The sequence below is a fragment of the Talpa occidentalis genome, unplaced genomic scaffold (assembly GCF_014898055.3).
Source record: "Talpa occidentalis isolate TD23 unplaced genomic scaffold, MPIMG_talOcc4v2.1 talOcc4.7, whole genome shotgun sequence".
In the NCBI taxonomy this organism is placed as follows: domain Eukaryota; kingdom Metazoa; phylum Chordata; class Mammalia; order Eulipotyphla; family Talpidae; genus Talpa; species Talpa occidentalis.
The window spans coordinates 103915501-104203858 of NW_023605083.1; the positions used below are offsets into that span (position 1 = coordinate 103915501).

Here is a 288358-nt window from a genome sequence, read left to right on the forward strand (position 1 = left end):
ATTATCTGTGAGAAAGCTGAGGGGATAAAACTGTGGGATCTGTGATAAGACAGGCAGACCAATGGACCAAAAGAACAGAGTCAGGAACAGATGTGCAAATCGCTGGATTTACGCAAAAATTGACACAGTAATACAGAGGGGACAATGTTTTCCCTAGAATGGTACTTATTTAATTACAGTCATGAGTTGCTTAATGACAGGGATCTGTTTTATAAATGTGTCATTAGGTGATTTCATTGTTGTTTGAATGCCATAGAGTGTGATTATCTTAGATGTAGAGCTTGCTGCACACTAGGTTGCACGTTATAGTCCATTGGGACCACTGTCGTATATGCGATCCACCATTGATTGAAGTGTCACTAAGTGATTCACGACTATAAATGTTTGTTTGGAAAAGAATTTGTCCTGACTCAACCCACTTTGTGCTCACAATCAGTTGCAGGTTAATTTAAGTTTTGAATGTGAAGGCAAAAATGATACACATTTAGACAAAAGTGGAAGGACAACTTCATGACTTTAAGGAGGCAAACATTTCTTAAACTTGGCTCAAAAGGTAAATAGTGGGGAAGCATTGATAAATCGGACTCAACTTAAATGGAGTTCTCTGTTCCTCAAAAGATAACATTATGAAGGTGAAAAGACAACCCACAGAATGGGAGAAGACATTTGCCATATAGATCTGACAAAGGACTTTTATCCAAACTATACAAATTATGTAAACTATACAAACTATATAAACTATATATGTCCAAATGTCCATATACACACACAAAAGGAAACCCAAGTGTCCATACACACAAAAAATGAGTGTTTAACTTAATAGTCATCATGGAAATGCAAGGTGATATGACCACACAGTCAAGTGTAGCATATGCAACTGAACTTGCATGGGATACTGGTGAGGCTATATGTTGGCAACAAACAAGTGGGAGAGCTCTTTGGCAGTATCTACTGAAGCTGAACATAAATTTACCCTGTGACTAGGACAGGGTCACTTGGGACTGGGGATGGAGGTGCCCTGAAAGGAAGCAAGGGAGTTAGTTACTCTGCGCATTCAGTTTGTGCATGCTACAGTATATGTGTATTATACCTCAATTAAACTTCTAAGAGTGTGTTATTAAGAATTAAACTACACTGGAGTTCTAGAAATAACAGTCTGTGATGACACTGAGGTGGGTAAATAAGACATTCTCAGACATTACTGGGTGGATTTAAGTTGGTGCAATATCTGAGAAGTACAATTGGTTGTTTCTATCAGAATAACAAATGCAAATCCACCTCTAGTTACTATGGAGACTTGCATAAAACGTCATTTTGTATGTAAAGCAAAACATTGGAAACAACTTAAATGTCATCCTAGGTACATTCATATGTGTGGATACAAGGGGATTTGTATATTCCCACACACCAGGTAGGACACTCATGGTTATGGGCCCAGTCACCTAGGCAACAGAAGAAACTTTGCATATTCCACATCTCCTTGAATGTCTTTTGCATGTTGCAACATGTGAATCTATCACTTATTGAAGTATAAAGAAAACTAAAATAAAAATTCTAGCCATAGAACAATATTAGGTTGCGTGATTTTCTACCTGCAATGCTTTTCCAAATTGATAGTCTTCCAACACCTTGGGCAGAAGAAACATTCACTGGTTCAGAACAAAGGCAGTAGGTGCTGCCATTGTGGGTGGAGGAGAGGATCAGACAGGTGATAAGAAGATGAGTCACCACGGCTCAGATGAACTTTGTGGGAAGGACAGAGACAGGGTCTGGATCTTGACCTGGGAAGGAGCACCCTCCAGCAAGCCAGTCTTACCAGCAGCGGGCTGTTGGGGAGACTTTATGTTTGACGAGTCTTTCTGGACCAAAAGTCTTGGGAAGAACTTGAATTGAGTGCAGAGAATGACAATTCCTAACTCTTACCAAGAATAGCAGTTGAATGTGGCAACATTGATTAGGCTTGATGGGGCAGGCCTGGTCCAGCCTGGTTTTATGTGTGGTCCCTCAGGTCGACGGACTTCACATCAATTCTAGCTGCCTCCTGCAGAGGAGTTGCTATGTTAGAAGAGACCAGTGCCATGGTTGAGTGAGCCTCCAGGAGCTGTGGCTGCCACTCTGTCTGCCTGGGCCTCTCGGCACACTTGCTATCCAGGTGCCCCCCACCCACATGCACCTTCTCACATAGGTGCTGACTCCACGGGTCCTGCAGGGAAACTGCCAGGTCACTCAGCAACTCTTTATTTTATCTCTCTGTGGGAGGAAGGCCTGGGCTCAGTGTATCTGCATTTTCATAGCTTTCCAATAATCTCTACTGTTTTGATTCTCTGAGTTCATTATTCTTTAAAGTTCACAGTAAATTTAATGAAATAAAAAAGCATTAGAAAATTGAAAATCCCCTCCACATTAATAATTGTGCAAGCAGGTCAGTTTTAGAAAAGAAAAGATGCAGGCAGGGCCACCCTGGTGGTCTACGGGTAAGTCTCAGTGCTATCATTTTGATGGTCTGAGTCCGATCCCTGGCCAGGGAGCTGACCCATTTATGGTGCAGCAAACCTCTCCTGTCTTGCCTGTTGCTCCCCTTAGTGTATTTCAGTCAATCCACCAGTTCTGCTCCCCACTCTATCTCTGGTGAATCCTCTCAAACACCCCCTACTCCCCGCCCCCAGGCACCTCTGGCCTACACCCATTCTTCTACACAAAAATAAATAAATAAAATCTTTAAAAAAAAAAAGAAAAGAAAAGATGCAAACCAAGCCATTAATTTCATGTGTGACAAAAAAGATGTTTCCCTTTTTGTCAAATGAAATAAAAATTTCAGAGATATAAAATCTGTATTTTGAAATTAAAAAGTCCTTTTTTTTGAACGTTGTTGACTTCTTTAATAAATAATCTGGGAAACAACAGAACATTAGATATTGCAGAAGAAGAGCTGAGAAAACTCAGCTGACAAGCATTTGCTAAATCCTCCCTGGGGAAGACTTTGTGGGCAAGCACTGCTTATGAATCTAGGATGCAGTTGAAAAATCTTACCCTAATTGCCACATTAGCACAGTGTCTTTGGTGGTCCCCTGTGATTTCTGCATGGTGTTGGGTGAAATGCTCATGTTTGTTCATATGCAAAATTTCCCTGGGCAGGGCTGAGTCATGAAAGGCAGAACTGGCAGGGACATGGCTTGTTTAAAGGGATAAAGGGCCCAGGTGTGAAGTGGGGTCAACTATCCAGTCGCAATGTCCTTGGGAAACCAGGCAGGGGCTTCTCCGCCTTTTGGACTGCACTGCTTGCCCGGTGGGGACAGACATCACCATCTCCTTACTGCCTGCAGCCCACAGCAGGACCCTTGTCGCACTTGACTGTGGCCCAGCAGACCAGGGCTCTGCTGGCACCCCGGGGAGAGATGGGAGGGCTCCCTCCTCCCTCTTCCCTCTAGTGCATGGGCCTTCAGGATCTGGATTTTTAGATATGGTTGAGACGCCTGCATGGTCATGGCCAGCAATTATTTTATTTTATTTATTATTATTTTTTTTCTGGTGCATGGAAGAGCAGAGCAGGGGGAGTATGGCCAGGGAGGCTCTGTGCCTGGTGGCCTTATGTGTCCAGGCATGCCCTGCCATGTAACATGCATGTCCTTGAGAGTCACAGAAAAGTCTGCAAGCCTCTATTCCAGAAAGAGGCCTACGAGCATTTTGTTAAATAAGCTCTTCTTGCCTCCCTGTTGGTGCAAGGGGTTAAGCACCGCACCATGAAGCGATCCGCAGCCACTGCAGCACAAGTTCGATTCCCGGCCAGCCAGGGAGAACACATGGTGCAGCAGACCTCTCCTGTCTCGCCCGCTGCTCCCCTCAGCAGCATATTTCAGTCAGTCTGCCTGTTCCGCTCCCCACTCTGTCTCTGGTGAGTCCTCTCATCCCCACATCTCTGGCCTGTACCCCAGCTCTTGTATGCATAAACAAATAAAAAAACTTATAAAAATAATAAGCTCTTCTGAGTAAAACACACACAAATGCTTCTAGTTACTGAAGCTTCAACAACAGTTGTACCCGTCTGCAGCCAGGCCTGCAGAAAAGCTGAACTGACAGTCACGTTTGTGTTGTCATCCTTCCAGGGATTTCTCAACAGTGAGAAGTTCCTTTTTCCTTAAAATAAGCTGGCACAATACATTGAGTGCTCACTGCGCGAGCACAGCTCTTGTCTGCCCTCCCAGGGGAGCTTCGTCATGGGACCCGGGAAGGGACTGGTGAAGCCCCCCATGCAGTCCTGTCCTGCTGGCAGCACAGGGGCCCACTGCAGTCCACCCCTGGAGACTGTCCTTCATCCAGGAGCTCCCCCCCAACTCAGAGGCTTTCCCAGAGATTGTCCCAGAGAAAGAGAGCTCAGGAGCTGCCTTATCCAACACTAGTGGTCAAGAGGAGGCAGTGGCCCCAGTTTCTCCTCCACTCTGTACCCCCAGTCATGTTCCTTTCCTACCTCCTGATTATCAGTCCATTCTCCTAGGGACAGCCCAGCCAGAGGGGACACTGCTCTGGATGGATTCAGGCTCCACTTCTGCTGCAAATTCTGCATGTGAAAGCCTTCCCCGGGACCCTCTGTCCTGGCCATCTGCCATGCTCACTCTCCACTGCAGCTGCCACTCTGCCTGGCCCCACGTGCCACCCTCTTTCCCAACCTGTGCACACTCAGTTTCCTCTCACCACTCTTCAGCTCACTTGTTGACTTTTAGGGATACCTCCTCCCACTCAGACACTCCATCTCCTTGGCTGCCCTCTGCACTGTTCTGCTCACTGATAACTGCGTAAGAAAACCCCGAAAGCTTCATGGCTTGGAAGAGCCCATCATTCTCTCCATGGTGCTGTGGGCTGCATGGGCTTGGCCGAGCAGTCCTTGCTCAGGGATGCTGAAGCAGTGGCATCCAGAGGGTGCTCTCCAGGGTCCCCGCTGAACAGGTATCCTGGGCAGAGCCTTCATCACACCTCTGGCGAAGAGGTCATCAGTGAGCAGACCTGCTCTTAGCTGGGCACCCATACCTGGCCTTTCTGAGGGGCTTGGCTTCTCACAACCTGGTCCTGGACCCAAGGAGGAGCATGGCAAGAGTTACAGGTAGCCACCAGGCCTCTTATGATCTTATCTGGAAAAAGTTGGAAATTCTACTGGTTGAGCAAGTCAGTGGAGCCACTCCAGGTCCTATTCCAGTGAGGAGATTAGACCCCTGCAGAGGAGTCAGTGGCGTGGGAGATGATGCCACCTGCCACTGCATGGTCAGACTAAGGACCAACTGCCCTGTGTGATTGTGCACTCAGCCCCACCCCCCTGTACAGCTGTATGATCAGACCGTGCCCAGGACACATGTGTCATGCTGCTCTGGGCCGTGCACACCATCAATACAGCAGGAGGCAGGAAGACATTGGAGCCCAGAGGGTGGGTGGTGGGGGCCCTGAAGGTAGGTGGTCCCATGCAAGCTCCTCTGTCTCAGCAGGGGAATCAAAAACAGAGCCACCAGGATTGCAGAGGCTGTCCAGGAATTGTGTAGGACTACCTTGGATGGTGCCAAATTATTTGTCCTTGGCTAAAGAGGACTTCCTTTTCCAAGAAGGAGGCCCGCTGTAGATATGAAGCATTTCTTGCAAAGGACTTCGTGCTGAGCTCAGGGCCAGTGACTCAATGTCATGGGGGTAACATTTCCTTTAAAATGCCTCAGGGTGACAAATTGAGGGGAAAGTGTTGAACAGGAAGCTTTTGGAAGTGGGTTGTCCTCAGTGTAGGTCTGTTTCCCCACACTCCTTCCTGTGGAAGGGCCGGACTGGGAGGTGCCTGGGTGAGAGGGCTGTGGGTACCCTCTGTGCTCTGGCCCTTTCCCCAGTGGCACCCACTGGAGGACTTCACTGCTGCTTCTTGAAGCGTGATCTTCCCCGGTTGGTGCAGTGACCGGGGGTGGTTGTGACAAAGCACCACATACTGCATGTCTTCAACAGCAAACCCTCATGATGTCGCTGCTCTGGAGGCTGGACATCTGGGTCAAGGCGCAGGCAGCCTGGCTCCTCTGTGGCTGCGAAGGACAGTCTTCCAGCTGCTGCTGCTCAGGGGTCGTTGTTGCTGTTCCTTGGCTCATAGATGTGATCCCTGATCTCTGCCTTCATCTCCACGAGCTGTTTCCCGGCAGGAGTCTGTCTGTGTCCAGATCTCCCATTTTATAAGGATGCAGTCAGACTGGATTAGGCCCACCTCCACACCTCATTTTAACCTGACTACCTTCAAAGACCCTCTCTCTAGACATGCCACGTTCACGGGGCTTTGGGGTGCAGTAGGGCTTTAACAAGCATGGGTGGGATATGCACAAGGCAACAATTATGGTGGTTGTTTAGAAACTTTTCCTCTCTGCTCAGTCCCTTCACTGTCCCTTCACCCACAGTAACCCCCACTCTGACCCCCATGTGTGTGTCAGGACGCAGGCCGAGCGGCTGCCGTGCAAGTAGTCCACAGCGGCTCACACTAGCAGAGCTGAGTGGAGCGTGCAGAAGCGGCAGCAGGGAATTTGCTGGAACCCACAGTACTCTGCTCTTCACTCATCACCTCCTAAGGGTCCCCTTTGTTAGGAGAGTAGCATGTTCCCAGCCCTCAGTGACACGCAGCCTTTCACCAGCTACTGGGCCTGAGGGGCGGCACAGAGCTGGGTGACACTGTGTGACAAGGAAGGTGCCTGGGCTCTGCGGGGCGCTTGCTTCTCTGACTGTGGCTGGGGAGGAGGAGATGTGTGGAGGAGGCATGTAGAGACACTTGAAAGAGCACGTGGGCAAGAGACACGCGGGGGTGCTGACAATGGCCGACATTGCCTTGGTTTATACTTTGATTTTGCTCCTTTTGTCCCAGACTTGCCCAGTCCCCTTCTTCAGCCCTTTCCTGTGGTTCCCTGACAGAAGCTGCCTTAGACTGTGGCAAGCTTTCTGGTCTCAGCAACCTGACTTGGGGCTGACTCTGTTTGGCTGAGCACTTGCCCATGAGGGAATGGGTAATTTGGGGTGTTTTATTGGGAAACTAATCTCTTTTCTCTCTCTCTGCAAACTAATCTATTAACGCTCCTTCACACTAAGAGTCTGCCTTCCTGTGTGAACGGTAGGCTCTCCTGTGTAGAGAGTGCCCCCATTTGTTTGGGATGCCTGGGTACCCCTGTGTTGTATGCTAACAAATTCTCGATCTGTAGCTGACCTCAGTGTTCTCTGGAAAGATTCCCAAAACAGATTGTGGGCCTCCCTTCAGGTCTGCACTGTGCAATCGCACCAGTATTTTGCAGACTGCAGGAAGCTGAGGTCCTGGTACCTCAGGTCAAAGATCCAGAAAGGAGCCGGCCTAGGAGCTTCTCTCCTGGCCTTTTCTGGCTACTCTTTCTCTCTCACTCTCCTTGGGAGCGTGGCCAGGACAGTACCAGCTGTGGCTGTTCAGTTCTTACCCTCTCCAGTCCACGGGCTGGGCACTGCCTAGGGCCTCCAACCACACCACGCATCCCCTGCAGCCTGCCTGTGACCTTTATCAGGGAGTTGCCCACCTCGGTGCTGGTGGGACCACTTTTGCTGTATCTGTAGACAGCCTGATCAATTTCAGATCTTACCCTTCAGTGTGGCCTGTAGCCCAGGACCCATTGGCACCTGAGTTTGCCAGCCTTGCCACCTGGCCTCAGAGGAGGAGGAGAATGGAGTATTAAGGTGATGCAGAATCCAAGGGATAAGCTGCCGAGGGCTGAGGCTGGGCTTTCATCTAAATCTACACCCCGGCTCAGCCTCCGCCAGTCTCTCCTGCAACCCTGCATTCTTGCTCCCACTCCCTGGGGCACGTCTTTAAGATACCACCTGGCCTGAACTCACACTTCATTTCTGCTTCTGGAGCCTGACATAGGCGTGTGCATACATAGCTACAGGTATCCCGCGCTTTGTGAAAGTCCACATCACACAACTTCAATTTTTGTATGATCTATACTAATACACATTTCCACTAACCAAAAGAAATCTGAAGAGGACTTTTGCTTTAACAGTAAAAAGGTGAAAATTGAAAACAGTGTTTAGCCTCTGTCTTGCAGTGGTTGTTCTAGAGACAGTGGTGTCCTGAGCTGCAGAGCCAAACTCCTTCCCCAGGAACTATCCTGTAGGCTGAATATTTATCACGTTGTTCTTGCTTCCACTACATGTTAGTGAGATTTTAGATTTTATGGGTTTTTGGTGTGACTTGGTAGTTTATTTTTGCAGTCTAGGAATGCTCAAAAGTTTCCTTATGAATGGCTGTTGATTCTTTATTATACCACTTTCACTTAGAAAGTTTTTTAAGATGTATTTATGCATATAAGAACTGGGGTGTAGGTCAGAGGTGTGGGGTGGTGAGAGGATTCACCAGAGACAGAGCTGGAGCAGAACAGGCGGATCCACAGAAATATGCTGCTGAGGAGGGAGCAGTGGATAAGACAGGAGAGGTATGCTGTGCCATGTGGGTCAGCCCCCTGGCTGGGGATTGAACTTGTGCTGCAGTGGCTGCCGATAGCTTGATGGCATTGTCTTTAATCCCTGCACCACCAGGGAGGCCCTCACTTAGAAAGTTTTTATAGGAATGCTCTATTTCATAGTTGGGCAAACTTGTACACACACACTCACACATACACACGCACATACACACACACACACACATTATTGCTGGGGAGCCAGAGCCACAGGTTCAGTTTGATCACAAGACCAGTGCACATGCAGGGTGACCTCTCTGTTGGGGGACCCATGCATGGAGCCTCCAGATCTACAGCAATCGTGGCCGTGGTCTGGGGGTCTCGCAAGGCAAGGTAAGCATGTATGGAAGGGTCATACTGTCCAAATTCCTTCAGGAGTTATGAGGAATCAGAAGTCTGTGGCCATAACCTCATTCTCAAGCATGAACATGAACACAAGAGCTACCTGCACCCCTGCAAACTCTGGCTAGGTCAGTCCAGGTTGCCCTTGGTCCTAATTTATTTATTTATTTATTTTAAGATTTATTTATGCATACAAGAGGCGGGGCACAGGCCAGAGATGTGGGGGGGTGAGAGGATTACCAGAGACAGAGTGGGGAACAGAACAGGCAGACTGATCGGAACACACTGCTGAGGGGAGCAATGGGTGAGACAAGAGAGGTCTGCCTCGTCACGTGGGTTGCTCCCTGGCTGGCCGGGGATCGATCTTGTGCTGCAGTGGCTGCGGATTACTTAATAGTGCTGTGCTTACCCCCTTGCGCCACCAGGGAGGCCACCTTGGTCCTCATTTAAATAAGGCTTCATAGTGATCCTGGTTCCTGAGGGCCTCCGATGACACTGGTCTGCTATCTTCCCTCATACCCTATAAAATGCCCTGTTCTCTGGGAAGAATGGTGTTTTAGTTTCATTCCTGCTAAACTAGCTACTGCAGACACAGAGGCTGGACTGGCAGCACTTATTAGCACACTGTTCCCATAGTTCAGGAATGGCACACAAAATGGTGGGGCAGGAATAACTACCCCTCCCCCTGGTTTGGGGTCCCCCAAGGTGCTGGCTGGGGTGCAGGCAGTGTGAGGCTCAATGCAGGAGGACCTGCATCCTCCCAGGCAGGACACCACAACTTGTGGGCTGTCAGTCAAGAGCTATTCTTGGTTTCCTGTCATGTAGAATACTCCAATATCATCAGACCAAGCAGGCCAAGGAGAGAGGTTCAAGCAAGAGAGAAGTCAGTCTTCAACGGCCAGCTTGCAAGTAACATTTTGTCACCTTTGCAACTCACCTCCAGACCCCAACCAGGTGGCGGGTTGGACTCCTGGACTCTGGAAGGCCTCCGAGAGCAGGATCCCAGCCCCAGGATAATGTCAGGGATAATGCTTGTGAAATGCACTTGAGCCTTCTCACACAAAATCAGAAAGGATTTGATCAGCTCCTGGTGCGCTCACCCCACTCTGAAATAGGTGGCTGACTCACCTCCGACACTTTGGCCTACAGCCAAAGTGGTGAGGGACACCAGGACACTGGGGGTGAGTCACGGGGGAGTGCCCCAGCAGTGATCCTGGCTCCGTGTCAAAGGTGGATGGCTGCACTCCTGCTGCAGAGGGCAGAATCTGAGCCTCCTCTGAGGCCAATCTCCAGGGACCTTGAGTAGAAATTTATTGAGTGTTGGAACAAAGCTCTGCTCTGTCTCTAGGTATCTTTCCTGAGTGCCAGGGTGCTGGCCATGCTGCAGATTCCAGCAGCCAGAAAGCCTGTTATTTCTGGGTGATCCCCAGAAAAACTCTCATTGGCCTTGGAGAATCCATGTTGGCCATTGGGAGCCCAGAACAGGCAGAGCCAGAGGGGCTTGAGCTGAAGAGCTGGCCCAGACACTGCTTCTGACCTAGATTCCTGGGTTGTAAATTAAGGGCTGTATTTCACAGTCTGGCCCTCCCCAAATTCTCATGGGCATTGGGACTGTTGTCTGGTGTACAAATCATGAGCGCTACATGCGAGGCTGAAAAAGTTGATTCCTGAACATTTTCAACGTCTCTGTCTGCATTTCCCAAGCAGCAACCTGTGGAACCTCCCCCTTCCCTTCCCCCCCGCTTTTTAAAAGATTTATTTATTCATTTATACAAGCACTGGGTACAGTCAGAAGCGCGGGAGGGTGAGAGGATTCACCAGAGCCAGAGCGGGGAGCAGAGCAGACAGACTGATGAAATACACTGCTGAGGGGAGCAGCGGGTGCACCAAGTGGGACCCTCACCCACAGTGCTCAACTGCTGGGCCACCCGGGAGTCCTTCCTGGCCTTTCTTCCTCCCTCCTTCCCTCCCTCCCTCCTCCCCCTTCCTTAGCGTCTGGACCTCTCTTTCACTTTAGAGCACTTTTGTCCTGGCTTTTCTGTGGTGTCCCTCATAGCAGCAGTTCTCTCAACATCAGGGAAGCTCAGGAAACTCCTTAAACTGGGGTAAGAGATAACTTTCTAGATTTATCCTTTTCCCTAAATAGGTATCTTACTTGAATGACTCTCAACATTTTCCTGTGCTCTATTTTGCAACAAATTAGTATCATCAATTCACCTCTTTATCCATAGAGTTGCATGCTCAATAGTCAAGAGTTGCTGATGGGGAAGCATTGTGCTAGAAGTTTCACCTACGCTGGCCATGCCATCCTCACAGCAAGGAGAGTAAGTGACCGGAAGACAGCCCTTAGTCAGCAAGAATGATTGTCCAACAGTGGTGGTCTTAGAACTTGTCTGTAAATTCTGGAGCACTATTGGCCTCCCAGAGGTGGGCTGGCTTTAGTGGTGGGCAGGAGAGTGTGTGGCTTCGAAGCTAGATTAGAAGAGGTGACACAGCTTCTTCCTGGCTCTCTCTCTCAGGACCTGTCCTTGGTTCCAGCTGCCATGCTGGGAGGAAGCCCAGGTGGCACAGCAGAGGCTGAGGTAGCAGAGGCCCCAGCCGACAGCCAGCACCATTCAACCGTCCAAGTGCCAGTGACATTTCTGGCCCCAAGACCACCCCATGCTGTCCCTGCTGAGCTCTGGCCAAATTGCAGACTCATGGGCAAAGTGACAAGGTGGCTGTTTTCATATACTGTTTTGGGATGTTTTGTTACCCAGAGTCCCAGGACTGGGATTCAAATCCAGGTCTGAGGCTCGAGGGTTCCTGCCAAAAAGTCAGGAGACTGGCTACGCCCACCTTGTTCTGGGTCTGCTGCCCAAATATACCTGCAAGAAGCCAGATCCCCAACAGCCAACGGTGAGGAAGGCTGCCCGATGCTAATGAACTTATTTCCTGTGTTTCTCAGCAGCCACTGTGGCGCTGGTCTCTGACAGCTCCGCAGCCACCCAACTGGCACAGTGGGCTTGACCCACCTAATTAAGGAAAGGAGGCAACTGAGGAAGGCACCATTCTCAGGCTTGGAGAAACAGTGCCTAAACTGTGCCATTGTAGTCTTGTAGCTTTTAGAGACACTCAGACGCCTGGAGCTCCTTGCAAGAATTTCATCTTGGTGTCCGGAGAGACAGGGCTGAAATGGACCTCCGTGATTTGCTGTTCCAGAGCCAATAGGGATCCATTATAGAGGGCTGGACTGGGCATATGAGGCACCCCAACCTGACCCCTGGGAAAAATGCCATCTGCAAGTTCAGGACAGACACTCTGACAAAGCAATTTGGGTGCCAAATTCTGTAGTCTCTACCTGTATTTACCAAGGTGGGGTTTTGGGAGTGTGCAGCGCTTGAGGGTCATAGAGATATTGCTTAAGGCAGATGTAATACATGTAATGAATTTGCAATGCATTTTTCTATGTCTTTTGCAGTTTAAAATACACCTTGAAAATTTCCATCTTACCTGTTTTCAAGTGTACCGTGCAGTGGCATTAAGTACACTCCCTCTGCTGTGCAGTGGTCGGTGCCACCCATCTCCAGACCTTTTCATCATCCCAGACTGAAACTCTGTCCTCATTAAACACTAACTCCCATTCCCTTTCCCAGCCCACGGCACCTACCTTTCTACTTTCTGTCTCTGTGAAACTGATGACTCCAGAGGCCTCATGTGAGTGGAATCCTATAATAATTGCCCTTTTGTAACTGGCTTGCTTCACTCAGCCTAATGTTTTCACGGTTCATCCAGCTTGATTGTAGCATGTGTCACAATTTCCTTCCATCTTATGTATATCCCATGTTTTGTTTATCTGTTCACCCAGTGATTTACACTTGGTTGTTTCCACCTCCTGGTGTTTGTGGACCTTGCTGCTGTGCTCTTGGCTGTGCAAATGCAGTGCATTTTTTATGTGCTTGAGCCTGCACTGATGACCCCTTTGCTCCTGTGTAGGGTCATAAGTTGGCTGTCCTTGGCTCCAGGCATGGCCCTTCTGGACAGGACAGACACGTGTGTGGCCTGCCTCCCAAAAAGGGCCCGAGCAACCTGGACAGGGACTGATTGCAGCAGCTGTCAGATGGCCTCACTTTTAAGAGGTCCAGGTGGCACCAGATATAGCCCATAAATTACACTTAACTAGTGTCCTGACAGCTATAGTTCTGCCCACCTGTTGCCAAAAAGAAGTCTCAGGTTTCTTTGGTCAGGTTGTGTCTAAGGGTTCCCAGTGCCAGCATATGCAAATGCAATTGTTAGATTGTCTGCTAAAAGCAGGGTAGGCCCAGGCAGTTTAAGCAATCCTAATGTAGCAAGCCGAGTGAGAAAGCACTGAAGACAGCCAAGTTTATTGAGACAGATCTGAAGCTGCCGACTTCTGTGGCTACACAATTGTGTAAAATTGTTCAGCAACCGGGGCCAATGAATACTCAGCATAATGAAGAACTGGCTGTAAAATGCGGTAGGCACACAGATTTGCAAGACAGACAGGATGGGGAGGGGGCAGAGGGAGGAAACTGGGTCCAGTGGTTATGCTCTGGGTGGCTTGCAGGCCTACAGGGACGTCTGGGCATTGACAATGTGATAACCACCCAAGAGCCCTTCCAGAGCAAAAGTCAAGGACAGAATGACCACAGGCTGAGGGCCATGATAAAGCAGAGATGAAGGGAGAGGTCATAAATAGTGGCTTTTAGGAGGTGTTAGGGTGCACAAACCGGAGGGGAAGAGAGAAGCGTCTGATTGCATTTCCCATAAAATACGGTTTAGCTCCTAAATCGATCTCACATTGTTTGCATTTGCAGCATATTGTGGAATACCAGATTTCAGACAGTGCTCTAGAAATGATCAGCAGCCCCAAATGACACTGAGGAGCTTCAAGATAGTGGGGAGGCTGTTGCGATAGGCGTGGGCCCCTCCAGCCTGTACCAGCTGCCCTGGAGCATGGGAAGCAGTGCAGTGAGGCAGCTGCCCTCCTGCTGCCACGGTACCTTCAAGGCTTCTGCTTGGGGCTTTCAGGCCATTCTGGGCCACTGGGACTACCTGGTGCTGACCCAGCCGTAAACTGAGGTTGGGACCAGTAAGGGCTGAGATCTGCCTGGTGCATCTCAGAGCTGGGTCCCCTAGACCATGTTCCAGCCTCACAGAACTTTGTGGTCACAATGTCCTCTGTTGTGAGTCTTGATTTGAATTGAAACCACTTTCAGTAAGAGAAGAACCAGAAGAGAAACTGTGACCCTGGCTAAGTTTCTCTGCAAGGGTTGATTTTGCATAAGGAAGGGGATAAAAGATAAAAGCCAACGTACTTGGAAGTGGACAGGAGCCACTGTTTAGCAGAAAGACTGTATGGAGCCAGGGTGGCAAATGAGGGCAGTGCAGGATCTACAGATACTGAATAAGAATCACATATGATTGGAAGAATTTGAATCAGGGACTAACCTATGATGCTAGAAAATGACCTGCAAAGTAACCCTAAAGAAAAGGCAAGGAGGGCCTCCCCTGGTGGTGCAGGCGGTTGAGTGCAGCGCTGTGAAGCTGTCCTCAGCCTCTGCAGTGCTGGTTTGATACCCACCGCCTGGCGAGGGTCCCCCATGGCACGGCAGACCACTGCTGTCTTGCCCGCTGCTCCCCTCAGCAGTGTATTTCATCAGTCTGCCTGTTCTGTTCCCCACTCTGTCTCTGGTGGATTATCCTCTTACCGTCCTGCGCATCTGGCCTGTATTCTGGTTCTTGTGTAAAACGAATAAATAAATTAAAAAAAAAAAAGGCAAGGAAAAAAAACCCTCAAAGACTGTCTTTTTGAAAACATTAAATGAGTAAAAAACACACCCAGGAGATAAATTCATGAACCCCAGTTCTATTTCTTGGAGAACACTTGCCTTTCTCACCACGAGCGCATGCACATCTGCAAGCCTGCTCCTGAGGAAAGAGGACACTGTTGGAGACAAGTGGTTATTATGTCGATTTTATATCAGTAAACTTGGAAATCTCAATAGATGATTTTTCTCAGAAAATATAGTTAATCAAACTGCATCAAGAATCAGAGTTCTGAATGTACCAAAAGTGATAGAAGAAATGGAAATTGTGGCCAAACATGGGAAATGTGCTCATGCCTTTAAGAAGGCTTCTCACAGTGTTGTAGACTTGTGTGATCGTAGCGGGAGAGTCTAAGTGTTTCTTAGACTTAGAGAGAGAGAAAAGGATTGCCTACAATTCTGCAAAGGTAGAAAAAAATTGGATAGAACAAAAGAAAATGATTTTTTAACTTCTCCTATGAATATGGTTGATGACCCTCACCGCCCCCAGCTCCATCTGGCAGGAGTCAGGGCTTTGTTTTCTGCAGAAAGGAATGACTGGGGCTCTGGGCTCTGGACCCCAGACCCAGTGTGGAGAGAGGAGGGAGGTCATGTAGCACAGGGAGAGAACTTCTCTGTGCCTGCTTGGTTTCTAGATGCCAGGGGGCCAGGATCCTACATGCCCCCCATGAAAGAGACTGGGGAGTATTCACTGGAGAAAATGACCCAGGAAAAATATCCCAAAGACACTGACATTTAGGGTTCCCAGTAGAATGGCCAAGACATTGCACAATGATTGAGAACTCCATCTACTTAGAATGACTCTCAGCCCCCCAATACCCAGTCTCTATGTCTATAAACTCTCTATGTGAGATTGTGTGCAGGTCATTTTCATTTATTTATTTATGCATATAAGAACTGGGGTGTAGGCCAGAGGTGCAGAGGGTAAGAGGATTCACTAGAGACAAAGTGGGGAGCAGAACAGGCAGGTCCACTGAAATACACTGCTGAGGGGAGCAGCGGGCAAGACAGGAAAGGTCTGCTGTGCCATGTGGGTTGGCTCCCTGCCTGGGGTTGGAACTCTCTGCTGCAGTGGCTGGTGATAACTTGGTAGCACTGACTTTAACCCCTGTGCCACCTGGGAGGCCCCCATTTTCATTTCAAAAATTTTTGAAAGTGTCTAAAATAGACATCTAGTAAGTATTACATTTAATGACATTTTGAAAGCATTTTCATTATTATCAGAAAAAATACTGTGTGCCTCCCACAGAGATAGATATTCAACATGGTTTAAGAGATCCCAGCAAAAACAGAGGGGAAAAAAGGGGACATACAAATATTTAAAGGGAAGAAACACAGTTTCAATCATTTGCATGTAAAAAACTAAGATAATCAATTGAATTAAGATGGTTTGATTACATAGCTGGATTCCAGGCACATTTACAAAACGTAATTATGTTTCTAAATGCCAGCAACTGGATAATAAAAAGGTCCTATTCAAATTATTATTGGAAACTGCCAATATCTTATAATAAATATAAAAAGATACATGCAGAACCTATCGCTACCCTGAGGTACGCCATCTGAAACATCAATATTTGTAAAAGAAAGGTGAATAGAAGAGACATTGTAAAAAAAATTAAAAAGACAGTCATGGTCTCTATATGCTTCTCAGAGGCCATGACTATTAATCCCTCCAGAATGCTGAGGGCTGAGGCAGAGCGATGAAGCCCTGGAAGAATGGTCCTGTGGCTCTCCCAGAGGAAGCTGACGTTTCCTTCCAATGGCAAGAGGGTGCAGAATTGCTCCAGAACCAGCAGCTCTTTGGCAGTGCCCTGGGGCAAGGAGATTCTGCAGCACTCCCCACCCCCCCACCCCGCCCCCGCCCCAGTTCCTAGACCAGGTACCCATGTGCTCCCCACGATTTCCATGCCTCTGCCCTGCCAGGCAGTCTGCAGAGGGGAGTGGATGCAGGCCCTCCATCCCCCTCCATTCCCCTCCATCATCTCCATCACCCTCTATCACCTGGGAGCTGCTGACTCATTCCCAGTGTGGAGGTTCTGTTCCTCCAGAAATACTGGTGTCCTGGGGAGATGGTGGAGGCAGGGGCATGGAGGGCTTTTCATTACATCACCCCTCGTTATCAGTCTCTTGGGGAGGGAGCAGTATGGGGCTGGGGGAGTGCAGGGCCAGGTGTCCCTGCTCCCGGGCTGTCCCCAGCCCTAATAGTACTTGCAGAGTCCTCACTGGCACTCTGCCCTGGTGAGCTCACCACCAGGAGGTGCCTGACCTCTGCCTGCACCATTTTCCTCACTTCCTGAATCCCTGTGATTAGCTACAGTAGTTTCTCATTAAGAATCACCAGTGTCTAGTGAGATGAGGGGGTCCTGAACGTTTGCAGACCTGCAGAGTTGAGGCTCACAGAGAACATTCCCAGATCACCTTCCTCTTGGCTACTGTGAGTGAGTGAGTGTCCCTGACACCTGGCTCTGGAAGCCTCAGCCCTCATGCTTCAGGGGTAGCTGGGAAAAGGCACATCCCTAGGCTCCACCTCCTGAAGATTCTAATGCAGAGTGGAGTATGTGAGAGGTGTATGTGTGTGTGTGTGTGTGTGTTTGTGTGTGTGCAGTGTGCATGTGAAAACCATTTTTAATCAATGTCCCGTTGCAGAAGTTCTGGAAATCACACTGTCTCAAACCCCTATGTCAGGGCCAGCCAACACGAATTTCCATTTGCAGATGATACACTAAATATGGTTTGAAAGTGAGGGGAGCAAAACCATCTGGATAGTCTTATAAAAATAAATCTCAAGTCCAGGGGGTTGTTACATTTTAGTAAACCACAATCTAGTCTGCTTCCTGCAGTGTCGTGAGAAGGCCACTGGGCCCAGGTCTCCAGACTGTTTGTCCGTCCAGAAGGCATTTGTACAGTTTGCTTAAGCAGTGGGAGGCGGTGGTCACACTGCCCTCTGTGGTCAGGGGCCTAGTGGGTGTCAGCAGGCAGGATGCTGTTTACGCCAAACCTGCTTTTCTATCAACACTGGAACATTTGTCTACTGTCGCCCCCCTGGGCGGCTTACGGGAACCTTCAGAGTTCCTCGAAGAGCAGAGAATCTCATCACCTGGGCTGTGGACAACCTCAAGCCTTGCCACTTGCTGTGGCTCTGCTCTCTGGCCTGTGACGTAGCTCCAGATCTGGTTTGGTTCAAAGACTATTTCTAGTTATTCATAAAACAGCATATTGATAGCTGAGAAAATACCAACACGTGTGCTTTAAACACTTTGATCTTTGGAAATTTGTTTCATCTTAGTGTAAAATTTGAGTTTGTTTCATTTATGGCCAAATTCAAGATCTTCACATGAGAGTTTCTCTTTTGTAAGAACACATACATGTATCTATATTTATAATCTACCTACTTATCATATATACATAGTCATCCATGGTATGGGGGGGTTGTTTCCAGGATCCCCCACTCCACAACAGATATGAAAATCAATGGATGCTCAAGTCCCTTACATAAAATGGTGTTGTGGGCCTCCCTGGTTGCGCAGGTGGTTAAGCGCAGCTCTGTGAAGCTGTCCGCAGCCTCTGCAGTGTGGGTTTGATCCCACATGGCGCAGCAGACCTCTCCTGTCTCGCCCACTGCTCCCCTCAGCAGTGTACTTCGTCAGTCTGTCTGTTCTGTTCTCTGCTCTGTCTCTGGTGAATCCTCTCACCTTCCCGTGCATCTGGCCTGTACCCCAGTTCTTGTATAAATAAATAAATAAATAAATAAATCTTAAAAAAATAAAAATAAAATAAAGTGGTGGTGTACATACATCCTCCCAAATATTTTATGTGACCTCTTAGATTACTTATAGTACCTAATGCAATATAAATATATAAATAGCTGTTATGCTCTATTATTTAGGGAACAAGAACTAAATCATACAGACACAGCCATCATGGACCTGACTACATGGAATGTATTTTCAATCTGCGGGTGTGGAATCTATGGATATGGGACACTGATGGCACCACTTCACCTAGTTCCACAAAAATGGCACAGACCAGTCTCTGTTCCTACCAGCTCTCTCAGTCCATCTTCCCGTATGGATATGGCTTTCATTTCAAGTGTGAAGTGGTTCAATAATCTCTCAAACCTAGTGATCAAGACTCACAATTCCCAGTGCCCCTTCATCAGTCTGCAATTATCTGGCCAACGCTTGCACTTTGGTGCCCCTTGTGCACCCAGAGTTCACCATTGAGCCCTCAGAGCAGCTGCCTGGCACAGCCCTATTAGCAGTTTGCTTTGCAGCCTCTGTAGCTGCCCCACACCTGGCAATTCTGCTGCTGTTCAGCATCTGCAAAGCTACTCTTTCCTCCTTTCACTGCCTCTGGCCCACCTTTATACACAGAGATCACAACTGTTTGCAGGAGGAACTAGAGGGCTCTTCCCTGCTGACCCTCCTGCTGGGGTGGGAGGCTGCTCAGTGGGGTTTCCTGTGCTGATTGCTCTACAGAGTAACGAGTAAGAAGAGTGAGTTCAGCCGAGGGCCTGAGGCCACCCTTGACCTTCCAATTCCATGACTCTCAAACTCCTGTGTCCTTCATTACTGGGAATACACAACAGATGAGGGCGGCTGAGCTGATGGGCCAGGGTGGGCTCTAAGTTCTCACACATCCCCCAGAGTAATCCCTGGCAGCTTTGAGAAACTTAGGGTCTTGGGGAGGACAGGGTGTGCAATGCAATACTTTGTCTTTAATAGTGACACAAAGGGCTTCTGATTTTTTTTCCTTCTGGGGCTTAAGGAAGCAACATTTGGATAAGTTTTTAGTTGGAGAGGAAAGAATCCTTTGGTTAAAACATCTTTTGTATTCGCCCTTTCCTCTTCTTTGTGTTTTCAGGGAAAGTTGGAAAGGAAGAAATAATTCTGCTGTTTTGATGAGCCACTTTTACTGTGCAGGTGGAGGAAGGACTCGGCCCAGGAAATGGGCAAGTGCATAAACAAAGCATTCTGGTCTATAAATAATTCCTCTCTAGGCATGACTCAGGGGGCTGGGCTGGCCTGCTCCAATTCAGAGATTTACAAATTCCATTTTGGTCATGGAAATATTGCAAGAGCAGCTTGTAATTATTTCTTCTCCATTCCTATTTAGCTTTTGAGAGAGAACGGACCTGGTTGCCTTTGACGGCGTTTCATAACCATCACCACTAGTCTGGACACCTCTGGGTGTAGTCATTCCCGTGCTACCGCTGTGAAGGAGATGCCACGGGAAGTCTGTGCAGCCCCAGGTCATGCACGAGCAGGGTCTGGCTTTGGGGCCTCCAATATCAAGAAAATAATCTGTGGTGCTTTGCAATATCAACTATGCAGCCCTGGATCCCTTCATGGGAATTTATTTTCTAGATAATTCTACAGTCCTTGGGGCTTTTGGAACAAGCAGAGTGGTTGAGTGTCGTCCAGAGATTTCTCGAATCCCCTGGCTCTGGAGCACATTCTGTCCACGTTTTCTTTCCTCAGGTCCACACAAAAAGGATGGGATTCTGTGAGGAGGATTCACAGAGGGTCCCAGACTGATGGCCATGGGCTGGCCCTGGGGAGACAGTGGCAGAGACAGATTCGGGGAAGGACATAGGACATAGGTGTTTGTGGCCTAAATTGTGGTGGGAGCTTTGTGGTTTTCCTTCAGATGGAAGGGTGTTGGGTGAAACCCCAAAAAATGACGTCACTTGCTCTGAAGTTTGAAAAAGTCACACGGGGATTTCTTAACCCTGGGGGCACAGATCTTTAAGGAGCCCATGGAAAACATTCTGGGGTGGGGGGTGAACCTGTATGAGGAAAGATCGTGTCTTTATTTTCACAAGCCTCTAACTGCATTTGAGCATTTCCATCCCGAGGGTGCCTCTGACCGCCCTGGGCAGAGTCCAGCTAATGTTCCCAGGACAGTGATTGCAGATGCCCTGATACCTCGCTAGCACCGCTCGCTGCTGCAATACAGCTAGCCACCAAATCACTACTAGTGTTTTTGTGAAGAACATTCCAAATGAAAAGATAAATACATATTTTTAAAAGATTTATTTATTTATGCATACAAGAACTGGAGTACAGGGCAGAGGTGCCGGGGTGAGAGGATTCACCAGAGACATAGTGGGGAACAGGGGTTGGGGGTGGTGGTGGTGAGAAGATTCACCAGAGACAGCGTGGGGAGCAGAACAGGCAGATTGACTGAAATACACTGCTGAGGCGAGCAGCAGGCGAGACAGGAGAGGTCTGCTGTGCCATGTGGGTAGCTCCGTGGCCAGGGATCAAACTCATGCTGCAGTGGCCGTGAACAGCTTCATAGTGCTATGCTTAACCCTTTGAGCCACCAGAGAGGCCCTAAAAGTTAAATATTTTTATAGCTCTAGTTCACTCTAATTGGTTTCCTGTGCATCTTATTCATTTGGAACAAACGTTTGCAGACAGCCCCAGGAGTCCAAGGATTAGAGAAGATGCTAGGAATTCCCATAGGAGGGTGGTGGTGGTGGTGGGGGCGTAAGCCCCAGGCAGGCCAGCTTGTGTGAGTGAGGGGGCCCTCATCTGTGGAGAGTACAACCGCATGCCTGTGCCTTTCTGCACAGAACGATCCCATGACGACCTGTGGGGTAGGTCCGTGGAGTTTAAACTTAGATGAATTACCTTTCAGAGCATTTTCTGATGACTTAAAGCTGTACACTGTGAGTTTCTTACCTTCAGTAAGAGTCGGGATAATATAACTGATAGATGGAAAAACTAGTCGAAAATATACTTTAAAAATTCTTATTCTTTGGACCTGGCTTTTGGTGGCAGGGAATGGGTCATCACCCAACACGGCCACCTTTGGAACTAGAGCTGATGCTGAGTTGATATCATCACACACACTTCCAGTGTTCATTCTCAGGCCCAAGTGCAGAGACATGAAGCACTTTGGTTCACAGTGGAATTCCCCAGAAGTGTCCCAGTGACCAGGTGGCAAGGAAGCAGTGCAGGGTTAGAAGACAGTTGTGCATGTGGTTACTTTGGTGGATGCACCTCAGTTCTGTGCAGCGCGCACAGGCCCAGGGACATCAGGTATCTGGCAGACCCTGTTCTCTCCACAGCGTCACCTTCAGGTTCCACGAAAAGGCACACCTCTATTTCTAGTCTGGAAGCAGATGATTATATATGATTAAAATGTCATCATCAGACTATAACATATAAGAAGAAATTTTCATGGAAACTGTTCTACCTACTAGTTAATTCCACTGGCTGAAGTAAAAGCAATTTAAAAGAAATTGCCACTGCTTTTGTTGGGGTTCAGATAATGGGGTTCAGAGCATGGGGGTCCCTGGGTCCCTCTGAGAAAGAATTTAGCAAATGTTCCCATTCATCAGCATATGGTGTTCTTTGATGGAATTTTTCATTTGTAAAACCTACTGCCTTGGGGTCAGGCTGGACTGGTCTTCTGAGATCAATTATCCTCTCTGACCCCACCTCTCACTGATAATCTTTTCTTTTCTTTTTTTTTTTTCTCCTGGATTTCCTAGTAATATAATAGACACCCGTTTATCAGTGGTGTTTTCTCTAGCCTGGAACAAAATAAACAAATGTGTGTGTAAATGAATAATTTCTTGCAGAATGATGCAAATTTTTCGGGGCAACAATAGCATAATATATAAATAAAAGTTTATTTTTCTCAACAGTTTTTGTCACTTTCCAGTAGATCAAAAAGTATAAAAATAATAAGTGTAGGAGAAATTTGGTCATGATTGTTCGCTCTTCTAAAAACTCCTATGTGATGATCAGGTAAATTAGCAAAAACCTCGAGAGGGTTTTCCAATAATCACTGATAATCTTTTCTGACCCTGCCTTAGGTTCCTGGAAATTTCCATAGTTGGTACTCTAAGCTTCCATCACTTTCAACTTTGCTTAGTTTCCCTTTCTCTGTTTGATTTTCTTTTGGGATTTTGGAGGCAGACAGTTTCGTGGGAGGCATATCAGACAGGTAAGGAGACTGCAGGTGCACGTGCTGGATGAGCAGCGCCCACCGTGAATCACCTCCCACCAGACTGTCAGAGCTGGGGAGACGCCATGTGGTCTCAGAGCTGATGGACTTTCTTACCTTTGCTTTTGGACATCATTCTGGTTTTGGCAACCTGCTCAGACAACTCTGGATAATAATCCAACCTACATTCTGTGTCCAGGGCTCTACACATGAGCCTGGGATCAGAGGTTGTTCATTCTTGTGAGGTAGGAAATTGAAAGTACTGAGATCTTTGCTTGTGCTCAAAACAACAACAACAAAACAACTCACATTTGGATTAGTGGCTATTCTGACTTAGTTTGTGTATCTGAGAGGCTATGGTTGAAGACCCCCTGGCATCCGAAGTTTCCTTCCAGACCCAAAATGGGAGGGAGAGGGCTGAGGTCTGGTCCCAGAGCCTCAGCCCTGTCCTGGGGTCCTAAGCATAGGGTGGGGGAAAGGATGTGGTGGTGACACCCAGGTGGGCTTGGGGCATGCAGAAATATTGATGCTGGCTCTCCACTTTCTAGGGAACGTTCCAGCAAGTGCAGGGGCCCAGCGAAGAAGCCTGGTTTCAACATGGACCACCTCTGAGGTGACTGTGGAACAACCCAAGGAGAGGCAGGCAGGTTGGTGTCTGGGGGCTCCAGAGGCCCTGCACACACGAGTACCTGTGCTCTCCCCTGGGGTCAGAGGCTGTGCGGGCTGCATGCAGGGGAAGACTGGGCATGCAGCTTGGTCCGTGTCCCTGGGCCACAGTTTAGTCTTCTGGAAACATGGAAAACAGCACCCAGACTTCAGCGTGGCTTTGAGCTTAACTCCCTGGGGGCTTGGTGGAGAGAGCACTGGCACTCCTAGTCAGAAGCGTTCTCTGAGTCCTAATACATGCCTGACCTGATTCCAACAATAATGACATCAAGACAGAAGGTTGGGATGCAGGTGATACTTTTGGGTCAGAACAATGTGGGCTGAGGATCCATGTTGCCGTGGGCATGACAGAAAATCAAGGAAGGCTTAAATAAAAAGCAGAGAAGTTGGACTTTAGCTGAGCCTTGATGATGGGAGCAGGGTAGGGGTAGGTGTTGTATACAGTAGACTTTCTCTACTCGTTCTCTTTCCTTTATTTATAATCAAGCACAGCTAATCCCACGCTTATGCAACTGTTCCATTCCAAAAGGTCTTTCTCAACTTGAACTTTGTATGAGAAAAAAAAAAAAAAAACAACGCTCTTTTTTTTTCCTCCCTGAAGATGGCTTTGGGTTTAAAGATACAGAACCCTGAGTACATGCATGCATGTACTTGCATCTGTTTACTGATCAAGTCCTCCTCCTGGGCATGGAAGCAAGTCGCATCTGCACACAGTGGTGGGGTTTTGGTTGCCTGCACACTTCAATCTGTTCACCTTGTCTGGGTGCAGTCTCGCCTTGTCTTGCCTTCCAGCTCTGTCCCTCCAGTTCTGGCCAGCATGCAGAATCGCCTTTATGGGATCAGGCCTGGGGACAGAAATAGAAGATCCCTAGAGGGGCGGGCTAGCTCCCCTGGGAGCACTCCTACTGTGGCCGCCACTTACCAGTCTTCCGCTGTTTCATCTCTGAGATTGTCATGTGCTGTGATGGGGCTCCTGCCCCACCATACTCAAGCTCCTGCTCGCCCCTGGGGGCACTGCTTCTCCAGTATACTTGTCCTAACAACCCCTTATTGGTCCTTGAAGTTGGAGGGGGGGCAGTGGTCCCCTCCCCCATTTCTGATTTTTTCCTAAAACCTGTCTTCTACGCTTAGCAAGTGGCCTCACTACTCATCTGCCAGACGCTGGCATGTTCCCTGAGGAAGAACTTGAGTCTGGTCCCCTGTGTAAGACATTTGCACTCCATCCGACAAGCTCCAGCTCTAGGAGCAGGGCTACAAGTCTCTGCCAGGTCTTCTGGACACCCCACAAACTCATGTCCACTCTCCCAGTTTGCTCTGGGGACATGTGCTCCCAAATGCTAAGGTTGTCCCTGCTCTGGATGGAGCTGTGCTCCCATCCCCTCTAAATCCCATGTTGAATCCCTGCCCTTCAGCACAACGGGGTTAGGAGCTGGACCTTCGGGAGATGGGTGAGGTTATGACGTGGTGCTCCAGTGACAGTACTGGTGCCCTCATTATAAAAGGAGACTAGGGCTCTCTCTCCCACATGATTACACCCCAAGAAAGTGCCATCTGCAAGCTGGAGGAGAGTCTTCACCGGCACTGACCCTGATGGTTCTGCTGCCAGACTCCCAGCCACCAGCACCGGGGCCAATTGCTGTCTCTGGTCTGTGGTGCTAATAAATGTGGCCTGAGCTGACAGATACACCACCCTTCCCTGACAGAGACATCACCCTTCCCTGACCACCCTTCCCTTATGCTTCTGTCCCCTTTTCCTCGCGAGCTCTCACCAGTCCTACCCTTGTTGGGGTTGCTCAGGACAAGCTCTAGGCTCCACATGGATTCCTGGGCATCCTTCTGGGGGGTGCCCTGGAAATGTGCACCGACAAGCCATGTGCATGTGTGGTGGCCCTGCCTCCCCCTCACAGAGCCCTTCTGCTTCCTGGTCCTTTGAAGCCCGCGGGATGTGCGCCCCTGACACCTATCCCATAGCCCGTGGGTGGTTCCCAAGAACAGTCCATCCTGCTCACTGATGGGTCCTGATGCATGAGCAGTGTTTAGCCCCCTGCAGGTGTTCCATAAACACGAACTGGATGGATGGGCCACCCCTGTTTCCTATTTGCTGCACAATGTCAGTGCGAGGCGATTGACCCCAGGGAATTGGTTGAAAGCCTGGGATGAGGTCAGGAACGCTGTTCCGTGGCAGAGGTCAAGTTCTCTGAGTATGAGAGTTCCTCTTCTCTCTCTTTCCTGTTCTTGGTGGCCAGCAATGGGAGAGGGAAAAAGTTCCTTTGAATGCACTACTGAGGGCACGCAGAGATGGCAGGGATAGAGAGAAAACCAGAAGGTTCAGAGTTGCAGGATGATCTGGGTGCCTGCCCACGCAGAGGAGAGGCTTTTTCGAGGAAATAGCTTGAGTGTTTACTCTTCATTCAGTTTGTTTTCCTCGATAATCTCCAAAGCAGCGACCACATCCTTTCTTATCTGTGCAGCCTGAAAAGTTCACACAAGTGTTTCTGGTGGCAGTGGGGTGAGGACTGGGTGAGGGGGTGGGCTTCCGGCTGACCTGTGCCCAGCTTGGTAAGCGATGGCATGTTGTCCTGTGCAGCCCGAATGGGACCTGCAGTCGTGGCTGTGCTCTTCAGTTGGACAGAGGGTTATCACACTAATTGTTGCAAGTGAGTATTGGTTCTTAAAAAAATGCCTGAAAGAGTACAATGAAAAAAATCCAATCATAAAAATCATCTGCGTGACTTTTTTTTTTTAAGATTTATTTACTTATGCATGCAAGAGCTGGGGTACAGGCCAGAGATGTGGGGGGTGAGAGGATTCACCAGATAGTGGGGAACAGAACAGGCAGATTGACCGAAGTACATTGCTGAGGGGAGCAGCAGGCGAGTCAGGAGAGGTCTGTTGCGCCATGTAGGTAGCTCCCTGGCCAGCCAGGGATCGAACTCATGCTCCAGAGGCTGCGGATTGCTTCATAGTGCGGTGCTTAACCCCTTGCGCCACCAGGGAGGCCCTGCGTGACTTTTTTATCCTCAAAAGAGCTGGTGACAATTACTATTCTGGCTTCTGACAATGCACTGTCATTATTAGGCTGAGAGTTCAGGGAAGGTAATAGGGAGCTAGCATTTACTGTGGACACTGGGCACCTGTGTTAGTGCTTTCTGGGTTATGGCAGACAGGTACCTCAGTGGAACAAGGGGGCTTCCATAGATGCTATAGAGAATGGTACTTTTGCATGTGCCACTAGCCCCTGATTCAGGACCATCAGGCAGGTCCCTGGTCATCAGTAACACCTGTTAGAATTGTAGCACCTGGGGTCCCAACCCAGCCCCCCAGATATGAATCAGCATTTTGGCCAGGGGATGCTTGAGCACTGTCAGTGTGGAAACTCTGTCCCCTTCGGGCAGCCATGGGGCTGTCTGCATCAACATCAAAGGACTGAGGGGCCTTTGATGGGGAAGTGGGTCAGGTCTGAAGAGAACAGAATGGGAGATGGACATGTCCTCAGTCTCCTGGGATTGTCCCTAGAGGCTCCCCTGCCAGCGCAGCCTTCTAAGAAGGTGGATCTTGGGCCCAAAGTCCTGTGAGACTATAGGAGCCACCTAACCCAGGGAGGACAGGAGATGCAGAGCCATGTGCCACAGAGTGTCTTTCCAGAGACCCTGGGTGGCATCTGTGGTGGGGGCTTGCCTTACTGCCCCTCAACCTACTGCTCTCCAAGGGACCCTCTGAGGAGACCCTGACTGGCTGCTGGACTCCCAGGCCATGCTGCTGTCTTCCAGATCCCAGAGACCCACTGCTAGCAGCTTTCCTGACGACTGGTGGGTTCTTGCTCCGACAGGTCAGCTTAGCTCCTGTGATTTCTCTGTGATTAATCTGGCTTCAAGTTAGTCTTGCCATCTTCCCTGTGAGCATCTTGTTCCTTTGGGTGTGCCCCTTGCAAGTGCAGTGTGGTTTCCATACCCCAGTCTTCGGTGACTGGTGATTGGAGACCCAGAAGGGAGGATGAGGCCTGAGACCCAGTGGATGCAATCACAGATGTCACGGTATCTCCTGCGGCACTCAGGCCTCCTCACTTCCCTACTGTATAAAATACGCCTTTTGTTCTGTTGTGCCCGAAGCCGCTTGCCATGTGCCAAGTACCACCTGGCCCGGGCAAGCTTCATCATCCCTTCTGTCTTAGTGGGTGTGAGGCTAAAGCCCTGTCACCATGCCATGCACACTGCTTACCTATGTCCACGTGACCTCTCAGAACCTTGGGGAAACTGGAACATGGCTGCTGGTCACCTGAGTTGTGGTTTTCACTGGTTGCTAAATCCTCTGTGACTTAGATGTTTAAATTCAACATATTTGTAGAATCTGTGACATGTGCCATTGAAGTTTTTCTCCCTCAATCATAGGAAGGTTCCGGGGAAAGCATGGCTTTGCACAAGGTGCTCACTTGATGCTGCCTCACCAGGAGCTGTGTGTGCAGCTGCTGCCCGGTACATAATGAACTCAGTGAGCGTTTCACAAAGTACAGCAATACTGTGCTGGATCCTAACAGGCCCTTGGGCACCAGCGGAGTGAGGCCCTGTCCTTGGCCTATCCTCCAGCCCCACCCCACAATGCCCAGGAACCTGATCTGGGGAGACCTCGGGCAGTTTTATCCAGCCAAAGGTGGAAACAGAGTGGATTTTGCCCCAATGTGCTCACAAGTTAACCAAAGTGTAACAGACTTTATCTTAGAAGGGATGGTCATTAAGCAGCAACCCAAACTAACAGATGTCACCAGGTAACCAAAGCCATGTCCATAGATCCTCCCTATGCCACCATCTATGGTCAAAAAGTGAGTGACAGACAGGTCAAGCAGGGACAGTAACAGGCCCTCTTTAGGCCAGGAATTTCTTGGCTTCCCAAACACCAGAGGGGTGCAGAGTGGGGAGAGCCCCGAGGCAATTGGCACTGTATCCCTGCCTCCCTCCTACTCTGTTTCAGCCCCCATGGGCCATGGCACCCTGAGGGAAGGACTCAGTCAGAGTCACATCTCCCCAGTGCTCAGTGGTACTCGGCTTTGGGGTGCCTGATGTGGGCCTCAAACCTCAGCTCACCTGCCACCAGCATGTCACACCATCCCCACATGTGGCAGCTTCAGCACACAGGGGCTTTGCTGTGACCCCATGACTGCTGAGAGGGTCTCTTTCCTAACATGCCAGGTAGAAAGGCAGCTTCACGGCAAGCAACAGAGCTGCCCTGAGGCCTGGGGGGCTTCTATCTGAGAGGCAGACAAAGGAGGATAACCAGGTTCTGCCAGCTGGGGACCCCTGGTTGTGGGGTGGTCTGCACTGACTTTCTCCCCTTGCATTCATTTTCATCCATGCGGAGGCTTCTCTCCTCACCTGAAGAGCCTGTGACAAGGGGCTCAGAGTGGAGGCCTGCCTGGTGGTGATTCTGTGCATTGTGAGAGCACCTGCCCCTTTGGTTTCATAATTAGGTTTCTAATAGGATCCAAATGAAACCACAGCCCCAACCCCACAGGAATGCCCCCGAGCTGTCAGCTCCAAGTTGCTAACCCAGCAGCTTTCCGGAGGAGCCCCCCCACATCACAGGCGGGAAATGCCAGCCTCCAGGCCTGGGAGACTTTAGACATTTGTTTGCTGCCTTTCAAGGCTTGAGGCTGTTTTTCTTTCCCTCCCAAGTCTTGCAGGTTCTTTTGAAAACCCCAGACTCCTGGCTTTCAACTCCTTCCTCTGGTCTCTGATAAAAGGCAAAGTAAGAGTCACTTCTAACAGTCTCACTGAGCTGAGGGCCTGTCTGCTGACACACATCAAAGTGCAGTGCTCAGGTGTGCCCTGGCCTGAGACAGGGGGTGCAGGAGTGTCTGCGGCCCCCAGGCCCCAACCTCCCCTCTACCGCAGCCCCCCACCCCAGGCAGCAAGGCCTGGCCTCCTCACAATTCCCCAAACACAGCCAAATCCAAGCAAACTCTGCAAAGAGCCAGATGCCTGACGATTACATTGTGATTGCCCTGTGAAGAGCGTTTTTGGCTGGAGTCCCTTTCCGTGGGCAGGCGCGGTGCAAACTTCAGAGAGATTCCTTCGCTCCATAGTGTTTACAGTAGCTCCAAGTGACAGGATAATTTTGGGGTCCCAGAGAGGAGGGCCTGGCAAAGCTTCTGCCTGCACCATGGTCTTCAAGCCCAGGACATCTCTGTTTGTAGAGAGCTCCTCTCCTGCCCTAAGCTTGCTACCAGCTCCTGCTTAATGGCCTCTGTAGCTCCATCTCTGGAGAGTTAGGGGGTAGGCCCAGGGATTAGGCTAGCTGACCTGAGCTTTGCCTGGCTGGAGAGGGCCCTGCCCTGGACATGGGCTCAGGAGCGTGGAGCACATCTCTCCTGGCACTCAGGCCTGGGGCTCCGGAGGGCAAATGGTTGTAGGTTTACCTCCCCCTCTGCTCTGGCCTCCTTGGGGGAAGGGTGTGGACTCTGTTCTTTCCTTCTCTGTCATTGCCCAGGGCTTCTCGCAGTGGCTGCTCAGGACTCAGCTGTGGAGTGTGGAGCTGTGGGAGGGCGTGTGACACCTGGGGCCACAGCTCCTGCTATTGCTCCCTGCCCACTGCACAACTCATAGCACCAAATAAACCCACCTCACTGTACACAGACTGGATTGAAGAGTGGGGAGTTCAGGCAGGGCCTGTGGGAAGACTCACCTCCTAAAGCCGGGGCTTGTATCACCTTGTCTTCTCTGAAGATCCGGGGTCTGAGTCAGGCCCAGGAGCACTGGTGGGGGCATCCTCATGAGATCTGGGGCTTCAGGCTGTCCACCTTGTGGCCTGGTGCTTCAGGAGTGGGTGTCTGTGAGGAAGGCAGACACTGTATGGCCTCAGAGGCAGCCCAGGAAGGCATCTTGTGCCCTTGGGACAGCAGCCAGGCATCTGGGCTCTGGGAAGGTGGCTCAGCCCCAGTGGCAGGAGGGAGAGCTTTGCTATCCTGGTGGGAAAAGGCCCATCTCCCCCACCCCTACTTCCATGCCACCCACACCTCAGATGCCTTGGGTTACAAGTCCCAACATGCTAGGAACTGGACTTCCTAATTGGGGGTCCAAGAAGGACGAGAGTGAGGCTGATATTTATCAGTGTAAAGGTCCCGTGGGGAGGCTGCTCTTGGTCCTTGCTCTTGGCTTTAGCTACCTAGCAGGTGGGTTCCTCAGCTACAATAGCAGAGGTCACCCTGGACTTCTAGTGGATTCAGCTTGTTCGGTACACTCTGACCCTCCTTCCCTGTTCTGTGGGAACTGCCTAACCCCTTGCTGTGGTTCCTGCCAGTATGTGTCTTGGACTCATTCTCTTGACAGCTTTGTTACTGGGCCTCAGCTGCCCTGCTCTGGGTCCAGCCTGCTTGGCTGGGCCTTTGCCCGTGAGGGGATGGTTGATTTTGGAGTTTTATCAGGAGTCTTTTATTTGAATTCCTTTCTCTTTTTCTCTCTCTATGTCCTTTGAGCTTCTCACCAGTTAAAAATCTTTGAGTATATGAAGTGGCAGGAGGGAGAGATTTGTTGCTTTTTTTGTTTTTATGTGCATGGGAGGCATGGACCCTTAGAATGGGCAACATGGGTTTATCCCCCTCAACAGTTTGGGGTCCTTGGGTACCTGATGGTTTTGCCTGGCATCAGTTTTTTGGGTTCCCTGACTGGGAATGAACCACCCATCTTAGGGACCCATCTTAGTGGGGTGGGTGGACGCCACACTGACCATGTGCTTCTCACATGGGAAAACGTTTCTATCCCATCATTGTTATTTTCCAAGCAGATTCTTAGAGTTGTGGAGATGTGAGTTCTGGGGTTTGGCTGCAGGGACCTGTGTGAATGAGATGTGACAGGTCATGAATACTGGCTCAGTCTCCCTACCTCACCTCACACCAGGCTGATGTGATGGTTATTTGTGAGGATGGATTTGTGTTCACACCAAGCCCTGCCCCATGGGACATGAGGGTGCGAGTCACTTCACAGCTGTGGCCCCCGGTCTCCCCCACACGCCTATCTGCAGCAAAGCACTGCTTTCATATGGGTGTGAAGAATGCTCAGAGGCTGGTGGAAAGCAGCTGCAGAGGAAGCCAGCCCTGGAGCTCTTTCAATTATGAGAAGAATGTCAGCCCCTGCCTCTTTGGGTAGGACAGGCCCAATAGCCATTTTTAGCAGCCCCATGGGCCTGGTTCAGCCTCTGCTGAGCCAATGGGCTGTGTGGCTCTTGGCCTCAGGGATTGCTGTGGAATATGCCTGGCTCTTATGGCACTTCATGTGGAAGGAGGTGAGGGGGATTTGCACCCCTATGGCAGGGTTGGCTGGGCCTCAGAAGGAGAGGAGGGTGGAGGGGATGACTCCTTTCATGGAAACACTTGAATCTTGTGATGTCCAGTAGGTGGGGGTGCGTCCTTGTCCTACATGAATGCCAGTCACCTTGAATGAGCCCCAGGGCCCTAGAACTATAGGGTGCAGAGTGGGGTATCTCACCTTGTCCTCCATTAGCACCCACCTGCCAGTGTTCCTCCCTGTCTCCAAATAATGGGGCATCTGCCAAGGGAGGAGAGGGTTTGATGTGCAATCAGATATCTGCCCTGCTCCCAATGCTACAGCATTATATTGTTTCCCTGATGCTTTTGTTTGAGTCTGGGTCTTGGGGACCCAAGTTGCTGGGAGAGGCTGCTTGGTGAGAGGGCAAGGCATTAGCTTAACACCTGTTGACCCACTGAATAGATACCTTCAGAGTCCTCCATTCTGAGTGAGGAAAGGAATCACACCCACTTCCCAGGTCAGGACCCCAGGAGGGCACTGCAGGCCCAGCAGAGAAAGGACACCAAGTAGGGGCTAGCTGCATGTGCAGATCATGGAGAAGGGAGGTTGTTGGAGGGAGCAGAATGTCAACCAGAACTTGTTCAGAGCCCTGGGAGGCCTGTGTGCTCCTGAGGCCTCTCCTCTATTGCATAAGTGACAGACCACCCCTGGGACCTATGGACTCCCCTAGAGCAAGGTCATGCACTGGGGAGTGCACCCCAGTGCATGACCTCTGCATGCACTAACCTAGAATCCCCTCCCCCACCTCATGCAACCTTTTTTTCCTCCAAACACCTAGTCCATGCCCCTCCCTGAAATCTGGGGGAAGGGTTTCCTTGCTGGAGCAGACACCCCAGGGCTCACATACCGCCCTGGGTCATGCTGATCTGCTGTGTTGTCCCTTCAGTTGCCCAAGACAGCATCTGCACAGCCAGGGACTTTTCTTGGAATTGGCCAGGAGTTTGGAGTCCCCAGAATTCAGATCTTGGACTAACTTAGTCTTTCAGGTGAAGTATGAAACCCCCAACTCCTTCCTTTCTGAAGTTGGAAGTAGGTGATTCCCACCATAGTCCCACAAGACCTGGTGCACTCATGGGTGCAGAATGCACACCATTTCTGGACCAGGAAGAAGCAAACAGAGAAATCAGGGGTGTGTGCACATTTATAGCAAAGTGGCAGGTGACATTGGAGCTCATGATTGCTGGTCTAATAACACATTTCACCGAAGAATTAGTTTGCAATGAGTTGGAATTAAAAGTGTTATAGGACAGGGAGAGGGGCAGCCCAAAACCCCACAAACCTGCTTATTCTACATGGGTTCTGCCATCTGCCGCATCAACACAAAACATAGGAGACTTTAATGGGAAGGAACTTTAATACAATTAGGAAACAAGACAGGAAAGGCAAAGAACATAGTTCCTAAATTAAGCACCCAAAGTTACCCGTCCCCTCGTGGGTAAAAGTCCATCCATATGGGATTGGCCCAGAACAAGGCCCCAAAGCCTGCTACAAGTCTAAAGCATCTTCCAGTGGGGACCCACAGAAAAGGGTCACAAACAACTGGACAAGCCCGGAAGGAAAAGAGCAAAATCAACATCAAGATAAAAGCTGCCATTGTCACCTCCCCACAGGTCTCACCCACATTTGTGTCACCTAGTCCACGACCAAAAGACAAGCACAGTTTCTTCACGTGTCTCTAGGCTCCACGCGCCTCTTCCAGGTCTCCTGGCTCCATCCTGCTTCCTTCCTCAGTCTCTTCTGCCGCTTCTTCTCTCCCTGCTCAGCTCCACCCTTCCTTGGGTGGGGCAGGGAAGCTGGAACCTCCCCCTTTCCTGGGGACCACCCTGTTACAAAAGGACACAAAACATTTGGTCTTTCCTCATAGGTAGTTTGAGAACTTGGTTTTCAAATGTCCAGTGTGTGTGTGTGGGGATCACTTCCTGCAGATTGATTGTCTTTGGGGCCCCAGCACTTGTCAGCCTCCTATGCCACTTTCTACTGGGCCTGCAATGTTCTGTAAAGAGCAGGCACCGGCCTTGCCAGCACTGGTGATGGCATGTGGTGTCGAGAGATGGCCTGCTCCTTCACCTCTTGCTGAATGTCCTAGAGAGGACACAGTCAGTGCCCAGCTGCTTTCCCTAGCATATGTAAGGGTCTGAAGTGGCTGACCCATTCCTTCTGGACACCTCCCGTGAGGGACTCTGTTGAACCAAGCTAAAAGCTCCTGAGGTCCAGAAAGAACAAGAGGAGACTGACTTGAAGATGAGGGAGGCTGCCCCTCCCCAATGAAAAGCAAGTGCTTTAAAGAAGGCTCCAGAGACAAGGGCGGCACTTACCACTCAGCAACAGTGAGGTAGGCCCTAGTTGAGACGTGGCCTCATGAGAACCCGACAAAGGCCTCGCCTCATATTCTATCCCTGGGGATGTGCACACAAGCTCTCATCTGCGCAAATATGCACTTGCACACATGTGTGTGCAAAGACTCCCCCCATGTGTTTCAACATCCCATGTGTTGACACCCAGAAGCAGTGCCGCGGTCTCCAGGGTTAAAGGGGCCCCTTTGAAAAAGCAGCAGACAGAGAAAAGCTGGGAAACAAAGAGCAGACGGCAGGAAGGAAATGAAAAAGGGTCAGCAAACACCCTGTTGAATTAGAATAACTGTCCATTCCACGCTCCAGTTGCTGGTAAGGGGCACTCCCCTCTAAGAGTGGACCGGATGGGTCTGGAAGGATGGCATTGCCCAGTTGTTTCCTCCCCAACCTCCTCCTCTGCAGCTTGAGTATTGAGTGTCTGAAAAGCACACCCTGAATTTTGGAATGACTGATTTTGCTCTTCTCCCTGTCCTGGCTTGGCAACAGGCAAAGAGAGGGACCTAGTCCCCAGAAAGATGGGCTTGTGCCTATAGCCAGGCCTTGACCTTGGAGATGGGCTGAGTGCCCTATAAGGGGAGGCCCAATTTATTAATTGGTCACAACTTGTAGGGACAGAGCATGCCATGAGTCTGAGGCTGTGTGTGGGGGGTGTGGGGGGAGGGAAAGTCAAGACACTTGCTTTGTGCTGGACGCTTCTGACAGTCAAGAAAGGCTAAGTTGAGACACAGAGCATTCTAGAAGGTTCTGAGGCCAGGACCAGGTGTCTGGGCCCCCAAGTGACTGCTTCCACTGCCCAGTCCCTCCCTTTATCTGAGGGACTCAGGAAAGTGCCTTCAGATCTGGATTCATTGGTGCAGCCAATAACTCTCCTGGGGGACAAGTCCAGCAGCCTGGGAGACGTCACGTACCGTTTGGGACCTCACCTTGGCCATCACGCAGCGTCCTTTACACTTGCTCTGCACATTATGCTGCTGAGACTCCAGGGTAGGGGGACAAAGACCCCCCCCCCCCCCGGAGAGGGAGACACTACACCTTAGTGTGCGCTTACCCACACTCTGGGCTCCACCCCAGCAGTGAGCATCTGAGGGGTGCTCCTGTGGTGGCTTCCACAGAGAGCCTGAGACGTTGTCCAGAGCTCCAATCCTGCGACACTTTGCTCGAGATCCTTTGAATGGGTTTCACTGGGGCGAGACCACAAGAGAGCAGGTGGGCTGAGAAAGGGACTCTCAGAATCTCAGACACATTAGGGAGACCATGTACACACCCACACGTGTGACAAAACACAGACTCGACATTAGGATACGATGCGAGAACTCTGTTCATGGAAGACATGCTTCCCGTGAAGCTTCGTGTTGCCCAAACCCCCCTCCCAAGAGAGATGTTTTGGGCTCGTTGTCTAAAATGCCAGGGTGACTTGGCTATTTCTTTGGAGTTGCTTGGATTGATTTATTATCATTAAACTTGAAAAAAATATCTCAACTGTGTGGAATTTAAAGTAATGGTTTATTTCTTATTTAGTTTGGAAAACAAAGCAAAAACTGGACAAAAAGGTAAAAGAATGATCTTTTCCTTATAGTTTTAATTAAAGAATCCCTCAGTCTGCCCTTATCTCCTGTAGTCAGACCCGGGAGGCTGACACAGTCATAGATTAGTGTGTGTACTTTGTTTTCGAAGGAGTCTAGATTTTTATCTTTTTGTTTATTTTATAAACTTTGCCTCCAGGGAGGTGGGTCCTGAGCCCCGTGGGAATGAATGGTGACTGGAACTGAGGTGTGCCCCATACCTCTTCGGATGGGAGGCTGGTGGGAGGGGGGCAGTGTGTGACACAACAGGGCCTGGGTATGGGGATTGGGTGTGGGGAGACACTGGGGTCAGACAGAGGGTGTCTGTTCCAGCACAGCCTGTGGCATACTCACTCTGATTTTACTTGTACTGTTTGCCAGATGCTGGTTTCATTCTCTGATCTCTCTGGGGCCTCTCCCCAGGTTCGGCATGAGGACCACTGTTGATGGAAACGTGTCGCCCATATAGAAAAGGCATGAGGTGACTGTACACCTGTTGGATTCTCTCCAGGTCAGCAGTTGCTGGCAGCTCCAGGGGTGACGTGCCCCCCAGAAGCACCCTTGTGCGTGTGGTCACTAACACTCTGCAGCGTCACTGTCTGCTTCTAACACTTGTGGTTACTCTCTGCTGTCCCTGGACTTGCCATGACTGCACTCATTTGGGCTTGGCTGCTTTAGCTCAACATCATGTTTGGGAAATTCAGACACAGTGTTCTTTTTTTTTTTTTTTTTAATAAATTTTATTTTTATATTCCCCATACAATTGCAAACCCCTTATTTTGACCCCAATCCCTCCTTTCCCTGCCCCCCCACGCCCCGTAGAGTGTCTCTGGTTCATAGTTGTTTGTTGATTTTGATTTTCACTTTCTTATAGTTATTCATTTTCCTGGTCCCTTATTTAAGTTTTCTAGATTCCTGCTATGAGTGAGACCATCCGGTATATTTCTTTTTCTTTCAGACACAGTGTTCTTAATGTAGGCAAAACTCTCCACGACATTCCCTTCTGGGGTGCCTTTGGGGGCTCTACTACACCGGCATGGAAACAAGGAAAACTGGAAGCATAAATAAGCAAATGGGGGAGCACAAATAAATGAAAATATTTCTGCACAGTAAAAGAAACTATGGTTTTTAAAGTAAAAAGTCAGTTTATTCATCTATTTATGACACAACACAGAGCCAAAGCATTCCACATACTTCTGCCTCCTGTGGACAAGGGCTGAGCCATTTCTCAAATCCAGATGCTGTTCCACATTTGGGGATTGCGTGCGTGACCCATGCCACTTGACACTCTCTTGTTCTTTTGGGAAGTGCTTCTAGGCAAGTTGGGTTCCTGAGAGCAGAGTTTGAGTGCAGGCTTTCCTCTTGGAGTTTGTTTCTGGAAGTACTGGCAGGGCTGTGGAGGGAGTCATCACCCCTGCAATCGCCCAGCCTCAGCCCCAGATGATTTTAGGGGCAGATGTCCCCTCTGGGAGGTGAGAAAGTTGGGAGTGGGATATTTACACTTTGACCTCCCAGTGCCCCCTTTACTACCTGAGTTCTGCACCCCCACTCACCCCTATCTTTTAACTCCAGAGCTTTCTAGCCCTCCCACAAGTATACTGAGCATGCCCAGGAAAGCCGCAGGCAGAGGGTACCAGCATAGCAGCAGGAATCATCTACTGAGACACGGAGTTCCAAGGCCAGGTAGCCGGGCACCAAGAGACACGTCTTCCCCAGATGCCTACCCAAGCACCTTCAGGAAGACTTAGGTGTGCCCTTCTCCTTTTTGCTCCCACTGCACAGGTGCTGGGAGCACATCTTCACATTGTGCTGCAATGGCCTGTCTCAGCTGCAAGAGGAGCCTCTTCATCTCTGCACCCCAGGACCCAGACAGCTGTGTTCAGGGACGCTCAACCTCACACACCCTTCCTATGAGTCAATTCAATCTTACTGTTGTAGTAAGTCCTGTCCTACAATGTCGGGTCACAAGGGACTGGCTGGGATTGTTGGCTGCCACCCCTGCCTCTCTGCCCTTCCATCCCCGAGCTGGCCTGCGTGCTGTGGGTCACCTCTCCCTAGGTTTGCCGTCTAAAGATGAGGCTGGTTGGCCTGCAGGTGAGGCAAGGACAGCATGCGTGGGTGGCTGGTGGAGCTTTGCCAACGAGAACAAGTTTGGGTTTATACTTGGCCCAGCAGGCTCGGCGAGGAGGCCCTGCTCGGATATGAAGCTGCCTGGGAGGCCCGCCCTCACCAGAGGACAAGGGCGCCCACCCTCCTGTATCTCTGACCGATCAGCATGGAACTGGGGGCTTGTCTTGCTCAAGTCCCTCAGGGCATGTCTGTGGGGTCTGAGAATCTCCTTAGTCTCCAACACAGGGATCCCTGGATGCAGTCCTTCTGGTGTGACCTCTGATCCTGGGTCACCAAACCAGCTACAGGAACCCAGCCTGATGCTGGAAACTCTTAATGATTTGCCCATAATGACACACATAGGTGGCGTAGAGCCATTCAGTTCTCGTCTTCTTGGTGACATCATTTATTCCAGGCTGGCCTTTTGAGGTTTTCAGGTGAAGGTGGGAACTGTGATGGGTCAGCCTGCATGCTCAGCACCCCACAGCCCCAGACACACACCACAGGGAAAGGGATTTCTTTCTTGATTACATCTCCATTCGCTGAGAGCTGGCTGAGGGCTGGGCGGGGACACTGTGCCAGAGGGTTCTCTAGAGACTCAAGCTCCTTCCGTGCACGGCTCTGCTATCCCTGCAGAAATGAAGGAGGCAGATGAGGGTGGCGAGGGAGTGAAGAGAGCCCTATAGGACCCCCACAAATCTGAATGCCATTCACATCACTTTTGCTCACATTCTGCTTGCCTGATGGTCTCATCTAGTGCTTAGGAGTTTGGGAATTATGTAGAAGGAGTGAGCCAGGGAACAGGGGTTGAGAGACACATGACTATACATCAGCCACACTCGAGGACAGAGAAGGTTAGATAAGCATCTCAGCCACAGGTGACTGATGGTAGAGAAGAAAGACCTACCTATACCATAACATCACCACCCATAGAGTGCTGTGCCCTCTCTGCGGCAGGCTCATTGTCTGGTTCCTAAATCAGGACACTTAGTTGGATCCATTAAATTTCAATATAAATGTCTCATAAAAGTCTAAAATTAAATCATTCTTGGCTTTGTAGGTGAGAGCTTCTTCCTGAGTGGTGTCTCACAGCCTACAATTGAACTTGGAGCTTCCGGGAAATTTACCACACAGCTACCGAGTAGCAGAGTGAGTCTGGCAAGCTCTGCCCTGGCTGGTGAAGGCAGGCTCTGTGCTGACTTTCATGCCATCCTGCAGGAAAGACCAGAGGGAGGCCTATGTCCAAGTTCAAGGGATCCTGGGACACTTTAAAGGTGAGCTCTTGCATGTGGTCCTCCCTGCCTCATGCAGTTAGCAAAATTATGGCAAAAAATTCACTTTTAATGAATTATATCAAGTTAGGTCCGTCAATGAAAATATGAGACTTGAGGCTTCTGTCCTTACAATAGGGCACCAGAGGAAGGTCATGGGGAAGATGTGGTGCCTCTTCACCAGAGAGGGCACCTGGTCAGGGGAGGGGTAGCAATGATGGGGCAAGGAGGAACAGAGCAGACAGACTGCCCACAGGGCTGCTGTGGAAAAAAAGCAAGCTCTGATTAAATGCTGAAGGTCAAGGACAGAAACCCACATGTCCTCCTGTCTTGTCCATGTTTCTCCTTTTATAGAAGAAGAGTTCTGGCCTCTCATTCCAGAAGCATCTATTTTTTTTTAATTTTATTTATTTATTTTTTTAATTAATAAATTTTATTTTTATATTCCCCATACAATTGCAATCCCCCCATTCTGACCCCAATCCCTCTCCTCCCGCCCCCCACCCCCCAAAAAGTGTCTCTGGTTCATAGTTTTTGTTGATTTTGATTTTCACTTTCTTATAGTTATTCATTTTCCTGGTCCCTTATTTAAGTTTTCTAGATCCCTGCTATGAGTGAGACCATCCGGTATTTTTCTTTTTCTTTTTGGCTTATTTCACTGAGCATGATCCCTTCCAGCGCCATCCATGTTGCTGCAAATTGCATGTGTTTATCTTTTTTGAATGCTGAGTAATATTCCATGGTATATATGTACCACATCTTCTTGATCCAGTCATCTATTTTTGGGCATTTGGGTTGTTTCCAAAGCTTAGCTATTGTAAACAGTGCTGCTATAAACATAGGGGTGCAGGTGTTCTTTGGAATTGATGTTTCTGTGTCCTTTGGGTAAATACCTAGGAGTGGAATTGCTGGATCATATGGAAGCTCTATGTTTAGTAGGTCCAGAAATCTCCACCCAGCTCTCCATAGTGGTTGGACCAGTTTGCACTCCCACCAACAGTGCAGAAGAGTTCCTTTTTCACACATCACCCAAAGCAGTGATAGTGAAGGCAAAGATCAACAGCTGGGACTACATCAAATTAAAGAGCTTCTGCACAGCAAAAGAGACAATAACAAAAACAAAGAGAAACCCCACCAACTGGGAGAAAATTTTTGCACACAACACTAATGATAAAGGACTGATCACAAAAATCTGCAAAGAGCTGATGAGACTCAACAACAACAAAGAAAATAATCCAGTCAAAAAATGGACAGAGGAACTAAAAAGAAACTTCTCTGAAGAGGAAATGCGAATGGCCAACAGGCATATGAAAAAATGTTCAACATCACTTGCAATCAGGGAAATGCAAATCAAAACTACCATGAGATACCATCTTACACCAGTGAGAATGGCACATATTAAAAAAACTAGCAACAACAAATGTTGGCCAGAAGCATCTATTACCCTGATTCTTTCACACATTACTGAACCCCTAGGGAAGTTTCTATTAACTTAAAATTAGTAATTTATCCAATACAACAAATAATGAAAAAATGAGCAGAATGAGGAGCAGTAACACTGACACACTTGTTGGGTGACTAAAAGGCCAACAAGTTTGCTGAACTACTTTGCTCTGTAATGAAATGAATTGCAGGCAAATCTTAGAAATCTCCCTTACTGGCATCTCCAGTTCGAGAGTGTTTCTTCAAGAATGAAAGCATTCTCTGTCTTTACCTGGCTGGGCAGAGGCTTCCTGGGATGCTTTCTGTCTCCTGATCCTTTCTGGAACTCTTGCCTTGAAATCTGACCCACCATCCTGCACCATCTTTGCAAAATCCTGGTTCTTGTCCCTCTGGGTCTGCCGCCTATCCTGAACCCAAACTCAAATCCACCATTCGCTACCACTACTAGCCTCTCTTGGATTTTTCAGTTTTTTGAGCAGCCAACATGGAGGCTTTGTTTCAGGGACAACTGCTATTGTTTTTCTGACACTCACTCTCAACACTTGATAGCCCAGGAACCAAAGGTGGTTCAGCCATGAAGGACAAAAGCGGGGCCAAGCAAAAGGGAATACAGTGTTCTTAGAGTGGCCCTCTATGGTTATTTATCCTTCTTGCGCCCAGAGGCAATGGTGACCTTTGAGAAGGGACGGAAAGCCGTGTCTCAGATTATGGTTTCTCCATGAGCTAATGACTAGACTAACAGATAGGGCTGAAATTGTAGCAAAGCAACAGTGGCCCATCATTGACAGGGACCATAAATATTTCTATTACTATGGAGTCCCTCAGGAGACGAGATCTTGTTTATCCCTAAGCACACTGGGTTTTATAATGTACCGATATTTTTATGTTGACAACAAGCAATGAGAATCTTGAGTTAAAATAGTTTGGAGGTGCAGCTTCCAGGCTGGAAATGGTGGGGCAGTGGCCTCTGGGGTGTGGTGAGCTGACCACTGGGCCAATCCTGGGGTGGGGCAAGGATGGGGGTGACTGTCAAAGGCTGAGGGCAGGAGCGGTAGTGTTATTGATTGGGTAATAGCAACCTCTTCTTACTGTTCTCTTTTATCACCGAGGCAGGGACAGCAAGCCTGCACAGCTGGTGGGTCATCTGCAGTTGGGCAATGTGTAGTGTATTGATTTTGGATCAGCCCAGGTCCAGGTTAATGAATGTTTTGTTTCTTTCCCAAAGCAGCTTTCTTTACGCTTATGAAATAAAAATAATATGCAACCGCTGTAATAAAAATAATATGCAACTGCAGGCCCTGTCAGTCAGATGCTGGTTCAAAACAGGTCACCAGGACATTAATTCAGGAATTCTATAAGTCTCATAGTCTCCAAGCAGCACCCTCAGCCCTGCTGCCCTGCTCTGCTGAATGAAGACCTCTGAGCCTCTAAAGAGTGTCCTCTCACTAGAATTTTGGTCCCTGACCTCAATGCAGCATCTTGTCTGCTTTCTGCTGGTCTCTGCCATCGACTGCCACCCAGGTTCCTGTAGCTGGTCCTGCTTCCAGGTCAACAGTTGCTGCCCTAAGTGACAAACTGCAGTAACCAGGCTATGCTGCATGCCTTGGCTGGAGCCAAAATTTCAACTGACAGAGTGAGGTGCCTCTTTCCACCATACCGTCCCCTTGTCACGTGGGCCTCACATATATGAATAAGTGTATGTGTGTATCTACATCTTCATAGAGCAAGTTTTGGGACTTTTTTTTAAAGATTTATTTATTCATATAAGAATTGGGGCACAGGCCAGAGGCGCAGGGGGTGAGAGGATTCACCAGAGACAAAGTGGGGAGCAGAACAGGCAGATTGACTGAAATACACTGCTAAGGGGAGCAGCGGGTGAGACAGGAGAGGTCTGCTGTGCCATGTGGGCAGCTCCCTGGCCGGGGATAGAACTCATGCTACAGTGGCGGTGGATAGCTCCACAGGTTGTGCCCCAACCCCTTGTGCCACCAGGGAAGCCCCTAGTTTTGGGACTTTGCAACAGAGAAAAACAAAATTTTGTGATATTAAGTCTTAAAAAGCACACACACAGGGCCTCCCTGGTGGCTCGGGTTTAAGGTCTCAGTACTATGAAGCTATCCACAGCCACTCCAGCACGAGTTTGATCCCCGTCCAGGGAGCTACCCACAAGGTGCAGCAGACCTCTCCTGTCTCACCTGCTGCTCCTCTCAGCAGTGTATTTCAGTCAGTCGGCCTGTTCTGTTCTCCCCACTCTGTCTCTGGTGAATCCTCTCACCCCCACCCGCACCTCTGGCCTACACCCCAGTTCTTGTATGCATAAATAAATAAAATAAATCTTTAAACACACACAACAAGCTACTGAACACATTGAGTGCAGTAGCTGTTGGACTCTGTATTTTGAAATTATATGGTCAATGTTTAGACCAGTAAACAGTCATTATTTAATAGTGGTGATTAGTGTTTCAGGAGGCAGAAAAGACAGCAATGATAATCATGAGTTTTGTTAAAACAGTGAAAATATTTGAAATGTTTTATTTGGTTTTGGAGTTTAAAGGTAATTATGAACACATTTCTATTTTATTTAACATTGTTCATAGAATTAAACAAATCATTTGATATAAATGATAGTGTGCATTTCCTAAACAATTTTTCTTTTTCCTAGAAAACTTCGTAGAAGCAGCCCTACATTGCTGGCCCTCAGAGCATCCTCTTGATGTGGTGCTGCATGGCCACCACCTCCATCAGTAGCTCTCTCTCCCACAGGTGCTTGTCAGGAAATCTCTCCAACCCACTGGGCAATAAACAAGAGGGTGTGCCTGGAAGCCTGGTCCCTTCTCCACTACCAACCAGCGTTCATCTGAGAAGCTGCTTGGGTACAAGCATAACTCTTTACAAGAGACCTTTCTCATTTATTTGTCTCATGTCATCATCACAATAACTTTATGAGGGTGATTTTGCTTTTTGTCCAAGTGCTCCCCCATTTTCCAGCACAGCGAGCATAGGGAGACTTGGAGGAGTGTGTCCCCGCGATCACACACCCGTGCCCTTGTGAAGCGGAGCCGGCCATGGCACATTCCATACACTGTCTTCTCCTTTCTAGTTTTTAATAAGTGACCACAAAATGTTCTTTAAATAAAAGCCTTGCTTAAGAAGAATAGCTATCCCATGGAAAAGGAAATCTGAAATGAAGAGATACCTGTTTGTGGGTACACCCTTCTTCAGCCTCCCTTTGCCCCTTCTTCAGTGTCCTGTAGAGACAGTGCTTGAACACGCTGTCAGCGACGTTAAACGAAGTGCATGCCTGTATTTATGAAAAGGTGTGCGCTGAGGCTGCTGAGATGCCCGGATGTGGCCCTATTGCGGCTCACGACTGCTTCCAGAAGCGCACACCATAGAGGGACGCCTCCCCATATGACAAGTCCATGCCAAGGCCCTGAACTGGTGTTTAAAAGTCATTTTTAACCAGGGAGCACAATGTTTCTCTGTTTTCATCCACTCCCACCTTGCACCAGTACATCTCAGGCCTGTGCATTTACCCAGCAAACACTGAACGGCTGCTGAGGGCCCAGATCCAGGCAGACACCATTGTCACGGCACCTTTGTCACTGCAGTGGACACAATGTAGATATAACTGTGCCCTCCCTGGTCACCAAAGGTCCTGTGTGGACGACTCATTGGAAGAAGTAGTAATACAACAAATATTATCATTTGACAAGTTGCAGTGCCAGCAAGGCACAGAGCAGGTTTTCTATCGATTTGGGAGACAGGTAAAGGAGAATCCTGGAGACCTCAGTGACTTTTTTCAGGCTTTTAGTGATCTTTCTACACCATTTGTAGTGAGGCAACCAGGTGAAGGGCAGGCTGGGGGTTCTGGGGGCCAGGAGGCCAGCCCCCCGCAAATCTTTACTCTTCCTGGGCTCTTTGGCATTCTTTTGTGGTCTCTTTGCTGGTTTTACTGCACTCGGCTACATGGTCCTCTGATGCCCGCCCCCGTCTTCTGCTGCTGCCCTCACATGCTTGTCTCTGGCTCAGGGGGTCCACTCATGCACGCCCACACCATGCTCCAGGTGCCGCCATCAGGCACACGTGTAAGACCTTAGGCATCAATCATAGATGCTAATGGGGGGAGGGCAGAAAAAAACCTGATAACTTCCATTTACCCTACACAAGTATTAAGAATGAAGTGAGCCAGTGATCTGAGAAAGCTTTGCTGGGTGAGTGGGACCTTGTTATTGCTGTGGGGTTGGGGGCTTGCTGGGGAAGGACATTGACATTGGTGTGGAGAGTCACATGAGGACAGTGGGAGGGACGTAGAGGCAGAAGGAACAGCTAGGTGGAAGGAGGGAAGCACGAGGGGGCTGTGACACAGGACGGGTTTGCAGAGTTGTGCAAGGTTTACCACAGTCCAGTTTTAGAGAACTTCTGTCACCCCAGGGCACGTCCCTCGTCCTTCCCCAGCCTCAGGCAACCACTCATCTGCTTGGTTTCTCCCTGGATTTGCCTCTTTCAGACATTTCACATCACTGGAATCATAAGCTGTGGCCTTTATGTCTGGCTTTTTCACTGAGCATAATGTCCCCGAGACCCATGCGCGTGGCAGCCGTGTCAGTGCTTCTGAAAGCCGAATCGGTTCCGTCATGTGGATAAATCGCCTGTGTTCACCCGCTCACCTGCTGAGGGCCACATGGGTTCTCCCACAGTTGGGGCAGGGGTGAATCACGCTGCTGAGAAGGGTTGGTAGCGATGATTTCTACTTCACGGTTCGTGTACTTATCTGCGGTTGCATTCCTCGGCACAAGCTGTTAGAAAATCCAAGTGCCGATGGCTAAACTGGAAATACCAGAACTCAGTCTCAGATTTGCTCTTTTGATCCTGAGGCTAATTACTGTCATTTTCCCTCAAGAGGTTTCATGTGTGGTCAGACTTGAAAAGAGAACAGCAGCGCCCAACAGCAGCAAGCAGCCAGCAAATTACACTGGTGCATTGTGAGGTTGGAGTTTTCCTTAAGTGAGAATCTTTTTTTTTTTTTAGTTGTGGTAAGACATACATTACATAAAATTTACCATCTTGATCATTTTTAAGGGCACAGCTCAGCGGCAGTAAGCCCTTCACACTGTCTGTCTCAGCACCTTCCACCACCCCAAATTGAAACTCTCCTCATTAAACAACAGCTCCTCCTTGTTCCCGCCAGCACCCTGCACCAGCCTCCTGCTTCCTGTCTCTAAGCATTTGACTTGTCTGCATATCTCACAGAAGCGGAATCCCCAGTATCTGTCTTTTATGACTGGCTTATTTCACCCCGCACAATGTCCTCAAGGCTCACCCACAGTGTGTGTGTGTCACAATTTCTTTCCGCTTCATGGCCGAATAAGGCGCCATTGATTTTAGATACCCCATGATATTACTCCTCGGTGGACATGGGTCCTTCCCACCGCTGGCCCTCGTGAGTAATGCTGCTGTGAACACAGGAGTACAGATAGGTTGTTGAATCCCTGCTTTTAATTCTGTGCGTGTATATCCAGAAGTGGAATTTCTGGATCATATGGCAATTGCATTTTTAAAAATTAATTTTTTTATGAACCAGGTTGAGATGATTTCAATTTCTTATTTTTTCTTATTGTTTTTCCCTCACTCAGGTACTAATATATACAATAATATGCTAATCAAAACACTGTATATATATAAACACATACATAAAAAACTCCAAAATTAATATTTAGAGGATTTTTGCAAAGAATACTTTGACTCTTGCTCTTTGTAGTCAATAGGTGTTTTGACAACAGCAACAGGCCTGGTGAGGACCGTGGGGCACCTGACCCTATTTCACAACAGAATGCATTAAGAAATTTCCTTTTTTTTGGTGGGGGGATTAAGAAAACATGAGATTCTCACCTATTGCTCACTCATGTCTGCCGCATTGTGCACCCAAGGGAGTTGTCACCCTTTGGCCCTCGCTCCAGGGCTCTGGAAACCTTTCGAATACTTGCGCCCAGCATGCAGGGTGAACACTCACACCTGGGCATTTAGTTATGGAGATGGCAACCCAAGGACTTGGGTTTATTGCAGAAATGCTCAGAGAGGTAGACAGTTGGAGGATACTTAGTCACCCTTTCTCCAAAACTGCGACTGGCAGAAACTACAGGACAGGATGCCACTAAATCTCAGTTAGTCACCCTGAGCTAACCAGAATGACTTGAAATATTCCCACCAAGGAAGCAAAACAGCTTAGGTAACATCCTTTTTGCTTTGATGGTGGGGAAGATGTCCATGGAGATACACTCTGAGGAAGAAGAGGGCTGCTGCTGAAGAAGGGGGTCACCCCTGGGCTGGCAGAGGCTGTTGCATGCGCAGAGATAGACACCAGCAGTGTGGCCTTAGTATGGCCATGGCACCCGGCCACCTTTTGGGACTGTTATGACTGGAGCTCTGAAGGCCACAAGCTGCTTAATGAGCACCAGCATGGCCTGCTGCTGACAGCCTTTCTCCTGGGACAAGGCGTGAGAAACACCTGGAAGGCACCTGGGAAGTGGCATCATTTCCAGAAATGGCAGCAGACATGACTTATCTCAGGGAGGCTGGAGGACTGGGCAGGAGCAGTAGAGGGGCCCTGCATCCTTTTCCATGGTGGGCAATTGAGACTCCTTTAGCAGGTCCAAATAATAGCAGCACCACGGAGCAAAGGCAGGTGAGGGTGTTTGAGGCTCCATCTCTCTGGGGCTGGTGACTGGACCAGGGCTGGTCCCATTTGGGTCTGTGTGTCTGCATGCAGTGCAGGGGCAGGCATGCACCTGGTAATGGGCGGCAGACACAATGGTGGTCCCACCAGGCCTGTGGAATTAGGCTCTATGACATTAACACGATAAATGATGCATTTCTCATCATGATAAGTGACTGTATTTGCCTGCACTGCCTGTGTGTTGGTGTGTACACACGTGAGGGTGTGCATTCCTGTGTACCTGTGCCTTTGTTTATGTGCACGTGAGTGAGTCTCATCACTGCTGCGGTGAAGGGGTAATCAGAGGCCACAGGCTCAGATCGCCAGCTCCCTTGACACAGCTGGTCTCAGGGGAGGTGCTGAGACCCTGGGTGACAATAAGGTAGAGGATGAGATTGTGGGGTCAGGCAGACTTGGGAGAAGTAGTGTGCTGGGGTCTCCTGTGGTGGGGCGGAAGGGGCGAGCAGGGCCCTCCACCAAATCTCTTCCAAGAACATCTTCTCTTTACCCATGTCTTGCCATTCCTCCCAGAAAAAGGGACTCCTTTGACCCACCCTCCCCCCCAGCACTTTCTGCTTTCTCCTGGTTCTGCTCTGTTCTCCCTGGAGCCATCTTGAGGTCTCCTATGCATGAACTCCACCCCTTCCTCACAGTGTTGCCCCAAGCCTGTGCTGGGACATCGTTTACCTTCTCACTTCTGAGCCCAGTCCGGTGCAGCCTGAGGGAGAGGCAGCTGTGTCCTGGCTGCAGAGGCTCTGGCCTGCAACTCAAGCTGTCTAGATCTGAGAACGCCTGCAGCACCCTCAGGTGCTCAGACACCTGCCTGTCTGCTCTGCCTGGCTAGACTGGCATGAGCAGTAGAGGTGACATCCTGCATCTCCTGGGCTGGCCTGCAGGAGTGTTGGCAGCCTGCATCTTTGCCCTGGTGCAGCCCTGCTGGCAGGTAGGAGACCTGGAGAATCAGAGGAAAGCCCCTCGGTGAGGGAGGCCACGTGGAGCCTTCCCTCTACCGAGTGCCCTGCCAGTGCCAGGGAGAACAGGGACGGCGTCAAACCAGGCCACACACTAGGCCCTGTGTCCCAGCATTGTGAGCTACATTTGGGGGTGGCTAGTTACACAGCAGTAGACAACTGAAGCAGCAGCACAGAGACTGCACATTCAACCCTCGGCAGCCGGTCCTGCAAGCCAGGGCCGGCGAGTATGAACGCCGCTGCACAGAGGGCTGGCGGCAGCCAGACGGGCCCTGACAGACAGGCAGCATTAGCGCCACAGCCCTGACATCAGCGAGCAGAATTAGAGCCTGTCTATCTCTGCTCTTTGAAGTAATCAAAGGCAAGTTCTTACAAGTGGAACACCTCAAAAATACATCGCGGTGAGCTCACTGTCGGTGTGTTCTGTGGAGTCCATGATAGAGGAACAGTTAGGGCCGTGCACATTAAAGAGGGCCTATCACATTACCCCACGGCAAACCAATGAGAAAGTACTCAGCCTCCCATTTTACAGATGCAAAAACTGAGACTTAGGTCAATAGAGTTGTTCTCAAGTTCCCGGAGCTGGGAAGAGTGCCGGGAATAAAGTGCCAAGCCCAAGCATCCAGCCTGCTGTTACCTCCAACATCAGGGATTTCCTCCGTCATTTGCAGCTCTATTTAAAGGAACTATTTATTACACTTTCTTCAATTGCACTTTAACCTTATCCAAGTGTCAGTGAGTAGGCTTCCTGGCTGAAATTGGTGTGCCTATGGCATTCTACTTTATTATTATGAGCAGGTTTTTCTCTTGGCTTGCTAAGAGGCTTCCACGCCAGGAGCATGGACCTGATGAGGTTGCATTCTCAGCTTCGTGGAGCAGAGCCTCCTTCCAAAGAAGGCTGTTCGTCCTAGGGGAGTGTCACAAATGTGGCAAATGTCATAGCAGTCTTCGCAGTTCTGGGGTTCTACACAGGGTTCCACATGGCATTCCCCGTGAAGGATGACTCAGTTTATTGGGGAAGGAGTCCTTGGCAACTGAACAGAAGCTGGGCACTCATTCAGAGTCACAGCAGAAGGGCCTGGTGCCTGTGGCCTCCTGTAGTCACCCAAGCCTGTGACTCAATCTGGGGAGGTGGACCCTCACCAACCACTCAAGTCAGTGTCCTTCCTGTTATGCCAGTTGGGGAGCCCCTGGTTACTTACAAAGCCTGTGTTCTGATTTCTCCATCAATTTTCCATGTTAAACAGTGGGCAGAACAGAGGGTTCATTCATCACAGCAGTGTCTCTTCCTGGATGCCCCGTGTCACATTGGCGGGGAGAGCAGTGGTTGGTACATTATTAAACTCTGAGCTCAGACCAGTATTAGGTTAAAAATGTCACGTAGGGCTCTGTCCCATCGGATGTGGGTGTCTGGGGGACACTTGAGAGTGGCTGCGTCCATGCAGGCCTGCTGGAGGCTGAGGGGAGTCCAGTGTTGCAGCCGAGACTTTGGCTTCATGACAGAGGGAAGGAAGGTTTCAAGAGCTGTTTTCTGAAACCAGTGGTTTGGTGGTGAGGATTCCAGTCCTGGTTGCTGGCTTGATATTTGCTAGAAATATGAGTGCCTTTGGAGAAAGGGCTTCAGAGGCTTTGTGAAGTCCCCAGATACAGGCTGGATGGAGATGCCACATCTGAGGGGAAGCATGGTGTCCGTGAAACAGGGGCTGTGGGGCTGAAGCACACTGACTCTGGAAGAAGCGTGTCTGCTGTGCTCGCATATGTAGTGTTCCTTCCCAACCTTTTCGGGCGTCCCTGAGTCCAGGTGGGAAACCCTGCTGGGACTCTCAGAGATCTGATTTACTCTTCATCCCGCTGTCCAAGGAGCCTGGGCCACGGTCCTTCCTCGAGGGCAGTCCTCCACCCGGTGTCCCCACACCTCCCCTCAACCAGCCCTCTACTCCAAGCAGAACCCAGCTTGATGTGGATTTGCCCCATGGAGAAAGACTGTTCAGGCCCCAGAGGGACTCACCACCCCGTGTCTTAGTTCCAAGCAGCAGCCATCTGCGTGAGCTGTGAGCTGCCCTGGGGGTGACGGGACTGGTCTTCAGAGGGCAGATCCATTGAGCTGGTCTGGGGTTGGTTGGGAGCCTGGGCACTGGGTCCAAATCCTGATTCTTCTTAAACTCTTTCACACCTAGTCTGGTCATGGGTGCAAGAATAATGGTCATACCTTCTTGTGGGTGCCCAAAAGCCAAATATCCTTCTCAGGGACCAGCACTTAGCAGCGCTCTCCGGGGAGCATGGCGACGCTCATCTCCAGCCCACAATTAGGGCATCTTTCATCTCAAGGCTGTCAGACTCCCCTTCACCACCCTCCCTATCCTCTGCAGCTCAGGGAGCCCACATAGAAAGCAATCCCTTTCTCCACCTAATTATACTGCATTTCCATCATCGTTTGTCTGGATCTTGCGGTTTTGTGGAATTCCAGCTGCTTATGAGCTGCTCCTCAACAAAGCATGAGGTCGGGGACATTCCCATCCCCCTCAGAAGGCTGTGGGCTCAAGCTTTTCACAGCTCCATGCTGACCCGAGCTTGGTGGGCACAGTCTAGCACTGCAGCCCATCCCAATGTCACCCGGTGCTTGCTTTTCACCAGGCCAGCTGGGCCTGGGCTGCATGCTGGGCCTGCTCTCCAGGACAGTCGCCAGTCTGCTGCTCTCCTCTTTCGTAGGCTAAGTCAGGGAGCAGCTTTGCCAGGAGGGCAGAGGAGCCAAATGGTCTGAAGGTAGGGGTCTACTTTCCTGGGAGGGTTGAGGGCACTGGGGGAAGAAGAAACACAGGTCCAGCTCCAGGCCACAGAGAGGCTTTCTGGTGTAATTCATCAGACTACCTGCTGGATATCACCTTTCTTTCAGCAGTCATCACACTGCATTAAAATTGGGGGTTGTCTCTCCTAATAGTCTGAAAGATTTTTGAGGCGGGGATTCTCTTATTGAGCATTGTGTTTCCAGCCACTAGGCAGCCAGGCAGGCTTCAGTCAGTCCTTTGCAGCTTGAATGTCAATGAATGAACAAAAGAGCTTCCCTACAATGACAGGGAAGAGCTGAGCAATTTAGGAGGCGCCCTGTGCATGGGTGTTGACTGTCACAGAACACCCTGGGGGTCTGAAAACCTCCCTGGGAGTCAGAGGAGACAACTGCAAGCTGGAGGAACTGCCCGGAATCATCAGGATGGAGAATCCACCATTCTTTTCATGCCTTACTTCACACACCTGTGTGTGAGTGTGTGTGTATATATGACTCATTCTGCCTTGGTTTTGACCGTGACCACAGACAGGAGGAAAACACTTGCATTGGAACTTGGATTGAGACTAGAGCAGGAGGGAGACTCACCCCAAGCAGAGCCCCTGTAGGCATAGAGATCACCTAAAACACTATTGGCCTATGTGGTGCAGCAAAACCTCCTGCCTGAGGGTTAACAATTTTTTTATCATCTTAAATTTTGGGGAACATGCTTCTGCCTCGACATGTTTGCTGGAGGAAAGGTAAAACCATGGCAACAGGAAGCTGTTTATTTGACAGCAGCAGTAGGATTCTGAACTTATTGTCATAAAAGCTCCAGCTGGTCCTGCTTCCTGTCTGTCGCCAAAGCAGAACAGCATACCCCCGACGGTGCAGGAAAGGGTCACTCTGACCTCACTGGGGTCTCTCTTGATGTACTGCAAACCGGAGACTCCCTGAGCTGCTGTAGGCAATTCTTGGGCTGCTCCTGAAGGCCAGCACAAATCCACGGCAGCTCTGGGAGTCCACACTGTGAGGCCAGCAGTTCATCAGCAGGGCAGGGGCTGGACTGTTAATGCCCACCTGAGAGGAGGGAGGGCCCCACTTCTAGATCCAGCACAAAGTGGGGTGTTGGATTTCATTCTCTGTTAAGAAAAATGGAATTGGATACAGTTTAACTTGTGTTTAGTGGGAAAAGCACTCAGCTAAAAACAATGAATTAAACACAATTGTGTATGAACTCACTTGCTTTTGAACTGAAAACTAAAATGTCAACAAGTGAGCATTAATGTTCTTTAATCTTGGATGAGGCTTTTGCCTCATATAGCGCATTTGTCTGTGATTTTTCAGAAGGCTTCATTGTAACTGGACTCCCTTCTGCTATGTGAATGTTAACCTACCAGAACCTTCCAGAACCAACTGGCATTCACAATAAAATTATGGCTTTTTTTTTCCTTGAAAAATATGTATTATTCCTTGTAAAAATGTGGGGGTGATTACTTGGCAAATGATGAGACCCCTACACATAGATTCTAATTGGATGGAAGGACTCAAATGCTGCTCTCTAGGGTATTATGTCCATCTAATGTGGAGACACAGTCAGAAAATATCCAACTATACAGCCACCAGCAGCTGAGTGTCGGCTGGCCACATGTGCATGCACACCTCTGGTTGAACTGGAGGTGAGGTGAGTTGTTTAACCAGGAAGATTCTCTTGGTTCCAGATATCTAAAAGGGGAGGTGACCTTACTTACTTAACTAACTAGTTAGGGTTAGTCATGCCTCATGTAGGTCTTTGTGAAAAATCTCCTACAATAAAGACAGCACAGCACTTAAACAGGGCGGGGATCATCTGTCTTGACACAAGAGGGAGCCTGGTTGGGGATGGACCTCCTGGGAGAAATGACCAGTTTCCTTTCACCTTTTGTGCAATTTTCCCAGGTTGCTCTGGGCCCTTCTTCTACACCTGGACGTAAGGAGCCATAGAAACTGAGCAAGGAAAGGGGGAGGCCTGCAGGAGGCGCTACTATTTTCAAACAAACGTGTGTCCTGCAATTGGCAAATGCCATTTCCCTAACTTCCTTGGGATTTTTCTGGTCCACAGCTTGGATTCATGAGTGAGGACAGTGACCCCAAGAGGCTTAAATGTTTTCTGAATTGGAAGAGGGCAAGTGAGAAACTGATCATTTTGAGAGTGGATCACTTACAAGTTGTTGCTTTTGGAAAAATCAAAGGCAATTTTGCTTTTCTTAAAAGGAATTAATTTGCCCACAGATCATCAAAATGTCTGTTTAGAAGCCCCATGGAATTAAGTGGGCATGTCTGTGTCAGGATTACCCTTTTGGTATCTATTTGATTTTTATGTTTCTGATGCTTGGGTTTTCCTGAGGAGAAAGAACAGGTCAACTGTCCTATTATTCAGGAGGGCTAAGGAGGGGGCTACACCCTGTGTCCAGGGTCCCTGGCTCTGGGAGAGCAACAAATAGCTTATGCACTTTAGGGCTTACCAGTCAGGGAAGCTGGCCAGTGTCCATCCAGGAAAAAAAAACCCAAGGCAGGGTTGGTTGAAGGGAGCACTGGGAAGCAGGCCAGCTCAGGTGGCTAGCTAGCTGGCAAACCCCAGGGTGCTGCTGTTTTAAAAGGAAATGGGCGTGGCTTCTCTCCACATTTGCAAGTGTTATAGAGCAACCCCGATATTAAACGGGTTCCTGGCTGTGGGTCCTCACCCACGCGCTTTAAAGGGACTTATGAATACTCTACTACAGACACACGCAAAAGGGTTAATAAAAGGTTTATTTACAAGAGAAAAAGAAATAAGGAAAATGTACAACTCAGGGAGAAAATAGGGAAATAAAGTCTTTAATGCGTCCTACCCGATCCGACGACCTGGAAACCCCAAAGTCACTCTCAGAGCTAGACGGACGCCGCGAGCTGGCCGAGGGCCCCAAAATGGAGAGAGCCCCCAAAGCCCACGTGTCTGCCTTTTGTATCCACCTGGCTGCTTAACCCCACCCTCAGGTCCCAGCCACCTTCCCTTTGGTGGTGATGGGATTTGGAGTTCCCAGTGTCTTTGGCTTTGACCTGGGGTGGGGGTGGAGTCCACAAAGCCTGTATGGAATTTGCTTTGGGACTGCCTTTTCCCCCTAACACAAGGACAGTGTGAGCTGAGACAACCCAAGGACTGGGACCAGAACCATAGGTGGTGTGGATGCCTGCCTGCCCACTTGATCGGTATGGGTTGGAAGCCACAGCTGATTCACTTTAGATAAGATAAAGTATTTTTTTCGATCGATGATCCCAGTGACTTATACCACTTTGTTATCCAATGAATGCATTAAAATGTCTCCTATGGCTATACTATATAGCTAACTGGAAATTATCTAAATTCTCTAGAGGAAAGGCAAGAGAGGGAGGGGGCCTACCCTGTGTCTGTGTTTTCTTTCTGTCTTGGACAGAGCCTGGAGTTAGTCCACAAGGCTAGGTACGCTGGAAGGCATGTTTTTGAGCTGCTCTTGTCACCTGCAGGGCCATAAGAAGGATGACTCCACTGAAAGACACATTCCTTTTCTCTCCCTTTGTTCCATCTCCCTGATGGGAGAACAACCCTGCAGCTGGTGCAGCAGCAGCCCCTGAGGCACAGGAGGTAAGCGTAGCAGCCTTAGCTTTCAGGGGAGTAAAGAGAAGTCTGCAGCCCTAGTGGTCTTGGAATTGTCTCCATCTCCATCCTGGGACTGTCTTAAGTATAGTTGACATTTGGAATGATCCTTGGGATAATGAAGCCAAGTTGTAAGCAGCATGACGTGACTGCAAATATATCAGGATCAAGACAAAACAAATATTCCCTTGCTGGACTCACAGAAAGTCGACTTTTATATTAACTCATGGTTGCCTGGCTTTCTGAGTGCAGAGGCAGCTGAAAAGGGGAGTCACAGCTTAAGGGAGAATAGCAGACAGTGCCAGAGTTTGAAAAGCTGTTGGCCTTAACGAGCCCACTGCTGCTTGGGAGTAAGCAGAAGATTCTCCTTGTCCATTTTAAAGGTGTGTGAAGAGTGTTCCTATTCCGGTGGGCACTGTCTGTAATTTCCGTAGTTTCGTCAAGCCAGGCTTGCCTTTCCAGTGATGACAGAACAAAGCCCTTAAAACATGCAGTTTCGAAGGCATTGTTCTCCACCCCAAAGCCCCTTCCCATCCCCAGAGGCCCTGGGCTCTTTTCAGCAGCCTCCCAAGGACACAGTGGTGCTTGTGTTCACTTCAGGGCCTGGTCTTGTCTCTCCAGCTCCTGGGACATGTGTGTAATCTGCCATTTGTATCATTCATCTGGCAACCGAACTCCCCTACTTACATGCATGGCCCCTGAGCCTCCCTAACAGGGCATTCTTTCAGGGCCTTTGAAAGAACAGGTGACTCTCCTTGATCTCTGAATCTTGTATCATTCCAGAGTTTCTTTGATCCTCAAAGCTGCTCTCAGGCTGCCAGCTGTGGGACTGAAGGCAGATGTGAGGAGCGCTGACACCTCCCGGACAGCAGGGTTTTAAAGGAGAAGGGACTGTTCTAAGCTGTGGATTCATGGAAACCATGCCAGCAGGGTCATAATCCTGGACTGGATCTGACTGGAAACGTAGCAGCAACTACTGCACCTGACGGCCCCGCCCTACAGTCCCTGATAAGGCTCCAGGCCGTAGGTATTCCCCTAAATGAATAAAAGCCCTCAAAGCACTAACTAGAGTTGCATTCTAGCGGGAAAGGGCTTCTTTTCCTCCCCCTTTTCTTTCCTGGGAGTAACACACTGACACATCAAAGTGAAGCCAGAGGAAGCAGCCAACAACCCAGGAGAGACCTGTTTGTTCTGCAGATGGCCCAGAGCTCACAGCACCAGCTTAAGTGACTTCTGTGGGCACCTCATTGTGGAAGTGGGTGGTAAAAGCAAGACTGAGATCTCTTGGAAGTAGAGGTTTAGAGAGGCTAGAGGGAGGGGAGTCTCCCAGATGCTCACTGGAGGGAAACTGTCACCTCTTTATTCTACGGGGAAGAACACAGCCAGGTTTGGTGTCTGCCCTCAGCTCTGTGTGTGTGAAGGACTGATTGTTAGCAGGATGCTACTCAGAATATGTGCTGCAGATTTTCATTCATTCATTCATTTCGTTAGGGGAAAGAGTTGTCACATGTCAATAATAAAACTTTGTAAAGGTAGCTGTTAAATACTTCTGGTTCTTAATAAAGAATCCCTTTCACATGCTAGCAATTCTTTTTCTCCTCTCCATCAGCACAGAAGCTATTTCTCCAAATTTCCCTTCTTATCCAAATCTTCCCTTTAGCTTGTTAACTCACTTAGCAAGACTAAAGCCTCACTTGTGGATAGTCAAAAAGCCATAACACACTCATATAAGCCAGTTTTTCTCCCTCCTTCAGCTATGAAATGTCGTCTTCAGGAAGATAGGTGCCTGGAGAGTCAATGAGATTACCCCTCTGTATTTTACATGTCATCTCATTGAAATCAACAATTCATATTGTCTCATGTAGTTTTCCCAATTATCCCATGAGCCTGAAGCAAATGAGAAAGGAAAGAGAAATCAATTAACGTCCCCAAGGTTGCACAGTCAACATACACAGAGGAGAGGAGAGGAGAGCCACATCTGTCCCATGTCCTTCTCACAGATTTGATCTCTCAATTGATGCCTTGGGTGTCCTGCTGCTACCCCAGTGCAGTAGATTTTTATATATTCAGTGTCTTCTGACTAGGGGTGTGCTTGGTTCTTCCCTAAAATTATACCAACTGAAATTAAAAATTCTTTGTGCAGATACAGAACATGAGGTAGTATAGAGGCACACCCATACCATGCTATTGATGGATTAGGACTTTTGAAATGATCTAGTTCAGTCTAAGAAAAAAAGTGAAAAAATGTTTCAAGTTTCACTGTTCATCTCAGTCCAGATGCTCAAATGCAAATGCCTTTGGGAAGCTCAGTAGGGCTATAGTGGGTTCAGCAGGGCCCACAGCAGTTTTTTTTCTCACTTTTTTCTAACACTTTAGATTGAATTTTCAAAATGCTTTCTTATGCACTGTTTCAAGATGGTCTTTCCTCTTGCCACAGCACTGTGACTAGGAACATTTGGTGTAACTATTCCCATTTTTGCAGCTGATACTCACTTAGATGGATGAAGCTGCTTAGTGTTCTAGGAAATGTAATTCAGGTCTCAGTTTGCTATTTGTGTAGTTCAATTCTAGCATGTTCAAGTTTTCATTCATTTTTTCCCATATACCCTAATTTTTACATTTCCTACCATTTCTAGGAACTGTACTGGGAACTGTGAAAACCAAAACTGAATAAGACACAGCCTAGTTTTGGAAATAGCTGGTATTCTAGAGAGAAGAAAGAACTGTGGTGGCAAGCTTGGCACAATACCTAGGACAGATGCTAAGATGGCGACTCGGACACGGGTAGCAGAACCCGTTCTGCAGAGGCAGGAAAGTGTCACGGACCAGGGGATGTGTTTGGGCAAAGTTGGTGAAGGACATTTGAATAAATAGCATTTACAAAGGTAGTGACACTTTGTGGCTGGTGAGATAGTCAGTGTGCACTTGGGATAATGTAGGTAATGAAAACAGAAATGAATGAGTCATCTTGATCCGAAAGGGCTTTGAAATGAACGAGCCATCTTGATCCGAAAGGGCTTTACACCACACTTAGAGGTTTACAGTTTGTCCTGTAAATCTATGTTTCTCAAACTGAGTTTTGCAGAATTCTGGAGACCTGTGGATTTATCCTTTGAAATCTGAGAGCAATCTGGTTTTTAATATTGGTGATATTTAAAAAAAATGTAACAAGCATGTTCTGGATCCTCTGGAGGGTTTGCTTGGACAAATTTATCTTGCATGACACTCAGTCAAATGTGTTTGCCAACTCTTTTGTGTTAAGGGTAACTTTCATGCCAGTTATGACATGAAATATATATTAAAGTGAGGTCACAGAAAGGTCTCACCATAATATAAGTGGAAAACAGAGCTTTGCAGACCACTCATCACATTGGATGAGGGAGAAATGGCATGTCTATGTCAAAAGAGCTTGAATTCTGCCAGTGCTGTTCTTATGAAGTGGATGCATATTCTATGTGGTCTGTTTTGTTGCTTATCAAATCATAACAGTTCATATGCAGTAAATATTGGAGTAACTCTTGAAGAATGTTTGTTTTCCTTGCAGAGATAATTATGTTAAAAGTTGAATGAAGGAGCCTCCCTGGTAGTGCAGGTGTTGAGCGCAGTGCTGTGAAGCTGTCCACAGCCTCTGCAGCATGGGTTCGATCCCAGTCGGCCGGCGAGAATCCCATATGGTGTGGCAGACCTCTCCTGTCTCGCCTGCTGCTCCCCTCAGCAGTGTATTTCAGTAGATCTGCCTGTTCTGCTCCCCACTCTGTCTCTGGTGAATCCCTCCCCCTCCCCCCGCATCTGGCCTGTACCCTGGCACTTGTAAAAATAAAAATAAATCTTTAAAAAAAAGTTGAACAAATATTTACGTACTGGAACGATGGTTATTGTATTTTCAAGTAAATAAGACTATTTGACTAATTTACCCAGAGACTTTTCATTAAAAGTGACATTTAAGGACTTCTTGCTGATATTTTTGGTTAACTTTGAGATATGGGTGTCCTAAATGAATGAAAAGGTGTTTACTACTCTTTAATATGCCAATAACATCAAACAGGGGTTCTAGGTGGTATTATTAAAAAATAAAGCTAACTACTAAATAAAGACTTGAACCTGAGGCCACATCTTCTCCCTGTCATTAGCCATTCAGCTAGAATGAATCAGCACCATCATTCACATAAATACATGATTTTAAAATGATGTTGGTTTTATAGTTTGTTTGTAGAGACATGATGTTGGATTTGTTTTGTAGCTAAATAAGTGCATAAGAACAGTGTGCTTGTACATAGTTTGGGCTCGAACATATTTAAATATATAAAATAAGAGTAGCAAGAGCAATAGGAAACAATTTGAAATAACACTAAAGATGCAAGAATATTATTTTCTGTTTAAAAAGGGATATAAATTTTTCTAAGATTAGAAAGAAGTAAGGGAAATAACAGGTTTATAATCCGAAGTTTTAATTAATTTATTTTTGTTAGAGATACAAGGTTGATGACCATGAGGATAACACAAAGGGAGGGATGTTGGAGGTCAGAGGATTTGCTAAGAGGATGGTACAACAGCAGAGTAGAAGAGGTCTTATATAGGCACTTCTGCAACAGAATGGAATACATTTACAACAGGTATACAGACGGGTGATGTGAAGGTGGATCAAGTATGGAACATAAGAAGTCCACTTTCAATATCATGGCATAGGTAAATTAAGCGTATAAGGATGGAAAGAGATACAACATGTGAAATTTATCAGAAGAAAGTGGGCATGGCTGCAGTACATCAGACAAAGAAGTCACAGTAAGATAATTAAGAGGACAAAGAGAGGTGTTACCTGATGGTAAAAAGATCAACTTGTCACGAAGCTGTGACAATTCTAAATACGTAGGAATCTAAAAAAAGAGTTTTAATCCAAACAAAGTGTCAAGAAATTGACAAAACTTGCAAGCTGACTGTAGATCTGAGGCATACAGCAGGGGAAAGGGAGGAGGAGGAATCAAAACAGGAGAGGGAAGAGCAGAAGGGACTGTGGTGATGGGTCACAGGAGCTATGGTGATGGAGGATTATGGGGCTACATAGGAGGGGAGAAATCAAATGCTGTACAAAAATGAAGAAAGATGTAAGAAGACAAATTTGATTATAAAAGAGTAAAAAAATTCAAGATACATAAAGCAATATTGATAAAGTTGAAAGGATAAATGAACAAATTCACAATCAAGGTTGAATACTTGAGCACTTCTCTCCTGGTGATTGATGGAACATGTTAACAGAAAATCAAGTATATAAAAGGATTGAACAGCATCACCCAGCAATATGAACTAAGTGTCTTTTATTAAATACTTTATCCAATAGTGTCTGAGCATGTATTCTTTTCAAGGTCATATGAACATCCACCAAGACAAAACATAGCCTGTATTGTAAGATAAAACTGAACGAATTTAAATCTTACAAAATACGTTCTCTGATTATAGTTGAATTAAACTAAAAATCATTAACAGAAAGACATCTAGAAAAATCCCCAAAGACTTGAAAATGAAACAACCTACTTTTAAAGAGCTCATGGGTCAAAGAAGACATTTCAGGGGAAATTAGAAAATACTTGGAAATGAATGAGATGAAAATATAGTATTTCAAATTTTGTGGTGCGGCTATAGTAGTGCTTAGAAGAAATTTATAGTATAAGCTGTACATAGTGAAAAAGAAGCATGGTAGGCAGAATAAAGGCTTCCCTAAGAAGTCCACATCCTAAACCCTGGAACCTGTGGAAACACACTATTACACAGCAGTGGGGAATTCAAATAACAGATGGAATTAAGGTTGCTAGTCAACTGGTTTTAAAGTGGAGAAATTATTCTGGATTATCCAGATTGCCCAATGTAATCACAAAGATCCTTGTAATTGGAAGGAGGAGTCAAAAGGAAATCAGAGAAATGCAATCAAGGAAAAGGTTGGCCTGACATTGGCTGCTTTGAAGATGGAGGAGAGGGTGTGTGTGTAGGGGTGATTGTGCCTCCTGGAGGCTGGGAGAGGAAGCTTGTCCCCCCAGAGCATGCTAAGAAAGGCAGACTTGGGCCTCCCCGGTGGCGCAGCGGTTGAGCACTCGGTTGAGAAGCTGCCCGAAGCCTCTGCAGCGCCTGTTTGATCCCCGGCCGCCGGGCGAGGGTCCCACATGGTGTGCAGACCTCTCCTGCCTCCCGCTGCTCCCCTCAGCAGTGTACTTCATCAGTCTTCCTGTTCTGCTCCCCGCTCTGGCTCTGGTGAATTCTCTCACTCTCCCGCGCTTCTGATTGTACCCAGTGCTTGTATAAATAAATAAATAAATCTTAAAAAAAAAAAAGGCAGGCTTGAGGACACTTCAATTTTAACCCAGTGAGATCCCTTCTAGGGCTCTGGCCTCAAGAACTGTAGGATTGCAAATTTGCATTGTGTAAGCCACTAAGTAAGTGGTTGCTGCAACAGCCATAGGAAACCAGTAGAAGAAAAAAGTGTCAGGTTAATGACCACTGTTTCAAACGGAAGAACTAGAAAATGAAAAGCAAATGGAATGTAACTAAAGATAAAAAGGGAGTAACAAACATAAGTGAGGAGGTCAACAACATTGAAAATAGAACATCTATGGAGAAAATCACTGAAAAGAAAATATGGGTTTTAAGAAATGATCAATGACACTGCTGTTGAGCAGATGGATCATTGCTGGATTCTTTCTCTTTGCTGGTGACACTGTGAATCGACTTTCCTGTCACTGGAAGCCAAAAGTGTGTAACTTTGGCATGTGATTAGGGTGAGTCCCTTCCTGGGGTATGACCAATGGGGACAAGTGCCACATTTCATGAGGATGTGTAGAATGCCAGCAAGCTCCACCCTCTGTGTCACCAGTTATATGCTCAGCGCCTTCCCGGATAGAACTCTGGGCCCTTCATGCTTCTAAATGGGCAAAACATAAGGGCTGCTCAAAGTTTCTGCAAGTCAAAATTCATGTCCCCCCAAAACTATGCTACAAATAGCCATAAGGCATGGGTTAATCACAGTCTGTGTGTAGGATGCACGAAATAAAAGTTTGTGGCTAATTTTGGACTGTGTTGTCTTGCATTTACCAAGTCACTACGAGGGGACACATTTGAAGTCATGTATAGCAGGAACATCAAGATTTTGAAACATAATCCATTTTTTTTTAATGTCATGAATCGCTCAAGTGAGGGGCACTTTATAAGTTTATTACAGAGTTTTAGCAAAGAGAGAGACATGAAGGTCTGGGGGAACTAGAAGACTTCATGGAAGAGGCCAGGCCTTAAAGAATAATGGAAAGAGGGCCTCCCCGGCGGCACAGCGGTTGAGCGCTGGGTTGCGAAGCTGCCCACAGCCTCTGCAGCGCCAGTTCAATCCCCCGCTGCTCCCCGGCCACCGGAGGAGGGTCCCACATGGCACGCAGACCTCTCCTGCCGCCCGCTGCTCCCCTCAGCAGTGTACTTCGGTCCTTCTGCCTGCTCTGCTCCCCGCTCTGGCTCTGGTGAATTCTCTCACCCTCCCGCGCTTCTGACTGTACCCAGTGCTTGTATGAATAAATAAAAATAAATCTTTAAAAAAAAGAATAAAGGAAAGAGAGAACTGATGGAGGCTCTTGCATGTCTAATGTGATTGCTGTGGAAGGGAGGCAAGTGCCCTTTGGTGATACTGGGAATACTGAGAAATAATGACATTTTCAAGCCAGTTGACTGTTGGGCAGGTTTTGGATGCTGTTGATGTCTGATGGAAAGTGGGGTGCATAGCACTGGGGAGGGGGGAGGTCTGGACTGAAAACACATCTGGAAGCCACAAGAGTCCAAGGGATTGAAGAAACTAACCCAAGAGAGCTTATGGCCATCAAGGACAAGATGACTTGGGAAGCAGAGACAATACCCAAGGGACTGAAAAGAAATGATCCAGGAGGCCAAGGGAAAGAGAGTTTTTAAAAGAAAGTGGGGTTCCAGTGCCAGTACTTGGGGTATGAGTTTCTCTGGTCACTTCCAAGGTCACTTCCATGACAACTCCAGGTGAGCAAGGCCACAGGGGTGGGCGGTCAGAGGGGTGGTTTGTGGTGGTGACTGCAGAACCACAGGATGCATATGCAGGTGAGGGAAAGACGTCCACACTGTGTGCAAATGATGGGCCCGGGAGTCATTTGGAGGCCTGAGGGGCCTGTTGGGGCTAGGTGAGGAGAGTGGGGAGGCAAGGGCATGAGAGACAGAAAGCACAGAAGGCGGAAGGGACAAGGGGTGCTGGGGCCCTGGGCTGCATAGTAAGGCGGGCAGCAGGGCCATCTTCACCAAGAGTGCTCTGGGGAATGAACCCTGAGCAGGATGGAGCAGGAGACCCGCTTCCCAGTTGTCAATTCCTAGCCCTCCGCCTCCCCTTCCTGCAGTGCCCACTAGCAGGCCCGCACTCCGACTGCACGGACACTCTCCTGGGCTTCCCCGGGCTGCTTCCCGCCGCCGGGGCAGACACGCGTTCCAGGCAGTGGGGGGGAGGCAAGCTCCCAAGGGTCAGCCACAGGAGAAACTTTTCTCCTAATTTGAAGTGTTTTTCTTTTTCAAATGTGGGCATGTTTCCAAGGCTGAGTCCATAAGACGGGCCCGTGTGTGTTAGTACAAAAGTTATACTCGCCCTAATTTGTTCTGGAGCGTCTTGGCACAGCAGACACTGACACTCGATTGCTGTGCTGCAGTCTGGGCATGGGCAGACCACAGGGGTGGCACAGGAGGGGTGTCCTCCAGGCACAGCTGCCTATTTCCGGCCCCCAAAACCCACTTTGCCTCCTGGGCAGCAGCAACAGTGCTCCCAGGCTTTGTAAGTGGAGCACCTATGGGAGCAGATCCTGATGGAGACTTGCCTCATGGATCTCAGAGTGAGCGCGTAAGGCTCGTGTGACAGGCAGAGGCTGTGTGGAGCACAGGGAAGCCCTGCTCAGACCCCAGTCAAGGGTTCCTGCTTGGTGCGGGCACTGGAGTTGTTCTCCAAGGAGACACGAGGTGCAGCGACTGAGGGCCTGACCAGATGGGTGTCACGTCCTGATGAAGGACCTCGTCGTAGGAGAAAGGTCCACATTGGGCAGCAGGCCTGGCCTGGTCACCTTATGGTTCTCTGCAGAGTGCTGCAAGGTCAAAGACATGCTTCACAGGATGGGGTCTTGGTGGCTGACACCCTGATATCCAGGGGTAGGGGGCTGAACCCAGACCCGCAGTCAAGGAGGCCCCCCACCCCGATAACAGCTGTTACTTTTATTATTATCTTGGGGGAGTGATGAAGCCAGCTGCCTCCTAAGGACACTTGTGTCTGATAGTGAAGGAACATCAATGAGGCAGCCCCTGAGCACAGGGCCCAAGGGAGAAGCACTTTGGGTTCTGACACAACCAAACCTAGATTTGGCTTATTCTGATGTGACTAGACTTGTTCTTTCAACAAACATTTACTGAGCTTCAGCTGTGAACAACACTGCCTCTTTGTAGGGTCTGAAGTGAATGGAAATTTGGTGACCAACAAACTGTAATGGATTTAAAAATGTGGCTTGTCTGGCCCATGATGCTGAGACTGGGAACTTAGGGTGGTGTCCCATTACTCCGGACTGGGCTGCTGCAGGGTGGGAGTGGCAGGGGGCCCACTCCTTCCATATTCCCAGCCCCCAGCTTGCTGGAGTTTTCTAGATCTCCAGGGTCAGGGTAGCTAGAGGGAGAAAATGGATAGAGCCAAAGTCCTCCTGGATGCCTGCGACCCCCTCTCTGGCCCTTCCTGGAGGTGGTCTCTGTGGCCGCTCCCATCCTGGAGTCCGAGTGCAGGGACCCCCAGCATGCAGCTACGCATGAACAATGGGGCAGGTAGCAGAAGCAGCTCTCCCTGCTGGGGTGGGCGGGCATGAAGGGCAGATGTTGACAGCCAGTTTCATTGACATTTCCTTGAATATTCTCGCAGGTGACGTGTGTCTCCAGTGTCCCACACCTGTCATATCTTGCTGTCCGGGGTGAATCCTTAGAGCTTGACATCTTTCACATTTGTAGGCTGCAAGCAAATGCAGCAAACGGACATGATGCAGGCTGGGCCATGGTCATTGCTCTGAAGACAGGTGAGGAGAAGCAGAAGGACCTTTCAGCTGGCCTTGGAGGTGGGAGGCCTGGGACCCACATCTGCAAAAGGAGCAGTTGGCAGGTGGAGCCGCTGGAGCTGAGACCTTCTGAGAGAGCTGGGGGGCCAGGAGTCTGCCGCTCAAGCTAGGGAGGTGGTGCCGAGGGTAGACCTGTCTTGAACGCTGGCCCTGAGCTGAGCAGTGTGACCAGGAGCAGGTCTAGCTCCTCCGGGTCAGTTCTGACCCAATTGTTTCCTGACTGGTGGACATTGATGACCACAACTTTTTCTCCTTTAAATTCTCCCAGGAGATTCTGAGCTCCTTGGAGTAAAGAGCTGATATGGACATATAATGGTCTACTTTTATTAGAGTAAAACTGGGTGCTCATGTTCAGGGATAGATACCCAAAGGCACATTAGATCTAATAACCCCAATTTCAATAAAATGAAACATTTTAGAAGACAAACAAAAAACTTTTACCCTTTTCTCCCCCTCCTTACTTTTTATTCATTCATTCATTTATTTATTTTTTAAGGAAATAGCTTTGAAGAGTCCTGGAGCCTCCATGTGGGAATAGGGTGAATTCCTCTGTCTGGGAGCGGGAGGCTTCTCTGTTGAGTGCAGATGGATTTGGGCACAGGCAACAATAGTAACAAATGTAGCCTAGTCTTCTCCTTTGATGTGCGAAGATTAAACATCATGTCAAGTGAGCCTGGGAGCTTGACTGAAACGTGATAATATGGAAGCCTGATACTTTGGGGCCATAGCCCTATAAAGATAAAAATCAGATTATCAGTGACAGTTTCCAGTTTAGAAGAAGTCTTAGGATGTGTTTGATCAGCAGGTCCCATGCAGACACCCCTGCTTGCAAACACATGCAGACCACATGCTTGCAAAGAGGCTTGCAAAGACTCAGTTTGTAAGGCAAATGCAGCGGAGCAGTCTGGCCTAGAGAGTCCTCATGTCTCAGCAGGAGGCAGGGCATGAAGCCAGTGCCACTAAGAAGAGCTCCCCTCCTCTCATGCTCTGCACGGGTGTTTTTGGGCTGAGAGGAAGTCGCACACGGAGGTGGAGTCTGGTTGCAGCCTGTGGGGGAAGGGAAGTCTCTCATTTGGTGGGAGAGAAGCGGCAGGACCTGCGTCATCACAGAGTAGACCCTCAGTGGGCTCAGTGCAGATACTTGGAGTGATGAAAAGGTTGGAAAGGGAAGTTTCCACATCTGAGCATGAGCCTGGGTTGGGGGTTTTGGGGAATCCTTGTCGGGAGGGTCTGGGAGTAGGGGTTGAGGGTGCTGGGAGAAAAAGCATAGGTATGTGTGTGGGGCCAGGGTCACCATCCTCTGTGGGGTATTTCCCCATTGGTGCCTCCAAGAGTCTGGGGGACACAAAGGCTCTGTTTCATTTGTCATGGATGAGTAGGCCCAGGCTCACACACGAGGGTGTATTCAGAATTGATATTTGAACCTCAGCCCTTGACTCCAAGTTGCTAGGTCTCGTGACCATGGAGCATTTCACTTGTCACCTGGATGAACCCCACTGCAGAGCCCGCCCCTGGCCTGCCTTCTCACTGTTGGCTGTAACAGGCAGAATGACCAAGCAAGGGATTTGCGAGGTTTCTGAACAATCCATCACTTAGCAGAGGTGATGTGGGCCTGTGAAGTTCCCTTCTGGGACGCCAGGCCCACAGCTACCTGCACTGGGACTCCAAGGACAGAGGATGGGAGGCTGGTGTTGGCTTTCAAAGATGGACATGGAGTGCTGCTCCCTGAACCAAGTGGGACTCAGTCCTCTGTCCCTCCTTTGTCAGTGGTGGAGGGCCAGGCCTAGGGTTATGCCAGTCTGGGAAGGCCAGTCTTTTGTTTGCACACAGGATGGCCTCAAATGGTGGCTGTTCTGGGCTCATTGCCCATGGTGGTAGCAGCTTGTGTGTGGGCTTAGCCAAAATCACAGAAGAGGGATGTGGATATTTGATTAAATGCTTCCTGTGAATGAGGACAGAGCTATGCTCTTGACCAGGTCACTAAAGGTGCTTGCACAAGTGGAAATGTTCTCAGGAGCCTCTGGATGGGCCTCATGGCGCTGGGGACACCCTCAGAGGGCCCTCCATGGAGGACCCACTGAAGCAGGCTGGGAGATGCGGACTGCCTTTGTGCGCATGCCCCTGGACATGGCCCTTGGAGGGGAGGAGGGCCACTTCCCAGGGCATGAAGACTCATCTGGAAAAGAACATTCCCTGGGGTTCTGAGGGCAGGAAGCAGCTCTCCCTTCCCCTGGATTTGGATGTAGCATCCAGAGTTCAGCTGGCCCTGGCCTCACAGGGCCTTCTCTCCTGGTGAAATCACACCACAGACAGGGAGACAGATCTAACTGCTCCCTCAGAGAATTTGGGGGTGAGATAAACTTGAGAATCTCTGCTCCAATTCTTGCTATTCTCAGGTACAAAGAAATAAATATAGATTCATTTCTAGTGGCCACAGTCATGCTGTGCCCCTCATCCCTGCCACACCCACAGCCCTCCAGGCCTTCAATTTGCCCTCGAGCCCAGAGCCTTGAGAAGTCTGTCTTTTCCAAAGGTCGATCCTACCCCAGGCTGAGGCTCTATGCTCCATGCCAGGGCTCTGTCTGTCTCCTGCTCTCACTGTTCCAGTCTGCCTTATAGAGAGGGACCTTCTGGTACCTCTTTGAAAGGGTGCATTAGGTTTGTTCCAGGCTCTGTTTGATGTCCATTTATCTAGAAACGCACACAACCACAGAGACTGGTGACTAGATATGGGTCTCCTCCCTGTGAGGAGAGTTGGGGATCACAGTGCAGCCTGGATCACTTGAGAACAGATGAGAGGGGGCACCTAACTGTCATTCTGCCCACTTCTGGTTAGTCTCCCAAACAGGAACTTTGTTCATGGTCAACCTGTAACCAAAGTCTCTTCCTGTGTCCCCAAGGACAGCAAAGCCACAGTCACATGTCACTGTGGTCTTCTGAGAATACTGGTCACACCTCCGCAGGCCTGGAGCACTGTCCACATTGGTGTCCTGGGCTGACTCTCACCTGCAACCATTTGGACCATTTTTGAGTCAGACATAGTCTAGAAATGTGCGTAAGGACACATACAGCTCTGTACTCCTGACTTGAAACATCACCGCGAGTCAAGTCTTGCTCAGGCTGCTTCCGGGGCCAGATCGCTCACAGCCTGCACAGTCATTCTGCTTCCCTGGTGGTCTTCTATTTTAACTTCTCTGTGAGCCTGGTGGGTTAAATGTATGATCAATATCCGTCACAAATACTCCACTTTTTGCTCTTAGACTGAAATAACATGACTGCCTCCCACAGCAAGTTGTTGAGCACATTGTCACCCAATTACTACCACTCTCATTTTGGTGGAACATTTTCTAACTTTGACATTGACTAGTATTTGATATCAATTGTGGAACATAAAGCCAAAAGATAGGCTCTTTGACAAAAATAACATCCCACATATCTCAAAATAGCAGTATTTTCTCTGTCAACCCATGTTCCTGGCCAAATATGGAAAGAGAGATCCACTTTTACAGAGCTGGTTTGAACCTTTGAGTAAGACAATGTTGTATAAGGAGGCTTGATACCAACATGTCCTTTGTTTGGCTGTGGGCTCTACTTCACATTTGTACAGGCTGCCAAAGCACTTGGCTTGCATCCTCTGATCCGAGGTGGGGGTAACAGGGTAATTGCCCAGATGTATGTGAGGCGGGAGGGTGGCTGTCTGGGAGCCAGGGACTCCAGACCTGGGGGAGGAGGTAAGTGGGAGCAGACTTGGGAGACCAGGTGCCACCTGACTACCCACAGACACCTCCGCTGGGCACCCCGGGGTGTCAGGGGGCATCCAGGCTCCAGAGAACTCTCGTGACTCTGTTAGAATCAGAGGTTGACACCCAGGCTTGACTACACAGCGTCATCGGCAAAGCCTGGGTGGCCATGGAGTTTCTCTCCGCTGGGCAATGCCTCCTTTTTGTTCAGAGCTCATTAGAGACCCCCCTCCCTCTGAAAGGCACTGTTTCATGTGCCATTTTCAATTTATCCACGATGCTCCTCCAAAGGGCTCATCAGGAAGAGAGGGTGTGCTTGTGAAACCAGAGCCCCAGACCGCAGTTCTGGGCACAGCATCTCACTGCGCTCGGGAGGAAGAGCTGGCAGGAGCAGAAGACAGGATGCTGTTTTCAATTCTCCCTTTGGCTCTGCATCCGAATGTGTGTGGTGTACACCCTATTCCAGGAGGAATAGGAAGGTCAATTTCAGTACTTTGATGTTGGCTTTAAAAAAAATGGAAGAAATCAAATACAGACTTCTGAAAGATTAACAACTGCAGGTTTGCAATGCTTTGCTTTTGTATTTTGGAAAATGTGAGAAGACCTGGGATGTGCTTCTCCTTCTCCTTAAGCTGATTGACATCTTCTTCTCCTGCTTCTTCACTAGATACCAGGTCAGTGTCTCTGCTGTCCTGAAGCTGGGCAGTCCTGGGAGGTGGATTGGTAGATGTGAGTGACAAAGACTTGACTCGGGCTACCAACCCTGACCCCCACCCCCCTCTCCCACTCCCCAGGGCCTGACGATGAAAGCACCGGGTGCACGTGTAAGCGGAAATGGGCTTATGATGTTTCTGTTTCCCTTGGCATCCCCAGCCCTGTCTTCCCTGTACGAGACCTCTGAGACAAGTTTCTGCCTGCTCTCCTTCTTAGTGTTTGCACCCATCTGCTCGCTTCTTGGAAAGTCAGGTCCTGTGGCTATATTTACAGACACCTCCGTGCTGTCTGAGGAACAGAGGCCCTTCCTGGGATTGACAGGTGGCTCTATTTCTCATGGATTGCATCATGTTTGGGGGCACAGGTAATCACGGAAAGTTGAAAGGGACCTGGGGGAAAGTTCACAGAGGAGGTTTCTGAGTGTAAATAGTTTTTGAAGCTCACTCCCAGTTTGCATCAGGAAAAAAACCTGTGTTCCAAGAAGGTGGACAGTGAACTCACAGTGTTACTGACCCTACTGCAAGATGGCAGCCGCTACGATAGTCACTGCTGGATCTCAGGGACAATGGCTGAGGACCATAGCCCCAGCTGATAGCCTCATTGGCCAGGGATTGCCAAGTGGACAAAGGAACTGGAAATCAGAACATAGGAACTAGGAATAAAGACCGTGCAGCAACCCCCTCAGAAGCACACACCTGTGTGGCCTAATATTGGGGTGCAGCTGGAGGTACAGGAGTGAAAGAATTCACTAGAGGCAGAGTGGAGAACAGAAAAGGTGGATATATGAAAATACCCTGCAAGGGAGCAGGGGGTGAGATGGTTTATATCGTCTGTGCAGGAAGAAGGATTTGGGACCCCTTTCATAACCCGTTTTCACTGGCTTTTTCATGACTGAGGCAGCAGGTGTCTGCCAGTTGCCATCTGCTGGGACGCCAGGTTTGGGTGGGCCTTCTGCACAGGAGGGGTCCTGCCTGGTTCTGTTTGCCCTGTTTGCGCATTTCCCGGAATTCTCCAGAGCCCCCTATTGGTCATGTAGACCTTTGGCCAGGTTCCCGTGGCAACTCTGTTGGGTTCCCTTGCTGATCTATTTCGTTTCTCTCACCACAGTTTAGCTGAGTAAGATGTGGAGCCTGTTTTAGCTCTCCTAGACGATACCCTGACCACATCCCCTTACAGAACGGGCGGGGGGACAGTGGGAAAGTTGAGCCAGACTCTGCCAAGGCGGTGCTCACAGCTGAGCAGTGCCACTTGCTGTGCTCTGGGTGCAAAGTTTTCCTAAAGTAAAAATGGATTAACTGAGAAAGCTACATCTTTATTTTAGAAAGGCAGATATTTTTACAGCCCCAGTCTCCACATGGGGCCTTCTTAGGAGACAAACTGGCCCTGGAGCCAGGACCACAACCAGAGGGTCCCTGCAGTCAGAGACCTGGCAACCCCCCCTCGATGGCATTCTTGATTCTGACCCCAGAGCCCATTTGTTCTATTGCTTTCTCCACTCCTGTTTCACTTATTTCCATGTGTGCGCTGAAGAGATGGGTCCAACTCCCAGGATAATGTGACTAGGGAAGGGATATTCATGGGGGAAGAAACCGCAAAATAAACAAACAAACAAAAAACGCTGGGCCTCCCTGGTGGCACAAGGAGTTAAGACACAACCTTTGAAGTTGTCTGCAGCCTCTGCAGCATGGGTTCAATCCCTGGCCAGGGGAATCCCACATGGTGAAGCAGACCTCTCCTGGCTTGCCCACTGCTCCCCTGAGCAGCGTATTTTAGTCAGTCTTCCTGTTCTGTTCCCCACTGTTTCTGGTGACTCCTCTCACCACCCTGCCCCCGACCTCTTGCCTGTACCCCAGTTCTTGTATGCATAAATAAATAAAAAAAAACCATCCTTATCAATAGTTAACTGTTTCTTTCTCTGCACACTGGCTTACGCATTTGGAATGCCATAGGCATTCCTGTTAGCCCACTTAACTTATAAGGAAATCGAGGCAGAGAGTGATGGGCCTCATCTGAAGTTTGTCTCACTACTATTCTTGGGAGATTTGAATTCTGATCTGTGCTTGTTTCACACATGATAGGATCAGAGATAGAAAAGGAAATAACTCTGAGATTCTGAACGTCCTTTCAAAAGCATCTTGTAGGTGAAAGCAAAGTTCAAAGCTTTATCTATGCCTGTGTCCTATAATTATGGAATCAAACTTCAAGGCATAACCAGATTCTTGAACTATAGTGACAGAGTAAAAGTCTCAATGACAGACAAGGAGTTTAATAGGGAACCAAATGAGGATTCTAACCTAGAACACAGTTCGAAATGACAAGTTTGAATTTAGTTTATATAGGCAGGATTAGAGCGTCATTGACAGGTGTAATTGTTCTTAAGAGGGGGTGGTTCTGGTTCTGAGTAATTTTGACCTAAAGGTACATTGATGCTATCTATGTGTAGACAAAGGCAGTGGATTTAATCTCTTTCTTTCTGAAGAATGCACCGGAGATGCAAAGGCTCCCTGCCCATTGTTTAAACCTTCTTTATCCAGTGGGCTCCTTAGTTAATAGTGGGGCTGGAAAGGCTGATTTTACCGCAGGTTTTGCAGAGCTGTTTCTCAGACCTCAAGTCTGTGCAAATGGCTTTGCTCTCTTGTCTGCTAGAGCAGGGAGGGATGTTCCCAGAACATTTTACAGTCTGTTCACAATGTGCTGCTTAACAACAGGGATATGTTCTGAGAAATTTGTTGTTAGGTGATTTCACAGTTAGGTGGCTGTCAGAGAGTGCACCTACACAGATCCAGCTGGCAGAACCGCCACGCACTGGTCTTCATGGGGTTGCCCGAAGGGATGTTTGGTCCTGAGTTCACCAAATGTTGGGTGACACGTTTACGAGGTCAACCTGCAAGAACTGAGATGACCTGTGCTATTGCCATTATTTTCAGAAAGAGGTGATCCAAAGGAGGTGGTAGCATGTGAGGGGTACGTAGGAACCCCCAAACTTGTATGCTCTAAAATGGAGTCCTGCCATCACTGCATAAAGACAAAGCATTCTCTTAGCGTGATCAATCTTTAATAGCTTAATGTGCATACAAAAAGAGAAGACTTTTCAGGGCCTCCCTGGTGGCGCAAGGGGTTAAGACGCAACATACAAAGCTATCCTCAGCCTCTGCAGCATAAGTTCAATCCCCGGCCAGGGAGCTACCCACGTGGCACAGCAGACCTCTCCTGCCTTGCCCACTGCTCCCCTCAGCAGTGTCTTTCAGTGGATCTACCTGTTCTGCTCCCCACTCTGTCTCTGGTGAATCCTCTCCCCCCACCACACCTCTGGCCTGTACCCCAGCTCTTGTATGCATAAATAAATAAATCTTTTTTTTTAAAAAGAGAAGACTTTTCCAACAAACACCCAAATTACCCATCCCCTTGTAGGTAAATGACCAACCAAACAGGGTTGTCTCAAAGCAGGGCTGCTGACGTCTCAAAACTTGCCACAAATCTATGTGCCTACTGGCAGGAAAGAGGTTCTGAAGCAGGTCCCAGAGGGCTGGGACAAAAGGAGATTCCACATTACCCATGTGTCACTTCCAAGTCTCTCTTCCACGAGTCTCCTTCCAGCAAAGGAGTACAAGGCGGCTCAGCAACGCCTTTGTAGCCCTCCATGGAGGACCCACAGAAGCAGACTGGGAGATGTGGTCTGCCTTTGTGCGCATGCCCCTGAACATGGCCCTTGGAGGGGAGGAGGGCCACTTCCCAGGGCATGAAGACTCATCTGGAAAAGAACATTCCCTGGGGTTCTGAGGGCAGGAAGCTGCTCTCCCTTCCCCTGGATTTGGATGTAGCATCCAGAGTTCAGCTGGCCCTGGCCTCACAGGGCCTTCTCTCCTGGTGAAATCACACCACAGACAGGGAGACAGATCTAATTGCTCCCTCAGAGAATTTGGGGGTGAGATAAACTTGAGAATCTCTGCTCCAATTCTTGCTATTCTCAGGTACAAAGAAATAAATATAGATTTGTTTCTAGTGGTCACAATCATGCTGTGCCCCTCATCCTTGCCACACCCACAGCCCTCCAGGCCTTCAATTTGCCCTCGAGCCCAGAGCCTTGAGAAGTCTGTCTTTTCCAAAGGTCGATCCCACCTGAGGCTGGTGGGGAGTTTATAAAGCACTCTCTCATTTCTGGCTGATGGCGACAGCTGTGAGGTGCTGGCACTTCTTTGCTATTTCGCATCAAAGATTCATGGTACAAAATACATTAAAAATGTGTTTCTAGAAGACAAGTATGAACAAATAGAAGGAGCTTAGCCATCAACCAAAATGACTGTTAAGAGAACTTGGGCACCCCATTACCGCACTTGTCCTTTTGTGTGGGTGGGGTCCTGAGCTGTGGAGGGGGCAGGGTGGACTGCAGAGTGCCATTAGAAGAAAGTGCTGTGTGGGTTGACAATCACATCTCTAGTTTTGCTTAGTCAGATCCCCTGGCTGCTTCATTAAAGTCGTGGAGCTCTGCTTCCCTGTCAGATGGAGATATTTAACAGTGATATATGGCGGGCCCACAGCCAATTGAGGATAGATTAGTCAATAGCTCTGCAAATGAAGAAAAGGCACATCATGGAAAAGGCACATCATGGAAACGTGATGTCAAATCTTCGTGGCAAAACCAAGCTTTTATTTTAATTTTTTGGAGGTGACTATAAAATTGACTGCATGGCCTTTATTTTTATGTAAAATAGTCACAGGGTTACAAAAAAGACTGAGCAGATATTTGGATGGTGTGGGGAACCCTGAGTGTGTGGTTGGGGTCTGGTGGAAAGTTTGTATGTGGAGGACAGTGCCTCGGCCAGGGGTCATTGACCGCTCTCTGGCCTCCATGTCAGGCTGTCCTATTGACCTTTGGCGATGTGATCATGAGTAAATCCCCATGCAGTGTTCAGTATTGTAAAGGGCAGGAATGGACACAGGGCAGGTTTTCTGATCCAGCAGTCAGGGTTAAGGAGGAGTCCTGGAGCCCTCAGTGGTTTTTGCAGGCTTTTTTATTGGGATTACCAGGTACATGGCAGGTAGGGGTGCTGGGGGACTGGGAGGCTGGCAGTCCTCCCAGCCCCCAGCAAATCCTCACTCTATCTGGGCTCTCTCTGGCGTTCTTGTAGTGGCAGGAAGGACACTGAGCAGGTTTTCTAGGATCCAGCAGACCGGGTAAAGGAGGAGTCGGAGTCCTCAGTGGTTCTTTGCAGGTCTTTTATTGGGATTACCAGGTACATGGCAGGCAAGGGTGCTGGGGGGCCGGGAGGCTGGCAGGCCTCCCAGCCCCCAGCAAGTCTTCACTATACCTGGGCTCTCCGGCATTCTCTGCTTCTCTCTCGGCTTTTGTTCAGTCTCGCTTCTTGGCTTCTGCTGGCGTCCCCGTGATACCGCCCTTAAAAGCCCAGTCTCAGCCCAGGTGAATCCCATCTACCTATGCCCACACCCTACTCCAGGTGCCCGCCATCAGGCATGCATTCAGGACCTCAAGGATCCATCATCTATCCTGATGGCGGGAGGGCAGAAAAGCCTGACATTTTTCCTTACCCTACAAGTATCATATCACATCCCATGTAATCTGAACAAGGAAACACACTGTGTGCTTGGAGTCCAGCAGCTATTTAGGGTTTGTAGGGGCAGGACTGGATGACAGTGCAGATTTTCTGATCCCATGCAGACCGGGTAAAGGAGGAGTCTGAGTCCTCAGTAGTTTTGCAGGTTTTTTTGTTTGGGGTTCACCAGGCATATGGCAGGCAGGGGTGCTGGCTGGGGGGCTGGGAGGCTGGCAGACCTCCCAGCCCCCAGCAAGTCTTCACTCTATCTGGGCTCTCTGGCGTTCTCTGCTTCTCCTTCAGGTTCTGCTGCTGCTGCTGCTGCTGCTGCTGCTGCTGCTGCTGCTGCTGGCGTCCCCGTGACGCCGCCCTTAAAAGCACAGTCTTAGCTCAGCTGAATCCCATCTACCTATGCTCACACCCTATTCTAGGTGCCCGCCATCAGGCATGCATTCAGGACATGGATCCATCATCTATCCTGATGGCGGAAGGGCAGAAAAGCCTGATATTTTCTTTACCCTACAGGGTTTCTGGACCCAAATCCAACACGAGTGTTTGGAGTCTTGCCCACACCAATAAGTAGTGCTCTGACATCACCAGGGAGTCTGAGGGTCCAGCAAAATGCCAAGACTGTCTACCTGGAGAGAGCATCAGTTTCCACAGGTGAAGGGGCTCAGTCTCCAAGACCATCTCCCACTTCAAGTTCCAGCTGTAAGTACAGGCTCTTACCATTGCTTCTCACCAATCAGTTATACGTTGGAAGTTTCCACACTCCTCAGGTGCCAGTCATAAGCCCAGATTATTATCTGAGTTCCTGATCAACTGACCGTAAGTCAAAGGGTCCTACAAGGCCGTCCTTAAGTTCCATTAATTTTCTAGAGTGGCTCAGAAGACTCAAGCACCATTTATTCACTAGATCATTGATTTATTACAAAGGAAAAGTCGGATGGAAGAAGCACAGGGCACTGTATGGGCAAGGGGTGTGGACTGACTGGGCACGCCACTCTCCCAGACTCTCCACATGTTCACTACCCTGGAAGCCTCTCCTTTTGGATATTTATGGATGCTTCACACAAGCATGGTTCATTAAATCATTGGCCATTGGCAATGGAACTAAATCTCCACCCCTCTCAGTAACCTAGAAATGTCATTGTGGGTCTGGAAGTTTCAACCTTCTAAGTACTTGGTTGGTTTTCCTGAGAACCAGCCCCCATCCTTAGGTGCTTCCCCAAGTCACCTCATTAACAAAAGGTCTTTATCACTCTCCACACTTGGGAAAGTCCAAACACTTGGGTAAATGTGAGCCAGGAACTGAGGCTGAAGAGCCAATAGGTGTGAGAAATATATTTTAGTTCTCTGAATGATGAAATAAATATTTCTTAATAACTCATAACATTGCTGCAGCCATGGTAAATTTCAAGGCAGTTTGAAGTCTACTGAGGTTAAATTGATAGAGAGAATAAATATTTATAATGAGAAAACATGGTGCCGATAGTGTCTGTTGATGAGTTGCACTTTCTAAGACTGGAGACTCTGCAGCATTTGGCACTAAATGTAGCATGACCTTGATCGCCCACTGGAATTCACTTTCTTCTCTCCAGAGGTCCTCCCATACTGTTTATTCCACTTGTTACATGCTGTGCGCACACCTTTCTTTTGCTAAAGAAGGTGGAAGGCAGGTCTTGCTTATTTTTAAAACTGTAGGGGTGGAGGAGAAATTTCCTCTGCCCCTCTGGGTTCTTTTCTGGCTGGTAGAGAAATCAAATTAACATCACACAAATCAGTAGGAGAAATGAGCAAATTTAATTACATAATACAGAGAATCCAATCCATGTGTGGATGAAGATTCTAAAATAAATGAGGCAAAATAGTGACATTTATATCCTGAGCTAAGGAATGGGACAGGGACCTTGTGCCACAAAGAGAGAAAGGAGGGGACACATGTGTCAAGGAGATGGTGACTCAGATCATGAAGACCAGATACTCTGTAATTACATGCTTGCCCTGTCATATGGCTGTTTCTCTGATAGAAAAGCCAGCTCTGATAAAAATCCGAATTCTGGGTAATATCCCCAATTTATATTCTTCTAGGTAAAGAAGTGTTAAAATTTTCTCTCGAGTTTGCAGAGCTTCTACTGACCTCAGCTCAAGTTAATCCTATTTAGTTCCATTGCCAATGGCCAATGATTGGGAAGGCCTATTTTGGACACTGTGGGGGAAGCCTATCCATCACAATCTCTTAACACCCAGTAAGTTGCATGTGGGAAGGTGTGATTCTGCAAAGGCCCCACCAACAACTCAGTTTGTCCAGAGGAAATAAATTCCACCTGGTAGACAAGACAGTGCTTGGAGCTTCTTGGTCTGCTGTAGGTCCTGGCACCCACCTCTGGAATCCAGTGAGCCCTGGGCTGGTGGGTCTGGGCCCGGGTAGTGTCCCTCTTTGGCCCTAAGCCCCTGAGTCACTTTTCCCTGCCACTTACGCTGGTCAGTCATTCCTGATGAGGAAAGCACAGGGAGCAAATTGTGGCTCTGGGTCATTGCTCAAAGTCCTTTCAAGAACACAGTGGGTCTGCCTCATGCTCCACTCTTAATTCCTGGAATTTATTTCCTAGTCAGCATCATACAGAAACTGACAATTCAGGAGGAGAGATGATTCAACAGAAAGGTTCTTTTCTGCTCATTCTTCCTGCAGAGTGTTTGTGGATCTCTACAGCCAGATGACCTGCCCTCTCTCACTGTTGATTGTTTTCTACGATCAAATATTTCCCCAGCTGTGGCAGCTGGAGTTCAAAGCTGCCCCTTTGCAGCAGAGAGTGTCCTTGGTGGGTTCTCCACGGAGATGATTAATGCTGACAGCATGTGGTTCCTCCAAGCAGCAGCTTGTGTTGTTCAAGGCAAATAAGAATCTGCCAGAAAGACTGATAAATCCTCCATGGCACTGTGCCTCAGCCTTGGGTCTCGCGGAATGAGGACAGTCAAACAATTTAAGTGTTTGTGCACCCAGAGCCGTGCCGCTGTGATGGGGGACTGAGTGCCAAGTGCGGCCTGCTCCTTGCGAGACAGAAGCTGGCAGATGGGTGGTCCAGGCTTCCAACATCAGTGATTTCAGTGGAAGTTGAACACAGTCTGACCTGTTTATAGTCCCAATCTAGTAAATAACAAGTGGTAAAAAAATGATCGCGGTGTTAGAGCAGGGGAACAAGATGGAGCTGTCAGAATGGATTTTTGGAACTGTGGCCAGACACAGCTAACTCAAAACTGCAATTGGTGGGTGGGCAGAAAAGGATGGGCCTGGTCATACCCAGCACAGAGTGTCTGAGAGGCGGGCCTGGGACTTCCATCATGCCAGTCCATCCTCCGGATTGCTGCAGGGCAGGATGGCTGGCGACTGTAGGAATGTCTGACCGATGGATGGGTGGTGGATGGAATAGCAGTTCAGCCCAAAGTCAGCTCTTGCCCTGCTGCGGAGGTGGCTGCCTCTCACCCCACTCCTGTCACGGGCCATTGCTGGCCTCTCAGGGGGGTTGGGGGGGGGGCGTCGAACCCTTGATGAGCCACCTCCTCTGAGCAGCTCTTGAGCAGGGGTAAGCAAGATCATCAAGCACTCACAAGGGCTGCTGAGCGCTCTGGCAGAAATTCCCATTTGTTGTCAGCAGACTGCAGCCCAGAAGGTTGTTGGAGACAATCCAGAGAGGCCGTCTTGCAGGCCCTGGTCATGCTTCTTCCTTTTCTTTTTTCTTTTTAAAATTTTTTATTTATTTTTATTTTTTATTATATTATTTTTTTTATTTTTTTCATCATTGTTCATTTTTAAACAATGTTTGCTTCCCCCTCACCCCCTCAGGTGTAGTCCCCATAGAGTTTCCTTCACCAAAGCACCCGTGCACCATCGCCTCCGTCCCCTGTGCCCCTCCCTCCCTCCCTCCCTCTGATCCGTCTCCCGCCTCCTCCCCTGCAGGATGTCCCTGATTTATAATTGTCAGTTTTTGCTTTGTTGCCTTTTTTAAATAGTGGATGCAAAAGCACAAAAGCAGTCCCAGAGAGAGCTCAGGTAAAACATTCTTGATTGGGTGTTTCTCTCAGGAAGGTTTATAAAGAAGGTTTTTCTATAGATAAGGTTTTCTTGACTCAGAGCTGGACTCTGTAACTAGACTCTAACTGGACTCTGTAACTGGACTTGGGAAAATTTGATAAAGGCTTGGCAGACGCAGTGCTGTGTGGTGGTGTCTGCAGGGCATGGAATTATCCCCCCGATATCCTGCTCATCCACCACTGTGGCAGGTTGTACTTCCTTTCTGAAGATGCTCACATCTCTATTTTTCCTGCCCTCCATGTTCTTCTTATAACAGGACACGGGGCTCTTCCACTGAGGACACTACTGCATTCCCTGCCTTTGGACCCTGCAGCCAGCAACTCTCTCTATCAGTAGCCCATGGCAGAGGTTCCAGTGTCTTTGGAAGCCAAATGCTGAAGGTCAGTGACTGTGGCCTTGGTCTCTTGGCTCCCCTGCTCTTGGGACACTTGCTCTAAAGCCCAGCAGAGCCCACCTGTGGGTGTTGTAACCCAAATCCCACCCAGGGTCCCCAATCAGCAACCTGCACCAAACTCCAGCTCCAAGGGAGGTGGCTCTCAGAGGGTCCCCACCTAACATTTTGTTCCCAGTAGAAGTTCTAGACACCACCCGGCAGGGGCCAGCCTCCCTGCTGCTCTCTGTCTGAAGTCCCACCCACAGGAACCAGGAGAGGTAATAAGGAATTACTGTTGTTTTAAGCTGCTAAGTGCTGGGTAATTGGTTACACAGAATAGATACTAATTGGACCATCTTATCCAAAGTAGCAGGTGCTGACTGGCCACAGGCTTTAATGAGACCCATTCTCTTCTGCTTATAAAGGATGCTGCATGAAAGCCCGCTTTGTGGGGGGACCCCAGGGACAGAGAAGCCCGTGATCACCACCAATGATGGCAGGAGCTGCATCCCTGGACACATCTCCCCTCTGCTGTTCTGGCTCCATATGGTGATTCGTCAGAACAGCTTGTGGCAGCAGGACCAGGCTGACCTTTGGAAATAACGGAGCAGCAGCCCTAGCAGGGCTAGAAAGCTTTGGGACACAGATATACGAACTCTGTAGTAATTCAAAGAAACACCAGATCAACAAGAATCCTGTCTCTCAAGTGGTCTTTCTCTCCAGTGCCTCTTGGCTCTTATGCCCACCCCCACATTTCCAGGTGTTCCCCCAGCCCCAGGGATAAAGATCAAAAATGCCTTGGCTTTGAAGACAGGGTTTGGCTGCCATGTTCTCTGCAGCATGTGGGGGTGGCACGCCAGGGGGTTCCTTGGACCGTGTCCTGGAAATGTGAGCAGCATGCAAGGCATCTGACACCCCGTTACCCAGAATTGAACATTTTTATGACATTTTGCCCAGCTGTACCTTTATATAGTCACAGGGCGCAGATATCATGCAGGTTCTAAGAGATTAAACTTCCTTCCCCACCAGCTGCTGGGGCGCCATGCCAGGCATGTGGATGGTGGATTGAATTTCCAGCTCTGAAGTGTGCTGTGAAACCTGTTTTGATTTCAGGGTTTTAGTAAGTAGCTTAGACCCTCAGCCAAGCATTGGGCGGGATGGCAGGCCTCTGGAAGCGAAGACCTGATGGTGCCTTCCTGGGTGACACGGGAGAAGGGAGTCCTTCAGGTCAGCCATGTACAGACTTTCCAGCCAGGGAGGGGTTCCCTGAGGCTGGGGTGGGAGACATGCCCGTGAAGCCCCATCAGAGACTTGAAGACTTGTTGGGGAATAGCAGGTATTCCTGGACAGGGGGACAGGAGCTGGCTGCCCTGTGCTTCCTTTCGAAGAAAGAGAGGGTCTTGATCACACGGTTACTGCCTCTGGCTCGGGGCCTCTCCTCTGTAGAGCTCAGTGAAGACTAGAATTGAAGTGTGTTTTTCAGCTGCATGAGCTGTTGCTTAAACCATCTCAAGCAGCACCAACTTCCAGACTGGGGACTGGAACTTTCCCAGTAGTAGTGTTGGTGGGTGGATGGAAGAGAGAGATACGGGGTGGCCGATGGCATGGATGATTAGGGATTTAGGTAGGGAGGTGGATGGGGTGGAGAGGTGAAGGGTTGGGCGAGGGGGCAGGATGGAGAAAGAAGGTCCAGGTGGGAATACTGACAGACCCAGGCAGGGGAGCCCTGGGGCAGGCCTGGCAATCTTCAACTCCTTGTTGCTGAATAATCTGTCACTTATACGCCCACCAGGAAAGTTGATATAAGTCCTCAAGTAGCATGAAAGGAAAATGAGCCCACAATCAGTGATGCTGAGGTGCCAGTGAGGACCACAGGTGGAGGCTCAGGGTGGGGCACCCTTCCTTTGGGATGCTCCATGCTGGGCTGTGTGCACAGACTCAGCAAACCCCCGGGACATGTACTCTGCCAGTTGGCCTGACCCCAGCACAGCATGCAGGTGGTCATGCCCAGTTTTGTGGGCATTGCCTTGCCTTGACCTCTGACCTCACACCCTGCAGAGGAGGAGAGCAGAGGGTGGAAGATGTCCCTCTTGCACTGACAGGAAGTCTGGTCCCACCTCTCCCTACCCCCAAACCTACCATCTGTGCCCTCTGAGATAGCTCATCCCAATTTGGGATAAGTTCTGAAATACTTCATCCCCAGATATTTGACAGGATTGGGGAAACCATGGGGCCTGTGTGATGACAAATGTCCCCTTTGCAGGGTGAATTCTGCTCCTTGAAGGGGGTTGAAACCTTGAAGAACCTGAGACTTTACTCCTCTATTCAGACAATGTGCCAGGGGTGGGGACCCTGAGAGGTCTGTGCATAGAGGGGACCAGGGATAAAGGGTCTGGGAACTGACAACTGCTGGCTTCTGGGGGAGGTTGGACACTCTGCCTAGCGCCAGGGTGGCCCCCAAGCCCAGTCAGACACTGATGTTAAGCTCCAAAAGTGGCAATGATTTGGGGAAGCAGATCCCAGAGTGTTGACGTACCCCTTGCATGTGAATGGATGTGGTGGAGTCTGAAGGGCTGACCTCTGACCTCTGGGGTGGGCTGAGTGTCTAGGAGCCCAGAGTGGGTTGGGGCTGTGTGGCTCAGAGCTCTACTGGTGACACAGGCTCCTGGGCTCTTTCCAGGGACTGGGCTGGAAAACGAGCTCAGATACTGGGCATGGTGAGGGTACAGTCTGGAGCACAGGCTTTGGTATTTTGCTCCCTTACAGGTCTTTGAGGCACTGAGTATCCTGCTGCCCCTCAGATGTCCAGCAGCTCACATGACCCTGCTCTGCCTGGGGAGTTGCGTTTGGAGACCTCATGACCTCATGCACAGTTAATTTAAGTGTTTAAGTGGGCCCCAGGGCACCCAGATATTTGTTCCAATGATTCCGGTATGTCTATGAGCATTTTGGAAGAATTCAGCTTTAAATCGATAGAGTAAAGAAAATTGGTTTTCCCAATATGTGGGCCTCGTGCAATCAGTTGAAAGCCTGATTAGAACAAGAAGTAAGGAAGTAAGAGGAACCTCTTTTGCCGGACTGCTGACCAGCAACGCCCCCCACCCCCCAACCTTTTCTTGCTTTCAGACACACTTGGACTGAAGCTCTGATGCTTCGTGGTCCTCTGGTCTGTCAGTTTCCAGACTGGAGCTGCACCAGGTCTTCCAGGTCTCTAGCTTCCTGGCCGCCTTCTTGGCACTTGTCATCCTTCAGGCTTCAATGGCTCGGTGTATGAGCCACTTCCTGATAATAAATCTCTTCCTTGTGTGTTTCTATAACCAGTTGGTTTGGTTTTTCTGGAGACCTCTGGCTTATATGCTCAGTGTTCTCTATCGTGGAGATTATGTGCCCGCTCCATGCGGGAACCTCAGGACAAAGGCGCAAAGCCCTCTCCCCATGCCTTAGGCTTTAAGGTGAGACCGTGGAGAAGGCTGGTCCTCTCCTTGTCTTCCCATCACCCGATAACAAGGCACTGGCTGTGTAGGGGCAGCTGCTGTAGGTGTAATAAAGCTGGAAGCAATGCGTGGAGAAGCCCCCGAGTGTCTACAGCTTACAGGACATGTTAGAATTGGCGAGGGCATTTGCACTTACTGATGATGCCTCAAATGAATCTAGAGTTCTTGGGAGATGTCTGAATGAAAATACAGTGTGTAATAGAGGTCAGATGCTTTTTTTTCCTCAAAGATTTATTTATTTATTTATACAAGCACTGGGTACAGTCAGAAGCGCGGGAGAGTGAGAGAATTCACCAGAGCCAGAGCAGGGAACAGAACAGGCAGACTGACGAAGTACACTGCTGAGGGGAGCAACGGGTGGCAGGAGAGGTCTATCGCACCATGTGGGACCCTTGCTTGCAGCCGGGGGAGAGCCAGCGCTGCAGAGGCTGCAGATAGCTTCGCAACCCAGCGCTCAACAGCTGAGCCACCAGGGGAGGCCCGAGGTCAGATGCTTTTAATGGAGAGTTGAGAGTCCTTTCAATCCCACCCAGTTTGAGTCTCAGAGTCTCAGTCATGTATTTCCTGGGTGCCTAGGGAGATAAAAGAGGGAGATTGGGGTGACTAAAATTTTTATTTGAAAGTGTTCATGCACCTCCTGAGTGTGAGATAAGATCTATATAAATAGGCAAACAAAGCAATGCAGAAATCTGTATTTAAGTCTGAGAGTTGGGGCATGGGGTGGCAGGCATGGAGCATTCACATTTGGAAAGAGGGCTTGGAAAGAGGGCTCCTATCAGAAGGAGCTGTGAAGAGGTTAAAACTAGTGGGCACCCCCCATAAACGTGAGCATGCACATGTGTGCACATGCATGCACAAACACAGATGCATGTGTGAACACACAGCCCCTCTCTGCTAGTTATGTGCCCATATTGTATCTGTAAAGACATTTGAAGCCTTTGGGCTGGGGGTGTGTGTGCCATGAGCCCTGGTACTCAGGGTGATCTCGAAGTAGAGCCTGGCTTTCGGTAACACCTCTCTGCCAGCACACTTTTCCAGCTCTGCAGCCTATAGGGGGACAATGGGAGACTTAGGGTTCTGGGGATACCATGGCTGTCAGACTAGAGCGAGCAGGAGGATAGCGCGCACAAAGCAGACATCCAGGGAAGCCTGGCGTGGCTCCGTGCGTACTCTGTATAGCCAGTCAGGACAGAAAGCTGAAGCTTCCTTGCTGCCAGCTTCCAGGGCCACCCCAGCCCTCAGGTCCTCCAGGAGGTTGCTCATTTCCTGCCCGCCCACCGAGGGCCAAAGTGCTTCCCTGCCCTGAAATACAACACGGGGGAAGTGCGGTTCCCTCCGCTTCCCCTAATCACCAGCAAAGCTCCCATTTCATGCGGCTGATGTTCCTGATGTGAGTGGAGTCCCAGTGCATAGTTTATGAGAAAGGCTATTTTTAGGGAGGTGGACGCCAGTTCCTGGAAAGCCAGGCCAGCCCTCACTGTCCCAGAGGGCACAATGGTCAGTGCAGAAAGCCCATGTCCTCCTGTGTCCACTGAAGCCCCTGGCCCAGCCACTGGGGCGCTCAGCACAGGAGGCTGTGTTGGGAAAGGTCAGCATCTCCAGGCAACATTCCTGCTTCCCATGTTCTGACATTTAGGAAGGAAGCCCTGAACCCCAGGAGAGCAGAAGGGGCACTTGGATTGTGGTGTAGTGAGTTCTCAAAGTGGGGTCCCTGGATCAGCAGTTGTAGCAGTGCCCCTGGGAAGTGGTTAGAAAGGCATGTCCTCAGATCAGGCACCTCTGAGTGAGGACCCCTGGGGTGGGGACTGGGCTCGCAGAGTTCTGGTGCGTGACGGACTGAGGTGACAGGCAGTGGTGGGACCTCCTTTGCTCCTCTGTGTTCTACTCTTTCACTGCACTCCACTTCTCTGATGGGACTTATTCCAATTGGTGTTTATTTTTATGTGCAAATTTTCTCAATGGCTCTTGTTTACAAGCTCATGGCTCAAAGGCAGCGGGCTGTGTCTCTGGACCCCAGTGTTATCAGCACTTTACACTGGGCCACACACAGCCTGGAAACTGGATTTTTGGACATGAATGCTTTAATAAGTGTTTTTTTTTTTTTTTTTTTTTGCGGTACCATTAGTATAACACTATATAAATCTCAGGAGTACAGCCTCATGCCTCTACAGGTGTGTATGAAAATCTAGTTACCATCATCATCCAGTCACCCCTTGACCTGCTCCACCCCTCCCCCACTTCCCCTCTGGTAACCACCATCCTCTTGTCTGAATCTAAGGGTTTGTTTTTGTTTTGTCTGCCTGTTCAATTGCTTTGTTTCTTTGTATTGCACATATGAGTGAAATCATCCAGTATTTATCTCTCTTGCTGATTTATTTCACCAAGTGTCATCCCCTTGAGGTCCATGTTGTCAAAATGGCAGAATTTCATCATCTTCTGAGAGCTGAGTACTATTCTATTGTGTATCTACACCACATCTTCTTTCTTGGGTCACAACTTTCTCCTCCAACTTTGGAAATAGAATCCACTTCAGGGAGCCGAGGCATGGATGATGGATGGCAGAGCCTGTAACTCACCTGGATGTTGTCACTGCCCATGAGAGGGTCCCCAAGGGCTAGTGACCCTCTGTTCACCACACAGCACAGAGAAAAAACCGCAGGATGAGTGGACTGCACCCCGAGGCTCGTTGTCATCCTTGCTCCTTTCTTTGGTAATTGCAGGTGCAACCGGTAGGCTATTGACCAGCGCTGGCTTTGCAGCTCAGAGATGGAGGTGTGGATCCTTAATTGTTTGCTCCCAAGGTTGCTCCTTGTGCAATTCACTGAGCCGCTCTGAACCTTGGTTTCCTCTTTGGTAATAAAAATGTTTCCCTTCCTTGGCCATTGTGAAACATAAGCAAAATCTTATGTCAAAGGCACAGTGCCTGTTGGCAGTAAAGGACACTGGCTCCCCATCATGTGCTGCAGAGTGAACCATGTCAGGATTCCAGAAGTGGAAAGACCCAGATGCTGAAATTCAGGCCAGGCCTTGAAGGCTGAGGATAGTTTGGACAAGAAGGGAAAGAAAAGCAGAAACATGGGACCACACAAACAGGAGGAAGAGCAGGCAGGAAGCCAGAATTTGGGTGAAAGTGTGCTGTAGTCAGAGGTTGGGCAACAGAGATGTCAGCCCCTTTGGGGGAGTGGGACACATGTGGGCTGTTTGGAGGGACACTGTTCCCTGGAGTGAGGGGCAACATGGGCTCATGCTTAGTGCTTTACTTAATGAGCTCCACAGTGGAGGTCCCAGAAGCGAGATGGGGGTTTCCGATGTGATGTGGGTACCCTGCAGATGGGGAGCCTGGTAGGCAGGGTCTGTGTGGCGGAGTGGAAATCCTAGGGCAGGCGTTGTGAGGTGGGGCATCGCAGAGGTCTCTCCGTGGAGGCAGGAGGAGGGTGGGTAGATCAGACACCACCAGGGCTTCCCAGAGGGGAGACCCAGAGGGTGACTGCAAGCCCATGGTGGGGGCAGGGGGCTGGTGGAGCTGGAGTTGATGACAGAGCAGCGTGAACTTGTGTTAAGGTGTGTGTGTGTGGAGGGGGGTTGTACAGGCTACTCTCCAGGCAGCAGATTCATTTTCTTTGAATGTCTAGCGGCCTGTCACTCAGCGGCATACGTGCTGTGGTTGGTGTTGGGGGTGTCCTGGAAGGCCCCCTCTGTCCAGTGCTGCGACTTTGAGGCTGGAGACTCTGGTGGGTAGCTGTGGCCTGATGCCACCTCATCTGCGCACTGTCTGAGCCTATACTTGACCCTTTTTCTCCTCCGAGTGAAAAATGACTGCTACCTTTTTCTTATTGGTCTTACTACTCAGTCCTGCTTAAACTTGCAGTCCTGGAATAAGAAGCCCCAGTGATTGGAGCTGGGTCATTTCTCGTCAAGTCACAGACCCGAGGGGACTTTCTCACTGTGACGGCTCTGAACGGCCCTGGGGAGGTCAGCGTTCACTGCCCACAGCGACTGTCCTCAGCATGTGGCTGTTTGAGTACCTGCCTGACAGGGCTGCAGCAGACAAGGAGAGGAATTTCATGCTGCTAATAGACCCTGAAGCAGCAGTGACATGACAGGTACAGAGGAGTCCTTGTCACTCCTTAAACTTGAATGTGCCACTGCTCAGAAGGGGTCCCTTCACAGTTGGGGGATAGCACTTACGGGTGTCCTCTTCACTGCTGTGTGTATGTGTTAAGGGGAGCAACAGTTTTACATTCAGCATTCTTTTACATCACATTTTGTGCTGGATACGATTCCCTGTCAGATTCATCTACCTTTTTTTTTTTTAAAAAGATTTATTTATTTATATAAGTACAGGGGTACAGGCCAGATGCATGGGAGGGTGAGAGGATTCACCAGAAACAGAGTGGGGAGCAGAACAGATGGACTGAAGAAACTGCTGAGGGAGCAGCGGGCGAGACAGGAGGAGTCTGCTGCACCATGTGGGGATCTGGCCGGCTGGGAATCAAACCCTTGCTGCAGAGGCTGTGGACACCTTCATAGCACTGTGCTCAACCCACCGCACCACCAGGGAGGCCCCTAGATTCATCTATTTTGTAAAGTGACCACTGCATGGATGGTGATTTATTCTCCCAGTCGTCTATGCATGGAATCTGCTTGTCTCTGGCAGAAATGTAACATATTTGACAATTAACACACAAATCTGTATTGCGTTACCAGGTGGTGACTCAAGTCTATGGAAACAAATGAGGAGCACCAGAACAGGGAGACAGGTTGGTAGAACAGACCCCAGCAGCTACACTTGCTTTCCACTCCTCTCGTCGCTTCTTTAAAAGACATTAAACAACTTATTAAAAAATAAGCCAAGGCTCTGATGGAACACTTCTCCCAGGAAGATATAAAAATGGCCAACAAACGCATGGAACTATGTTCAACATCATTTGCCAACAGGAAAATGCAATTGGAAACCGCAATGAGATACCACGTATACTAACTAGAAGGACCGGACTCAAAAAGACGGATAATGACGTCTGTTGGCAAGGACGTGGAGAAACCGCTCTTCTCACACCTGCTGGTGGGAATGTAAGTGGCGCAACTGCTTTGGAAAACGGTCTGACGGCTCTTCCAAAAGTTAACCGTAGAGTTAATACACTTCCCAGCTAGGGCCAAGAGAAATGAAAACCCATCTCCACGCAAAACTGTGGACTTACAGGTTCACAGCAAATTTATACAAAATAGCCAAAAAGTGGAAATGACCCCAGTGTCCACTCCCTGAGGCGTGGGTAGGTGGAATTTGATATACTTACACGATGGAATACGCTTCAGCAATAAAAATTAAGGAAGTGCTGACACATGCTGCAGCAGGGAGGTACCTTGAGAACATCGCCGTGTGAACATGTCAGTCTAAAAAGACCACATATTGGATATTTGATTTATATGGAATGTATGATACAGGGAAATCTAGAGAAAGGAAATAAAGCATGAGTTATCTATCTGGGGACGGGCAAGTTTGGGAACCACATGGGGAGTGACTGCTAGTGGATATGGGGTTTCTTTTCTGAAGTGATGAAAATGGTCTCAAACTGATTGGGATTATGTTTGCACAAAACTGTGAATATATCAAAAACCCGTGAATTGTTCAGTTAAACTGTGGGAATTAAGTGGTGTAATGTGAATTATAGCTCAATAGCTTGATATACATATATACATATTAATAAACTGATCTGTTATCTGTCATGTGTCTCTATCATCTATCAATCATCGGTCTATCTACTATCTCTATCATCTATCGGTCATCTATCTGTCTATTTATCATCTGTCTATCATCTATCTAGCTCACATCAGCATTGGCCCCTTGACCGTGAAGACTGACAGGCAGGATTCAGGGCTGTTATTGGATGGTCACACCAGGGACATGTGACCCGGGAGCTGGCAGCAGGTGGCTTTTGATAGAGGCGTATGTCCATCTTGGTGGTGCCCAGGTTGTGTTGGTGCAGAAGCTTTCTGGTTGTAGATGGGGCAGTGCCCTCAACGGCCAAGTCGGTGATGCTGTTTGGAAACCAGTTCCGAAATCTCACCTTGGTGTCTGGTTTTCCAGTTTTGCCTGCTTCCCTATGGGCAGTGTAACACCCCACATTAATCCCTCTCTGCCTAACTAGCTAGAGAGGATTCTGGTGTTTGTAACTGAACCCTCACCGATACAGTGGATTACATAAGCAGATTTCTTAACACTGAACCAGTTTTGCAGTTCTGGAACAAACTCAACTTGGTTATAGTGTAGTCTTCTTCTAAAGTACCGTTGAATTATATTTGCTAATACTTTACTCAGATTTTGACATTGCTTTCTCACTTAAGACTGCTGCTTCTGTTTCATATTAAATTTAAGCTTCAGTATTTTGCTGGCCTTAAAAAAAATCAGGGAGTTTTCTTCCTTTGCAATATTATAAAAAAGGGTATGAGTTAGTGGACTTGTTTATTCCTTGAAAATTTTCAAGATTTTCCACATAAAACTAAGAATAAGGCATTTTTTTGGTCAAGGTAGCTTTTAGATAGCTTGTTCAATTTCTTCCATTGTTACTGATTTATTTGGTTTTCTTTTTCTCTGAGGGTCAATTTCGCAAATGTATGTTTACCTAAATAATACTCTAGAATAGTCTAGCTCATAAAATCATTACTTCCTATTTAGTAATATAAATGTGAGTGACTAATGAACTTTTTGCTGAATATTGCTATACATGTTTCTTTTTGTAGCATATAGTTAACTTTTTTTTATTAATCTGTTCTGAGCTTTTTAAGAAGATGAGTTTATCTTACATTTATTGACATCAGATAATTCAGTGTTAATTTTATATTCACTGTTTACTTAAAAATATTTCTTAGTAACTTCTTTTGCTATTTATCTTGTATTATGCAGTCTAACTTTTCTGTTTGTTCACTTTGGTAATTACTTTATTCTCATTTTCATTATTTTTTTTATATATTTAAGTATGTCAAATGTCTATATTTTGAATTATCTTTGGTATCTACAACAATGAGAACAACCACCAAGGTATTTCTTGATTCCCCTCTGAAAAGAATGAGCAACTTAGCCCAACTTTATTCCTCTTCCTGTTGCTCTACATCCTCACCAGCATTTGGTGTTGCTGGCTTAGCTCATTGGTATTTCATTTTACAATTCCTAATGATAAATTATGTCGATCATCTTTTTATACATTTATTTGCCATCGGTAATTCTCCAGCTTTTTTACTCATTTTTTAAGTGAGTAGTTTGTTATGTTAATGCTGAATTTTGAGAGTATTTTAAAAATAATCTGGCTATGAATCCTGTAGTAGGCACATATTTTGCAAATAATTTTCTTCTAGTTCGTGGTTTCAGTTCAGTTCTAGAACTAGTTCTAGTTCAATTTTCTTTATAATCCACAAAACTAGAAGTTACCAAAGTGACCTTCACAAGCTGTGGTACATGTTATCATACAATTTTTTTTAGCTTGTTCAAGTGGTGGTTTGCATTAATAAGTTTTCAAATATTGAACTAGTATACCCAGCAATCCCACTTGGTCGAGATGTATAATTTAAAAAAGTCAATTGTTTGAATAACTATTCAGATAAGATCCTTGCATTGGAAAGAATGATAAGGATGCCTTATAATTCTCTTTTCATCTATAGCTCCCCTCTCTGTGTTTTTCTCTTGTTCTTTCAAATTTAGGCATTTGACTTACAGAATTCTCAGCAGCTTGGGGTTTGTTTTTATCTAAGGTGTCCTTTGTATTACCTGTAAATTGGTAGTTGTATTCGGTGGCCTATTTTACATTTAGATTTAATTGAGTGATTGCTTTGTTTGGAGACAAGACTACTACTAGGGGGTGTCCTGTTTTCCCATCAGGTAGCACATAATGTCTACTTTTCTCTGCGAGGTCAGAAGCCATTAATGTTCATTGACCCAATACATAAGCTCATTAACGGTGGCAAAATCTAATGTTCTATTTCTAACATCCTTTCAACATTCATTAACTGGGATATTTCTATAAAAGAGAAATTTTCTTTCATAAGCTATCTGATAGCCAGAGGCATAATTGTTTTATTCTTCCCCTTTCATTTGCCAGTTTTCAAAAATAATGAGTAAATTCTTGTAATGAGCTTTTAAGAAAAGTACCATTATGTTCCCAAGGATTGAAACATCAGTGTTTTCATCTATCTCCCTTCTGATCTTTATTGCAGCTCTCACTGCCCCTTTGGTGACCAACAAGAGTCCATTCTAGGCAACTGCTGATTCCTTTTGACCTGACCCTAATAGTTTTATTAGTGTCCTTGCTTTCAGATATGAGCAGTTGCTTCCAATGCATCTAGTCAACTTGCTGCCCCAGACTTGGAGTCAACCATTCTGCAAGAAGCCCTGGTTCCTTTCAGTGGGAAATGTGAAGATTGCAATCTGCAATCTTAGCAGAGTTTTAACAAGAAAATGGAAGTGGCATGCAGAGACCAAACCGGAGCATTCTTGGAGGCCCGTGTCACGTGTGTGTCCTGGGTTGTGAAAATGTTCCCACAGAGTGGCTTTGTTTTCCTTCTGCTGTGGGCCCCCAGGGTTTCACCTATTCAGGACAAGTTTTTACATTCACTTCTTGGCTCAAGATTCTCTGGACCACATTATAGTGCAAATTTGGAACACTTACATGCATGTGGTTCAGCCTGAGGTTTTGATTTCTCATGGGAAACCTTTTATTTTCCCATCCAGAGCCCCAGGCAGATGACAATCTTGCTTGACACATCCCTGGACTAGAAGCTGGAATTCTTCTAGCCTTTTTCACAGGGTGGGGTGGTCATCTCTGGACAGACCTTCCTTCTCCTAGCCAATTGCTGGGGTCTCAATTCTTTGCGTGGGTTCACAGTTCACATCCCACATCCCACCCAGAGGTGGAAAAATGCCAGACCTATGTCCAGGTGGTGTGGCATTCCCTGTGAGTGTGCTTTATACTCCTTTTTGAGTCTCTGCTTCATTTTTGGCAACTATGAACCTTACTTTCTCACCTCTGAGCTTGGCAGAAAGTTTTTTTTTTTTAAGATTTATTTATTTATGCATACAAGAACTGGGGTACAGGCCAGAGGTGTGGGGGGTGGGGGTGAGAGGATTCACCAGAGAAAGCATGGGGAGCAGAACAGGCAGACTGACTGAAATACACTGCTGAGGGGAGCAGTGGGTGAGTCAGGAGAGGTCTGCTGCACCATGTGGGTAGCTCCCTGGCAGGCTGGGGATTGAACTCGTGCTGCAGAGGCTGTGGGTAGCTTTGTAGTGTGGTGCTTAACCCCTTGCACTGCCAGGGAGGCCCTTGGCATGAGGTTTTTAAGATGGAATCACAGTCTGCATTTTTTAATCTGTTCCCCACCCTCCATCACCTTCTTATCAATTAGGGAACCATAAAATTATACATTCTGGGAGTTTTTTCTTCTGAAATAACTATTGGGAAATGATTTGTCTGTGATTGTTGGGAGTAGGGAGCCTCTTTCTTGGGCTGCTCCCTCTTGCCTGATTCCTTCCAAGCTGAGTGTGGGAAGACACCCACACCTGATGGTTTGATTTCTCTGAGTTTACCGTGTCAGGTGTGTGCACCTCCTCCTGCAGTAACCTGCACGGACCTTCTCCCATCTCTGGGAACCTGGGTGGGTCCCCTGTGCTTACCCCTCAAATGCCTCTGCAGGCCTGTGGTGTGCAGGGTTCCCTTTGTGGCAATTGTCAGGTGTCATGGTGCTGTCTCCTCTGCCATCGTTCTAATCTCTACCAGATCTCTCTTCAGAAAGTGTCAGGGCCATCACTGATAAATACCTCACAGCTGCTTATCATCAAGTTCTATTTTCCCAGGAAGGAAAGACAGACAGTGTCTTTGGAGATACCAGGGCCCAGTGAGAGGTTCCAGGGCCACTTGGGATACCATTTGACCCACTGTGAGCCTGGGTGGATGACACAATGACACTCTTTGGACGCCTCTCAAGGTGATGACTACAAAGGCCTGCATTCTTTTCCTTTCCATGTGTGTTGTTTCCTTTGACATGTTTTATAATGATCTGCCTTTTTGACTTTAATTCCAAGTTGCTATAGGCAAAGACACAACCTTTCTATTTTTTTTCTCCCCGAAATCAAATAAGATGGCAGGCCTAGAGGATGGACCCAGAATCTCCTGTCAATTTCTATACTTCCCTTCAGGAGCTTAAGGGGGACTTTGGTCTATGATATTGCTCCCAATTCTAACAGTGCAAAGGGCTTCTCATAGGTAGCTGTCATGTGACCATGGGCCATGGAGTGGATGCTGTTTCCTGTGATCTCACACGTTGCCTGGTTTCTGAAGGGCTAGCTGGTATGTACCTCCCAGGCATGTGTGAATGGTGCTTTTGCAAGAAAAATGAATGATTATCCAAGCTGATAACTGTGGCTTAGAATCCAGGATAGGACGCTAGTGAAATAGATCCAGCATTAACTCTGGATACAAAAGATGCAGGTGAATAGCTCAGCCCCACCACTGGGATGTGTTTTAACTTCTAACCCTTTGCCTCTTAGCGGGTCAGATCAGGAGAGGCAGTGACGTCTATGTCTGGGAATGTGCTGAGGGTCAGTGATACCCCCGGGAGGATGGACATAGGAGTGTGCTCAGTGTGTTCACTGAGGCCAGCAATGGTAGTGACTGCAGTGGACCTCTCGGATGGTATGGAGGCCATAGGTCTGTGGGCTGAGGGTGCTTCTGGAGACTGTACCCTTCAGACTTACCTTTGATTATTCCCTGGGTGGCACCTGCCTGTTTATAAGTGAGAAGAGGGTCTGGTGCAAAGTGGGACCTTGACTGGGGCTGCTGCTCTCTCTTGGGTGAAGTTTCAATACCCCTGGAGTGAAAGGAGGCTCCATCTTCAGGACAGTCATCACAGCTCTTGTGGAGCTGGGGTCTCTACCATTTTCCATGCTTGCTCACTCCTTAATCTTGTGGTAGCAATCACCCCTTTTCTCTTGCATCACTGATTTTCTCAACTCTACTGAGCCATTTGCATCAGCATAACGATGCCATAATAAATTTCTTACCTTAGAGAAGACCTTCCTTTGCACTCCTGCCAGAGGCAACCTTATTTCTCTGCTCCCTTATAGTGAGATCCCAGAACGAGTCTGTCTGTCCCTCCCTGATCACACTCCATGTCCACACTCCCATTATAGTCAGATTCATTGCTTTTCTCTTTCCAAGATGAAGGTGAAGCTATATCAGTGGTTAACCTTCCATCTTGGCTGTAGCTACAGTTGTATAACAATATAGCCTCCATTTAAATACTACTTTGTCGGGGATTATGATTTTAATGGTGATGGGACCATCTAGGTGGTTATAGCATAAAACAGACTCTTGACCAGAGAATCCACACAAGTTCTCTCCATGTGGCTTCTCATTGCACAGCATTGATTCCACCAGAGAATATTCCAAGGGCAGGTGTTCTTGGAGACCAGACAAGAAGCTTCCAGGTCTCCTCTGGGTCCTGTCTGGGGCAGGCACAGCTCCTTCTCCTTGTTCTAGTGGTCAAAACAGCCACAGGCTCCACAGGATTCAAAGGGAGGTGAGACGTGAACTTTGTCTTTTGATGAGGGTGAGGCAAGGACTGGCCGCAGTGGAGCACTTGGCCTGGGAGCTTCTCCCTGTCTTTCACACATAGTCTTCCTACCTTCCAGAGAGGGTCCTCCAATCTCACAGTGCCTTTCCTGGAACCCACCACCACCCTGTCCCCACACATTAGTCCTCTTCAGGGTGTGATTCTTGGTCCTTCATTTGCTGTCTACAACTTCTAGAACATCTGACCTGATGCCCTGGCTTAGAGTGACAAGTATGTGACTGTCCAAGTGTGGGGCAGTTAAGATGGGGTCAGAGCTGCCATGGGCACTGCTTTGGCGATGCCCTCCCTCTAGAGAACTATTTTGTAAAGTGAAAGAAGGCCCTTTGTGGCCCTGGTATGGCATTCCTTATCATCCTTGCCAGAGAAAATGATCCCTCCTGGCACCTAGAATTTATTGTAGTTGGTGGAAGGTGAGTGGAAGTGATGTGCTTTTTCCCAGCCTGAAGTGTTCTCTTTGTTAGTGCCTGTCTCTCTTCCTTCCCCCTGCCTCCCCCATTCAGGAAGTGTGTATTGATTTGGTGACACTGTGGGTGGCTTAGGATGTCAATCCCACATGCAGGAAATGCCTGGGCCCCAGGCAATCTTGGGATGACTGAAAAACAGAGCTGGCTGTGCTAAGTCACGGAGATTTTGAGCTGGATTGTTCCAGCAGCGTAACCAGCCTATCATGCCTGACATAATTCTAAGAGGGCTTTTCCCACCAATTTAAGCAGATAGGAACCTTCCCGCACTCACACACTCCCAGCTCTCCAAGTATAGAAAGAGAAGATGAACTTTCTGGAGGTGCCTTCAGAAGCACTAAAGACCCACTAAAATTTGCTTTCTGTCTGCAAGTGTCCATCATGCACCCAACAATTCCCTCACCCAGGAGGCTGATTACTGACATCCCAGGCAGAGTTCAGCCCTGCCTCTGGCTGAGATAAAGATGAACACACCAAAAGCAGTAACAAAAGACAGCTATGTGAGACCTGCATGCAGTCAAATTCAAACCTTTGTTGAATGCTCATTCACAAGTTGAATATTTGACCATGAATGTGGGAATTCGTGATATGACGGGGGTGGGGGTGTGATGTGGTCATCCATTCAGCAAGAATGTATGGAGTCCTAGCTGCATGTAGGCACTGTCTAGGCACCTGGCAGATAGAAGGCAACAGAGTCTATGAAATTAGGTCCCTGTCCGGGCTTGTACTTCTTTGGTGGGAAAAAGGACAGTTAACACTACAGACACACCTTGTTTTATTGTACTTCATTTTGTTGATTTCATGGATATTGTATTTTTTTACAGATTGAAGGTTTATGCGATCCCGTGTCTGGCAAACTCTGTTGGTGCAACTTTTTCACCAACAGCCTGTGCTCATCTTGTCTCTGTATCATATTCTTGCAGTATTCCAAAGGTTTGCATTACTATTATTATGACTGCTTTGTTGATGTGTAACCAGGGATCTTTGATGTTACTTTTTTGATCATTTGGGGCTACCATAAATTACACCCATAGAAGACAGCACACTTAATTGATAAATGCCCCATAGACCAGTTATTCTCATCTCTCTCCTTTCCCCAGTCTCCCTGTTCCCCCAGACTCAACATGGATAAGGAAAGAAAGTGGTTTCTGGAAATAGGAATTACTCCTGGTGAAGATGCTGTGAACATTGTTGAAATGACAGCAAAGGACAGAAAATATTACCTAAACCTGGTTGATAAGGCAGCAGCAGGGTTTGAGAAGATGGACTCCGCTATTGAAAGACGTTCTACTGTGGATAAAAGGCTATCAAACTGCATGGAATGCGAAGAGAAATCTCTCATGAAAGGAAGAGCCAACCAATATGGCAAACTTCATTTTTTCCTTTAAGAAATTGCCACAGCCACCCCCACCTTTAGCAACACCCCCTTAATCTGCCATCAACCTGAGGCAAAACTCTTCACCAGCAAAAAAGATTAGGATGTGCTGAAGGCGCAGGTGATGTTTAGCATTTTTTAACAATGAGGTGATTTTTTCTAAAGATTTTATTTATTTATGCTTACAAGAACTGGGGTACAAGCCAGAGGTGTGGGGGGTGAGAGGATTCACCAGAGATAGCGTGGGGAACAGAGCAGGCAGATTGACTGGACTACACTGCTGAGGGGAGCAGCGGGTGAGATATGAGAAGTCTGCTGCGCCATGAGGGTAGCTCCCTATCAGGGAATAGAACTCGTGCTGCAGTGTTTGCAGATATCTTCATAGGTTGCATCTTAACCCCTTGCACCACCAGGGAGGCCCAGCAGTGAAGTGATTTTTAATTAGGGAATGTATAATCCTTTTAGACTGAAAGCTACTGCAAAATTTAATAGACTACCGTAGAGTATAGACATGTCAATATTTTAATATGCACTGAAACCAAACAATTCCTGTAATTCCCTTTATTGCACTATTCCACTTGTTGCGGTGGTCAGGGGCCAGCCCTCACTGGCTGCCTGGTGTGCGTCATAGTGCACAACAATGGGAGCTATGAGGAGGTGAGGGAAGGGAGTGGGCAGCACCCAAGAGTGGCCATGGAAGTCTTGTGGGAGATACAGGAGGAGAGATCAGATGTACAGTGGGACAATTTATGTGGGTTTCTGGGAATAAGAGAAGCCAAAGGTCCTCGAGGTGGTCCTCACTAGGGATGCTGGAGAAATAGTAGGGTCTCTCGGGGACTCTGGGGTGTGGCCAGTGGGATACAAGGAGCAGGAACTGAGGGCTTCTGTGCAGACTTAAGGTAATGGCCTATTTTATGGATATAATACCATAGAGACCTGATTGGGGTGACTTGTGCTAGAACAGGCGCGTAGGACCCACTGTTTCTGGAGGCTGATGCCAGCCTGCACTATGATGGGCGAAAGTATTTAGCAGCATTTTAAATGTGTTTGTGCTGCCAACACCAATAGAATACTGGGTAGAGGTGAAGGGAATGCCTCATCTCTTTGTGTCTCAAAGCCTCACAGCACTATTTAATGTCCTCAAATATTTAAACAGAGTTTAGAGGTTTCAATGCACTTTTCTTCTCAGTACTTTCAGAATTTGCCATCCTGCTCACACAGGTGGAGCTGTTCTGTTGAAATGTTTTTCTTCTCTAACTTTCTGGAATGGGTTTGCTTAAGGAAGTGGGTTTGGACAGTGCGGTGCTGAACCCTGGCTAACTGTGGGACCCTTGCTGAGGAAGTGGCATATGCTGTGGGCATCCACAAGGCCAGCCTGCTCCCCTAACCTGGGAACACCTGCCCATGGAGTGACATCTGGACCAGGGCGGCTCCCGCCTCTGTTTGTGGAATGGGCCCTGAACTCTGGTCCCGAGGGACGTCATGGCCGGGTATCCAAGGACTCAGAGCAAAAAAATAATTGGAAAAGAAAATGCTCACCTGGGTCAATTTCCAGTTCCTGAGGCCATGGCTGTTTGCTGCTTTTCATTTTAAATTGGCTTTTTCTTTGAGGATGTGATATTTAAGAACAAATCATCATCCATGTAGTTTCCTATAGAAACTCCCTGGATCTGCACAGTGAAATTAGACCATAGAAGGGAGAAACAGGCAGGCCCATCTTCCAATTTGTGTTCAAGTGGATCTCAAGGAAAAGTATAAGAACAATTTAAAGAAATTTGAAATGCCATCTTCAGTGTGTGCTGATTGGTTTCTATGGAAAGGGCTCTTTCTTTGTTGAGACTTTCTTGTGCTGAAAGCAACCCTCCTGGCTGGCCTGCCTTGACCTGGGTTGGGGAGAAGCAGTGTGGCGTCTCTTGTGTACTGTGCACCGAAGAATGCCTGCATGTCCATACGTTGAGGCCCTCCCCCCCAGGTGGCTGTGTGGTTGTTGGGCCTTTAGGAGAGGATCAGTGTTAAACCAGGGAAGTAGGGTGAACCCTTATTTTAGAGGGTCTGGTGGTCTTATTAGAAGGGACATCAAGATGCTCACTTGTTCCCTCTGAACTGGTGCCCCCAGGCACAGGAAGGCAACTACCTGCCTGCCAGGAAGGGGGCCCTAACCAGAAACCTGCCTCCAGGACTTCCAGCTTCCAGGACTATGAAATATAGAAGTTTAGTGTAGTTGTTTATTCTCCCAACCTGTGGAATTTTTTTAAAAGATTTATTTATTTATGCATACAAGAGCTGGGGTATAAGCCAGAGGTGTGGGGCATGAGAGGAATCACTAGAGACAGAGCAGGGAGTATAACAGACAGACTGACTGAAATACTCTGCTGAGGGGAGCAGCAGGTGAGACAGGAGAGGTCTGCTGGGTCATGTGGGTCAGCTCCCTGGCTGGGGATCGAACTCGTGCTGCAGTTGCTGGTGATAGCCTGATAGCCTGATAGTGCTGTCTTTAACCCCTGTGCCACCAGGGAGGCCCCCCAACCTGTGGTATTTTGTTTTGGCAGCGGGGAGCTGATTAAGACCTAGGGAATCAAACCTCATGGGACCACAGGACCAGGGTGGCAGAGACCGAAGGGTGCATTCATCAAGCTGCAAGGACATCTGCTCTGGTGGAGTGACAGGAGCACCCAGGGCCTGTTGTCTGTGCCCTGAGCACACAGGGATGCAGAACTAAAGCAGAGCACCAGCAGACCACATGGGGTGCCTCCTTGGGTCTCGTGTGAACCCTCTGGCCACATAGCTGCCTGCACAAGAGGCATTTCACCTGCTCACTTCCGGTCCTCTCACCTGCTCATGTATCTATCTGAACCATTGATGTCCTCACTCAATGCCCACTGATGGCCATGAGGAGCCAGACCTGCAGTGGCACATGTTGAACTCTCACGGAGCTCAAGGGCCATTTGTTGGTGTGGGACAGAAACTATTGTATAGGATTAAATTCCTGATTATCTCAGAAATACATCAAAAGGGTAATTCAGGATGTCGGCACTTTCAGTTCTCAGTCTGAGTAGCAGCTGGGACAAGAGGTGCCGTCAGGACATGCTGGAGATGCACTTGCCCACCTTGGCCTGGCCTCCCGTGCAGAGCCGTCAGGGCTGCTGGGAAAGAGGTGCCGAGCAGCGCACCGGCACTCTGGGGCCGGGACTCCTGGCAGGAAGTTTCCTGGTTTTTCTCCCAGTAAAGGGCCCTCATTCTCCCCTGGAAGGAGTGAGTCAGGGTAGAGAGAGTGGGCAAGAGCTTCCCTCTGTGCCACTCCCATCACGTGGAAGGTAACCCCAGGCAGGGGAAGCAGCACCCCCTTCCCTGTGCTGTGCTGTTAGGGAAATCAAAGTGGCAACAGTGAAAGAGCAGATGGATAGAGAAGTGATGGAGATGCTAATTGACAGTGTGAAGAAAGGGCAGGGCACAGGGAAGGAAGGGGCCACACCCAGCGTAGTGAAAGACCATCTCTTGCAGAAGTGACATTTAGGTTGACGTATTGGGAGTCGTCATTGCTGAGGGTGAGGGGACAGGTGTTTGCAGGAGATAGTATCCACGAGTGTCTTGAAGCGTGAAAGTGGGTGGCATGTTTTGGGAAACAGAATGAAAGCAAAGGTTACAGCACAGAAGAGATGAGGTTGACTAAGAGGGGCTGGGTCATTTTGATGGAAGTGGTGGAGAAGACACCAAGAGGCAGGCTTTGGTGGGGAAGCCAATCAGATGCAGTCCTGTGCTGTTGTGTGCTCTGGGTAAGAGCGACGCAGCTTGCACCGGGTTGTGGCCGGAGTGAGAGCAGGGAGCAGGTGTGCGGTATGGTTTGGAGGTAGAGTTGGGAGGCTGTGCTGATCTACTTTGCAATGAAAAAGGAAAAGTTAGGAGCAAGAGGAGACTCTGGATGGCTGTTCTTGGGAGCCGTGGCCATATTCTTAGGAACCATGCCACAGCATTTCGAAGAGGATGATCACTGATCAGAAAAGTCACTGGCATGAGAAGGGCAGGTTCTTCCTTTGAGATTCAGAGAGTCTGAAATCTAGGGACTTTGTAACTTGCTGGCATGAAAGGTAATGATGAAGGGATGGAAAGACCAAGTGGGAGGGACCCAAATGGTATCTTCATGTTGATTTCATCTTTCTGGTCTTTTCTCTTTGTTGCTCTGCATGGATTCAAGCAATGATTCATGTCTTAAGAGTCAATAGGAAATATTAATAGATCCACACTTTTTCCATTTAACTTTTCTGAAAATATCTATTTTAAGGAAAGTTTGAGAAGCTTCCAAAGCCAACTAAATTGAGCCATTTCTTAATCCACTGAGCAGGTGCCTGCCAAGCAGCTGCAAAGAAAGAGTGTTTCCACGGTGCCTGCCAGCGGCTCAGCTGTCATCCAGTGCTCCATAGACCCACTCAAGCCTTTTTCCCAATTCCCTCTTGTTCTTTACTTCCCATGTGGGACATCTAATTACCGGGAGATTAAAGGCTCACTCTAAACTCTAAAAGGAATCCTTGAAGCTTATGAAAGAAAATAGTGATTCCCCAATAATTGTACATATGCCAACAACTTGGATAACCTAGATAAAATGAAAAATTCTTAAAAACATACAACCTACCAAGACTGAAACACAAATAAATAAAAAATCCAAACAGACCTGTAACTAGTAAGGTGACTGGTTTAGCAGTTACAAACTGTCCAACAAAGGAAAGTCCAGGACATAATAGCACCATTAGTGAATGCTACCAAACATTTAAGGAAGAATTAGTATCAAATCTCCTCGAATACTTCAAAAAAATTCAAGAGGAAGCACCATTTTTAAACTCATTGTATGAGGTCAGATTTACCCTGATTCCAAAGCCAGGCAAAGACACTACAAGGAAAGAAAAGTATAAATCAGTGTCCCTGGTGAATATTGAATTAAAAATTTTCCACAGAATACTAGTGAAAATAATTCAAATAACATTAAAAAAAGATTCTATTCCACAACCAATAAATTCTAGACATTTATTCCTGGAATTAAAGGGTAATTTAACATGAAATAATCTGCATAGTATACTATATTAACTAAATAATGGAAAAAACATATGATGTCAATTGATGTAGAAATTACATTTGAAATATTCAATATTTTTTCATTGGAAAAAAAATAAACAAACTAGGAATAGAAGGAAAATGCCTCAACACAAAGGTCATACATGCAAAGTCCATAGCTAACATGATTTTCAGTGATGAAAGACAAAAGCTTTTTCTCATAGTTCAGGAGAAAGACAAAGATGCCTGTTTTCACCACTTCTGTTCAACACAGCATTTGATATCCTAACCAGAGCAATTAGACATGAAAAATTAATAGACGTCATCCAAATTGAACAGCAAGAATAAAGTTATCTGTTGTCAGACAACTTGTATGTATAAGACCCTAAAAAATTTCATAAAAAACCAAACTAATAAATGAATTTGATGAAGTTGCAGAATGCAAAGTCAATACATAAAAACCAGTTGTGTTTTTATACACTAACACTGAACAATCTGAAAAGGAAGTTAAGAACAGCCCATTTATAGAAGTATTGAAAAGAATTAACTTGAGAAATAAACTTTTAACCAAGGAGGCAAAAGACTTATATACTAAAAGCTAAAAATGTTGCTGAATGAAATTAAAGAGACACAGACTGAAAGACCTGTTGTGTTCAGGATTGGAAGATAACCTTGCTCAGATGTCAGTACTACCCAACACTACCTGCAGATTCAATGCAATCCTACCAAAATCCCAATGGTATTTTTGCATAAATAGAAAAATTGATTCCGTAATTTATGTGGAACCAATTTCTTTTTTTTTAATATTTTATTTTATATAATTCTTACATCATTTTTCATTGTTGCACAATGTATGCATTTTCATTTTGGTTACATTCCCCATTCAGTTGCACCCCCCCTTATTTTGACCCTAGTCCTTCCTCTCCCCACCCCACCCCCCGCGTAGTGTGTCTCTGGTTTATAGTTGCTTGTTGACTTTGATTTTTCCTTTGTATTAATTAGTCTTTTTCCTGGTCCCTTATTTAGGTTTTCTAGATTCCTGCTACAAGTGAGACCATCCGGTAATTTTCTTTTTCTTTCTGGCTAATTTCGCTGAGCATGATCCCTTCCAGCTCCATCCATGTTGCTGCAAACTGCATGTGTTTATCATTTTTGATTGCTGAGTAATATTCCATTGTGTATATATTCCACATCTTCTTGATCCAATCAACTATTTTTGGGCATTTGGGCTGTTTCCAAAGCTTAGCTATTGTAAATAGTGCTGCTATAAACATAGGGGTGCAGATACCCTTTGGAATTAATGTTTCTGCGTCAAAAAATTCAAGAGGAAGCTCCATTTGGGTAAGCACCATTTGTGTCCTTTGGGTAAATACCTAGGAGTGGAATTCCTGGATCATATGGAAGCTCTATGTTTAGTAGGCCAAGAAATCTCCACACAGCTCTCCATAGTGGTTGGACCAGTTTGTACTCCCACCAGCAGTGCGGGAGAATTCCTTTTTCTCCACAACCTCGCCAACATTCGTTGTTGCTAGTTTTTTTTTTAATATGTGCCATTCTCACTGATGTAAGATGGTATCTCATCGTAGTTTTGATTTGCATTTCCCTGATTACAAGTGATGTTGAACATTTTTTATACGCCTGTTGGTCATTTGCATTTCCTCTTTGGCAAAGTTTCTTTTTAGCTCTTCTGCCCATTTTTTGACTGGATTATTTTCTTTGTTTTTGTTCAGTCTCATCAACCCTTAGTAGATTTTTGTGATCAGTCCTTTATCATTAGTGTTGTGTGCATTAATGTTCTCCCAGTCGGTGGGGTTTCTCTTTGTTTTTGTTATTGTCTCTTTTGCTGTGCAGAAGCTCTTTAATTTGATGTAGTCCCAGCTGTTTATCTTTCCTTCCCTATCACTGCTTTGGGTGATGTGTCTGTAAAGATGTCTTTGATGTGCATATCATGTAGTGTTTTGCCTATATTTCCTTCTATGTATTTTATGGTTTCAGGTCTTATGTCTAGTTCTTTAATCCATTTTGAGTTGGTTTTTGTGTATGGTGTGAGGTAGTAGTCAAGCTTCATTCTTTTGCATGTAGCGACCCAGTTTTCCCAGCATCATTTATTGAACTTTCTTTGCTCCAGTGCATTTTCTTTGCTCCTTTGTCAAAGATTAGTTGACCATAAATCTGTAGGTTTATTTCTGGATTTTCTATTTGGTTCCATTGGTCCGTGTGTCTGTTCTTGTTTATATGGAACCAATTTCAAGAGATCCTGACTAGCCAAAACAATCCTACAAAGAACAAAGTTGGCTGTCTCATTGTTCCTGATCTTAAAAAGTAATACAGAACTAGAGTAATCAAAACAATGTCATACTGGCATAAAGGCAGACCTATAGACCAAAGGAATTGAGTGTGGGCTCCAGAAATATACCCTCCCATATATGGCCAAGTATTTATGGACAAGGGTACAAGACAATTTTATGGGGAGAAAAGGCTTTTCAAAAAATAGTGCCAAAAAGAGTGCAAAGGACTGAAATTGGACCCTCCCCTAATACCATGTACAAAAATTAATTTAAATGGATTGAAGACATAAATTTGAACTGGAAACTATAAAAATATCAGAAGAGAGCTGTAGGGGCAGGAATGGCCACAGTGCAGGTTTTCTATGATCCAGCAGACTGGGTAAAGGAGGAGTCAGAGCCCTCAGTGGCTTTTGCAGGTCTTTTATTGGGATTACCAGGTACACGGCAGGCAGGAGCGCTGGGGGGCCGGGAGGTTGGCAGACCACCCAGCCCCCAGCAGGTCTTCACTTTGGGCTCTCTGGCCTTCTCTAAGCTTCTGCTTCTCTTGCTTCTCTCTTGGCTTCTACTCGCATCCCCGTGACGCTGCCCTTGAAAGCCCAGTCTTAGCTCAGGTGAATCCCATCTACCTAGGCCCACACCCTACTCCAGGTGCCCGCCATCAGGCATGCATTCAGGACCTCAAGGATCCATCATCTATCCTGATGGCAGGAGAGCAGAAAAGCCTGACATTTTTCCTTACCCTACAAGAGCACAGGGGAAACACTTTACGTCATTGAATTTGTTAAAGATTTCTTGAATATGACACCAGGAGAGCAGTCAACAAAAGAACAACATAAATAAATTGAACTATATCTAAAGGAAAACATCTGTGTGCATCACAGGACACAATCAACAGGATGAAAGCCCTTGCATGGAGTGGAAGAAAATATTTACAAATCACATATCTATAAGGAGTTAATATTTAGAATACATAAGATACTCCCATAACTTAATAATGAAAAAAGTTGAACAAACTGATTTTTTAAAAATATGTGCAAAGACTTAATAGATATTTCTGTGAGGAAGATAGAGAAATGGCAAACTAGCATTGAAATGATGCTAAACATATCTTTAGTCATTATGGAAAGGCAAATCAACACCACAATGAGATACTGCTTCACAGCAATTAGGATAGCTAATTGCTAATTGCTAAAAAACAAACAAACAACAAAAAAAAATTAAGTATTGATGGCATGGGGGATAATTGGAATCGTTGTGCATTGCTGGTAGGAATGTAAAGTGGTACAACTTCTATGGGAAGCAGTTTTTTTGACAATTCCTTAAAAATCTAAAATAGAATTGCCATATGATCCAGCAATTCCATTTCTGTATATATACTTAAGATAATTGAAAGCAATCTCAAAGAAGTATTAAGATACCATGTTCATAGCAGCATTATTCACAAAATCCAAAAGGTAAAAACAACCCAAGAGTCCATGATTGGATGAATGGATAAATAAAATGTGCTATGTACATGCAATCTAATGTTACCCTTAGAAAGGGAGTGAATTCTGACACATGCTATATATAACATGGATGAAACTTAAGGGCATACATTATGTAAAACCAGCCAGTTGCAAAGGATAAATATGGATCCCATTTATATGATTCCATTTATACGAGTTCCCTAGAGTGATCAGATTTATGGGAAAGGAATCAGAAGGGCAGGAGCCGGGGAAGGAGTAAGAAGAGGAAGGAGTTGTTCTGGAGAATGGTGGTGACTATGGTTGTGTAATAATGTGAATGTACTTAATACTCCTGAACTGTATGCTTAAAATGTGTGGTCCTAAAATTACTTAGAAAGAAAGACCATGAAAACAATGGGGGTGAAGGAATTTATCACAGAGGTGAAGGAATGACCTCCAGGACCCAAAGAGAGGGGGAGTGTTGGCCACAGGGATGGGGAGTGGCAGTTCCTCACCTGGGTTGGAGTATGGACTGGGCGTAGGGAGACAGTGAGACAGCGAGAAGTTGGCCTGGAGGTGTTAATGGTTCTCAAAAATGCAAGGATTTCTTCAACTAGAGTGCAAATTACACTCCAGGTATTGGTGGTCCCCACAGACCCCGTTCATAGGGAAAACTCAAGAATCTTCATTTCCAACATGCTGACAGGTGATGCCAGTGCTACAGCTGAGGTCCCCACTCAGAGACACCTGTGGCAGGGAAAAGGCAGGAGGTTATCCAGAGGTGCAGCAGCCAACCTGTGGCAGGCAGGGTGATGTCCATGTCCATCCTGAGGTCTGGACACCTGGTCTGCTCTGTTTACACGTGTGTGGCGAGGTTTATAAGAAGCCACCTGAGATGGATTTACTATGCACTCACGAACACAGCATCATTGCATAAACAATCCCAAATAATCCATTTCCTGGACGTCCCCTCCCCGCCTGCCCCAGGTTCAGCAAAACTGAAACCACCTGGCCTCGATGAGAACGGCGTCCTTAAACTTTATGACCACTTTTATGGCCCTGGTGATATGGGCTCTGACCTCAGCGGCGCTGCGTTCTCGTACATCACGTGACTGGGTAAGATAGTGGTCTGCGCGCTCTGGGCGCCACACTTTGATGCCTTTTAGGGCTGAGGACCAGCGGTTGCTTTTAAGAACATGAGGTTAATGATTCTCCAAGCCAGAAGGCAGGATTTGCACCCTGCAGAGGATTGACTTCATATTGGGATGTCTGCTAGACATCTGGCCCTTGGAAGGACTTCAGGGAGATACAGGCAATTGCTGCTTCCTTCTTTCCCATCCTGGAAAAATGTTAGGATTCCACCAACCTCCAGCTGCTGGGAAGCTAGCAGGCTTTGGCCCCCAGAGCACTATCTGGACAAGCTATGGGTGTACTGGGGCCTAGGGCCTGTGCTGCTGCCTGAGATGGGATCTGATACCCCAGACACATTATCCCCTTCTCTGGGCATCTTTGTAGTGGGGCAGGGGCTTTAGTCTACAGCATTGGAAGCCGCAAATACAGACTATCTCCCAGACAAGGTGACTTTGCCAGAAGCTGACTGGGGACCCATGAGCATCCAGAGAGCAGGGCAACATGACTTTTGACTCTGGACAGCAGGTGTCTCTTGTCCCTGTGGAGTTGGCCTTGAATTTCTGTGGCCTCTTAGGCCCCTCCTCCCTAGCTTTCTTCTTGTTCTCCCTCTTCTGGTTTCTCATGGAGGCTGCCCTTTGTGTGATGATTGGGAGAACTTCTTTTAACCCCTCATGGCACATTCTCATCCTGGTGGATATGTGTCCATGTGGTCCTCTGCTGGTGTGGGTGGCAGTGAGGAATGGGCTGGACATGGTGCATCTGAGCTCTGGGTGACATGGCCAATGGCCCTGGCTCTGGGAAGCACCCTGGAGACATGAGCGTTCCCCTCTTCCTCTCATGCAGGAGAGTGCCAGGTGCCTAGTGTACTGCAGGCACTCAGAAGATAGGTCCAATTATCACCATCATCATGCCATGGCCTTGGCCACGTGCCAGCTCCTGCTCAGACCTTTCTGAGCCCTGTGCTGGATTTAGAGGTGAGTCAGTGCCTGCAAGATAACAGCCACCTCATTTTACCTCATTCCTCGCAGAGGAACCCCAGGTGCTCCTCGTCTGAATAATTAAGGGGGTGGAATTAAGGTTCAGGAGGGGAAGAAGGACTTTGCTTCTGGGGCAGAATTTTCTACTGCCTGATGATACCAGGAGAACAGTATTAAATGCTTCTTGGCAGGAAACAAATGCCTTTTTAGCCTCGACAGTTGGCTGGGAGAAGATGCTGCCTCCAGCGATTGCAATTTGAAAAGAACCAGCTTTCTCAGTCATATGAATCAAAAGTGATGCAATCTGCACCCGCTGGCCAGGGTCTTCCCGGGAAACTCAGCCGCCTCTGGGGGGATGGCCGAGGATGGCAAGGTGTAGAAAGAGGAGTAGCGTGTCCTGGATTCTGGGTTCTGTCTCCAAACATATGCTCCTCCATGTGGAAATGGAGGTGTGTGGTGGTGGCAAACTTGGGCTCCATGACACGTGGTGGTTACCTCTAAAGCACTTCGATCCAGAGGGTCCATGCACCAGCCCCGCCTCTGCCTGACCGGCAGAGTACCAGCTCCAGGGGAGAGGATGAAGTCAAGGACCTGTTGCAAATTGCCACTGAGGGACGAGCCCTCTGCTCTCCATACACAGTGGGCTGATGTGGGATGGCAGCAGGGCAGGGCCTTGTAAGGTGGTGGGTGAGTGTTGCCATGTATTGGATACAAACAGTTTTCTGTTTCCATTAGGGTGGGAGATACTCAAATGAACACTTGGAGTATAAAAATTACACATTTGAATGTCAGGAATTGAATTGAATAATGGGAATTGAATAACGGGATGATGTTTCCCCACACGTGTGTGTAAATATTCACATAAGTGTCAAAAGGTATTTTCAATACATGGATGACTTGGAAATGCTCGCTATCTAAATTCTGAAGGAAGAGAAGGCAGGAGAGGGTGGGTGATGCCACCTTCTGGCCCTCTCCATACCCAGGTCACTGGGAAGTCCTCTCCATCAGGGCTGTACACAAAGGGTTAAGGGGAGCAGTATGGATCAGGCAATCCAAAACAGAGATGTTTCCCACGGCTGAATCTATGGGAACATATGCGTGCCACAAAGCCTGCTGGAGCCGTGAGTTCTAGTGGAGGCAGGAACTGTCTCTTTTTGGCAAAGTGAAAATACTCCAGGGCACAAACTTTCAACCTGGGCCAATTTTGCCACCTGGGACATTGGCGGTGTCTGGAGGAGTTTGGTTGTCACAACTGGTGGGAAGCCAGGAATGCTGTAATGTCCCGCAGCTACACAGCTTCCTCCCAACAGTCACCAGCTCCAGATGTGCTTGGTGCCCAGGTGGACAGGCTCCATCCTGCTGGGCCGCCGCTGGGAAGGCTGGTTCCGTTCTGCAGACTGGGTGACTCCCACGACCTGAGCCAGGGAGAAGAGGGGGTGGGGAGCTCTCATGCCCACCGGAGTGCCTGGGGCGGAATTGGTCAGCTTCTGCTTTCATGGTAGCTCCTGTTGTCCTCAAAGGCTGAACACCCAGGCACACAAGGTGTGTGGCTGCCCGAGGGGGTCCAGGAGACTATCCAGGTGGTGAGGGGGAACTTGCAGCCAGTCCATGTGAGCCTGGAGGACCTGAGGGGAAACATGGGGGCTCATGCTGACAACCCACTGGGTGACAACTCGGGGACTTGAGGCAATTTGTTTTATTGGTCAAAGTTGACTCAGAGCTACCCAGAGTCTAGGGGGTGGGGATGGGACACAGGGTGTCAAAGAATTGGCAGTCATCTTCAATCTTCCACACACTAGCTTTATCTCAGAGGGAACTATCAGGGGTGGCGCAGCCCAGGACCAAGCCATGTGCTCTCCTCCGGTCAGGAGGGACCCTGATAATGAGACCAAGACATGAGTAAGTGCCCAACTCAGTAGATCCTTTCTAGTGGCAGGTAGTCTAAACTCATCTTTCCTAATGCTTACTCTGCCCCACACCATACAAGCATGTAGGGCTTTCCAGCACAGAGTAGCCTGTGAAGCAGGATCCTGTCCTCGTATTTCCCCAGTAACATGGCTTCATGGACAGGCTGTGCTCAACAAATAATAATTTGATAAAAATTGTTCTGCCTGAGGCCCCAGTGGAGAACTTGAAGGGAGAGAGAATGTTCTAGAATGAACAAATCCTGCACATGCTTCTGTGCTTCCTCATGTGGAGTAATTGGCGCTCATGGCCAACAGGGCTGTTTAGGGACTTGTGGGCACTTGGAATTGGGTCCAATGGGAAAGCAGTGGAAGGGGCCCATTACAAGGTTGGAATTATTATTGGCATTTTGGCATAAATATTGGAAGACCCATGGTTCCTGTTTAATGTGCACGTGAGAGGTGTCCAACAGTTTCAAGTGTACTGACATCCAGTTGTCCCTTGGAGGAGCCTGGGACTTACTTACTGCTTTTCCCAGTAAGGCTTGGGCGGCGGGTGGGGGGGGGGGAATACCAGGGACTTCAGTCTTACCTGAGGCTCCTCTTCCTCCTGTCCCTCTCCAAACTCGCTCAGGCTCCTGTATGAACTGCACTCTCCATGGTCCCATCTGGGTGTAAACATATTTCTGGTCCTTTCTATCACTCCCGATGGTGGCCAATGAACATCATTTTAGAAATTCTTTCAAATGGGATGATGACAAAGCTCTTATAGTACTTCACACACTGAGTATATTTGGTAAATTTAGTTATTAAAAATTATCTTAAGTTTCCTTTGATAATTATAACTTAAAATAATGTTCTTCATCAGTAGTTTAACTTCTGGTCCTATTTGGGACATTTGGTTCAGAGACCTCTGCATTGCACATGCTACCTTTTAAGACATGCTACTTCCTGTTAACTGGTCTAGGGGTTCATTATGACTGACGGTGTCAATAAAAGTCACATGGTGCAGGGCCTCCCTGGTGGTACAAGGGGTTAAGATGCAACCTATGAAGCTATCCACAGTCACTGCAGCATGAGTACGATCCCCGGCCAGGGAGATACGCACATGGCGCAGCAGACCTCTCCTGACTTGCCCGCGTCTCCCCTCAGCAGTGTATTTCAGTCAATCTGCCTGTTCTGTTCCCTACTCTGTCTCTGGTGAATCCTTCACCCCCGATGCCTCTGGCCTGTACCCCAGCTCTTGTATGCATAAATAAATAAATCTTAAAAAAAAAAGTCAGATTGTGCAGATGAGGTTTGTTTCTGGTATGATCCTTTTGACTTAAAAGTAATAAATAAATTATTTTTCTCTCTTGGCTTCAATTCATTTAGGAGGAGAGGGAGTATGGGTCTTGGTGCTCCAAACTCTAAATTCCCTTCTGGGTAGGCCTGGTGCCCTGGCAATCTTGGCGAATACCTTTTCTGCTTTTCATGGAGTATGGATTGTTGGCATAAGCCTGGGATTCTCCACTTTCACTTAACCTTTTGCCTTTCTGTAGGTGATGAATCAGCTCCTGGCCCCTGCTAACTTGAGTTCTGTTTTCTGGGTATGTAGGCATGGTCATGCGCACAACAACATCGAGGAGGGAGGGGAAACAGCTCTCTAGATGCTGTTGAGAATCAGCTTCTGTCCTGATGATTTTACAGGCAAGCCACAGCCCACTTTGCTTATTCACAACTGGAGGCTTCTTGGATGTCAATGATAAGTGACTGTGTCTTGGCAGAGCGCCATGCATGGGAACACCCCTGCCAGGTCCCTGCCCTGGCATCCTGTGGCAAGGGCTGGATTTGCTTAGTTATTTTCTCCCCTGGTAGAAAGCACACCAGAGAAGGCTAATGTATTTAACTTAAGGGCTGCAAAAAAATCATGCAGCAAACACCTCCCATTGTATGTGATACTGGGGGTTTGTGTGTCTGTTTCTTTGGAATATTTGTTCTACTGAAAAGGAAAAAAACAAGGAATTGGGCCCTCAGGGGTTACAGGGAAATGAAAGTGACATGTGTATCCCCAAGCCTGCATAGCTGGAGGGCAACCCTGGTTATTGCAGCAGGGATCCCAGTGCCCCTCCTCCTAGAGGCAGGCCCCAGACTCTGCTGGACTGGGGTGCACAGCATGGTCTCCACTGCCCACCTTGGAGCCATCTCAGAAGGTCCCACACAACCAGGAAATGCAACAGGATGCAGGAGAATCTTCCCAGCCCTCAGAGGGCCCTGTTGACTCACCTCTCGCCTGTGAACAGTCTCTGCTCCAAGTTGCTATAGTGAAGGACAATAGCCAGACAGAGCGGGCCTGGGACTGAGAGGCAGGCTGATGTCCAGGGACCACATGTTGCCTTTTCAAGGCTTCAGGGGTTGAGAGGCTCTTGACCCTGGGAAGACTCCATGGGACCCCCCAGTCCTGCCTGGGCTTTGGGGCAGGATGGGGAAGCCGAGAGTAGGGCTTCCCAGACTTTCCTGTACTCTGTGAACATGCAGGACTCAGAGTGTCTGGGCCGTGGGAGGGGGATGCGGGTGTTCTGGCCTATGAGCTGCAATTTGAGTAGAGGGAATCAGGTGAATGTGTGTTTACATGTGCAGTGAGCCAGCTTGTACACACAGGAGCAAACCTCAACTCAAATGTAAAATTTAAAAGGCCACGAGCAGAGCATCCTGAAAATAAAGGAGGTAGGAGTGCACAGTCCCAGCCCTGAGCGCGCCCTACCAGTCCTGCCCCACACCCTGCCTGGACTTTTTGTGCCTTTCACTGTGCCCAGAAGTCTGTTGGGGGCCAGACTGGCATTGTCCTCTGATATGGAGGACACATGGAAACTGCCCTCCCCAGCTGGGCCGGAACTTTCCAGACACACCTCCCAGTTTCCCACAGTTTCTGCAGGCTATTTTTAGAATCCTATTTTTGCCCTAATTGAAGTTCACACTGACTTCACCTCCTAGCGAGAAAGGCTACCTCCCTGGAATTATCTGCTCTGCCCTGCCCCCATAGGGTCCTGTACATAGGGCTGGAGAGAGCCGGGGTGAGCAAGTGTCTCCTGCGGGGACCATCTGCTTTTGGGGAGGGACAGGAATGGGGGTCTGTGGAGCCCTGCCTTTGGCCATGCCTCCTGCCAGATGAGTTTTGGTTCTGTCTCACCTTCATACCTGACTGACTGGGGCATGTGGACCATGTGCTGGGGCAGGAACCCACTGCCTTCTCCCCACAGCCCAGGGAAAGGCTGAAGCGTGGACATGTGGGGTCTGCATGGGCCATGCTTTCCCTTTTAGGACTGCCCTGGGCCAGCTTGTGGGGTAACTATTCTTGCAGAGCTCAACCCTTTTCACTTGGAGGGGTATCACAGCCCCTGAAACACGTGTGACCACCCAGACTGCTGCCCTGCTCTGGAGGCTTGGGCGCAGTGCACCTGGGTTTGAGCCCGAGACCTTCATTTTATGCCTGATGCGGCAGATCTGGAGTCATGTGTTGAGAGCCCATGGTCTGTGCCAAAGGAGCTCAGAGTCCTTGGCTAAATGCCAGGTATCTGTAGCCACCAGCCCACCTGTGTCCTCTGAGAAGGAACCCTGTAGACTCTAGCCCCAGAGGAGCCTGAGGTTCTAGTTTCCAACACATCCTTTTCAGTTCAGCAGGTCAGTTCATTCTGGGAAATCTGCGTCCCAGTCTCTAAAATGGGTTAGCATTTCCCACCTCACAGGGACATGAGTGTTAGGCTAGCGGGCACCCAGAGTGTTCTCAGGGGTCTGTCCTGACCTGCGCTGTCCAGGGCACCAACTCGGGCAGGGCTGTGGTTGGCCTGGCTGCAGGCCCATCAGCTGTACATTTTTGGGCCTTCCCTGGACCCTGAGCCTTGCTTTCCTTCTGTGAAATGGAAGTCCCCCCTTTCTTCTCAGAGGGCCCTTGGGGTGGGAAATTGAGAGAGTACCTGGAGATAAGGGTGTTCTTTGGGACCCCGGGACTCTTGAGGATGCTTCTGAGGCCTGCTGCTCCCCCCTGAAGTTCCCACACACCTCTGCCCAAACCAGGGACCTGAGAACCCCCAGACCACTGGGAAGAATCCTGCAGATGGGCTGGGGGCCACTGTTGACCCAGAGTGCCCGGTTCAGGAGAACAGCCTGAGTTTGCCTTGGCACGTGTGCAGAACAGCTTGTGTTTGCTCTGCTTCCTCTGGACTCCCCAACCCAGCTGACATCCCATTTCTCTGGAATAGGGCATTTCCTGCCTGGCACTGTCTCCTCTCCTATTTCTATGCAAAGTGCAGGACAGCCATGCCTGTGTCTCCCATGCTGTGTCTCCTGCAGCCTGGACACTCAGCAAATATCTATAATTAGCCCAGGGCAGCACACAGGGCAAAGTCCACACCATGAAACCCAGCCTGCCCCCTTCTGAGGGGTTTCCCGGAACTTGTCCTTCTGGGAAGCTGCCTGCTGAGGGATCTGGGCAGCACGGCCCAGGTCAGACATGCCCGGGTCATCCCACCCCAGGCTGATTCATGCTAGGAGGAAAGTGAACCCCGGAAGGGGATGCGGTCTCCACCCAGAGTGTGTTTGGAGCATTCTGGGTCAGGCCTAGATTCCATTAATTGAGAAGCCCATGAGCTCACATCAAACAGCAGGGCTTGAATTGCCATGAGAATCCTGCCGGGTCTGAGCTCTGCAGCTCAGTGCTCCCACTTCTGCTGCCAAGTCTGCTAGGGTTTGGGTGTGGCCTCCTGAAGCCCCAGGCTTGTTTGGGTTTACTTTGTGACTGGACCCCAAGGGACATCATAGTTGGGGGCTTCCTGGAGCACCCGCCCTCTCAGAAGGGTGTGGGCAGAGGAGCAGTTCCCGGCCAGGGCGTTGGCAGCCGCCCTCATGACTTCCGAAGTTGGTGCCCAGCCCCACACCTGCTCCTGGCTGAGTAAAAGCCCTCCATGTGCCCTGATTCATAGACGCTTCTTTCTTCTTCCACGTTCTGCAAACAGAGAAAAACTGCCCAGCGGCCTCCCAGACTTCTTTCTGTCCTCATCCTGATTTCCTCTCTTGTATCTTTTTCTCTTTTGCTCATTTTCTATTAAGAAGTGGTTAGCAGCCTGGAGCTGTGCTCCCACTAAGCCCTCCTACAGCGGTGAGACTCCCTGGTTTCCACGTGAGAAACGCAGTCGTCAGGTCTGATGGCTGTGCTCACTTACAGTCCCCCAAGGCAGAGTCCTGCAATCGCTACACCCCTGGGGGGAGATGGGTGGGGGGCATTTTTTTATGTTATGTGGTTTCTGATTGTGTTGATATCAACCAGCTTTAAAGCAGTCAATAGCCGATGGGGGCGGCCTCCATCTGACTTGGCTGAGAGCAGTGGACAGGTCAGGGAAGCACGTCTTGGATGTCAGGCTCTGTCTGACCCGGACAGTGCATGGGGGTAACCTGAGAAACCACCTGGAAGAATGTCTCCTTGCTGGCCCTCTCCCCTGTGACTTCCCACACGCATGGCTGACCTTCCTCTTGTGTCTCTGTTTTGTGCCAGCATGTGTCCCATGACAGTTATGGCCGTTAGGTACCCATGCACTCATCAGGGACGCAGAGGGCACTGAAATCTCCAAAACTTGTGTCCGGAATGTGACCGAGAGACTTATGAAGTCTGCTGCAGCCCAGGAGGACCCTCCATGGGTGGGGCAGGCATCTGCTTTTGATGAGGCTCTGGAACCTGGGCAGGTACACACTGCCCTCACCTGGCCTGCTCTCCTGATCTGATCTGTGGACCTAATGGCTCAGTGGTCTGGGGACAGGGGAGCAGCAGAGTGCTATGGTGTCAGGGTAAACTCTGCAAGTACAAAGGACCCTCCCAGTAGGCTGAGGGAGGTGATTGCTGCCTGGAGGGACAGCGTACCTGGAATGGGCTGCACCCCATCCCAGCCTCCTTGGCCCTGAGCGTGGAGACTCTGGACCCATCACACAGTCACACACCTGCCTTCCTCTTCCCTCTGCTTTTAGAGGCCAAGAACAGGGTGTGTTCCTGGAAACCTCTTCCAAGAGGTGCTGCTCCAAGTCAAAGGCGGGTTTCTCAGGGCAGGGCCGTCTCCTGCTCCATGTACCGCTAGGCCTGTCCTGCATTTCTCCATGGCCACCTATACTTCTCACACATGGAAACAGGGTGACCTCACAGGCAGGTAGAAAGTTACCCGCAGAAGGTGTTATGGGCTGAACTGGGTCTTCACCAAATTCCTATGTTAAATTCCTCACTCCCAATTTTTCCAAATGTAACTGTGTGACTGAATTTGGAAAAAGGGCCTTGAAATAGATGACTGTGATAAAACGAGGTCATTGAGATGGGCTTTAGTCCCACACAACTGGTGTCCTGTGCAGGCACAGGGAGAAGACAGCATCTTGGTTCTAAGGAGAGAGTCCTCAGGAGAAATCAGCCCTAGCCACACTTGGGTCTTGGCCTCTGGCCTCCAGCACTGCGAGAAAATACATTTGTGTTAAGGCTCCTGGTTGGTGGGTGTCTGTACGTGTGGCAGCCCCAAAAAACAAACACAGATGGGATGGTTCCCTTCTGTAGGGAGAAGGCCTCCTCCTCGCCCCTACCCACCATGCAGGGGTATGAGAGGATGACCAGAGTCACCTTCTGTGGGGAGTGGGGCCTGCATCGGGAGCCCCACCCTGCCGCGGGCCTTGTTCTGTTTTCTATCAGGATTCCTTAGGGAGAAGCCCCTTCCTAGTCCCCTTCCCATTGGGACTGATTGTTGGCTTGCCTATTCCTTCCTTAAAAGTTACTTTGGGGGGACTCCCCGGTGGCGCAGTGGTTGAGTGCTGGGTTGCGAAGCTGCCCGCAGCCTCTGCAGCGCCTGTTCAAGCGCCAGTTCAATCCCCGGCCACTGGCGAGGGTCCCACATGGCATGACAGACCTCTCCTGCCACGCCCGCTGCTCCCCTCAGCAGTGTACTTCGTCAGTCTGCCTGTTCTGTTCCCCGCTCTAGCTCTGGTGAATTCTCTCACCCTCCCGTGCTTCTGACTGCACCCAGTGCTTGTATAAATAAATAAATAAATAAATAAATAAATAAATAAATAAATAAATAAATAAATAAATCTTTAAAAAAAAAAATTCTTTGGAATCAGCCCTGGGATTCCAAAGGGAAAGTTTCAGATGCATGAAAGTCAGGAAGGGAGCAGGCAGAGCAAAGCTCCCTCGTGGGCCAGTCACTGTCCTGTGCTCTGAGTAGCAGGATTCTGGCTTACGCACACCTTGACCACATTATAAACCTATGTCCAGTGCCCTGTGGGGGTAAGAGTATGTCACACCCCAGAGGACCAGGGAGGGGAAAGGAGGTAAGTGGTGGTTACAACAAAAGTGTAACTGAGGAGAATATCACCTCTAAAAGGTATGTCCTCACAGAAGACAAAGACTTGGGTTTGAAGAACCCAAGTTCTTTGGAGATTTTTACCACCACGAAAGGGGAAACTCAGTTTCCAGAGCAAGAATTGCTGTGCATCAAAGCCCAGTGCAATCCTGGAATGCAACAATTCATGGAGTCAATGAGTCTCTGGGCAGAAGCTAGGATCCAGAAAGGGAGGAGGCTTCCAAGAACAAAACAAAAACCCAGGACACCAATATGCCTGAGGCTGATTAAGGGTCACACGCTGGACTGTTACAGAGAGTGGAGCTGAAGCAAATGGGTGTATAAAGAAGTGAGCCAAGCAAGGGAGAGAATGCTGGAGCACAGTTTTACAGGACAAACCTGTGTGGATGGGACAGTCCAGAGGATAGGGATGACATGTGCAGAGATAGGGACCATGTGGGGCTGGATGTCCAGGAGCCAGCTGGGGCCATGCCCATCTGGGAGGCATCAGAGGTCCTGGAGATTTGGGGATTTAACCTATAGGGAGCATTTAGGGAGGGCATGGACAGTGTTGGCTGAATACAACAGGACCTTCCCTGCAGAGAGGTCATGGATTGTGCAAGGTTTGACTTCTTTGCTTTATATGGGGAATCAGAGAAGTGTTTAGAGCACAAGTCTTTTAGGAAAGGTTGAGGAGCAACCACTCATTTACACTTTGGAGGTACAGTGAGTCCTTCTGATGTACTGTGTGTGTCTGTCTGCATATATACATGTGTTTGTGCACATGTATAAACATTTTCTTTAACAGCATGCCCGTGTTGTGGTTGGAATGGAGGAGGGAGTGTAGTCTGAGCTGAAGATGCCATCTTGAACAGAGTTTTCTGTTTTTACAATAGAACAGTCTTGAAACTATGACCAATTTCCATATTCTTGGCTATGGGGACATAAAGTCAGAATTTTAAGGTCTACAAAAGAAACTGTAACAAAAGTAACGAGATGCAAAGGCATGGAAATCAGGAAAGAGATCTACTAGTTTACATGCACACACACACACACACACACACAAACACTTCTCTCCACAGCTGCAAGGAAGTTTTTATTCTAATATAACATGTTAGTAATGGGGCAAGACGAGTTTGCATGTGTGTGCGGGTATTAAGCATGTCACGCTGAGTGACATGATTGGCCTGCTGCACACACACATCCACATTTATAATATACATACTTACAGTCTATGAACATTCAGTTCACAATGGCTGTGTTACACTAACATTTTGGTTTGAGAAATTCTTCATGGCTGAGTAACTGCAAAGAATCAACTTACTCGACCTGCAGGAGATTAAACCCAAAAAGGCCAGGAGTTCTGAAAGAACTCTGTAGGCCTTGAACCACATCACTAAAAGAAAACAGAAGCAAAGTCCTGCAGATGTGCAGTGTCAGGCTCTCCCAGGGGCCCTGCTCTGGGGCTGGGCAGCTCTCCAGGGGCATGCTCGCTGCTGTCCTTGCCACGTCCCTCGGCTGCTACGGGCTGTGTTCTTTACTTAATGATGTGTTCTTGATTTTGGGGCCACCTGTTCTTACACAGTGAGTGCATCAAAGCACTGCTGTAGGGGTACAGGGAGAACATGGCCCCCGGGACAGCTTGGGGTGCCCTGCTGACCAGACGGAGCCACTCCACCATCCCTGCTGGCAGCCATCCTTGACTGGGGCTCTCAAGGGGTGCCGAGTTCATTCTCTGCCAAGTCACACACTCAGGCAGAGACACACACAGGACATTTTGTTCCGTGTGAATTACTAAGACATTGCCTATCCCAGGGAGACTAGTAGAAACATGGGTGTGTTCTGGATGCCACAGACTGAGGATGTGGCCCAAGTTCTCAGGTGGGCTGGCAGGGAGGGTGAGCAATGGTGGAGCCCTGTGTGCAAGCAGTTCCTGATGGAGCTGAGTTAGAAAGCATTGAAGTGGACACAATATTCTGCAGGCTGCGCTGAGGTCTGATATGGTCATAGCTGAAGAATCTGAAGGAGAGTCCTTCCTGCCAGCTGCCTGCTCCCTGGCTTTTCCTGAGCATTGGTCACCCCCAGGAACAACGGGCAGTGCTTGATAACAGCTTGGCATGGGTTCCTCGGACCCCAGGCTCACAGGAGGGCTGGTAGAGCAGGACTTCCAGGTCAAAGTGAGTCTTTGGGCTGGACTCTGAAATGGAAGCCCTCCATGTGGCCCTGAAGGGAAATGAGGGCCTCTGCTTTGGGACAGGGAGGGTGGTGGCTGATGAAGGGCTGGTTTTCAAAAGCAGGATGGACCTGGTGTGGAGGTGGCAGAATGTACTTCCATATCTAGCAAGGATTTCTGACACGGTGGAGACTTGGGACCCTGTCAGAGCCCGATCTGCCTTTGCCTGCTCTGGGGAAGCGAGATGTGATGCTGAAGGGCCGCATGAGGACCCGTGACTTCTCACGATCCGTTAACACCCAGGATTCCGTGATTAAACAGGAATGCCAACTTGAGATAAGAAAAGTGGCCACAAACCCAACCAGAATTGGAGATGTAAGACTCCAGAGAGGCTTTTTCCCTGTAAGAGCATATGTGGAGCTAAATTCCTTCACCCTCTGTGGCTGGCCAGTGCCAACAAATGCCCAGTATTGAAAAGGTGGTGCTGACACAGGGGTGGGAAATGAGGGTCGGGAGGGGGTGGGGTGGTAATTCCACAGACAGCTGCCTTCCAGTAACAGCAGTGGTGCATCCAGTACCCCTGGCTTTGGGGAAACCTGCAGCCTCAAGTTCCTATTCATGGGCATCTGGAGGACGACACACATAAAAGGTGAACTAGGAAGTGTCATTTGATCCCATCTACAAATTCTCTTCTGGTGGCGTAGAGTCTAGTCAACTGGCTAGATCTCTTTTTAAATGTCTATATGTTGATGAAGATCATTCAGAAGCCAGGGCTTCATGCTTTCAAAGTTAGGTTTATAACTGTAGTAGTGGGTTGTGGAGTATGATAGGCATCATGAAATAGGATGGAACAGGGGATATCAGAGGCTCTAAACCCTCTTCTTGTGTACTATGGGACTTAAAGTAACCGCTAGGTGCCGTGTGCGCCGACCGGTTCCTGGTCACTGGGTCCTGCTTGCCTCTCTGGTGTCCAGTGGTCCAGAGCCCTTGTTTCCAGACCTCCACCCTCACAAATCCCATGCTCTGTCTGCTATGCAAGGACGGCTTTCCCCCGTCTCATCTGGCAGCCTTGTCCTTACCCCAAGGTCACCTTCTCTTAGAGGTCACTCCTGACCCTGCCCCCTTCATCTGTGTCCCTTGGCCCTGTGTCATTTTTCCTCCCAGCACTTACCACCACCTGATTCTATTATGGTCTGTCTCCTTGTGAGATTATCCATTCCACCTTGGAAAGACGTGTGTCTTGTCCTTTGCCATCTGTCTGGCAGCTGAGATGATGCTTCGTGCACAGTAAAAGCTCAATAAATATCTGTCATTAATGATGGAGTGAATGAAGAATGAAATTGATTGCCATCCTGCTGTCACTGAGCTGTGCTGAGATCAGTAAAATGGTCCAGACTCAGTTCCAAGAACGTAGTTGTCATTCAATAAAAATTAGGTATCATGATGTTTTAATTTCTTTGAATTTTCAGGTCATTCATTACTTTTGAAGTTTTTAAATATATCTCCTTGGAAAAGAAATACATTCAGGGTCCTCTAGTGAGCTAGTGTTTTTGAGATGAAATCATGGTACTTTAAAGCCGAGACTGAAAATGTCAGTGTCCAGAAAAAATACAAGTTAACTGAAGGTGTTAATATAGTTTCTAGAAGCTCTGGCTGGGGAACCTGAAAGGAATTTCAGTGCCATCTGTGGTTCTGAACTCTCTGGGGTCACATGAGCCTCATATTTCAGAGTTTACACCTCTTTCTGAATACCTAAGGCAAATGGTATTTTGAGTATGAGTTGAATATTTTCAAATCCACAAATTCCTTGGGGTTCCCCTTTGCATGTTTAGAGTGCTGCAAGTTCCCTATTTGGAAAGGATTTAGGAGAGCAATCCCTGGAGGCCAAAACTGCTAGATGTCATCTGAGAAATATGTATCTCTTGTGTCAGCTTAATAATAGAAGCACTTCTCATTCACACATTCTCACTGAGCTCCACTCTGCCCACATGGCTTAGCCTAGGAAAATGAGGTGTGTTACCTGTGAAGGAGCTGAGTAGAAACAAAGGTATCTGAGGAATGCATTCAAGGTGCCCACATCCACTCTGGGCAGGGCTAAACCCTGGTCCCACTCATCAATGGGCCAAGCCATGTCTAAAGTAGGCTTATGGTATGGCTCTCTTCATTAACATGGAGCTGGCAACTAAGAAATCAGTTCTCAAGTTGATCTCTCGGTGTGTGTGATGGTGAGACCTCACGAGCAGAGATGCTGCATCCCCACGAGCAGGGAATTGCTTACATCCTGTTACTGTGGGAATAGCCTTCACAGATGTAGGTCCACACACGTGTGTGTGTGTGTGTGTGTGCTCGTGTGTGCGTGTGAAGACCTGGAGGACAAAACCCCACGATTTGCTCCCACTCTGCCCTACTAAAATTTTTATTTTTTTTTTTTAAGATTTATTTATTTATACAAGCACTGGGTACAGTCAGAAGCGCGGGAGGGTAAGAGGATTCACCAGAGCCAGAGTGGGGAACAGAACAGGCACAGTGACAAAGTACACTGCTGAGGGGAGCAGCGGGCGTGACAGGAGAGGTCTGCGCGCCATGTGGGACTCTCGCCGGCAGCCGGGGATCGAACAGGCACTGCAGAGGCTGCTGGCAGCTTCGCGGCCCAGCACTTAACCGCTGCGCCACCAGGGAGGCCCTTACTAAATTTTTAAATAACATTCTTAGGACATTTAGAAAATATATTTCCTTCCCCCCCTTTTTTTTATATTTTGATTTGATTTATTTGTCCCTCTTGTCCTGTCTCTCAGGTTTCACAGAAGTTCTGTGTTCATTTTTATACATGCTGGGCACCTAGCTGAGTGCTTACGTCGGTTATCGCTTCTCATTCCCTCAGAAAGCATGTGAGGCCAGCGTTGAACAGGTTTTCCTCACAAATATGGGAAAATGAGGCTTTCTCATGGCTCCAGACCCAGCAAGAATGAGAATGCTACTCCCCCAAGTGTCCGGAGCTGAAGAGCTCACAGCACCACCTCTGCAGGGCTCCTAGTCAATAGGGGGAGGCTCTGGAGGACCCGCCTGTTGGGCCACATTCATATTGCACTGCTGGGCGCCAACGTCGGCATCACCAGGAGCTGCTGCTTCTCCCCTCTCCTCTCTGCCTCTTGCTCTTGCTTTCAGGAGCGTGTCTGGTGGCTCCTGGAACCAGGACACGGGAGTTTATTTCGCAATTGTACTTTGGGAAATTGTGGGGTGCCTGAAGCTATTCCTGGGATTCAATATACATTGCACATCTATACCAGGGAGCAGAACTGGGGGGAGGGCTTTGGTACCATAGTGGGGGACCCAGACCCCTGAGAAATGGGGGGCATTCTTGGGAACTCTGAGTCTACTGGGAGGAGTAGGGGTTGGGACCATTGGAACCTGGGGTGACTGTGGGCCTGGGCGATAGGAGCGCTGCATCTCCTGGATTCTTGACTTCTTGGGGGTGGTGTAAAGTCCTAAGGATGCCTTGCGACTCAAATCCTGGGGTGAATGAAGCGGAAGAAGCTGGGTCTGGTCCTTTCTGCAAGGGCTCCTCCTGGCCGGTAATTTGGCCAGCACCTGTCACTTAGATTCAGAATCTAAATAGTGACTAGAGCATATCAGGTCAGTGTATGGATGACAGAGACCCGGGAGGCAGTGGGTCATGCTGTCAGAATGGATAGAAGCAGGGTCTCCTGCACTTGGTGGGACAGTGTATCTTCAACAGATCCTATAGGCAGAAGCCCCCAAAGGCACCAAGGGTGGTCAGGGGAAGCTGACAACAAAATCCCTGACACAGGAAACTGGACTCTCCTTGCTGGATTGGCACACATTTTCTATAGCACTATAGGTCTGGGGGTCTGTGGCCTCTGTTGCAGATGCCCAGTTCTGAGAAAGCAGCTACAGACATGCGCACACAGAGGACATGGTTGTGGAGCAATCCAGTCCTGTCTGCGAGCTCCGGCAGGCCCTGGTTTGTGGGATTCGGCAGCACTTTTTTGGAAGCTGCTCTAGGGTACAAGCAGCGAAGAGACCTTTGAGGGTCAAGTTCTGCCTGGTTTACTTGCCTCTCAATACCCTTGTGGGTATTTCTATGCCAGGGACTGATTTAGGAGCAACCTATCGGGGCCCTTGTCACCTTGCAGGGGAGTTGAGGCAGCAGGACATGCTTCTAGAAGACAGCCTCTGAACAAGCTGTACCCCTGTGGCCCCAAATCTCTATGTTTTGAGTCTTAACATCCAGAACCTCAGAATGTGACCGTCTTTGGAGGCAGGACCTTAAAGAGGTGATTCAGTTAAAATGAGGTCACTGGGTGGCCTGACTCCAGCTTGACAGGTGTCCCTGTAACAAGAGATCAGGACACAGACATGCACAGAGGGATGGCCATGGGGGACAGGGAAAAGATGGCTGGATACACACCAAGGAGAGAGACCTCAGAAGGAACCGCCTTTGCCGACGTCTCAGACCTCCAGAACTTTGAAGTCGCTGCCTGTGGCGTTGCTTATGGCACCGAGCAGGCCAATAGCTGTGCTGCGTGTAGGGGGCTCCAGGCGGTCAGCACAGTGGGCAGGGCCAACTCACTCCTGCAAGCCCCTTCCTCTTCCTTTCCCCCCAAGACTCTACAAGGGCAGTGATCCCACTGGCTTATCAGCACCTACATAGGGCACTGAATCAATTTAGAGACAGAGAGCATTTATGGAAGCGAGGCCCTCCCACACCCCTGCTTCACAAGCTGTGACACATGTATTGGCAACACCGGGCAGAGGAACCTTACCTTTTTCACAGGAGTCATTTTCCAAAGAATTACCTGGACCAGGTGAGGGCCATGGTCATCAGATCTGCCAGCGGCAGGCATCCTGGGGTTGGAGGAGAAACACAGGAACTGGGTGTCTGAGGACCTGACCCTGAGCTCTGGAGTCATTAGGAGAGCAAAACCCGGCCTCTGGGGTTTCTGCCATGTGGGCTTCCAGCTCACGCGTCCCTGCAGGCAGCAGGGTCATTTCAAGAAAAAAATAACCCAAATGGTGACTCCAGGGCTGATGAAGTTTGGGATTCATAAACAGAGAAGCAAAAGCCCCTGGAAAGCTTTTTCCAATGTCCAGGAGCCAGCACACATTTCTGCAGCCTTTTCCATCAGAGTTTTGTAGAGCTACCTTTCTACAGACAGGCCTTGGGCAGGCACAGAGGCATATATTGTGTAGGAACAATGGTTGCATTTTCCCAGGGAAACAACTTTGGGTTCCAGGCAGTTTTAGGTTGGCAGGGCCACCATCTGGGGCAGATGCCCCTGCATGCCTGGCTTCCACCCTGGCTTCTCTGCAGCACCCTGTTGCTTAGGAAAAGAAAAATACCACCAACACAAAGCAAGTCCACAGCTCTGTCCCCTATGGGTCTGCAGCGTGTCTGTGTCCCAAGCCCCTGGCATGACACCCCCACCTCCCCCTTCCTTGGCCAGCCTCAGGAGAGAGGCCAGGGCACAGGCTTAGGATCCACAATCAGGAAATCCCCAGCGCTATTGCTGGGGAGATGAGGAAGACCTGTGTGATGCCCTCCCCCACCCCTTGCTCCAGGGGTGTTGGCCTTGCTGAAGAGCAGGCGATAGAGGGGGGTCTGAGAATAGAGGGTAGGCTGAGGCAGAAGCAGGGCTTCAGACAGATTTCAACTTGCTTATTCCTTCTCTTTTTTTTTTTTTGTTTTTAGTAAGGTAATGAATGATCATGGTTAAAAAAAGAAGAAAAAAGGAAAGGAAAAGAGAAGATGAAAAGAGAAGAAAAGGAAAGGAGAGGAAGAAAGAAAAGTAGAGGAAAGAAAAAAATAAGGTCTTTAAATGAAAGAGGCACCTTCCAGCTCGACCCCACCCACCAGCCCCTGCCCTGAGGCCACCTGGGAAGGCCCCAGTTTGCTCTTTCCCCACTCTCCCTGCGCACAGCACAGCAGTCTTTCTTGTCTTGGGTGATTTCTCTTTATGTTCAAGGCATTATCATTCTTTCATCCATCCAGGCAGAGCCTTTTTCTGCTTTCATTTTTGGTCCCTGTTCATTTCTAACTATTCCTACTTCGACCCCCACCTCTGAGAGCTACACGCTGTTACACGTTACACCCTCAGGCTAGAGGGCCTAGTAAATGCTGCTTTGTTTTTTGCCCACCTGGGTAGAGGTGCTCCAACTCCTGTTCTGTGTCCCACTTTTTAGGTAGTCAGGGCTGTTTTCTGTGTGCGCTCTCCCCTCCCTACTGCAGAGCTGACTTGTTCTTTCTAACTCTGCAGAGTTGTGCTGTTGCGCCCCCACACTTCACCAACCAGAGGACTGGCCAAGAAAATCCCCAAGACCTCCTCACCTGCACTGATAGATTCCAGGTCAGTTTTCCATCTTGCCAATACTTTCTACAATTGTTATCCACCAAAAATAATTAGAGTTAATCGCGACTGCCATAGAACAGGTGGATAAAAGGGGGCAGAGGAAATTATCTCATTTGCTGTTGTTGTTGGAACCTATTCTACATGTAAGTTTTAGCTTGAGCTTATTCAACATATTCAATTCATTTATCTTTGCTCACTTAATTAATCCTATCTAATAGAAGGGTGTTCTATTAGTTTCATTATATAGCCACATATTTTCAAGGCTATGCCTTCAGATGCCTATAAACTGATATTTTAGTGTTTTGGTTTGAGATGAATGTACATTGGCAGGCAGCTGTAAGAATTAATTTGGATCCTATATACCTTTCACTCAACTTCCCCTAATAGTAACATCTTGCATAAAAATAATTGAATATCACAACCAGGAAATTTATATTGAAACAATTCATCTAACAATCAGATTTCATTGGTTTTACATGAATGTGTGTGTGTTAATTCTCTGCAATTTTCTCACATGTTGATTCCTGTGACCACCTCACGGTAAGGTAGAGCACAATTCCAGCTCTGTAAGGTCCTAGTGCTCCCTTTTAGAGGGATAGCATGCTCTTCCCGCCTGGCCAGAATCTCCACACTTGGTAACTGCTAACCTGTTCCCCATCTCTGTGTTTGTGTCAGTTCAAGCATGCCCTATAAGTAGAATCATATAAGCATACCCTGTAAGTAGAATCATAGAACCTTTTGAAACTGAGTTTTTCCCTCAACCTAAATCCCTTGAGTTCTATCCAAATTGTTTTGTATTCCTTTCCATTTATTTGCTCATTAATATTCCATTGTATGATGGACAGTTTATTTAGCCTTGACCTGCTGAAGGACATCTGAGTTGTTCTTAGTTTCGATTATTATATATAAAGCTATTAGGTCATTTGAGTACCTATGTGTACATTGGTGTCTGTTGATTATTCTTTCCCCAGTCAAGTTGTGATTTTCCAGGCTCTTGATATGATGAGGGGTTTGCAGTTGTATTCTGCACATTTTTGGATATTGTGTGATAAGACACTAGACTTACATAATCTGGAGTTTGCCTCTTGGTGGAATGTGCATGACCAGCTTCTTGCTGGGTGTGGTCAGCACCACTCTGGTGACAATGAACTGCTAACTTATACTACTTTGTAAAAAAACAAGTGGGTTGGAAATTCAGCTTCCCTCTGGGTCCATTGATACCTTTCCTGAAAAACTGGGGCACTAGCTCACACTACCTCATTGTCTCCAAGTAGAGAGATGAAAGCTCAGTTCTCTCTGGAAAGTGCCAACACCCCATAGGGGGTGAATGAAGGGCTGGTCACCACCATTTTGCTGATGGAAAGTAGGGGCAGAAGATCAGCTTTTGTTGGAATCCTTGAACTTCAAGTGGTGCCATCGAATACCATTCACTTCCACATAATTTGACCTTGATGATGCTGGAAGAGGGCAGCAGCATTGGCCTGCTGATACCAGGGTGGGGAATATGGTGTGCTGGCTAGGGCCCCACTTATACAGCCTTGTTTGATGTTTGGTGGGCATGGACTCCACTTTCTCCCCCGCCCACCCACTACCATGGCGAGGGAATCAGAGCACCACCTGTTTCTGCCTGGTGGGGATGAAAGCTCAGCTGCCTGGTGATGCCACCCTGCTGTGGAATCAAAGGGCCACCTGCTTCTGCTGGGCAGGAGCTGGAGGGTGAGCTCAGGCTCAACCCTCAGACATACTGAGTAGGGGAACTGGAGAGCCCCTTGTGTCCTATGTGACAGGGGCGAGGGGAGGCGGGAGATCAGCAACCCTGAGCCCTCTGAAACTAAAGCAGTGGGCCTATAACTTTCTATGGGGCTGCCTAGACTTGATCACCTTTAGTTCTAGAATATTAGAAATACTCACTTTATTAGAAAATAACAATTTCACTGCTAGCTGCTGATGTTGCTTTTCATTATCACCTGGTTTCTTTCCAGGTCAATTCTTTTTGCTACAGTAATTTTTCAAGGCAATTTTCAAAGAGGTTGTTTTTGTGTTGAGAAACCTGAGGCTGTGTATTCCTAAGATCACCTTTTTATCTTGTCACTTAAACTAGAATATAGCTGAACATAAAATTCTGATTTTGAAGCTCTTTCCTGTCAGTTATTAGAGTATTATTCCATTGTTGTCTTTATTCTCCCTGCTGTTATTAGAAGATTGATGATATTCAGACTCTGGGTTTTTTCCCCCTAAATGATTAACCCCTTCTCACTGAGCACTTCTGGAATTTATCTTTGTGATATGACTACCCCAATAATGTTTCTTCTCTGGTTATCTATCTTTTTAGCATGTTGTTAGGCCTTTCAACTGGAAGAATTTTATCCTTCTTTAATTGTGTGAAATTTATTAATTTCAATAATTCTTTTCTGTACATTTTCCTCTGTTTATTAGATTTGTAGTGTATGAATATTGGTATTGCTAACTCTGTCCTTCACTTTTACTAACTTTTTATTGATATTTTCCATTTTTTTTGTTTTTCTTTAATATCTCTAGGAAAAATTGGCCACTGTCCTCTACTGAATTCCCAAGACTTTTTCTTCTCATGGTTTTTTAGCTCTCTCAACACTTTGTCTCTCTAAACACTTAGTAGAGAGTCAAGTGTAAGAAATTGGAGAAACAAACAGTCACTTTGGAAAACATTACAGACCTTCTTAAAAAAAAACTAGAACTACCATGTAGTCCAGCAATCCTGGGTGTCTTTCTGAAGAATATGTAATCATCAACTCATAGAACTGTATGTTTATTGCAACATTATTTACAAAAGCTAAGATATGGAAGCAACCTACCTGCCCACTAATAAATGTTTGGGTGCAGAAGAGATAGTGTAGATACATAGTGCAATTTTATTCAGCCATAAGCTTAGATGAAATTTTTCCATTTGCAACAAAATGGAAGGAACTTGAGGGGATTATACAGTGAAATTAGAAAGACACACATTAGATGATATCACCTAAATGGGCAATATTAGGAAACTGTCAGTAAAAAGAAAAAATAAAGACAAGCTAGTGGGCATTGAAAACTAAAATGAGTTTACTGGAGGTTAAGAGCATGGGGATGGGAACAAGGGTGCTCAGGAGGTATAATGGCTGGTGGTGGGTGATCTGTTTTGTTTTAGAGAAGTTGGAGGAAAATAATGAAACATGGACTTTGTCTGGAATATTTGAATCTCAATTGACCATATTGCCTTAATCTGTTGCACTTGGACATTGCTCTCAAGAATGCCTTTCTAAGGACAGCTCTCAGGATGTGCAGACACGGAAGTCAGTGTCCCTGCATCCTGGTTAACCATGACTTGTCCTCTCTGGGGGTGCGAGTGCCCAGTGTCATCCAGTAGGTGTGCAACACCAACACTGATGTGAATACTTTGATGATTGGAGTGTGAGGAGGGAGGGATCAGATAGAAAAGAAGCAAGTACTTCTGTCCTGACCTCTTTACTTTCCTCTCCTCTTGTGGAAAGCCTTTGAATTTTTCTTCTCTGAAGGACATGATCTCTCCTGATCAGCACAAAAGTACACTGCAAAGAGGGAAGTCTTTAGTCTTGTGGTCTACCATATGGGAACTACTCACTTTCCCCAGTACATACCACAGATGCCAGAGGGCTGCAGATGGTGTCCTGGGGCCACTCGCAGTGATGGGCTTTTCAGATCTCCTGCTCCCAGGACACACAAGCAAACTTTCACTAATCGTGTGTCATTCTCTTAGTGTCTTGACCAGCTCTCAGAGCTGTAAGGCAGTTTGTGTTCCAGAAATCTTACTAAGGAAATAATCTTCTCTATAGCTAACCTAAGTTTGAGCTATGAAAAGTTAGATTATGGCAGGGGTTTAATCTCAGAGCTGCAGTGAGCTATACTAATGTAAAAACTGTGAGAGAAAGTCCTAGGGATCTATCCATGTATCCTTTCAACAAAATATTTTAATAGGCACTTTGACCCTGGAAAAGAACAGAGAAAAAAATGTAATAGTGGGTTCCTTTTGAGAGTAGAGGAAGACTAAGTAACATCAAATGTCATTCCTAAAAATGACTATTTCAGAGAGTTATAAATACAAAGGAGGAATAATAGTGGATATGTGACGGAAAAGATGCAAAGTGAGTAGCTGGTTATTTGTCTATATTAGTAACCGGGAGGCTTTTCAGAAAGATATGTGTGCTCTGAGCTTTACCAGATAAAGAGGGAGAAATCCCCCCCCCAAAAAAAAGCCATAGAGAAGAGTCCTATCAGAGGGAACACCAAGTTCCTAAGCTATGATCAGCCTTGACCTCTCTGAGAATACCAAGAAGTCAGTGTCCTTGGGTCCAGGGAGCAAACAGGTGAATAGAAGATGAATTCTGAGAAGTGGGCAGCAGCCAGTCATGCAAGAAACGGAGTCCATTTTTCCCCCATGTGTAGTGCAAATCCACTGGAAGAATTGTTTTGCTTTGCTTTTAAGATGTCTCTGGGTTATACGCAGATAACAGGTTATAGGGTGGAAACACAAAGATCTGTTAGGAGGTCATTGCAGTATTGTAAACAAGAGGTGATGTTGGCTGGGTCTCTGGAATGGCAATGAAGGTGGAAGGAAAGAGGAGCACTCAAGATTATTTTGAGCTGTGGTTGACAAGAAGTTCCCCTGGTGAATGAACTGGATGCACTCAGGGCTTGGGGAGGATGATGAAGACAAAGATTTTGTGGGTTTCAATTCCTTTATGCTTGACATGTTTATTAGAACTGTACTGAAAATGGATATTCAGTGGAGAACAGCACTACCTCAGCATCAATTTGGAATGCAGATTGGTGTGGGGATGAAGGTAAGCAGAGGCAATTTGAGAACTTAAACTACTTTCCAGAAGAGAGGAATGATGTGAGGTTGGACTTGGGGAAGGGAGTGAGGGAGCATGGTGACTGAGGTCAGAAGAGAAGGGAACAGAGTTGAGGATATTTTGAGATGTCAGCTTTAGGGTGGCCTAGCATTGGATAAGAGGGACAAGAGGGAAGTGCTTTGGCTTGTTTGGCTCAATGGAAGGTGGATTGTCCCTGAATTAGAAAAGAACTGAAGAGGACTGAGTTTGGGAGGAACTATCATGAGATTGACTTTGGACAAATTGAATTGAAAGCATGTCTTCTGGTGCTTTGGGGTATTATACATTATTGTGCTGTTAAGTGCAAGCCTAGGGATGAGGTCTTATCAACTTAAATATCTCTGTCTTTTACAAAACAGCACTTATTTCATTTATTTTAATTTTTATTTTTGCATAGAAGAACTAGGGTATAGGCCAGAAGTGGGGGGGGGGGAGGGTGGATGGGTGAGAGGATTCACCAGAGACAGAGTGGGGAGCAGAACAGGCAGATCTACTGAAATCTACTGCTGAGGGGACGGGTGAGACAGGAGAGGTCTGCTGTGGCATATGTGGGTTAGTTCCCTCAACGGGGATCGAACTTACGCCTTTGCGGTTGGCCTTTGAGGTGGTAGCACTGAGACTTAACCCCTTAAGGGCCACCAGGGAGGCCCTTATTATTTTATTTTTAATTAAACTAGCAATACAAAGGCATTGCAAAGCTTAAACATTACAAGAACAGCAAAAACAATCATTCAAAACCTGGTTACCCAGAAATATTGAACAGCAATATTTCAGTGTCTTACAAGCTTACGTTGTGCTTTATACTTTTTAAATATAATTTTGTAACATTTTTATCATGTTTATTTCCCATTATCTTTAACATGTTTTTTGAACTTAATTTATGGTCTGTATTTTCCCATGTCATTAAACATTCCTCCATAAAATACTGTTTAATGGCGTCATCATCTTTCCTAAAGCTTAGGAAGCAGAAACTCAAAGTTGACCCCACTTCTGGGACTGTTCCATGCAGGTCTCAATTCTGTGCATATTTTATGAGATGTGGTGACATTTCCTACTTGGGAAGGATGTGGCCGTACTCAAGTATCAAGGTCACATGACCAAAATCACAGTCCAAGGAAACTGGCAGCCTGAGAAAATTTTCTTGGTGACAAGCAGAGGTCTGTGGGAGAGTGGTGTGTGACTGGCGACCCCTGACCAGCCATGACCTCCTGCTCAAGCCGGTCTCTCCCTGCTTTCCTTTCACTTCCTCACAAAATGTTTGCAAACTTCAAAATCAATGAGAAAAAGCAAAGTGAACGCAGGCCAGAAATTAGTGTTGCCCAGAGAGAATCGGGCTGTCCTAGCAGCACCTGGCATGGAGAGCTCTTGTCTAGTTCCAGGTGATGGAGGCAAGCGGAGAGGACGCAAAGGGCTGCTTCTCAACGGGCAGTGCGGGGAGTGGTGGGGGCCGGAAGGGACACGCCACAGCGGTGACTCACCCTCCCCGCTCCTCAGCCCTGTGCTTGGGAGATGCTCAGGTGGCCCTTTGAAGTGTGAAGCCAGTGAGCTTCACAGCACAATGGTGAAGGAAATTGGCACTTCCAGGGCTTTTGTAAACATGATTGTGTCCTCTGTGCACTGGATGAGAGGAGGGCACTGCAAGGGAGAAGCCAGGATGAGCTTTGTGATTTAATGGGAAACATTTTGTGATCTGTAGTATGTGCTTTTTTTTAGTTAGGTTTGATCAGAGAGACAGAACTGCTTAGAATGCTGTGAAAGAACAGAGAGAGACAGAGAGAGTGTGTGTGCGTGTGTGTGTGTGTGTGTGTGTGTGTGTGTGAGAGAGAGAGAGAGAGAGAGAGAGAAAGTCTATAAGACCTTAAAGAACAGAAGGAGCCTGGGAAATAGTAACCAGCCATCCTCTGGGGCAGTCCAGGTGGAGCTTCAGAAATTGGACAGGATGCTTGGGATGGAGCCTGTGCTCCTGCTTCTGTTGCTAGTGATTGGCTGATGGCCTCAAGTCATCGCAGCCCATGTAATGGGGAAAGCAAGGACACACTAGAGCCTATGAGGGGACATTCAGTGCCCCCTGGAACAAACAGGGACCCCAGTGGAACAAACAGGGACCCCAGAGGGCACAGGTGATCACCACGCCTCTCCTGCTGAGTCTGACCCCAGGGACACAGGAGGCCCGCAGAAGAGCTGGCTCCTGCTCTGAGCCAGTCCACTCAGCTGTGCCAGGATGGTCATGTTTTATAAACCAAGAAAAGGCTTCGCAGCAGATTATTTCAAGTTATAATTGTGACCCCAAGGAGAGTGAAACTATCTCTAAAACTTGAGCAAATACCTGACACATGCAGGCACACCTATATACATTACACAGTGCTCAGTTATGTCTTTTGGGGTACCAAAATGTTATTGACAAAGAAATGCGCATCACCACGGAATATCTAAGGCACAGATCTACATTTAAATTTAAACAACTGGGCCTCCCTGGTGGCACGGCGGGTTGAGTGCAGCACTGTGAAGGTGTCCGCAGCCTCCACAGTGCCGGTTCTATTCCCGGCTGGCCAGGGAGATTCCCACATGGCCAGGCTGACCTCTCCTGTCTTGCTGCTCCCCTCAGCAATGCTTTCGGTTCGTCTGCCTGTTCTGCTCCCTGCTCTGTCTGGTGACTCCTCTCACCCTCCTGTGACTCTGGCCTGTACCCCAGCTCTTGTATGAATAAAAATAAATCTTTTAAAAAAAATTTAAACAACTGGAAATCTTGGACATATAATATAGCGTGGGTGGAATGTGATTCACCGCAACATTTTTGTTTTTTTTTTTTTTTTTTTTTTTTTTTTTATAAATTTTATTGTTATATTCCCCATACAATTGCCGCCCCCCATTCTGACCCCAATCCTCCCTCCCGCCCCCGCCCCCCTAAAAGTGTCTCTGGTTCATAGTTTTTTGTTGATTTTGATTTTCACTTTCTTATAGTTTTCATTTTCCTGGTCCATTATTTAAGTTTTCTAGATTCCTGCTATGAGTGAGACCATCCGGTATTTTTCTTTTTCTTTTTGGCTTATTTCGCTGAGCATGATCCCTTCCAGCGCCATCCATGTTGCAGAAAATTGCATGTGTTTATCTTTTTTGAATGCTGAGTAATATTCCATGGTATATATGTACCACATCTTCTTGATCCAGTCATCTATTTTTGGGCATTTGGGTTGTTTCCAAAGCTTAGCTATTGTAAACAGTGCTGCTATAAACATAGGGGCGCAGGTGTTCTTTGGAATTGATGTTTCTGTGTCCTTTGGGTAAATACCTAGGAGTGGAATTGCTGGGTCATATGGAAGCTCTATGTTTAGTAGGTCCAGAAATCTCCATACAGCTTTCCACAGTGGTTGGACCAGTTTGCACTCCCACCAACAGTGCAGAAGAGTTCCTTTTTCTCCACACCCTCGCCAACATTTGTTGTTGCTAGTTTTTTTAATATGTGCCATTCTCACTGGTGTAAGATGGTATCTCATGGTAGTTTTGATTTGCATTTCCCTGATGACAAGTGATGTTGAACATTTTTTCATATGCCTGTTGGCCATTTGCATTTCCTCTTCAGAGAAGTTTCTTTTAAGCTCTTCTGCCCATTTTTTGACTGGATTATTTTCTTTGTTGTTGTTGAGTCTCATCAGCTCTTTGCAGATTTTTGTGATCAGTCCTTTATCATTAGTGTTGGGTGCAAAAATGTTCTCCCAGTTGGTGGGGTTTCTCTTTGTTTTTGTTATTGTCTCTTTTGCTGTGCAAAAGCTCTTTAATTTGATATAGTCCCAGCTGTTTATCTTTGCCTTCACTATCACTGCTTTGGGTGATGTGTCTGTAAAGATGTCTTTGATGTGCAAATCACGTAGTGTTTCGCCTATATTTCCTTCTATATATTTTATGGTTTCAGGTCTTATGTCTAGTTCTTTAATCCATTTTGAGTTGATTTTTGTGTATGGTGTGAGGTGGTGGTCAAGCTTCATTCTTTTGCATGTAGCGACCCAGTTTTCCCAGCACCATTTATTGAACAAACTTTCTTTGCTCCAATGCATAGTCTTTGCTCCTTTGTCAAAGATTAGTTGACCATAAATCTGTGGGTTTATTTCTGGATTTTCTATTCGATTCCATTGGTCTGTATGTCTGTTCTTGTTCCAATACCATGCAGTTTTGATGATTATGGCTTTGTAGTATAGTTTGAAGTCTGGGAGTCTGATGCCTCCATTCCCTTCTTTTTTTTTCAGGAGAGCTTTGGCTATTCGGGGTTTTTTGTGATTCCATATGAATTTCATCAATAATTTTTCTATTTCTTTGAAGAATGACATTGAAATTTTGATTGGAATAGCATTGAATCTGTATATTGCTTTTGGAAGGATGGCCATTTTAATAATGTTTATTCTTCCAATCCATGAGCAGGGGATGTCTCTCCATTTCTTTGTGTCTTCTTCTATTTCTTTTAACAGTGTTTTATAGTTTTCTTTGTATAGGTCCTTTACCTCTTTTGTTAGATTTATTCCCAAATATTTGATTTTTTTTGTTTCAATAACAAAAGGGATGGTCTTTTCGATTTCTTCTTCTTCAGATTTATTGTTTGTGTATAGGAAGGCTACTGACTTTTGCGTGTTGATTTTGTATCCTGCCACTTTACTGAACTGATTGATGAGTTGAATTAGCTTTTCTGTGGAGTTTTTGGGGTTCTCTATGTATAATATCATATCGTCTGCAAATAGTGATAGTTTGACTTCTTCTTTTCCTATTTGGATTCCTTGGATGTCTTTCTCTTGTCTTATTGCCCTGGCTAGGACTTCCAGTATTATATTGAAAAGCAATGGTGAGAGTGGACATCCTTGTCTTGTTCCAGATCTTAATGGAATTGCTTTCAGCTTTTCACCATTGAGAATGATACTGGCTGTTGGCTTGTCATAGATGGCCTTTATGATGTTGAGGTATGTTCCTTGTATCCCAAGAACTTCAAGGGCTTTTATCATGAATGGGTGTTGCACTTTGTCGAAAGCTTTCTCAGCATCTATTGATATTATCATATGGTTTTTATATTTCTTTTTGTTGATGTGTTGGATAACGTTGATTGATTTTCGGATGTTAAACCATCCTTGTGCCCCTGGAATGAATCCAACTTGGTCGTGGTGAATTATCTTATGGATACATTGTTGGATTCTGATAGCTAAAATTTTATTGAGGATTTTTGCATCAGTGTTCATTAGGGAGATTGGCCTGTAGTTTTCCTTTTTTGTGTTGTCCTTGTTCGGTTTTGGTATTAGTGTAATGTTGGCTTCATAGAACGTGTTTGGTATTGTCCCTTCCTTCTCAATTTTTTGGAAGAGTTTGTGAAGGATAGGCACTAATTCGTCTCTGAATGTTTGGTAGAATTCATTTGTAAATCCATCAGGTCCTGGGCTTTTGTTTTGGGGAGGTTTTTGATTACCATTTCAATTTCGCTAATTGTAATTGGTCTGTTTAGGTGTTCTATTTCTTCTTTATCTAGCTTTGGGTGATTGTAGAGTTGTAGGAATTTGTCCATCTCCTCTAGATTGTTAAACTTGTTTCCATATAACTGTTCATAGTAGTTACTGATTATTCTTTTGATTTCTGCTGTGTCCGTTGTGATTTCTCCTCTTTCATTGATGATCCTGTTTATTTGTGCTTTCTCCCTTTTTCCTTTGTGAGCCTGGCTAGGGGTTTGTCTATTTTATTGATTTTTTCAAAGAACCAGCTCTTGGTTTCATTGATCTTTTGGATTGTTTTTTTAGTTTCAATTTCATTTATTTCTGCTTTGGTTTTATTATTTCTTTTCTTCTACTGGTTTTGGGGTTTTCTTGTTGTTCTTTTTCTAGATCTTTGAGCTTCGAGATTAGGTTGTTTCTTTGCGTTCTTTCTTGTTTCTTGATGTGAGCTTCTATTGCTATATATTTTCCTCTTATTACTGCTTTTGCTGCATCCCATACATTTAGGATATTGGTGTCCTCCTTGTCGTTCAATTCAAAAAATTTTTTAATTTCTTCTTTGATCTCCTCATTAGTCCAATGGTCTTCCAGTAGTGTGGTTTTTAATCTCCATGAGGTAGGAAAGTTCCTTGCCTTCTTTTTATGGTTTATTTCTAGTTTGATGCCTTCATGGTCAGAAAAGATGGTTGATATGATTTCAATCTTGGTGTATCTGTTGATGTTTGTCTTGTGCCCCAGTATGTGATCGATCCTGGAGAATGATCCGTGTGCGCTTGAGAAAAATGTGTACTCCGTTTTTTTGGGGTTTAGTGTTCTATAGATGTCTGTTAAGCCCAATTGCTCTAGGTCTTTATTTAGAGCTTTGGTTTCTTTACTTATTTTTTGTCTTGTTGATCTATCCATTGTTGATAGTGGTGTGTTGAAGTCTCCCACTACGTATGTGTTTTCTCTGATGTCTGTTTTCAGAGAGGACAACAGTTGTCTGATATATTTTGGTGCTCCTTCGTTTGGTGAGTATATGTTAATGAGTGTTATTTCTTCTTGAAGTATTGTCCCCTTGATCATAATGTAGTGACCATTGGGGTCTCTTTTTATCTTTTTGAGTTTGAAATCTGTTTTATCTGATATAAGTATAGCTGTTCCTGCTTTCTTTTTTGGTCCATTTGCTTGTAGGATTGTTTTCCATCCTTTAACTTTGAGCCTATTTTTATCTTTTGTAGCTAAATGTGTTTCCTGGAGACAGCAAAAGGTTGGGTTTTGTTTCTTAATCCAGGCTGCAACTCTGTGTCTTTTTATTGAAGAGTTTAGTCCATTTACATTTAGAGTTAATATTGATATGTTAACATCTGTATTTGCCATTGTGTTTGTCTTTCCTTTGTTTTTATTTATTTATTCTTTTAATAACTTTTTTTTTTTTTTTTGGCCTTCTTTCATTGTTATTCGTCGCTCTGAGGTTCTGGCTTTAGAACTCCTTGTAGTATTTTTTGGAGTGGGGGTTTAGTTGCAATGAAATTCCGGAGTTTCTGTTTGTCTGGGAAGGTCCATATTCTTTCTTCAAAGAGGAAGGAGAGCTTTGCGGGATAGAGTATTCTTGGTTGGCATCTGTTTTCTTGGAGTCTGTTGACTATGTCCCTCCACTCTCTCCTTGCCCGTAGTGTTTCTTCGGAGAAGTCTGATGTCAGCCTGATTGGTTTTCCTTTGAATGTTATCTGTTTCTTCCCTCTTGCCAGCTTCATTATTTTTTCCTTGTCCTGGATTCTTGGCAGCTTTACTATTATGTGTCTTGCTGTATTTTTCCTTTCGTCGTGGAAGTTTGGTGTTCTTCTTGCTTCTTGTATATCAATTTTCAGCTCCTTCTTCACATTTGGGAAGTTCTCTTCAATTATCTCTTTGAATATTTTCTCTGTTCCTACATCTCTCTCCTCTCCTTCTGGTATTCCTATAACTCTTATATTTCCTTTTCTCATGGAGTCCGATAGTTCCCGAAGTCTTTCTTCGTTCTTTTTCCTTCGTACTTCTCTTTCCTTCTCTGTTTTGGTTCTTTTTATTTCTGTGTCTTCAAGATTACTTATTCGTTCTTCCATTTCATCTATTCTGCTTTCATTGCTTTTCCCAGAATTCTTTAGTTCTTCCATTAATTCTTTGATCTCCTGCATTTCTTTTACTTCCCTCTTTAGGGACTCAATTTCTTTCTTCTGACCATTGTTTTCCCTCTCTAGGGACTCAATTGCATTCTTCTGATCGTTGATTATTTTTCCCTTATCATTGTTTTCCTTTATGACTTCTGTCAGTTTTTTAATCACGGCAATTTTAAATTCTCTTTCTGGAAGGCTCAGAAATTCTTCCAAGTTATTGTCGTTGCAATCTGGGGGCTGGCTTTCTTTTTGTGGTGTGCTTTTTCTCTGGAGAGTTGCTAGGTTGCGTGTGGTTCTTCTCCTCCCTACTGTCTGTTTTCTAATTTGCCGTATGCGTTGGGACACTGTGTTGTTGGGACTTGCCGGCATCTTGGGTGGGCTTCTCTGTTCCCCTCTGGTTCTTCCAGGAGTCATCTGTCAGTTTCAAGCAGCCTTTACTGGAGAAAGGTCCCTGTTCTAAAATGCCGATGTGGGGACACACTCCCCTGTGCGCCTGGTCTGCCCCGGCGGTGGGTTCCTGCTCCCCTCTGGGCTTGGACTGCAGGCCAGAGGGGGTCTGGCGTGGCACCGCAACATTTTTGGACAAGCATTCTTCAAGAGCTATCAACTTTTGACCATGCAGATTCCACGAGTTAAAATATATTTGAAATATAGTTGACTTGTACACACCCTTCTCCCTCTGAAACTATATGATTTTAGAAACTATATGATTTAATGTAAGGATAACAACTCCATCACTCTTTGAAAAATTAAAATTCTGGAAACCACCAAAATGTCCATTTCTGAGAGATCTATTAAATAGATTATTATAGTCATAAAATGAAATCTTAGGCCCCTTTTATAAAAGAAAAGTGTAGTTCTGTTTTTCTCACATGGAAATATTTCAGATATAGTATTGACTAAAATAGAAAGTTAAATAGCAAGGATTATATATAAATGAAGTGTATGGATGATGCTGTGTGGAGGGTTCACATGAGAGTGTATTTTATAAAAAGATTCACAAGAAAATGGCACTGATGCTTTTATCCAGGAGGAAAGGAGAATTTTTATCTTTCATTTTAGAGCCTTCTGTGCATTTTGAATGTTTGACAACCAGTATTTACTACTTTTAAAAATAGTAATAGCGAGATAGAAAAGATGTAACCCACATGGAAGTAATACAAATATGTGATATATTCATGCCATATCTATTGTCTTATCAGCTGTCTAATGAAAAGTATGACGTATTCTTTTTCTACACTTTTTTCTGTGCCTGTTAAAAGCTGTATCTGTCTATCTGTCTACTACCTACCTTCCTACCTATCTCTATGTATCACCTAACTGACCCCAAAATGGGATAATGGAATGATGCTACCCATGAGTTCTACAAATTTCTTTTGTCAAAGAACAAAGTACCTTGGTGTCTTTCCAGTTAGTTCAGACATACCTGTCTCACCCATTTCAAGGTCTGCTGGGATTTTCAATGTGGTGGAAGGAAGATACATTCTGGGAAAATCAGAAAAGTTTCTTGATGAAAGACCAGAAAATGGTGGCCCTGAAATTTCTTCTTGAAGTGAGGCTGGACACCTTGCTGGGGCTCTGTGCTGGGCCCCAGGATTCTGAGAGTAGAGTATGGTCCCATCCAGGCCCGAAGCCCTGCTGTCCATGGTTTCCCAGCTGCCCAGTGTTCCACGGAAATACCATTCCTGCTCGCTCCAGTGTTTTCTCTTGTCTCTCCAAGAACCACTGTTAGCTAAGTGATGGGAAGCCTTTCTCTGAACTTAAGGAAAGGTGGGGAGGGTGCCTAATGGGGTGGCTGGGGAGGCAGTACCCAGACAAGGATCCTGATGGAAGAGACCAGCTTTGTACCCTGTCAGACATGGGGTGTGTTTGCAGGTAGCAGCTGGTTATGTGACAGTGATATCCGCTGATGGCTTCTATTCCCTGCACTGGAGGTGCCACCAGTGCAAACACAAGTCTGTTGGTTTGGTTTGTGCAGACACACCACACACAAACATGTACATACAACTACTGCTTTCTTCTTTCCGGCAGTAATGTTTTTGGTGTAGAAGAATGTTTAAAAATGCTTAAGACAAAGAGAAAACTAACAATGATCAGACTCTAACCCCTAGTTGCACTATTCGTGAGTATCGGTGATGGATTTTATCCAGGAAATAGTTTCTATCATAGTTTCATGATAAAAGTGATATATGGTCATAGAATAAGAGACACAAACATGGAAGAGAACATTAATGAATATTGATAGCTGCCTTGCTCCTCTATTTTAAATCAAAAGGAAGTCAAAGTCAGTAGGTTGCTGTGACTGCCTGTGTTTTCTTACTCCCAGGAAGCACTTCTGCCTCCCCATTTACATGGCCCACATAGATTGACAGAGACAGAACTGGAGCCTTTTATTTCTTCACACCAACAGAGGCCTGGATAAAAATTGTTCTCAGACTTTGTTACACTTAAAATATACTGTGGAACTTTTCCAATTGAATATATATGTCTCCCTTTCTCTTTTTATTCATTAGTAATCTCTCCTAACAACGATTGTCATTTCTTTAGCCCTGTCCTCACCCCCGGGGTTCCATGAAGCATCCCCTGTGAGGACCATGTTGGTTTATTTCTTATAAGCAGCTACATTTATTTCTAAATAGTTAATCCTTTAGAGTGATGGTTGATGTTGTTGATGGGTCTTTTGTGTGTCTGTGAATTTGCACACTGCTCTCCTTTGCCCGCTTTTCTCATTAATTTCCAAGAGTATTTGTGTCACCAACTCTTTAGTCAGTGGATAAAGATAATACTCAGTTCAGCTTTCTAAATACATTTGTTGATTGTGTTCTTTGGTGTAAAGACTTATTAATTTTTTTTATTACTTTCAATTGTTGAAATTTGGAACTTAAAAAGAATTGACAACTTTTTCTGACGTGGCTCTGGGTGTCCCTCCATGTTTAGGAAGACCCTCCCTCCATTTCTTTCACAGTGTCCCTGTACTGTGTGTGTGCTTACAGGGCATCGTGGAAAGCAGCTGCCCTGTGTATCAGTAATGTGTGTGTGAACTACACAGGACAGCATAGCTGGGGGTTGGGGTGGGGGTTGCCTAGCTGATTATCCTCTGTGATTGTTCTCTGCAGCGCCACCCCTCACAAACCAAATCAGTGTGTGAGGTCATGCCTTCTGCTTTTCTTTCCATCAACCTGTCACTGATTATGGCTCTTCTTGCCCACGGTTTAATTTTTCAGGTATTGTATAAATACAAGAATTCATGGAGCAGATTCCCGCAGTAAAACTGCTTGGACTTATTTTTGGAGGAAAGCATTCTGTTTCTCTAAATAAAGCAAAGGTCAGAGTGATCAGTCCAGGCAAAGTCTCATCTAATCTGCAAGTTAATGGTTTCACATTTCTCTTTTATTCAGTGGAAGCATGGGCTTGTGGCAGCGTGAATTCAAGTCTGGCTGCTCTCTGTATCCTGCCACAAGTGTGCGTGCTGAATAAGGGATGTGCAGCAGTCCCCTGCACGGCCACTCTGCCTGGGTGCGAGGACCCTGCCCCTCTCCTCCCACGCTGAGGCCCTGCTCCCATCTGTAACGGTTTTGCCAGGGCAGGAGTTTATCAGTTTTCCTTTTCGGGTAAGATGCACACAGCAGGAGATCGTCACTGTCTTTACTATTTTAAGCTTGGAAAAAAAATGTGAAAGTCAATATTCTAGGTTTTTAAAATGAAAATGTCTTGGAAAATTGCTGTCATCACTGGCCTTTAGAGGTGACCCTCCAAGGGGACTGGGACTCTCAAAACAAGACTCTGGTGCCTTGACTCGGTGCCTCTGGCACTAGTGGATGGTGTCACCCACGCCAGGCGTGACTTGCTGTGTCTAGCCTTTAGTATGCCACTTTCCTTTCTTTATTCTTTTTTCCCTGAAACCATACTTCTTATCAACTGAGAAAGAATAAATCAACTCAAGGCACTGCCTGCCGTTCTCCTGGAGTGTTCCTGCCCGCGATAACTATAGGATAACTACAGGAAGAGTCTGGACTTTCTTCTGTTCCTGTCTGAAGTCTCTTACAACTTCAGCTGTGAAGTATTGGATGCATTCTAACAAGTATGCATTGTCCACAAGTCATATGTACATGTAGCTTTATTATAGTTACAGATCTTATGAGACGGTAATGGAAAGACCACTAGACCATACCAGATGGGGAAATCAAGGCTCAGAGAGGTGACAAATATGCCCATGTTTGCCTGGTTTTGTGACAGAGCAGGAGCTCTTGACTCTGAGGAAAGTGGATCAACCACAGTAGTTGTGTTTACCCTGGGGTGATGTCCAGACCCAGCATGAACTCACTTTCTTCTACTTCCACCCCTCTTCCATCTTCTTTTAGAAATCAGGGTCCCCTGCCTGACTCCTCTCTTCTTCTCTCCCTTCCTTCCCAGACTTCCAAAGGAACTAATTTACTTCTTCAAGTAGAGACGAACTCTAACCCACAAAAAATACTGCATATGTTGTTTCATATGTTATTTGTTAATTTCATCAAAGTGCAATTCTCTGGAGCTAATGTGAGTGTCTATAGCTCATTGAATTTTTTGAAACAGAGGAAACACAACTCTCATGTCCCAGCCACATGGATGAAGGCAGCCCTCCAGCCAGCAAGAAACCTTTGCTTCTAACCCCAGAAGGAATCTTAAAACACATACAACACCAGTGCCTCCCCCCATCCCTGACCTCTGAGTTTGGCAAGGACAATTTGATCTGTTTGTTGCTTCTAAAATATCATCCCACTTTCACAGAATATCATTTTATAAATATCAATTATCACTAACAAGTATAGGTGGTGTGCAGCTGGCAGATCCAGCGCCACTGCACTGCTTAGAGCTCATCTGTATTATTTGCAGTGCAGGGGACAGTAATTCACACTCTTTGCCTCTGTGCCTTCCAGGGACTAGGGACTAGCCTGCAGATTGGCAGGCTGCTTCTTCAGTTTGGGCCTGGGAAAAAAATGAGGTGACGGGAGGGGGGGCAGAAATGGAAGCCCCAGGACTCTGGGGGGGGGGTGTCTTGAGAGGGCTAAGATGATGTGTTCCTGGTGAGGCAGTGGGATAAAGTGGACATGGATAGGAGTTTGGGAGCATGTCAGTCCCAGGTCCACTGCAGACTGGCTAAGAGACCTGGACTATGAGAGTCTCTGGGTCTCAGTTTCCTCATGGGTAAAATGGAATCATAATCATATCTATCTGCTATGAGACTGAGCCCAAAAGTATTACCTGGCACTTTAGCACACAGTCAACTTTAGTTGTGAAGTTGATGATGGTGGTGGTTCTTTGCATTAGCCTTTTGGCTCTGAAAACTAAACAAGATGGGGAAAAAAAGCAAAAGTGAAATACCTATCACCATCCGTTACACCCTTTTAACTTCTGTTTACCTCAGTTCAGTTTTTAATAACTACTAATTTATTTTTATTATTCTTAGTCTGGTTATCCACTTGGTTTCTGTATAGTACTCATGTATGTGAAATCATCTAATATTTGTCTTTATCTTTTTTGTTAGCTTCACATAATCCCCCAGTTACTTCCTTCTTACTGCAAATGGCATAATTTCATTTTTCTTTATAGATGAAGAGTATTCCATTATGTACACATCCCACATCTTCTTTATGCACTCAACTATCCGTGAGCACTTAGGTGGTTCCCTGTCTGACCAATTGTAAATGATGCTGCAACAAACATTATAGAGCATGTTTTGCCTTCATAGTGTTCTTTGGGTACCCAGAAATGGGATTGCTGGCTAGTATGGTATTCCTAATTTTGGCTTGTTAAGAAAGGTCCAAGCACCAATTTATGTTCCCACCAACGGTGTGTAAAGATTTCCTTCTCTACATCCTCATCAACACTTGTTAGAGTCTTTTTGATGTAAACCATTCTCACAGGTGTGAGGGGAATCTTATTGTGGTTTTGATTTGCATTTTCCTTTATAGAAATGATGATGAGCATTTTTCATGTCTTCAGTATATTCTCTTTGGAAAAATGCCTATTTAGATCTCCTGCCTATTTTTAATTAGGTTTTTTGGTTGTATTCAGTTGGATAAGTGCTTTGTACACCTAGGACATTAACCCTTTGTTGGCTTTGTGACTTGTGATATCTTGTGCCATTCAGGAGTCTGTCTTTTTTATTTATTTATTTATTTATTTATTTATTTATGCATACAAGAGCTGGGGTATGGGCCAGAGATGTAGGGGGTGAGAGGATTCACCAGAGACAGAGCGGGGAACAGAACAGGCAGACTGACTGAAATACACTGCTGAGGGGAGCAGCTGGCAAGACAGGAGAGGTCTGCTGCGCCATGTGGGTTTCTCTCCTGCTGGCCGGTGATCGAACTTGTGCTGCAGAGGCTACGGATTGCTTCATAGTATAGTGCTTAACCCCTTTTGCCACCAGGGAGGCCCCGAGTCTGTCTTTTTAATCTGCAAATATTTTCTTTCCCTGTGTGAAAAATAATTTGATGTATTCCTTCACCTTTTGAGGGGATACAGAGTGTTTCTATATCTCGGTTACTATAGATAATATTGATTGGTTACTCTTATTTAATCAAGGGAGGAGTATAGATTATTTTTTTGAGTAGGGTTCTTGTTTTTGTGTGTGTGATAAATACTCAGAAATGAAATTGTTGGATTTTATGGAAACTCTATTTTCAGTTTTTGGGGAATCCCCATAGTATTTCCATAGAAGGTGCATCAGTCTTCCTTCAACAGTGCATGAGGGTTTCCTCTGTCACGTCCCAGTCAGCACTTGTTAGCCCTTGTCTGGAGGTGCTCTAAGAAGCCTGAAGCTGATGGTCAACGTGAGTCTGTGTCTGGCTCACGGAAGGAACTCAAGCAGCAGTGGACAGTAGTAGGTCTAAGGGCTGGGGCTTTTACTGCTCAGAGGAAGGAGTTCCTTTGCCCTCCATCCCTGCCTTCCTGCCTGGCTGGTGCCCAATAGAGCAGCTAGGATGTACAATCTCTCTGGGGTCCTGGCATCTTGGCTCTTCGGTCCCAAATCCAGCCCAGCCCAAGTGGCACTGCATCTCCCATCATTCCAGGCTTCACATGCCCTGCCTGCCCAGCCCTCTCCTCAGCACACATTCTCCTCCAGTCCTGTCCCTGCAAGGGTGTTAACACTGCCCACTCAGCTGGGTGCTAGAGACTTCTGTTCATGTCCCACTGATCTGGGCTCACACTGGGCCCATCTCTGTTCCCCCTAGTGGAAGCCAAGCCCCCAGGACCTGCACCAGCACCAGAAAACTCAGGCTGCAGTCTGTTCCCGTAAAGCTTTGCTTCTAGGCCGGTGATGGTTTCTCTTAGCAACTGGCCTTACCAATGGGCACTTAGAGAAAAATGGACCAAGGTCTTTGCAAATTGAATTCCGTTTTATTTGAAAAGGCTAGTTAAACATATAAACATTGAGATCAACATGTTTGTCTATCAAAATAGGAGAAAAAATACATATAAACAATCAAATGAAGAATAGAAGAAACTGTACTCTGTACCTCCATTTATTTTAAGGTAAAAAAAAAAAACATTAAAACACAAGGATGGTTCAACATACGGAAATCCATCAGTGTAATCCAACACATCAACAAAAATAAAAATAAAAATCATATGATCATATCATTAGATGCTGAGAAAGCATTTGACAAAGTCCAACATCCATTTATGATGAAGGCCCTTGAAATTCTCGGGATAGAAGGAACATACATTAACTTGATAAAAGCCACCATATATGACAAGCCCACTGCCAATATTATTTTCAATGACAAAAAGCTGAGGCCTTTCCTTTAAGATCAGGAACAAGACAAGGATGTCCTTTCTCACCACTGCTCTTCAATATAATACTGGAGGTCCTAGCCAGGTCAATAAGACAAGAGAAAGACATACAAGGAATCCAAATAGGGAAAGAAGAAGTAAAACGATCACTATTTGCAGATGATTTGATAATATATGTAGAGAACCCTAAAAATGCCGCAAAAAATTACTCGAAATAATCAACCAGTTCAGTAAAGTAGAAGGACACAAAATCAACACACAAAAATCAGTAGGCTTCCTATACACAAACAATCAATCTGAAGAAGAAGAAATGAAGAAAACTGTCGCTTTTATAATTGAAACAAAAAAAATCAAATACTTGGGAATAAACCTAACAAAAGAGGTGAAAGACCTATACAAAGAAAATTAGAAAACACTGTTAAAAGAAATAGAAGAAGACACAAAGAAATGGAAGGACATCCCTTGCTCATGGATTGGAAGAATTAACATTATTAAAATGTCCATCCTACCAAAAGCAATACACAGATTCAACGCTATTCCAATAAAAATCTCAATGACATTCTTCAAAGAAATAGAACAAATACTGATGAAATTCATATGGAACCACAAAAAAACAAACAAACAAAAAAACCATGAATAGCCAAAACCCTACTGATGAAAACAAAAGAGAAAAGAGGTATCACACTTCCAAACTTCAAGCTATACTGAAAAGCCATAGTAATTAAAACAGTTTGGTATTGGAACAAAAACAGATGCACAGACCAATGGAACTGAATAGAGAGCCCAGAAATAAAACCACACTTATATGGACAACTGATCTTTGACAAAGAACATACAATGAACACAGACAGTTTGTTTAATAAATGGTGCTGGGAAAACTGGACCACCACATGCAAAAAATTAAAACTAGACCGCTACCTCTTACTGTGCACAAAAATCAACTTAAAATGGATAAGAGAACTGGACATAAGACCTGAAACCAGTAAGGATGGCGCATATCGAAAAAACAAGCAACAACAAATGTTGGCAAGGATGTTGTGAAAAAGGAACTCCCCTACATTGCTGGTGCAAACTGGTCCAACCACTATGAAAAGCTGTCTGGATGTTCCTCAGTCTACTAAAAATGGAGCTACCATATGACCCAGCAATTCCACTGCTGGGGATCTACCCAAAGGACACAAAAACATTGATTCAAAAGAACACCTGTACACCTATGTTTATTGCAGCACTATTTACAATAGGTAAAACCTGGAAACAATCCAAATGCCCAAAAATAGATGACTGGATCAAGAAGATGTGGCATATATACACAATGGAATATTATTCAGCAATCAAAAAAGATGAAATCATGCCATTCGCAGCAACATGGATGGAGCTAGAAGGAATTATGCTCAGTGAAATAAATCAGAAGGAAAAAAAATAATCGGATGGTTTCACTTATAGCAGGAATATAGGGGAACCAAATAGGACATCAGTGTAAAAAAATAATAACAGTACAAAACACAACAAAGCAAAAACAGACAATTATAAATCAGGGACACACTGCAGGGGAGGAGGAGGGAGAGGGATCAGAGGGAGGGAGGGAGGAGCATAGAGGACTGAGGTGAGGGTGCACAGGTGCATTGGTGAAGGAAACTCTATGGGGACTACACCTGAGCGGGGGGGGGGGGGAAAGCAAATATTCTTTAAAAATGAACAATGATGTAAAAAAATAAAAATAATTTTTAAAAACCCGGGAAAATGGTAAAGAAGGTACATATATGTAGTAGAAATTGGAAAAGAAAAGCAAGAGAATGGCAAAATCAAACATCTGGGCAATGAGATAGAAAGAGTGAAGCAGTCAGGGGTCGGCAGATGCATGGGTGGGGGGCTGGGTGGGTGGTGGATAGACTATCCATCTTACTGGTACAGAATGGGGGTGTGAGGGTGCTGACACATTCTGTACTATCTCAGTGAGAAAGTGGTGGATTTGAGGATTTGAAGCTCATTGTTTCCACTGGGCTCTAGGAGGAAGCATTAATAAAGCCTTGTGTAAGGATGAGCTCACCCCGGGGAGAGGAGGGCTGAGATAAGAAGGGAGCTGGGAGAGGCTGGGAAGGATAACTAGTGCCAGGATGGAAACTGAGGGTGCTGGACAAGTAGGAAAGAGGCCCCAAAGAAGGTAGCTAGTGAGACCAGGTATGGGGGAGGGGCCGTAGTGTCAGGCAGAACAGACATCATGGGACCTCCTCTACGGCTGAAATGTGTCCCCCCAAGTCGTGTTGAAGCCAGAACCCCCAGTGTGGCTATATCTGAAGGCAATATCTTTAGGAAGTAATCAAGGTTAAACAAGGTCAAAAGGGCAAGATCCCTATGAGGAAACTCTCCCCCCACCATCAGGAAGACAGCGCACCAGGAAGTGGCCCTGCTGCAGGGCGAGCTCACACCTTGCACCTCGGAGCTGCAAGAAAACAGGTTTCCCTGGTTTGAGCCACTGGGTCAGGGATGCTTTGTTATGGGGGCCTGAGCAGGCGGATTCCAGGCACGGAAGCTGTCCCTGGGCTCTTTGAGCTTTCCCTGTACCAGCATTCATTCAAGAAACAGCTCTGGGGGACTGGTGGTGGCAACAGCATAAAAGGATAAGGCCAGGCTGTGTCCCCGGAAGCATCCCTGCTAGGAGCCACAGGGCTGCTCATGTGGCTGCCACGTTCACACACACCCTGGAACAGTGTCCCAGAAGCTGGTCTCCCCAACAGAGTTCTGTCCTACTTCCGAGGACGATGACTGGTGGCTTGGGGGCGGAAATTGTTTAGTCCAATGAAAAGGATGACTTGGCCTCAGCAGCAGCCTTTGCTTCAGAAACGTGTGTTGTGGGGGTGGGTGTCTGAGGAGAGTCTCTTTAGAGGGCACGGAGGGTGTGATGCGTGCTCTGTACTTTGGAAGATGAGGGTGAAGGTTGTGTGTTTGTTGTCCTCAAATAACAGCCTCTCTTTCAGATGCCAAAGCAGAGGTCCGCATTTGCTTGTCTCAGACCCTGGGTTTTCACACTCTCATTTGAATGCCTGCAAAAGGTCGCCACCAGTAGCAATGCTGCAGAAATGGCAACTTCCACTGGCCACAGGCACTGCAAGGTGGGTGAGCCTGTTTGACCCTTCAGGACCCAGGGTGACAGAGAGCCTTGTGGGCAGCCAAGAAGGCAGGGAGAGATTGTTGTTCAGAGATTCAGCATTTCTGCATCCTCCCTAGTCTTTCGCTGAAAAATGAAAAAGAAAAAAAAAAAGGTGCTCAGTTGAAGGCAAAGTCCAAAGTACATTTATTTGCAATTGAATGTGAGAACTTTCAAGAAAGGGAAGACTACATCTTCCTATTTTAAAGATTTCTGCTTTCTACTGGGAAATCAATATTTTCCTTGAGAACTGGGTTTTCTGTTTTAAAGGGCATGACAAAGAGTATTATTTTATCTGTAAGTAATACACACACCTTTTTTAGCCTGCTTTGCAAATGCATTGCTGTTTTAAGGATGTTTTAATTAAACTGCTGTCTCTACCCATTTCCCCAGGAATTTTTGCTAGTCCTTGGACATGAAGTTCATAAAAAGGCAATTCAGACCTGACAGGCATGGCTAGACTTCCGATCGATAAAAAGAGTGAATTACTAGCAAGTTATTGCTCCTTATAAATGGTGTTTTATGTTCCTAACCTTTTGAAAAGTGACCACACATTCAATAGCTGTAGTTTTTTGTCAACCTAAGTGGTCACCATCCAGAACTTTCCACAAAGGCAGTTTACCATGTGTGAGCAGGAAAGGTCTTTTCTGTTTGCCTGAGAAACCCCTTGCGTCTGCAGGTCTTCAGCCCCATGCTCTCCAAGTGGGCTTCCAAGCCAGCGGAGGGGCATCTTGGCCAGGCACCTCCTGCTATTGGGTCCAGGCAGCGCAGCATGCTCAGCACCTGTTGGGGATCCCGGGTCCAGCTGGAGAATCAGCACAGAAGCATTTGTCACCTGGGAGCTTGTCCCAGTTCGCTTGCTCTCAGCGCCAGCCTCGGTGTCCTTGTGTGCTCTGGGGAGCCTTGCCCTCCTTCATGCGTTTCTCTGATTCATTCTTCCCTCCTGGAGTCCATGAAGTCAACCCAGGGGCCTCTGGGGGACACTGTCCCAGATTTTGCACCCCACTGTTTCCCTACAGGAGTGCAAGCCCATGCCCATGCATACATACTCACACTTACATACACTACACACGCATACCACTTACACACCACACACACACACACACACACACACACACACACACAAAACACTGCACTCCTGAGTCCATTCACTGTCTTCTTGGCACTCTGGCCCCCGGCCTCTACCCTCAACGGGGATTTGGAAGCACAGCCTGAGAGGGTCCCTCCTGGGGGAGGCCCCTTCCTGAGCAGCTAGGAGGAAACAGACCTCTTTCCAGAATGGTCATTTGTTCACTCTGCACATATCTGGCATCTCTGATGTGCCAAGCGCTCTTCTGCAAGGAAGGGAGGGCATGGAGTGAGGGGCTAGTGAGAACAGGCAGAGTCGAACTTTCATGGAGTGTAAATTTGGGCGGGAGAACATGTCAGAGAACGTGAGGCCTAGCTGTTAAGAAACAAAAGGAGAAGGACCCAGAACCCCATAGGAAGGGACAGAATAAGCTCCTGTGGCTGAAGGAATGCCAGCTTGTGACTGCCCCCAAGAGGGCAGGGGTGGCAGGGAGGTGGGTGGGCACAGGGCGTGTCCAGAAGCAGCAGGGAGGGGCTGGTCACAGTGCAGGGAGGGGGAGTCTGCAGGTTGGAAGGTGATAAGCTCCTTCCCTGGGTGCTGGGCTGGGTGCTGAAGGGCGTGGGGTGTCAGAGCTGCACCAGCAGCAACATTCCAGGTCCGGGAACCCACAGTGGAGGCGGAGATGTGTGTTGTGGCCAGAAGAGGGGAATGCTGCTGGGTCTCCATGGTGGGGAATAGCCAAATGGCTAAGATAAGAGTCAGGTCTTGTGACACTTGTCATTTTTCTAATCTTGTGTTTTGAAATAATTTTTGATTTACAGAAAAACTACAAGGATGTAGTTTCCATGAACACTTCGCTCTGTTTCTGTTAGTGTGACATCTTCCAAAACCACAGTCCATTTGTCAAAACTGAGAACTCATTGTTGGTAAATACAGTGGGTCCTTGAAAAGTATTATATTCAGTGTCATTTCATTAGAGCATTGATGCGAGGAAACAACTGATTCCTGGCGGGGCCACTGAGCGTGCAGTCTCTTCACGTGGTCGTCTCTGAGTTTCCCCTCACACCCCAAAGATGGGCAGGCGAGGCCCTTTGGTGTGTCTTTATTGTGTGTGTGTGAGTGTAAGAGACAGTGCGCCCTGTGATGGAAGGGGGTCCTGTCCAGGGCTGGGTCCTGCCTTGACCCGGAGCTGCTGGATGAGTCTCCTGTTGCCTGTGACCCTGAACAGGGATAGTGGGTTGGCGAATGAATGGATGGATGAATGAATGAATGAATGCAAATGATTGTTTCATATGAGGAGTATATGGAGGAGTATTTTGGGCCTGTTACTTGGTAAAATTTCCCTACAGCTGAGTTTGTTGGATGCCTTCTCTTAGGTTAGGTTATGGTTGCCAATTTTAGGGAGGCACACCACAAAGGTGGTGAGACTTCCCATCCAATCCAGCACGTGAGCATGACATCTGCGAACTTAGTCATGTGAGGCACAGCTGGGGCTCGCTATGGCTGGTGGTGCTGGGCTTCTGTGCTGGCAAGTCACACGTTTTTCTTTTCCATATGTGCAAGAGTCACTGATTCAGCCACACTCCAAGGGAGAGACATGGAATGTCTCCTCCTGCCAGGATGAGGGCTCAGGATTGGTGGTGATGTTAAAACTGCCCAGTCACCGGGAGTCTCCTGGTGCCACTGCCCCTTCCCTCTTGTGGTGTCTGCTCATCTGCATGTCCACACTACCCTTTGGGGAGCTTTCAGGCTCCCTGACCTGGTCTTCTCATCCCTCTTTCTTGAAGTTCTTCATCAGAGCATTCCCTCACTGCTTTCCCCACAGCAGAAACTGTGATGGGAACTCCACCCACAAGCCTGCCTGCCCCCTCCTAAACTCTCCTTAGGTAGTGGGGTGATGGTGACACATATCGGGCGCGTCTTGGAGACAAGGAGTAGATGGAACAGAGACGCAGTGCTGGTTGGTTGGAGACACACCCAGGAGGAGAGGTTCTGTGGGCCTGGGTGGTTTGTGAGCTGACTAGGGAGAGGGGTGATAAGGAATCACCACACCTTTTCCAGCAGCAGTGCTTGTGCTTGCTGGGATGTTTGTTCTGACTCCTTGGGCTTTGAGGATTACGATTCCTGGTCACGTTGCCTCCTTCTCAGTAATGATAATGGGACATATTTGTTCTTTTCTGGGTAACATTGCATTAAATGAAGTGTCCTTGAGGCAAAGTGAATGATTTCTTTGATCATCCATTCAGACATTGGCTGGACCGAGACATGGCCAATAAAGTAAAACCTAAGACCTCTGGAACATTCAACATTTTCAAATTCAAGCCTATTTTGGAAGACTAATAAATCGGTTTGAAAAACAGCAAGGAGTCTAAGTAAGGTAGTTACTCTAGGTATTGGGGAGGTGTACAGGGGGATGGTGTCCCTGAGAGGCAACTGGTGGAAGCATTGGGGCTGCCCTTGGGCAGGATACAGTCCAGGGGTTTCCCTGGTAGTGTGGGCAACTGTGTCCCTTTGACCTTTGGGTTTTGCAAAGTGAAGACATCTTGGAGTCGACTTTAATAATCTTTGTGTTGACTTTAATAAGCTATGTTGGAGTAGAGACCTAGAGACATGGGGGAGTATGGGGGCACTTCTTCCGGGGGTCTTCACCACTGGAGAAAAACTGACTGCATCGATGCCTCTGGGGATGTCAGCCTTTAAGTGCCTGCTGCACACAAGGGACTCAGAGACTGTGTTGCCCAAATGCAAACCCAACCAAAGAAATCAAGTTGCCCAGTTCCAGGCACCCAAATGGTCAGAACGTTTCTCAACCTTATTCATGGAGGGGCGTGGGTCCCCAGGAAAGACAGGACCAGCTGCAGAGTGTTTGTTCTGTTTTTTTTGAAGACAGTCTGGGAGAAAGAGGAATAGGAATTTGCTGTCAACTCCAGTCTTTGAGACTTAAGGTAATTTGTTACACTGATGAGGTCAATAGTACAACTTTGATCACAAGCAATGGCTCTGAGATTGTTGTCTACAGAAGCAATTGATTCATTACATCCAGGTCTCCAGTGCAGCAGGGGTCAACCTGAGCAAGGGGCGGTGAACCTGAGCAGGAAGGAGGTTGTGTCGGCACATGAGTCACTGTTCAGCTTCCCCTGGCCTTCCCTGCGTATCTGTGCTCCGCAGTGTTCCCTCCAAGTCATGTGGTCTGAATTTGGTCATGAATTGCAACATTTACTTGACTCCTGATGATGTTAATTCATTTGCTGAAATAATAACTGCTTTTAAGTGATCCTAGGGGAAAAAATAGTTAGTGGGAAGCATATGCCCAGGCCACCAGTTCTGGCCCAATTCCTGGTGGCTGGAATAGAAAAATGACCACTCTGGGCTGTTGGTATCAAAAGTCTTTCTGGAGTGGTCACAACCAAACTTTACCTGGGTGACTCCTCGTAACAACTATGGTTTTCTGACAAAACTCTAAGCAGGTTTTTGGACATAATTTTCCTGGATTCTTGTGCTGGGGGCTGGTGGGTGACCGGATGGCTTACTAAATCTGCCATGTGTGAGGCCAAGTCCTTGATCCTCTTGGGCATCCAGCAGGCTCCTGGCTTCCTTAACAAGGAGCCACATGACAGGATTGGTGCTGGGGAAATTCAACTTCTGAGTCTTGGGGGTTCGCCTTCAATTTCTGGGTATGACCGTCCAGGTTACACAAGCATTAGTGCCAAACAGGCATCAAGAATCCATATGCTGACACCACGCAAATAAGCACTGAGGAGGGTTTTTTTTTCCTCTGGCATTTAACTTTCAAGGGCAAGTAATTTGATTTTGATTAAGCTTCCTTTGGTCTTTGGTTCTGAAACTACCAGAGGATTTAATTTTTCCCTGGGGACTTGGGAGAAATATATCCTTAAATTTGGTACATCTCTACATATTGGCTAATTATTTGGGGCCTTTTAATTATCTATTTAATCTTATCGAAGATTCCTGGTGAATTCTATTGAATGACAGAGGTGGACATAATTTGTATAAAGCAAATGGGTCAAGAAATGAATGTTCTCTCTTGAGCACAGAGTGGTCTTGAAGATAATTGAACAAATTTATTCTGAATCATTTTAGAAGTCTTTGGGGTCAAATTTTGGGGTCAGATTTTTCTGTTTCTTTTGTTTATTGAGGACGGTCTGTCCATTTGATGACCATAGGTCATCTCTTCTGTGTTCATTATCTTGTAAGCTCATCCTGTCAGCATTATATTGTCTCCCTAACTCTACTAATTCTCCTTCCTGGATATTTAACTTCTCTTTCTCAGCTGGATTCTTGCAGTAAAGCATTAAATGAGTTTAAGTTTTCTTTAAAAAACAAATGTTCTTGAGCCAGAGAAACACTAGTCATTGATTTTGCCTTGCCTCCTTCCCCAACGCCTCCCCCACCACCCAGGACCCTTAGGTGGCCCTGTTTTGATTATACCATTTAGAGGGGCCACTGGGACAGAAATAATGATGGGTCATCTCCATGTTCTTTGACATTTTTCTCATACAACTCCCCAAAATCTTTCTTCTCATCCTTCCTATCAACCTCACAGGAGGACTATAAGAACAAAACACCTGCTTGTTATTAAAAGCCATCCCAGATGGAGGAAGGACTCAGCTAGACCACATGGGGACTTGTGACTCAGCTTTTGTTATCTGGGTGTATCTGTTTGAATGTGCTCATCTTAGAAAGCAGCTTTTGTGGTTGCATTATATTTCTTTTCTTTTCTTTTTTATTTATGCATGCAACAACTGGAGTGTAGGCCAGAGGTACAGAGCTGAGGGCGGAAGGGTGAGAGGATTCACCAGAGACAGAGGGGCGGGCAGAACAGGCAGATCTACTGAAATACACGGCTACAGGGAGCGACGAGCGAGACAGGACAGGTCTGCTGAGCCATGTGGGTCAGCAACTTGCCTGGGGATCGAACTCATGCTGCAGTGGCTGACTATAACTTCATAGCGCTGACTTCAACCCCTGTGCCACCAGGGAGGCCCTGCAATATATTTCTTCTAATTCATTTTTCTGTCTAAAGGTTTCTTATACCTTCTGGAATGTTCTTTGGTTTCTGTACCTTATAGAATTTGGAAGTTTGGAAAAACAGCAAACACTTATTTGTTCAGAAAGAAATTGAAGCTCAGAGAAGGAAGGTGAGTTAGCTGAGGGCAAGCAACAGACTAGAGCCAACACGGAGCTAGAGTTCCTTCGCTTAATAACACTTCTTATCTCATCACCCCTAATTCTCCTACTCAGCCCTCAGTGGTGGAAGAGTCTTTCCCTAGATTGCAGTGAGCCTGAGTTTTCATAGCCAAGATGATAACCAGCTATCCCTAACTACAAAACTGCCATGCACCCACAGAGTATGGAAAGGTCATGGAAAGACTGACACCCGACCATGACCCTTGGTGTGAGGATAGAATACACTGGGCCTCAGGCTGTCAACGCCAGGGGAGGATGGCCTGCACTTTGAATGTATATGCTAGGGCAGGGACGGGCCTCCCTGCACTCCATTTCTGCAGATGCTGCAGGAGATGTTAGTAAGGGCCCTAACCTGCCCTTCAGAGCAGGACGGTGAGACAACATATGTCACTTTAGCATAGCCAGGTTGTGTCCTGTGTCTTTGGCTCCCCCCTGCTCAGTCACTCATCCTTCTAGCAAGTGTTTGTAGAGGGTTACGGATAATTAAGAGCAATGCTCAAATTAGGGTAAATAATGAAAAATAACCAGACTGCACTTTACCCAGTGGAATACGACTGTGTCAACACTTCCTCTTGTATGTCTCACCTCAAACTCAACAGCCCCAGATCTGGACTTCTATGAAAGTCTTCATGGCTTTGGAGGGAAGTGGCCCATGTGGTGGTGTGTTCAGGGAGAGTCAGTTGAAGTAAAGGAAGAGGGGGGACTGGTCAGGGGAAAACATAGTCCAAGACTAAGGAGAATCTTGCCTGTGATTAGGGAGGGAAAGTCTGGGGTTTGGGGCAGGGAAGAACAGTTGAATCCCAAGCAAGGACTTTTCTTTCCTCTCTCGCCTTGTAGAGTTCTGACAGGCTCATTCATGCAATATGTGGGTTTTCCCAAACCTCCTGGGTTTCAAGTCACAGCACATTTCTGTTGAAGTGGCACCAGCAGAACTGAAGGATCTGCCGTCTGACCAGACTGTCTTCAAAGTGTGTCCGGTGGGATCAAGTGCTGGTACAGAATGTTTGCTTTGCTAACAACGTGGTGGGTCACGACCACACATGCTGTGCTGGTGCAGCTCACATACCACTCGCTCTCACAGTGCTCACAGCACTGGGTACTTTTTAATATTTCGATACTGCCAACTTATAAAAAGATTGGTGCTCATGTTGTCTGAGATGCAGGCTCATTTCCTGATTGCTGACATGTGGTCAGGTATGGAAAAACATCTCTAAAATTAGTGGCATGAGCAGGGAAAAGACTTGGGCATTTTTCCTATAAGAGCTCCTGTGAAGGAGTCACCTTCTTCTGCATGGTGAGTTGACCTGGTTGGCACTGCTATCTCTGGGACCTTACCCCCATGGGCAGTTAGAAGCTGTCAAAGACACCTGTGACCTTTGAAGGGCATGGGAGCTCCTTCTCTAGTCTCAGAACTCTCCTCACACACAGAAATGTGACTCACACCCAGGGAGAAACTGCAGTCAGGATTCTTGACAAATCAGAAAGATGCAGTCATTCTTCCACCTCTACTTCCTACCCACCCCAGTCTCCTACTGCTGGGCATTTTAACTCTAAATTCAGATGCCTGCTGGTCTTTTGCCCCAGTGACTGTCCTCAGTGCAGGGAAGCCCTGACCCCCTGAGCATTAAGGAAGGAAGCAGCATCTGCAGGCATGGGGGGTGGGGGAGGAGGTGGGGAGGGCCAGCTCTGCTAACACCAGGAGGCACAGTTTCCAAGATATCACTTGTCTAACCCCCAGACTTCAGCTCCAAGTCATCCCTAGTCAGGATTTTAGGACCCACAAACCTGAGCCCTGACCCCACCAGCTGGCATATCATGAAGCAATCCTCCATTCCTCTCCTCCTCGGTCTACAGCCACCCATGCGAGTGGCTTGTTCCAGGTGCCCTTTGGGCTGGATGTCCCCACTGGACCTCACTGGCCAGCAGGTCTTCTTTCTTCCTAGGTGCTGATAACACAGTTGGAATGTGTCAGTTTCACCTCCTCTGGCTTCCACTGAAATAACTCTGTGTGACCACACCCTGCCGGGAGACCTGGGAAAAAACACTCAGTTGTAGGAGGCAAGAGGCCTAGCAGGTCTGAGTGAAATGTGCATTAACATGGTGCCTGGTCAGACAGTGACTCCAATTTCAAAGTCTGCTTCTACCCCAAAGGAGGGGTTACAAATTGCAGAAACAGCTCTTTCAATGGCCCCTTCCTTTATGGGACTGCCTTTCTCATCCTTTGTGAAGGTGATCGAGGATGTTGGCGTCTGGAGCTGCTTCCACGGCTTCGCTCTGTCAACATGGACACTAGGAGAGGCTCTTGATGAGTGCCCCTGTTTGTAAGGGCTCTGTAGCTGGGAAGTAGAGGGAGAGTGATTCAGAGCCAAGTGCGAGGCTAATAGGAGTTGAAAGCCCACTCCAGGGAAACCCGTGTGGTAGGTGCTGTGTGGTCAGAAGATCCAGGCTCTGAGGAACCCTAGAGGCCAAACCTCACTTGCTCAAGATTGCAGGGGTGGACAGCGCTCTTTGGAAGCCTAGTGGGTGAGTATCCATATTGATGTGTATTTGCGTGGCATTGTATCATCCTTTAGCGCATTCACCCAATCATCTCATCTGAGTTTCAAAGTGAGGAGAACAGGCAAGAGACACAGGTAACCTCATCCTCTTACAATATGTGTGTTTCTTCCTTTTACTTATGTCTGGAGTGATGGTGATGCGATGAGGTGATGCCATTCTACCTGGGGATGAAACAGAACATGGGATGGGTCCCTAAGATATTTTGGAAGACTGATTGTTGTGTTCCCTTCATCCTTGCCTCCTGGGGGCCACAGCAATGACCATAGCAGTACCGTTGACTCATAATGCCTGAAGCGTGTATGTGCTGGATGAGGAGTTGAAGCAGCGGGTATTGAACAGTACAAAGAAAGACACACTCAGCATAAATCAACACCAACCTGGAGCCTAGCAACAATTCTCAAATGACCCTTTTCAGTGAGGAGGAACTTTTCCTCCTGAGTATTTAGTTGTGACTTGCTGGGTAAAGGACAATGTGTGTATGGAACTTATTTTTCATCAGCTTAAAACTGAAATGACCTTTGATTTCATATTCGGAGTAAGTCGAGTACTCTGATGAAAGGAAGAAATGGAAATTGAGCATAATTTATCACAAAATGGACAAAGACACAGAAAGATCCCTGCAGACTCTTACGAAAGCAGCAGGACTAGACTCAGAGGGTGGAAGGTTCCAGCAGAGGAAAGGGAGCCAGGAACGTGCCTGCTCCTTAGGGAACAGTAGGGAGCTGGACCACCCAGCAAGTCTCCTCTGTCCCTCCTCATCAGCCTCAAGATGGCCCTTCTGTCTGGTGTGGATAATTGGGGCCACAAGGCAGCTCTGTCCATTCTGACATGACCACGCGTTGGCAGGAAGGCACAGCAGAGCTCACTTAGGGGCCTGAATCATCCTGATACTGAATATGGATTGAGAACCTTGCCATCTACAATGTAAACTTCCAGGAAGGTGGGAGCTTTGCTGCGGCTGTAGACCCAGGGAGGAAGTCTGCTTCTTTCCTGGGAAGGTTTGTCCTTTAACAGTTATTAGGGTTATGGTCATTAGGCTTAAAAGGTCAGTGTGGTCAATATTCTGCCTACATTTCCTGTTTGGTCCCTCTCAAACTCAAGGTGCAGAGACTTTGCAAAGTGCAGGAGGTTCCACAATGAGGTACCTTTGTACCCACCCGCTCCTGGCTCCTGTTTGCTCCTGTTTGCTCTGTGTATGGAAATCACAGTGCAGTTTCTTCTCCAAAATGAGCTTGCAAAGGTGGTGAGGGGCAATCAGCTGTCCAGGCTTGATCTCCTCCAGGTGAGGTGATGCAAGTGGGGCTTGAAATTGTAAGCACAGGTCCATGCTGTGCCGACTTCGCTCCATCTCAGTGCTTGGCAGTCCTGCTGCCAGTGTGTGCACAGATGACATCCACTGAGAGCCAAGAGTGTGAGATGTCACAGGTGACCTCAGCACACCTTGCTACACTTTACCCTACGGGAAAGGGACAAAAATTGATCCAGAGGTATGTCAGAGAGACACGGTCAGCACTGTGGTCCTTTCTCCAAGCCTGTCCCTGTTGACCTGTGGTTCAAGCAGACACAGAGAGCTCTGGCCCAGGGTGACATTGACCTTCCCCAAGACCACTGCTCTGAGCCTTACATTTCCTTTACCTTTTCTATTTACACCTGGTAAGTAGGTAATCTGGATTTCAATATTTTATTTTCCACAGACTGTGAATCTGAATGGTTCAAAAGTTTGCAATTTTTAAAACCTGTTTGGAAATAGAGTAGCCATTCTTGCCTACACCATTGCTATGTAAACCTGTCAGTTACCTTGATCCCACATGCTTAGGAATATTGAATTTATTTTTAGTTAAATTAAAATAGTAGTGAAGGACAGGATTGGATTTGCAGTAGTGCACTTAATATAGTGCATAAAGATATTGATTTATAATGATGATTTATATAACTGAAACTTAAATAATGTCATAATACAATGTTACTTCGATAAAACTTTAAAAAAATGTATATCCGTTGAGACATAGTGATTAGGATAATAAAAGTATTTGATTTAGAATGTGATTGTGAAAAATTGTAAAATAAAAACTGTTTAAAAAATTGATCATTTTGATTAAGTTTACAACCATTCGCTTTACGGCCCCTGAATAGAACGGCTGCTTGATAATGACTAGTCAGTCAATTCAGTGTTACTGGGTTAATCTCACACCCACCCAGGATCTAGAAAACAGCTAGCATAAAATGAATGGGGCTTCTCTTTCACTGCCTATGCCTCTCAGCCTATTGAAATTTTCTTCTCTTCTGAAAGACACAGTCAAGACAGCTCTAGTGGGAATGTTAGGAATGTTCCAGATGCGGCAGTTTCTCTGCACATGCCACATCCCTCAGCTCTTTGTCATCAGAGCTGATCAAGCACACACTCAGCTAAGCCCATCCCTTGAGTCTCCTGCAACTAACCCCAGGGATAGCCCCTCCTCCGATGACTACCCAACTACCCTCCCCTTGGTGTTCACGCACCAGGTGCAACCCTCCCTTCCCTCACCCCCCAACTTGAGCACAGGCGGGTCCTGTGGTTAATTCCTAACAAATAGAATTTGGCAGAAGTGGTGTGAGGCTACTTTTGAGATTGGGTTATAAGCAGCGACCTGCATCGTGCTCTTTCTCTCTGAATTCAGAGCTCGCTGTGCTGAAGCAAACTGCTGGGTCATGCAGCGAATACATGCAGGGAGCTGACGTGGCTCCTCATCAGCCAAAAGGAACCCGGGGACCTGCCAGCAGCAGCGCCAGCCATCTTGGAGGCAGCTCCTCCCCAGGGCAAGCCTGGCCAGCTCCGTGACGGCAGCCTGAGGACCCTGAGCCAGACACCCCAGCCAAGCCATTCCCCTCCATAGACAACATGAGACAATAAATGTTTGTTGTTTTCAATCACTGAATTCTGGAGGAACATTTTATACAGGGTCATTAATCTGACCCCTGTGGCACTCTTCCCCTAGCTTCCCTGGGAGAAGCACATTAGAATTGTCCTGGGTGGGGCTTGTTTAAAATACACACTTTTGATGCTACCCCAGAGGCTCCAATTGTTGACTGGGGCCCTGAACTCCCCCTTTAATGTGCTTCTTGGGCTTTTGAGGGTGGTCCAGGAAGCTAACATTGAGAAATGCTGCCTTGGAGCCTTCTGGGGCTGGGACAACCACAGTTATAAGTCACTCTCAGAGTGCCAGGGGAGCCACTGACTTCAGTTAGGTCATTCTTGCTCTCCAGAGACAGAGGCCCAAGCCGTAGTACCACCCGCTTGTCATAGGTTGTGCTTTCCAAGGAAGGTAGCAATTATATCTCTCCTCCCATGTGCGCTTCTGTAGGGGGAACTAGGCACTCCCTTCCCAAAGGTCCAGGCTAATGCCCTCCCTTGGATCTGGGCTGGCCCCACAATCACTTGTGACCAAAATAAGTACTGTGTGACTTCCATGGGTAGGCAACAGAGGCATGCCTTTGCCTTGTGCTAGGCTCTCTGGGACCTTGGCCCTAGGGAATCCTGCTCCATGGAGGAAACTAGATTTTCCTAAGGCCTCCATGCTGGGGAAGCCACGAGTACACACTAGCGTTGACAGCCTGGCTCAGTCATCACCCAACAGCCAGGGTCACCTGCCGGCCATGTGTATGAGCCTCAGGAAAGGCAGCCCATCAAACCCTCTGGATGAGCCCGGGAGTGGGCCTCTTTTACCAGATTCCTGACATATAAATCATGAGTAAAATAAAATGGTAACTTCAAGTAACCAAGTTTAGGGCGCTCTGTTGCACAGCTATAGAAGACAGGACTCAAGATTAAAAGGCATGCTTCTGCTCTTAGTTTAATCACTGAAACTGTGGAAAGAAATTAATTATCACCCCATACTAAAATGATGGTGACTTTCTGGGGATCATGTCAAAGACTTAAGGAATAAAGTAGAATGAGCCTGGAAGAGAACGGCTGCATTCAGCATTTGAACTGAGACTTGAAAAAAGTGTGAAGTTTGCCCTGAGCCAATCCTGGGTGGTCCACCTGGGCAGCAACATGCCCAAGAAGTACCAGCCATGCAACTGGATTATGGAATGCAAGGGAGGGCTGATGAGCTGAGAAGAGTGGGGAGTTCTGTCATGGAAGAAGTGGATACCACCTGGAAAACCATTATACCTGGGAAGAATACTAATTTTATCCCGGCACCAGTCACTGAACTGCTGAGATCTTGGAATATGTTTCTCTGGGTGGTGTAAACATCTATTTGTTGGTGGGAAAGAAGAGGATTAACTCTTTACCAATCAACTGCGTGTAAGAAAAACTGAATTGCTACTCAAGCAGTTTCTATTTAAGTCCTTGTGACTCATGCCAGGATGGTGCAGAAATTACATAAAGGCCATGCCCTCCCTTTAAGCACCTGTCACCTCCCTGTTTTATGGCGATGCTGGGAGGCTAATGGGCTCACACGTCTGGAATGCATGTGAGCTTTGAAGAGAAAGAAACCAGATACAGCCGAGATATTATTATCATCACCCCAGTCGTCTGGATGTCGGCTTTCGAGCAAACCTAGGGGGCTCAGAAGCCAGAAACTTCAAAATAAAGGAAAAATAAAGAAAGGTATTTGGGCCCAGAGAAATCAGGAAGCAGATGCGGAAAGGACTGAAGAATTAAAGATAATACAAAACAGGATGTGCCTGGTCCTGAAGGAAATCCCAGACTCCTCCGAGGTCATGCCAATGAAAGCCAAGCCATTGTGCACAGACTTGCAGAGGGAGTACCAGCAGTGAAGGATGAGCAGGAAAGAGAGCAGATAGCAGACTGGTGGGCAGTGGTGGGGATCAGACAGGCGGGGTGTTGAGAGCAGAATGCTGCCCATGCAGAAATGGGAGTAGAGGAGGCGGGTTGGGAGTGGCTGGTGGGGCAGCAGCCACCTCTCCAGAGCTCGCTCAGCAGGAAGATGGCTTCAGGCAATGCCCTCCAGATCAGGGTGTGGCCTCTTGCTCTTTGACAATGTGGACACTGCAGATGTTTCTAAGCAGTGGGGAGAAAAATCCAGATGTTCTAGGAGGAACCCTGGATATAGTTGTTTGGCAATAGGCCTCAGTGTGTGGGTGAGGCGGGCCCAGGCACAAGTTAGGAGCAAGCAGAACAGACCAGGTCAGAATCACGGGTGACAAGACAGTGACTGCCTGAGGACCCCAGAGATGCTCTGTCATGACGTGGTTTCAACTGCCTTCTTGACTTAAAATAATGTTTCCTTCTCTGCACACCCCTGAGAGCTCCTGAATCAGGCTGTCCTCCTTTTCAAAATTGACTAGAAGGAATCCCCAGAGTTCCTGTGTACCCTCCACCAACCCAAGAGTCCTGGATCTGAATTGAAGAAGAAAAGGGCAAGGACTGGTAGGGGAACCTCCTTTCTGTGCCCATCTTAGCTGAAAGCCTTGGCAGCTGCCGTGATGGTTTTGAGACAGTCAGTTCACATGGACCTTTGCTATTGGCCCACAGACACTTGAAATTCCAGAAGACTCTTGACCTTTGGCAAATACTTCTCTAGCCATGACCCTTCTCCATGTCCAAGTGACAACCTTCTGTTCCTGCTTCCAAGGCCCTCACCCTCTGACGTTTTTCTCTTCCTCCAGTGAGATGCCTTCCAAACTGTGAGTTGGAATCATCTGGGAAGCCCATCTCAGACCCCACACTAGTAACTGCAGAACCCCTCAGGAACGACTTTTTGTCCACCCCCCACATGTGGTCAGCGAGCACCACTGCTCAAGGCCCCATGCCTACCACTGGGCCTTGGGACTGGCTGTGTTGGCTGCTGGTGCTGGCCATGCCAGGAGCGGGAACACAGAGCTTGCATGGTCGCTGGCAACAAGCCCTCCATCATAGTGAGGCCTGTACATCCCTCTGATGGGCTCCCCTGCTCTGCAGAGCATGGTCAGTGGTGTGGCGAGTGTGATTCTGGCTGAGCAGCCCTGTCATCTCGCCTGGTCCTGCTAGCCCGCCCCCCGCCCCCAGACCTCATTCTTCGCCCTGCAGACCACTGAATATTCCCCATCGATGAACATTTCCCCTGTTCACAGATGTGCCATGAACAGATAATTTTTCCGAAAAGCCTACACAAAGCCAACTGTCCCCTTCTTCTTTCTCTTCCTAATGAATCGACTCCTTTGTGAGGAGTCTCCCACCTTCTTCCCGTCAAGCCCTGAGAAGGTCACCTTAAGACTCAGAGCCTATTTTCTTTCTTTCTTTTTTTTTTTTAAAGATTTATTTTTTCATTTATACAAGCACTGGGTACAGTCAGAAGTGCGGGAGGGTGAGAGGATTCACCAGAGCCAGAGTGGGGAGCAGAACAGGCAGACTGATGAAATACACTGCTGAGGGGAGCAGTGGGCGAGGCAGGAGGGGTCTGCGCACCATGTGGGACCCTTGCTGGCGGCCGGGGATCGAACTGGCACTGCAGAGGCTGCGGGCAGCTTCGCAACCCAGTGCTCAACCACTGCACCACCGGGGAGGCTCTCAGAGCCTATTTTCTGACTTTGAAAGTTCAACCAGTTCTGGGAGGGAGGGATGTACAACAGCATAGACAGCATGTCAAGTATGGAAAATCAGATCCTGAAAGCAGAAATATTGCATTTATGTCCTTAGAGCTGGGAGCAGAGGTGGGTTGTGGGGATTGCTTCTCAAGACACGGAGTAAATGTGTCCTTGTTTCCTGAAAGCAAGGAACACTAGGAGAAAGGACACTGTCACCTTTGCTCGAAAGTTGAGATGTGTAGGAGAAACTTCGGGATAGGGGAGGCATAAGGCTGGATGCCTGCAAAGACTGGACAGAAGGAAATTACTATGGATTGCTACAGTTGGAGTTTGGTACCAAGAAAAATCAACCACCCAACCATGTAGGATGGAACACAGAGAGCATGAGGCCTGCCAAGTGTTAGAATGGCTCCTACCGTAGGTTTGTAGACCAGGCGGTAGACTTTAGACAAGAGGAGACAAAGCAGTAGGTCTTGTGGTTCTGCCCATCTGGCATCTGATCTCAGGTGCCCGGTCTGCATTACTCTCAGGAGTAATGAACACAACCATTCATCTTCATTTGAGCAAGACATTAGTTCTATTCCAAGTTCTGCTCTTCAAATCTCCTTTTCTGAAGGTTTCCTGACAATAGGCAACAGCAAACCATAAAGTGAGGTTAATTGATCTCTCAGTTGGGTTCAAAGACTATGACCCAAAACCAGGGTGCTGCTTCCTGTCATCACTGTGAGTCACGCATTTGACCTGACACTTCACATACTTTCGAGCAGGAAGAGTGGGTGAAGATCATTGCCTGGTGAAGGTGAGCAAGTGCAAGTTTTCCTGCCCTGGATGTCTTGATGCCTTTTCCCAGACACCTGCGCTGCGTTTACCAAGTGCAAGAGCCACGAGGAATCAGATGACTGAGAACAGTGTACTGTTTGTGTTCTGTGTACTTCACAAACCATTTTTATGATAATTCAAAAACTCTCAAAGAGAGTTTAATACAAAGCAGAGTTCTCTGTGAACAAAGACAGGAAGGATGTCGCTTGACAGTAATTCTTGGAATGGGGAGATGTGAGTAATTCCAGGAGGCCATATGCTGAGTCTGCCATGTTAGGCTATCGGTGATGTGTCTATTAACACGGTCCCAGGAGCTGACGAATCCTGACTCAGTATGTTCAAGAACTTTGTTTCATTCATTATTGGATGTGAGGTTAAAAAAAAGAGAAAACAAAACCTTGAAGAAAGTGTTCTTGATGAAATTTCACCTTCAATTCTATTGTCCTCATTTGAAATAGTGGGTGAGTAGAGAGGAGGTTCGTGGATCTCTGGAATACCCAGTGAAATTGAGAGTGAAGGTCAGTCTCCCCAACACTCTTAGCTAGAGATGGTTTGCTTAGGTAAGGGAAGGATCTTAAACCTGGGGATCCCTTGTATTGTTTGCAGAATAGAAATTGTGGTTGATAGTATTTGATCTGACTTTTTGTTTTTACTTATAGTTGCAAATATTTCAGATCAGGGCATTCTAACTGTAACACACGTGGATCTTTGGGGTAGCTTTTTTGAATGCAGTCTCGTTCCCTAGATCTGGGGCTCAGCCTGGGGTTCTGCATTTCTAATAGGTCCTAGAATCCATGTACCACCCTTAACTCATTTAATCCTCATAGTCGAAGTAAGGATTAAATACTAGTACCGTCTTTCTCTTTCAGATAAAGAAACTAAGCTGCAGAGATTTCAGAAACTTGCCAGAGCTTATATAGACAGGAGGTCACAGGACTGATTTTCCAGTGGGCAGCTGACCCTGCAGCCCCCGGGCATGTATGGGATGGACAAGTTGGTGGGAGGTGAGGCTGGTTCACATACTGCTTCCCACCCCCATGTCAGCAGCATCGCAGAAGGACAGAACTCGTACCCATTTCTCCCCAGTTTCTCAGGAGGAGTGAAGAGAAAGCTGAATTGCCTCCTGCCCATGAGTCAGGGGATTGTGCAGAAGGAAGTTAACTCACACATCCAAGACCTTATACTATACCTGCTAACAGGAGATCAAGGAAGATCCAGAGCCCGTAAGTCCCCAAATGTCCAGAGTGTGATTTAAAATCCTCCCTCATAACAAAAACGAGGAAAACCACCACTTGAAGGACAAAAGGTGATCAATAAACACAGCTCCAGATGAGAAGTGGGTCTTGGGGTCATCTCACAGGGACCTGAAAGCCAGCTGTAAAACCACTCAATAATTAACCATGAATTCTCTTTTGAAACATGGTGAAACATTTTGTCAGCAAAGATATAGATGATGTGAAAATCATAGAAATATATTACAATCTCAAAAATAAGTCAAACACTTCCTCTCACCCAAAGAAAACCCCAAATTGCGAAGACTTGATAGAAGAAGGAACATAAAAAAGACAGTGAACTTGAAGCCAGACTCAAAGAATTTACCCCAGCTGAACACAGAGAGAAAATGGGTCGGGGGAGAAAAACAAGAGAAAAGCTCTCTCAGGGAGCTGTGGGACAGTGGCATGCGAGCTAGCAGAGGTATTATCAGAGTTCCAGAAGGAGGAAAGAAAGTGAAGCTGAAAATGTAACTGAAGAAATACTGATTGAAATCTTCTCAAGCTAGGCAACTAGCATAAATCCAAAGACTTTCACACCAGGACATGAAATAATGTCCTATCCCAGAGTGTGGTAAAGTGGGATCTGCTAGGGGGCATCCAGAAAGACTGTGGACTGACACAGCCTCCAGGAAGTCCTCCCTGATTTTCAAATTAGGTGCATAACTTCAGGAATGAGTGGATAGAAGATCATAGGTTAGCCAGGAGGATGAACTGACAATCTACTCCGTTAAGGTATGATGACTGTTCTACTGCCAGCTGCTCTGATGAGGCTGGCCTTGCCTTTGAGAAAGCTTCTTACCCTGCATATGTGTAGTATGACTGTACAGACTTCTGTGCTCTCCTGGTGCAGGACGCAGTTACTAAGTAGAACAACATTTACTGATACATTCCTGAGTTGGAATCAAGTTCTCCCTTTGTAAAGTTCTTTCTGTCTGGCTACACTCTGCTTAGATGGGCTGTTCTCTCTCTCCTAACATCAGAACTCCAGGCTATGTATGCAAAAGAAGGTTTCAAGAAGATGATTCTCCTTTCTACATGTGGTACATGCGGGAGGCAAGGTCCCTCCCTGTGTTCTGGGTTTCCTGGTGCATCTGAAGTGTTTAATGCTCTAGTGAAATTATCTGCAGAAGACCATTTTCTATTTCCTGTAAGGACTCAAGAATGATATCTGGGCAAACTCAGAATTTCACGAATTATATTAATCAGTTGCACCCTGGGATTTCCCTGTACACCTGCTAGCAACTCATATATTCTTTATGGTAAAATTAGCACAAATAGAAACCTAGATTATAGGGGTTTGATGTTCCTGTTTAAGGGGCACATGCTCATACATAGCCATGGATCTTCCCACTTCACTGAGGGCAAAAGTAAGGCAGCGGGGCCAGGGAAGGGAGGGGTGCGTAAGTCAGAGAGCAATCTCATACACCCAGCAAGCTCACCTCAGTGTTGCCCCCAGAATGGGTTAAGGGCCCTGAAGTTGGGGCTGGCAGGGGAGACCCCATTCCTCAGGCACCTCAGCACAGAGTGGGCTTTGCCCTGTAGCCTATGGGCAGCTCTGCCCTAGAGACTTAGCTGGCATCAGAGTTCACACAAAAATGCAGCTGTGCCTACACGCTATAGAATGCCCTGTGTGCTATAGCCAGTCTGGGCCGTTATCTGAGCAAGCAAAGTCCTGATCTCATATTTGAGTATTTTGTGCTTTCCCGCATCTCCACCCTCTTCCAATCTCCCGCCACCTTGCCCCACACCTGCAGCCAGTGGGCCTCCCTTCTTTCATCTCATCAGTAGATTCTTCAAACTGAGTTGCGGGCATGCTTCATTTTCCTTCCATAACTAGCTCCCTATCCCTCATATCTTCTGAGCTAGCTTCTCCCCACCCCAGTGTCTTACCAAAATGCAATCCTCAGTGTGGCCCCATCTTTTCTTACTCTCTAAACATCTCAGATCTCTGGAGACATCACTATTCTAAAAAGGAATGGCAACCCCTTAAAAGGACTTTAATATCTCCTACCCCCGGTCCCTCCCTGGTGATGCAAGGGGTTAAGACCCAACCTGTGAAGCTATCCACAGTCACTGTAGCACGAATTTGATCCCCAGCCAGGGAGATATCCACATGACACAGCAGACCTCTCCTGACTTGCCCGCTGCTCCCCTCAGCAGTGTATTTCAGTCAATCTGCCTGTTCTGCTCCCCACTCTGTCTCTGGTGAATCCTCTAAACCTCCACACCTTTGGCCTGTACCCCAGTTCTTATATGCATAAATAAATAAATCTTTAAAAAAATATATCTCCCACCCCAGCCATAACAGCACCTCCCACCACATGGTGTCTCCAATTGTCCTATCGCAGCCCAAACTGTATTTCCAGGCCATTTTCTTCCCAGACTCACAATTTGTTCTATACCTGGGTACTGGATGGTTGCTTTATCAATGGTTTAAAACTCCCCCATGATTTCTCTTTGAACTTCAGGTAAATGATAGAACTGCTATGACTGACCTTCCAGGCTTGGTGTGACTTGTGCTATCTGTTTCTACCACCCCACAACACCCCCTTCCCTGTATCCTCTCTGTGCTGGTCTCCCACTGTTTCATGACAGCTTGAAGACTACCTCTTTCCTGTCTTGGGAATATTTGCATGTATTTGCCTTTTCCTTATGCTACTTGGACATTATAACTGTGACAATGGCCATCAAAATCCATTTTTATCATATATCTGAATAATGTTTACCCAAGACCATATCTAAGGAAACGTGTTTGGTCTTGCCAGAGATTGAGTTGGTGATGGGTTAAGAATTGGAAGCACACTCTTTCCTTCCCTTTGGCTGGGATCCAGTTGCTTCCCCTGTCATTTACCATCAGAATGCTTTACGTTTATAACTCTTTAACATTCTGGGTGCTGATAAGATCGTGTGTAAATAGACTTTGTTTAAGAAACGTAAAATTAACCAGCATTGATCTGACATTACATTGTCTGTAATGAGCTCCTCTCCCTTAGTGGAGAAGTTAGTGAGCTGCTGTAACAGACAACCCCAAATTGCAGAGGTTTGTGAAATACGAGTGTATTTCCATTCACACCATGGTCCTGTGGGGATGGAGGAGCTTCTCTGCTCCACCTGGTCACCTGGGACTCCGGACCCTCCTATCTACAACTCCCCCTTGCTCTTGATTATTGGAAGCCCCTGGAAGATGGGACAATAGTTCTGCAGGCTATTTATGCCTTCTGCTCCTATTCCTTTGTCCAGAGCTCAGCTCCTGGTCTCCATGTGCTCCTGAGGGAAGCCAGGAAACACTGTATGAACCTGTGCCTGGAAGGGGAGTGCAGGTATTGGGGACAATTAGCCATCTCTGCCACTCCTGAATCTAGAAAGCACCACAGTTTAGATAAGGAAAAAAATTACAAACAGCCCAAAGTCAAAAGCTTTTGGAAAAAGAAAACATGCGCTCAAATGTGGTTTCCCAGCTAATCTGTACTAGCCAGGATCTGTCCTCACCCAAATCCTAAACCAATAGTCAGCCCGACCCCTGACCTGCAGCTGCTGAGCTTGGCCAGCGGCAAGTGGTGCCTGCAGCAAATGCACTTAGTCACCAATTGCAGTTGCTGGGCTGCCTTGAGTCAGCTTTATCTCGGCTTCAGGCACTGCCGCATAATCAGACCCATGCACAGGACAGGTGCCAAATCCAGGAAGGCTGATGGGGAACTACCAGATAAGACATCTGCTCTTTGGAGAAATTCTCTCTACAGCCCCCTTGTCACTCCCTTGATTTCCCTGATAATAGAAGAAAGGATGCTCCAGACACTTTTGGCCACCAGAGCAGGCTGGCTCTCTGAGGGCCTGGAACACCCCTGAGGCCATGTTGGGAGCCAAATGAGTGCCTCCAGAAGCTCAGACTCTGGGTGGGAGCCATGGTTTCCAAGGGGACAAAGTGGCCTTTATAAAAAGACCTCCAGCTGATACCTAGATAAGCGCTGACTGTGCACAGGGAATGTCAGCTCAGAGGCAGGGCCATTTTGTGTGTGTGGAAGGAGCTTGGGAAAGAGAATGAGAAGCAGGCTGGCTTCTCTCCAAACAAGCACAGAGAGCAGCCACTGAACTGCTGAAGCTGGGCCACCTAGCGCGGAGCTCCCACTTCATTCACAGAGTGAGTGACGCTGGAACATGTCTGCACTAAACCCTGGTTCAGTTTCCTTTCAACCACCCATAGAATCGGGTCTGGAGAGGCCACACCACAGTGGGTGCTCCTGGATTTCATCATTATTGGTCCATACCCCAGTGCAAGCCCCCTGTGTGCGAGTGAGCACACATGAGCACCTGCTCCTGGCTGTCCAGCACCATGGGCACTGGCCACATGTGGCCTCTCACATTTAAATTAAATTCATTGAAATGAAATTGACCTGAAATCAGATCATCCATGTTCAATAGCCACATGGGGCTCATGGCAATTACACAGTACATCATGGACCCAGAACATTTCATCCACCCAGAAAACTCCAGGGACGGTGCTGAGCCAGACAGAAGCAATGATAGGGGTGTGCTGCTTACCTGCTTGCCCACCTGAGTCAGGCGGGTGCGTGTCCAGGACTTGCCAGGTACCACAGTAGACACAGTGACCGCTCAGCTGTCGTGGGCACAAGGTTATAGATGGGGATGGACCCCAAAACTAAGACAAATTGGAGGCAGACCTTTGACAGTCAAGGAATGCGTCCTTGCTAATGCCTGAGCCGATTCTGAGGACAGGGGTGGGGACTGGACTGACAACCAATAGCGTGCAGACCTGTTGGGGCCAGAAAAGGAGGCCGATTCGCTGAAGAGTGTGACCCCGGCTGGTTTGTACAGAGCACTCAGCCCCATCCTGGGGATTTGGGTCACAGTCGAGATTACAGGTGACAGAAATGATGGGTCAAAATGCAAAGTAACTGTCAAACAGCAAACCACTTCCCCCTACACTTAGCAATATCATAAATTGCCCATGACAAACTCAACAAGAGACATGGCTTAAATTGCACAATTTGCACATTTAGCACAATGATTTAAATTCTAAATATAAAAAATATTGGAGTGGAAAGGAAGGCATGGGCAGCAATTTCCTAAAGAGATAGAGGAGGTAGGCCAGCTGGAAATAATAGTAGTAGTAGTAATAATAATAATAATAATAATAATAATACAAAAGCAGATAGTAATGTGAAACATTTCAGATACATTTCCAAATACTAGACTTGTACTTATGCATTCTAAACTGAGATTAGCTCCATGGGGTGGGCATGACATTTATCTCCATTTTATAGACAAGAAAACTAAACAGACAGGTTAAGTAACTTACTCAAGGCCACACAACACTGGATTCAAACCCCAGCATTTGGACTCCTGTGTGCTGCTGTGTGTGCTGCTCTGTCATCTGAATTGTAATCTCAGAATCTCCAGTCACTTCTCTGAAATACATGTTGACATGTGGTTTCTACGTGGTGAGTAGTGTGTATAATGTTAGTATGTTTTATATACGTCTATGCTTAAATTAGAAAGATGTGTAATTAGAGGCATGTGTGATTTTTTTCACACTTTCAGGTTTTCTTGAAAAAATGGGAAGCTAGCAGCACTATGACTACCTTCTTATAAGGTAACCACAGGTGAAGATGAGAATTAGGCTTCTTCTACCCCAAGTGCCCTTTGCCCTATCTGCAGCCACCCATGCATTCTCCCACTGGCACTTTATATTTTTTCACAGCTTATTGGTGATATAATTGCTATTCATCTCAGTTTTGATAAAGGTAATGGTCACCACATTCCACACACATTGATCATACCAGAAGTTTCCTGTGCTCTTGGAGTCCTCTCCCTACCCCTCAATCACTGATCTACTTTCTATCATTGCAGATTAGTTTTCCCTTTTATATAAATAGAATCATAAAGCATATACTCTTTGACCTGGCTTATTTTACCCAGCACTCCTATTGTAGGATTTATCCAGCTTGTTCTGTGTATCTCTTTTATGCCTTCCCCTTGCTGGGTAGGATCCCCTGTTCAGATGAGGATTACCTGTTCAGATACAGATAAGGATTCCCTGTTTAGGTAAGTCAGTCTGTTCTCTGTTCCATGTGGCTGGACATGCTGGTTGCTTTCAGGTGTTGGCAATTTCAGATCAAGCCACTGTGAACACCCAGGCCCAAGTCTTTGTGTGGGTGTATGTTTTCAGTTCTCCTGGGTAAATATTTAGGAGCAGAATGGTTGAACCCTCTGGTAGATGTATGGTTAACTCTTTAGAAGTAGACAAATTGTTTTTCAAAGTAAGTGGATTATATACATGTTAGCAGACAACTGTTAATGTTTTAATTTGCCCTCATGGTTAGTCTGAGGTTGGTGTGACAAAGCCGTGGGCACAGACCTAAAAGAGTGAGGTCATGGACAGCCAAAGGGAAGCATTTTAGCTTTTCATGTGTCAGGCACATTGTACTTCTCATTTATTGCTTATCTTCCTAGGCGTTACATGAGCAAAAAATCACGACTCTATGAAGGCCTAGGTGATAGCATTTTTTAACAATAAAGTTTAAACTAAGGTACTTGCATTGTTTTTTAGACATGATTATTGCACACTCCCTAACCTATAATATATTGTAAACTTACCTTTTTATGCACTAGCAAATATTTATGTGATTTGCTTTATGGTGGTCTGGAATCAAACCCCAAGAGCTCTGAGTGGGCTTGTAGTGCTATGATATTACACATGTGTGTAACATAGTGATGGTCAGAGAACTTTAACATGGATTATTCTATGTTATCTGAAGTCTGCTGGGTTTCATATATAGTGAGCTCCTTTTAGACAAGACAGAACCTGGAAAGGTATCAAACAAATGATCAACTTTACACGAATCCATCAGAGAATGAGGTCCCAGGACACATTCGTTTTTGGGATGACAGGTGTCTGCAGGGAGACACAGATTGCTGGACATGTGTGCACTTGGGGGAGAAACAACCATAAATGCCAGAATAAGTGTAAAACTACACATGCTGAAGCTGAGTTGTGTAGGCCACAAGCAAGTGAGGCCTCCTGCAACTGCGGGAATAGATGGGGTCCCTCCTGTTGTTGGTTGCCTGAAGCAGATTTGAAAGTGACAGGCATCAATGGCAGAGCTACAGCTTCAGGCAAATGGGGACTTAGAGGTGAGGCTGCCTGCAGTTAGAAGGCCTGTTAGGGCCTAGCAAACCACTGCTCCTGAAGTCTGCTCCCTGGAGGAAAGGGTGGCCATTCCCAGAAATTGTCAGCTTTCAGTGCACACCATGGATTTGAAATGTGCAGATGGGTGGATACACATCCAGGTTACAGATGTTGGAGTAGGAGGTAAAGAGAGGGTTAGCCATTCATTCAACAATTGTGCCTATCCTCTGCTTGGGGCTGTGAAACAAGCTGATGCTAACAGGTCATTATCCATAATGTGAACATTTACAAAGGACCCAACTTTGGAGTCACTCAGATTTATGGATATCTTGTTTGACTTTTGCTATTTCTAAGAATTAACCAGGGTCAGCTAAAGAGGGGCTCAGATGGAAGGAAGCAGGGAGAAGGAGGGCCAGGATCAAAGGCAGAGAGTCAGAATGGGTATAGGCACAGAGCAGAATCAGATGTAGACAAAGGGTTAGAATGGGATGTATTACCAAGTTCTGGAGCTGGAGCAGAAAGTGTGCATGTGCGTGTGTGTGCGTGTGAGTGTGTGTGTGTGTGTGTGAGAGAGAGCGAGAGAGAGTTTATTCCAATTCCCAATTAAATGGCAAGGCTCAGGAGGCAGGCAGATGTGGTGGCTGGGTCCTTGGGGCATCATGGAGAGAGATTGTATAGACATATATGACAAACCTCTGGAGTTGGTGGGGGGATCCTTATGTTTCATGGATCTGGAAGGTCACAGCAGGTCCCTCTCCTAGACTACAGGTTTGTAAATGGCTCCAAGTTTCAGATGCCACCGAATTTTGAAAAGATAGAGAATACAATCACACTTGTATGCCCGCCACCTTGTTGCACACATCCTTTGCCTTCTTGCTTTCCATTTGAGAAATGAAACATGGCAGGCAGAACTGAAGTCCCTTTGTAAGTCCTCAATATAGCACCCCCTCTTTCCCATGGTATGATAAGCCTCTCCCCATGTTTTACTATTACTTCTTACCGACAGAGCGCGTGTTGTAAATGTCACACTAATGGCATTAGCGAACTCATTTTTTCTAAGGACAACGCTTCAGATGTACCTGTATTGTTACATGATTTCTTATTTGACCAATGCAAATATTCCATCATACAACTATAAACGCTTGACCCATCTGTCCCTCATTTGAGGGATATTTAAGATGTTTACAAAAATTCACATTATTACAATAATGTTTGAGCGAATTTTCTTTAAAATGTCCCGTGGGGGTTCCGGCTCTGTCTTCTTCTAGGGTCAGCTGAGAAGTTTCTCAATATGCTCCTGGCCCCTGGCCCTGAGTGCCTGGAGCATTTTGTTCACGGTGTGGCCAAGTCTGTGAAGCAACTTTTCATATCTTTTATTGAGCATTAAAGTTTCTTCTTTAGCAAGTTCCCTGTTCACATATTTTGCCAAATTTCGGATTTGATGTGTGTTTCTAATGTAGACTTGTGGGAATTAGTTAACTCTGGTGATGACTTCTTTGTCCATTATAAATGCTGGGGCTCATGCTAGCTATGGTACATCTTTAAAAAATTATTACATCCTTTCCATTTGAACGTGACCTGAATTTCTATTACAATCGTGTGACTCACCCCTGCTCTCCTCCACCCTGGGCCGCCACCTGCGTGAATGAAGAGGTGGGTGGCCATGCTCACTGGCTCCCCCTTATCAATAGTTTATGGGCGGGGACACCCAGGTGCCCAGGCAGGTCGCAGGTCTCCCGCTCACCCTGGATGGGGTGAATCCTGAGCATGGCCCCCAGAAGACATGCAATGCAGGGCTTTTGTGTCCTAGGAGGGCTTCCCAACTGCTGTCAGTGGGTGACAGAAATGGCATTTCCCCCAAGTCCCTCCTGGTGTGACTGTGTTGGGGGAGCATATTTTTCAATGTTGAAAACTGATAAGGGATCAAACAAAAATTTCTAGTCACTAAAGAGAGAAAGGGAAAGAAGGTGAGAAGAGGAAGAAAGATAGAGCAGGGGCAACTCAAGAACAGAAAAGAAGCCCCATACTTCAGCCCTTCACTGCCCCCCGCTTCTTTTACCTGTTTTCATGATCAAATGTCTAAAGATAGAGGCTAAACAGTGAGGGCTCTACACCCCTTCTGCTGGTGAATAACACCAATCATAGATATTTCTTTATAGCCATATTATCACCTCCAGAATTCATTTCAATTACCATGTGGGAATCCCCATAATTTTTCTTCCAGCATTGTTCTAAGAGCTTGTGGAAATCACACCATAAATGAAAAGAATCTAAGTTCGAGGAGTCACGGAAGAGGCATTGAATAACTTCATGTTAAAGGAAGTTCATTTACATGAGGATGTTAAACCATGTAGAAAGGTCTCAGTTCCTGGAGCAGACGGGCTGCTGGTTTGGGTTGCTTCCTGACACTTCACCCCGTTCTGAATAACAGACAGCAGCCTCGTCCTGCAAAGGAAACCCTCGAGAGACTACATCACTGTAACACAAGGGATGGGTGACACAGGCCGCAGTGGACACTGGATATCACTTGCCCGTGATGCCGTGGCTCCAGGCCTTCTGAGACTGGATGTGGACCTGGGCCACATCCACATCCAACCTGAGGTTTATGACCAGGATGTGTGTGAGCGTTGGGTTCCTCTCTGCTTGATTCCTCTCACATGCCTGGAACACTGGTCCCCATGGCTGTAAGGCCAGCACAATCCCTAAGCAAGGCTCAGCTGAGCTGCCTTTGGGCTGCAGTGGGCATAAACCCTTCTTGACTTTGGAGTGGACATCCCCCCAGATGAAGAGGAGGATGGGGAAGGAGAGAGAGTGAGGGTGATCTTTTAAATCAACAGTTGCAATTTAGGGGCTCATATGGGTGTGATGCCCTCCTGCAACAGCACCTTGGCTCACTGTCATAAGAGGATGTAGAAATGAGCATGCCCAGTCTGCATTTATCTTTGAATTCTTTTTTTTTTTTTTTTTTTAGAGGCATGCTTTATTTATTTGTTTGCTGGTTTGTTTGTTTGTTTTGTTTATACAAGCACTGGGTACAGTCAGAAGCTGGGAGGGTGAGAGAATTCACCAGAGCCAGAGCGGGGAGCAGAACAGGCAGACTGACGAAGTGCACTGCTGAGGGGAGCAGCGGGCGGCAGGAGAGGTCTGTGAGCCATGTGGGACCCTCCTCCGGTGGCCGGGGAGCAGCCGGGGATCGAACCGGCGCCGCAGAGGCCGCGCGCAGTTTTGCAACCCAGCGCTCAACCGCTGCGCCACCGGGGAGGCCCTATCTTTGAATTCTTGAAGGGCCAAAGGACTAAGAAAAGCTGTGGCCCAGGTGGAAATGTCTAAAAGGCAAGTTCTGTGAGCTGCCAGGCCAAATATTTTAAGTCAAAACTGGAGTAGAACCATCGTCTCCTGGTGTCACCTAGCACGGCTCCTGCTGGGGGCCTGCCCTCGGGCACATGGGTTTGAGCTCTTCACAGTGGTCAAATGTCCTTGGAGTATACTTGACTGAGGCACACATTAAACTGAAGATACTTGGGAGGTAACATTCTAGATCTGATTTTCTTTTTTCCTCAAATAGACAACTAAATAGGAATGCAGAAGAGGAAAGATATCTGAACCTTTCAATACATAGTGCCCAGGAGCTGAGAGGAAACCCAGAAGTTTTGTTTGCAGCCCCCCATGCTGCCTGGGAGTTTAAAAAGAGAAAGAGGGGGTGCTCTAAGTGCTCGGTCTCCACAGATACCGAAAGACAAAAAATGCTTGTCATCTTATATTTTCCATCAAAGCCTTGAAAGGGAAGGCTTACCACCCGTGTTCAGAATGCTGGCCCCGAGCCAGGGCCTTGAAGGTGTGAAGGGCACCAGCTACCGTGAGCTGGTGCCCACGGCCATACCCATTCCCCTGAGCAATGGGATGGGCCATATTGGGGGAGACAAAAACACCAGCTCAGAGACTCACAACAAAGCCAGAGCAGTGCTGGGGGACGACCTGGTCAACCTCTTCATTGTGAAGAGAAGGCAAAGGCCCAAGTGGGTCAGGGGTTGTCTGAGGCCATCAGCTTTAGTTGGGGGGTGCCCTGGCAGCTCGTCCTGCGTGATGAGAGAATGCGAAAATGCTGCAGGTCTATTGCATTCTCTGGTGGCCCCCAATCCTGCCCTCCATCTCTGCAGACTACGTTGGCTTCATCCCTCTTGCCCCTGCCTTAGACCCGTGGAGGGCAGACACAGGGCGGCACAGGCCTGGCTTTGTCCCTGGGACGGCTGCATGAGCATCTCCTTAATCTGCAAAGAGCCCACTTTCCTCTGTCCTATCTACAAATTCCACGATTCTGACTTGCTTTTCTAGAAACACTTCCCTCCCTATCATGGGTAGAAATGTGTCTCCAAATAAAAATACCAGATGGCTTCAGTTATATGTGGAATATAGAGAAACCCAACAACGGGTCAGAGAAAGATAAACTTGAAAACCAACTTGGAAGCTGACCGTAGATCTGCAGCCTCCAGGAGGGGAGAGGGAAGGGTTAGAGGTGGGGATGCATCGGGGGAGAGCACAATGGGCTATGGTGGTGGACTTTGGGTGCTTTGTGGTGGGAGAGCCATGGTGGCCACACCTGAGAGAAGAAACCCTCTGCCATCCAAAAAAAGTTAACACGGATGTTAAACAATGGTACTTCATTACAAAATCAAAAAATAAGATATTTTGGAGTGCTGACCCTGACTATCTCAGACCCTTAGTTGGAGAATTAAAATGATGTCAATAGGATGGCCCTAATCCAGTATGGGGTCCTCATAAAAAGGGGATATTTGGACACAGAAACAGACATGCACAGAGGAGAGGCCTTGTGAAGACAAGCCAGGGAGATAGCCGTCTACCCCCCAAGGAGAGAGGCCTCAGGAGGAAGCAGCTACCCTCACCCGGATCTTCTGGCTATTTCTGTTGTTCAAGTTGCCCAGGCTGTTCTGCTTTGTTCCTGCAGCCTTTGGAAACTAACACAGTCCTCTACTGCAGGCCAGGCTGTTTCTGTACTGTGTGTATGTGATGACAACCAGAGTGAGGAATGTGAGGCTCCACCTGGAGGACGCTGGCTCAGGGGTACTGCAGCTTCTTTTGGGGATCCAATTGGACCCAGAGCTAAGCTGTTTCCCAACAAACATAGGTGCTCCTTAAGAAGTCCCACTTGGTGTTGTCTAAGCTTCTGTCTGTCCCTAGAATTCAAAACGGCTTTAGAGGTCATCTAGTCTGACTCCTCATTTAATGAAGGGACTGTGGACCCTGAGTTCAGCTTACTATTACTGTGTCCACGAGTCGGTTCTGTGCAACAGGTCTCCACCAAGGCCTCCATCCTTGTGCTTCAAGAGAAAGAGCAGATAGGAGATACACGATAACTCACGCATTATTGTCTTTGATGGTGTGGCCGTGCATCACGTGTGATAACCCTGTTATGTGACTCTCCTATGAATTTGGCACCCGCGTCAGAGGTCCACTGACATCAGGGAGCTCATTCGCAGTGCTGAGCGCAGTGGTGCTATGCCAGGGTTCCCAGGCACAGCTGCAGGCTAAGGCCATGTTCTTGAACACCCCCTCCCTCCCTGGTACTCTCTGCTGGCAGGCCCTGTCCTTACATGGCTACAGTCACCACATGCCCACAGGCCCCTTCCTGGAGGGTCTGATTACGTAGTCATCTGCTCTATGAGCGCAATAGTAATTTAGTCCTTGCTTTTCTTACGCATACAGCATTGATCTCCATCTACATTCCCATATACAAATCCACCAAAGTGCTTGCAAATACACTGATAAATGCTGAATTGTTATCATATAAATCATGTGGATAATAATCTGGATATAGCGTAACATTTAGCAATTCCCGATGATATGTGTGAAATTGTTTCTCTAGTTAGCTGCATTGTTGTTGCACAAACAGTTCTGTTACAATACATAAACAATTCATTCTTCTATGGCTATCTAGGCTCTAGGCGTATCTTTGTGAGCCTTTTTTTTTTTTTAAGTTTATTTATTTACGCATACAAGAACTGGGGTAAAGGCCAGAGGTGTGGGGGGTGAAAGGACTCACCAGAGACAGAGTGGGGAGCAGAACAGGCAGATACACTGAAATACACTGCTGAGGGGAACAGCGAGCCAGTCAGGAGAGATCTGCTGTGCCATGTGGGTCACCTCCCTGGCCGGGTATCCAACTTGTGCTGCAGTGGCGGCGAGTAACTTTATAGTGCTGTGTCTTAACCCCTTGCACCACCAGGGAGGCCCCTTTGTGAACATTCTTTTTTTTTTTTTAAAGATTAATTTATTTACAGAAGAACTGGGGTATAGGCCAGAGGACACAGAAACAGACATGCACAGAGGAGAGGCGAGAGAGAATTCACCAGAGAGGAGGAGGGTGAGAGAATTCACCAGAGACAGAGCCAGGAACTGAACAGGCAGACCAACAAAATACACTGCTGAGGGGAGCAGCAGGTGAGACTGGAGAGGTCTGCGTGCAATGTGGGACACTCGCTTGGCGGCTGGGGATTGAACCGGCGCTGCAGAGGCTGAGGACAGCTTCGCAGCCCAGCACTCAACCGCTACACCACCAGGGGAGGCCTGGTGTCTCTATTCTTAATAGATTGATGTTGCCAAATTACTTTTTAAAGGACAAAACCAATTATAGTCCCATAACAGGTTGTGAGTCTGCCTAATTCTCTGCAGTCTCACCCTCATGTTGGTTCTTATTCTATTTTCTCATCAAGGCCCATCTGATGGGTGAAACATGAAATACCGTTGTTAAGATGTGCTTATATTGAACCATAAAATCCTATAACTAATAACTGATAAGGGATTAAAATTTATGCTATATATAGAATTTCTAAACTACTAACACACAAGACAAACAATTCAATTAAAAAATGGGCAAAAGATTCTAACAGACATTTCTTTCAAGGAGATACCCGAATGGGCAGTAAATACATGAAAAGGTGCACAACATCATTAGATATCAGGGAAATGCAAGTCAAAATCATAATAAGAAACCACTTCACACTTACTTTGATAATAAGAATTGTAATAAAAGCAAATAGCAGTGTTGGTGAGGCTATGGAGAAATGGAACCCTATATACTGCTTTGGGGAATGCAAAATGGGGCAGCTGCTAAGTAAAACAATTTGGCAGCTTCTCAAAATGTTAGATATTCAATTACATAACAAATAATTTCTTTTTCTAGGATTATACACAAAATTATTGAAAACAGGAAGCTTGTATGTCTATCTTCATTGAGAACTATTCATCATAGGAAGAGGTGCAGGTAACCCAAATGTCCACCAACAAATGAATGGATAAACAAAATGTGTTCAATACATACAATGGAATATTATTCAGCCATAAAATGACTTCTGATAGGACCTTCTGATACATTCAACAACATGGATGAACCTGGAAAAAATAAGTGAACTGAGGCAGACACAAAAGGAAAAATAGCATCTGATTCTACTTTTATGACATATCCTGGAATTGATAAATTTATAGAGACAGAAAATAGATTAGAGGTTACCAGGGCATGGGAGGAAAAGGGAATGGGTAGTTATTGCCTAATGGTTACAGAGTTTCTGTTTGGGATGATGAAAAAGTTTAGAAACATAATGCTGGTGGTTGCACAACATTTTGAATGTAATTAACTTTACTAACTCATATATTCAACATGGTCAAAATGGAAATTTTTTGCTCTCTGTATTTTACTGTAATTTTAAAAATATCAATTTAGCATGCCAAGAGACACTAAATCACACTTTTTAAGTGGGTGAATTGTAAGGTAAGTGAATTGCATCTTAAATAAAACTGTGTAAAAATTATTCTTTAAAACTCAATAACAAAAGAAGAAACAACCCAATTAAAATTGTTGTTTTTAAATGCTGAGAATTTTAATAGATACTTCTCCAAACAAGATATACAGATGCCAACAGGCACCTGAAAAGATGTTTATCATCTCATATGATTAGGGAAATGCAATTCAGAACAAAAATAAGATCTCACCTCTCACCCAAGAGAGTGATTGTCATCCAAATGACACAAAACAACAAGTGTTTGTAAGGATATAGGAAAAAAAAAAACAACAACCCTCATACACTGTTGATGGGATTACAAGTCTGTGCAATCATTATGCAAAATAATAGGGAGATTCTTCCAAATATGAAGAATGGAAATACCATATATGGGATAGCCCTTGCACTGCTGGGCATTTATTTGAAAGATAATGAAAACACTTATCTGAAAAGGTATGTGTCCTTCTATGATCATCCAGCAATAGTCAAGAATTGGAAATGCCCTATGTGCCTGTCAGTGGATAAATGGATTAAAAAATGTGATACACACACACACATACATATAATGGAATATTACTTAGATGTAAAAAAAATGAAATCCTACCATTTGCAACAACCTGGATGAAAGTAACAGTTACTATGGTTAGTCAAATAAGTCAGCTAGAGAAAGGCTAACACTGTATGAGTTCACTTGACTTGGTTAAAATGTTATAAACAAATGTTACTTCAATTAAAAACAATTCTTGAATTGGTCTGAGCACTAACTCTCTGGAATTTTAGACTTATAGATCCTTTACAAATATAGTTAGGACAGATGATCATCCCCTGAAAATGATGAGAAAAAGAGATATCCCCATGTTCATGACCAGAGTTTAAAAGGAATGCCTGGTAACCTCCCTGGAATTTCAGAACTGGTCTCTGTCAACTCTTTGGGATACAGAGTTAAGCCGGAAATTCTCAGATAAGTTCTTAAGACCTTAATTAATTCATTAGTTAAGATAGGTTCTGGGACTGAGTGTCTGTGGCCCTGATATTTTATGTTAGAACCTGAGAAACTCCAGTCAGCATCTTGTTACTATTCAGTTTCTCAACTTGGCTTTCCAATTGCATTTAGAAGAGTGACAGGCACTTGGTCTGAACCACAGCAGTGAGTGGACCCTGGGTAGCCTGCCTCTCTGTGTGGCTTCTCTAGATTCAGCATGGGGGGCCCTGTTAGGCCACTTCATTTACACTCAAAGAAAAGCCCTGTACTCCTTAGTTCTTACCACTCATTTATAGCCCCCCGCCAGTTTCTAGGCAACCATTAATCTACTTTCTTTTTCTATAAATTTGTCTGTTCTATAGATTTCACATAAATGGTATGATGTCATATGTGATCCTCTGTGTCTGGCTTCTTTTACTTAGCATTGTGTTTCCAAGGTCCATCCTTGTTATGTCACTACTTTATTCCCCTTTATGCTAAAAGTACCCATTGTGTGGATATATCTTATTTTATTTATGTATCATCTGATGAACATTTATGTTATTTCTATTTTGGGGTATTATGAGCAATGCAATTATGAGTACTCATGTACGTTTTTGTGTGGACACATTTTTTTACTTCTCTTGAGTATAGACCTAGAAGTGGAATTGTGTGTTCATATAGTAACTATGTCTAATGATTTGAGAAACTGCCAGACTATTTCCTAAAGCAGTTGCATTGCTTTACATTCCTATTAGCAATGTATGAGGGTTCCACCTCAAACACCTTGGAAAACATTTTGGCTATTTCTCAAATGTTAAACATGGAGTTATCATGTGATGCAGCAATTCCACTTTGAAATGAATGCGTAAAAGAAATTAAAATATATGCCCACACGAAAATCTGTTAATGGATGTTAAACAAGAATCTGTGAAGGAGTATTATTCATTATAACCAAAAAGTAAAAGAAGTTATTCAAAAACGCTACACTTTGATGATTCTATTTTTATGAATGCCCCAATGGGTATGAGATTTCTTTTGGAATGATGAAGATATTCTAAAATTGGGAGTGAAGAGGGTTGCACAGCTTTGTAAATGTACTAAAAACTATTGAACTGTAGGTTTTAAATGGGTGAACTTTATGGCATGTCAATTATATAGCAATAAAATTACATTAAAAAGAGACAGGTATACAGAATTAGTCGTGTTACTCTGTATTCCCAGTAAATTTAAGGATGCATGCAGGCTGATAGCTAATGGATGGAAAAAGATATTCCATGCAAGTGAAAACCGAAAGAAAGCTGGGATATATGTATACTCCCATAAGACAAAGATATACTTTAAGCCAATGATTGTAGTAAGAGACAAAATGGTCATTGTATAATAATTAGTGTCAATCCCATAAGAGGATATAATATTTGTATATGTTTATGCATCCAACATAGGAGCACCTAAATAGATAAAGCCAATATTAACAGATTTCAAGGGAGAAATAACTTTATAAAATATAGGGTACTTCAGTACCCCACTTTCAACACTGGATAGATTCTGCAGACAGATAATCAATAGAGGAACATTGGACTTAACTATGTATTAGACTGGATGGCTTTAACAGACATTTACAGTATATGCTACTCAAGTGCAAGTAGAATATTCTTCAGTATAAATCATCTTTAGACCACAAAACAAGTCTTAATAAATTTAAGAAGCTTAAATCTTTACAAGCTTCTTTTCTAGCCACAATAGTATGAAACTAGAACTCAATTACCAGAAAAAACTGGATAGTTCACAAATATATGGAGATTAAACAACATGCTACAGAAAAGCCAGTGGATCAAAGAAAAATAAAAAAAATCTTGAGAAAAATTAAAATGGAAATACAATATGGTAGAGCTTTTGATGTGCAGTAGAAACAATTCTTTAAGAGGAGATTCACTGTGATAAACCTTGCATTAAGAAAAAAAAAGTTTAAATAAACAACCTAACTTTATGCTTTAAAGAACTAGAAAAAGAGGGCCTCCCTGGTGGTGTAGGGGTTAAGTCTCAGCGCTATCAAGCTATCATCTCTGAGGCCTGAATTAGATCCTGGCCAAGGAATTTACTCACATGGTGCAGCAGACCTCTCCTGTCTCACCTGCTGCTCCCCTCGGCAGTGTAGTTCAGTAGATCTGCCTGTCTCTGCTCCCTGCACTGTCTCTGGTGAATCCTCTGACCCCCTGCACCTTTGGCCTACACCTCAGTTCTTCTATGCATAAATAAATAAATCTAAAAAAAAAAAAAGAAGTAGTAAAAGAAAAGCAAATTAACCCCAAAGTTAGTAGGAGGCTGGGTGGTCAAGGACAGTGTATCTGAGAAGATGCTGGCTAGCACGACACTCCTGGATTAGGAACCAGGTTGTGTTTAGGGCAAAGGTTGGGAGGGCAGAGTGTTCTCATTAGAGAAAATCCCCTGGAATGGAAAAGAGTTTATCATACAAAAGGCACAGGGAGGCACGCCACCAATAAGTGGATGGAGAGAGACGTGGGCGAAGAATGGAGAGTGCAAGAGAACCTAGGCTTGGAGTTCTTTCTCCACGCAAATGGAAGTGTGTGTGTGGGGGCTTTACACTGGGGTGTGGCATGACATGTTGTCGTGTTCAAATAATTGTGAAATGTGTTACAGCCACTGTGGACAAGAGCAGTGTAGAGGTGAACAGGAGGAGGGTAGGGAGGCCAGGAGGATGGCTTCTGCTGGAGTCTAGGCATGAGATAAAGGAAGTTAAACCTGGGGTAGCAGCAGTGAGGCCAGGAAAGTGGAGGGATTGGAGCTCTATTTGGAACAAAACCAATGGTGCTGCGGATGGGTTAGCTGCAGGAGCCGAGGAAGGCATGAAGTAATGATGATGCTTTTCCCTTGACAAAGTGTTGCTGTGTGGAGCTGAGCCACCCTTCTATCTCCACTTCCAACAGTGGGGGGCTGTGCACCCACCCAGTACCTTTGAGCCCCTTATTCTGCTCTCATTTAAGCAGCGGTCATGAGGCTGGTGGCTCAGTGGCAACTCTCAAAAACTCATTTTTGACAGCAGCATGTGCAAAAACAGCCAAGACATGTGGAGATATTGAATGTGGTGTCCCCCAAACCCCCATTTTTCTAAGTTACATCATGAGTAAAAGTTACCCTTCACTCATATGAACTATGTTTTCCAACTGTTTGAATCATAGGACATAAAAAGGGAGAAGCAATATAAAAGCTAAAGAAATTAAGGAAACATTCTAGTCCTTACTATGCTTATCTTTCTTTGGGACCATAATTCCTGATGTGAAAAATGAGGCTTTGTTAAATTTTCCAAGCTCTCTTTCAGTTCTTCAATTTACAGTGTCTAGCAATGATCTACTTTTAAAGACAAGAAATAACATCAGTTTTTTGAAACACAACAACCCTCTGCCAACAAAAATCTCACACTGAAAATTACACAACTTTCCAGCAGGGAAATCTGCACTGCAGGAAAGTGAGGCAACTTTCCCCTCATGTCTGTTACTCTGGAACATCTTCCAATTTTTGGTGTGAGAGGAGAGACTGGGAACCACCTGAGGCTTCCGGGGGCTCTCACGGCAGCTGGATCATAGAAGAGATAGTGAGAGGGGATGGCAGCAAAGAGAAATATCCCATGAACTCTGAGCTGCGAGGGGTGAGGCCAAGAGGAATAGCAGGAAACTGCTGACAATCAAAACTTATTTGAGCACATGGCAGAGCATTAAGTTATAAACCAGCTCCAGCTGATACTCCATAGTTGGATACACATGTGATGTCTCCCTGGAGCCCGATTCTTAAATGTGAATTGATTGTGTAAGCAACTGTCTTCCACAGGCATCTTGCTCAAAGTGTCTCCTTCAAGCAAACAGCATTGTTTGCCTGTAAGTCCTGTATCTTTCCTATTTCTTTTCCTCTAGAAGCAAACGTCCATCCACTTTCAGTAATATAAAGAAAAAATTCATCACAGGCCAAGTGTTTTGACTCCTTCCTTCCTATTATTTAAGAGGGAAACCTTAAAACCAGATTGCTCATGTTCTATACTGCACCCAATTTTACAATTTAGGTAAATTGGGACATATTACCCAATCTATCTGCTACATCTGTAAAAATTCAAAATACAAATAGTACCTAGATGATAAAATTGTCCTGAGTATTAAATGAGCTTTGTTATGCCTGGCACATAGCAAGTGATGTTTATTGTCATTATGATTATCAGAACTAATAAAAATAACAAGTAAATCTGGCATAAATGGGTTTGGCAAAACACCACTGTCTCTTTTTTTTTAATTAATAATAAATTTTATTTTTATATTCCCCATACAATTTCAACCCCCCCCATTCTGACCCCAGTCCCTCCCCTCCTGCCCCCCACCTCCCAAAAGGTGTCTCTGGTTCATAGTTTTTTGTTGATTTTGATTTTCACTTTCTTATAGTTATTCATTTTCCTGGTCCCTTATTTAAGTTTTCTAGATTCCTGCTATGAGTGAGACCATCCGGTATTTTTCTTTTTCTTTCTGGCTTATTTCGCTGAGCATGATCCCTTCCAGCGCCATCCATGTTGCTGCAAATTGCATGTGTTTATCTTTTTTGAATGCTGAGTAATATTCCATGGTATATATGTACCACATCTTCTTGATCCAGTCATCTATTTTTGGGCATTTGGGCTGTTTCCAAAGCTTAGCTATTGTAAACAGTGCTGCTATAAACATAGGGGTGCAGGTGTTCTTTGGAATTGATGTTTCTGTGTCCTTTGGGTAAATACCTAGGAGTGGAATTGCTGGATCATATGGAAGCTCTATGTTTAGTAGGTCCAGAAATCTCCACACAGCTCTCCATAGTGGTTGGACCAGTTTGCACTCCCACCAACAGTGCAGAAGAGTTCCTTTTTCTCCACACCCTCGCCAGCATTTGTTGTTGCTAGTTTTTTTAATATGTGCCATTCTCACTGGTGTAAGATGGTATCTCATGGTAGTTTTGATTTGCATTTCCCTGATTACAAGTGATGTTGAACATTTTTTCATATGTCTGTTGGCCATTTGCATTTCCTCTTCAGAGAAGTTTCTTTTTAGCTCTTCTGCCCATTTTTGGACTGGATTATTTTCTTTGTTGTTGTTGAGTCTCATCAGCTCTTTGCAGATTTTGTGATCAGTCCTTTATCATTAGTGTTGAAAACACCACTGTCTCTTGATAAGCTTAAATTGAAAGCATTCTGGGTGCAGATGTGGAAACACGATGGGTGTAGTAATTCTCTTAGAACAGTCCTTCATAGATGCAAGTTATTGGTATTCAGGGGTGCTCTTCATCAGACAGGTTTTCTCTAAACCCCAACCAGCTGCACAAAAGGCAGGTAGCAGGTCCCAGAGAATATCCTCCTAGGACTGTCAGAGCTTTACATGTGACTTTGGCTTGACCACCAGCTCTTTTGGTGGTAGAAGTTTCCAGCGGTGACCACTGCTTTTTCTGGCACCGTTACACCTATGTACTGACAGCCTACATGCTCAGGAAACCGTCTGGCTGCTTAAATCCATGCATGTGTGTGAGCCCAGCAATTTTCGTGCATGTCTGCCGCCCAGCGGGTCAGAACACATGTGCTCAGGAGTGCACAGGAGCATGGTGGAGGGCCAGGGAGTTATCTGAAAGGTTGGTTGAGTGGAAGGCAACTATGAGCATGCCTGCTGTGGCTGTCTCATCTGCGTTTCCTTTACATTATACAGGCACCACACTACTGTCATAAAATAGAGTGTGGTCATGAAGAAAGTATAAAGAAGAAAGCTAAAATTACCTTTAATTCTACATCCACAACTCTGCCTTCTGAAATGTAATCTGTTTTGGCTTTTAAATTGTATTTGCAACTAGAGATCTTTGCTTTCGTTTCTCCAAATAATGACTGGTTGATTAATGATTAATCAATGACATATCAGCTCCCAACTCCGTAAGGAGTTTCAATAGTTAAGTTTATATGTCTTATCTGCAGCATTGATACCAGACAATTTTATTCTTGCTGGGGTCAGAACTGAACGGTAGATGGTCTAACTATATTCCTCCTACTCTAATAGGTATGGGAGGAACAGCGATGCTTATGAGACAGTAATAGGCATCTATTTCCATTGTCTTCTGTGGTTATCTATTCCTTCTTCCTTCTGTGCCAACTACCAACCCGGGAATAGATGTCAAGGGAAAATTTGCAACAGTGTCCCCTTAATAAAAAAGAAAAGTAGATGCAGCAAAGCTGTTTCTCCCTTCTTTTAGTATTTCATCTTTTAATGTGAAACCTGCGGCCTTTTATGATGGATGTTTGCTCTTTGACCAAACTGTGGTCTTTTGTGAAGTTTAGACTGAGCTGTAGAAACACTAACTAGGAGATTAGTAGATGCTGCGCTATTTCTTTCCCCCAAATACTCAATTCCCTTACAAATTGCATCTAAATTTTAGGGTTGGAAGTTCACAGACCTGAGTTTGGGAGTAAAGGTCATTTTAAGTCCCTTACTTTATCTCCTGGAACTTCTAAGTTCTATGGTTTTATAGCAGCCTAAAACAAATCAGAGAGGCTTGGAATTCCATTTCCTCCCTGTCACCCAGTTTCATGGTTGGCCGAGCCACTCTTTGAGGCGGAGGGCATTTCTCTTCCTCTTCAAGACACTCCTGGCACTTGAACCAGGAAGCCCACCTCTTCCTGCCTCCTCCGGAACTGTGATGAATCAATAACTTCTCTGCCCAACAGAAAGGGCACCCACCATGACAACAGAGAGACAAGAAGAACCCAGCTGTGAACATACACTTCCCACTTTCTTATTATTAGACATCTTTGGAAGCAACCTACAGGCTTTGCTTTACTCTTTTATTTTTATCTTTGATTTTCAGTTCCAAAAATATGGCTTCTGTTCCCACCAATACACTGTTACTAAAAATTTAGACTACAAGTTCTCTAAAGGCCTTTTTAAAACTTTTTTGCTAAATCTACACACACACACACACACACACACACACACACACAGAGAGAATTTGAAGCATTTGCGTTACTGGACATCCTAAATTAATTGCTGAAATGATGATCCTCAAGACTGAAACTCCAAATCCTGTGTTTATTTTGATCCCTAACTGGGGATCCAACTTCTTAATGGACCTGGGCATCTGAATTTAAACAAGTGTACAACTTAATGTTTTCTCCACTCTTACAAGCCCACTGCTTTTCTCCTTAGTTTCATCACTGACACCTGTATCTCTAACCCGTGGCATTGTGATTTGCCTCTGAGTTTTGTGCACTCTTCTACCCCTTGATTTTAACTTTATTTTACTTTTTCATTTACTAAGAGGAGTTTAAGTTTCATCTGTGCTGCTGGTCATGTTCAGGGCTGTGTAGCGCCCTGTGAGATACAGTTTGCTTTTTCCCATTGTTCACTTGTGTGCGTGGTGGGTCCTGGTTTTGAGTTGATCACACTCAGTGTGGCTCCCTTGGTGCCTTGGACTTCTTAGGTGCATTTCATGGATGGCCTGGTCTCTGGTCCAATTTCCTAGTCCATCTTTACCTGGAGTAGAAGTACAACATGAATTTTGAAGAAATTTTTGCAATGGCTGATTATTTGCTCTCTCTTTCAAACAATTCTTTACCTTTCTCTGTCCAACTAAGTATTTTTCCCAGAAGCAGATTTGATGATGCCCTTTCCCTACTTGGTATTTTGCAGTGGCTCCCCATAGCCTTGGACAGCACTTAAATTTTCTAGCAGTGGCATTCAGGGCCTATTTTGGTCAGCCCTCTCATCACCTCTGCAGACTTCACGGCTGCCATTTGCCTACCTACCTCTGCTCCATTAATCACCCATACAGAAGCTGCTGAAACAGAAGGGTTTTCAGTAATATCTGGCACTTTATACAACAAATCTTCTAGAAGATTATTCCCTCATCCCCAGATTGAATTTGTATAAATCTAGAATATTCTGAAACCACTTCATAACAGCTGCTGAGTTGTGCTGGAAGTGTCTATTTACATTTTATTTATTCACACCCTCACTTCCAATACAAGGGGCTGTATAGCGATAAAATATAAGGATGGAGTCATATAGGTTGATAAAAATCATAGTAAGCACAAGATACCTAGACTACATAATAAAGAGGGGGATATTGGAATTTAGATACAAAAACTCTGGGATCCCACGTGTTCTTTAAAATTGGTTCCTGGGTAGACAGTAGACACTGAGAATCAGGGACCACAGCCCAGGTGAATGTCCTCATCACACAGTGTGGAGGGAGGTACATGTTTTATCTCTGCATCCGGAAGGCCTGGAGGCTCCTTGATACAGTTGGACCAGATGGATATTGCAGTGGACACTCAAAGTAATAATCACCTTTAGGAACAGCAACCTTATTTGCATACAGCAGAAAGAGGGTGGTGAGTTATCAGATGAGTGTTTTCTGCAAGTAGTAGTTGCTAACTCAGCTGTCTCCAGGGATAATCATTCAACATGAATTAGTAAGACTGATCAGAGGTAACAAGTACAAGGCACTGGCAGACCTCAGTAGACTGACAGGGCCCATGTCTGGGTGAGATGGAGAGCCCTCCAAATTATACAGCTTTTCAAGAGCAAACAGATGCTTGGATATTTTAAATGTGAGATATTCTGGCTCATGAAGGCTGGCAACTAATTTCACAGCTCTTGTATTTAAAATATTCTGTACAGGCCACCCCTGATGGACTAAACAAATAGAATGGCATGCTCCTTGAAAGCAACCAGAGGTGAAAACAAGAAAATTTAGCTAAAATAACTCATTGCTAGCTTAAATACATTTTGCAATTTTTCTGAAAAAGTTTATTTTTTTTATTTTTATTTATCTATTTGTTTTTTAGCTTACTTGTCTGTGGAACACTCAAGGTTTAGGAAGATGTGGCGTATATTAAAATTACACTTGGTTGTCCTGGCTACTGGAACACAGTGCCTAAAAACCCTTGGAATTTCTGCGGTGATGAGTGTCTTCTGTTTGCTAATGAGATGATTGGGAACTCAGGGTCTGAAAATGGGGGTTGGTTCCAGAAAGACCAATCCTTGATTAGAAAGTTGGAACTTTCGACCCCACCCCCACCTTCTCCCTCCAGAGGAGTAGAGATCCATTTTATCAATAGCCAATGATTTAATCAAGTTTGCTGGTGTAATGAATCCACCATAAAAAAAAAAAATCTCTAAACAATGGAGTTTGGAGAGTTTCCAGGTTGGTGAACAGGCAGAGGTGCTGGGAGGGTGGTGCATCTAGAGAGGATGTGGGAACTCTGTGTGCCCCACCTGTTCCTGTCCTGTGCCTTTCTTTACCTGGGCTGTTCCTGAGTTGTATCCTTTATAATGAACCTGTAACTTCATCCATAAACTATTTACCTGCAAACTCTGAGCTGTTCTAGTCAATTACTGAACCTGAAAGGGAGGTTACGGGAAGCCCTTGTCATTGAGGCCAAGTTTCCAAGTTGTGTCATGTGTTGGGGAAACCCCAACATTATACCCCTGTACTTGATACTTGTAACTGGCATTTGAAGTGTGGGCAGTCTTGAGGGACTGAGTCCTTGACCTGTGGGGTCTGCACAAATTCTGGGAGTGTCAGGATTTGATCAAATTGTAGGACGTCTATATGGTGACTAGGGTTGGAGAACTGTTGTTGCGAGAAACCCCACACCTTTGGTCAGAAGTGTTGTAATACAGGCAATCCAAGTATCGAAAGCCATCTGCAATAACTGTTCTGAGTGGCCAGAGAGGACCCACAGGAACAAATGACTTGTTTGTGAGACCAATTAACTATGTTTATTGTCAGTGCCTAAAAGACTGCCAACCTCATGGACTGTACCTGAAGGGTCAGCACCACACACTCACCTCCTGGAAACCACTGCCTTCCTTCCAATGACTCACCAAGTGCTGTTTCTGTTACATGGACCAAAGGAACTAATCCTGCTTCCTATCATCCCTTCAAACTTGATTTGGGAATCAGAAAATTTTTTACCTTAAGCCCAAAGGAGAAGATTTAAATCTGTTTTCTTTAGGAAGGTGCACTAAGATGGAAGATATCAATTTTTCTTTTTCTTATACAGCTGAGATATAAAAATTTGTATTAATCAGTACTTTACCTTTTTCTAATTTTTCCATAGCAGCCTATGCCTGATGATAATGTGAATGTTTTTCTGAACACTTATTGTTTTTTCTGAAAACCAGACAATTCATCCTGTAGGCTTAAAAAAAAATTGTTAAATTGCTGTAACACGCAATTCTTAAATCTCTCAATTCTAGGAAAACATGGCTGAAGGAAAAGGAGGGGAAGTTTTACACAATAGCTGATCTGAATGTCGAGTGAAAGAAGCCCAGAAGGCAAATTGGAAACTGAAACATTTCATCAGAATACAGATGAGTTTAAATGCCCCGTTCAGAGACTCTGGCAAGGCAGGTTAATTTGGAACACCTTACCGGAAGCTCCACATTACCATAGTGAGGTGCACTACTCACCCACACCTTGCCTCACCCTTGCATCCTCTCCAATGAGATGAGATGAAGAAGGAGTCTCATGAGGGAGTTCAGTTTTCAAATGGCTCAAACCCCTCTTTTCCCAACATGACGTCACAGTTTGTATTCACACTCAGAGATCACAGATAGAGTCTACACCTGAAGACCCTTTACCACACAGCGCCCTCCCCTTGTAAATGCTAATCTGACCCCAAGGCACACCTCTCCTCTCCCACCACACTATCTGCTGGACCTTGTGCCCCAAGCTCTTCTCTGATCTATTATTTTTTAACATTTTGAAGACTGTCTGTCCTCCAGAAACACCATTCTCACTACAGATCTCAGGAGGATGCTGGCTCATTTTCCTCCATGCTGCCTACTAGCAGGCCAGGTGTACAGCCAAGTCCTGTTTCTTCTTGCTGTTCTCCCAAACTTCTCCTTTCCTTCTTTCCTAATCCCAAAACCCCAATATTTGAGGACAAGCCTGATCTGTCATCTTCTACCTTTGCTTACTGCCACTATCTTCTGACTTGGTCTTTCTCAGTCACTGAAGACATATGAGATCCAGTCATAGCCTCTGCCCTACTCTATTCTGGTCACTATTGACAGTGATGTCACCAACCTCATGGATAACTAGGGTGCTCATATATCTTGGTTTCTTTGAAATACTCCCAGTTTAGACCGATTATCCTGGAGCAATTATTATTGGCACTTCTTTCATTCTTTTCTTAAAAATGATTTATTTATTAATGCATACAAGAACTGGAGTACAGGGCAGAGGTGCAGGGGGTGAGAGGATTCACCAGAGACAGAGTGGGGAGCCGAACAGGTGGACTGACTGAAATACACTGCTGAGGGGAGCAGCGGTTGAGTCAGGAGAGGTCTCCTGCACCATGTGGGTAGCTCTCTGGCCAGGTGGGGATCAAATTCATGCTGCAGAGGCTGCGGATAGTTTCACAGTGCTGTGCTTGACTCCTTGCACCACCAGGGAGGCCCACCTTTTACATTCTTAATGGTGTACCTATTTGGACAATAAATGATATTTGTCACCTTCTGGGTGGTCCATCTATCACCCTCAAGTTATTATTTTCTTAAGCACCATCCACTTTCTCCTATTCCCCACTCAGTCAGTCCATCACATCCTGGACCAATATACACAATCTCAGTTCTGAGCACACCCAAACATGAGCACTGCCTCCCATTCTTTTGTTGCACAACAATTTAAAGTACACGGAGAACTTCCATCCAATGATCTTTTCATCCCAATCTATGAATTCTCATTACAACCAACTTCTTTGGTCTCTATGTCCCTTTACAGTAGCTGCCAAAATTCTAACTTGCTTCAACTTAAGTATCTTTTCTCTTCCTATTTATATCCAAGCAGAATATAAAACTATCACTCAACTGGCCTAACTGGTTTTGTTAACAGAAAGGCTTTCAATCTTGATTTTGGTGATTATTTTTATTTTTGTTTTTAGTAACTTCAAGGTTTTTCTGCTTGTTTTTGTTACTTTGGCCTATGAGTTAAACTGCAGTTGTAGAAGATATCCCATGCATGATAAATGAAAACTAAAGAGCTCTCTGTGTCTACATGTTGTATGTCTGTATGTCTTTTCCTTGTGTCCTGGTCTTGGCCTCTAGAGGTTGAAAAATTGGTATACATGGTGCCTATAGACATTGAAAAAAAAAAAAGTCTCCAGTTTTGAGAAAAAACTAAAGGTTATGGTTTGAGGGTCAACATTGTACTACTGAACTAAGCCGGTGCCTTTATAGAGATTGACTATTGTTGTTGCTGTTGTTTTCTGATGTTTATGGCAAAGCTTCCCAGATATCTAAACTCAAGTAAAAATTTATTAGCATGTCATTTGTTTGATCTAAGGAAATTTTGTGGAACCTCAGTAGAGCTCCTGAGATACTCCACAAAGTTTCTCCCTTTTCTCCTGGGAAAGGCATTAGATGAATTTGTCCTATTTAGCTTCCCTAGTAAAGCAAAACTACAAGGGAAGCATTGTCACTTCGGAAAAAGGGAAAATTTTGACATGTCAGAAATGTTAACATTGGTTTTCTAAAACGTGTGTAAACCTCACAGTACCTGATATGTATGTAAATTGTCAGTGGTGATTGTCACCTTATAATATTGTATACTTTAATTGTTTGATATCTACAGAAATTGCTTCTGTAAAAAAGAGGGGGGGAAAGCCTCAACAGATTCCTACTGATGGCACTTTTGATGGGTTAAAAAAAATTTTTTTTCTACAAAGGACTGAATAGACTATTGGAGATAAACCTGATTTTTACTAAGTTTTGACATAATACTGGAAATTTCATTGTATTTTGTTCTGATTCAACAAAGTTTTCTTGTTTTGACTGACCAGAACCTGCAGCAATGTTAAATTATTTTTTTTCTTTTTTCAGCAGAGCTAACTTCTGTTTGTGTTTTCTTTCCCCTTGATACCAACACAGCATGAAAATAGCGATAATAATTTTTACTACTCATGTCAGTGTCTATTTTTGCATAACTTCCATAGGGATTTTGTCTGCTTAAAACAAAAACAATTGGAGATGAGTGTCATTGTGTGGCTTTGGATGGAGTTCTTCCAGGAAGTTGAAATAGAGCTGAATCAAGAAGAGAACATGCTGCTTTGTTTGTAGGGTTCCAGAGACCTCCAAAGAAGGTGAGGAAGCTTGCCTCCATTGGCAGGACTGGACAACCCAGAAAACAAAAAGCCCCTGGTACCCTCGAGAAGAGGAAGCCCAGGTGGAGTCTGGTGAGACCAACTTTGTTCTTGAAGCCTACGTGGACCGGATGTCAAGAGTTTGCTCTGATCCTATATGGAGTATTCCAACAAAGCCAGTATGGAGTTTGCTCAGGACATCCTTTCCCCCTAACAGTTTCATTTTAAAGCATGACTATAGCCACCAAATAGACACAAATCCTGTGAATTAATCTTATTTAGTTTCCTTCATCAGTAGTTTGGAAGTTTGCCAGGCAGCTGACTTGAAGAAAGATCAATAGAACCCATCCAATCTGAAAACCAGAAAGAAAATAGATTGGGGAAAAAAGAATGTTCCATGGGCTAATAGGATCCTGCATTCATTTTATCAGAGTCCCACAGGAGAGCATAGACGTGCAGGGATATTCAAAGAAAGAATCCCTGAAAATGCCCCACATTTGGCAAGAGATAAAACTATAGATTCAAGAAGCTGAAAAAGTCCCAAATAAGAGAAACCCAAAGAAATCCATACCAATCCACATCATAACTAAGCTTCTGAAATCTAAGCAGAAAGAGAAAAAGTAAAGTAGGCAGAGATAATGACACATCACCTGGAATGAACTCTGATCCACATGATGTGGGTTTCTCACCAGAAATCACTTTCAAGGACTGAGAAAAATGAGCCGTCAACTGTGAAGTCTAAACCAAGTGAAACTATTGTTCAAAACTGAAGGAAAAAATAAAGATATTTTCCTATAAAGGAAAAGTGAAAGAATTTGTCTCTACAAGAATTTGTCTCTACCTGCCCCTAAAGAGTCTAAACACACATCTTAAACAGAAAGGAAAAGTGAGAAGAAAGAAGGGTGCAGCATCAGGAAAGAGAACAAGACAGAGTGCAGAAATAAAGACACACAAACTAGACTATACTTTTGCTCATGAGTTTCTAAAGTCAATTTTAATGAGAGGAAGCAAATGCTATTATACCATCTGATACTCAGACAAAGGTATTTTAAAATGGTAAGAGTATAAGGACTGAAAAAAATAAGGTAGGTTTGGGCCTCCATGGTGGCGCAAGGGGTTAAGAACAGCGCTATGAAGCTGTCCGCAGCCTCTGCAGCACGAGTTCGATCCCCGGCTGGGCAGGGAGCTACTCACATGGCACAGCAGACCTGTCCTGTTTCGCCCGCTGCTCCCCTCAGCAGTGTATTTCAGTCAGTCTGCCTGTTCTGTTCCCCACTCTGTCTCTGGTGATTCGTCTCACCCCCCGCTCCTCTAGCCTGTACCCCAATTTTTGTAGGCATAAATAAAAAAATCTTTAAAAAAAAAAGTAGGCTTCCACCTTTCATTTGATGTCCTAAAACAAGGTCTAATGTTTCTCATCAGAAGAGCTCCTTCCTCCGCCCTCGGCAATACCTTCCCCCATCACATCTCCATTTCTCTTTATCATGTCATAACTCCTGAGATGACTTTCTCTCATCAGCCCAGCTCCATTTTCCTTTCTCTCACTGCTTCACCAAAATCGCCCTTTCAGGGTCATCTGCAGTTCTGGCAAGAGAAGACAACAACTGACACTTTCCCAGAGGGTCTCAAATAATCAGAGGCATTTTCTTGTCATTTTCCTCTGAGGTTGCGATTATTCAGAACTTACATTTTCTGAGTCACCCTCCTTCATTGTCTTTGGTGTCTTGACAACACAATCATAATAGCTTTCTGCATTAAAGCACAGATACTCCTAGTATCTCACACTCTGAATGACATTTTCTCTGTAACTATTTGTGCAGTTGAAACACTAGAAATGAAAATGTGCTCACATCTATGAAGTCTCAGTTTTGACACATCACTGGAGTCTGATGGTGCTGTGGGGAATGACAACTTTGCCCTTTGAATTCCAAAAACAAATTAAAAAAACACCAAATCTCACTGTGCATGGAATGAACACTCAGAAGACTTTAGTTTTGTATTACTTTTGCTCTCAAGATTTTTGATGTTACACAAAATAATGGGAATCCTAGACACAAGGTAAATGTAGTTTATTATCCTTTGGGTGGCACTTTGAAATGTATTTTGAATCCACTGTCAATTTGTAAAGATGCACATTTGAATACAGAAGAGAATGAGGGTTGTCTAAACCCCATGAATCCTGTCTTATCTCAAGCACTCATTTTTTTTTTAAGATGGGAAATAAAAAGGAGGTGGAGGTAAAGAGGTATAGTATGAGTATGTGTGTGTAAAAGACAGAGAGGGAGAGGGAAGAGACGAAACAGAAGCAGAGACAGACACACAAAGGGAAAAAGAGGTAGAGAAAGTAAGAGAGGAAGATTAGAGAGATAGGAGAGAGAGACCAAGATCAAGATAGAGGTGGGGGGAGACTTAGTCCATGTTCTCATCTCACTACTGTACAATAATATAACTATGTACTATTGAAGTCATGGAAACTTCCCATTGAAGGCAATGGACACTCTTCAGTGGCTGGCAAGGTGGCTGGGTTTGGGGCACTCTTATCATCAAGTCTAATGAGTGATGCATAGGCTAAGGGGAGGGATGGCTCTCAGGTCAGTGGTTGCTGAGGCACTCTGCCTTGTAGAGCCTTCTCTTGCTTGCTCTAGAAATCAGTGCAGGCGCCACCATTTTCTAGGGTGTTCCCAGTCTTGGTAGAGAGTGGCAAGCACTTGGGGACCATGCAGGCATACACATGTGTCTACCTGCAAGGGTTCTTTTAAGAAAGCAGCCAGATGTCATTGCCAATACCAACCACACTTGTCAATCTCCTGCCACCTTTCACACCTGCCACATTAATCTTCTCAGAACAACTTTGACCATGTTACCTCCTGACAAGGATCGAAGAGAGGGTGATTTCAAGAGGACCAGCTAAAGGGGTTAGACCTCAAGGTGTCTCTCCCAGACAAGGCTTCAGCACCCCCAAATGCACTCCTTTGTGCTAGTGTGCAAATAAATATCTACATCTTCCCACAGATGCTTCCAAGCTTCTGAAGATCTGATGGGGATGGGGGCATCGCCCCAGATAAGGGATGCCCCCCATGGCTCCAGTGACAAGCTATTGCCACTCTTGTGTGAGTAGACCAGAGGATGGCCCAGTGACCCAGTGATAATGGAGAAGATGATGGTTCCTTTTATTAAGAGTAGATATAAAGTGAGCAAAATTTTGACTATTTGAAAGTCATGGATTATATAAGCTTTGGAAATTGTTTGTATTGTATTAACTTTTTAAAATCCACTATCATACAATTATTTATTTTCCCATCTATGTTCCCTCCCTTTTTGGTAGTCACCATTTTGTTGTCAGAATCCTAGGCTTTGCTTTCTGTTGCTGTCGTTAAGTTATGCTTTCCTTATTATTGATTTTATTTTTTATTTCTCCCCACCAGCCTTTATACCCTTTGACCTTTTCTCCTCCCCTCCCTCTTAACCTCAGAAAACCTCACTTCATTTATTAGGTCCACTCTTTTTTGTAAGTATTTTACTTTGTCAAATCATCCACTATGTACATGTCCACTGTTTGTTTTTGTTATTCCAACTTGCTTGACTCCACATAATTCCCTTAACCTCCTTTCATTTTGCTGAAAACTGAAACACTTTTGTCTTCCCTGAATAGTATGATAAATGTAAATAAATAATATAAATAAATAATATAAATAATATAATATGCATAAATAATAATGACTGAATAATATCCCATTGTGTGGGTGTGCTGCATCTTCCTCATCCGGTCCTCTATCAGTGAGTAGAAGCAGCTCTAGCTAAGTAGAAGCAGCTCCATGTCCCAGTTACTGTAAATAATGCTGCACTAAACATAAGTCAATTACATAGCACATATCATTGAATTGATGATTTCATATACTTTGGCTAGATGCCCAACAGTGTATTTGCTGGCACAGTATTTCTAATAGTTTGCATTTATTTGGGAATTTTCAAAGATGGATAAGATGTGTGAAACTTAAGGCAAAGGGCATATGTTGACCTGCCATTTGTTCAGATATAAACACACTTGGAGTCTCCCGTTCTGGACATGGGAAGTGAGGGCAGCTTTTCCTTTCTCCTAACCTCTCTCCTGGGAGGGCAGCCAAGCTCCAGCTGGCTGACACCACCTCCGGTGCCCAGAGGCATCCTCTGCCCGGAAGTCCCGTGTCCTCCCTCTTCAGAGGGGACGTTTGAACAAGCTCTTCCCTCTCTCCCTGGTGCATCCTTCTTTGCTGAATTAACCCACTTCGAAAAATTCACCTGGGCTAAATGTTCTTCTCTCTTGTCTTCTTTTTGAAATCTCTTCCACACGCTTCAGCTAAAAAGCTCTTCTTTCTATCTCTCTTCTATTTGTGAATCAAAACATCAAAACATGGCTGCTATCATGGTTTAAGTACAAGTCCAACCTACTTATTTGAAGAGTGTTAGGAAATTATTATTATTTTTGGGGGGTATATTTGGTACATAATGTGTCTTGATGTTGTTCTGCATGGCTGTGCTGTGCTGTTAAATGATCACTTCATTTCCTGAGGAGACCATGAAACACTGAGATATATTAGATGAGAGTTTGTTGGTTCTACCCACCAATAGCTAAGAAAATGTTGGCATTGGTTTTGTAATACCACCTTAATATAAGGAGCTTTGAAATTGAAACATAAAGAAAAGTAATGAACTTTTGGGAGTTCATTTTTTGGGAGTCACTATTTTGGGAGTTTTTAATCTGAGATAAACAAGCCCAAATGAGAAATATATGCAAATATTTGAGGGCAGATACACATATTACATCTTTAATTTTACTTTAAGTGACAGATTATAATTTTCCCCTCCAGGACCCATCTCTTTTTCCTTCTTAGCTATACAATGAGTTTAGCTAAAAAATTCATCTTTCTCGGGCCTCCCCAGTGGCGCAGTGATTGAGCGTTGGGTTGCGAAGCTGCCCGCAGCCTTTTCAGCACCGGTTCGATCCCCGGCTGCTCCTCGGCCACGGGAGGAGGGTCCCACATGGCTCACAGACCTCTCCTGTCACCGGCTGCTCCCCTCAGCAGTGTACTTCGGTCCTTCTGCCTGCTCTGCTCCCTGCTCTGGCTCTGGTGAATTCTCTCACCCTCCCGCGCTTCTGACTGTACCCAGTGCTTGTATAAACAAAACAAACAAACAAACAAATAAATAAATAAAACTTGCCTCTATAAAAAAAAAAATCATCTCTCTCAGCTCCACTGCAAATGGGTGAGGCTGTGCCTGAATTCTGGCCACTGGGATTAAAGCAACAGGTGGCAGGTGGGGCTTCCAGGAAAGCACCTTAAAGGAGGGGATGACTGGCACACTCTCATTGACCCTTTCACCTTTTTCCTTCTTCCTGCCTGGAATGCAGAAATGATGGCTGTGCTCCAGTGGTTATTTTGGACCAGGAGGTAGCCTTGCAGTTGGAAGCCACTCACTCAGGATGGGGAAATGGAACTTTAGAAGGAAGCTGAAATTGACTTCCTTGGACTTATCTATGCAAGATATTAATAATCCCTATTTTCTTTAAGCTGTTATCAGATGACTTCCATTTTATGCAACTGTGCAAGATGGCAGCTGATAAACTCCATCACAATTTAAGTGCAAGAAATATCACATTATGTTCTAAATCAACAAGAAAAGAATTTCAATCCAAACTAAGTTGTCTGGTGATTTTAACCTCAGCCAGGTAAGGGGACTTCCTTGCATATTTCTGAACTTCCTGTACCCAGAAAATATGATGGGGGCATCTGATAGTTGGCTCATCAGGATGACTGCTAAAATATTCACCTAGAGGGAGGCAGCAATGACCCCAGAGCTCTGGACCAGATGTGAGCACTGAGGTCTTTGATTAGGCATTGCCAGGGTAGCTCAATCCAGTGCCCACGCCATACCAGCTGTCAGTCTCCAGCACCCTTGTTATCTCTGTGACTTGTACCTCTCACTAGAATCAGGGGATCTCCCAGCCCCTGAGTCAACCTCTGCCTCCAAGTCCCAAGCTCTCTCCTGCTCCACCCCCAACCCTTTCCCTTGGGGTCACCTCATTGTCACCCTAGGGGGTACGGGGTTCTTGAATCATAAGATAGGCCTCTTCCTTGAGGGGGTTTGCCCCTTGGGATGGACATGCTAACTTTTGGAAGGTTTCTTACCTTCTCTTGTTCCTTTTGCTTGCAAGCTTTCCTGGGAAAGGGCCATCACAAAGTTTTCTGTGAATAAAAGTGGCAGATCATATACAGAATAGACCCTGAAATCTCTTTCAGAATTTCCACATCAACATTAAACCTGTTCTTGTATCAACAAAATAAAAATGGGTAGAAGCACTGAAAGCTTAGAAAATTGAAAGACAAAGAAACAAGATCTGAATGGAAGGTAAAGTAGAAAACCAAAAGGGTTTAAAATGGAAGGATTTTCCTCTTAATGTGGGAGAAAAAAAAGCAATCAGTACCTCCTTGCCAGGTACCTAGATAATGCCTTGATCTACTTGGCAACAATCCACAATGTAGAAGAATCAGGTCTGAATGAAACAACAATTTTTGCTAGCATTTGTTTCCCTTTCCATCAACAAGCTGGCATTATTATAGATCTTACTTTATCATGGTCATATACTGACAACTTGCAACTTGAAAGCAGGGATAAAGTGGAGCTTGATGTGAGCAATTCAAGTAGTCAGTTCTTACAAAAACCTACCCCTCATCTCTCCCTTAAAATGAAGAAAGATATTTTACTCCTCAAATATTTTAATCCACTGTTGATTCTAGGTGTGGGGTGCAGCAGTCCCAATTTGTAATTGTGCTCATGCAATCAACAATTACCATTCGGGAAACTCTGCCCCTGTTTGCCAACTGCAGATAGGCCTAGGAGGCATGGCCTCACCCCTAGGGAGGCCTGCTCAGCACCTGTGATTTCATACAGGTCGTGCTTGGTAGGTGCAAGCCACAGAGGAGGCTTTGTTTTTGCTGATGCCACAATAACAGTGGTTGTCTGGGGGCCTGGGTGTGTGTGAACTCTGGAGGTCACGTTCTGATGGGCTTGCTTCTTGTGCCTGCCCAGGGAGAGGGTTATGGGGTTCAGGTCTGTTTGGTTTTGCCACATGTAATAATAGTCCCCGCAGCTCATGTTGTTGAATTCAGAGCTGGCTTTGGGGTGTTCACCATCTGATTAATTTGCCTGTCTGACTCACTCGACTGCCTGGAGAAATGAGAACCAAGTTTGAAACACAAGAAGCTTAAATCATTTTTTTTTCCTGCCCAAGCAGAGCTATCCAAAGGCTTTGTTTTTTCTAAGCCCTACCTCTGGCTACACTGAAAGAATCCTAAGTGTGGTCCTCCTGAGTCAACTGTTTTATCCTTTTCTTTCTTCCTAGCCTTCTGTCTTTCTCTAGTCAATGGAATAGGCTCATTTGTACCATATGCTGGGAGTGTATAAAAGTCATGAGCAAGTCAAGAAATCATCTAAAGCTTGTGTTTTTAGATAAAGCAGAAATACACCCCAAGGGAGCACACTTGGCTCCTACAAGCCCAATGTGAGTCCCCAGGCTCAGGCAGGAGGTGGATTCCTGGGCCCAAGACCATGCGAGTGGAAGTGTGGGGTTGTGGGTGGGAATCTGATAGAGAGTGACTTCTGGTCCCACACAGTCCTCTCTCCTTGTGCTGTCTGCCATCTTCTGATCACAGGTATGTGTAAAGTATAGGCACTTGCTCAACTGTAGACCATGGGAGTACAAAAGAATGGAAAGCTGCTCTAAAGAGCTGGCGTCTCGGGATTCAGCTGTTCTATGATCTGTAAAAATTCTGAGCAAGTTCTTTCCATCCCACCTGCACAACATGGTGCCTGACTTTCTTGGGATTAGGGAGCATACATTCCCTCACTGAAGAAGTCTGGGGTTGGAGTCGGTGGGAAGGGCCACTGGGTTGTGAGATTGCAAGGTGTGAATTAGAGGTACATGCACCTTGGTGATCCCATAGTGCTTACTGTGTCAGGTAGGATGGATGCAGAAAGGTAAAGGGAGCATAGAGATAAGACCAAACTAGAGAACTCTCTTACCTGAAGCTTCAGTGCCCTCTGCCCGCAGCCTCTGGCTCTAGACTGTGTCTCTGAATGCCAGAGCTGGTTCAGCTCCTGCAAAGAGAAATGCTGGGAGTTAACCCCCCCACACTACCCTGCCCTCAGACAGTGAGTGACAGGACTGGTGGGCAAATGCCATGGGTGGGATGACTCTGCGGCAATTGTTCAAAGCTTTCTTCTGGAGGAGTGTATCGTGGAGGTAGCCATAGCTAACCTGCTGAACAATGCACCTTTTAACTGTTAGAGGAACTAGGGGAGCAAACTCTGAACCTATGAATGACCTTCTGCATGAACTCCACTCTCATTTTTACGCCTATTAGATTACAGTCACCAAGGACTACAATTCCCAGCATGCCATGGACCTGACTTTCTGAAAAAGGGCCACTGGGTAACCAGTGGTCGAGTTAAGTGGCCACGCCTGGCTTGTAATGAACACATGAGTGCTCTTGCACTCCAGCTTCAACTTTCACACTGGTACTGCTGGGAGGACACACACGGGAGGCAAAATGTGGAAGAGAGACATGGAGAGACACTTAGAAAAAATATTGGAAGAGATATGTGGGTGACAGACCTGTGGAGAGGCTGCTCCTGCTCCTTGGCAGAGACAATGGCAACCAGTATCTTGATGTAGTATATTTGAATTTTGAGTTTCTCCTTGTGTTCCACCTCTCTGGGTCCTACTAAACTCTTTTATCATGGATCCCTGCCAGAATGTACCTTATACTTGTGGCAAGCTTTCAGGCCTCAGTGTTGCTACTATGGCCAACCCTGGCTGGCTGGGTATTTGATTAGGATGGGATGGGTAATTTTTGGAGTTTCATTGGAAAAGTATTATTTGAAATCCTTTCTTTTCGCTATACACACCAATTCTATTAAAAATCTTTCAAAATAGGAGTCTGCTTCCTTTGCCTTTGTACAGGAGGGTGACTGAATGTCTTTTATAGCATGTAACCCCTTAGAGTTTATGGTCCCTGGATTCTTCTGCATTATGTGCTAACACAACCAGGCATGTGCTATTAGCAACTGGTTCTCCAGAGAGGCACACACACTCCACGTGTAGCATTTACTGCTTTCCAGGATGCAAATTGCCCTGGCTAAAGTCCAGCTGGCTGCCCAGATCCTTGACTCAGAGTTGGGCCCAGCTCTGTGTCAACACCAGCCCAGGCTCAGCAGTCTTGGGAGCATGGTTGGTTGGAAACCTGCTAAAATTGTTAGGGAGCCAAGAGTGTTAGCTGTGCCTTTATTTTGATATAACTTGTGTAATTGTACACTGATCTAATTTTTAATAATAACTGGACTTAATAGCTAGTTCACAAAACCCTGACAATTTGACAAGCCAGCTCCTGCTTCCTCTTTGCCTCTCCTCTTCCCTGCCCTGCACCTCCAGGGGCTTCCAACACACACTTGCACCCCGTCCCAGGTTTACATCAGGGAGAAGCAGATCTGAGGCAAACCCCTTGGGGAAAACACTCCACACTGGTTGTGTGGCTGCCCTGCGCACACTCGGGCCAGGGGGCCTCAAACGTGGAGGTGACCTGACTGCGGTAGCCTTCCCATTGTCATGCCACAGTCACCTGTGTGGCCCCTCTTGTCTCCAGAGCAGGTGGAGAGCACCCTCTGTCCCTGCTCCCCCTTTCCTGGAAATGTGGTGCCTCTCACCCTCAGGGCTCCTCGCCACTCTGGGGCCTGCTCAGGAGCCCTGCGTGGAGTCTGTGTGTCTTCTGTGCCCTGGGCTCAGGGTGCGTATGTGTAAGTATGAGTGTGTGTGTGAGTGTGCCTGAAGGTATATGTGTATCTGTGTATCTGTGAGTCTGTGAAAGTGCAAGCCCATGTTTATGCGTTGCTATAGGAAGTGTTAATGTATGACTATGTGAGAGTGTGAATGTGTATATGTATATGAGTGTGTACGTGTGCATACATGTGTGTTTGTGTGACTGTCTTTGATGTGTGTGAAAGCATGTATATTTGCTAGTATTATTGCGTGTGTATGTGTTGAGTGAGGGTATGTGTGTCTTGTTTGAGAGTATTTGTGTATGTATACACGTAAATGGGTGAGCATGCATGGATGAGGGTTCATGTAAGTGGGTGTGCATGTGTGTGAGTGTGTGTGTATATGGGAGTGTGTAGTGTATGATTGTGTATAAGAATATGTATGAGTGGAGTGTGTGATGAGTGTGTGTGAGTATGAGTGTGTGTGTATGTGTGAGGGTATGCATATATGAGTGCCCCTATGAGTAATGTGTGTGTGCATGAGTGAGAGAGTGTGCATGGTCTTTTTCCTCTTTTTTAGCATCAGTACCTTGTTTTTCCTTGGGGCCTACTCTCATGCCTCACAGGGTCCCTGTGAAGCCACCAGCGGGGGCAACGACCTTCCAGGATGGAGAGGGCACCGAGGCAGGAATGGCTGACCAGCGCTGTGTCCTTGCACAGCGGGATGGCTCAGGGGAATTTGTGAAGCAAGCGGGGTCCTGCCTCAACTGATGTGGAGTCTTGGACACATATTGTGGGAGACAGAGGCACGCAGAATGCGCTGCTCCGGGCAGTGAGGAGTAGGGTGTGGGGAGGAGTTACTTTATCTTGGAAAGAGAATAGTTGCCCCATGGCAGCTACTTGCTACGTGGAATACACTTTCTGTTGTGGCCTCTGCGAGGACTGCAGGTCAGTGAATCATGTCTCAGAGAGGGGGAGTGTGGATTCTGTGTCCAGGTGGGGACAGAGCAGGGATGAGATGGGACCAGGGAGAAGTTAGACCTTTTGCTCCCTGTGCTCCTGTGCCAGCCTGTCCTGGGACACAGGCTCCACTCCAGTGCTGACCATGCTGGGAGTAACCAAGAATTGAGTGCCCTTAGGAGCCCTGACCCACGGGGAGCCAGAGGCCCAATTTCACGGCTCCCTAAAGGGAAGCAGCACGTTTCCCAGCGTGCAGGCGCCCTGGCTTCTGAAGACACCTGTGTGAGCAGGAAGGAGTGTCCTCTGGCAGGGCGTGGGCAGGCATGTGACTTTGAGGGGCAGGGTGGTGGGATAGAGGGGCTCCCTTATCTGTACCGTGCCACCTTGTATACAGCCCAGACCACCCCATCTGGTCTCAGCTCTTCCTGATATCATTTTATAGATGTTTTTCTTGCTCCAGTCAACTAGTGAGGAGGGTTATTTGCAAACACAGTCTCCATTAAATAATTATATGTAAAGGGGTCCCTAGCATCAGACACAAAATGCACCATGGTTGTGTTGTGGGGGTAAAAGACAGGTTAATTCTTGGTCACGCAGCTGTGACTGGGGAGGGATAGGGAACTTGGCTGTTGCTAAGAGACAGAACCTCAAGGAAGCTAAAACAAGATTTACCCCCAAATCTATTCTATGTACTGAACCAATCTAAGAATCAGGGTAAGGCTGGAAGGGGATGGATAAATAAGACAAAGATTTCATGGACTCTGATGCATATGGCATGAACAACATCAATATATTGGGAGCACTTTCTCTGTGCCAGACAGCTTATGTCACATCACTGACCCTTCACAGCCCCCTGGAAAAGTAAGTGACCATGAGCACCTCTAGGGTGGGAGAACCCTAATTTAGGCAACCTGGGGCATACAAGGGTCACAAAGTAACTGGCTGCTCAATGGGGATGCAGTAACTAAGGTGGCTACACTCCAGAGTCATCAAATGCACAAGAATGCATTTTAGCTAACACCCCAGAGCTTGTTGGCACACCCTAGCAGGAGAAGCTCTGTTTTTCTCAGAACACTTGGTCCCCACATTGTGAAACCTGGCTCAAGCTTTCTATCTGTCAGCTGTGCCTGGCTTCTAGGCATACAGCATTCTGGGAGAGCCACCCCCTTGAAGCACCCTTGGGGCACACCTGACCCTCCCTGGTATCTGCTTTCTGATTGTTTGTCTCCAACAGTCTGCGTGGTTGTAACCTTGGTGAAATCAGTGTGCCCTTGAACAGGTTTCTGTTGTCCAGAATCAATTATGATGAACCCAGGTGGAGTGTGAGAGCTACTCTTTGGACCCAGCACAAAGAACACTGTGCAGAAAATTGTCAACAGTTGATCACACTGTTTGTTTTGTTCCCAAGGTGAAAGGAACAGAACATACAGGGGGACAGACCTGTAGGGGCAGCGATGTCATTTCAGACAAAAACAAGCCATTTCTGAAACATTCGAATGCCAGCCGATTGTGACTTCCAGGCACTCTTTGGCTCTATTCCTGTTTGCAAACATCCCCGTTTGCTCGAGGAAAAACACAGCTCCAAGACTTCCGTCCCTGGCTAAGGGATGCCCACCAACGGGGGAGAAATCACAAAAATATAAATTTTAATTTAGGGACTACATTTTTACTCTATGTGTAGATGTGCATCGGAACCCCACTTTATAGATGGCAAGAATCTGCTGAGACCTCTAAGACTCCCAGGTTTTACACGGCAGGTGCAGTGCCTCTTCGGCAGAATGTCTCCGCATTCCTGTGAACGCAAGAGCCTGAGCTGGTTGAGCACAAGCCTTATCATGTTAACACTGAGTGCCTCACCTTCATTCCCTTTGTTCTCAATTTATTGTTCTGCCCCCTATTTTCAACTTCCTCTTCTTCTGACCAGCTCCTGCTGACCAGCATCCTTGGCTTCCTCCAGGACCCCCTGAGGGGGTTGGGGGCTCTGATCAGGACAGCCTTTGCCTTCCGCGTTGGTCTAGCCTTTCCCTTCAAGTGTGTTCACCACTTTTACAAAGTCTCCCTGATGTTTTCTTCAGTTTATCACCACAGCAATGTTTTGTATTGTTTTCTCTATTTCAAAGAATCTGAAATTATATGTGTCCCCTGTGCTCACATTCCAGTTACAGCTGAGTTCAGCGTCGACCCTACGTCTTGTTGGTGCAGAATCTGGCTGTTGTCTTGGTGTGACCCCCTTCCCTTCTAATCTTCACTGTAGCTCCCTCCTTTTTTTTTTTTTTTAAAGATTTATTTATTATTAATACAAGCACTGGGTACAGTCAGAAGCGCGGGAGGGTGAGAGAATTCACCAGAGCCAGAGCCGGGAGCAGAGCAGGCAGAAGGACCGAAGCACACTGCTGAGGGGAGCAGTGGGTGGCAGGAGAGGTCTGCGCGCCATGTGGGACCCTCCTCTGGTGGCCGGGGAGCAGCCGGGGATCAAACCGGCGCGGCAGAAGTTGCGGGCAGCTTCGCAACCCAGCGCTCAACCGCTGCGCCACCGGGGAGGCCCGGTAGCTCCCTCTTCTTCCTCTCCAAACTGAGGTCTCCAGCAAGGGCTGGCAAGGGAATGATGGGGGACACACATACACAGAAATATGCAGAAGCTTCTTCGAAGGAAGGCTGAACACTTGCTTGTGGGAAAGGCAGGGGCAGCCTCTCTATGCTCTTCCATTGACCTGCTGAAATGGGTTCCTGGTTGGCCCTCCCTGCAGATGTGGCCTCCTCTCAGGTGGATTCCAGGCTTGCATTTGCACTTCTGCCCTGGACCTGCTCCATGCTGCCCATGCCTGGGGTCAGGGGAACTTGCTGGGAGTTGCCTGAGGGCAGAGACAGAGGCAAGGCTGCTATGGAGGCAAGGCAGGAAGCATGTTAACTGGTGTTAACCATAAGGAGAGGCCGCAAACCTGTGGCGTGGACCTTGGACACTTGGAGACATATGTGCATGGAGGGGGGTGTGGGGGCTCAGGGAGGAGTAGGAGATGTAGGCTGCAGCTTACTGGACCTTGCTGAGTCCCTCTGCAGCACTAGATGGGAGGGGAAGATTCTGGGCCTCCAGGCAATGGTGGGAGAGGCCAAGCAGAAGATCCTGTTGTCCCCCTGCAGGCAGGTTAAAGACTAACAAAGAACACTGGCATTCTTGGCGTAGAAATAACACTCTCTGCCTTTGCAACTTTTTCCATATTGTTCCAAACAACAATTCTCAGTTCTCCAAGGGTTTGAATCAGTTCTGACACTCACTAGAGGTGGCTCAGTACTCCGTAAGTGAAGGACTCAGGTCCACAGACTGTTCTCACGGCATGCCTCTGTTCTAGGAGCTATACATTCAGAGGTCCCAGGTTCAATAATTTACTAGAACATCTCACAGAACTCAGGGAATTTCTCCGCTCACTGATTTATTACAAAGTGTAGATAGAATTCGGTAACCGCCACATGGAAGGATGTGTAGGGCAAGGTATGGGTAGGGGGTGCAGAGCTCAGGGGCTCAAATGGGAAGCAACCTGACACTGTCGTTTCAGTGGTGGGGGGTGGAGGGCAAGAAGTGCAGCGGGGGTGGGGGAGTGGCGTGCAAATTTCTAATCCTCTTAGCATGTGGTTGACTCTGGGAGCCAGCTCCCATCAGGAGCTATTAGGGACTCAGTCACCAGTCACCTCATCAGCAGACAGTAGATTTCAAGGGTTTTAGGAGGTCTAATATCCTTCTTGTTACATTATAGCACCAGATCGAAAGAGATCAGGAAACCAATGAGTAGGAGGCGGTTTGCTGGTGTTTGACCTGCTCCAGGTAGAAGCCCCTGAGTGCCCTGGCAGCAGACAGGCCCCATGTCCAGGGGAAGTAGACATGCGAGGTTTATTTTCTAAAAGTATGAAAGTGATACGTGTTTTCTGTTTATGCTATTAATGGCATTAAAAAGTACAGTGCTCTGACATAAAGGGTAGGAGGAAGACAATTTGTTCTAAACATGTTATTTGTATATACTCATATGTGTGACAGTCTATGACTGTGTCTGGTGTGGGAACTTAGGGGTTTATAAAGCATAGCCAAAGAAGAAGAAAAAAAAAAACACCCAAATTCTATTCTGTAGGAATATACATAGGCACTAATACTATAGAGAAAAGTGCAGGAGACCATAAAAGAGCCTCAGGATATCTCTAGTAGGGTGGGAGGGTGTGATTTGGGGGTGTGATTTGCTTTCTACAAATTCCTATACTTACAGTATATTTAACAAGAGAAAGTTAAATATATGCATTTATATATATAAATAGATTTTATAGGAATGCACACATTGTAAGTGCACACTATCTCCTTTTAATCTGAACTGGCAGAAGGCCTTGCTGTGACATCTCACTGCATAACCAGTTCAACCAGAGGCTCTGTGCCTTGCCAGGCTGTATCTAGTTGCCTTCTTTGGTTGAGGGTCCCCATGATGCTTGTTGGGGGATGCCCAGACTCTTCACTTGTCCCAGTGCTCCATTGCAAAGGGACCCGGCTTCTGCTGCCGAGAACCAGCAAGAACTTCTCTGAAGGAGAAGACACTGGCTGCTTGCTGCCTCCCTCCCTTGCAGACAGGTGTCTGACCCAACGAATCTGATGTGGTTGGGGGCTTTTGGATGGCCTTGAAAGGGCATCTGAGCTCCGAGAATCTACACTGGAGCATTGGGACCTGTGGGCAGTGGCTGTAGCTTCTTGCAAAGAGCCCAGCTTCCTCTTCCTTTCAAGGAACAGCAGCCTACCTTTTCTCCCCTCCCCCTCTGTGGGAGGGGACACGGGCATCTGCAGCCACTTTCCTGTAAAAGGCTCCTTCCTGCAGGGCAGCAGCATTCTCAGAAGCACACTTTCACTTTCCAGGCCTGGTCAGACCTGTGTGCTGGGGGCTGAAATAAACATTCCCACTGTGCTGCCTAGAAAGAGAAGATGATGGTGAGGAGCTGGGAGTCACTGTGGAGAGTCCCATAGATCAGGCCAAGGCATCAGGTTAGATCCCCAGGGAGGAGAGCTGGGAATAAGGGGAGATCCTGTGTTGTGCGACATCCTGACACTGGCCAGCCCTCTGGAACGGTGGAGGCAGAGCTGTGCCGTGCCCTCGCACCTGACAGCATCAGGGATTCTGGATCTGCGTGTTCTCCTGGATAAGGCAGCTTCCTCCTCCTGCATGTGCTCATAAAAGGAATTGTCATCCGTGTCGCCAGCCCTTCAGGGGTCTTCCCACAGCACTCGAGTGTTGTTTCAACTTCTTTGTGGGGCAATATGAACTACATCTCTGTTGTTTTAAAAGGCCACATATTTCCAAGTTCGTTTCTTTGACTTTTTGCTTGTGACTGATTTATTTCAGTCACAGATTTGAAGGTGAATAACTTTCAGCTATTTCACCATTTTGGCCAGATTTTTGTTCGGCTTGTTTTGGTTTCCAAAGGCAATAGAAAGGGTTGGGTTTTGATAGAATGTGCTCATGGGGTTGTGCTTCGGTGATGGCTTTCAATCATTATGCATGAGTTTTTCTGTAGAACAACAATGGATAAATGGTGGTCCTTCATTTATCTTTTGCAGAAAAAAAAATACTCTCTTGATTTGTAATTACCGGATGGATCAGACTCATTCAAGTATATTAGAATGTAGAGGCCATCTCTAAACATTTGGATTGAGTATTCTGACTGTAGGAACTTCTAACCTAGCAGAAAAATGCAGCCAGCAATTTCCTATGTGTGGAATCAAAGAATTGTCTGAAAGGGTAGGGCTCATTTTCCTCAATTTTTGTACCATAAATGTAATTTGTTGTCCTTCAGTCCCCCTGGGTTGAAAAATCACTTTCCCACATCACACCTTCAGTCAATATTTGAAGGCCTGTTTATGTAAATATCAGGGACTACTAGGACTCTCTGCAGCAGGAAACCTGACCCCTCACTGCATAATGATAAACAGCCACTGGCAAAAATAACAACCCAGCTTCCTGGAACATGCTTGCTTAGAATGGGCAAGAAAAGCCCGAGAAACGTCAGCTTGACCTCTGCCCCCTCATGCGCACGGCCTGACCTTCGAAGATCAAACATTTCACCAAACACACCCTCCTAATCCTGCTGCTGTCCCCAGAGGCCTGGGCCAACCTCAGCCTGTGTCAGAAGGTTGGGGGCAATCCCTAACTTATGTCACCCTTGTGGCCCCTATGCAGAGCTGTGGGTGTTCTGACCTGGTGACCCGTTGAGCCTCAGCTGAGAATGGCTTTGCCAAAGTTCACTAAACTAGAGGCTTAAAAACATAATAAAATATTTCATTTTCTACGTGGAGCTGAGATAGAAGCGAGAACAATTTAATTGAAATTGCAGGACCTGGGGCCTCCCTGGTGTGCAGGGGTTAAAGACAGCACTATCGAGCTATCACCAGCCATTGTGGCAAGAGTTCAATCCCCAGCCAGGGAGCTGACCCACATGGCGCAGCAGACCTCTCCTGTCTCCCCTGCTGCTCCCCTCAGCAGTGTATTTCAGTACAACTGCTTGTTCTGCGCCCCACTCTGTCTCTGGTGAATCCTCTCACCTCCCATACCTCTGGTCTGTACCCCAGCTATTGTATAAATAAAAAATAAATCTTGAAAAAAAAATAAAAATGCAGAACCCCTCTCCTTACTCGTAATGACAGTAGTGAAGCCAGAGGAGTGGGCGACTGTTCGGAAGGTCCTGGGCAACAGAGGGACACCCCTGCCAGTCTGGTGTAGGTATCAATCATTGTTTTGCATTTGCTGAGACCCTAGGGTGCAGGATCACTTCCTATAGGGTCCTGCAACAGGGTCTTCTGACCCCGGGCTCCTTGGACCCTCTCCAAGGTGCCTGCGGTCACATCATAGGACGCAGGTGCGTGTTTGCAGCCCTCACAAAGGTTCTAGTCTAGCTGTTCTAGCTAGTAGTCTAGCTCTGCAACATCACCCTGGATTTTTTTTTTTTCAGATGTGCAGAAGTGACTCCAAGATTCTTTTATTAAAAAGAATTTAAAAAATCTTTCATTAGAAAAGTCATCTAATCAAAAGCTCATCCACAGGGAAAGATGAGTTGAACATCCTGGTATTACCACTGATTTTGGCCCAATAGCAAATACCACCCCCTCTCACCCTCACCAGTGCCCCCACCACCTGCATGCTGCTCCATGTGGGGAGGAGCTCTGCTGCCAAGTGCCCGAATGCTTAGCTGCTTCATTCCAGGGCACATTCCTCTCTGGCTAGCTGATGCCCAAAAGAACAGTGGGGAAGGGGGGCTGACAGCTCCGTTGGGGTGTGGTCCCAGACTGAATCCGTAACTGTTCTGCGCTTACAATGAGCATCATTACCATAGAAACCCAGGGAAGACAGTCCAAGAACTGGCAGACCCAGGCCAATGAGTGCTTTTCTTACTTGCAATGAGCCTATTAGATCACACCAGATTTCTTTCTACTTGGGGGCCCCGGAGCTGTAACAAAATGTATTTATCACCCTCCCCTCATGTGTCAGAGTGACAAGGACCCCTGTGTTCCCCTATGAAGCCGGACACATCACAGCACTGCAGCTGCAGGCCTGTCCACCTGCTTACTGGAGACAGGTGCTGTGTTTTAAGACCCAGGCCCCAGAACCTGGATTTACGGGGGCGGGGACAGGGTGGGGGGCAGCTGCTTAATTTTTGGTTGACTGTCTCTCAGCTGTGGAGTGGTGTCCCTCCAGAGAGATTGGGTATTTGAAACCTTATCCTCACCCAAAGAACACTGTCAGAACTTTCCTTTTGCTGTGGGCCTCAAGTGTCAGAGAGAAGGATAAGAAAAGAATCTGGACCACTTGTCTCAGCTTTGAGACCAAAATGCCAAACCACCCTGGCCAGTGTGTGAACTGCTGGCATTTCAGGAATGTCCAAGCCGGGGGTGCAAGTGTGAAGGAGTTTGACTAATTATCATGTGCTGGTCCTAGTGGGCAGAGTTTGGGTAACAAAATGCAAAGTCGTAAATAAAATTGGCTTTTTCTGCCCAGTTTTGCCTCCCTGGGTGCCTTAGTTCAAAAATGACAGCAGTGAGCAAATGTGCTTCCCAAGAAAAATACTGTGAGCAGTTTCTATTCCGGGAGAAACTTCTGGTGAATAAAAACCTTATTTGGTGCTACTCATCACTACATTTAAGTCAAGAGGGGATGTTTTAATAGCTATACGACAGCATTTGCTACTAGTTCTACCTACTCCAAGCTTGGGTTCTCCCACGAGCCCGTCTACGCAGGGTGTAACCCAGGCTTCCTTTGTCTGTGCTCCTGGCTCCTTGACAAGGGGTGATTCAAGCCACTTCGGTGATTCTAGAATGTACATTTCCCTTTTTCAAATGTTAAAATGCTACAAATTTAAAGAGAACTTGGAAACATGGAAAAGTAATTTCTATTGTAAAGGATATGCTTAGTTCTTTTATTTTCTCCCAGTGATGATCCTGCATTTTGAAGGTATTAATTCATCTCAGGGCAGAGCCTCAGGAGTCACTAGACACCCCCACCCGCATGAGTTGTGGTGACATCAGGGTCAGATGAGACAGGGTGGCTTGGCTGGTGTTACATGAGCAGCAGGGGAAAGGCCACGGGGCTTCTTACGTCAGAGAAGACTAGGGAAAGCCAGAACTCTGCCTGCCTGGAAAGAGGCATCTGGTCCCGCATTGGGAGTGAGCCCCAGGGCATTCTGGGCCAGGGACATAGTACCTCTCTCCCCCAGAGGCTCTTTAGCTTGGGACTCAAAAGGTTCCTTCCAGGTTCTACTGGAAACAAGTGGTCGCCCTTTGCGCCCTTGCACATTTTGTGGGTGGAGACAGGGAAGACTAGGCCCTGTACGAAGGAGAGGAAGACCGCCCACTGCATGAAAGGTCATGGGGGGCCTGGCCAGAACATCCTGTGGGTTCACAACCAGCTGCCAGTGACCTGGGAGGGTACAAGTTAGAGAAAAAAAACCCTTCAAACTTCCTGCCTGCTCTCCCCACAGGGGCCGGGCACACAGAGGGCAGAGGGGTGGTGCACCGAGCTCCCTCGGTGAGTTCACCGGGGTCAGAAGCCCCAGCCCAGCCTGGCTCCAGGTTTGCAGAGATTCCTTCTGAGAATCTTTGTTTTCATGTCTACAAGGCTAAGGCTGAAGCCAGGCCTCCTGCCATATGACCTACCTGCTGGCTTCTATGATGGCGGCTGCATCCTTGCAGTGCATTCTCTCTCCACCCTACCACCCCCTCCCTACACCCTCAGTCCCCAACTTATAATCAGTATATCTTTCAGCTCCAGAATAAACCTCCCCACTCTCGCCGCGCCCCCTCACCGCTGTGATCATCTCTCACTTGGATTTTTGCACTTCATTCATTTGCCCGAAGTCCTGAAACAGTCCCGTTTCCCTGAGGTTTGCCCTCTGACAAAGCTTGCACAGCCTGGCTCCTCTTCTGGTCCACGGAGCTGGTAACTCTTACCCTCTCCCTCCCCCCCATGCTGGGTCCTTGCTAGTTCTGCCCCTTCTCTCTGCCCTGTCCCCAGACATCTTGGGACACTTTCCATCAACTGCCTCCTGTGTTTGCTCACACATTGCTTCCCAGCCAGTCTGCTCTGACCATCTCAATTCTCTGACTGCATTTTCTTCTCGCTTTTCTCTTTAGCACCATCAACTTCCCATATATATGTTGAATGTTCCAGCCATAGGCAGCCCGTTTCTCTGCACTTTGAATGTGGGTTAGGTCTATAGCTCCTTTGGCCAATAAAATATGGCACAAGTGATGTATGGGATTGCAGGCTAAGCCTTGAAGGGCACTGGCAGCTTCTTGCTCCAGGGAAGCTCTCTGCTGGAGGCTATTCTCTGCTGGAATCCAGCCACCCATGCCAGTCAGCTCCAGCCTCACACAGAGACCCCATGTGTGTGTCCATGTTGTAGCCCCGGTGTGAGAGGTTCAGCTTGGATAGCCAGTCCCAGAGAGCCCCCGGCCTCCAAGGCGCTGCTGATGGCCTGTGATAGGACTGCCCAGACAGGTCTAGCTGACCAGTAGATCAGAAGTGGTGATGATACTGGGTTTTGTAGCCACCAAGCTAGGTGGTGTCTGTTATCCAATGACAGATCACAGGTAAGAATGCTCTATCAGCTACATATGCATCATGCTTATCATGTATCCTCTGTCCCCCTGTTTACCCTGTGGTCAGAATCAGTGTCCACATGCAGAAACCTGTTTTGCTCACTGATGTATCCTGGTACCTACAATGGAGCTCAGTACATATTTGCAGAGTGAATGGATAAACTGTTAGTTTGAGCAGTTCTTTGGTTGTTTTTTAAGGGAGGATCCTTATAGACATAATTCACACATTAAGAAATAGGATTAAATACCTTCATTATTTTAGAATTTGTCATGACACCAACATGCTATGTTACTTAATGATCTGGGGTGTTGGAATAATGTATTTCCTAATATTTCTAAGGAATATACCTGACTTAATTTCAGGGGTTACTTATCATGAGCTACATAATTTCACCTCCTTTTTGGGGTAAGATGCTCACATATTGTTTTGTTCAAGGGAGTTCTCTATAATTTCCATTGAAACAATATATGGGTTTCTGGGTTTTTCATGCTTCATAAGTGAAGTGTTTTATAAAATGAAGTGAATTAATTCCCTTTATTTTAATATTGTGGAAAGGAGAAGAAGAGAAAACCCGAGAATATGAAGAATAAGAAAAAGAAGAGAAATCTAAGCAGTTTGCCTAAGCAAAACCTGAGAATATGAAGAATAAGAAAAAGAAGAGAAATCTAAGCAGCCACGCTGCCAATAAGTAACAGAACTTTGCTTTTAGACAATTCCTTGAACGAGTTTGAATGAGCTTGAATGAACTGTTCTGGGAATGAGCTATTCCTTGAAGATGATTTATAAGAAATGTTAAAAATACGTCAGTTGCTGAAAACTTACAGTATGGGGCCTCCCTGGTGGCGCAAGGGGTTAAGCACCGCGCTATGAAGCAATCTGCAGCCTCTGCAGCACGAGTTTGATCCCCGGCCGGCTAGGGAGTAACCCACATGGCGAGGCAGACCTCTCCTGACTCGCCCACTTCTCCCCTCAGCAGTGTATTTCAGTCAGTCTGCCCCACTCTGTTTCTGGTGAGTCCTCTCACCCTCCACACCTCTGGCCTGTACCCCAGCTCTTATATGCATAAATAAAGCTTTAAAAAAAACAAACAAACTTACAGTATGAAGTCCATTTCATTCAAAGGGCTGTACAGAGGTAATACGACAGAATGTAGAAGAAAGATTTTCCTTTTCAGTGGCCCATCCTGCGCCTTTCAGTGGCCCATTTCCATTCCCTGAGACCCCAGTGTGTTTGCATCTGGCTACTGTCTCTCCCCTGATATGGCTGAGCTGCGTGTCTGGCAGTTACACTGGCTTTTTTATACCCCATCTGCCTAGGAATTAACTCTGCAATTGATCAATTACATTATCTTGGAAAAAGTCATCTCCAAGACTTTGCTTCTCCCCTATAAAATGGCAGTGTTTTTCCTGAACCAGCATGAGATTGTCACAGGGACACTTAGTTCAGGCATTGACCTTTCCAAAGTACAATATTTAGCAGACACTAATAATTTCAAATCTGATGCCATCTGATCATGTTTCCATTTTCCTGCTCCATGACTTTCCAGAAAGGGAAGCAATGGTGTCAAAAGTTGTGGGTCTTGGGGTTTTTGGAGAATGTGATGAGTATTTAAATTCTTCAACTAGAAAAGATAAGTTCATGTGTAAGTACAAACTTCCAGATTCTTTGAGAATATTCAAATCCTACATTAAATCCCACAGATGAGGATGTTATGTCCATCCACACATTCCCAGTGAATAGCTCTCAGATTTTAGAATGACAGGAGTGGGACCCTGGTTCTGCTGCCCCAAGAACCCGAGTTTGTAACATGTGTCCTGGCACTTTCCAGGCTTCAGATCTTGTCACACCTGCTCTCACTTTGCTTTGGCTGGGTTTATCTTGTTTGTGCTTTATTTTCATGGAAGGTGCAGTCATGAGCACATGGAGCATAGTGCAACATGCACAAAACCCCAACCTACATGTCACCCCCTGGCAGGTGTGTGGGGGTGTGCCAGGGTTCTGTCCATGCTTGGAGGTGGGCTTTGTTGAATCCAGAAGCTATTTCTCCACTTCCCGCTGCTGCTGACCTTGCGCTGGAGCTAACAGAGCAGCTGTTCTGGTTTCTTGCTGCCACCTGTCCTCTCGTGTTCCATAGAACTCCATGCAAAGCAGGTCCTACTGACTCTCCCCACACTGGATTCTGAGTTTCTGGTCCTGCCATATGTCCCTGACAAGGCATGCCCAGGCCAGATGACATGATTCCTGTTGTTGGGGATCATTCCTTAACCATAGACTGGGATGCAGAGACACCCAGACAGCAACCATCATCCCTCCTTACAGATTTTCTCCTTGCAAATTCTAGAAGCATCACTTGGATACTTCATGCTCAAAACCTTGAATGCCTCCTTTGACCACAGAGCTAATTTTATACAAATTTAAAGCCATATAGGCTCTGGCCTACTCATCATTATCTTATTCAGAGTCTTGGTGATCTTGGTGTCCCCTGAACTGCCTTGACTGTTTCCCAGTTTACTGCTAGTCACTTTTAACACAGGGATGTAGGGATGGCACTTCAAACCTTTTGTTTTTCTTAAAATAGATGTAGTCCCTTTACTTTGGAAATGGCATCAAACTGGAATAGTTAACTTTCTGGAGTTGTTACTTTCCAGACTACTGCTATTGCTTGCAATCCTTGAAATAAAGGGCTCCATTTCCTTAAAAAGATCCTCCTGCAGGGCCTCCCCTGGCCTCTGCAGTGCCGGTTCATTACCCAGCCACCGGTGAGGGTCCCCCCCCCAAAAAAAAAGATCCTCCTGCAATGTTGGCCCCATGGATTTGAGGATGCTGTTGTGCAAACAGCAGGCTGCCTATTTTCTGCCCTTGACAGCCCCACCCCTACCCCATGCACACCACAAGCCTCTCCTTCACAGAATGAATTGCAGAAAGAATTGTCTAAACAATTATTATCATGACTTTTATGCACATTTTGTAACATGCCAGTATTAGCTCAGGCATAGATGGAGCATGATTTGTTTCCTAAGTAAATTCATCACAAAGGGGCCAGGCTTTCCTAGAGATGTGATGCTGATTTTCCATTGCCTCTTCCAGTGACAAACAGATGGGGAATGGATTTGGAAGGTGTCACAGGAAGCAATGGCCCTTGGTTTCTTTCTTTGGGCCTGATGCCTGGTATGAGAAGTTGAAAGAATTGATCTCAAGCATATGTTCATAGCAGCTCTACTCACAGTAGCCAAGATATGGAAACAACCTAAGTACCCAAAAACAGATGAATGGATCAAGAAGATGTGGTGTATATATACAAGATGGAATATTACTCAGCAACCAAAAAGGATGAACTTGTGCCATTTGCAGGAACCTGAATGGAAATGAAAGAGATAATGCTAAGGAAAGTAAGTCAGATGGAGAAAGATAGATCCTGGAGGGTGTCACTAGTATGTAGAATATAGAGAAACCAAACTAAGGATCAGAGCAAGACAACTTAAATGCTATCCTTGAAAACTGACTATAGTACTGAAGCATCCAAGTCCAGCTAACAATCGCTTCCTTACCTGTGAATGAAAAAAATAAATGCTTGTTGTCATAGGGCACTGCGGTTGGGGTGTTTATTTACATCATGACTGTAGAAATAGCTGACTGATGTCTCATCTTCCTTAACAGTCCTTTAAATCCTGAAGGGAAGGCCACTCTCTCTCTGCTGTGGGCCCCAATGGAAGCATCCATCCTGTCACCTACAATTTCCCCCTAATGCTCATGCCCATCTAAAGAGAGATCCTATCGCTCACTCACCCACCAACCACAGAGCATGTGTCATAGGGCAGATCTCCTACAAGTGATTGTGACCCACATGGCTGTATTGTTAACTGGTGACATGCTTTTCTTCTTTCCTTCATTTTGGTGTTTTACAATTGAGCTTGTGGTTGGCATCTTCACTGGAGGGAAACAAGAGAAGCAAACATTAGTTCAGAGGACTGTGAGAGGGAGGCTGGGGGCGACTGTCTGAAGCTGGTCACAAGATTTAGTATTTTCACCACATGGCTACTATAGAGTATTCCAAATTGACTGACGGAATTTCCTGTACGTCATTTATTATTTAAACTTAATATTTGCTGCCTGAGTGAATGATGCTTCCAGAATACAAAATTGCTTTTCAAGCATGTCCATTATTAAAAGAGAGTGAAATTTGCTCTTCTAACCTCAAAAGTTGATCGAACTCTTTTCTGGTAACAGGTCAGTGACCCTCATGGGCCCTCATCTTACTGGATAAAGGGGAGATGGTGCCCGTCACCATACTCCAGGTTCCACAGGAGAAAACGCAGAAGCAGGAATGCAGAAGCAGGCAGGTATTTGCACAGAGATCTCAGAGAGCTGAGCAGGGGGCCAGGTGGTGGCATAAGCATTTTAACCATTGTGGGCTCTGGGATTGAGGCTCTGGGAGAGCTGGGCCAGGAACTCCCCGCCTGGGGGTGGAACTGGGGTCTTAGGCCCTGAGGCCTCAGTGGCCTTGCTGAGGGCTGCTCCTGAGCCTTGGACTCCTGGCACTTCCCAATTGCTCCTTGTGCGTGCACAGTGGGCACCAGCCTGAAGCATGTCCACAGGGTGTGGACTCGGCGTGGGGAAGAGGCTGTTGGCTAATCTGCTGCTCTCAGACAGTGTCTGGTTTTTCTTTCTTATGTGGCTAGTTCATGGACTCTGGTCCCAGCCAACTTCCTGGGTGTCATGTCCACACCTCTCGCTGGAGATCTTGGCTCGAGTTCTGCTGCTGGCCCCACAGCTCTGACTTCCTAGAACCTCACTGGCTGGCCTGGCGGTCCATGGCCCACAGGCTCCCTGAGCTAGTCTGTGTCCTCTCCAGAGCACAAGGGGTCTTCTGGGCTCCTCACAGGGCACATACGAGGGACAGAGATAAGGTTCATTCATCTTCTGTCATCCTCCCTTAATCATGCAGCTTCTGTCCTGGGCTCGTGCACAGCTGAACGAGCAGCATCCGGGATCCCAATGGAGATGCATCCTTGTTGTGAGTTTTCTCCTCAACTCCCACCATTGCGCTTACCAACATCCCTGAGTATTCCCTGAGGAATGAAGGCACATTGGGCTCTCTGCTTCCCTGCTCTCTCTCCCTCTCTCTTTCTCCCTCCTTGGAGATCTGAAAGCACAGATTTTACTTTATAGCATATCCTTGCCTCTGCAGTCCTGACTGAAGCTAATCTTGAATGGGTTGTTGCCCAGACCTGAATCTTAAATGGAAACCTGAAAATAAATTTGGAAATCCTTGGCTTACAAAATGAAAGTCTCTGCAGATTTTAAAACCCTCTTCTTGATGTAAGAATATGATATTGAATCATTCTTCTTTTTTGTACACTTGCAAACTTAAATATCCCTGAAGCAAATAAACATCTCTGGCAGAGTAGGGACAAGGTCAATACAAACAGATGCGAACAAGAAAAGAACATAAATAATTATTTTAACAATGTTGTTCCCCATTTCATTATTTAAGAAAATGAGGCCACAATCAGACAAAGAACAGCAATGAATCTTGCTTTTTCCCTCTTCCTTCTCTTCTATTTCCTTCATCTGTCACTTGAACTTTCCATGAATGCAATTTTGAGACTGGGATTAACAGTCACAAATGCTAGGTTCATTCAAATTGATTTAAACAGGGCTTTCCAGTTTCAGCAGCTCAGCAGGATCACAAGACACAGGTCTCTCTGTGTATGTAGGAGACATTGGCAAGACACAAATGCTGCAGAGTGTGGAATAAACCTGGTAAAGAATGAGGGGCTCAGCACATCAGTGAAATATTTAGGGTTCTTAGAGTCTGGGATGTATCAATATATTTCTTTAAAGTAGGCAAATTATTGTTCTTGAACCCTGCAGCACTGAGGGGGAAGTCTGACAGTCCACAGGGACTCTGGGGAAAGCATATGCCATGTCTGGGAAAGATTTTCTGACTCATACACTGGGTGACATAAAGGGATGCCAGTGTTGAGTAAAGACAGAGGCAGAAAAGGACTCTGCAGTAGGTCCGGGGTGAGGTGCAAATGGCCTGGGGCTTATGCTGCACAGCTTTCCCTGTGGGACATATGGATGTATCTGTAGTGGGAAAAGGCATCTTGAGGAGTTCATGGCAAGCCACATTACAAGAATCACAACACAGAACCATTAGCATCCTGAAAGAGGGGCTGCATGCACAGCTGAGTTTTAAATCCGATTCAAAAACCAGCTCTAAAGACTTATTTGGCTCTGGTAGAGGTGGTATGCCTGACCACATTACTGACTCTGACCATCATGAACTGGTTCTGTCGGAGCCACCATGTCAAAGGTTTGTTGGACCAAATGGTGCTCCACCAGAAGATGAAGGTAGAGTTTCTGGAACTGGGTACAAGCAGAGACAGAGCACTAAAGTAAGTAGCATGTGAGCATGCCATGCTACCCTCGGGTCCTGCTCACCTACACCTCTGCCCTATTCACACCACCTGTCAAATGGGATATTCCTACTATCGGCTGATGGAGGAGGAAGATTTTGATTCATTAAGCGGTTTACTTGGCACATGGGTTCAAGTCCAAAATAGACTACTGCTCCTCAAAAGCCTCATTAGGGTGGCCCAAAAGACAGTGGAACAGCAGTTCTCCCTTAGTCAGAGTTGTGAAGAGATGACTTAACCTATATTGTGTGAAAGAAGGAGTAATTAAGCAAGTCTTAGACTACTTGGCTTTTTTTTAAAGATTTATTTATTTATTTATACAAGAACCAGGGTATAGGCCAGATGTGTGGGAGGGTGAGAGGATTCACCAGAGACAGAGAGGGGAACAGAACAGGCAGACTGATGAAACACACTGCTGAGAGGAGCAGTGGGCGTGACAGGAGAGGTCTGCCGTGACATGTGGGACCCTCACTGGCCAGCCGAGATTGAACCAGCGCTGGAGAGGCTACGGACAGCTTCACAGCGTGGTGCTCAACCGTCTGCGCCACCAGGGGAGGCCCTACTTGGCTTTTGATCAAGAGCCTTGAGGGAGAGTGATTAGGAGAGTGGACACAGGAGCTCTGGAGGGCAGACAGGTAGACAGGTGTTTGGGAGTGGGCATGAAGTGTGGAGATCTCTGAACCACATGCTAACACCCTCCAGACTGTGTTCACACACTCACACAGCACTGCCTACAGGGAAGTCTTTGGGGACTCAACTCCAACAGCAAGAGAGACGAAAGCAACACAGGGTTGCACGACACTGAGAACTTCTGCACAGTGGAAGAAACTGTCATTAAAACAAAAGGCATCCTACTGAAGGGGAGATGCGACTTGCACATTGTGCATCTGCCAACGGGCTATATTTAAGAACCTATTAAGCTTAAGTTTTGTTTGCACTTGGTATTAGAACTCTTCACTCCAAGAACCTGCCTAGGAAGTAGGAAGAGTCAGTTCCTGGAGGGCCACTGGCCTGATTATCAAAGGAGATCGGTCGCCATCCCACAGTGGGGTCAGGGAAGAGCGTGCACCCAAGATCTATGTGGGTACAACTTGGTTCTCCTTTGCCTGGCTCTCATGCCTATAGACAAACAGTGCAACCAGAGTCTGAGATGGACTTGGAGAGCAGAAGCCAGACTGTCAGAAACTCCCCAAACCATACATGGTGTGATCTCTGGACCAGCAGGGTGCTGGCTAAAAGTGAAGGGAGTTTAGGATGGATGGTGGAGGGAGAGCTAAGTCACAGGGGTGGGGGATATGCCCCCTTCTACGAATTTTTCTCTGGTTGCTTCTCCAGAAAGAAGGGCAACCAAAATACATCTGTTCCCTGATGGAGAGAACTTATTACATGAAGCAAGTTGGTGTGAGCAGCACAGGGAAATGCTGAGGAGGACTGAGGTGGCCCCAGACAGCCCCTTCAGGATGGAGGCACCCCAGACTCCCCTGCAGAGGGCTCACAATGAGTCCCTCTGAGAAAGAGGCCACAACGTGGGTGGTACCTGCTCCTCTAAGAAGACCACACCTATGACTAGCTGCAGGAGGAAAGTGACTTCCATTAGTGACGGTGAGAAGCCACCTCAGTTCCAGGGACACCATGAGTGGCTGAGTCCTTTGTGCTCGTCACAACATGGCTGAACTCCCTCTGTCTACCCCTGTCTTCCACACTGTCTTCCAGTCTCTGTTTCCAAGAACACTGCTCAATAAACCAACTGCACGTGATCCTCCTTCTTCCCGTTACTGAAAACAAATCCACTCAGAAAAGCACCCAAAGCAACTTCTCCCTAATATGACTGGATAGAACTGGGACATACGCCCACTCCCCAAGCAGGAGTTAAACCAATCATTTTGGGGTGGAAATAGATGCAGGGTGTCAATCAAACGGCCCTGCTCTGTGGAGTGGTGGGGAATTGGTGATTTGCACGCACACTTGCCCAGAAATGCCTCCAGAGTTGTGTCACCACAGAGTGGAGGGTGGCGCTGCCCTTCTTGACGGTTTGTGGCACTGAGCAGGGGTGTCACTGCCCTTTGCTACTGGAGTCCCAGCAGAGCAGAGCAGTGGCTGGTGACTTAGACTAGGAGGCATCGGCAATTGTGCATCTTATACACACCAAAACATGCGTGGGTGAATATTTCAGTTTCCGAGTGCAGTCATCACTGTCCATAAACTTCAAATTCTTAGAGCTTTCCTTTACAAATTTATTAAAAATCACAGGTAAATTCAGGTCTTGTGGCCCCTGCTCACTGAGAACTTTACCATCGTGTTAAGGATTTCAAGGGTGCAAAGCTGGCAGTGCCACCTCAGTACCCGAGAACTCCAGAGGGAGAGAAACCAAACATATTCAGTAAACTTGGAGAGCCAGGAGAATTCCCCGGGGTTGGTGAGAGCGCAGCCCCACGTTCCATGCCAGCCCTGAGATGCTGCTGGTGACCTCTGAGCATCTCGTACTCGCTGCTGTTTTCTTCCTATTTTGTAAGTTCTGTCTGATTCAGAAATCTGCACAGACTACTGTGGGCTGTTCCCCTGCATGTACAGTGGAGCTTCACATGCCTCTCTTCATATCTTGATGCAACTGGAAGAATCCCAGTGTTACATAAACATGCAAGAGTTCTCCTTTCTCACACACTGAGTTTGCTGCTTTTTCCTAGTGAGAAGCAAAAATTTAAAAAGTTTTGGTTAAGTTAAATGTCTTTGGGTGCTCTCTACAGGCAAAGGAGCCCTGACTGGAGTCATCCAGGGGCCAGCAACTTCTGTCACTTGGCTGTAGCAATCTCTGAGAACGGGGCTCTCACAGACCCAGTACATGCTGCCCCAAATGTCTCTATTTTAAGAGTGTCTTGTTTTCATTTTTCGGCAGCATATTCAATCAGGAATATTCACAGTAATCTGGTGAGTGCTTAAGAAAATAAACAACAGGCTGCTTTAAAAATTCTTGCAGAGCTGAAGATAGTGTGTTTATTCAACACATAGACAATGACGAGGAGAAATACTTTTTTTTCTGTGAACGTTATTGAATCAGAGGCAGTAAAGACTGAACAATATTATGCACAGCTTTCTGTAAACTTTGACTCTTTTAATTATAATCTGAGGTTTTCACTTTCTTTGGTGAGTTAATGAGTTTTTTCAGGTCTTAACAGCTCCTGTGGGCCAGGGGGGAGGTAGGGCAGCACTGGAAGTGCCACCTAGAAAAGGCATTTAGCGCCACCACTGAGAAAGACAAAAAAAGCAGGCTCCCGTAGTGGGAGGAGCAAGCAATGAAAGTCCAGAGTAACCTGGAGACAAAAATAACTTGCAGGAAGGAAAAGCCCCCTTTCCTATTGTAGCTGCTCATTAAACCCTAATCAGATCATGGGAACATCTCCAGAAAATACACAAGCTTTATGACCAGCTCCAAACATCTCATGGCCTGACAATGAGGTTCTTCTAAGATCTCATTCCAGGATGTTATTTCAATAAAGGTCTAAGTTATCTCATGACTCTTCTATCAAGGGTCCTAGCTTGGAGGTAAGGCTCTGGGCTCCTGGTTCCCCATCCTGCTGGGGCTAGTGCTGATCTAGACCTCCTGTTGACATGTAGGAAGCAGCTTCCTTCTTTATGCCAAGGAAATGCATGGTGGCTTCCATGCAGGTGAGAGGCATGGAGTGAAGTTTTCAGTAAGCTAAAGCTCACTAGAGCTAGTACTTACAAAAAGAAAAATAACAACAACAACAACAAACCCCACAGTTAAAGTACAGGATATTTACCTCTTGGCATTCACCCCCAGAAAAATAGTCTTTATGGAAATAACGAAGAAGCAAGGGTGAAATAGTTTCAAGAGACAGACCCGAAGACATGAATATATATGTAAAGCCAAGGACCAGTAAAGCCAGTTAAGCCCTGCCTTGCCTGGGTCATTTCCATTTCCATTGAAACAGTGGACAACACGGGGCCTGATGACCAGTCCTGAGTTTCACGGGGCTCAGTCCTGGGGCATGTGGGCAAACAATCCTAACAGCCTCTTTCTAGAGCAACTCAGAGAGAGCATAGTGCTGACTACCAGCACACTCTGTGACCTGAACTGCCAAAGGAAGCTCAAAGTTCTTTTGAAGACTTCTTCCCACATATTACTTCCTATTTCCTATTACCTTTCACAAGTTTAAAAGATGATTCTGGAATCAAAATCCAAATGATAGTCTTCATAGAATCCCATCCTGTCTTAAGATTTTACCAAACAAGACAGATTGTCTTTGATATACATGCTGACTTGTCCTTGAGTCCCAGGGGTGAGTTGTAAATGAAATGTCACCATATATACAAGATGCCATCACCAGACATTCAGAATAGTGCTGCTGGACTGTGTTTACATGCAATGAAGTGAATGCCATGTCCCCCCATTCAAATGTTAAAGCCCTTAACACCCAGTATGACTGTATCTGGAGATGGAGCTTTTACAGAAGTAATTAAGGTTCAGTGAGGTCATAAGGGGGGGCCCTGATCCAATAGGATTAGTGTCCTTCTAAGAAGTAACATCAAAGACACACAAATAAGAGACCATGTGACCACATAGCAAGATGTTTGCCACTCACAAGCCACGAGAAGAGGCCAGGGAATAAAACATGCTCCTCTGGTAACTTGATGTCAGACTTTCAAGCTCCAGAACTATGAGAAATATACTTCCACTGCATAAGCTGCCCAGTTTATGGTATTCTGCTATGGCAGCCTGAGCAGACTGAGACATTACAGGACTAAGCACACCTCTCCATATGGTGCCCGGAGTATGGATGATAAGTAAATCTTATCATCCATAAGTAAATAAATAAATCTGCAGCCTAAATTCTAACAGTAGACTTACCATTTAGTGATCACTTACTATGTATCTGACATGGTTGGTCACCTTTTATTTTTGCTCATTTGTCTTTTGCTGAGAGTGTCTTTTCTTCCATGTTCCTGATACATCCTAGGCTATAATCCATAGGGAATCTTGCATGTCATTACGAGGGCATTTACCAGGATGAAATGCTATCACTTTGTTGAGGCTCATGACAGAGACTTGGGCTGCAGCCTAAATTTTATACAGTCAGGCAATGATTAATGATGAGCACATACACAATGTGGTTCCCAATAGGCTGGGTCTGTGTAAGTACATTCTGTGATGTTCACACAATGCCATTGCCTACTAAAGCACTTCTCAGAAAGAGTTTACACTGTTGACACATGACTATATTTCAGCTTTCTTTAGATTCAAAGCAACTTGACAGACAATATTGCTGTTTTATTCAAGTATTTAGTACATGTGAAAATTCTTTGGGTAAAAGCTGTTCATAAGAATCAAGGTTCTTGTGTCTAGTTGTACCATCTTTGGAACAAATCAATCTTAGTGATAAGTTGTGTAGTGTGACTATGTCTGCCATGGGGATTGTGGGAGTAGAAGAAGGAAAGCTGGTGATGTCTCCCCTGGTGATACCACTTTTCTCTTTGACCTCTCTAGAAGAGTATGTCATGAGTAGGTGATATCGGGCCTCACTTATCACCTGCCTCCATCTTACTGAGGAGCTGTGTGGTAACTGGGCATGGGAGACTACGCATGGGCCAAGAAGCAGAGTCCAGACAGAAAGGCACCAGGAGCTGGGTCAGAGGTGAGGAAAGCAGAGATGTGGACACTAGCTCCTTGCCCCATGAGCTCAGAGCAGGACACAGACTGGGGAAATGCCCTTCCTTGCACCTTCAGATGGCCTTTGCACAGGACTACACTCCTCCCAGCTTCAAGCTGCTCTTTCTCCCTCCACGACACCCTGTCCTCCAGTCGGTTTCAGCAATTACAAACAATTTTGTGGCTATTGTCCTGAGGGTGAAGCAGAAAGATAGAGCCTCCAAGTTGACCCCAGAGGCGTTTCATTGATGAAGACTGACAAGTCAACCTTGCAGATTGCTAAGATATGTCAGTCAGAAAGTCACATACATGCTCTCGCCCTGGCATCCTAATCCTGGGCCTGGGTCTTAGTTGAAACAAGAAAGCTTTGTAGAGCTCCAAGCAGTGAGCCAGGCAGAGAGCACTACAAGGAGATCCAAGGGCCTAAGAGAGATCAGAGCTCACTTCTTGCTCTCGCCTTGCCAGCTTTCTACACATCAGCCCCCAGTGGGGCCCAATGTTGGAGTAATGAAGGTCAGCTAGAAGGCTCCTTGTTCCTTTAAAATGCACATTTGCTTTGAGATACTTCAAATAGTCTCACTTTCAGTTTGAGATTTGACTTAAATATCTTGAGAGGTAAACACTGAATTTAAATGAGACTGAGTGAATGATTAATAGCAGGCATTTTGAAACTGGAAAGAGAAAGCTCAGTGGTGTGGGTGCCGGGGGGTACGGGGGCGGTTAAAGTTTAAAAAGTGTCTTAAATAAAAAAAAGAGTCCAGAAATGTAGTTGTAATTACTGAAGATTAACTTGATGTTTTTCTATCTAATATCAAGATGAAGTCCGCAGTCAGATATATTGGAGGGCTGGGAGGAGGTCCTGAAATGCAGGACACCTAGGCTTGGGACACATCACAGGCTGTCCATTAGCCCAAGAGCTACAAAGAGTGTACTAGGGAAACTCAAGGAATCAAACCAGGCAGGCTCTTCCCTGCTTATCTCCTCTTCAGGGTCTCTGCCGTTCAAGTCTAATTAGATCATTAAAATCCTAGTTGTTTGATTGGTGACAGTTAAGAACCAGTCAGATTGCCTCATGTTCAAACTTCAGTGGTCTTAAAACTTTTGAATGACACTGCTGAGAGCTGAAACCTGATTGGTCTATTTCTAAAATGTGAGATATACTCAAAAGTGAAACCCCGGCTACCTATCCAGACCTGATCTATACTGAGCCAGCTTCAGCAGGGCCAGATGCTCCCTGGTACCCAGCATGCATCAGTGGGGCTCGGTGTAGCAATGTAGGGGGGCCTGCAGCAGAGCTGGAATATGGGGCCTCCCTCCTGCAACTCATGCCAGGCTAGGGCAAACCTTGCTGCCAGAGCCCCAGGGCTGGCTGATGTTGGGGCAGGGTGCCACTACCAGTGGAGCCTGCCAAGCTGGCATGGGAGGTTACCCTTAGGTGGCACACTGAAGCAGCACTGGGACCCTATAAAACTCTCAACTCCTACAGGATGTTCTGAGGTCCAAAGTACATGGTCTCTTTCATTGTTCCTATATACTTAACATCTCCCTGCCTTTAGGATGAGTCCAATTTGTTTCAGGATCCTGTTTACTTCAGACACACCTGGATAATCTCTCTTTTGGTCAACTCAATGTCAACTGATTAATAATCTAATCATGTTAGTGATATTCCATCATACTCACCGATTCTGTCCTCACTTAAGGATGGGGATTAATCAGGGAATGCAGATGAGGAAGTGGGAATTCTGGAGGTGTTTTAGAATTTTGCCAACCAGCGCGTTTCTTATAACTATACTAGATGAGAAAATCCGCAAGGTCACATGAAGGAGCCATACTGTAGAGGCTTACAACTTAAAAGTCGTCCCCTGAAATCAGCCAGGTTTGGCAGGTATTATCAAGTTACTAGAGGAAATTACTCAATCTCCTGCTTTTCTTAGCTGCATAATGAATATATTGACAATACAGATTCCATGAGGTGTATGGAAGATGCACTGAACTTATCTGTGAGACGTATTTGGTTTAGTGTATTTGGCACAGACTGAATCAAAGTAGGTTTCTCTCAGAAGTCTATTGGCAGCATGTGCCACGTTATCTTCTCCGTGAAAATACCACCATACTTTGGTTAAAACTGTGTGTTGGAAAGACCTTGGAGACCTGGGGATAGGAATTCCTCAAGCCAAATACAAGCCTGTAAGAGGGCTTCAGGTTGTAAGCTGTAGAAAGCATTGGGGAACCCAATGACCCCTTGGATATGCTCAGATCCACCAACTTACATGTCCTGAGCTGGGGGAAGTTATTAGTCATGGGGTGGGGACCAATACTGCAAAGCCAACAGATCTATGTAGAGCTGCGAGTGTCCCCACAGCTTTGTGCCGTGAGCTGGACAAGCAGTGCCCCTACTGAGGTCATAAGTACCGAACGCTTAGCTACAGATTTCCTGTGTTCTAGTCCTGCTTGTAATACCAATCCCCTGTGGGCTGGTACCAGTCACTTGAACTGCTTTCCTTCTGGGAAACAAGTTACATGAACCCAACTCCCTGCAGGGCCTCTTGTGAATTGCAAGGCTTTGCTTTAAGTCAATCAAAACAGGGCAGCCCAACAGGGCTTTCATTACTGGATGCTGGCTCTGCACCTTCTGATGTTAATTATTGTTGTTGGGAGGTGGTCATTAAGAACATTGAGACTTATTTTGCAAGAGACAGTGTTTATTAAAATGCAAATTGTCCCAAGCCACCCTCTCTCCTTCAAACCAAAATCAAAGAGAATTAAGGAGTGCGTGTTTATTTTAAGACAACTTTTCCCACCAACCTAGTCTTGTGGCTTCAGATGAAGTCTCAGAGTCTTCCATGCCTTTTGGCCGTGGAAAATACTTTATTTTGATCCATCATTTGGAAAAGAAATGTCAGCAAACGGGACATTTAGACCAATTATGACCAGAACGGGAAATATATGTCGAACTGTATATACCCAAACCCATACTGATCAATGCAGTGACCACCAACACATGTGACCACCAAGATTTTAAACTATGGTTGAGATGTGCTACATGCGAAAAATATACATGACTTTTGAAGACTTTATATGAAAAAAGGAATGAAAGTAACTCATTCATGCTTGTTTTGGTACTGATCACGCATTGAAATCCTAATATTTTGATCTGTGGGGTAAAATTGCTTTTATTATAAAAATGAATTCCACTTTTTACTTCTTAAATGAGGTCTCTACACAAATTTACAATTGTAGCTGTATCATATTCTTTCTCTCCATCAGGACTGTTCTAGATGGAATGAGGACCCTGGTTCAAGTGTTTGCCTTCTTGTTCAGAATAAGCTCCTTCTGGGCACTCTGTCTCCCATGAAGTTGCTTGCAGCCCTTCCAAGCTTGGGCCAGAGGGCTGTGCTTGCATAGTTCTCGGCACCGCCTGTCTGAAGTCCTTACACAACTGCCCATTGTTGGGCCTAGACCTGCTAGCCCTGCCGTCCCCACCCCCAGCCCACTTATGCCCTGGCTTCTCAAATATCATGCTTCCCCAAGCCATCGAGTGTATTTCCAGCAATAGTGATCCTGGCACCTCTTGACCTCACGTCCTCTGAAGCCCATGGCACCCCTGACTAAGGAGAGACTAGGGTTTCCCTCCCTGCATGCTCATTGTCCTCACATGTGTGATTATTACAAGTATTGACACAGTCAAAGCGGTCTTTCCGTGTTCCTTTCCTCGGCAGCCTGCACGTTCCAGCTCAGGGCTAGGACACTGCATCTTTTGATCTGTGTATCCATGGCTCATAGTAAATATTTGCTAAATGTCCACAGAATGAAAAGCTAGGAGGTAAATAGTGCTTGGTTGCTAACATTACCTGTCTGCACAAACGTGCTGAACAGCTGAGGTGCTGCAGGCTTTGTTTCTATTTTTGTGTTTAATCACTATATTATCTTTTAAAATAACAATGAAAACCACTGTAGGGAGTCAACCCCTGGCACTCCTGGGGGTGAGAAGGAGCCTGCAGGAGCACCCTCTTCCCTTTCCAGATGTCCAGCTCCCTGGGACACCTGCACCTGGGGCTATGGGCCATGGGTGGATTTCTCTGTTTTGGAAGGTTGAGGCTAAGAATTGCCACAACGTGTCAATTAGCCACCTGCTGGGACTGCATCTTGCTAACATAAAGCTGAGAGTGATTGGCTACTTGCCTGTTTTCGCAGGAGATAAAAATCTTCTTTCTGCCATGCAGGTCAGAGTTTGTGTAGTTTAGTCTCGAGTCTGTTTGGGGTTGTCGGGGCCATATTGCTTTACATACCTGGCCTTCCCACAGCCTCCCAAGGGTGACGGTGCCACTGCTCCTGGAAGAGGTTCTGTGAGCAGGGCTTTGTGAGCAGGTCGCTGCTGACTTAGGCAGGGTGTTACGTTCTAGGGACGCCTGGTTCAGGAAAACTCAATGTGCAGAGAAGTTCTTGGGTAACAGTGACTGATTAGGACCTGTTCTTCCCCCGAGAAACATCTTCTCACCATCTTGGGCTTTACTCCAAGTCTCTTCAAGGAGTCAGCCAACATACTCAATTTAAAATTTTCTTTGCTTTGTAGTGTAGCTGATTCTCGGCTTTTCAGGAATACACCATTTGATAGACGAAAATAAGCTTTTTTTTTGGGGGGGGGGTCAGAAAAGCAAAGAAAGTTTTGCCTGTCTAAAACAAAATACAAAACCAAACTCACCCAAAGAAACCTATGATTTCATTTTCTCACAAAATATCAAGGAGGCGCCATTGAAAGCTAGAGAGAAAGAAGTAAAGTCTTATCACATGTGAGCTCTGGGTTTGTGCACTGAGGCTTGTGTTCGGGCTTTGGCCAGCCCTGCTCGGTGACGTTGGCCTGCTGGCCCTCCCCACGTCAGCACAGACTTGTCCAATGCCATGTGCGTATTCTCCAGGACCCACGGGAGATTGATTTTGCTCAGTTTGACCAGATTGGAAACTTCAAGATATGTGTTATTTTCCTCTGAGAGATACAAGTTGTTGTCCTGCCACATGTTAGGCCATTTGGCAATCAGCTCCCAAGTTACCAGCCCATTTAGTCCTCCATGGCCAACATCCTCCCTGGAGCTCCCCTGGCAGAGAGCATGAGAACTCAGGCTGGCCCAGCAGCCAGAGGCCCAGCTCTCCACTGCTGACTTGTACAGGGGGGGTGCAGCAGCTCACTGAGTGTCAGCCCCTCTGGTCATTTCCTGGAGAGTGTGGCCTTAGAGCAGAGGTGCTGAAGTGAGCCCTTCTGCTACACCTGCCACTTCTTCTCTGAGTCTATATGAGCTCAGGCCTCCCAGGGGTTTCTTGGTTTTATTTTCTTTTGTCTCTTTTAAAAATTTAAATACCAACTTTGTACTATCTGAGCTCTCACTACAGAGGGAGAACATGGAGGCCTGAGCTAAAAGGTGGGGAATGGGTCCTGGAACCTTCACCCTTCCCGACCCTCAGTTTGCCCACCCACGTGATACTCGGGCCTTAGTTTAGTCATTTATGAAATGGGTACGTGACCCTACAGAATTTATAAGATCCAGTCTCTCAAATAATTTATGAAAACCCATGAACAAATGAAATTCCTGGATTCATCAATTGTCAACATATGGAAAGACCATTTTCCCTCTTGAGTTAAAAGGGTGGATGAAGTTGCAGGGAGGAAACCCTCCCTCCCCACCATGCCATTCGTCCCCAGCTACCTACCATCTCATGTCTTAAGTTGGATCTTCATGATGTGAAATACTATATCCTTGGAATAGTACAGTAATGTCTAGAATGTTTTGATTGCTTTGGAAACTGCATTTTAAACAAAAGACATTTTTCAGACTTGGGTCTTGGTGACATCAAAGTGCTCCCATTGAGCTCAGAAGAAGAGTGACTTGCTTGTTAAATCAAAACATCGTGTCTCAAGATTTCCTTCTGTGAATGGACTGAGCTGATTGTCAACATGTTCCATGTTCAAGTGAAGGTGGGAACCTCAGCACTGAACGCAGCTTTGTTTTCAATTCAGAACTAGCAAAGTGGACACATTAGCATGTCTGTGTTTGCCACTGAGGTTGAGAGTTTTGGTGGGAGTTAAATACATCACGTTAAAAATATAATTATTAATATTACCATGACGAATAGTATCACAACTGAGAGTATTCACAACACATGACAATTTCACATGCTTTAGCTCTTGGGATTACCCTGAAAATTCCACAAGGGACATGGACTTTGTTTACTGATGACGATCCTAATTCTTAGAGAATGATTTGTTCAAGGTGACAGATGGTCAAGGACTTCCAGACTCTTGACCCAGGTGTCCAGACTTCTGTTTTTAAGATTTATTTATTTATGCATACAAGTACTGGGGTAAAGGCCAGAGGTGTGGGGTGGGAGGATGTTTGTGAGAAGATCCACCAGAAACAGAGTGGGGAACAGCACAGGCAGACTGACTGAAATACATTGCTGAGGTGAGTAGCAGGTGAGTCAGGAGAGGTCTGCTGCGCCATGGGGTTAGCTCCCCGGCCAGCCGGGGATCGGACTCTTGCTATAGAAGCTGCAGATAGCTTCACAGTGCTGTGCTTAACCTCTTGCGCCACCAGGGAGGCCCGTGTCCAGACTTTTGTGTCCCTGTTCCCTCCATCATGTTGTGTACCTTTACAGACACATCTATGTAACTATTTTCATACTTGATTTTTTGTGCCTGCTTCTCCAGAGGGAAACTGGGACAAATGTATGTCATGCTGTCCTGAGCTGCAAAGCGGGGACCAGGGCACTTGTCCTGTCCTGACTTACGGTAAACTGGGTTTTGTTGGCATTGTTCATTTCTGTGGGTAGAGATTCTAGCTCTACAGGCTGATGTGCCTCCTGGGTAGTCACAGATGTATTTCTGAGTATGGAAATTGTATAGAAACAGGTCATCCATCTAATGACATTGTAAATAGTCTGTGGATCTGCCGGTTCTACCTCCTGTGACCATCCTTCAAGCTGCCCATAGGGAGTTATCTGAGCCCAGCCCTGTGCCAACTTGCATGGAAACTGAGCTCAGCATATTTAAATTAATATGGGAACAGTGGTGTCCTCAAGCACTTTCAAAGAACCAGACTCGTTGTGCACTGCCGACCCCCAGGGCTTGGACTTCAGAGCCACTTTGCCTGAACTAAAGCAGCGACATGGTGAGAGCCACCTGCCAGTTCCTGTCACCTTCACAGGAGGGGAATTCTGTATTGATCTGCTTGCCTCTGTGATCCAGAAATCCTTTGCTCCCTGCGGAAGATGTGGGATTCTGAGTCCACAATAGCCTGGAGTCTCATCTCATTGTCCCTTGTCTGCTGCCAACAGGAAATCGCACAGATTGTTCATGTATTTTTCAGACCACTGGTGAATGCTTCATCCTTACCAAGAAGCCTGGTCCCAGCTGTGCCTTCACACACACCCCCTCCAAACATCCCCTCTGCTCAGTTTTCTATATGAAAAGGGGAACCCCATGAGGGCTGGATCCTGGAATATTCTTCCCATCCCCGCTTGCCTCACCAGAACTCCCACCAGCATCAAAGTGGATGGAACTGTTACAGCCAATCTGCTGTTTTATTAGTGTCACTCATGACAGTAATGCCGGAGTTGACATCTGAAATGCAAGAAAGCTTCACTGATAAGCCAAAAAAAGGGTCAAAAACATTAGGTAACTCCCAAGGGCTTAGCTTTTGCCAAAACATTTGTCTCGTACCAAACTAATAATGAGATGGGCTCCACATTCAAGGCATGGGGACTACTGAGAGAGGGTCCGAGGAGAACCAGACGCATGTCTGGGGGATGTGAGGGTGTGTTGGAGAGCACAACGCAGGGGGCACTTCCAGGCCACCTGTCCCAAGGACATGGATGCTTGGACTATCTCCTTTTAGACCCTTCACACGTGGATGAGAACGGGGGACCAATTCTTCCTCCACATCCTCTTTTCCCCTCCCCCCTCAGTTTTAGGACACATCAAAACATGGGGCATCTACACCCAGAGAGAAGTCAGGCCAGTCGTGGGGACCATGCCATGGGCTGTGACACGTGGCAGGCCACACACCATCTCCGAGACCCTCGTCTATGAAGGGCTGAGCAGGACTTCGTGTCTCCTGCAGCTAAAGACAGTGCAGTGCCGATTCCCTAGCCATGCATAAATCTCAGCTCATTATTGTGTTTTTTCTAGTGAGGCCAGATATAAGCAGACAGAGCCTGAGCGTGTCCCCTGGTTGCAGTTCCTCTGTCTATTTCTTCTGACTATGAGGGGCTAGCCCCAGGAAGGTGCAAAGTATGAGCATGTTTCTTAAGAACAGTTTTGCAGGGCTAGTCACAGTGAAGCACTGAGGCCATGGTGGAGACTGGAAACCAGAAACTTTAAGCCAGTTTCTGACAGTTTGCTTTGTGTCGCAGTCATAGAAAATGAGAAATATCGGACAGGTAGCAATCCCTACAGATACATGACCACACATGCATACATGCACACCCACTTTTGTTTTTTACTTTTGCGTGTGGCAAGTGGGATCTTTGAAAAGCTCTTTTTGCAAGTTTAGGGGGACTGCAGAGCTCGGGCTGAGCTCACTGCTCAATGGGAATGACTTAGAACAGGTGCTGTCTGACAGGTGTGAGAGGGTCACATCTCTCACGCCTCCCCTCCAGCAGACAACGGGTGCATCAGGGGCCCAAGGGCAGCTCACACTTTCTCTCAATGCCATCTGTCATCGCTCACTTGAAGCACCTGCTTTGGCTCATGCTTCTCAATGACTTGGTGCTTGAGAGGGACCTGGTACAGTGAGTTTGGGGTAACCCAAGGACACACCAAGCCCAGCGCACTGGCCTTTAGAAAGACCTCTGGAAGTGGGACCTTAAGCAGAGCACCCTGTGATTCTGCCTGTACAGAGTCACCCCCCAAAGCATGGGCTGATCTTGCCCTGTCTGTGTGTCTCTTGGAGGGCAGGCTAGGACTTCTCCTTCCAGGTCCTCATAAGTATCAGTTTCTAAAATTGCTAGATTGCTTCTTGATTTATTCTGAGGAAATGTAGTGTAACTTACAATTAGATCATTTTCTGGACTATGATTGTAGGATTCCCATGACACCCGCCATTCTCCTCTTGGAGTGTAGCAACAGCCTCCTTGACACTGGCTTCCTGCCTTCCTGCGTCCCGGGACCCTGCCACCCACTCCTTGGTCTGCCCCTGTGAGTGAAGGGCCATCTGGGACTTCTGTTAAAGAAAATGTTATTCCTGACACTTGTTCAAAAGTGGTAAGGCTGGGGGCCTCCCTGGTGGCTCAAAGGATTAAGCACCACACTGTGAAGCAATCTGCGAGTTCGATCCCAGCCAGGGAGCTACCCACATGGTGCAGCAGACCCCTCCTGTCTCACCTGCTGCTCCCTTCAGCAGTGTATTTCAGTGGATCTGCCTGTTCTGTTCCCCACTCTGTCCTGGTGAATGCTCTCACCCCCCACACCTCTGGCCTATACCCCGGTTCTTGTATGCATAAATAAATCTTTAAAAAAAAAACAAAAGTGGTAAGGCTCACTTTATTAAAGGAGTGTGCTATAAGAGGGCTTTGCTGTAGGGACAACCTCCACTCTGAATATAGAAAAGTGGGGATTCATAGACAGGGAGCAAGGTTGGGCCAATGGGTAGGACATCACTAAGACAGATTCTTAAAGCAGCCGAGGAGGATTCTGGCTGAGGGCAGCCAGGGGGATCAAATGCCAGGGAGGGGTGCAGGGTCAGGAGCTGGATCAGAATTGGAGGGGGAGCTGATGTGTAGAATGGGAAATTCTGGCTACACTGACTTAGCAGGGTTCTTGCTAAAATTGGACTGTGCTGTATCCCCCAAGTAGACGCAACTTGAAAAAGAGCTCAGAGAAAATTAAGCAGTATTTGGTCAAAGAGTGAATCATCACCTTCCTCCTGTTTGTCCAGCCCAAACTTTTGCCTGGACTCTCAAAATCCCATTTTTTTCTTTGTAAGGGAAGTTGTAGTCACATGGGTGGGGGTAGGGGTGCTCCTTGAATAAGCTGTGGAATGTTTTGCCTTTCCTGGGGTGTTCTTCCCAATGCAAGTCTAAATGAGGGGGACCTGAGAGAAGCCAACCAGTGGGGGATGGGTGCCCTGGGAGCAGATGTCTACCCTGGCTGGGTGAAATCTCGGAGTAGGGAGCTGGCAAGGCTGTATTGAGGGCAGATTAGGAGAGACGGAGTGATGTGGGTCCTGAGAACAATGGAAATCGCAGGATTGGGCCCACACGAAAAATCCAAGAGGGTGCCCAACAGAAACATCTGGTGACGGGGGGGGGGGGCTGGGCAACTGTGGACACCCCTACATTCTACTTGACTCTGCTGAGGTATTAGGGACATAGGGTCATCTTTGAGGACCTATGGGAGCCTCTGTGAAAAAGAGCCAGTCAGATCCAGAGAGACAGAAGAGAAAGTGGGATAAGAAGTTTGTGTTTCATGAGTGAGGAGTTCCCATTGGGAAGGTGAAAAAGTTCTGGAAGACAGATGGTGATGATGGTTGCTCTGGAATTTAAATGTACTAAAGTCATTGTCATGTTATGTATGTATATTTACCACAGCAACAACAAAGGAGCAGCGAAGCAGTGTAGGCATCTGCCACTCAGTGGCACCAATGTCAGGCTAAACATCACCTTGTTCCCTCCATCTGCCCCGGGAGACCTAAGCCACATAGGGAGGGAGGCCAAGGCTCACCCTTGCCCTTCTGAGGGCCAGTCTTGGAACCTCGGTGGTTGGCAGCCCTGCCTTGAATCCAAGGTGGGGCTGAAATTTATGTTGGACTGGACAGTTCAGTCCCTGACTGTGTGGAAGGTGACTGGCAGCAGATATTGAAACTAAGCAAACCCTGGGGGTGGACAGGAGACCCTGTTGGTGGGTCCTCATCTGCGTGCTTATAACTGTAGGACATGACTCATAAACAGACATATGGGAGGAACAAAAATAGCATGGTTGATTTACAGGGAGGCAAAAATGGGGGGGCAGGGAGAGAAGCAGGTCTGGACATGTGGCAGTTCACATGAAGAACAACAGGCCAGCCAGTGTCTTCCAGATGGTCCCTTTGCTCTGCCCATAGGTCCCTCGCTCAGGGGGAGGGGCTCAGCCCCTCATCTGGTGGGAAAAATGAATGCGGGACACACCCAGCCCCGAGCCTGGGAAGCCCCACTGGCTATCCAGAGGGCCTGGGAGTTCAGGGCTTAGCCCCACCACCAGTCTGCTACCTCAAGATGAGCCAAGAGGTCCTAGCAGCTGCCCAAGATACCTTCTGGAATCTGAGAAAGCAGGATGATTTAATATGTGAGTAGGAAAATCTATTTCATAATGTTGCTTTCCAAGTCAGACTATTTGGTTACAGGTTTTGTTCTTCTTTCCACAATTCCTCCCTCCCTCTCTCCTTCCCTCTCTCCCTCCCTCTCCACATCCCCTACTTCCCTCCCTCCCTTCCTTCCACAACAAAAGATACCCCAAAGACAAGATGAAGATTAACTGGGAAAAACATTGCTCTAGCCAAAACAAAACAACATGTCAAAAATGTTTACAAACTGTTAATAAAAATCAAATAACTTACAGAAAAATGGACAGAGCAGATTAAGAGACAGAGGTGCAAATGCAAGTGGTGGATGAAGAAAAAATGACTAATCCTCGTGTGGAAGCTTGAGAAACCAAGTGAACTTAAGAAACTTCTATCATCTGTTTTCCATCATTTTCACAAAAACTGTATGTATGACATCCTCTGTGGGTTAGGATGGAAAGGAAAGAATGTTGTGTATGTTGTTTTCATTGCATGTTTACATGCACACTTGCTTTGCATGTAAAACACACGGTCTTGTGTGTGAGATATGTATGAGATGCACGGCGGCCCAGAGCTGCAGGCACAGAGCCAGAAAATGCTTGAAGAGGTTGGATGCATAGCTTATATGGAACGTTGTTCAGATTATTAAACATATTAAATTAGATTCATATCTGATGAATTGTAGGGTAGTCTATGCGGTGAAATTAAGAAGAGAAATTATACACACACCCACAAACACGCACACACACACCATGATCCCCTTTTTGTAAAATACAGTGAGGACAGACATTTTCTATGTGTGTATGTGTGTGTACATGTTTGTACATGAGGGCTGGGCAGGACAAAAGTGGTGTAAGCTATGCCTCACCTTAACACTGGCTCCATGATGGTGTTAGAAGACCAGGGCAAAGAGAGACAAGAAACACAAAAACTGAAACAAAATGAAACAAATATAAGCATGTACAGTGTTAGCTAAAACTGCACACCTCCATCAAGTGTCTTTTTTTGCAGATGTCAAATGAATATGCATAGTAATTAAAGCAAAACACCAAAAAAGAAAATAAATTGATATGATTAATGGATAGGATTGTGGGCTACAGGTCTTTCTTTATTTTTTAAAATAGAATTGCTTTTGAAAAAATTTAGATTTAGCAGGAAAGTTACAAAGATATTATAGTTCCCACGTACTCTTAACTAAGTTTCCTTTGTCATCAACATGTTACATTATCATAATACACTTGTCAAAATGAGGAAGTTGACATTTGTGTATGACGAGTAAATAAGCCTCAGATTTTACTTGTATTTTACCAGTTTTTCTATTAGTCTTTTAGCTGCAGGATCCCAAGTAGGGCACCCCACTGCTTTTGTTGGAATGCTATGGCAGTTTATTTATTTATTTAAATATTTATTTATTTAAATGTGGGTGGGGTTTGGTGATGCACATCTGAGGAAGTGTGAACCTATTTCTCTGAATCATATGCAGTGATGTAAACCAATGTTACCTCAAAAACAAACAAACAAATCCTTATTTATTTATTTCTGTTTTTTTCCCACTACCTGCCACTTAAACCCTTTATCCCTCCTCACCTTCTTAATTTTTTAAAGGTTTATTTTATTTTTATGCATACAAGACCTCAATATTGGGTTTGATATGATTGTAAATGGTTTGATTGTAAATGGCCAGAGGTTCAGGGGGGTGAGAGGATTCACCAGAGACAGAGTGGGGAACAGAACAGGCAGATTGACTGAAATACACTGCTGAGGGGAGCAGCAGGCGAGTCAGAAGAGGTCTGCTGTGCCATGTGTGTTGCTCCCTGGCCAGGGATCGAACTTGTGCTACAGTGGCTGGGGTTAGCTTTGTAGGTTGCGTCTTAATCTCTTGTGCCACCAGGGAGGCCCTCCTCACCTTCCTAAACTCAGAAACCTCACTACAGTTGTCAATATCCAACTAGTTTATAATTTTGCTTTGTCAGTTCACCCATAGATATTTTACTTATATATGAAATCAAATAATAGTTGTCTTTATCTTTATGATTTTCCTTACTCCCTATAATTCCCTTGAGTTCATTCCATTTTGCAGTAAATGGTGACATTTTATCTTTCCTTATAACAGAATAGTATTCCTTTGGGTGGATATGCCACATCTTAATGCAATCATCTGTCAGTAGACAAGTAGGTTACTTCTAAATCCTAGATATTTTAAATAAAGTTGTAATGAAAATTGCAGCCCATACAATTTTTTGAGGTGCTTGTTTTGTGTTCTGTGGCTATATAACCAATAGTGAGATTGTTGTATTATATGGTACATACATCGTTAGCTTTTAAAGGTAGATTCAGCCTGATTTCCAAAATGATTGTACCAGTTTAATTACTACCAACTAAATATTAGGTTTCCTTTCCTTCTGTTCTCTACATTCTGGTCTCTACATTCTCTCTAGCATTTATTGTTGGGAGACATTTTAATATATGCCATTCTCATGGGTGTGAGATGATATCTCATTGTGGTTTTGCAACTCCCTTATTAAAAGTGATAATGAACATTCTTTCTTATATCTAGTGCCCTGGTATATCTTCTTTGGTAAATCATCTTTTAAGATCTACTGCCCATTTTTTAATTGGGTTTTTTGCTTGTATGTTGTTGTGGAATGAGTTCTCTGTATATTTTGGTTATAACTCTTATTGGTTGTGATGTTGTGAATATCTTCTATTCAGTAGGATGTCTTTTAATCTGCTAATATTTTTTTCATGGTGTAAAAGTTTTTTAATTTGAGGGAGTCACAGTTGTTTATTTTTGCTTTTATTTCCCTTGCTATGGGGTCCAGTCTTGAAAGACAGCTCTGTCACTGATGTCTTGAATCATACCACCAAAGCTTTCTTCTATGTATTTCATTGTTGCAGGTCTTATATGTAAGCCATTAATCCATTTTGAAGTTATTTTGTTCCTGAAGTGATCCAGCTCATTGGAAATGTTTTATGATTCTATATAAATTTTAATATTTTTTCTGTTTCCTTGAAAAATACCATTAGAATTATTAGTTGAAATTGTATTATATCTGTATTTTGCTTTTGGTAAAATAGTCATTTTGACTATATCAATTGACCTTGTCCATGAATATCTTTGTATCTCTTTTTTTTTATTTATATCCTTTAATAGTATCTTATAGCTTTCATTTCATTAATCCTTCACCTCAGATTAATCTCTAGGAATTTAACTCTTTTTGATATGATTGTAAATGGTATTATTTTTTAGTTTATTTCTTCTCACTCAATATTTGTATATGTAAATGCACAGATTTTGGCATGATAATTTTGTAACCTGTCATTTTACTGTATTCTTTTAATGTTTCTAATAGTCTTTTGGTGACATCTTTAGGGTTTTCTATATGTAATATCATATCATCTGCAAATAATAATACTTTCACTTCTTTTCCAGTGTGGGTTCCTTTTATTTCTATTGTAGTTTGCTTTTACATATTGGTGCTCTGTCATTTGGTGAATATATATAAATATATATATATATTTTAAAGATTTATTTATTCATGCATACAAGAACCGGGGTATAGGCCAGAGGTACGGGAGGCTGAGAGGATTCACCAGAGACAGAGCAGGAAGAAGAACAGGCAGACTGACTGAAATACACTGCTGAGGGGAGCAGTGGGAGAGACAGGCGAGGTCTGCCGCACCATGTGGGTTTCTCCCTGGCTGGCCGAGATCAAACCCGCTCTGCAGAGGCTGCGGACAGCTCCACAGCACTGCACTCAATCTCCTGCGCCGCCAGGGGCGGCCCCTGGTGAATATATATTTATACATATTTGCTTGTCGAATTAGGCCCTTAATCATAACATGATATCGCTCTCTAGCTTTTCTCTTATTCCCTGTGTCCCTCGTGCCCAGTTCCATGCCTTGTATCACATGTACATGAGAGAAGGAAAGAAACAAGGAAAAGCCACCTGAGTCTGTCTCCCAAGTATCTTCTGTCTTATTGTTATTCCTCAGTTGATGCTGAGGACTATAGGGGTTCTTTGTGTCCTTTTATGGTGGGTAAAATGTATTTCTTTTTTGGTTAAGATATCTGTGAAATAACTCATCTCCATAGTTGCATTATTTATAGTAGCCGAAAATAAGTATAAACAACATTAAATGGCCATCCATGTATAAATGAACAAAATATTTTTCTGTATATATATATATATTATATATATATATATATATATATATATACACACACACACACCATATTTGGAATGGGGTGGAATATTATTCAACTTTTAAAAAGATAGGAGATTCTCAAAACTACCATGAGATACCATCTTACACCAGTGAGAATGGCACATATTAAAAAAACTAGCAACAACAAATGTTGGCGAGGTTGTAGAGAAAAAGGAACTCTTCTGCACTGTTGGTGGGAGTGCAAACTGGTCCAACCACTATGGAGAGCTGTGTGGAGATTTCTGGACCTACTAAACATAGAGCTTCCATATGATCCAGCAATTCCACTCCTAGGTATTTACCCAAAGGACACAGAAACATCAATTCCAAAGAACACCTGCACCCCTATGTTTATAGCAGCACTATTTACAATAGCTAAGCTTTGGAAACAGCCCAAATGTCCAAAAATAGATGACTGGATCAAGAAGATGTGGTACATACACACCATGGAATATTACTCAGCATTCAAAAAAGATAAACACATGCAATTTGCAGCAACATGGATGGTGCTGGAAGGGATCATGCTCAGCGAAATAAGCCAGAAAGAAAAAGAAAAATACCAGATGGTCTCACTCATAGCAGGAACCTAGAAAACTTAAATAAGGGATCAGGAAAATGAATTACTATAAGAAAGTGAAAATCAAAATCAACAAAAAACTATGAACCAGAGACACTTTTTGGGGGGTGGGGGCCGGGAGGGGAGGGATTGGGGTCAGAATGGGGCATGTGCAGTTGTATGGGGGAATATAAAAATAAAATTTATTTAAAAAAAAAAAAGAAAGTGCATATTGACTACATAAATTAAGAAAACATTTTATTATGTTTAAAAAAAAAGATAGGAGATTCTGATAAATGATACAACATGAATGGAAATTAATAACATTATGCTAAGGGAAATAAGTCAGTCACAAAAGGGCAAATACTGTAGGATTCCACTTGTATGAGGGACCTAGAATAGTAAAAATCACAGGAACGGAAAGTAGAAAGATGAGTCTCAGGGACTGGGGTAAAGGGATGGGGAGTTGTTTAATGGTGATAAACTTTCATTTGGGAAGGTGACAAAATTCTCTGGATGGATTGTGGTGATGGCCTCACAACAATGGGAATGTACTTAATGCCACTGAACTGCACGCTTAAAGAAGTTAAAATGGTAAATTTATCAACACACTTGACCACAATTTACAACATGTTTTTTTTTTTAATGCCTGTGAAAATTATCTTTGGACACTGGTTTACAAGGTGACTAAGGTAACTAAGCACCTTGTAAAGAGTTCTGTCCTTTGTGCTTGAAAAGTAGAAAATAATCATTAAATTCTATTAAGTGTGGACTCCCGGATGACAAAGGACACAGAAGAACCCTGGGGACCAGTTCATTTCCATTTGTACTGTGACAACAAGGAGGAAGCAACAGAAATGAAAGTCAACAATGGGATAAAAACCTCTTGAAAAGGGCAAATTGGAGTGCCTAAGTCTGGGGTAAACAATGAAAGAAAAACTATGATTGTTCCTGTGTGGTTCGTCCCCTGAGAGGATGGCCCCCCTCAATCACCATGCACTTGGAGGATGGAGGGCACTTTCCACCATGGGCCTGCTCACACAATCATCCCCTGAGGCCTCAGAGAAAGGTAGTGGAGTGATTCATCCAGAACTATACAGCATCCTGCATTGTACCCACCCATCAACGTATCCACACCGGAAGGACACAGCCCATTCAAATTCATTGACAGCTGGCAAAATTGTAAGAGGTGCACTCAATTTTTTTTTCAAAAGCTTAGCCCCATTTAATAAAATGAAAAGTAGAAAAGTAGATTAAGGAAACAGTAGGATGCTGCATAGGCTCTGAATGAAATGCAAACAGGAATTATTTCATAACTGAGGTACAATGTTAGACACTTGGTATGAGTGGTGTTTAGGAGTGGGAATTTCATGTCAATTTCTCATGAGTTATTTATTTGTGTTAATGAGAGTACTTCATCGGGAATAAAGGATTAGTTCAAAGAAGTTTTTAGGATGATTTAAAACCTAATACAATGGGATTAGTTTTCTACTGCTATATGCATCTTAGTGACTTTCAACAGCAAATGTTGATTATCTCAGTTTATGTGGAGCCCAGGAGTGCTTCAGTTGGGGGGTCCTAGCTCAGGGTCTCGGAAGCACTCCCTGTGGTTGGGAGTTTTGCTCCAAGCTCACTCCCTGGCTGTGGTCAGGATGCTGCTCTTCCTTTGCAGATGGCTATTGAAGGTCTGTTCTCATGGGCTGTGACTTGGCTACTAGATATTTGTCACAGGGCCCCTTTGGGGCATCTCACAGAGGGATCAGCATTTCACTGGCCCAGTGCTTATTCAAGAAGAGGGGACTCCATGGTGCTGTGGATTCCTGCAGGTCCTGGGGGCTCTTCCCCAACTGCTGGCCACAATGAACATGGAAGGTGGTAGCTCCCTTTGCTGGAGGCTCCATGAGTTAGAGAAGGTGGAATAGCCTTGGGATTTGGGGTCCCTTTTTTCTGACAAGAAGCCTCCCTGTGGGAGTCAACTTGTCTAGTGAGTAAGTGGAGGGGAAGTAATGAGCAGGGGTGAATCTAGGCCTTTTTGAGGGAGCCCTGACCTCACTGCTGTGGGCAGGGACAAACATCTTCTCTAACTTTGGGAGCTGGTGTCTCTGATTTCCACAGGTGGGCCTAATAGTGCATCAGAGGAAAATGGGGCTGTGGGGGATGAATCAGAGATTCAGGCGCTGACCCCCTCCTGGGTCTTGTTTGCAAAGTCACCCCCTCTCTCATGTTCCACAGAACAGCTCGGCCAGGGGAGGTCCGTTTGCCTCGATGGGGTGCTTTATAGAGAGAACAGCTGTTGAATGCTGTTGTGAGCCAGGCTAAGTTGTGAGCAGGCTAAGTGCTTTCCTGAGTCACCTCACTTCTTCCTGATGCCAGCTTCATAGAGGGCCTGCTGTTTTACCTCTAGTTTTAAATCTGAGCCATCTGTTTGCAGGCCTGGGGCCAGCGGGTGGGAGAACCCAAAGCTGGTCTGGACCCCCAGGCTTCACTTCTCTGATTAGGTTTACTGCACTGTCCTTTATGTTCATTATGCTTTCTCTATAAAGATGTGCAAACAAGTATTTGTATACTATATATAAATAAATATTTATAAATTTTTAAAAGAAATTCCAAGGCACACCCATGAGAGTAACCATAGTGGCCAATTCTGATACAAGGGTCACTTCATACTAGCTAGTCAGCTAGGGGGCAGGCTGATCCTCTACTTCCCCACTTCTCTGAGGCCTGGTCTCTGCCCCACCTGGTAGTGGGGTCTCTGTGACTAAGACTCTCCCTTGTAGGCCCTGCCAGAGGAGCAGGCCCTCTGGGGAGGGGTGTGAGAAGGGCCCTCCTGATTGAGAGGCTTCCACAGAGGGGCCTCCTGATCCTTCCAGGGTGGGTGCTTCATCCACCCTCACAGTGCTGGGTGGCAGAGGTGCTATGAGGGCCACTGGCACCCTTTTCAAGCTCTGTTAGATACGCCCCTGAACATAACACCACAGTGAACAAATGCACCTGTGACCTGGATACAGTGTTACAAGAGAGGGCTGCTGCAGGAAGGGACAGCTGTGGCTTACATTGATGCAACAGAAAGTGCTCTTTGTAGGTATCAATTCCCAAACTCAAAGCATGGCCAAGCAGAAGGCAGGCAGGCTTTTCATTATTGTAACTGGGACAATGAACCAGCACTGCTTGGATGATAAAATCAAAACTCCTGTGGTCCCTATGAAATGTATTCAGTGGGGATAGTTTCACCTGCTCCGGGATGAAATCTGGAAGGCTCTGTGACCTCCCTGCTCCCTCTCACCTGGTGGACAATACTAGTGAGTTGAATTACGCACTGTCTCTGTTCACATACCAGCGTCTAAGTCATTCTCTACCTCTGTCCCCCCACCTGGCACTTTGGTCGGCTGCTTGTAGAAACAGCCCAGCCTTCTCCAGGTGACATGAATTCGACCTTGACACTCACAGATCTTTGCCCTGGCAGGGGAGTGTGCTTCCCTATTGCCAGGGCAACCTCTAGCACAGCCCTGCAGTCCTGCCTCCTTGAACCCCACCCTGTGAAAATCCCTCTGTTGAGTGTGGGCTGGACCTGATCTCCAACAAGTAGTACGTAGCGAAAGTCATAGGATACCACTTGTTAGATTAGGTTATAGAAAGATTGTAATTTTTTTTTACTCATATTTCTTTGCAGATTCATCTGGCTTTTGCTGCATCAATGTACCTTCTCTTTTTATTGCTGAGTAATGTTCCATGGTGTGGAAGAACCACACTTTATTTAACTATTCCTCTGTTGTAGGACATCAAAGTTATTTACAGTTTAGGGCTATTTGAAGTAAAACTGTGTGAACATGTGTGTACAATTATATTTTTTAATGTGACCTGAAATCTTCATTTCTCTGGGAGAAATGTTCAGGAGTATAATTTCCAGGTAATACAGTAGTTGTGTGTTTAGTTTGAGAACTAAATGTTTGCCCAGTTAGCACTAAATATGTTAAGCTTGACTTATCTGGAGAGCCCACTGGGATTGGCTCCCACCCTTCCCGTGGTCTCCAGGACCTGGTTGTGGGGGAGAGAGACAGATGGGCCACTTTCACAATCTGTGTCCTTGTGTTGTGCTGGTAGATCATCCAGATTTAGCAAATCTGCTTTGCAACCAGCCAGGGGATCAGTACCCTCCCAGGCAGGCCGCCTTTCACTCACCTGTCCTTTGTCTACATCCTCACCTGCTTGTGTATCACTTAAAGCTATAACTAAACACACAAAGGCTCATGCACACACACAAGACACACATGCCTAAGCACATGCACGCACATGTATATGTGCACCACACACCTGTGTCACAACACATTTGCACGTGCACACTATTGCACACATGTGTATGCATGAACACACTGGTGTGCACAGTGCTTACACACAAACATGATGCCATAAACACATGCACACACACCTATGTAGGGTAAATGAGTTAATCAGATTTTTTTATATCCTCCCACCACTAGCCTCTCTGACAAGGACCTGCGGTTTTGTGCTGCTGCCATGATTATGGATACCCAGCCCCAAAGAGCATGGGCATACCCACATGTAGGTGCACACACCTAGCCTAAAAGGACAGGGATAAAAGTGTGGTGTCTCTCTGAGGTGAGACTGTAAGATGAAATGATTGCAAGACAACCACGAGATGATGAGGCTATGAGGAGACACTAGACTGAGAGAGAGAACACCAGAGAGAACTCAGAGAGAGAAAGTGCAGATTCTCAGGGGACTGGGTGGCTCGGTTGCCTACCAAGTCTTCCAGCCCGCCCCCCCCCCGCCTTCTTGCTTGTCACCTGAACAACCTACAAATGCACACATACATACACATAGGCACACATAGACATGACTTTACATCAATGTGTACACACACATACCTGTGCAAACACATGTACACACACACATACACATGAAGACACAAGCAGAGGAGAGACCATGTCAAGACAGGTAGAGGGTGAAATAATGTAGTCAAAGACAAGGTAGGAAGGACACTGCTGGGGCCCTCCAGAGGGCACGCAGCTCTGCCAACAGTTTTATATCAGACTTCTGGCCTCCAGAGCTCCGAGACAATAAATCTCTGTTGTTTTAAAACCACCCAGTTAGTGGTATTTAGTGATAGTAGCCCAAGGAATCTAATAATAGTCCTCAAAAATAAGTGGTAATAATCAACACATAAGTGAAGTCCATTATCCAGCTGACCCAGAAAACCGCAGGCTAAAAAGAGTGAATCTGATAACAGGCACCTGGGAGCTAAGCTCTGATTCAGACACATTAAACCATGCAGGAGCTGACCCAAACATCAAGCAGGAGACAGAAAGAACCATCTGGTCATGCACAGAAAATGCCTCTGGTTCTGGACATCAGAGTTCTCCAGTGGTAGCAGAGAATTCTATGGCTTTGCAGGCAACACTGTGTGCTGTGGTTTGACTGGCGTCAGCTCTGGGAAGGTCTGCTGCACAGCATGCTAGGGCATCCTGCCAGGGCTGGACAGGGAGTGGGCAGGGGTGGGGCTGGGATGAGGGCACTTCAAAGTTGGGGAGCATGGCAAAGATTAAACCAGCCATCTTGGAGGGCAATTGGCAGACTGATATTTTAGAAGTCTATATCTTGAGTCACCCATTTGATATTCTGAAACACATACACTGATTTAAAATAGTTCATGTTTAAAAAGCTTCTTTGATTCAGATTGCCTTATAAGAGAATGTTCTGCCTTTTGTTCTCACTCTAGTGCTTTTCATTGAAGTTGACATCCATTGCTTGACAGTGACCAATGCTCAGGGCATGTAGCTCACAAGTCGCCTTTGGAAGTGTGATCATGCAGGCTGGTCCTTGAGCAAGGACTCATGTACAATGCACAAGGAAGCAGAGTGCCTTTTGCCCACGCAAAAGATCCCTTGCACCACCAGAGAGGAACAAAGAGGATTACCTCGCTCCGAGCAGCCAGGTGAGCAGCTTACCTAGAGCTGCTTACCTCAACATGAGACTTGACTTCCCTCTACGTTGTCTCCAGCACAGATCCACATGCAGAAAACATACAGAGGTATCTGCCTTGGTGGTAGGGCCCTTCAACCCAGACAGAGAGGTGCCCTGAATAGCTTGGCATGCAATTAACCAGCTTCCCTAAACTGGTCTGTGTGGGTTGGTTTATATCTCCGTCTGGGGGTGTTAAGACTAGAGGTGGTGACTAAATGGCTGTTGCATTCCTGCCCGTAAACAAACCTCTTGTTCTCACTAGCTTGTACAAACTTTCCACTATCTTTCCCCTCCATTCTTTTCCAGCTCTTCTCTGAAACTTGGTACCCTCAGCTCATGAAACTTTGAATTCAGATCCTGTTGTAAAGATAAAATATAGTTAATCCCATGTTTTTAGAGATTATGTGTTCTGTTCTATTTTCCATCCTGCTGAAAACCGTCAGTGCTATTTATACTCTCTGGAGTAAAATGAATCACTGTCTAATTCAGGAGGAGGTTTTAAGACCATCTAAGCAGTTGGTAGATTTTAGGCCAGATTAAAAAAAGACTTTCAGGTTCCCTTAAAGCAACGCACGGTCTTGTCATTCTAGTAAATGTGTATTGTGCCCCCTGCGTTGCTTTTCACCAGCTCTGTCACTCACAACTGTGTGGTCACAAATAATTTTAATTTAATTTTTCTGAGTGGTTATGTCATCATAATTTAATTTTGAATAAAAACAATAACAATGATTGATATTGTAAGAAAAAATTAAATGGCATGATCACCACTCAGGGGACCAGAGAATCGGTGCTCAATTAAGCACATCTTTCCTTTCCCTTGACATTTAATAACGTATTTGGTCTTGAATATCAAAAATATTGCCCTCTTTTCTCAAGGAGTAAAAGACTTACATTATCTGCTATGACATGTGAGGTGCAACCATGGGCTTGTTGACTTGCATGGAGCCTCTGCTTGTGTCTGGTGGGGATGGCCCAGACCACTCCTCTTGGGAAACAGCAGCGCTGTCCTGAACTGAGGACTCTAATCGGCCTCCTTTCTTGTTCAAGGACACTGATATCCGTGGCCATTCCATAGAAGATCTCAGACTTCCTTATTCTCTTTCATATCCACTGTCTGGATCCTCATCCAGTTATATTATTTTCTTTTTAACATTGTCTCTATTCCTCTCCAATCCATCTTATGCATCATTGCTCAATAACCTCTTAAAAACATCACCATCATAGTCCTTCCCCCCAACCCTTCTGTTTAGTGTTCTGGTCAGGTTTCACCAGTCCAAACCCTGTCATATAATCTCTACTCTCTGCTCTCAGTATATTGGCCTCACAGTTTCAGCTGCAACTGTCAGGGAACTAACATAACCAGCAACTCAGAAGAGCCTTGGAGGTCTCTGACTTTATGCCTCTACCCCATCCCAGGGTTCAGCTGCAGTTCTTAACAGGGAGCCAGTTGTTCCCAACACATATCTTCTCATCCTCAATATTATATTTCCCAAGGAGAACTTTTTTATGCTGCTACCTGACTTAGAATATTCACTCTGGATTCAAAGGGTAAAGGGAGGCAATATACACATTGGCTGGAGGAGGCAATGAGCTGTGGGGAACACAAGATGGTAAACCAGGGGGGCAGCATTATTATTTTGGAACAGGTCCAAAGAGGAAGGCAATGGCAGAAGATCACAGTTTGTTGCTAGGTAGAAATTAAAATAAGAAAGTGAGAATAATTAATGTAAATTATACCAAAGACAGAAAACAGGAGATTCCCAGAAATGTTACAGAACATATTTGAGAGAGGAGAGTGGAAAAGAGCAAAGGATTTATTGTGAAGTGATAGCTCCTAAAGATGTTTCCAGAAACAGTAACTCAACCCTCGGAATTGGATTTCCAAGATCCAAGCTCCTGGAGAAACAGCTTGTTGACAAAAGGGACTGAAATGTTACATCCATGACTCAACTATCACCTGGACCATATGCTAATACTGAGTGTATAATCCTACATTTCAGAATTTGTACAAGAACCAGTAACCACCCCTTCCCCCAACATGAGTTTTATGTCTGTTGGTGGCACAGTCTCCAGCTTCCTGTCTCTGGCCACTTCCTTCTGCACACCATGTCTCATTGCTACTTTTTATTCTGAGAACCCAAGGAGGTGCACCATTGGTTGCTTTACACAGGTTTGATCCCACAAGGGCAAAACAAGGGCTCAGTTGAGAGTTACAGTGGCCAAAATAATAGCAGTTTAAGCAAGTGCATCTCAAACTTTAAAATACATGGAAACCACCCAAAGTTTGTATTAAACACAGATTTTATTGATATACAGATACACAGACAAGCAGGAAAGAATTTCTGAATTCCTGACAAGTTCTGCTGGCTCAAGGAATGGACTCTGAGGGAGAAAGGTGTCAGCAGCACAGGCACTTAACTGTCTTTTCCGTGAAATGGCTGGAGGGTAGATTGCTCATGGAACCCTCCATCAACTCCCACATCGCTGCTCCATTGTGGAACCTGCATTCCCACCTCAGAGTTCTCAATGGTTGCTGAAGATCCTGCCATTGTGTCCACATCCAACCAACAGAAAGGAAGAGGTGGTGACTAGGCAGAGGCAAGTCTGTCACCGTGTTGTCCCTTAAGGAGCACTGTAAGCAGCTGTTCCATGACACTTAGGAACAATACTTTGGTCAGACTGCTGAAGAATACTGACAAACATCATCTCTGTCATATATATGAAGTGTCCAGGTAACAGCTATTAGTTTTTTGTCAGTGTAGACTAGATGAATGGGTATTAGGGAAAACCCCAATTTAGTCTATGTTTCTGAGAGTTTAGGGAGATATCAGGCATTTATATAGGAGATGTATATTATAATTATAGGAAGTGTTATTTAACAACAATAGCCCCAATAATGGAAAACAATTACATAGTAGGCATCATGGAGCAGTAATGTTCCAAGTATTTTACATGTTTTGATTCACTTCTTAAAATAGCCACACGAGGGAAGTGAAGCAACAGAGGAAGTAACTGCTTGGGTCACACAGGAGGTTAGTGACCAAGTGAGTTGTCCAGACACCATAACCTTGACCCGCTGGTTTACTGGCAAATGTTTAATGACCTGCTCTCCTAACAAAAATGTCCTGTTTTGAAGATTTTGCCAAATCCTGTAGTGTAAATGCTTCAAGCTACCAACATGACATCAATGAGTTGGAGTCAGGAAGAAATCCTTGTGAATTGTGTTATAACTCGATTCTTCTGATCCTTTTTTATAGCCTTATACAGCATTCCCACCACATGGATGCCATAGGGGTAAGCAACCTTAAGAGAATAGACGTAAAATGTAGCAAAAATTAGAAAGTAGTAAGTTTTAAGAGTTTGTTGCCTTTCTTTTTAAAATGCTTTATTTTATTGTGGGTTTCTATCACTGAATCTTGAATAGTCCCCAAGTTTAATGACCAGCTTATAAAATTCCTGACATTTTAATAATTGGCTTTTGTGATCCAGAATAAGGCGACTCTGGCCACTACTGCCTAAACCGGCATGCTTTAAAAACAACTTAATGCTCAATATGACATATCTGTGCCCTTAAAAATTATGTCTTTTTGCCAGTGCAGCTGAGATTTTTGCCTCAAAAGCAACAACTCAACGACCCTCCTCATTTCTAACTTCTTTGCCTCAACATCTCAGGAGTAATAAATAAAATGTAAACCACACCTAAAAAACTCTCATGTTTATAAGAATTGCTTAGCTCTCCTTTCCCAGTTCATTCTCCCTCTGACTCATACAAGCTGTGCATATGACTTATCGAGGAAATAACTGCCCCTTCATAGGGGCATTTGGGCACCAGCTATAACAGTTCTTTCCACAGAATTTTAGAATGGTCCATCCCATGAGGCCCATATCAGGGGTGATAGCCTTTAACTTAGAGAGCTGTGTCTGCATCATGTGAACTCACGGAGGAGAGGGTCCCTTAGCATGTTCACCATGTCAGGGTTCATCCTTCTGCAGGGCTGCAGGATCAGTGTGAGGCTCTACTGTCAGACTTGCCAGAAAAATTGAATGGAGTGCCGCCTGTCAGCTCTGTTCCCCGGCGGCTGTTCCCTAGAGCATCATTATTGTAACTACTTGGCATTTCAAGGAGATTCTTTTTGAAGAAAGTGTCCCATCCTTCAAAAAAATTCAGCATCCCTCGTTATTAGAGAAATGCATATCAAAACTATAATGGAATGTCACCTTATACCTGTTAAAAGGCTATGATAAGAAAAGATAAGAAACATGTTTGGTGAGATTATATAGAGAAGGGAATACTTGTGCATTGTTGGTGGAAATGTAATTAGTACAGTCATTATGGCAATTCCTTAAAAACATTAATAATAGAGGGCCTCCCTGGTGGCGCAAGGGGTTAAGCACCACACTCTCAAGCAATCTGCAGCCTCTGCAGCATGAGTTCAATACCCAGCCGGCCTGGGAGAAACCCACATGGCACGGCAGACCTCTCCTGTCTCGCCCGCTGCTCCCCTCAACAGTGTATTTCAGTCAGTCTGACTGTTCTGTTCCCCACTTTGCCTCTGGTGAATCCTCTCTCACCCTCCTGCATCTCTGGCCTGTATCCCAGCTCTTGTATGCATAACTAAATCTTAAAAAAAAAATTAATAATAGAACTAGCATATGGCTCTCAGCAGTTCCACTGCAGGTTATTTACCTGAAAAATTTAAAAACACTAATTTGAAGAGATACATGCACCACCATGTTCATTACAGCACTATTTACAATAGCCAAGATATGGAACAAACTATGTGCTCATCAGGGGATGACTGGATAAAGAAGATGTTCTGTGTGCACACAATGGAATATTATTCAGTCATGAAAAAGAGAAAATCCTGCCATTTGTGACAACATAAATGAGCTTTAGGGTATTCAGCTCAGGAAATAAGTCAGATGGAGAAAACAGATGCTGTATGATTTCACTTATATGTAATAAAGAAACAAACTCAATAAGAACGAACAAAACAAAGCAAACTCTTACGTTATAAGAACAAAATTTTGTTTATCAAAAGGTAAGGGGTCAGGGGAGTCAGCCAATCTGGTTAAAGGGGTCATTGTATGGTGCTGGACGGAAATTAGAATTTTGGTGATGAACAAAATAGAGTATATACAGACGTCAAGTTATAAGGCTGTATACCTGAAACTATATAGTATTATAAACAAATGTTATATCAGTTAAAAACATAATTAATTGAAAACCATAGGCATATGAGATGAGATGAGAGGAAATTATTTGCAAATGCTTGGAATCCTGATTTCTCTGGCCAGTTAAGCTCTGTTTCTTATCCTTTAAGATTCAGTGCAGGGATCATTTGCTTTCAGCGACCGTCCCTATTATGTAGACTGGGACCCTGTCATGGCACCCTGAGCTCTTCACTCTTCACTCAAAGCCTTTATCTCACATTTCACAGTTACTATTGCGTGTATTTCTTGCTGGATGATAAACTCTATGATAATATGGACTGCAATTATGGATTTTTTATATCTTCCAAAGTGACTGGCATCAAATAGATGCTCAGTTACTGGTTGTTTAATTTGATGACTAGAATTTTACATAAATGAAACAAGATGCCTGCCTGGGGCACCGCTCCAATTTGGACAATTAACTGTACTGTAATCAACATATTTACAGCTAAGGAGCTAGTGGCAAGAATGTTTCTGAGTCCTGGTAAACTTTCTCTATAGGGAGACCGAACTGACCAGTGTTTTTCCTCTCTTCTTAGGTGTGTTCACTCCCTGGTAGGCTCCTAGTGTGTCGAGTGAGAATGAAGACTTGGGTTGGTCTAACCTGAACAAAATGAACAGCCTAGGGCACTTCTGTCATTTTGAGTTTCAGCTTTCAATAGGACTGTGATGAATAAGCTAGTCTTGAACAAATCTTATACTAACATAAGTGACCAATGATCAGAAGCTCGGAGACACATGGTGAAAGTCAGTAATTTGGAATCTTTCATCATCAAGAATAAAGTTGGCCAAAGGAACATAAATAAGGAACTCTGAACTTTCTATTTCAAAAGTTGTCATTGGTTTACCCCAGGAAGATTTTTGTGCCTGCTTTGATTTGGTTCCTCTTCACCTCCTCAAAATTGTAGGGAGCAAAACTTACAGAGTCAACCAGACAGCAACCACTAAGGACATTTCAGGTTTCAAGCATCTATTGCTGCACATAAAAATACCCCACACCTAATGTCCTAAATCAGCCCTTGTACTCACTGTGCGCAAAGATTCTGTAGTTGTGAATTCAGACTTTGCTTGAGGGTTCAGTCCTCTATAGTTGGAGCTGGAACCACCTAGAAACTTTCTCACTACCGTGTCCAGCATCTGGGTTGGAATGATTCCAGAGCTTGGTCAACAAAGGCTCTCTTCCCTTGTGCCCATACATGGTCTCCCCATGCATTCAGGTTTCTCACACAGCAGAGGCTGGATTCCACCTGAAATGGAGCATTTTCAGAGAAAGGGTCCAGAGAACAAGTGCACTGAGAGAGGCAGGCAGAGGCCCATGGCCTTGGCCTTTCCCAAGCCAGCATCAGCACGCCTGTGCCATACAACAACAGCCTCTGCTCTATCAATGCCCAGCATTCTCATTGATCCCAAGCAGTTTCCCAAGGGCAGCTCAGCTCCAAAGGAAGACAACTGCACCCCAGTTTTAGTGGGGGAGGAGGGAGGTGCTTACACTGTACAATGGCATGTGAGATGAGAAGTATCTCAGCTCTAGCTGGAGAACAAAGCCTCGCAGACTGGTGGTGGCCTGAACAACTGAAATTTATTACTCATAATTCTGTAGGCTGAAAGTCCAAGGTTGAGGTTCTGGTCAGTTCAGTTTGTGGTGAGGTGTGTTTGCCACCTCTTTCCTGCATCCTCATATGACCTTTCCTCCAGGTCTGAGCATGGAGAGAGGACTCTCTGGTGTCTGTTACAAGGACATTAATCCTATGGATCAGGGTCTCCTCCTTATGACCTCGCTTGACCTTAATTACTTTCTAGAGGCTGTCTCTCTCTATACAGTCACAATGGGGTTCAGAGTCTCAACACATGAATTTGGGGGAGGTACATTAATTCCACAGCAGGATATTATTGCATCTGTCTTTGAAAATGGGCTCTTCCCTGCCAATAAAGTGAGACAACAGCAAGAAGGAGGGTCAAAATCTAACTTCTCATAATATTTTGACCTGTCTTTAAGTGACAAAAAAATAAAAAATAAAAAAGTTTGCCCACAAAGGACAGTTTCTAGGGAAAAAGCTCCAGCATTCCCTAGTGGAAAAAAGAATCTCTAAAGTAGAAATCATATTTTACTGGGTTATAGTGTACCCACTACTAAGGAATTGTGGGATATTTTGCAATTATTTCACTGAATTTTCGCATCTAAAAATTAAAAGATGCCTAAATATTCCCTGAAATCTTCCTGTCTCCAAAAAAATACGTGTTTCTGTGGCTTCTCCACTGGCCACATCCTGACTTCCCTCAGAGCTCAGGCTATTTTTCCCTCTAGTTCTCTGCTTCCTCTCTTTCCTCCTTCCCTGAAGGTTAACCTTTACTACTTTTTGGGGTCACACTCAATATCTACTCCCAGGGAAAATTTTCACCTTCTTCATAATTCAGTTTCTATTCATTCATCATCCTGGAGGCTTGGTCATGGAATTGTGTTGGAGGAAGAACATTTCTCCAAAATAAATAGAAAAACAATATTTGACTCCATATCCTTGTTTATGAAGAGCAAAAAGGATTCTTTAGCCCAGAGATTGACCTATGAAATTTTGGGGCCTCTGGATACCTCCAGGCCTCTGTTATGATGGAGCTGATGGATATGGTCAGGAATGCCACTGAGGGTCAGTGATACCACCTGCACTTTTGGGTGCTGTGCAGATACCCCTGATGAAGGGTGACCCCATTCTGCATCACAAGCTGTGAGCCCTCTGTCTGGTCCTCGGGTTCTCTCAGTTCTTTTTGGGTCCCTGTCCTGAGATAAATGTGTGGTGAAACTCTCTTCTCTTCTGGAACTCCTCCTAGGCCCTGGAAATGTCTCAGGAGGTCATCTGGAACTTAGGAATGGTGTTCCACAGTGGCAGAAGAGAGCAGCAGAAAGAAAAACTTAGCACTCCCTTTCTATTTTGTCCTTTTAATGCAGACCTGGCTACTACACCATGGCTCACTATCAGAAGCCCTGGGAACCCAGAGCCTGTCATCTTAGGATGCCAGCAGTTTTGGCGTTTCCCTCTCTATTGAGGGAGTCCCAGGCAGGCCCCTTCAGAACCTTGTCACAAAGGGTTTATCACAAAGATTTCTTGTGATAACTTTGGGTTTTATAGAAAAAATTCAATGATAAAACAGAGGAGCTAAAATAGCAAACAACTCTAAAAGCCAATAAAATACCAAAATACCCTTAATGGAAGAGGCAGAAAGAGTCGTTTCATTCTTAACAGATGACAAAAATCTGTTCTTAATGTGCTGTGATTAAAATTTACTGCTGAAGAAAAACAACATCTATAACATTGACATTAACTGTCTTATCTCACGAGATAGAGGTGTATTCTTTGAGTTTTGTGGACGATGTTGTTAGACACAATTGTTGACATGACTTGAGAAGTGGGGCTGCCCCAACATGGGAGAGCAGGCCTTCCCGGGAGGTCAGTCTGTCCTGAGCAGTGCCGAGGGCTAACTTAACTCATGGGCAAGGAAGGATTAAATGGCTAACACCCCTACTTCAATGAGGATAACAGGGGAGCCAATTTTAGAGGATGGTTTTGAACATTATGCTAGACTGATGTAAAATTATCAGTATCTAATCCAAATATTCATGTTGTTCAGAGGCTATGCTTTATTGTGGCCTGTGCTTTGAATTTTTTCTTGGGGCACACATTACAGTCAGACAGTGAAAGTGAAGGGAAATCAAACCCTATATGTGGGCACCCAACTATGCCCAAGGGTTGGGGAATAGAAAATGCTTTGCCAGCATTGAGAAACCACAGCCTGTCACCTCACCCCACTGTAAAATGCTTAGCTGTGAGTAACAGTACCTCAGTATTAGCTGCTGTTATCGTGTTGCTGTTATTGTCATGAGCACTGGTTAATGTACAGCGTCTACAATCCTTCTACAACAGCCCATATTAAACTCACAATTACCCTAACATGTTAGGACCTGTAATTTCTGGAAGAGTGTCAGCCATACGGTTCCAGGAGAGTAAACAATATGGTTGTCTCTGTGTCTTTGTAGGTGAAGACCAACAATTTCTGGAGATTTTGAGATACCCCAAGCAAATTATTTAATTTTCCCAGTGCAAACAAAGAAAGCAATCATGTAGGACTTCACAAACAGGAAATTTACCTTTATTTTTTCATTTGATTTAAGAAAAATGATGAAGAAAAAATTCACCATAGAATTCCAAAGTATAAAGTGCCAAAGAATTTTCAATACACAGATGCACAAAAAGTAATAACCAAATAATTAAAATGCAATTAGTTTAATAAGGTGTTTATTTTTACTTGACTGTTTAATTCCTGTAATTCAATACATTACTTTTTAAAGAAGCAACTATTTTTAAATGAATCAATGTTAATGGTACAAGTTAAATGAAGAATTCTGTTATGATGATCTGGAACCATCTCTATGGCTTTACAGTGCACTGGGGACCTGTGGTCACCATGTTAGGGCGGCTTTCCAGGGTCAGTGAGCCTTAACACCCCTCAGGTCTCCAATCTGGGGTGCTTCCCAAGTTCAATTTCCTGAAACTGCCATAAAAATTTATCACATGCCATAAAGCAACAGAAGTTTATTCTCTCACAATATTGGATGCCACAAGCCCTAAATTAATGCCTCAGTAAAACTGTGCTTCTTCCAGAAGTTCTAGGGGGAGATCTTGTTCCTTCTCTCTTCTAGCTCAGGTATTTGCTGTTTTCTGGACTTGTGGCCACATCATTCCACTTCTGTCTCCTTTTTCTCATTGCCTTCTCACAAGTCTGTTTTCTCTTCTGTCACTTATAAGGATACTTGTCATAGGAATGAGGGTCCACCTGGATAGTTGAGAAGGTTCTCATCTAGAGATAGTAACTTAATTACACCTGCAAAAACCCTTTTCCAGATAAGCATACATTAATAGATTGCAGAAATTAGGATGTGGCTCTATCGTTTTAGAGGCCACCATTCAATCCAAGAGTCAGTTCATTGACTCCCCCCCTCAATTAACATCTGTCCTATGTGTAAATTCCATTTGCTTCATCCCAATATCCCTCAAAGTTCAACCCATTACAATATCAACTCTAAGTCCCAAACTTTGTCTAAATATCATAAATTCAAATATTCCAAATCTCATCATCTAATCATGTAATTTGGAAATGGTAAAATGGCCATTATGCATTTGGGGGCAAAACCCTCTCCATCCATGGACCTGATAAACTAGAAAACAAATAATTGGCTTCCCCAATACAATGGGACAGCCATAGGGTAACTGTTAGAGACATCCTGATCCCAAGGGAGAAAATGGAAAGCAGGGAGAAGTCACCAGTTACAGGAATATAAAAATCCAGCAGGGACAATTCCATTAGGTTTCAAGACTAGGCAAATATCCTCTCTTGCTTAATGATCTGTTCTCTGTACCCACAGCTCCATTCTCTGGGTCTAAGCCTCTTCTCACAGCCCCTCTTCTTTTTTCTTGAAAGAGTAAAACATATTTGCAGCTAGTAGCTCCAGCTGCTCATTTCTCATCAGCTAGAATTCCAAAGGTCTAGCAGTCTTCCTTCAATTTGCCCTTTCTGTCCCTTTCATTCCAAATTGGCATAGTTTCTGCTGATGTGACATTGTCTAAAACCTTGTGGGTCTCCTATGGGTTTCCAAAGGAACCCATACCATTAGACAAGAGAGTCTGCCACAAATATCTCCTGAATAATCTGGTCTTTATCACTGACTCTCTTGACACAGTTGAGTGAACCCTGCAGCTACATGCTATCTCTTCAAGAAAAAAAAGTTGTTCAACTGTGCTTTTAATCTTTCTTCCATAGTAGATTTCCTTAACTCTAAATCTTCTAATATTAACATCTTTTGAAACTTCTCAAATCATCATTTTTATTTCTTATTCTCCAATAGTTCCTTCCTCAATTTATCTCTCACTCCTCTTGTGTTTTACTATAAGCAGCAAAGAAAAAACAACCAGAACTTCAACATTTCATTTGCAAAATCTCATCAGCTAAATATGCAAGTTCATTTCTTAACAGCATTATTCAAAAACAGAGAAATGAAACAAGATAACACCTGTGTGTATAAAAGTAATGACATTCTTTAACGACTTTGTGAAGTTAGCAATAATTTTAATACCAAAATCTCAAGATGACATTACTAAAAAGACACCAGGTTTTATTTTTGAATGTAGATGCAAAAATTCTAAACTAAATACAAGAACAGTGAACACAATGATTTGTTAAAATAATGATTCACTATAACAGGTTTTGTTCCAAAATGCAAGATCAGCAAATTTAAAATTCAGTAGTTTTAATAGCTAATAGATAGAAAATAGTATTCCTAAAAGTGTCTAAGATATTTAAAGTAATGTACAGCCCAGAAACTTGCTCCATAAATCATTTTAAGAGTAGATAATTACAATTACATTTGTGGGGTCCTGCCTGCTCTGACCACCTCAAGTTCATCTCCTCTCATTTCTTCTTGCCTAAGAATTAACCCTGCTCCTGAAATTTTTGTTTTTCATTTCCTTGATTTTCTTTAGAATTTTACTATACATGTCCGTATTCCAAAAAAATCGTACTGTTTACTCTCGAACTTTGAAAATTGTATTACTTTTATTGAGGTAACCTTGGTTTACAACCAAGGTTATGATTCAGAGGTACAGATTCATACCTCTTCAGATGTACTTCACCACATAACCTTTGAATTTTGCAGAATGCGATGCTGCAGCAGGTATTTGTAACTCACCTTCATACTAAGATAGTGTATTTGTGAAATTCCCACGTTGTTGCTTATAAATTTATTTTATTCATTTTCACTGATATATTAAATTTCACTTAATCAACATCCCCAAATTTATCCTTTCAGTTCTTGATGGAGATTTGGTTTCACCTAGTTTCTTTGCCATTATCAGTCATGTTCTATAAATGCTGTCTCTGTATGTTGTGATACACACATTTCTCAAGGATGTGTAGAGGATTGAGATTTGTTTTCCAAAGTACGGCAGTTGTATCAACTTAGACTCTCAGCAGCAGCACAGAGCCAATTCCTGTGGCTCCTCATCCTCATCAGCACTTGATGGCATCAGATTTAAATTTGTCCTAGTTTGGTTGGCTTGAAATGGGATCTTATGTTGACAGTGATTTTCATGTCCCAGATTTTAATAAGATTAATGATATTCAGAAGCTTATTACCTCTCCCATCTTCACCTAATCATGAGAATATACCACAAAGTAACACTCAAGTCCTTAATCTATTTCTATAGCACAACTTAATCTTTTTCTAGTAATTAATTTGTACTTTGGTACACATTCTAAATAATAATAATTTGTCATTTATATATATATTGCCAGCATCATCACTTAGTTAAATAATTTATATTTTTCATTAGTTTACTTTAAAAAATAATTATAGTTTTAAACTTAAAGGTTTATATTTCTCCTACTTTTCTCTTTTTGAATTCTCTATTTTAAATTGGCAATGCCTTCACATAATTCAAGGATCAAAAATGACACAAATTGTACAGTAAAAATTCTACCTTCTCCACTCTTCAGCTAGAGAAGATTCCTCCAAAACAAACAAATTGAAAAACAAAACAATAATCACTATCAGTGTTGTGTGTATCTTTCCAGATATTTTAATGTACATAAAAACAAATACACCTGTATGTTTTTTATCTTTAATTTTTTTTCCAGGTGTGGAATGCTTCCCCAACTTGCTCTTTTTCTGCTTAACCATATATTTGGAAGTTCTTTTCATTTTAGTACATGAAAAGTTTAACAGACTTTCTATAATTGCACAAGTTATCCCATGTCACAATATGGAGTTCATTTGGGTGAGATTCCTTTGAATGATTGTCTAAGTTTTTTTTTAATTTCTGCTATTCTAAAAAAAAAAAAAAGCTATAGTAAATAATCTTGTAGCAATAATCCTGGACAAAATTCCACACTCACGGTGAATGGGCAGAGTGGCATTCCGTGTCCACTTTTTCCCTTCTCTTGATTGACAAGATGAAGTGCATTTCATTGACAAGATCAAAGTGCAGTAAAATGAAATAAATAAAATGCTGCAGACTGACAGAGGTTACTCTTTTGTTTTTAAAATTTGTTTGTTTTGGAGAATTCTTGTCTAGCTAGAGAAGGGAGATAGGTAAGATTTTTACTGTATAATTTGTATCATTTTTGATCCTTGAATTATATGAAGGCATGGCCAACTTAATAGGCAAAAAGCACTGGGAAAGCATCACTGTGGTTTGGAGACTCAGGGCAGAGTAATAGAAGTGTGCAGCTGGTCTCCTGTGGGTTCCTATGACCTGGCTACTAGCTGGTCACTCATGGGCAACTGTGACCTATTTGCTTTCTACAAATCACAGCAGAGAATTCCCTGACTACCTGCAGAGTATAGCCTGTATCATAGGGCAGGCCCGGGAAGGCCTAGGCCACTGTTGACCTGATTATGTGACGATCTCTATGGTGGTCTCGGGCTCACTCTGCCTGTGATAACATCAAATGACATATGGTCACGATGACCCCTTCTCTGTTCCTCATAAAATTTTGTCCCCCATTCCTATCCCACCCTCTGGACTCTATTCCTCATACCGTTGTCGCATGATAAGCTTTTACTAGCCTGTATGATTTCAATAAATGGCACAAGAATTTCTGCTCAAGTAGCAGAGTCTTGCCTTGCCAACCTGCTCCATGACTGCTGTGTTGCTTATCTTGTTCTTGCTGCAAAATGGCAACAAAGTTCCAGTGGCAATGGTCTCCCCTACCACCGCTCCTGTCCATGACTGTCCTGTTGTGGGAAAGCAGCTGCAGGCAGCACTCACAGGGCTGGGCATGGCTGCACTCCAGTAAAACTTTATTCATGGGGCCTCCCTTGTGGTGCAAGGGGTTAAGTCTCAGGAAGCTGAATCTTCCCGCAGCCACTACAGCACAAGTTCCATCCCAGCCAGGGAGCTACCCACATGTTACAGTAGACCTCTCGTGTCGCGCCTGCTGCTCCCCTCAGCAGTGTATCTCAGTAGATCCGCCTGTTCTGCTCCCCACTCTGTCTCAGGTGAATCCTCTCATCACCACCCCACCCCCGCACCTCTGGCCTCCACCCCAGTTCTTCTATGCATAAATAAATAAAACAAATAAAAAAAAACTTTATTCATGGACACCAGAACTCGAATTCCATATGACTTTCACATGTCATGAGATGTTATTGTCCCTTCAATTCTTTAAAAACCATTTGAAGATGTAAAAGCCATTCCTGGCAGGCAGTGGGTTTTAAAGTGCCTTTGTCTGCTGTGGAGCGATAGCTTTTCCTTCCAGAGACCTGCACATTTATGCCAGCTTCAGCTACTAAGTGTACTGTACTTATGCTACACACAACTGAGATTCACTAATTTATTGGGCAAATGCCTGTCACGTGTCAGGAGACAGCCCAGGAGAAAGGCAGACAAGGTGGACTCAGTCTGCTGCTCAGGCACCTTGATGCAAGAATTCCTTGAAATAAATGATATGCCTTGGACTTCGACTTAAATCATGGGAAAAACAGAAAAATTGTTGATACAAAATGATGCATTAAGAACTAGGATAGACGTAAGCAATAGATTCTATACAAGCACATGAGGAAAATCCTAGCTTAGAATGAGACAACAAAAAAATGAAAGTGTTCCTGGAAGAGTTGAACATTGAGCTGCCTCTTGAAGGGTAAGACATATTTGTTAAAAAGTGGAGGGAGGATGGAACAAAAGAACAAAATTTTGGGCAAAGACAAGGAAAAGTCAAGCTCAATCTGAACTTTAGATTTTAGCAGTTGTTTTCACAGGTATTCTCCACGCTCAAATGCATTCTGAAACCCAGTCTCCCAAGTTGTTATTTTGGAGGAGAGGGACATGGGGCAGACCTGGATAATTTTAGTCCATAAAGTAGATAAATATCTAAAATTTACTAGGAAAACTACAAAATAAAACACTGTTTGTGTGTGTGAGTTGCTGTGGGAGAGGTTCTGATTATCTTAAATACCATCTTGTCCTCCTGCTGGTTTATAATCTCAACAAGCTACCTCACTACTGACAGGCACTAACAGAGGGCAATGCAAATTACAGAACAAATGGTAAGTGTGGACCTTGTTTATGGCAAGTGTAGTTTTGTTTGTATTGAACTCACTTTTAGAATAACTTTCAGTCTATACCATGGAGCACAGCTTTTCCTATCTAGGTTTGTTCTTGTTGCAAGAAAATTTCATAAAATAATCAACTTTGCAAGCTTAAGCCTCCAGGCAGTTTGAGCTGACCTGGGGTGATAAAAGGAGGGATAGACTTTGATGAAAGTAAATATTGATGTCCTCAAGACAGTAGTCAAGCTTCTACGCAATTTGAGACATTCTTCCAAAATGAAGCTATACATCTGCTACTAAGGCTAAACTGATGGAGGGTGATTAGTCAGAGTAAATGATTAATAAAATAGCATATGTCTTGAGCAATATTTAGGGAAGTGTTCTCCAAGTGCACAATGCTAAAATATTGATGAAGCAAAGCAAACCCCAAGGACGTGTCTGAAATTAGAAATTTATATTAGAAACATTGGATGATACTTTAAAAGGCCACCACTATTTCAAAGAGGGATATTAATCAGAAGGGTCAGCTTCAAATCCAGGAATTCTAAGTCTGGGGCTAGAGTTGGTGGAGCCTCCTCTTGTCTGATTAGAGAGGTGGTAAGCCAGTAGGAATGCAGGGTCTTGGCTGCTTTGCACATATGGTGACTGTAAAACTGTCTCCAGTGGACATGCAAGTATTCCTCTGTGCCTCGTGCTAGTGTGGCTGCTGCCCCAAGCAGGCCAGCTCTGGGTTTTCCCTCATAGGACCCCAGACAACGCATAGTGCCGGTGTGGGTCTCCCACGGCCATTAGCTGCCTGTGGCAGAGATAAGAGTTAATAACAGGGCTGAGTGAGCTGGCACTGGTTTTTCTGTTCCCAATGTCTCAAACATTTTTGCATGTGCTGTGTTTACCAACTCCGAGTTTATTTTGCCCAGATATTTTCCCTCTTAGCCTTTTCAATCCATCTGTGTTTTATGAGCAATGAAATCCAAGTATGTTTTTGGTCTGTTTCTCCTAAATTTGTCAAAATGCGGTTTTGCTGACTGGGCAGTGTTTGATCTTGGAGAAAGACCTTGAACCCCTTGGTAACAACAGAAACTCACATTGTAATGAGGATAAACCAGGTCATTGAGAAAGGGCCTCTGAGTTTGCACCAATTTCAAGGGACCCAGCCTAGAGACATGGCACACAGTGTGGCCTGCTAACAGCACGCTGGGTCGAGCCTGCCCTTCTGAGCCAGGCTCTTGCGCCTCACATCTGTTCACCCCACATCAGTTGTTCCAGCCCATCTGGTCTGGGGTGGCAGCATGACCAAGGAGGATGTGCCCGTGGGGGCATACTCCCCTGGAGCCCGGTCGTCGTTGGGGTGGGAGAGTGGGTTGCCAGACAGCAAAGCCTTTCAATGCCTGTCCTGGGAAGAGAGAGGTAATTAATTTTCAGCTGAATTAATTATGCAGATTTCCTATTGTGGTCTGCTATAATTAGAGGACTATCTTGAAAAGAAAGGAGGACACGCATTCTTTGAAAGCAGAGGATTGGACCTTGCTCACCACGGTGCTTATTGTCAGATGCAGTGAAGGGACCTACTGGAGCAATAGGCACACTCACACACATGCACAATCACACGCACATGCACACACATTAACACACCCACGCACACTCACACACCCATGCGCAATCACATGCACACTTTTGTTTGGTGAAAAGGATGTCAGCATCATCTGGAAACATTGTATAAACCTTTAGTCAACTTTCATTTTGGGTTTACTGAGACTTCAAATGGAGACCCTTGAAGCAATCTCGCCTCATTTTGTGATTGTGTGAGTTAGTTTAGAGAAAATGTTCTAGACACTCTCTGTCATCTACACAGCTTTTTACTTCTTACTTTATGGAGTTCAGTCACTCATTCCTGAAATTGTACCTGACGTACTAGGATAAAAGCACTAGAAGTTGATATTGCTGAACCCCTTGGCCAATGAGTGAGGAAATGGAATCTAGAAAATCTCAGGTGTTCACCAGAGACTCGTTTATAGTGAAGTGAGGACTAGAACCAGACCTCCTGGCTGCTGGTCCTGACACTTTTCATTGCATTTCATTTCTGTGGTCTACACTATGGAGACACACACACACACACACACACACTTGCAAACTTTAAGAATCCCTTTGAGAGGAAGAAGAAAGACTTGCTAAAACCTAGACTGGTCAGTGGGTCTATTTGAAGGCCATGGGAACCATCTTCCCCTCCCCCCAACCCAAATCCCCCTCCCATTTCCCCAGTCTCCCACAAAGTCATGGAATCTATGTTAAAAAAACCCCTCAAGGTCAATCTTAAAAATGATTTTGCCCACCACACTAGAGTTTCACTTTGATGACTAAGGGCTTCTCCATACCATGGACAGAATGCTCTTGGTGGGTTTCTGCTGTCTGGAAGAGGTGGCTCCTGCTCATGTGTGTAGAGTGAATGGGAAAAAATGAAGATAAAGACACCATGAGCAAGTTGAAGCCACAACAGCAGTTTTAAGAGCTCAGAGCCATCCAACTCTGACCTGTATTCAGCATGCGTTAGTGGGTCTCTGGACTGAGCTGATTCTTTCCCAGATGATGGAACAATCTATACAGTGTCTAGAATGTTGAAATTTACCAGTGGAAGAAACTGTGATTGAGATTTGAAGCATTAGGAAAACCTGTTCCTCCACCTCCACTTTGTAGACCTTGCCAGGAGGGTCCTGGTTGGCCTCTGTCGCCAGGAGCCACCGAGTTGTGGTGGGGCTACCTGGGCTCACTGAAGACCATCCAGAACCAAGCCTGTGCCTTCACACAGGGGATGTCTCAGCCCCATTGAGGGTTTGCTTGCTATGGCTAAGTTCTGGCACCTGAGGGTCTCGAAGGCCAGTAGCTTCATTTTTTTGTTTGAATTTTATTTTGAAAAAATTTAAATTTATATAAGGAGTTGCAAAGAGAGGACCAAGGTTTTTTGTTCCTTTCTCCAGCTTACTCTAAAGTGGGCATTTGACAAAAGCATAGTACATTTATCATGGGTGCAGTTATAGATACATAATGTAACACTATCAATGTAACTGCAGACAGTTCAGATTTCACCAGGGAAGAATTTTTTCTCTGCCAGGATCCCACTTCCTTAGTGGCCTCTGGTCTACAACAGTTCATCACTATTTTTTGTGAACTTGACACTCTGAATGATACTAGCCAAATACTTTGTAGGATTTTCATCCAACTGGGTCCATGTTAGTGTCTCATAATTATTCTGAAGTTATGAATTTGAAAGAATAGTATGGAGATGATATCCCAGTATCATCTCATCCTATCAAAGGTACTTATTCCATCATGTCAACACCTGTGATGTTCACCTTGAATGTCTGGGCTTAAGGTGGCGTCTTCCTGGTCTATCAGTCACTATGTCCCTTTTTTGTAAAGGAGGCAATTCAACTTCACTTTCCAGAGAGAGGAATGTCAAAGAATTGTGAATGTATGTTAAAACTAACACAGCAACTAAGGAAATATTTGGGTGCAGGTACACTGAGCCTGTGTCTCCTCAAATTTTTGCCTTGAAGATAGTAATTGTTACTGTGGTATTCTCATGGTGATTTCTAGCTCTCTGAGGTCTTCATTTAGTACCTGGACTCATTCTATAAGGCAAATGTGTTCTTCCTCTGCCACTTTATTCTTGTACTCAATCATTTCTCATGCCTCATCATATGGACTCATGGCTATTTATTTTTTGGTGGGGGCATAGTCAAATACTATTATTACTTACTTTTATTGCTGAAATTATTTCAGCTTTGACTATATGAAATTATTTCAGCTTTGACTATTCAGCTCTTTCATTTGCCAATTTTGAACACGATGCCATCTCTGACCCTCAGTTTTTAATCACTTTCTTGCTTTCTGATATTCCAAAAGCCTCCAAGTTCATCTCAATCTCAGCTTAAACTCTCCCTGTCCCACATCTAGAAAGAGTCATTTCTCCAAGGAGCCCTTGTTCCTCTTATTGGAAAGGTGTTAGATATCAAGTTCTAGGTATTTATTCGTTCCTAAGTGTCACAGCTTCTAGACCCTCTCAGCAGGCATAAATGGAAAAAAATGTGTGTGCGCATAATTCACATAAGCACACACACATATTCCTGTTTCTAGTTATTTGTACACTTATTAAAGTAACAGGAGTTTATATTGCTGCCCCTGACTCTAACCCAGAAAGGCAGGAGGATTCATTCTATCACTCTCCCCGTGGTGGGCGAGAAACTTGGTTGTCACTAACTACATATTTATTGATTTGTTAAGTCCTAGTATAACAGTAACTTACTTCTAGAATTGCTAACTACTACTCCTGGAGAAACAAATTTACTCACTAGAGTAACCTCCTCATGTGACTTACTTTTTGTCTTTAACCTTACAGTGTAGTCGGTTAGGTCCTTTTAAAAAATAATAATCCCACTCATAATCACCCCTCCGACCACTCCATCTTTTTAATCCCCCTCTATATGGCTCTTTTTTTTTTGTGGGACCCTCGCCAGTAGCCGGGGAGCGAACCGGCACTGCAGAGGCTGCTGGCAGCCTCGCAGCCCAGCGCTCAACTGCTGCGCCACCAGGGGAGGCCCTGGCTCATTTTTTTTTAATCAAAGCAGCTACCACGTTCAGATACACTTGTAGTTTTCATGTCTATTAAATGCTGCCCAATTCCTTATGTAGGATGGACCCTAGGTGGGCACCAGGGACTCTAGATTTTATTTACTGTATGGCCCAGCTCCTAGCAGGGTGTCTGGCACACCGTGGTATCAACACATAGGCATTAAGTGAAACCATGAATTTGGCTATCCTTGTGAATTCAGAGTCTTGAATATAAGTGGATCCCCAAGAGAATCTCAATACTTCTACAAGTAACTTGGACATTGATCAGAATTTCTGCCTCTATAATTTCAGCACAGTTTCTTTGAGACTCAGTTTCTTTGAGACCAGAATTCATGACCCCACTGAAGACTCAGAGTCAGGGGACATCCACAGGATTGGTGTCACCTGACTAATGATCTCAGAGCAGGCTGCACACCAGAATCTGATGCTGGGCTCCGCCTCCAAGAATACCCATCAAAATAGGGTTTAAGCATTGTGAATTTTAAAGAGTTGTACGCAAGTTGACCTCATAGAAAATTTACCATTTTAACCACTTTTCAATGTACAACTCAGTGGCCTTAAGTACATTCACGTTGTTGTGCAACCATCAGCATATCCATCTCCAAAACTTTCTCATCTTCAAAAACTGAAACTCTGTCCCCACGAAACACTAACTCCCGTCTCAATCCCCCAGCCCTTGGCTCCCACCACCTTATTTCTGGCTCTAAGAATTTGATTCTTTAGGGGACATCCTAAAAGTGATAAGGACAACATTTGTCCATTTGCGACTTGCTCATTGCACTGATCATCATTTCTTCCGGGTCATCCATGCTGTACCATGTGTCAGAATTTCCTCACACCTAACTGCAATGAATGATGTTCCATCATGAGCATGCACCTCATTTTGTTTGTCTATTTCTGTGCATGGGCACTTGGGTTGTTTTTAGCTCCCAGCTATTGTGCACATGCTGCTGGGAACACAAGTGTTCCAGTACTTGGTGGAGTCCCTGCTTCCAATTATTTTGGGTCAATACTCTAAAGTGTGATTGCCTAAACACTGACACTTTTATGCGACTTTTCAGCTAGTTTGGATGTGCAGCCAAGGTTGTAAACACATGTCCTAAAAGTTTCATCACACTGCTAACAGGAGAGGCTGGCTGGTCTCCAAAGGTCAAAGGCACTCTATTCATATGTGTAGGCTGGGCTGATGCAGGGTTCCTGGATGTCATACACAAAAAAAAATCATGTTTCCGGAAAAAATGGAGTTGGAAGTTAACACTGAAGCTATTTAACCATGGCATTAGGGAAGCAGACATATCATCAATATACCACTTGCAGCCCTAAAATCAAAGTTTCCAGTTTATCTCACATCTCAAAACCTAAGTCATTTTGTTGCAAATTTAGTTAACATACACGTTGAAGGCAATGATAAAGGTCCAATGCAAAGCAAAATGTGAATCTGACTCATCCAGATCACTTAAAAAATTGCTTAATATAAATTTATCATATTTTGGTATAACCCCCCAAAAAAACCCCACCTATTTATCAGTGTGCCTTTGGAAAGAAAATTTATTAAGACCTGTTGTTTTCAGATGAAGAACAATAGATAGGTAGGTAGATATAGATAGATAGATATCTGCTAACCTCAAACTGGACAAAATCAAGGCCATTTTGAATCCTGGTCTCTGATGGGCAGCAGCCCACATTTCAAAACCACTGGCATGAGCACATGCCAGATGCTAGATGGTGGTACGACTCATTTAACACCCACAACACCTGTTTGAAGATGTTAACCATTTCATTTTGCAGATGAAGAAATGAAAAGCTCAGTCAGCTTAAGTGAGCTGAATAAATCCTTTGCTTAATAAAAGCCCAGCCTTGTTCCACTCTCTCAGCTTTGCTGACAGGGTGAGCACCTGCCTTTCTGGGGGCGGTGAACTCTTTCTAGAACTGAGTCTGCCCAGGGTCCCTGGCTGAGGCTGCCGTGTGGCCTCTTAGCAGCAAACTGCCCGATTTTAGCCTCGAGGCTGGGGGTTTGCTGAAGGGTACATCACTAATTCAAGGTGGCATGAAGGTCCTGGAGGAGCCTCTTAAGTGGCTGCCCAGCTTTGCTTTAAGTCTGCAAAGATCCTGAAGTTTGAAGTGGAATATGCCCAAGATTGGGTAGCCACCAGGCCTGGATTTCCCCATAGAATCTGCTCTTCCAGGGGTTTGGGAGGAGCAGGCGCTGGCTCATCCACTGCATGTTGATCCCAAGAAGTGTGCAAAAAACCCTCATGCAGGAGTACTGTCTCCTTCTGGTTCAGTGCAGCCTTTCAAATTGAAGCCAATTTTTTAAAGAGAGAAGTCAAAATTATATTAGACCCTCTTCCTTGCTCTCTCCAAAAATATCTTTTTGGATCACATTTTGTTTCCAATAATGTGCTGAGCCTAAGAACCATGGGTAGGAAGAAGATACAATCCTGGTCTTTACAAGGGGATGAGCTAGTTCAGTACCCCCTGGGAGGCTTGTTACAACACAGAGTGTGGGCCCCACCCCAGAGTTTCCAGCATAGCAGGTGTGGGGTGGGCCAGCATTTGCATTTCTAATAAGTTTCCAGATGCCACCACCACTGCCAAGGTCCCAGGACCTGGCTTAGAGAACCATAGATGTAAGTTAAAAGAGTTCCCCCCATGAAACGTTTCCAGCCTGTTCTGAAGCCTGGCTGGAGCTGTCTGGGTTGCTGGGAGGAGAAGAGAGAAGGTAGAAAGATGACAGTGGTCAAGGCCAGCCTGCGCTGAAATGTGTGTGAACTGCTAGGACCTCATTCCTTTTCCAAAGCTGCTCCCTCCCTGTCGCTGGATGCCCTGATTGGCAGGTCCCGTAGTGCACGCCCAAACTTGCTGATGAGCATCCCATCTGCTAGAGCATATGCTCCAAAACCAGAGGCCTCCCACCAGGCGCTCATTATTTACAAACCACTAAGCCAGCAGCCGCTGAAGGCTCCTCTTGGCCGCCGCTCTGTCTCTGCGGGCAAGGCGAGTCTGACAGGTGCCACCCAGCGCCACCCAGGTCCTTCTCTCCCGAGCCCCGCCCCGCCACCTGTGGACACTTGCCGAGATTTCCGCGCACAAAGGCTCTGCTGATCTTCGTGAAGTCTTGTGAAAACTTGCATTCGCTCCCACCGCTTTTGTGGCAATTGTTAGCTGCAGTGAGAACGATGTGCAGAGCTGACTTTCTTTTCGCTCTCTAGCTGAGCCTTGAACACAAATGTCTTCAAAGCAAGCCAAACCTGCAAATGCCTCCTAAGCACATTTGGACATATGCGGGGCGACGTGGGGTCTGTGGCTCCAGAAGCTGCAGGGCGCCTTGGTGTCCCGCATGCGGGGTCTTCTGCAGCGGGGTGGACGGCTGCTCGGGCTGGGCACCCAGGCGCCTCTTCTCCCCTCGATTTTGGTGGGTTTTCTGCACTTACGTCACATGAACAATATTATTGTTAACACATTAATATTATTATTTGAATGAACATAAAATATGGAGCTTGAGGGGACCGACAAATATTCCTTCCCAATATTCCAACAGGATGGTAGCGCTAACGGCCTGTGCACATTGGGGGCGGCCTGATACCTCCAGGGGGAGACAGCTCAGAGCTTCTGACACCACTGGTGTTTCAATTTATATCAAGCATTACGATGAGCTCTCCCAGCATCTTTCTGATGATTATTTTCCTCTGAATGTTTAATAGTTTTATCACTGAAAGTGTCACCTTGGGAAAGATGTGGTCTCTCCAATCAGCATCCCAGGTGGCTTGGAGCTGTCACCTGAGCCTGAGTTGCTGCAGACCTCCTCTGTCCCGCTCTCCAGTGGTGGGGAAGTGGAGTCTGGTTTCCACAGAGAGATGTCTGTGCAAAGACACCCCCACCCCTGGTACTGAGTGAGTCCAGCATACTTGGCACCTCTTAGAACCAACAAGAAGTCAAAAGCTGCCCCTTTGGAAAAATAAGCTTCTGTTCCACTAAAAATAGTTTTTAGAATTGCACAAGAATTCATCAATGTTTTTATACATGTGCAAACTAGAGGACGTTACCTGTAGCTGGTGCCTTGGGAAAAGGGGAAGCGGATATCCACAGACTGTGAAGCAAATAATTCACCAGCTGAGGGCATACCCCTTGGGAGCAGCGTGGGCACTGCCGGGTCACGGCGCCTCTGTCACCAGGCTCTGGGCCTCGGGAGTGGGGTAAGACACATCTAGAGGCTGGAAGGCTGACATCTTTCACAACTGAAGGAACATTGGCACCGGAAAAGCCTATCCGAGGTAAAAGGGCACTGTGGGTACAGTAACCTTGGCCCAGAATGTGGGTGAGACATGGAATCACTGTTTCCCAGGTTCTAAAACAAACAAAGGCAGCAGGGACAGGATGAGGAGGCCTCCTCAGGGCAAGTTTCTCTGGAGCATGATCCCACCTGTCTCTGCAGAGCTGCCATTGTTTGTCCTATTCCCCTCCTTCAAGCTCAGGGGTCCCCAGCAGCAGAGACCCCACAGTAAGGGCTGCTGCACTAAGGCTGGCAGGACTGGGACTCTACACTTTGCTCTCCTAGCATTCCATCCTTGACGGCACCATAAGCAGATGACCCAGGGTCTCTGGGGTGCAGATACTTCTTAGGGGGTCCTGGGGGCAGCAAGGAGGAAAGGGGACAGCAGGTGGGACATACTCCCTAGTGACTGGCACAAATAGGGCTGAACCCCCTTCCACATGTGGGGAGAGGAGGCAACTAGTCCTTCCCCAAACAGTGGGGCCATGGATGCTGCAAAGGCAAGACATGTTGCCCCCTTGATTAGTGCGGACGAGGGGAGCCCATTGGAGAAAAGTGGACAGTCCCTTATCCTGGGGGCAGTTCTGCAGAAGGAAGGCCCACACCTGTGCTCGGTGGGATGCTTGAACTATGGCCCTTATGGATGGGGGTGCTGTTTTATGTCTCTGGTTAGTAGGCAGTGAAACTCTGCATAATAGTTCCCCTGGTCAGTGAGTGGCACAGAATGGACAATTTGTTCCCCAAACCATCGTCCTTAAATTGGTGCCTCTGGGGCAACTGGCCATCTAAGTTAGCTGTGCTTCACACACACACACACACACACACATACACACACACAACACACACAAAACACATAACACACAGATACACGTGCAAACCGCCTGTATACACTCCTCACGTGTGAGAAACGTTTCAACTGTGAGTTTCTGCTGCCACCTAGAGGTTCAAATGTGGAAGAAGCAGAATCAAAGAAAGAAACCACCTTGAGATCTTAAAATAGGATCCAAGCATCAAAGAGCAAATGCTTGTATTTTAAAATGAAGGGCCAGGGAGATTCCATTTAGGGAAGGAGATATGCATCACTTGGATAAATAATCCATAGCCTTGATTTAATAGCATCTACTTTCCACTCTAGTTTGGAAAATTACACTGTGTGTGCATGTGTTACTGTACTTGTGTGCATGAGAAATCTGTGTGTTTTGTGTTTTTATGCTTGTGTGTATGTGGGTACATGTGTGTGAATGTGTGTGCATGTGGGTGAGACCTGTGTGGTTTATCCTTCATGTGAGTAAATGAGTGTGTATGAGCTGTGTAAGTACATGCAATGTAAGTGTGTGTGTGTGTGTGTATGTGTGTGTGTATGTACCCCAGGAAGGCATTCTTATAATAAGAATCTTGTAATAAGAATCCAGGGATTTCTGGAAGTCATGGGGGAGGTTTGGGAGCGTGTCAAAGGGCAGGAGGATAGACAACTTGAACTTGGAAATTTAAAATGAGGTTGCACCTGCTGATCACTTACAAAATCATCTGACTCATGGTGCCAGATCAGCCATTTTGGAAGTCCTTACCAATTAATATAAAACTCAACCTGAAATCCTCTCTTTAAAAACTTTCAACATGATTCTAGTGTTCAGCCAAGTTTGAACACTGTGGACTGCATCAGGGGTCTGCAGAAGTTCTCGGAAGAGCCACATCTGTCTTTGGCTTTGTCAGTCATGTGGTTTCTGTGGAACCATGAGATATCCTGTGTAGGCTGGAAGCAGCCATGGACATTCCCTAATGAATGAGCCCAGCTTCCACACAAACTTATTTTATTGAGGTAACGTGGTTTACAACACTGTACGTGATTCAGAGGTACAGGGCCACACCTCCTCAGATGTGCGTCACTCACCACTCCCACCTCCAAGGCACCCACCATCTATTGTAGTTCACAAGTCCCCTCCACACCCTGCTCCCTACCCTCCCCCCTTCCTCTCATAGCTTCAGTTAAGAAGACCAAAATTTGAATTTCATCTATTTTTCATTTGTGGTAAAATAATGTCTTTTCCCTTAAAATGTTTTCTATTCATTTAGAAATCCAAAAGCTATGCTCAGCTCACAGACTGTGCAGACGGCTGGTGTGCACACATGCATTCTGTCTCCCTGGCAACAGCTGTCCACTCTGCACAGAAGTCACCTATCTGCCGTGGCAGTTCATCTCCAAACCCCTCAGCTCGCCATAGGGCAGTGGGGTCAAACTTCCATGTGCCTCAGAAATATTAGAGAACTTTTCTTTCAAAACGAGTGTTTGTATGCAAGTCTGGCCGGGACCCTGAATGTTACCAGGTGTCCCAATGATTCTAGAAGCTTCTTAGAAGACCACACTGTGCAGTGACTAAGACTATTGAGACTACTGATGACTCCGTTCAGGTTGTTTCCAACCCAAGGAACACATAGGAGTTATGTGGGGGGAACTTTATAAAAATGACAGACACAGGCCTTACCTTCAGGGATTCCAATTCTAGAAATCTGGAGGGGAAGCCAGTCTGGGTATTTTAAAGCTATGGTTGAGCTTTATTAGCATGCAGGGAGCCCTGGAAATTCCTGTGCCTGGTGCGGTGGGAGATTAAGCCCCTTTCCTAACCCCCTCCCCAGATGTCCACATTGAATCCCGGAACCTTTGAATATGTTATATTAAAAGGCAAAAAAGACCTTGCCATATGATAAAGTTCAGGACCTTGAGATGGGAGATGATCCTGGGTTACCTGGTGGACGTGGTATCATCACAAATGTTCTTATAAAAGGGAAGCAAGGAGGATCAGCATTGGAGAAGGAGATGTGTGGAAGGAAGGCTAGGTCAGGGCAATCAAAATCCCTAAACCAATGAATGGGAGAAGCTTCTAGAAATGGACAAAAAGGAGGAAAAGTGTTCTTCCTTAACACTTCTGGAAGGAATGCAGACACCTTGATTTTAACCCACTCAGACTGATTTTGGACTGCTGACTTACAGAATGATAACAAATATGTGTTGCTTTAAACCACAAAATGGCAGTAGAAAATAAATATACCCAAATCCTAGCACTTCCCTAAGCCAGAGCATTTGGCTGCACTCTCTGCTCCTTCCTCCCCTTGTGAGGCACCTCTTAATTTATAACAACCTAGGTTACATTATTAGCAACTTAATTTCAATAGCTGGCTGACATAACTGCCACTTGAAGTCAGTAAGATGACAGTGACACCGTCAGTCAATGAGCAAGAAGCCAGTGTGCTGGATGGCTCTTGCTCTGGCAGCCTGCAGAGCCTCTTCCTGGTGGCTTCCAACCAGCAGCATTCTTATTCCTCACTGTGGGGTAGCAGGAAGGCCTTGGAAGTCCCCCAGGCTGCAGGTAGGCAGAGATCTGATTCTCCTGCATTTTTAGGCTGAAGCAAGACACCCACTATCTGGGAGACGTGGTTCCTGTGCGACAGTAGGGACACATGGAAGGTGCCAGAGCGCACAGTGGGTTTTGCCTTGGCTTCCACAGGCATGCGCTCCTCTGCTCGTGCTCCAAGGTGCCAAGAAAGTCATTCAGCCCACTGCTTGAGGGACCAGGATGCACATCTTCTCAAGGGCAGGTTGGGGAGAGCAAGGAAAATAAATGCTTCCTGAGCAACAGTATGATCCCTCACCAAAGATCAGATCACCATTTAGGTAGCAACTTCTCATGAACAGCCTGATTACCATAAATGGCACATTATCATAAATGTGATTTAATACTATAACTAGTAATGATGACATTAATAATAATGACTGACACTGTTTCCTAAGAGTTTGACTAACATCCATTTATTCTCAGAAATTCTCTCTAGAACAAAGTGCACATGTAGGAAAAATAATGAGTGAAAGTGAAAATCACAGTCACATAGTAAGAAGAGCTGGAATAAACGGGGTGAATCATCACCCTTTTCTACACCCTTAGTTCATCTGGCTGAACAAGTTTGTTTTCTGGCTTGGAACAGGCAAAGTTGTAACAAAGCAAACTGTCATTGTAGCCCCTAAAGGTGGCTGTCAGCTCCCCATGTCTCTGGTGGCTTCTGTCAGGGTTCCTGGAGGGATGAGGTCAGCTCTGCTGTTTCCCAGAGTGACGGCACCGGCCCTGACGCAGCCGGAGCCCGAGCCTTCCTTCACAGGTGGTGCAAGCAGCTGCTGCCCGGAGACGACTCCTCCACCCCCAGCGCCCACCTCACCTGCCAGTGCCTGTGCTGTACCCCGTGGGGAAAGCAGATGAGGGCATGGGGAAGGGGGTTACTCAGAGGTGTCATAAGGGAGAACCCAGACAGGGATGACTACTATGCCCCTCTGAATGTGAAAACACGTTTGTGCAGCCCACAAATAGGGTTCCGCAGAGCCTTTTGCTCTGGTGTTACCTTCAATTTACTATTCACCTAGTGGTAGAAAAGAAACATCTCCCCTGTTTTAGTTTAGCATTTTAATCAGAGTGCAGGGATGCTGAAAGCCCATGTCAACTACAGAATATCACAGAGACAGTGCCCCGGTCAGTATGTGCCGCCTTTTCCTGTCCACAAATATGTTCTTATTCATTAAAAAAAAATAGTCTGAGAAAGGACTTTGGATTGCTCCTTCCACTTCTAGGACTTCCCAGCTCCTCTGTCTTAATTGGCTAAATATTGTGGTTAATATTACTTTGTGGGGCGTCCCTGGTGGCACAAGGGGTTGGGCGCCGCACTGTGGAGCAGTCTGCAGCCTCTGCAGCACGAGTTCGATCCCCGGCCAGAGAGTTACCCAGATGGAGCAGCAGACCTCTCCTGTCTCACCCACTGCTCCCCTCAGCAGTGTATTTCAGTCAATCTGCCTGTTCTGTTCCCCACTCTGTCTCTGGTAAGTCCTTTCACCCCCCGCATCTCTGGCCTGTACCCCAGCTCTTGTATGCATAAACAAATAAATCTTAAAAAAAAATAATGCTTTGTGATTTATAGGATTACTGAACATGTGGTCAGATGCTCCTGTGACCTTCGCCCCAGAAACTGCTGTTATCTCTAAAGATATGCCAAGGACTCTAACGTCACTGTCTTAGGACAGAGAGCTTCCAAGAATGTGTGAAATGATGTTTTCATCATTTCAATGACTAAGTTGTGGACATATTAATTTAGAGTGAAGCATAATGCCCTCAATATATTTACGTATTTGTCACTTCTTTATGGGAGAGCCTCCTCTGAGGTCCTTGTGGTAATATGGGTATTTTGACCAGAAAAACTGGTGTGGACTGTGGATCAGTACATGGGGACTAATAACCTACTGAATAAAAAGGGAAATAAAGCAGGGTTTGGATTTGAGCAAATATTCATCCTTTAAAATTTGTATTATGCTAAGAACACTTAGTCCAAGGTCTACTCTCTTAATGGATACTTGAGGGCACAATACAGTGTTGGCTCCAAGCCAGACACAGGCAGGCTGGGGGACCCCTGGGACTCACTCCTCCTGCATTACTGAGATTTTACACTCTTGGGAGGCTGCTCCCCACTTCCCCTCCCCAACCCCTGGGAGCCAGTATTCCACTCTCTGCTGCTGCTGCAGGGGTGACTGGTTCATATGCGCCCTCTAGTGGAATTTCCGGTAACTGCCCTTTTGTAATTGGCTTATTTCACATCCTCTGGGTTTGTTCATGGGGCCACTGTGGTAAGAATTTTCTTTTTTAACACTGAACAATAGTCCTTTTTTCTCTCTCCTCCTCTTCTCCCTCCCTCCCTCTCTCCTGTCCTTTCTCCCTCTTTCTTTGCCTCCCCCAGAACCAAGATGCTGAAGAAACCTAAATGCCTGTCAACAGATAAATAGATAAAAATATACTTATCAATTTTTCGTGAGACTCCAGATGGTTCTACTGCTTTTAGCAGTAATAAATCAAGAGCCAGTATCCCCAAATTCCAAATAACTGCAGCCCCAGAAGCTCAGCCCTCCTTCTAGCTTGCTTTTATTCCGTTAAGTGCCTCTAAGGTCATGTCCCAGACTCGGCTGCTAATGGCCTGACTCAGCCAGTGAACACACCTGCTCCATCTGGATGTGAGTCAGGAAACAAGTGACTCTCATCACTCTATATTTATAGGAGAGGAAGGCGGCCCAGGCAGAGCAGTTGAATAGCCACATAACATAGTTCTCTATGAAAACAAAGTTAAAAGCAGTGTTCTTCAGAACTCTCTCTAGAGGTAGGAGCTCCCAGTCGACAACCCACTACAAATTTGTTGATGCTGTGAGTCGTGCTGATGGCATAATGCTCAATATTGTTAGATTTCTCTAGTTAGTAAGACTGTATCTGGCCACAGAACTAATATGGAGAATTGTGTTTGACAACAGAGAAGTCCCTATGTGTGCTCTTTGCTTCCATCTTGTTTCCTCATCTTAGGCTCTGTGACTTTGTGCACACCCGAGGTTCAGCTATCATGGGGTATTCACAGATTTAATCTCCGGCCAACATCTGGATCCTTATGAGTGTCTCATAAGCCTAATTGCTTACTGCACACAGCGTTTGGATTCAGCACAGACACCTAGGTCTAACGCTAACTCATCTTTTCATTCCTTCAAGCTTGTGGAAACAAGCTTGAAATAATTCTGTTACCCCGGGTTTGGTTAATACCAGCACTCTACTTCCACTTGACTTCTCATAATCACCCTTTTTCCTCTTCCTTTTTCTCCTTTCCACATACTAATTCTACTCTTTCATTCAGACCACCCCCTGCCATCCCACCACCACCCCCCCGTTCCCAAATTGTGTGGGCCTTCTGTCTAGGAGGCTCCACTAACTTCCCACTAACTATGTATTCTGGCCTGCAGGGATTTTCCAAAACCAAGTCACATCCTCTCTCTGCTTCTTACTCTGATTATTTTTATTATAATGAAACAGAAATGTGGACACCAAGAAATAGGAACCACCAGTCATGTGTTTTAAAATATTGTTCCTTTATTCCTTGCAAATGCATTGCAAAATGAGGCACAAATATCAGGTGTTTTGGTATAGCTCTGGCCAGAAATGTAGGTCTTTAGTTGTCCAGTGGTGGGTACCCCACGCTATCCTGCTTCACTACTTTGGGGGTAGACAGAAGACCCTCTGCAAAGAGTTTCAGTCTCTGACCATCTTCAGGACCCTGAGATCAACAACATTCTAAATAAAGTATCCTATTTTTAACTTCACAGAATCTGGAATGTCTCAAATCTATCTGACTATGACTCCCTTTTCTTAAGTAACGTCTATTGACATCACTGGCAATGGGGAACCTAGTTTGAGAACTGCTTATGTAAATATTCATTAGCCAAAAGGACCATCCTGAGGTCACATCACCAACCTGTCTCTGTCAAGGGACACAGAAAATTCTAGGGGCTGATGGGTCATCTCAGATAAAGGCTGTTCATGTCTTTACCGTGCCCCAGAGCTGCGTGCAGCCCTGCCGTTCCTGCGCTCCTCCGCATCTGCTGTTTTGATCCAGCATGAAATTTGGCAAATCTTACAAATAGATGCAGGTACTTCAATCCCGACAAATAGTAAAACAAATAGATACAAATAGTAAACACCTTTCCTCGGACACTCTCCCCACAGCTTCGTCATCTTGTGCAAAAGAGACTTCACAGATTCTAGTAGGACCAGTATCCCCAAGAGTGTGCGTGCGCTCATGTCAGTTTAGACGCATACATGTGTGTGTGTTACAGTGAAACAGAGTGGGGGATGAGGGGGGAAGAGGCAGGGAGTGAAGCTTCTCTATACATATTCATTGTATACCACCCACTGAAGCTGATGTCAAAATAGGTAGAGAAATGTTGACGGATCAAAGAGAAAATTTAACACATCATGAAATCTGCATCATCCAAGATCATTATTAGCATTTCAACCAATTCAGTGACACCTCCCTAAACCCAGCGAAAGTGTAGACAAGACAATGTAAACTCGGTAAGACAGTGACGTGACAGGAGAACTAAGAATAAGAAGGCTGACATACGCTTTTTGAATAAAGATGTCAACTGAAGGAAGGATGATTCCAGCAAATTGTAAGCATCTCCAGTGGAGTGATACGCATTTATAGTCTTTTCAGGGAGTGAGCCAATGACAAGTTGGAAATCACTCAGTGCTCATTTTGCTTCACGTGGCCTCGTTCAGAGACTCCAGCCAGGCCAGCAAACATGCCAGAGTGATCTGGAAGTTTGTATGTGTTCTCAGTAACATGCAAGCCCCAGGAGAGTGAATTCTAAATGGTCCTTTATATCATTTAATGAACACAGAGAAAATAAGTAGTGGAGACGGTCGCCAGTCACTCATTCAACCCGGAGAGGGGAACGTGGGTTTACTGTCTCAGTCAAGCAGTCTTTGGATTATTAGCACATTTTCCCCAGAGATCATTTCACAGAATGCTGTACTTTCTTTGCAGAACTGAAAAGGAGATTGGGCAACTCGTCCCCCACGTGACTATGAACTCCTTGAAGGCATGACCCGTGTGTGTTGCCTTCCTTGACTTACCAGTTTCATGGAACAGAAAAAGATAAGAAAGTCGAGGTGGTGAATTGGTAAATGAGCGTGCTATTTGAAGTGTGCTGGTCATTCAAATCCCTGGTCTGAGATGTAATATGATCCAGGGTATTCCAGAAACAGTGTCCTTGAAGCTCTGATATTTGGAGCATGGTAAAATCTACCTCCTTATTCATTCCATTAATTGATCATGTGTTGGCCTTGAGGTGCTGCACACTTACTGACTCAGCCAGGCCTGTCTTGGGGCCTCCATTCATTCCTGCCTGCCACCAAGTCCTAGCAGGGACTGAGAGGAGGAGGTGACATAGTTTGAATGAACCCCTAGAGTCAAGATGACTTGGGGCCGAGCGTGATTCAGACCTCGAGAGATGCACTTTAAAGGTCAGAAAACAGAAGATCTCCGGGCTAGTCATGCCTCCCAGTGGAAAGATATCGCTACATCCGAAATATCAAATGTTTGACCTTAGACCTGAGCTCTACTCGTTTCTGAGGAAGATGCATCAGAGGAAAAGTCAGGCAAACACATGACTCGTATCACAAGCTCATAATTTTGCTCACACATTGCTGGCATTTCTGGGGGCCTCAGGCCTCCTTTGTCCCTGTAGCTGAGGACTCAGCCTTGGGGCATTGCCACACCCCTTGTCCTGGGCTCCCCCTGTTTCTCATATATTTATTCAAGTCCCTCCTCTGAGCACATACTGACCATAATATGGCTTAGGTTCTCATGAGAAGTCCTGGTGAGGACTGCTGACATCCTGCAGCCCCCTGTACCTCGGGCTTCACACTGGATCCCACCTTGGTGTGGTGGAGGCCTCGCCAACGCTCTAGACTCTTCTGGTTGTGCCCACAGATGCCATGGTCAACACCATGCTTCAGCCTCCCCTCTTGTGGGTCTTTTACTTTCACACTCTGACTGAAAACCCTTTCTTCCTCAAGGACATTACTTTTCCCTTGGGCATCTCAAGTGCTGGCCATTCCCCACACTCCTTTTCCCCTTGTGCCCACAAGCAGAAAATGTGTCTTCTTGTCCTTACTGCGACATCATGACCCTCACTCCTGTCCCCTCACTCACTGCTCCCCAACTCAGGAGCCCTTACCCTAAGAATGAACGCCTGCTGAAATTATGTGCGCGGCATTCCCCATCGTTCATGAGAGAGCTGAGCAGTTACAGCAGGTCTGGCCTGTGCAGCCTGGTCCCAGCCCCGGTGCAGGAGCCAGGCATGCTCCTGTGCTCACGCCGGGAGCCTCGGCCTCTCCACAGTGCACAGGAACACGGTCTGTTCCGGTTTCTGAAACCTAGAGGCTGCAGCTGAGGCTTCCAGTTGCAGGCCCCAAATTTCCTCCTGTTTCTGATGCATGAAGTTATGTGCATCTGTTTTTACTGTGTTTTTGCTTTTTGTGTTATCTCTTCCTTTTTTTTTTTTAAGATTTATTTATTTATTTATACAAGCACTGGGTACAGTCAGAAGCGCGGGAGGGTGAGAGAATTCACCAGAGCCAGAGCGGGGAGAACAGCCAGACAGACGGAGGACACTGCTGAGGGGAGCAGCGGGCGCAGCAGGAGAGGTCTGTGCACCATGTGGGACCGGCCAGAGATGGAACTGGCTCTGCAGAGGCTGCGGGCAGATTTGCAGCCCAGCGCTCAACTGCTGCACCACCGGGGAGGCCCATTGCGTTATCTCTTCTTTCCGTGGGGTGGTTGAGCTGAAAATTTGACCGCACAGGGTCATCCCGAAGGGGAACTGTTCCCCCTGTTCTGCATGAAGGAGGACCCTGCCACCAGCGTGAGAAAGGGACTCTCAGGGTTCTTTGGTTTGCCAGTACAAGGATTTGGGTTTGATACATTGAGTAATTCTGCTGGAGCCTCACGCTCAGAGCTGAGAAGGAAAGAGGGGCACTGAATGCAGTGTGGCTTGTCCCCACAAGCTGAAAAACTGCTTGAACGCCTTCCCCCAACGATGGGAAAGTGAGTTGTGATGGTCCTGTGGCCAGCAGGGGGTGGGAGCCATGGGGGGGGTGGTTTGAGGGTGTCCTTCCCCTGGTGTGGACCAATGTTCACATCGCCCATGTCACTAGTGAGCTATAAAGTAATCTGTATAAAAAGGGTCTGAATGGCGTGTTGAATCTGGAAGGTTCCTGCTGATTATCTTGAAAGCTTTCTCTTTTTGCAGTTAGGTGCAGGGCTTCAAAAATAGGACTTACTCAGTTTTACATTACTCAGACTTCTTTTAAAAATTTCCTTTAAAAATGTCTTCAGGTGTGCATTTTGGAGCAAACAATAAACAGCAAATAAAAAAGAAAATATTTCCCAGGAAATCAAAGTTGACATATTTGTTATCTGTTGCTATTAGAAACAGGTTGGAAATCTGTTCCTTTTTACTTGTGATTACATAACAAACCACAGTCTAGTGTTCCCTTTCTCCAGCCTGATTCCTGAGGTTGGCCTCAGCGGTGTCTCCATGAGGAGGGCTGTGCTCCTGCCTGGCCTTGAACCATTCAACCTTCGGCAGCCAAGGTCAAGTCAGGTCACAGGCGCCTGTATTTGTTGATTCTTCGGCATTGAGAACCTGTAAATATTGAGGTCTTGCAAACCTACAACTTGAAATTGGGTGGAACTGTGTAGACGTCTCTCTGCAGTAACAGCTATCTACGATGGGAAAGTATGCAAAAGGATGTAATCTCTGCTCACGTATGTGGTAAGTCAGGGTCTGAGTGTCAAGGTAGGTCAAAAAAAAAAAAACCAAAATGAAAATGCATACATTGTGCAACGATGAAAAATGATGTAAGAATTATATAAAGTATTAAAAAATAAATTATAGTGAAAGAAAAAATACTTATCAATATTGTATTCAAAACTCTAAAAAAAAAAAAAAACAAAAAACAAAACAGAGACCAGCAGGGCCTCCCTGGTAGCACAGCAGGTTGAGTGCAGCGCTGTGAAACTGTCCGCAGCCTCTGCAGTGCTGGTTCAATTCCTGGCCAGCCAGGGAGATACCCACATGGCGTTGCAGACCTCTCCTGCCTCGCCTGCTGCTCCCCTCAGCAGTGTCTTCATCTGTCTGCCTGTTCTGCTCCCCACTCTGACTCTGGTGAATTCCCTCACCCTCCCGCGCCTCTGGCCTGTACCCCAGTTCTTGTATAAATAAATAAATCTTTTTAAAAAAAAAAGAAAAACAAAAACAGAGACCAATCACCTATCCTGAGGATAGGCATTTAAACTGGACATGAAAGGTCAGGGAACTTTGATCTATGCAATCAATGGTGGCTTGTGATGACTAGAGGCCACTGTTGCCCCTGTAACCACTTTGAGTTTTCCCATGTAACTCCCCAGGAAAAGGTGTATGAGCTTTGGAGGCGTTGACAAACCCAGATGGTGAAGCCAGTGGGAAGAGCCTGGAAGGGCACCTTTGGCAGGATTCCAGGTGAGGATATTCGGGATGGGCTCAGGGGAGGAGGCCGGAGGAGGATGAGAGACCAGGGAGGGACAGAAGGATGAGGAGTCTCCCTCTCTACACCTCCTGGCCCCCCGTCTTCAGAAGTCAGCAGACAACAAGTGCCCCTCCTCCAACTCACACTGCTCACTCCCCACATCACCCCTCCCCCGTCACATTACTGTGTCTTAGACCTCAGCTCCAATCCCTGCTCATTCTCGCTCCTCATCTTCCAGCTTATGTATCCTAACTGCACCCTGTCAGCTCTAACGCTTCTTTAGATTTTCATTCCTTGGACTGGCCACTTTATTACAAGGAGGCCCCAGCCAATGTATTTACCTCTTCAGATGAGTCCAGGGGCTGTCCTTAAATCATTCCTGAACTCCCTTCCTCCACTCTCCTCCTGATTGACTCTCTCTCCAACCATTCTAGATGGGCATCCAATAACTGGGACTTAGGAGAAAAAACCAAATTACTTTTAAATTCCTGATGCAAATCTCAGGTGAGGTCTGCGACAAATCCCAGTGTGCCTCCTCCTCTGCAATCCCAGACAACTTTCCACGCTTCTCAACTCCTCAGTCCTCCTGCACGGCCTTCAATAGCTCCATTCTAGACTCAAGACCTTGTCCTTTTATTGTGATGATCGTGATCCAACAAGATAAAACGCCCTCAGCTTGCAACTCCAAACCCACCAGCTGCCTGCCCAGTCCGCCTCCGCTTTCACACCTGTGTCTGGTGTGACCAGTAAGTCCCTGCTCCCTGCAAAGGCTCCCGCACACTCCGTGCACTTTTCTTCCAGTCGCTCCAGGGAACGCGAGTCTGGGTTGCTACAGTCCCTCAACTTCCCATTTGAGACTTTGCTAAGACAATAATTTCCTCTTTGTCCTACATCAGTTACTCTCCTGGGTTCAATATAACCCACATTAATGACAATTCCTTGCTAAAACACCTTTTCTCTGAAGCTCCTGCTGTCTGCCTACCTGATGATGTCTTTACAAGTATGTCTCTGGGCACCTGCAATCAACAGAACTTTGATTTTCATCTCTTCTCACCTTTTCCTTCTCCAGCCTTTGCAATCTGGTCTTCGCACCCACTTCACCACTCATTGTCTTCACCAAACCAGAGTCTGACATCATTCTTGATTCCTACATTTGCCTCCCTCCCCATTCAACTCATCAACAAGGCTCCTCAACTCCAAATGATACCCCAGTTCCTTCAAAGCATTGCAACCAGGACAACATAAGCCGAGGATGGAGTGACTGGTGTCGGACAGTTGTACAGACCAGGTAGGCATAGCTCTGGTGAATGCAAATAAGTAAAGGTTTCACTTAATTTCATTTTTTATGACCTGCCTTCCAAATCTTTCTGTCATGTGACTGTAGTAGATTAGTGAGGGGAAGGAAATCTTTGGAGGGTCACTCTTACCTCTTGGTGCATGCCACTTGACTGAAATATTCTGCCTCAACCTCTGCTCCATCTTTGTTCAACCTACCAGTAGGATTAGTTAACTCTAATCACTAGAGTTACAGGTCACAGGCGCCCCTCCTGTGACCCTGCTTTCACTAATAGTTGGCTTTCTTGCTGTGAGCCGTATAATGTATTTGAGCTTTGAAACTGAAAAGATTGAGATCTAGATTTCAGCTTCTATAGGAACCCTCCTAGCCTGTTTCTTATCTGTAATTGGTTAACGATAATACTGACCCTACAGTTTTACTGAGTACAAAGGAAGAAGAAAGGCTTTCAGGAAACAGAGATGAGTCAGAATTGAACTGTGCACAGTCTGATGGGGGAGACGGTAGGGAGTGGCAAGTGAATCGGGATGGGAGGGAAGCCAGGACTCAGGCGAGTTGGCTAGTTGGAGACTTTAGGGGCATGATGTCAGGTGCACAGACGGTCAGACAGACACAGATCGTCAGGCAGCCCAGAAGGCAGTGGAGGGGTGAGTGGATGCCTAAGTGGGGTGGGGCCTCACCTGGGCTGGGTGGGTGGTGGTCACCTTCTCTGCGTCCTGCACAGCTCTGGCAGAGACAGTGGGGGGACAAGGTGGGATGCGGACCCAGACAGCCTGCCCGCAGAGTCATTTTATAAACCATTAGCTCTTGGATAGAGTCAAACTTCCCTTCTGCTGGAGTTTTATATGTGACAAGTGAAGTCAGTACGACTCCCAGACATATCATATTAGAAAGGGAAATTCTTGAGAATTCCATTATAAAGCTCAGAGCTGCTCTGATCTTTACCTTGGATTTTATGGGTTCTTAGAGGGATGTTGATGAGGAAATCACAGCCTTTACTTCCTTTTCCAAGAGAGAATTTCTGCTTTTCTCTAGAAATTTGGCTATAAGGGGTTCTGCTTATTTTTTTTTTCAATAAAGATTTGTGTTACTTTCAAAAGCTTGAAAACTATTCTTTTAATGGCAAAGTAATAAATTTTAGTTGTGGAAATTTCTGGCATATTGGCAAACTTCTTAGAAAAGAAGGGAGATAAATTTTGGAAAAGGAGGGACATCATTTCATAGATGATTCTTATTTCTCCAGTGTATGATGAATAGGGTGATCTTGATACCATCAATATTTAATAGTGCACAGTATTTTAAAATACTTGATCTGGTCATCTGAGTAGTGGGTTACTATCTTTAGGTAAGATTGATTTCTGGTTTGAATTTGGACAAGAATTCCAGTTAAAGTGGTTTATTTGGAAGGC

At 46.0% G+C, this 288358-nt stretch overlaps 1 long non-coding RNA gene across 1 annotated transcript; it reads left to right on the forward strand.

The window, feature by feature from the left end:
- Positions 1-75211: 75211 nt before the first annotated feature.
- LOC129144900 (uncharacterized) lies at positions 75212-79644 on the forward strand. Its single transcript, XR_008549705.1, has 3 exons — positions 75212-75257; positions 78896-79019; positions 79438-79644. It is a non-coding gene; the product is annotated as an uncharacterized LOC129144900 (long non-coding RNA).
- Positions 79645-288358: the final 208714 nt, after the last annotated feature.